At 45.5% G+C, this 283,460-nt stretch overlaps 3 protein-coding genes, 2 non-coding genes and 2 pseudogenes across 16 annotated transcripts; 4 read left to right on the top strand and 3 right to left on the bottom strand.

Annotated features, from left to right (window-relative positions):
* The first annotated feature begins 51,871 nt into the window (after positions 1–51,871).
* LOC111165452 (BTB/POZ domain-containing protein 9-like) lies at positions 51,872–54,096 on the top strand (annotated as a pseudogene).
* Positions 54,097–98,071: 43,975 nt separating this feature from the next.
* Positions 98,072–98,178, top strand: LOC115804163 (U6 spliceosomal RNA). Its single transcript, XR_004025015.1, has one exon. It is a non-coding gene; the product is annotated as a U6 spliceosomal RNA (small nuclear RNA).
* Positions 98,179–114,199: 16,021 nt separating this feature from the next.
* LOC149747696 (small ribosomal subunit protein eS19-like) lies at positions 114,200–122,743 on the bottom strand (annotated as a pseudogene).
* Positions 122,744–122,865: 122 nt separating this feature from the next.
* POLR1A (RNA polymerase I subunit A) lies at positions 122,866–198,579 on the bottom strand. The gene is made up of 34 exons (XM_022556064.2): positions 198,390–198,579; positions 191,454–191,658; positions 189,976–190,125; positions 188,449–188,556; positions 186,820–186,905; positions 186,337–186,440; positions 181,042–181,128; positions 179,648–179,753; positions 179,201–179,363; positions 176,443–176,613; positions 176,180–176,302; positions 173,322–173,552; positions 166,516–166,770; positions 161,704–161,895; positions 149,729–149,878; positions 148,513–148,696; positions 146,089–146,171; positions 145,826–145,984; positions 143,892–143,990; positions 142,730–142,882; positions 141,364–141,446; positions 139,375–139,540; positions 138,312–138,533; positions 137,183–137,397; positions 135,932–136,099; positions 134,922–135,057; positions 134,261–134,418; positions 129,461–129,587; positions 128,070–128,180; positions 127,203–127,496; positions 126,254–126,454; positions 124,913–125,030; positions 124,261–124,425; positions 122,866–123,877 (listed from the first exon to the last, which is right to left on the bottom strand). Exons 1-34 carry the CDS (start codon positions 198,464–198,466, stop codon positions 123,777–123,779), a joined length of 5,151 nt encoding a protein of 1,716 aa, XP_022411772.2. The 5' UTR covers positions 198,467–198,579; the 3' UTR covers positions 122,866–123,776.
* A 330-nt stretch (positions 198,580–198,909) lies between these two features.
* PTCD3 (pentatricopeptide repeat domain 3) lies at positions 198,910–234,825 on the top strand. Of its 6 annotated transcripts, none has more exons than XM_022556066.3 (24): positions 198,910–199,039; positions 200,850–200,902; positions 201,012–201,048; positions 204,835–204,880; positions 209,987–210,055; positions 210,537–210,641; positions 212,184–212,307; positions 214,148–214,263; positions 214,779–214,849; positions 215,959–216,046; positions 216,662–216,722; positions 216,964–217,049; positions 218,079–218,223; positions 218,893–218,943; positions 221,043–221,132; positions 221,397–221,425; positions 222,391–222,497; positions 223,407–223,485; positions 223,584–223,674; positions 225,241–225,326; positions 225,803–225,951; positions 227,438–227,479; positions 227,887–228,045; positions 228,338–234,825. In XM_022556066.3, the coding sequence occupies exons 1-24, from the start codon at positions 198,936–198,938 to the stop codon at positions 228,426–228,428; spliced, it is 2,079 nt and encodes a 692-aa protein (XP_022411774.2). In that variant the 5' UTR covers positions 198,910–198,935; the 3' UTR covers positions 228,429–234,825. The 6 variants fall into 6 exon arrangements, with proteins under 6 accessions (XP_022411774.2, XP_089778985.1, XP_022411775.2 ...); XM_022556069.3 differs by lacking the exon at positions 200,850–200,902 and adding an exon at positions 202,348–202,399 and having other exon boundaries at positions 199,021–199,039; XM_022556068.3 differs by lacking the exon at positions 198,910–199,039 and adding an exon at positions 202,348–202,399.
* LOC115804176 (small nucleolar RNA SNORD94) lies at positions 226,861–226,996 on the top strand. Its single transcript, XR_004025028.1, has one exon. It is a non-coding gene; the product is annotated as a small nucleolar RNA SNORD94 (small nucleolar RNA).
* Positions 230,970–282,102, bottom strand: IMMT (inner membrane mitochondrial protein). 7 transcript variants are annotated; one of them, XM_022556015.3, is made up of 15 exons: positions 281,930–282,102; positions 267,419–267,492; positions 266,377–266,566; positions 261,381–261,492; positions 259,342–259,479; positions 258,245–258,352; positions 253,684–253,820; positions 249,449–249,552; positions 246,418–246,553; positions 245,755–245,884; positions 241,383–241,397; positions 239,769–239,992; positions 236,920–237,051; positions 235,811–235,940; positions 230,970–234,797 (listed from the first exon to the last, which is right to left on the bottom strand). In XM_022556015.3, the coding sequence occupies exons 1-15, from the start codon at positions 281,972–281,974 to the stop codon at positions 234,184–234,186; spliced, it is 2,289 nt and encodes a 762-aa protein (XP_022411723.1). In that variant the 5' UTR covers positions 281,975–282,102; the 3' UTR covers positions 230,970–234,183. The 7 variants fall into 7 exon arrangements, with proteins under 7 accessions (XP_022411723.1, XP_022411725.1, XP_022411724.1 ...); XM_022556017.3 differs by having other exon boundaries at positions 259,342–259,443; XM_022556016.3 differs by lacking the exon at positions 241,383–241,397.
* Between the last annotated feature and the right edge of the window lie 1,358 nt (positions 282,103–283,460).

The following is a 283,460-nucleotide window of genomic DNA, read 5'->3' as shown; positions in this document are numbered from 1 at the left end:
CATTAGGGCATTTAGTGGCAGAGCCAGGATCAGAACCTGTGCTTGGAGCGCCCATTTCCATAACTCCGGAGTCCCCCTCGATTCTGGAGCGGAAGTGTCATACGATTTTTAAAAGTGTGAATATTAGTGAATCCCCCAATTCAGGAATTAAGAGGACTTGAAAGCACGGATATGTTATTTCGTTAACACAGGCAGGTGTGTATAATGCGCCTGGGACATTGCTGTGCCGTAGGACTTGTTGACTCTTCAGTAAAGTCAGTGAAGTTGATCTGCTCTCATAATTTCCTTTCGGGTTGGTGAGCACAGAGCATCGCAGTCGTGTGCCTGTGATACCGGTTCCAGTTCCCGTTTGAAAAAGAAGATCCTAGACAAGGAGCAAAATATATTTGCGTGCACCGAGAGTCCTGTCACTCTTTGTTCAACAGCTTGCACACGGTTTGTACAGCTCCAAACCCTCTTTGGGGCTGTCTGTGTTCTTCCCTGGGTGGGGGCAGGGGTGCTGGGGGGAAAAAAAAATGGTGGTATCTGGGTAACAAAATCAGAAGGGAAATCTCGGAGATGAAGGGGTGGAAGGACTCTGCCTTCACACCTTTCAAAGGGATTTTGTAGTAAAAATGTTTCTGGATTATTTTAATTTGAAGACACATGAGCATTTTGAAAATGTTGGAGGAAAAGCTGTCACTAGGAGATCTGAATCCAGTGTATTGGCCAAGGCTGGCCAACAGAGCAGCAGCCTAGCTCTCTGTTGTCTCCAGGGTCAATGACAGCTGCAAGGAAAATGCTGAGCACCTCCCCCCCTCTCTCTTGGAGACCAGCAGAGGCCTGCCTGATTATCAGATACTCTTTACCTCTACTTGCCTCAGCGGCTTTTCCCCTTTTCTCCCAGATACTCCTTGTCTATAAAGCCAGGCCTTGTTTGAAAGTATTTATTTAGAGCAGGAACAGTTGACCTTCCAGTCAATCCACCACCATGATGAGGCCTTATCACCACCACTGTCCTCTCCTGGGCAGGACCCTCATCCATCCACCTCCGCATTTCAGCCAGCCCTGAGACAGGCATGGCCCAGATACCCTTTATGGCTGGCATGGGGGTCAGCAGTACTCTGGCTTGGAAGGTAGTGAGAGAAGCTGACCCACTTGTGCAACAAGACAAGCCGTGCCCTAAACATCCTTTCCACTGCCTGCAGGGTCACCCTTAGTTACTTTTGGCCACGCCACAGGGCATGCAGGATCTTAGTTCCCCAGCCAGGCGTCTAACCTGCACCCCATGCAGTGGAAGCGCGGAGTCTTAACCATGAGACCGCCAGGGGAGTCCCCGCCACCGTTAGTTACTGTTCAGGGTTAAGACAGAGATTCCCAAACGGTAGATGAGAATCAGCCACTGGATCTCAAAGCCTCAACTAGAATCTCTTCAAGTCAGTGACTGGTCTCAGAAAAGCCTTTGGACCCTGACTAGCAAAATGGTGGGGCTATTTGTGAATCTGGGACAGCACCCATGATTTTGTGATTCGTTAGTTCCTTATGCTCATTACTTTGGTCATTCTCCTAGCTGGCACTGCCCCCAACATCCATCCCATCTACCCCCTCTGTGATGCAACATACGGTTTAGGTAAGTCTGCCGCACTCTTAGCTCTATGACTGGGCTGCGATTGGTCTAAGTTGGTGGTTCTCAAAGTATGGTCCGCAGACCCTTAGCTGGGGGGGGCGGGGGTGGGGAGCGGATCCCTGAGGACCTTTCAGAGTATCTCTGAAGTCAAAATTATTTCATTATAATCTAAGACTTTATTTACCTTTCTCACTGATGGTGCAAAAGCAAAGGTGTGCAAAAGGTATGCAACTGTAGTAGTATTTTCACCACCACACATTCATGGTGAAAAAAAAATGCGGTTTCATTTAAGAATGTTCTTGATGGAGCAGCAAAAATGTGATTACCTCATTAAAATCTCAATCCCTGGGACCTTCCTGGTAGCGCAGCAGTTAAGAATCCGCCTGCCAATGCAGGGGACATGGGTTCGAGCCCTGGTCCGGGAAGATCCCACATGCCGCGGAGCAACTAAGCCTATGAGCCACAACTACTGAGCCCACGCGCCTAGAGCCCATGCTCTGCAACAAGAGAAGCCGCCACAATGAGAAGCCCGCGCACCGCAATGAAGAGTAGCCCCTGCTCACCGCAACTAGAGAAAAGCCACTTGCACCAACCAAATAAATAATTTAAAAATTAAATAATTAAAAAAAAATCTCAATCTCTCTTGAATACACACCGTTTAAATATTTTATATGGCAAAATGGAAACTGCACATAAAACACTTTCGCTGCAAACTGAAGTATGATGGTTGTGTAAGGAGAAGCACTCATGCAATCATTTGAGTTGCAAGCTGAACTAGCTGGTTGGTTTCTGTTTTGTTTTTTTCATGGAACACCATTTTTGCTTGAGAAAACAGCTGACAAATTATGGTTATTTCAACTTGGGTATTTGGTAGACGTTTTCTTGAAAATCAACTAAGCAATCCTGTCTCTTCAAGGACAACAATTGACTACTTGTTGCCAATGGTGAAAAAATTCCAGATTTCAAAAGGGACTTGGAATTTTGGAAAACTTGTATCACCATCAGCTTGACAGCTTGTCAGTATTTCAGGACTTTTCTGATGTGATCAATGGTAATATAAATGAAGGTGATTTTTGGACATTAGATAATGTATTGTGTGCCAATATTTGGAAGACCTGCATTTACTCAGTGAATCGATGTTTTCCAAATGGCTAATGCATGATGTTACAAAATCATGTATGGGTAAAAGATCCGTTTTAAATGCAAGGCAGACAATGGGTTTTCTTTTATTTATATTTTAATATAAAACAGATTTTACTTGTTTATTTATTTACTGGCCGAGCCGCGTGGCATATGGGAATCTTAGTTCCCCAACCAGGGATTGAAAGCCTGCCGCCTGCAGTGGAAGCGCGGAGTCCTAACCACTGGACCGCCAGGGAATTCCCCAATGGATTTTAATTTAACAGTATGAAAAGTTCATAGCTAAGGTTTCAGATTCCACAATGCAACAAACTTTTAAGAAATCACCTCTTGTAGAGTTTTGGTGTACTATCAAAGAAGAATGTCCACAATTATCCTAAAAGGCCATTAAAATATTCCTCGCTTTTCCAATTACATGTCAATGTGAAGCAGGTTTTCTTCACGTACTTTAACCAAAACAATTTTCAACAGATTGAATGCAGAAGCAGATATGAAAATCCAGCTTAATTCTATTAAGCCAGACTTAAAGAGACTTGCAAATATGTTTTTTAAAAAAGCCATTCTTCTCATCATCTTTTTGTTTTGTAAAACATAGACTTTTTTGCCAACATATTAACATGTAATTTTATTATTTTTTATGAATTATGTTATTATTTTTTAAAGAATTTAATTTTTTCTTCCAGTTTTATTGAGATATAATTGACATACGGCACTGTATAAATTTAAGATGTACAACATAATGCTTTGACTTACATACATCATGAAATGACTATCATAATAAGTTTAGTGAACACCCATCATCTCATATAGATACAAAATTAAAGAAACAGAAAAAAAATTATTCCCTCATGGTGAGAACTCTTAAGGTTTACTCTCTTAACAGTGTTCATATATAATGTACAACAGTGTTGATTATATTTATAATGTTGTACATTACATCCCTAGTACTTATTTACTTTATATCTGGAAGTTTGTACTTTTTGACTGCTCTCATCCAATTCACCTCCCCTGCATCCTATGCGTTTGGTAACCACAAGCCTGATCTCTTTTTCTGTGAGTCTGCTTGTTTATTGTTTGCTTGTTTTTAAAGTATAATCAACCTACAACACTATGTTAGTTCCTGTTATATAGTATAGTGGTTCAATATTTCTGTACATTTCAAAATGATCACCATGATAAGTCCAGTTACAATCTGTCACCATATAAAGATATTAAATAATTATTGACTATATTCCCCACACTGTACATTTTATACTCATTACTCATTTATTTTGCAACTGGAAGTTTGTATCTCTTAATCACCCTCACCTATTTCTTTCCTCCCTTCACCTTTCTCCCCTCTGGCAAAAACCTGTTTGTTCTCTGTATCTATAACTCCGTTTCTGTTTTGTTATGTTTGTTCATTTGTTTTTTAGATACCACATATAGGCGAAATACAGTCTATGTCTTTTTCTGTCTGAATTATTTCACTTAGCATAATACCCTTTAGGTCCATATATGTTACCACAAATGGCAAGATTTCATTCTTTTTTTTATGGCTGAGTAATATTCCAGTGTGTGTGTGTGTGTGTGTGTGTGTGTATCTCACATCTTCTTTACCCATTCATCTATTGATGGGTGCTTAAGTTGCTTCCATATCTTGGCTATTGTAAATAATGCTGCAGTGAACATAGGGGTGCATATATCTTTTTGAGTTAATATTTTCATTTTCTTCAGATAAATATCCAGGAGTGGAATTGCTAGATCATATGGTAATCCCATTTTCAATTTTTGGAGAGTTCTCCATACTGCTTTCCATAGTGGCTGCAACAGTGCACAAGGGTTTCCTTTTCTCCACATCTCTGCCAAAATTTGTTATTTGTTGTCTTTTTGCTGATAGCCATTCTGGCAGGTGTGATGGTGTCTCTTTGTGGTTTTAATTTGCATTTCCCTCATGATTAGTAAGGTTGAGCATCTTTTCATGTGCCTGTTGGCCATTTGTGTTTCTTCTTTGGAAAAATGCCTATTTAGATCCTCTGTCCATTTTTTAATCTGTTGTTTGTTTTCTTGATGTTGAGTTGTATGAATTCTTTGTATATTTTGGGTATTGACCCCTTATTGGATATATCGCCTGCAAATATCTTCTCCCATTCAGTAGGTGACCTGTTCATTTTGTTGGTAGTTTCCTTTGCTATGCAAAAGCTTTTTAGTTTGATGTAGTCCCATTTTTTAATTTTTGCTTTTGTTTCCTTTGCCTGAGGAGACATATCCCCCTGCAAAATTACTAAGACTGAGGTCAAAGAGTATACTGCCTATACTCTTTGACCTTTCAGTCTTACATTTAAGTCTTTAATCCATTTTGAATTTATTTTTGTGCATGGTGTGAGAGAGTAGTCCAGTTTGGTCCTTTTGCGTGTAGCTGTCCAGTTTTCCCAACACAATTTACTGAAGACGTTCTTTCCCCCATTATATGTTCTTGCCTCCTTTGTCAGAGATTAATTGCCCATATAAGTGTGAGTTCATTTCTGGGCTTTCTATTCTGTTCCATTGATCTCTGTGTCTGTTTTTGTGCTAGTACAATACTGTTTTGCTTACTGAAGTTTTGTAATATAGTTTGAAATCAGGGAGCATAATACCTGCAGCTTTGTTTTTCTTTTCCAAGACTGTTTTGGTTACTTGGGGTCTTTTGTGTTTCCAAACAAATTTTAGAATTATTTGTTCTAGTTTTGTGAAAAATGCCATTGGTATTTTGATAGTGATTATGTTGAATCTGTAGATTGCACTGGGTAGCTTGGTAAGTTTAACAATATTAGTTCTTCTAATCTATGAGTATATCTTTCCATTTGTTTGGGTCATCTTCAGTTTCATCAGAATCTTATAGGTTTCTAAGTAGAGGTCATTCATTTCCTTAGTTAGATTTATTCCCAGGTATTTTATTTTTTTTTATGTGATTGTAAATGAGATTATTTTCTTAATTTCTCTTTCCGATAGTTCACTATTAGTGTATAGAAATGATCTCTGTATTAATTTTTTATCCTGAAATTTTACCAAATTCATTGATGAGTTCTGGTAGTTTTTTGGTGGGATCTTTAGGATATTCTGTGTATAGTATCATGTCATCTGCAAACAGTGACAGTTTTACTTCTTCCTTTCCAATTTGGATTCCATTTATTTCTTTTTCTTGTCTGATTGGTGTGGCTAGGACTTCCAATACTATGTTTGCTAAAAGTGGCAAGAGTAGGCATCCTTGTCTTGTTCCTGATCTTAGAGGAAATGTTTTCAGCTTTCACCATTTAGTATAATGGTAGCTGTGGGCTTGTCATATATGGTCTTTATTATGTTCAGGTATGGTCCCTCTATACCCACTTTGTTGACAGTTTTTATCAAAAATAGATGTTGAATTTCATCAAAAGTTTATTCTGCCTCTATTGAGGTGATCGTATGATTTTTATTCTTCAATTTGTTAATGTGGTGAATCACACTGATTGATTTGTGGATATTGAACTATCCTTGCACCTTTGGGATAAATCCCACCTGATCATAATGTATGATACTTTTAATGTATTGTTGAGTTTAGTTTGCTAACATCTTGTTGAGGATTTCTGCATCTATGCCCATCAGTGATATTGGCTTGTAATTTTCTTTTTTGTGTGGTATCTTTCTGGTTTTAGTATCAGGGTGATGCTGCCCTCACAGAAAGAGTTCAGAAGTATTCCTTCCTCTGCAATTTTTTGGAATAGTTTGAGAAGGATAGGTGTTAACTCTTCTCTAAATGTTTGGTAGAATTTACACATGAAGCTGTCTGGTCCTAGACTTTTGTTTATTGGGAATTTTTTGATTACTGATTCAATTTCATTGCTGGAAATTGGTCTGTTCATATTTTCTATTTCTTCCTGGTTTGGCCTTGGGAGATTGTACATTTCTAGGAGTTTGTCTATTCCTTCTAGGTTGTCCTTTTTATTGGCATAAAATTGTTCATTGTAATCTCTTATGATCCTTTGTATTTCTTCGGTGTCGATGAATTCAATTTCTAATTTGGCAAGTATCAATGGATAAAATCTCCATTAAAAAGATTCTTTGGTCGCCTCGTTAATTTCTGTGAGTGTAAAGGGGTTCTGAGACTATAGTTTAAGACCTACTGGTTTCAACCACCCATAGTTGTCTCATCCTCCTTGCCACTAGGATTGGTTTATGGGTGGCCATAGGAACAAGACTGATCCAATCAGAGGAGATCCCAGGAATTTATCAAGTGGTGAGAAAGAGATGCTCTCATATCCTGCTAGACAGGAGCCAGGCAATACGTAGTCTTAGAAATTGCTGAAAAGGCAGCCAAGTAAGAAGAACTTACCTTAAGAAGAAAATACTGTTGTGGAGAAAGCAGAGAGAGAGGTTAGAAAGAAACCATTTCCTTTTTGACATTTTGAGCCACTTGATCAAACCAGACCTGCAGCCCATCCTACTTCTACACATTCCAGTTTTATGAGCCAACGAATTCTACTGTGGTTAAACTAGCCAACCTCAGGTGCCGCAATTGATGCATTATGTACCTGTTTGTGTGTATTTCTTTTTTTCCTCAACAGGTGCCTAAGGCCTCAGGATAATATACTTTCTAGGGTTTACTCATTCAGTTCTCATCACTGCAACACAAATTAGCTTCTAAAGTGAACTTGGAAGGCAGAGTAGGGTCTGGGAGGAAAGGAACCTAGCACAGATGAGTGACGTCAAAAGTGCCAACATTTTTGAGAGGAACAAGGAACAGTGGCATCTGATCTTGAATAGGAAGATTATAGCAGATTTTTTATTTTCTTTTGCTTTTATGTACTTTCAGATTGGACAACATGAGCATGTATCACTTTTATGTTGAGAAAAAAATAGAACTATATTCTTATTTTTTTAATAGCCCATCAAATGGGGGCAAGGCTTTGTAGGTTGGGATTGGAGAGCAGATTGCTCCCACGGCGAGAGAACTCTTGGGCTAAAATTGCTAGCAGGGAAGTAAGATCTGTAAGGCATGCAGATGGGCCTAGGAAACAAACTTCCTTTCATTTCCAGCTTTGCCAGGAGTCAACTTCAAAGATTCAGGGGAATGAACAACATCCCGAAGGGTTAAGGAATCATTAATTATGCCTCAATCAAATTGGCTGGAATATTTGCAGTTAAAAAACAGAGAGAGAGAGAGAGAGAGAGAGAAAGAGAGAGAGACAGATGTGAAGATTATTCCAACACTGGAAAAGGCTTAAGACAGAACTTAAGTGAAAACAACAACAACAAAAAGAGGATACAGATTGTATGCAAATTTCTATCATCTGGCCAAAAACTGGAAGATAACTTGGAAAAAGTAACCAGTTGTGGCATTAGGGTGGTGAGATCATGAATAATCTTTTCTTCCTTTTTAAGGAATGTCCTTCCATGTTGCTAAATGTTGTTTTTTACAATAAATAAAAATGTGGGGAGTCATCGGTTCAAATTACCGAGGTCTCAGAGGCCTCTCCAGATGGCCTGTTCCTTTTCACCTGCCAAATGGCTCTCATCTGACACCAAGACAGAAGCTGTGCCTTCCCCAGGGCCTGGCATCCTTGAAGCTGTTAGTGGTGATGCTGATGCGACTCCTTTGTAAGCGGCCAGAAGGAAAGAAGGGAAGGAAGTTGTAGCAGCCAAGACTGAGGATGAGGGTGAGGTGAGGGCTCAGGAATCCCTCGCCCTCCACCACCATCTCATGGGGGTTCTGGCCCAGGCACTGTCTTTGTCTTTTCCCCCTGGTGTGCTTCACTTTCTGTTCGACCCCCATCCGAGTCCTCCGGAGGTGCTGTGCCTCCCTCGGCCCCAAGGGGCTGGAGCACGGCTGCAGCCAAAACAACACAGACTCTCTCTGCTGCCCCGAAGCACAAGGAAAGTTGGTCCCTTGAGGTTTTACTAGGAATGTTTCCCGTGAACAATCAAGGGAGAAGCAGAAGTAAAACACAAGGGAGGGAAAGAGACATTACGAAAGCATCAGGAGAGGCTGTCTGTTGGCAGAGGACAGCTTATTGAGGAAACAGTTCTGCCCAGACTGAATCCTTTTGGAAGCTGTGGGACATGTCTTCACACACAGAGATTCAAGCAGGCCCTCATTCCGTCCATCCTCCACCACTATGTTCATTGCCAAGTGCCTATTATGTGCCATAATTATTAGTAGTATATGGTATTATGCTAATCAAGGTGTTGGTCAGGGCTGTGTTTTATCTTCACAACTCCCCTTTGAGGCGAGGGATGTCTTATCTAAGGAAGTTGAGGCCTGGGGAAACTTAGGGAAAGGAAGTAACCTGCACAAGGTCACAAGGCTAAGAAGTAGCAATGTCAGGATTTGAACCCAGGCTATCAGACTCCAGAGCCCACCTAAGACATGGTCCTTGCCCTTCAGGACCTTCAGGACCAAATGGTCTAACTAAAGAGAAAGACGCTTGAAAAACAAATGAGCAAACAAAACCAGTCACGCCACGAGATATAAGAGAAAGATAATGAACGAAGCACAAGGGAGCATCAAGGGGACATGGCTGGGTCTGCCTCAGAGCTCAAGGACATCTCTTGCAGGGGTGAATCTTGAATTTGGCATCGAAAGGTAGGGTAGGTAGACTGGCAGGTACATTCATTTGGGGCTGTGTTCATTTTCGGTTGCTGCATAAATCACCACAAATTTAGCGGATTAAAACAACACCAATTTATTATCTCACACTTTAAGTTCAGGTACAGTGTGACTGGATTCTCTGCTCAGGATCTCACGTGACTGAAATCAAGGTGTTGGCCTTGACTGCAGTCCTCATGTGACTCTGGGTCCTCAGTCAAGTTCACTTGTTTTTGGCTGTTTCCTTGCAGTTCCGGGGTTGCTGTCCTCACGTTTTTTGCTAGCTGTGGACCAAGGACCACCCTCAGCTCCTAGGGGCCGCCCACAGCTCCTTGCTTTGTGACCCCATAGGAAGTTCACAATATGGATGTTTGCTTTCTTCCAGGCCAGCCAGAGCACAGCTCCATGACTATCTCTTCTGCTACTAGTCAGATAAACTCTCTGCTTAAAAAAAATCTCATGTAATTAAGTCAGGCCCACCCAGAAATGGGCTTCCCTGGTGGTCCAGCGGTTAAGATTCTGTGCTCCCAATGCAGGGGGCCTGGGTTCGATCCCTGGACAGGGAACTAGATCCCGCATGCCTCAAAGAAGATCCCACATGCGGCAATGAAGATCCCAAGTGTTGCAACTAAGACCCGGCATAGCCAAATACATAAATAAATATATTTTTAAAAAAATAGATTAACTGATTTGGGAAATAATTACATTTGGAAAATCCCTTCACAGCAACACCTAGATTAGCGTTTGATTGAATAACCAGGAGAAAGTGTGTGTACACGAGAGGCTTGGGATTTGGGGAGCCATCTTAGAATTCTGCCTACCACAGTAGGCAGGATTTAGCAAATGGAGATTGAGCAAATGGAGAAGATGAGGAAGATCAATCCAAGAACAGGAAATAGGATTAGCAAAGGATTCCGAGAGACCGTTGGAGAATGAAAATAGAAAAGTGAATGCCATGTTTCCAGCAACATGGCAGGCTAAATTCTGGAGATATCTGCCAAGTCAAAAATCCTTAAGATGCTGGGGGCTTCCCTGGTGGTGCAGTGGTTAAGAATCTGCCTGCCAATGCAGGGACACAGGTTCAAGCGCTGGTCCGAGAAGATCCCACATGCCACGGAGCAACTAAGCCCGTGCGCCACAACTACCGAGCTTGCGCTCTAGAGCCCGCGAGCCACAACTACTGAGCCCGTGTGCCACAACTACTAAAGCCTGCTCACCTAGAGCCCGTGCTCCGCAACAAGAGAAGCCACCGCAATGAGAAGCCCACGCACCGCAACGAAGAGTAGCCCTCGTTCACCTCAACTAGAGAAAGCCCATGTGCAGCAATGAAGACCCAATGCAGCCAAAAATAAATAAATTAAATAAACGAATTTATTTTTAAAAATCCTTAAGATGCTGAGGAAACTATCAAAGGCATGTTTTTACAGGAAGGCTGAGCTGCCCCTCTGAGGCAGAAACAATGGAAAAATGTGACTATAGAGAGGTGAGCGGGAACCAGAGTTTGCCTTGGAGCCATCTGTTAATTCTTGTCAAGTAGATTGGAGATGGGAGACAAAACCTAGGCTGAAGCAGAATGTGAGATTAGAATGGTGATCCTTATGGGTACCCCAGAACCCTCAAAGGGTAGAAGTTTCAATGGGTGTAGTCAGATTTCGCTCCCCAAGGGAAACAGTGGGATACTCACTATAGGTAATTACTTGCCTTAAGATGCCGAATTTTAGTTCAGACTGGAACCAAAATAAAGAGGAAATTTTCCCCTGAGAATTCTCAACCAAAAGCCTGCACTCATACAGGTTTGGGGCTGGAGTTCATATCACCTTCGGAACCAAAAACCTTTTAAAGTGGTCCTAGGTTGGTAGTTCTCTCAGATCCCTGTAAGAAGCAAATCACCTCTAGAGACATGCTTTTTAGACCCAAGCCTAAGACAATTCCCATAAATTTCCTTCGGCCATCAGGGACATGTCACTTCTGCTTATCCCAGAGGGACAATTCATCCTTTGTGGCCATTTTACTAGGATCAACAAGGGAATAATCACAGCTTTTCTGTTTTCTATACACTTAAAATTAAAATTTTTTCTGAAGTATAGGATACCAACCAAGAAGTTCAAAAATCACAGCTGTACAGCTCAGTGAATTCTGACTCAGTGAAGATACCATGTCAAGAAAGAGAACGTGGCCTACATTCCCAAAGCCTGCCTCACGACTCCTTTCTGGTCACCACCTCCACCCTCCCCTCTGCAATGGTAGCCACTCTTCTGATTTCTACATCATAGATTTTAGCCTTTTTTTTTGCAGTACGCGGGCCTCTCACTGTTGTGGCCTCTCCCATTGCGGAGCACAGGCTCCGGACGCGCAGGCTCAGCGGCCACGGCTCACGGGCCCAGCCACTCCATGGCATGTGGGATCATTCCCGGACCGGGGCACGAACCCGTGTCCCCTGCATCGGCAGGCAGACTCTCAACCACTGCGCCACCAGGGAAGCCCTAGCTTGTTTTTGAACTTTATACAAAAGAAATCCCACTGTATGGACTCTGTGTCTGGTCCCTTTCATTCAATGTTGGGTTGGTGAGTTTCATCTGTGTTGCCGAATGCAGCTTAAATTTGTTCATTTTCGTTGCTGCCTAGTGTGGATATATGACAATTTTTTTATCCCTTTGATTGACACTTGGATTGTTTCAAATTTGAGATGATAACAAATAGTGATGCTGTAAGTGGTCTTATTCGTGAGTTTTGGTGGCCTTGTGCCTTGTTTTAACCTTCAAGAACAATCTTAAGAGAGTAGTAACGTCACTAGGAGTCCCGCTATCATCCCACCCTGTCACTCGTGATCATAACATTTTACCGAACCTAGATGACCTGAGATAGTTCTTGTACTCAGTATAGCTATGTGGAGACACTTAGAAACTCAGTGAGAGTCAGAGATGGAAGAAATCTTATATATCATCCAGCCCAGAATTTCCCAAACTTCAACTGTACAAATGCCATAGCTGTGATTTTTGCCATATTTTTTACCACCTTACCATCACTTAATATTTTTTCTTTTCACTGTCTAACTTTTTATCATTTAAAGATCTGCTTCAGCCTTACCTTAAGCAGTGACAGCTGTGAACAGATAGCTTTGATGTGCTAGCTATGTTCTTTCTATTACACATTAAAATAAACACATGGGGACTTTCCTCGTGGTCCAGTGGTTAAGAATCTGTCTTGCAATGCAGGGGACGCCGGTTTGATCCCTGGTAGGGGAACTAAGATCCCACATGCCACAGGGCAACTAAGCCCGCATGTCACAACTAGAGAGAGAGAAGCCCGTGCACCACAACTAGAGAGATGCCCGCGTCCTGCAACGGAGAGCCCGCGTGCCTCAATGAAAGATCCTGCGTGCCGCAACTAAGACCCAACGCAGCCAAAAAATAAATATATTTTTTAAAAAAGCTTAAAAAGAAAGACTACAGTTTCAAATAACCTCCTCTTCGAACATGAGACAGATATTTTTAAAAAATAAACACATAACTATTTAAATAAATTTGTCAGCCTGCTTCCTGTGTGATATATTCTCCGTGTCTCCTTTTGGTCCATCCCCGCCTTCCTCTGTCTGGGAAGCTGACCCCTGCAGACCGCCTCAAGCAGCTCCCTTGTCTTCTGGCTTTTGCTGTGTTCAGCTGTGAGGCATTGGAGGGTAGCTAGAGGTCAGGGTATTCATGCCCCTGGCCTCTGCCCTGCCCTTCCCCAGTCGGCAGTGGCCACATTCTCTATCAAAGGCCGCAGATCTGGTCATGCAGACACTCTCTCACAGCTAATAGTTTCATCTTCTTGCCCCTTGTGATGAGAAAAACAACTTTTTTTTTCTGAGTTACTGCCTAGGCATTTTACAGCATGATAACCCTGCTCACACCCAGAGTGTGGACATTTTAGATATAGACTTGAGTTTAGGTTACCCGCCCTAAGTTCCCGCCTTGTGAGGCAGTTTTGTTTCTTGTTTTTGTTTTTTTGTCCATGCAGCATGGCTTGTGGGATCTTAGTTCCCCGACCAGGGGTCGAACCCAGACCCACAGTGGTGGAGGTAGGAGGTCCTAATCACTGTATTGCCAGGGAATTCCCAGAGGCAGCTTTTGAATAACCGTTTAGAGTTAAGCCCCGGAAAGCCTAGTGACCTCCACCCCAGCTTGCTACCCTGCTCTCTCTGTCCTGCTCGCTCATGACCTGGGATGTAGGACTGCCCTTCCCCCAGCTTCTAGAATCTTGTGAATAATAAATCTTATGACTCTATTTCCTTTGTGTGGGTGTATTAGAGCTGTGCCTTCAATCAAGCTGGTGGGTTTCACTTCCTTGAAGTGGGAGCTTGGATGCTGTGGGAGCTCCGGGCCATGCCCCCCCGAGGACTGGCTCCGTCTCCTCATTCAGCAGGTCATAATTGTCATATTCTTTTTTTTTAATTTATTTATTTTTATTTATTTATTATTTTTGGCTACATTGGGTCTTCATTGCTGCATGCGGGCTTTTCTCTAGTTGCGGTGAGCTGGAGCTACTCTTCGTTGCGGTGCGTGGGCCTCTCACTGTGGTGGCTTCTCTTGTTGCGGAGCACGGGCTCTAGAGTGCAGGGGGGCTTCAGTAGATGCGGCATGTGGGCTCAGTAGTTGTGGCACGCGGGCTCAGTAGTTGTGGCTCGCGGACCCTAGAGTGCAGGCTCAGTAGTTGTGGCGCACGGGCTTAGTTGCTCCTCAGCATGTGGCATCTTCCCGGACCAGGGCTCGAACCCATGTCCCCTGCATTGGCAGGCGGATTCTTAGCCACTGCGCCACCAGGGAAGCCCCATAATCGGCATATTCTTAATTCAATACACCAGCTTCTAGCTTCTCAACACATCCCTTCAGGTCGAAGAGTGGTCATGGCTTCCAGATGTTGCAAGTCCCTGGCATTTTACCATCTCCTTTTGGCACCCTTAATTGTGCCCATCCCTTTGTCAACAATCCTTTCCCTGAACCCTCCTCAACTTCTCCCTTTCACGGGGCCATCTGCTTCCTGCTAGGAGGAATGTGATGTCAAACATCACCAATGGTAGGCATCCCTTCCTTCCACCTGTACAGGTGCTAGCTGATACCCAGGAGGGAACACACTCATCCAAGGTCCCCCAGCTGTGAGTGCCAGAGCTACGAATGGTCTCCCTAATTCAATGCACTTCTCACCGTAAATGTTACTTCTCAGGGGAGAAACTGGTCAGTTCTGATAATAGTGCCCGAGTGTTCAATACAATAAGTCCCCTACATATGAACCTCCAAGTTGCGAACTTTCAAAGATACGAATGTGCACCTGGTTCCAGCAAGGAACCAGAACCTGTGCCATCAACGCAAGGCGTGAGTGGAATTGCAGCTTGCCCTCCGTCTCCTGTTGCTGACGATCCTTCAGCTCTACCATCTCCCACCTCCTCTCCCTCCTCCGGTCAGTAACTCTTCTTGCCTGTTCACTCGATGCCAGCCCTGTATGTATGCCAGCTTTTGTACTGTGCTATTGCACTTTTCAAGGTACTGTAAGATTAAAAATGTTTTCTTTATTGTTTGTTTTTTATGTATTATTTGTGTGAAAAGTATTATAAACCTACTACAGTACAGTACTATATAGCCCGATTGTGTTAGCTGGGTACCTAGGCTAACTTTGTTGGACTTACGAACAAATTGGACTTAATCACCGTGCTCTTGGAATGGAACTCGTTCGTACGTAGGGGACTTACTGTATTGCAAGTCCCCTTAGTAATCTCTCTCTTACACTCCCTTCCCTGTCCTGCTCCATTTGTTGCTGGGCCCCAGATTTACCTGGATCACAGCTGGCTCATTCCTTCCTTCCCCTAACCCAACACTCACGTGTGTCCTGCATCTGCCCTCCCAGAGTACTTGCCTTTTCTCAGACACACCGGCATTTCACCTCTCTGCTTTGATCAGGAGGCCTTCCCAGGGGAGCCCCAAAGGCCCGACCCACACACCTCTTCCTCTATATATGCTCGCTGCCTAACTTTTCTCCTCTATCCAGAGAGAATCATGCCTCCCCTGTTCTCCCAAAACTCTAACTTAACACTGGCCCGAATGGTGACTAGTTGTGTATGTGTTTTCCTGACGACACTATGACTGCTTCTATGAATGATCTTGCTGGATTTCTCTTTCTGGCTCAAATAGCCCCTTCATTGTGCTATGTCGAATTAAATTGCATTCATTGGGGCCATCAAGAGCATTAGAGTGTGAAAGATGTTCTGATGAGTCCGAGGGGAATGTCTATCCTGGTCATTTTTAATGATCATTTATTTTCAAATGATACATTGATAAGATGGTCTGAGTCAAGGGTGGGACCCCGGGGGGGCCTCTTCCCATTCTCTTATTCTTCCCCTGTGAGGCCTGAGGGAAAGGGGCAAGGCAGTGCTCATCCAGTTTCATTATGGGTCCGGGGTCCTCTAATTGAGGTCCTTAGATGGGCGGCATCGGCCCTGTAAACGCCAGTAGTCATGTGCAAACAGTTGAGTGAGTGTGCCCCTTGGGGAGTGGGGTGGCGGAGGGTCGGGGAGGAGCCTCAGAGCTCTCCTTGAATTCCCAGAGGGACTCAGCTCCAAAGAACACTTTGGCCTCCCTGCTTCCTTCCTTCGGCCTTGAAGAGGAAGGAGGCCTTGCTGAGCTCCACATCTGAGGTTGGGTCAAAGCCCCTGCAAGTTATCAACTGTTCTTGCTGGACTTTTCCTATCTGTATGGATCTCCCATGGGGGCCTTGAGGAAGGGTAGAGTTGGCCTCAGGGGCAGCTTTTTTGGGATCTAGGTGTTTGAATCCAGAGTCATAGCCATGTTATTGCCTCTTTCAGACATCGTTCCTGTGAGCATCTGTCCAGGGCCTGAGCTTGGGGGGCAAAGTCCTTTCTGGAGAGCATCCAGAGCCACCTCCGAGTTTACCACTGATGGTGGGCTGACCCATGACCAGTCAGCTCCCTGCTCTGAGCACCTCAGGGACCTTGGACTGTGAGCTAAAGTGGTCACATGTCAGGAGGACAGAGTTCCCTAAGGGACCAAGTTCTTAGACAGCAATGAGGCTCTGGCAGGGAAATCTGGAGTGTGTAGTGATTGTAGGGCTGGCTCTCCAGGACTGTCTCCTTTCGTGCAAAAGAACTGGGTTGCAGGGTGGCGTTTGGGGATTGATGTGTGGCCAGGATTTTACTGCCCACTATTCTCTTCTCTTTACTGTGTCTCACTCAGAGCTGAAGGAAGAGGCCTCGGCAATGGGTGAACTTTAGAGGAGCCTAACTGTGGCTTCAACCCTAGCAGGTGGTGGTGTGCCCAAGGTCCTCTGAACCCTTCCACCACACATAACCCAGACTGTCATAGCTCCTACCACCTCCACACGTGGGAAAAGGCGCCAAACTGGACATCGGGAGCTCAAGTCCTAATTCTCCCAACACCAACTACTTGTGTATTCTTGGGCGAGTCACTTAACTTCTCTGGGTCTTGACTCCCGCAGCTGTCAGAGGGGGATCATAATCCTATAAGGTCCTCAGTGTGACTTTGAGGATCGAGTTGATAAGTGTGAACGTCTTCAATTTACTCTAAAGCCTGATCAGTATATATTACTAATATTTACTCTGGAACCCCTTCCTTCCTTTGTGTGAATGGTTAGTAACGAACTTTTCATTTCCGTTTCCGGACAATTATTTGCATTTGTAACCAAGACCTCCCATGTCTTTGATCAGAGAAAAGAGTGGGGAATAAATTTCAAGTTTGCAGGCAGGTGGAGAAGAGGGACTTCTGAGTCAGAGGGTCCTGCTTCCTTCACGGGAGACTTTGCTGGCATTGCCATCTCTCTCCTCGTGAAAGGACGGACCTTGTTATCTACGTCATCAGGGAAGTTCTTGTGCAGAAGGCTGAGGGGAAAAGAATTTCCAAGGACAAGACACCCGCTGGGAAACCCAACTTCCCAAACTTCCTCCATTTGTCAGCTGCTTGGAACAAGCTGATGCTTCCATGAGGCTGTTTTCAGTTGGGAAATCTGAAAACACCACAGCAGCGGGAAAGGGAAATAATTCTCTCCTTGCATTCCTGCATTAGGCTGGTTAAGGGGGAGAAAACTGCCAAAAAGTTTAGTAACGTTTGAAGTCGCCTGTCAAGTTCAAGGTGTTTGTTTTCATGGGATAGGCTGGCAGCTGCCTTCTTTCTCTCTTGCTCAATCCTTCCTCCTGCATTCCATCAGAGTTCTTGTTTCCTATCCAAAGGGCTCAATTCCTTTTTGAGTGATTTCCATTTTCTAGTCCCTGGTCTCTTCTTTATCCTATAAATATGGACACCGATTCATCAGAGTTTTCCAGTTCACCCTTGGTGTAGTCGCGCATCGCCTTTCTCAGCATCTGGCTCATGGATTAATTCTTCTCTCAAGTCTAACCCAATTCTGTCTGTCACTCTCCTGTTTCCAAACTCTCATCAGGCTTCTCATTATCTACTGAAATAACTTCCATCTCCTGAGCTCGGCTTTCTTCCATCTGGTCCCCAGGGCAACAGCCAACACAGACCCAAAGCCAGACGCACTGTTTCCACTGGCTGATGCAGCCCCAGGTTGGGGCACAAGGCTCAGAAAGGGGCATTTGAACTGCAGGTGAGCCCCGTTGCCCTGCTCACCCCGGTGCCTTTGTCAGACACCTGTTGGTCCCAGACACCCTTTCCAAACTCATCTCCTAATTCTCCCTTCTCCCTGCCCTTCTCCCTAGCCCAGCACCCTCTCACTGCCTCTCTCAAAGGCCTCAACTTATCCTGTATCTGCACACTTGTTATACTATTCCTTCCACCCCAATTTCTTTAACTTCCCTCTTAAAGCCTCCCAAGGCCCATCTCAGATGGCACTTCCTCATTAGTCAAGCATGTATATAGATGGAGCTTGATCATATTGTAGGGGATCTGGGTGGGCTGTTTCCCACGCAGCCCAGAGCTGCACAGACTCCCCAGAGAGGAATCTTCCTGGAAGGTGGGGTCAGGCTGCCAGCATGTCTGGACCCCGAGCGGCAAGAAGAGCTGGGACTCCCTGAATTTAGAAATTAATGGCATGAGGGAATTCCCTGGCCGTCCAGTGGTTAGGACTCCGCACTTCCGCTGCCGAGGCACAGGAGGGCGCAGGTTTGATCCCTGGTCGGGGAACTAAGATCCCACAAGCCACACAGCACAGCCTGGGGGTGGAGTGCAAGACATTAATGGCATGAGTCCTCTGTCCTTCTGTTCTGCACCCCACACTGCACTGTGCATTGGCCCTCAACCCAGAGGCCCACTCTGTTACCCCCTCCAGAGGGTAAAACTCCAGATTTCTGCTGTGGTGAGACGGGGGTAGGTGCCCAGGGGAATAAAAAGGGTCTCAAGGGACCTAGGAAATGTAGTAACAGCAGACACTCAGAGATTGCTTACCAAGTGCAAACACTGCCTATGGTAAGTCCAAGGTAATTTACATAACCTAGCTCTGTTTGCATATATAAACATATATTTACATACATTGACTACTCCTCAAATAGCGCTTCTCCTAGTCTTCACCTAATGACACATGATCTGCCAGCCGGATCCAGAAGTCCCTGGGGCTCCCGCTTCCTCCGTTTGAGGAGTCTGTGGTGTGAAACATTTGCTCTATCCTTTTCCAAGTCAGACTTGGGATTGGGCTCAAAAGACTGCTCGGCCAGTTATTCCTCCTTGGTTTGCTTTCCCGCTTCCAAAATGTTATTGCTATTGTCTCCTCCTAAAATTCTTTCCTACATAGCATCACTGTAAGTGTGCTAGTGGGCTAAGAGACGTTTATCTCTATGGAGAGAGTTGTCCACGCACCTGAGCTGCCACAGCCAACTCCACATCTCCTGCCCGAGGCCACACCTTAAGTCAAGTGCAGGGGACAGGCGTGTGTGCGTTCAGGGTGCCTACTTAGCTTTGCTCTCGAAACAGCACATAAGCCGTGTAAACGGTGGTGATGAATGGATGGACGCAACTCCCCTTCGTACCTCCGGTGGGCAGGCATGAAACTCGGTGCTCTCGGCAACCTGGGTGGAGGAGGTAAGAGCTGCGGGCGGTCAGCCTTTTACACCCCCAGCCATGTCAGCATCCTGAAGCCACTTATGCTCTCATGTGTGACATTAATTTTGCCATTCAGGAAGCAGCACTACTCAGCTCCTCCTGACCTTGTGGCTGAACCAGCCCTGGGCAATCTCTCCTTCTCTGCACCTGGGTGACAGGGCTTCAGACTTTGCATTTATGTCCAATTCTGGGCTTCCCATGCATGGGTCTTCCCACGACCTGCCACACCTCAAAGTTCTGAAGAAAGGTAAATGCAGAAAGGTTTTTATTCCCCAAACCCCAAAGCTGCCTCTAGGTAGGTCGGCAAGGTTGGGCCCCATGGCCCGCCTCTTCACCTTGGAAAGGTTTAGGGCCTAGACAGGGCTACTACTAGCCTTGAGCAAAACAGGGAAATGTACCTCTTGGATTTTGCATGGTAAGTACACAAAGCTCTAATGTCAACAAGGACAACGCTCCTTCTTTGACGTGGTGCACTTGTGCAGTGGCACAAGGTGCCTTGGGCAGTTGTACATGGTGGCCTTGGGTCCAAGGCCATCTTTTGTCCTTTCTCCTGAGCTCACAGCAAAATCTCTTTATCTTTCCAGTCTGTTGGTTAGGACATGTCTGCCTGAGAAAGAGTAATAACAGGCAGAGAGAAGCAAGAATGAGAGCATTTCCTCTAATATACATTTATTATTAGTTTCTAAATTAAGAGACTCTTTTTTTTTTTTTTTTTTTTAGCATTTTGAGGTTTACAGAAAAATGGAATGGAAAATACAGAGTTCCCACACACACCCTCGCCCACACCAAGGTTCCCTTGTTCTGAACGTCTTGCATTAGTGTGGTACATTAGGTACAATTGATGAACCAATAATACCTGGTGATTAGAGTCTCTGGTTTATATTAGAGGTCTCTGTGTTGTTCATTCTATGGGTTTTGACAAAATGTATAATGATATGGATTCACCATTATAGTGTCATATATAGAATAGTTTCACTGCCCTAAAAAAATCCTATGGCTATGTTTAGTTTTAAAAACCAAATGCGGGCTTCCCTGGTGGCGCACTGGTTGAGGGTCCACCTGCCGATGCAGGGGACACGGGTTCGTGCCCCAGTCCGGGAAGATCCCACATGCCGTGGAGCGGCTGGGCCCGTGAGCCATGGCCGCTGAGCCTGCACGTCCGGAGCCTGTGCTCCACAACGGGAGAGGCCACAGCAGTGAAATGCCCGTGTACCATGAAAACAAAACAAAACAAAACAAAAGAACAACCCCAAATGCTCTACTCCCTGTACCCACCTCCGTGCTCCTCTGTGCTGGTTGGAGTAGGAGTGGGGAGGGGCTGGGAGCTTCCAGAGGAGGCCAGCATTTCTCAGCTTTGCTCTTTTCTTCAGTTCACCTAATACCCCTCCGTGAAGGAGATTATCCTCACAAATCAATAAAAGTTGAACCTGTCTGCTTTCCTTCCCTTCCTCCTTCTTGGGCTGCCTCACCTCAGATCCAGCAGTGAGAGGAAATTGGCACTTTCTTAAGGAGGAAACCTTCCAGTGAAAACATAAGTCCTTTAACTTTGTGGCGACCTATTAAAACGAGTTTACTGGCAAAGTTCACACGTTAAAAATCGTGTTGGGTAATATAGTTGTGCCTTGTATAATTCTGCGGGTTTCTGATAACAGAGTCAAGTCATGTTCCTTCCAAGAAAACAACTCTGCTTGTCCTGTATGGGCATCAAGGAGATAACCACATGGGCAGGGTGACTGTCAAAATATGTAAGAATTGGGCTTCCCTGGTGGCACAGTGGTTGAGGGTCCGCCTGCCGATGCAGGGGACACGGGTTTGTGCCCCGGTCCGGGAAGATCCCACATGCCGCGGAGCGGCTGGGCCCGTGAGCCATGGCCACTGAGCCTGCGCGTCCGGAGCCTGTGCTCCGCAACGGGAGAGGCCACAGCAGTGAGAGGCCCGCATACGGCAAAAAAAAAAAAAAAAAAAAAAAAAGTAAGAATTTGTAGGGTATCGGTATGTATTGGTCAGGATGCACAGAGTCATGCTGCAGTAACAATCAACCTTCCATTAGTATCTTTAAAACAGACTTATTTCTTGCTCATGCTCCCTGCTCCTCCCGCATTGGTGGGGAGGCGGTAAGCAGGAGAAGTGTTCTGTCAACTACAGTTCATCAGAAGGATGCTGGCCGTGCAACTGGGCGAGGTCCTGGAGGCCCCATCTGTGCCAGGATCAGCCCTTTCCTTAGATTGTGAGCAGGTGTGGAGGGATCCTGGGCAGGGCTGGCTTCGTGGCTGTGTGACTTGGGCAGGTGTATAGATCCCCATGTGTTCAGAGGGTCTTGTGCTTGGTTTAATGCTCAGCTGACACTGTCTTGAAATTCTCAACAATTTTTTTTTAACATCTTTATTGGGGTATAATTGCTTTACAATGATGTGTTAGTTTCTGCTTTATAACAAAGTGAATCAGTTATACATATACATATGTTCCCATTCTCAACAATTTTTAAACAAGGAGTCTTGCTTTTTTATTTTGCACAGGGCTCTAAAAATTATTGTAGGTAGCCATCCTGGTCCCAGCGGAGGGTGGGTAGAAGTGCATTCTACCCACATGAATGGGGTAGAAAGTCAGAATGGTAGAAGTGCATTCCAGAAATAGGGAGCAGCATTTTTTTTTAACCAACCTGTGTGAAGCGTTTCGATTAACTTAACAGCTGGTACGCAACTAGTGCATGTCGGCCCAGATGTGAGTTGACGTGATAGTCCCTAAAAGGACCCACATTCACTAGGACAGTCATTTGGGGTAGAAGTGATTCCTTAGCTTGGAAATCAGAATTCAGAGGCCAGGTGAGGCACTCCCATCTCTTTCTGAGTCTTTCTTTCATGAGTCTAGATTTTAAGGAGGAGAAATAAAAAGATATGACCTCCTGGCTGATGAGGGTTAAACATGGTACTTGCTACATGGCATTAGGATGGGAACTAAAGTGGGATGGGTCTTACATATTCTAATGAGCAGTCTTTGCAAACAGTATTATTTTTATTACTCTGAGGTGGTTCCTTTTTTTAAATGTTTTAAAAAATTATTTATTTTTGGCTGTGTTGGGTCTTCATTGCTGCGCGCAGGCTTTCTCTAGTTGTGGTGGGCGGGGGCAACTCTTCGTTGCAGTGCGTAGACTTCTCATTGTGGTGGCCTCTCTTATTGCGGAGCACGGGCTCTAGGCGCATGGGCTTCAGTAGTTGTGGCACGTGGGCTCAGTAGTTGTGGCACACGGGCTTAGTTGCTCCACAGCATGTGGGATCTTCCCAGACCAGAGCTTGAACCCGTGTCCCTTGCATTGGCAGGTGGATTCTTAACCACTGTGCCACCAGGAAAGCACTCCTTTTTTTTTTTAATACATCTTTATTGGAGTATAATTGCTTCACAACGCTGTGTAGTTTCTGTTGTACAACAAAGTGAATCAGCCATATGCATATATATATCCCCATGTCCCCTCCCTCTGGAGCCTCCCTCCCACCCTCCCTATGACCTCCCTCTAGGTCATCTCAAAACACTGAGCTGATCTCCCTGTGCTATGCAGCTGCTTCCCACTAGCTATCTACTTTACATTTTGCAGTGTATATATGTCGATGCTTCTCTCACTTCACCCCAGCTTCCCCCTCCTCCCACCGCGTCCTCAAGTCCATTCTCTACATCTGCATCTTTATTCCTGCCCTGCCACTATGTTCATCAGAACCATTTTTTTTTTAGATTCCATATATATGTGTTAGCATACGGTATTTGTTTTTCTCATTCTGACTTACTTCACTCTGTGTGACAGACTCTAGATCCATCCACCTCACTACAAATAACTCTATTTCGTTTCTTTTTATGGCTGAGTAATATTCCGTTGTATATATGTGCCACACCTTCTTTATCCATTCGTCTGTCGATGGACACTTAAGTTGCTTCCACGTCCTGGCTATTGTAAATAGAGCTGCAGTGAACATTGAGGTACATGACTCTTTTTGAATTATGGTTTTCTCAGGGTATATGCCCAGATTGCTGGGTCGTATGGTAGTTATTCCTTTTTTAAAAACTTTATCCCTTAGCACAGGGTTAGTAAGCACCAAACATGCATGCTCTCACCCTCCCCCTCTAATCCTCTTCTATGCTAAGTCTGTCATGGCTGGTTAATCATATCACTCTTTCCAGTTGATCCTGGCTGTGGTCTCAGAATCTACCCTCCCTCCACACCCAGCACCGTAGGCGGTCACTAAACTCATTGTAGGTTGGGACCCAAGGAAAATCCTAGCCATCCCAGTGTTCGCCCTTCGTCAGGTCCAACTTAAATATTTCAGCCTATGACAGCCGTGTTATGGGATATTGTTGTATAATAATTTATTCAGTCTTTGTCCTGGATTCCCAGGATGGGTCTTCTAAACTCTTGGAATTTCCTGAATGTTAGGAGTGTCTTTATTATCCACAGTGGGCCCTGGGACCACACCTGAGCTCAGGTTAACGAGGTGACTCCTGGTGGGCCCTGGAGTTTCAGGATGAGGGTTCGCCAAGCCAGAAAGACCAACCATGTGACTACAAAGTTGGGGTTTTGAGTCAGGCGATATTGGTCTGGAGCGGTGGGGGGTCTGAAGATTGAGTTTAATCACACTTCTAGTGATTCAATGGATCAAGCCTGTGTAATGAAACCCCAAGAAAATCTCTGGACCCTGAGGCTCGGGTGAACTTCCTGGCTAGTGAACCCATAAAAGTGCTGGGTGGATGATGTGCTCTAGATTCCACATGGAGAGGACATGGAATCTCCGAGTTCAGGACCCTCCCAGACGTTTCCTTTTGAGCCTCTTCACTTGTCTGGTCCTGATTTGTATCCTTTATAATAAAATTGAAGTTGTAAGTCTAGCACTTTCTTGAGTTCTGAGAGTCATTCTAGTGAATTATCAACCTGCGGGGGTAGTGGGAACCCCCAGATTTGTAGCCAGTTGGTCAGAAGTCTGGGTGGCTCAGGGACCCCTGAACTTGTGGCTGGCATGTGGCACAAAGGCAGTCTTATCGGCGACTCTGCCCTTAGCCTGTGGAGTCTGCACTTACCCTGAGTAGTTAGGTTCAGAATTGCATTGCAGGAATGCAGCTGTGAAAGGCAAAGAGGAAGCCACGCTCCCCTGAGGCTGCCATGGTAGCAAGTGCTGGAGATGAGGAGATCTCCAGGGGCAAAATGGACCTTTGCAGACCTAACCTGCCCTTGCAACTGGGGCATGTTCCTCCATTGACAACGTCAGAGGAGCTGGACTTCAGTAATGAAGTATGCAAATTTCCCCAGGCCCCATAGGTACAAATGAGGTCACATTCATGACCTTGTTTCTCAAGTTCTTCCCTACAACCACCCCCGCGAAGTGCCTATGCGCCATGAGAATTTCTGGAGTACCTGGGGGTATTCTCATGAACACGCAGAGTCAGCTGTTTCTGAGGTCTGCTGCACACTGCTGCTTCCACCGGACCACTGTAGTGGATATCTTCTACTTGCCCCTCCAGACTCCCTCCCCACCCTCCCTGCCATGCTCAGTGTCCTGCAAAGCTGACCTTTATGAATTGCCTCATCCAAGGCTACTTTGTCTTGGCCTCTGGTTAGGTTCAGCCAGTGGAAGGCACTGAGAGCAGGGTGCTCACTGCCTGTTCCTCCCTGCGGTGAGTTGGCTGATTCCCTTAACAAAGGCTGCAGCTCTGACCAGGTGGCCACTTCCTTGCTTGTGCCCTCAGGTCTAGGAGAGGTAAAGCCTTCCTGCTGTTGTTAGCTCTGGGATGCTTTCCAACCCCTTATAGGTTTCCCTTCACTGCTCACATCTCTGTAAATGGTCCTTCTTCAAACTCTCCTTAGTTTGAGATGCATTTGCTTCCTTTTAGGACCCTGATCACATAGACACCGCTGTTGTTTCCACTGTATATACATCCTTGGGGCCATCCCACCTCCCCTTGAGCATCACCGATAATTCTACTCTGTCCTATTAAAGTAGAGCTGACACAGTGCCTATGGCAGTGTGGGAGGGAGCATCTCTCCCTGCTCTGTGTCACTCTGTTAGAGGGATCTCAGCAATGTACTGTTTGTGCTCCAATGTCTTCTAGAATTTTAGAAGTAGCTCTTTTTTGACCAGCATGAGGCTGAAGGAGCCTGAGAGGTCTGGGTCTGGGAGCTCGCTATGCCACTAAATGGCTGTGTGCCCTTGGACAAGTCATTCTCATTTTTAGGCCTCAGTTTCCTCACCTGTAGCACAGGGGTTGGACTTAGTGTTGTGTGTGTGTGTGTGTCGGTCATTTTCATTTATCGTTTTTTCTTAAATTGAAATATAGTTGATTTATAATGTTATGTTAGCTTCAGGTATACAGCAAAGTGATTCAGTTATATATATATACTTTTCATATTCTTTTTCATTATAGCTTATTACAAGAAATTGAATATAGTTTCCTGTGCCATACGGTAGGACCTGTTGCTTTTCTGTTTTATATATAGTAGTTTGTATCTGCTGATCCCAAACTCCCAATTTATCCCCCCCACCTTTTTCCCCTTTGGTAACCATAAGTCTGTTTTCTATGTCTGTGTGGACTCAGTGATTCTTAAACTGCCCTGGGCCCCCAGTCTCACTTTAGCCAGAGTAGCTCCTGTTTAATCTATTTTTAGAATTTGGACTTTCGTGAAGATTTCCTTTAAAGCATGGATTCCATGGCTTTAAAAACGCTTGACAACAACTGGACTAGGTAATTCTAAGGTGCCTTCCAGTCCCAACTTTTTTTTTTTTTGGCTGTACCGCACGGCTTGCGGGAACTTAATTCCCCAACGAGGGATTGAACCCGGGCCTTTGGTAGTGAAAGCACACAGTCCTAACCATTGGACTACCAGGGAATTTCCAGTCCCAACATTTTTGAGCATAAAATCAACCTTGCCTTCCTAACCACTGTGCCAGGGAGGGTCTGGTTCCAAGAATTAATGGAAAACTGATGGTTAAAGCCTGTCTCCTGTCAGGCTCTGTCATGGCAAATCTACCATGACCCAGTAAATCACTTTGCTCCACCCCATCCATCTTCGGCATCTTCTCACTTATTTCTCATTTACTTCTGCCACTCTTCCTAGGCGAGAGGAAAGAAAAAACTGATTTTAAACCAATTGCATAAAATGCAAACCACCCCAGCAAACAAAAATGTGGAAAAGATGGCAGCTTTAAATGAACTGACTCCCGAGGTTTGCAAAGGCTTCGTCCGCAATAATGGAAGCTGGCAGCCCATTGGTGGTTTGTCCCAGACACTTGGTGCTGGAGAGAATTATAGAGCGGTGATTAATAGCTTGTGTAGCATCTGAGCCTGCTTCCTGATTGTGGGGAATCTGCCCTTGCGTGAGCCCTGTCTGGGTCTGAAGGCTGAAAGGCTGAAAACTCCCCTTGATCTCTGGCAGCAAGAGCACAGCCACATGAACTCAGTACAGCCAATCAGATTCTCACCTGAGAGTTTCAATACAGACTGAACAATATAATTGGAATTCCTTTTGATGGGGTTGATGGCTAAGGCGTCCAGTGTCTGGTGGCATCGGTGGTACCCGGGCCAGCAGTGGCCACAGTGCAAGCACAGAGCCCAGCATCCAGCTACCTACAATCCATTTTGAAAGAGGCAAGATATCACAGATGACGTTACAGGATGTTAGTTTTGCCAGAGAGTTTCTGTGTCTTGCCAGCCTGTGCCTTTTCCAACATTCCCTTTCTTTCTGTAGTCTCTGAGTTTCCCTGACACTCAATCTCCTTAAGCCTCTCCCAAGGGATTCCTCTCTCAGGCTGCCTACCCTCCATCTCCTCAGATGTTTAGGCAGCGCTGGTTGCCTCTCAAAAGAGGAAGCAATACCTCTCCTGCCTTTCTCCCCACCCCCATCCTCCTTCTGCCCATTTTATGCCCCAACTGTGCCAATGCAGGGCAGTTGGTACTCTTCTCCTTTTGGAAATGAAAACCCCAGGGTGAGTCTTCCTGACACACGTGCGTGTGTGCTGGGGGTGAGGACTGATTCATAAATCTTGCTTGAAGGAGAAAGGCCTTTGAGCAACCTGGCAAAGGTTGGCTTTCATTCACTTCCTTGTCACCCCCTTTCTGAACACCTCTTCTGCTCCAGGCCTGCGGTAGACCCCATGGGGATACTGAGGAACAAATGCTTATATAAAATAAGGAAAAAGATGTGGGACTTCGAATTGGGAGACCTGGGTTGGGACCCTGCTTTGGTCACTCACTCTCTGCGAGAATTGTGTAGGTTCCCTAACCTCTCTGAGCGTCAGTTTCCTTATCTGTAAAATGGGCTCATGAATGCACATACTCTATGGATTGTGCGGAAATTCAAGTCAGAATGTATTTAAGCATTCATCCAAATCACCGGTTCATAGGAGACCTCCCATAAAGGTGTGTTGCTGTCAATTGAAAGCCCCTCAGATGACGGAGCCCCAAAGGAAAAGGTGCCCCCCCTCCATCCACCCTGAGTGGTGGGGGAGGGGCACTTGGGAGTCGAGGTACCTGGCAAGGTGGGAAAAATTACTTGCAATTACATCGTATGTTGATTTCTATCAGCCAAGTATCTTCTTACATTTCTTGACAAGAATGCTTGTAAAATAGAGTGGGCAGGGATGTTGAATCACTAGGGCCATTGACATAAGAGAGGGTGGCTGGAGGGAAGAGGGTGCCAGAGGAGAAAGTGCTAAAAGGAAGAGCGGAAAATGAGCTTTACTCACAATTCAGTGTTGTCTAAATCGCCCCTGAGTCCGGTTTCCCTGTAGCCCTAAGGTGGGGGTGGGAACCACACCGGGAGGATTGAGGTGGGAGCTGCATGGGCGCTGGTGTCAGGAGACCTAAGTTCCAGTCTAGTCTCTGACCTTTATGAGGTAGACAAACTGAGAGAGTCACTTCAGCTCTCTGAGACTTTGTTTCAGGTACCGAGACGTACGGGAAAATGATAGCACCTGCCTCACGAGGGTGGAAACAGTGAACAAGTGAGCGACTTTTTTTTTAACATGTTATTGAGCTATAATTCGCAGAGTGTAAAATTCACCCTTTGAAAGGATACACTTTCATTGTTTTTCATGTATTCAGAGTTGTACAGCCATCATCACTATCTCATATTAGAACAATTTTATCACCCCTAAAGGGACCCACATCCGTTATCAGTCACTCCCCATTCTCCCTCCCAAGAGACTTATTTTTAGACTGTTTAACGTTGTACCCATTTTGATTTCTAACAGACAGTTGGTTAGTAGGAACTAGTCTGCTTCTAAGTCATATCACGAGTATTTATCAGATTTAGTAAAAACTGTCTTGAGAACTGTGTCAGGAGTAAGCTCAGCAGGGGAATTTTAAAGAGAAAAAAGCTTAAAGACCACAGTTTATTTCTGTCTCACAGAATATCCCAGGTAACTCCAGGTAGCTCACTGTCCATCTTCTCTAGGATACGGCCTTCTTCCTCAGGATCTGAAATGTCAACTGGAGCTCCAGCCACCATATCCTTGTTCCAGATAGCAGGATGCAGAAAGGGATGAACATTGCATGCCGTTGGCCTTGAAGGAAGAGTCTCAGAAGTTCCACACAACACTTCTACTAACATCTCATTGACCAGAACTCAGTTATATGGCCACACAGAGCTGCAAGGAAGGCTGGGGTATTTAGCCTTATTCCAAAGAGCCAATGAAAACTGGGATTTGCATTATTATGAAAGAAGAGGAGAACAGTATTGGTGTATGTATCAGTCAGCAAATGCTATAATTATTGTGCATAACAAGTCACACAAAACTCAATGGCATACAACAATGAGCATAGACCTTTCTTGCTCTCAGGTCTGTAGTTGGGCTGGGAAAGCTCTGCTTGAGGCTACAAATCTCCTGGGTTAGGATGAAGGCTTCAAATTGGCTCTCGTCTACATTCCTCCATATTTCCCTATGACCAGCCCTACTAGGGCATGTTCCTTTCATGGCAAATGGCAGGAGCCCAGGAAGTTGAGCAGAGACACATGATGCTTCCTGAGCCCTCTTTTTTTTTTTTTTTTTTTTTTTGCAGTACGCGGGCCTCTCACTGTTGTGGCCTCTCCCGTTGCCGAGCACAGGCTCCGGATGTGCAGGCTCAGCGGCCATGGCTCACGGGCCCAGCCGCTCTGCGGCATGTGGGATCTTCCTGGACCGGGGCACGAACCCGCATCCCCTGCACCGGCAGGCGGACTCTCAACCACTGTGCCACCAGGGAAGCCCCTGAGTCCTCTTGAGTCCCTCTTGCCCACACTCCATTGATTAAAGCAGGTCACGTGGCCATGCCAACATCAAAGGCAGAGGTATAGTCCATTCACACTAATGCATACCACTGCAAAGTCACATGTCAAAGACTGTGAGAGTAAAATTCTAATTCAGGAAGGGTCTGAAAAATGGTAAACAATGATTCATCCTATGACAGAGACCAACCAACTTTGCCAGGAAATGCAGTATCCGTGATTCTAGTCCCCTAAGACCTCCCAGGAGCCTACCTATGCTGCTGTTTCTTTAACTGCAGTCTCCTGCTCTAGCTTCCCACTTCTGATGGCCCCATTTTCCAGGTGGGAGAACAAGGCTAGCCCAGCCTCCCATATAAGCTTTGTAGGCCACAATTCCTAGTGTCCGGACTCACCAGCCACCCTGTCACCGTTTCCTCAGAGGTCTTGCCAAGAGAAGCAGGGTCTCCACGAGATTCAGGACTCCTCCATGTGGAACCAGGCTGCCATTTTCCATTACTGCCATTCCCAGGGGCCCAGCCAAGGTAAGATCCGTTTCTCCTGTTCAGTCCCCCAAACACGAAAGCTTTCTCATGCTGCTTTCTCATAGAATAAGGGCTGCTGATACATCTGGCTGACAGTGAAGGTCCAGTTAGCCAGGTCCTCTAATCACAGAAAAGCCTGTTTATCTTTTCTGGGGTAAGACGGAGTCTACGGAAGTGAAAATTCAGAACTCAGATTAGCTTTTCAAAGGGTGACCTTTCCATGGTTTACATTCTCTCAATAAATCAACCTGCTAAAATGTAATTTGTTGAGGCAAAATTCCGAAAGGTTTGGTCAAACTTTTGGCATAAATAACCTTCTGTGTATTTCAGTATTGCCACTCTGCTTAGTCTATTTCCATTAGTAATGCAAATAGCATTTTCTGGTGTACAGCCCAAAGTTAGCACGTGCTCAGAAGTTGGTTAAAACAGCCATTTTCAATAAAGGCTGTGACCTCTCTGCTACCACCTTCTTCCTGTGGAGATGTTTTTGGTGTGGTCTTTGCAAGCTGATTTATAAACGTCCTTTCAGAAAGGTAATCTAAGAAACAAGCCACATGTTTCTTGTAAACTTAAATATCCACCTATTTTATGGCCCAGGAGTTCTACTCCTAGATACTTTTACCTTAGACAAATGAAACCGATATCCAACCCCCACACAAAGAAATCTACATAATGGTTTATAGCAGCTTTATTCTTAGTAACCAAGTGCTGGAAAAACCTAATGGTCCATCAGCAGATGAATGGATAAACAAATTGTGGACTACACATACAATGGAAAACTCTTCTGCAATAAAAAGTAAAGGATTACCAATATACAAAACAACACAGATGAATCTCACAGACATGCTGAGTGAAGGAAACCAGACACAGAAGACTACATACTGTATGATTCCATTTATATGACACAGTCTTAGTTCATCTGGGCTGCTATAACAGAATACCATAGACTGTGTGACTTATAAACAACAGAAATTTATTTCTTACAGTTTGGAGGCTGGGCAGTCCAAGGTCAAGACACCAGCAGTTTTGGTGTCTGGTGAGGGCTTTCTTCTTGGTTCAGAGTTCCCATCTTCTCGCTGTGTCTCACATAGTAGAAGGGGTGAGGGATCTCTCCAGGATTCCTTTTATAAGGGAACTTATAAGGGCTCCACCCTCATGACCTGATCATTTCCCGAAGGCCTCCTCCTAATACCATCAGCATATGAATTTTGGAGGGACACAAACATTCAGCCCATAACAGACACTCGAGAAAAGACAAAACCAATCTACGGTGAAAGAAGAGTTGGGATTGATTGGAAAAGAACAAGAAGGAACTTTCCAGGTGATAGAAATGTTTTATGTCTTGATTGGAGTAGTGGTTCCACCTTGTAAATATTTGTCAAAACTCATCAAGCTCTGTAGGTTAGATCTGAGCATTGCACTGTGTGTAAATTATACCTCAATAAAAAATATTTTTTAAAAATCGGGCTATTTCCTCAAATGGTCTAAGAGCAAACTTAGGAGATCTCTGTCCTGAACATTAATGGAAACATCGATGACCTTCCAGCTGGAGAGGCAGTTGGGGGAACGTGTGGTCGGCAGCCAACTGGAAACAGTTTCATTTTGTATCATCAGTTAATTATTTATGAAAGCGTTTCTGAAAATGGAGAATGAGGTCCATCCAATTAGGTTCTTTAAAAAAAAAATTATTTATTTATTTGGCTGCGCCTGGTGTTAGTTGTGGCAGGTAGGCTCCTTAGTTGCTCCTTAGTTGTGGCATACAAACTCTTAGTTGCAGCATGCATATAGGGTCTAGTTCCCTGGCCAGGAATTGAACCCGGGCCCTCTGCACTGGGAGCGCAGAGTCTTATCCACTGCACCACCAGGGAAGTCTCCCCATTTAGGTTCTTAAAATCATTTTACAAATGGCTCTCAGGTTCTGCTCAGTAAACTCAAAATGTCATTACTGGTGACTTTTATGTCAGGGTCCCATTATGCTCCCTTGCTGAGGAGCAGGGCTTGTCCAATCCCTCAGACCTGGGGACTGGAGAGATGGTGACATTTTGGTCACAGCCCCATGTGAATCATGAGATTCTGAAGGTGCCACAGAATTGAAGGATCCTGTTAGCTGGGGGTCAGGGTGCCTGGAGTGAGATTTTGTTCTTCCAATAACCTACACTGACCAATAAATCTGTCCCCAAAAGAATCTGAAAAAGAATAGATACATGTATATGTATAACTGAGTCACTTTGCTGTACACCTGAAACTAACACGACATTGTAAATCAGCTACACTCCAATATAAAATAAAAAGTAAAACACAAAACAAAACAAAGCAAAAAAAAGAAAAATCCATCCCCAAGCCATGCTGACACCCAGCCGGAAAGAAACAGTGCAGTGACCTTGGACAAGGAGTTTGTTACCTCTGCTCCAATCTATCCAGGGCCTCAGGCTCCTAGAACAGTTCGTTCATTATGACATTCCCTTGACCAAAATCCTTTATAATCCCTATGCTACTGTCACTGCCAGGAAAGGCGGAAATCTCCCCTGGGCTGAAGGCTTTGCTTTGTTTGATGTGACCTGAGACTGACTCAGGCCGTAAATTTTCCCCAACAGGCTCAATAGGACAAGTTCTTCTGGCAAAGAGCTATACCGAAAAAAACAACATACCAACCAAAAACAGTGTAGAAGCTGCAAAGGAAGCTGGAAGGTCCTTTCTTTCCTTTTTTGTTAAATTGTCTTTGGAATGCGGTTCGCTTCCCACCCTGCAGAGGTGAGAAGAACCTCCCCATCAGGGGAGACCATTGCTGAGTGCTGCCGGTTGCTGGTTGGTCCCAGCCAGTCTCCTGTTCTCCCTGCCTCCTGGGATGATGGCGTACAATGTACTTCAAGGGCTTGGCTAAGGGAGGGCCCCCTCCATTCTTTTTTCTCCCAGCCACCATCTTCTTGGTCTCATTCAGAACGCAGAGGCATGTACACACAACCACACCTCCACACCACATCCATGGCACACAATGCAGAAACACACACACCACACACCATTCTTATGCTACCCCCCACCCCACACACACATACAGACCACACATAAACACACATCACACACATATAGCGCGTATCTAGACACCACACACACACATGTTCACTCACTTGACTCTTGTCAACTCTTGTTCTGGGCAGGAACGGAGTTGGTACCAGCTTTTGTCCTTCCACAGCCGCCAGTGTGCTTCTCAATCCCCAGGTCACAGGGAAATGTCACCAGGGGCGGATTGTCTGTCTCCCCATCTTGACCATGAATAATTTGCTGATATGCACTGATGGTGCTATTTTAGGCAACAGCAGACAAGTTGCCTTTCCAGTCGTTCAGCCCAATCGCTCCAATTCCGTATCATAAACAACGCTAGAACACACCAAGGTGCTATTATCAGTTGTTAGGTATTGAAATAATTCTGTATCGATTTGTACACACTTGCTGTCCCTAGACCCCTGAAGCCCACACTCCCCAGATTCTGTAATAAAGTGTTACTGCTTTACATATCAAGGACCAGATCAGATTGTGGTCCCATGGTTGTGATCAGCTGGGGTCCATGATATACCTGTTATCTGTATTTTGACTGTCATTCCTGTCCTCAGGGAATGGGTGAAAGGTAGCTTTGCCTGCTTTGAGGTCTTTTATGATGGTCAAACTTATGTTTTCTAAATATGGATTAAGCCTTCCCTGGTGGCGCAGTGGTTGAGATTCCGCCTGCCGATGCAGGGGACACAGGTTCTTGCCCCGGTCCGGGAAGATCCCATATGCCGCGGAGCAGCTGGGCCCGTGAGCCATGGCCGCTGAGCCTGCGCGTCCGGAGCCTGTGCTCCGCAATGGGAGAGGCCACAGCAGTGAGAGGCCCGCGTACCGCAAAAAAAAATAATAAAAAATAAACATGGATTAAGCCCATCTCTGTGAATGGAGCCATAGGTGGATACACAGCAGGATATGGCCCAGTGGGTAGCAGTGGAAAGAGAGTCCCAGGAGAGACCTAGACCAGCCAGACCTGCTCTCTAGGTGGGGCAGACGTGGGGCACCGCGAGGGCATCCAGTCCAGCAGACAAACAAGGGGTCTGGAGGGCGGGCTCTGGGCCAGCAGTCAGCACCGTGCAAGACGGGGCTCCACTGCCAGGCGAGCACATGCTGAGAAGGGCTCCCGTGAGCCCAGAGAGCGCGCACACGGTCCAAGGTGGAGACAGTGAGGGAAGCGGGGCCGAGCAGTCATTAGTTAATTCCTTCTCCATCAAGTATGTATGGGCGCCTATGTGCCAGGCACTGTGCTAGCCACTCAGGATACTCAGGGAACAAGCTTAACCCTGGCGGGTGGGGGGAAACGAATGCAGCCCTTATGCTAACAGCTGCGTAGACAGAGACATAAAAAGGCAATTCCAATCCAAAGCGATGAGCCCTACTATAGGGGAAGTTCTGTAGGAGCCCAGAGTTGCGGCACTAATTCAGACCCAGGGCACTCAGGAAGTGCTTTCCCCGAGGGCATGTGGTCTAAGCTGAGACCCCAACAACACGGAAAATTGTTCAAGTAAAGAAGGATGGAGAGGAATGAGCAGTAGGTGCAAAGACCCCGAGGCAAGAGAGAAATGGGTTTATTCAAAGAGTGGAAAGTAATTTCTCACATCTGGATGCTTGGAGCACACAGGGGAAGGGGTGGCCCACGGTGCTGGCATTGATCAGGAGGAAAGCACCCCGGACAGGCAGGTTTCCAAGGGCAACAGAGTGAGTCAAGAGCAAGGGCTCCGGGATAAGCCTGCCTGGATTGAATCTTGACTCTGCCACTTCCTAGCTGTGTGACCTTGGGAAGGTCCTTTGGCCTCTTCGACCTCAGTAGAATCGTTGTAATGCTCACTTCTGGAGGATGGAGACAGATAATGCATGCAACGCACCTAGAACTACGTGGCATGCGATGTGTCCATTCACATCAGCCATAATTGGGCCCCTAAACCCCAAGTCAGGAGTGGGTCCAGAAAAGGGGGCAGGCTGGGCCTGCAGGCGTGGACTTACATCTAATCAACTGGCTACTACCTTAAAACAAATGCTCAATGTCAAAAAAAAAAAAAAAACATTCAGTGTTATAATCACCAGGATAGCCACAGTTCTCCTTCAAATAGCATTTTAAAAGTTGCAATGTAATTTCCACACATTGGCTTCTTGAAGTCTTCAAACTTATCCTGTGAAGGAAGCAAAGTGTCCTTCTTTTTAGAGAAAATGAGATGGAGGCTTTTCACCTGGAGAGTCCAGGGTCTGGAGTGGACCAGGTCCTCTGATCCTTCCATCTCACCTGGGCTGGTAAGCTCGATGCCTTCTCCCACTCCCCCTGCCTCTGTGCAAAACCCAAAACAAGGACAACAATTCGCCCCTTTCAAAGGACAGCTTGTAGGGCAACACTACTGTGGGCACACCTACTGGCCCTTAGGGCTGTTCCCCAGAGGGCATATCAGCCTCCTGGGAGGTCCCCAATTTGCCGGGACATGGCTGTGTGGTGGCTGGACGCATGAAGGATAGTCCCTCCAACTACAACCTCACGTCTCCTCTTTAGAGCTGCCCCTGACCCAGCAGCTGCCCCTTGTGCCTTCCAGCTGTGGCTGGTACACGTCAATCTGATCTCAGCAGTCTTCTCAAGGAACGACATTCTTGGTCCAGCCCTTAGGATCAATGGGGGTGTAATTCTTTCATATATTAGTTTTATCTCCCACCTTAACTCCTTGGAGTGAGGAATTATGCCCTCTACTTTTCTGGTGTGTACATGGCCTCCAGCATAGCGCCAGACACATGAGGTTACTCAATAACCCCTTTGTAATTACACATTTATAATGGGCAAACATACACTGACAGGTGTGTGTTCCTATATCGTGTTGTCAAGGGCAGTTCTCAGAAGGTTGTTTGGGAGCTGTGAAAAATGAGCAAAAAGAGTTGGACTTATGCAATAATTTCATAGCCTTGGTCAAGGATGGGTTAGTAAAAGGAGAATTTATTGTAAGGATACAAGGTAAACTCAGGGAACACACCTGCAGAAGCCAGGACTCACAGGATCTGGTGGCTTTTTTCTCCACCCTCTCTCTCTCTCTCTTAATCCCTCCCTCCCTGAGTTCCTTCATCTCTTCTTCTCTTAACTTTTGCTTCAGGCTTTGAATATCTCCTGCTTTGTAATAATAATTCATTGTTCTGAGTTACCATTCTACCCCAAACAGCTTCAGCCCTCCATGACCTTACAACTCCAGTGGCCCACAATACAACACAATAGATTGGTTTCTGTGTCTCTTACTTTGAATGCCCGAGAATCTAATTGGCTCAGCTTGGGTCAGTTCTTCCCTGTGGTCCAATCGGTCATGACCAAGGGTGAGTCTCCCAAGAAAATATGGCCACTCAGGCTGCCCCCTTTTCTGGAGGGGTGCAGAGCACTTCCCAAGTGAAGGGTCTTTGGGAGATGTGCATCCCAAATCTGCTGACCACACCCAATTCCCAACCATTCAGGAGCCAACATTCCACTCTTCCTCCACGTGGACATTGGCCTAAATCCACTCATTTCAGCAAGCATTTTTGGGGCTATCCCGTACCCTCCCAAAACACTTAAGGCCCTGGAAAAGGAAATAAAAATTTGAGATATAAGAATCCTGACCTCCAAGATCTGTTTCTAGTGGTAGAGACCCAACCACTGGGCCCAAGGGCTAGGTAAAAGTTAGACTATGGAGTAATTTTAGGGGCAGAAATGTGAGAACACAAGATTGAAAGGTGAGCCAACAAGAGTGCATCAAAATCAGCAGCTATCTTCAACTATCAGATTGGCAAATATTGAGAAGAATGATGACACCCAAATTTGGCAGGATGTGAGGAAACAGGCACTATCACCTACTGCTGATGGGAGCAAAAAAAATGGAGTGATACTGCTGTAGGGTAGCTGGCAACCTCTACCGAGATGGTAAATGTGCATCCCCTGTAACCCACCAATTCCAGGTCCAGGAAAGATGAGAGCCAGGAATTGTTATAAGACCATGGGGAAGCTTGGATGAATTTGATGACATGAGCCTACACTCAGCTGGATTTGTACCCTATCTACCGTGCATGCTAACAAGGGTGGGATGACCCTGCTCCTAACCCCATATAAATGGCATAATTGAGACAGCCCATAACTTTTCCTGATGGGTCATGCTTTTCTCAAATGAAAGCAGGACATTAGAGCAGACATTGCAAATATGGTATAAACCAATTATCATGAGTTGATGACTGTACTCTTTCCCATTGGCTTTGGACACTGCCTCAGCACCCTACACTGTCCTTCCTAATCAAGATAAAACCTTTATTCCATTTTTTATTTATAGCTGCTTGGTCCATCCCTGTCCATTGCCCTGATCCCTGGACAATCCTGTGGGATTTTGCAAGTCAAATGGCACTATATTTGTGAGAATATTTGTTACGTTTTTTTTTCTTTCTAACCAGTCAAGTGGGCTTGATGCTGCTGATCAAGTTTTCAAGTCATTATTCAATTCCCCCTTCCCTGAAAGGGAGGCCCTGCAAGGAAGACCACACAGGCTGATACAGGTAGGGTCATGGAGGCCAGGGAAGTGATTCTAGGAGCGTTTCTTACCTGCAGCCTGACTCCCAATGATGCTAAGTCAGGCTTGTTTCTGTGTCTCTAACTTTTCCAAAACTCAGAGGAAAGTTATTGTGGTCACATCAATCACCCTATGATATGTTGACCTAAGAAAATTTAATTTCAAAATGCCACATGTTTTCAGACCTAGAAACTCAACTGAAATTGTTTCTGCTTTGCATTGCATAATTTACTTGAAAATTGCAGACTACCTATCATTTGCTCTGAAAGCTTTATATCAACCTTTGACCCAAAGCACCAAAGTTCTGGAGAAAATGATGAAATGAATGGTACCATCTTCATTAACACAGCACCATGCCTGAAGCAGAAAAGGTGCTCCATCGATGGTAGCAATGTTCATCCTCCTTCAACAATTTTTGACAAGTAAATATTTTCAACTTTTGTATCTAAGCCAAAGGAGTTAGAAGAGACAGTTAACAGTCACACTTGTACTCAAGATTCCTGTAGGAAGATTTTTAAAAGATTTTGATTACTATCCAAAGTTTCTCAATCATGGAACTTTTGACATTTGCGGGGAGATCATCTTTGTTACAGGGGAGCTATCCTGTGTATTGTAGGTTGTTTAGCAACATCCTGGCCTCTACCCACTAGATGCCAGTAGCACCCCCTTCTCAATTGTGACAACCGAAAAGGTCTTCAGATACTGCGAAATGTCTCCTGTGGGGAAGGAAGTTACAAAATTGCCCCCAGTTGAGAGCAACTGATCATTTCCAAATCATCTGTATGAACTGTAACAGAAAGGAACAAATTCTATGATCAACTACAACTGCCTTATAAAGAAGAAAATCTGTTATGCAATAGGCCTTTTGTTTCAGCTCTGGTTACCTGATAGGTTTGGACATGCTCAGGTCAACCTGGAGCTGAATTTGTCAGCAGGCAGCCATCCAGACTTGATCATTCCCAGCAAAGGTGCCAGAGAAACCCTGCCAATGTAGACTACTCAGAAATGCTTGATACTATATATATATATATATATATATATATATATATATTTTTTTTTTTTTTTTTTTTTTTTTTTGCGGTACGCGGGCCTCTCACTGCTGTGGTCTCTCCTGTTGCAGAGCACAGGCTCCGGACGCGCAGGCTCAGCGGCCATGGCTCATGGGACCAGCCGTTCCACGCATGTGGGATCTTCCCGGACTGGGGCACGAACCCATGTCCCCTGCATCCCTGTGCCACCAGGGAAGCCCTGGATACAATATTTTTTTTAATATCTTTTAAAATATAGGGTTAAAGTAGAGGGAAAGTAAGAGAAATCTATAGAGGTCCAAGATGAGCAAACCCAAATACAGAGGTAAGCAAATGCTGAAGTTAGAACTCACCCAGAAGATACTTGCCAATCCCTGGGGGCCTAGAGCTTGTGTGCTGTGCTAGGTCTTGTGTACTGGCAACAGGAACAAACTCTGGGATGTATGTGGGCTGGGAAGTAGGATTAGAGGCGCTTTCATCAAGCCAGTACCTCTGAAAGGTAACAGTCTCGGCTGGTGAACTAGAAAAAAGCCTCAACCCTCAAAGTGTTGTCTAGGCCTTGGCTCTGAGTGAAATGGAAAAAAGATCCCTTCTAATAATCCCTAATCATAAGCCTATTTACATTTGTTTTAGGAGCTGGAATTCATAATCCTTATGGAACACCAAACTTAAAACTCCAGCACAGGGCTTCCCTGGTGGCGCAGTCGTTGAGAATCTGCCTGCCAATGCAGGGGACACGGGTTCGAGCCCGGGTCTGGGAAGATCCCACGTGCCGCGGAGCAACTGGGCCCGTGAGCCACAACTACTGAGCCTGCGCATCTGGATCCTGTGCTCCGCCACGAGAGAGGCCACGACAGTGAGAGGCCTGTGCACCGCGATGAAGAGTGGCCCCCACTCGCCGCAACTAGAGAAAGCCCTCGCACAGAAACGAAGACCCAACACAGCCAAAAATAAATAAATAAATAAATTTAACAAAACAAAAAAAACCTCCAGCACATTGGCACCAACCCCAAGCCCCATGGGGCTGTGCAACCAGCATGCAGGGACCTGGCCCTGCCCTGCAGCAGGTTGTCATCAGCCCCTCAACCCCCTGGGCACAGCCAACTGGGTGAGAGGCCTACCCCCCCACCACCACCTTCAGTAGGACTGCAGCCACTGCTTGAGGCAGGGCCTCACAGCCAATTGGGCTGGGGCCAGCCCCGCCTACCAGCACACCCACAGTATTAAGCCCTGCCACAACAGAAGGGCTCATGCACCCCACATAAGAGGCATCCCTAGAGCATATATCTCAGGTCACCTGAGGGTAGCATGCTTCTGGGCCCCATACAACATCTCCTACATAAGGTCAATTCTCCAAGACTGGGAAACATAACCAAATTACCTAATACATAGAAATAAACACAGAGAATTGGGCACAATGAGGAGACAGAGGAATACATTCCAAACAAAGGAAAAAGATATGACCTCAGAGAAGAAGAACTAAATGACATGGAGATAAGCAATCTACCCAATAAAGAGTTCAAGGTAATGATCATAAAGATGCTCACTGAACTTGGGAGAAGAATGGATGAACAGAGTGAGTATTTCAACAAAGAGTTAGAAAATATAAAGAAGAACCAAACAGAGCTGAAGAATACAATAACTGAAATTAAACATACATCAGAAGTAATGAAGAGTAGATTAAATGATACAGAGGAACAGATCAGTGATATGGAAGATAGAGTGGTGGAAATAACCCAAGCCAAACAGAAAAAAAAGAAGTTTTAAAAAGTGAGGATAGTTTAAGAGACCTCTGAAACAACATCAAGCATACTAACACTCACATTATAGGGATCCCAGAAGGAGATGAGAGAGAGAGAGAGAGAGAGAGAGAGAGAGAGAGAGAGAGAGAGAGAGGCAGATTACTTATTTCAAGAAATAATAGTTGAAAACTTTCCTATCCTGGGGAAAGAAACAGACCTCACATCCAAAAATTACAGAGAGTCCCAAACAACAAACATCATGAACCCAAAGAGGTCCATACCAAGATACATTATAATTAAAATGGCAAAAAATAAAGATAAAGAGGGAATCCTAAAAGCAGCAGGAGAAAACCAACTAGTTACATACAAGGGAGCTCCCATAAGACACAGCTGACTTTTCAGCAGAAACTCTGCAGGCCAGAAGGGAGTGGCATGATGTATTCAAACTGATAAAAGGAGAAAACCTACAGGTAAGAACATTTTACCCAGCAAGGTTATCATTCAGATTTGAAGGAGAGATAGTCTTACAGACAAGCAAAAACTAAAAGAGTGCAGCACCACTAAACCAGCTTTATAAGAAATGTTAAAGAGACTTCTCTACATGGAAAAGAAAAGGCCACAACTAGAAATATGAAAATTATGAAGGGAAAAATTATCACTGGTAAAGGAAAATATACAGTAAAGGTAGTAGATCAATTGCTTATAAAGCTAGTATGAAGGTTAAAAGACAAAGGTAGTAAAATCACCTATATTTACAATAAGTAGTTAAGGGGTACATGAAACAAAAAGATGTAAAATATGATGTCAGAAACATTAAACAGGGCTTCCCTGGTGGCGCAGTGGTTGAGAGTCCGCCTGCCGATGCAGGGGACACGGGTTTGTGCCCTGGTTCAGGAAGATCCCACATGCTGCAGAGCGGCTGGGCCCGTGAGCCATGGCCGCTGAGCCTGCGCGTCCGGAGCCTGTGCTCCACAACGGGAGAGGCCACAACAGTGAGAGGCCCGCATATCGCAAAAAAAAAAAAAAAAATTAAACATGGTGGGGGAGTAATAACATAGGGTGGTTAGAATACATTTAAACTTAAGAGATCATCAACTTGGACTTCCCCAGTGGCACAGTGGTTAACAATCAGCCTGCCAACTCAGGGGACACGGGTTCAAGCCCTGGTCTGGGAAGATCGCACATGCTGTGGAGCAACTAAGCCCATGTGCCACAACTACTGAGCCTGCGCTCTAGAGCCCATGAGCTACAACTACTGAGCGTGAGTGCCACAACTACTGAAGCCTGCACACCGAGAGCCCATGCTCTGCAACAAGAGGAGCCACTGCAATGAGAAACCTGCTCACCACAATGAAGAGTAGCTCCTCTCGCCACAACTAGAGAAAGCCCATGTGCAGTAACAAAGACCCAATGCAGCCAAAAAATATTAAAATATAAATAAATAAATAAATGTATTAAAAAAAGAGATCATCAACTTAAAATAATAACATATATATGATTATATATATATACACACACACACACACACACACACACACACACGTTGTTATTTATAAAGCTCATTGTGACCACGAACCAAAAACCTATAATAGATACACACACAAGAAAGTGAAAGGTATCCAAACATAACACTAAAGACGGTCATCAAATCACACGTAAAGAGAGCAAAAGAAGAAGAAAAGAAAAAAAGGAATTATGAAAAAAACTCCAAAAATTAACAAAATGGCAATAAGTAAATACATATCAATAATTGCTTTAAACATAAATGGACTAAACACTCCAATCACATACAGTGGCTGAATTGATACAAAAACAAGACCCATATATATGCTGCCTACAAGAGACTCACTTCAGATCTAAAGACACACACAGACTGAAAGTTAGGGGATGAAAAAAGGTATTTCATGCAAACAGAAACAAAAAGAAACCTGGGAAGGAGTTCTCTAATGACCTAGAGATTAGGATCCTGGGCTTTCACTGCCATAGCCCAGGTTCAATCCCTGGTCAGGGCACTAAGATCCTGCAAGCTGGTTGGTACAACCAAAAAAAGAAAAAGAAAGCTGAGGGAACAATACTTATATCAGAGAAAATAGAGTTTAAAACAAACACTGTAACAATAGACAAAGAAAAACATTACATAATGCTAAAGGGATTAATCCGACAAGAAGATATAATGATTAGAAATAAACATGCACCCCAAATAGGATCACTTAAATACATAAAGCAAATTTAACAAACATAAAGGGAGAAATTGAAAGCAATGCAATAATGGTAGGGGACTTAACACCTCACATCAATGGATATCCAGACAGAAAACCAATAAGGAAACACTAGCTTTAATGACAAATTAGACCCATGGGAATTAATATATATATAGAACATTCCATCAAAACCAGCAGAATACACATTCTTTTCAAGTGTGCATGGAACATTCTCCAGGATAGCTCACATGCTAGGCCACAAAACAAGTCTCATATTTTAAAAGATTGAAATGATATCAAGCATATACTCTGACCACAACTGTATGAGACTAGAGATCAACTACAAGATAAAAACTGCAAAAAAAAAAAAACTGCAAAAAAAACACAAGCATGTGGAATCTAATATGCTACTAAACAACCAATGTGTCATTGAAAAAATCAAAAAGAAAAAAATTTAAATACCTGGAGACAGATGAAAATGGAGACAGACAATCCAAAATCTATGGGATACAGCAAAAGCGTTTCTAAGAGGGAGGTTTATAGCGATACAAGCCTACCTCAGGAAACAAGAAAAACCTCAAATAGCAACCTAATCTTACAGCTTAAGGAATTAGGAAAAGAAGAAAAAACAAAACACAAAGTTAGTAGAAGAAAAGAAATAATAGAGTGGAAATAAATAAAATAGAGACTGAAAAACAATAGAAAACATCAATGAAACTAAGAGCTGCTTCTTTGAAAAAAAAAAAAAAAGAGATAAACCTTTAGCCAGACTCATCAAGAAAAAAGAGAGGGTCCAAATAAATAAAATCAGAAATGAGAGCAAAGACTGTCGCCATGTCCTGTCCACTGTCTGCTGCACATGGTGGGGTTTTGCTCCAGGACCTTGCTTCAGATGTGTAAGCTCCCCCATCCATTAAACCACTGATGTCTCTGAAACAAAAAAAAAGAAAGAAAGAAAGAAATGAAAGAGGAGAAGTTACAACTGACACCATAGAAATACAAAATATAATAAGAGACGACTATGAACCATTATATGCCAATAAAATGGACAAACTAGAAGAAGTGGATAAATTCTTATAAATGTACAATCTCCCAAGACTGAATCTGGAAGAAATAGAAAATATGAACAGACAGATTACCAGTAATTAAATTGAATCAGTAATTAAAAAATCTCCAAGTGGGCTTCCCTGGTGGTGCAGTGGTTAAGAATCTGCCTGCCAATGCAGGGAACATGGGTTCGAGCCCTGGTCTGGGAAGATCTCACATGCCGTGGAGCAACTAAGCTTGTGCACCACAACTACTGATCCTGTGCTCTAGAGCCCATGAGCCACAACTACTGAGTGCATGCCACAACTACTGAAGCCTGTGTGCCTAGAGCCCATGCTCCGCAACAATAGAAGCCACTGCAATGAGAAGCCTGCACACTGCAACGAAGAGTAGCCCCCACTCGCTGCAATTAGAGAAAGCCTGCACACAGCAACAAAGACCCAACACAGCCTTAATTAATTAATTAATTAATTAATTAAAAAAATCTCAAGCAAACAAAAGTCCAGGACCAGATGACCTCACGGGTGAATTCAACAAAACATTCAAAGAAGAATTAACCCCTATGCTTCTCAAATTATTTCAGAAAATTGTACAAGAAGGAATGCTTCTGAACTCATTCTATGAGGCCAGCACCACCCTGATACCAAGACCAGAAAAAACAGCACAAAAAGAAAATTACAAACCAATGTCACTGATGAACATAGATGCAAAAATCCTCAACAAAATAATGGCAAACTGAATTGAACAATACGTTAAAAGGTTCATACACCATGATCAAGTGGGATTTATCCTGGGGATGCAAGGATGGTTTAATATCCACAAATCAGTCATTGTGATACATCATATTAACAAACTGAAGAATAAAAATTAAATGATCATCTCAATAAATGCAGAAAAGGCTTTTGACAAAGTCAACGTTTATTTATGATAAAAACTCTCGACAAAGTGGGTATAGAGGGAACATACCTGAACAAAATAAAGGCCATATATGACAAATCCACAGCCAACATCATGTTCAATGATGAAAAGTTGAAAGCATTTCCTCTAAGATCAGGAATAAGACAAAGATACCCACTAGCACTACTTTTATTGAACATAATATCAGAAGTCCTAGCCACAGCAATCAGACAAGAAAAAGAAATAAAAGGAATCCAAATTGGAAAGGAAGAAGTAAAACTGCCACTGTCTGCAGATGACATGATACTATATATAGAAAATTCTAAAGATGCTACCAGAAAACTACTAGATATCATCAATGAATTTAGTAGAGTTTCAGGATACAAAATTAATATGCAGAAATCTATTGCATTTCTATACACTAACGACAAACTATCAGAAAGAGAAATTGAGAAAACAATTCTATTTATAATTGCATCAAAAAGAATAAAATACCTAGGAATAAATCTAACCAAATAGGTAAAAGGCTTGTACTCTGAAAACTATAAGGCATTGATGACTTTCTTCAGTTGAAAATGACACAAACAAATGGAAAGATATACCAAGCTCATGGATTAGAATAATTAATATTGTTAAAATGACCATACTACCTAAAGCAATCTACAGACTCAACTCAATCCCTATCAAAATAACAAAGGTATTTTTCACAGAACTAGAACAAGTAATTCTAAAAGACCCCAAATAGCCAAAGCAGTCTTGAGAAAGAAGGACAAAGCTGGAGGTATTATGCTCCCTGATTTCAAACTATACTACAAAGCTATGGGAATCAAAACAGTACGATACCAGCACAAAAACAGACACATAGATCAATGGAACAGAATAGAGAGCTTAGAAATAAACACACACTTATATAATCAATTAATCTATGACAAAAGAAGCAAGAATAGGGATTTCCCTGGCAGTCCAGCAGTTAAGACTCCATGCTTCCCCTGTAGGGCATGTGGGTTTGATCCCTGGTTGAGCCCATGCCACATGGTGCAGCCCCTCCCCAAAAAAGAAGCAAGAATATAAAATATGGAAAAGAGAGTCTCTTCAGTAAATGGTGTCTTTTCAAAAAATGGGAAAACTGGACATCTACATGCAAAAGAATCAAACTGGACTACTTTCTCACACTATATACACAATAACTCAAAATGGATTAAAGACTTAAATGTAAGACCTGAAACCATAAAACTTTTAGAAGAAAATATAGACAGTATGCTCTTTGACATCAGTCTTAGCAACATTATTTTGGATCCGTCTCCTCACTGAAGGGAAATAAAAGCAAAATTAAACAAATGGGACTACATCAAACTAAAAAACTTTTGCACAGTGAAGGAAACTATCAACAAGGTGAAAAGGCAACCTATTGAATGAGAGAAGATATTTGCAAATGATATATTTAATAAGGAGCTAATACCCAAAATATACAAAGAACTCATACAACTCAACATCAAAAAAAACAAACAACCCAATTTAAAAATGGGCAGAGGACCTGAATAGACATTTTTCTAAAGAAGACATACAGATGGCCAACAGACACATGGAAAGATGCTCAACATCACTAATCATTAGGAAAATGCAAATAAAAACCAGAATGAGATACCATCTCACACTTGTCAGAATGGCTATCATCCAAAAGATAACAAATAACAAGTGTTGGCAAGGATGTGGGGAATCCTTATGCACTGTTGGTGGGAGTGTAAATTGGTGCAGCCACTATGGAAAATAGTATGGAGGTTCCTCAAAAACTTCAAAATAGAACTGCCATATGATCCAGCAATTTCACTTTTGTGTATTTACCCAAAGAAAACAAAAACACTAATTTGAGAAGATATATGTACACCAAAGTTCATTGCAGCATTATTTACAAAGCCAAGGTATGAAAGTAACTTAAGTGTCTATCAATAGATGAATGGATAAAGAAGATATGGTGTATATATACAACAAAATATCACTCAGCCATGAAAAAAATAAATCTTGCTATTTATGACAACATCGGTGGACCTAGAGGATAGTACACTAGGTGAAATAAGTCATATAGAGAAAGAGAAATACCATATGATCTCCTTTATTTCTGGAATCTAAAAAACAAAACGAACAAACAATACAAACCGAAACAGACTCATAGATACAGAAAATGAATGGGTGGTTGCTGGGGGTGGGGGTGTGACATAGGTGAAGGGGGTTAAGAAATACAAACCTCCAGTTATAAACTAAATAATCCACTGGATGTAATATACAGCATAAAGAATATGGTCAATAACATTGTAATAACTTTATGTGGGGACCAATGGTTACTAGAATTATCGTGGTGATCCTTTCATAATGTATACAAATGTCAAGTCACTATACAGTACGACTGAAACTAACATAATATTGTACATCAACTATATTTCAATTTTAAAAATCTTACTACAAAGCTAAAGTAATCAAGGCTGTGTGATACTGGCATAAGGACAGACATATATATCAATGGAATAGAATTTAAAGCCCAGAAGTAAACAATCACATTTAGAGTCAATTGATTTTCAACCAGAGTGTCAAAGCAGTTCAATGGGGAATAGAAAAATCTTTTCAGCAAATGGTGTTGGGACAACTGGATATTCACATACAAAAGAATCAGTCTAGACCCCTATCTCATACCATATACAAAACATAACTCAAAATTCTCAAAGACTGAAATATTAGAGCCTAAACTATAAAGCTCTTAGAAGAAAAGATAGGTGTAAATCTTCATGATCTTGAATTAGATATGACACTAAAAACACACGTACAAAAAAAAGAGAGAGAAAAATTAGACTTTATCAAAATTTGAAACTTTTGTACCTCAAAGGACATGATCAAGAAAGCAAGAAGACAATGACACAATGGGAGAAAATTTTTGCCAAGAATATATTTGGTAAATGACTTGTGTCTAGAATATGTAAAGAGATCCTACAAACCCAATAATAATATGATAAGTAACCCAATTTTTTAAATGGGCAAAGAACCTGAATAGACATTTCTCCAAAGAAGATATACAAATGGTCAATAAGCGCATGAAAAGATGCTCAACATCATTAGTCATAAGGGAAATGCAAATCAACATATATGTTCACCTGATTGATGACAAAGGCAACACCTGCAGTAGTACAGTGGGGAAAAGGGGAAAAGATGTTCTTTTCTAAGGCAACTGAATAGCCCAAGAGACAGAATAGATCTTGACTCCCTACCTCACATTCATGAAAATCAATTCTAGGTAAATTATAGGTCTAAATGTGAAAGGTTAAAAAACTAATCTTTTAGGATAAAACTTGAGGTAGGCAAATGTTTCTCACCATGACACAAAATAACGAGTTATAAAGGAAAAAAATGATACGTTGGACTACGTTCAGATCAAAGACTTCTGTTCATCAAAAGACACCATTAAAAGTGTGAAAAGGCAAGCACAGAGTGGGGGAAGATATTTACAATAAAGGACTCACATGGCAGGCTGGGATGCACAATTCAGATTCCTCTTCAAGAGAGGATTCACTGCAGACCTGTGAGGAGTGTGGTTAACTCACAACCTCCTGCTGTTAGCTCCTTCAGGTCCACATCAGCTTTTGAGCCCAGGTCATGTTCTTGTGGTGACTCTTGACCAATGATTGAGAAAGGCACTGATAACCAACCATGTTCTTTGCAGGGTGTTCCTCAACCAAAGATAAACAAGGCATTCGTACAAGGTCCTAGCTGTTTCCACCCCACCATGGGACTCCTCTAATGGGCAGCCTTTGCTCCAGAGCTCCCTGTTGGGCTGTCAGAGAGCTTCAGGTCTACACTGTAGTCTGATGGCCCCCTCCCAATCCTGCTTTCTCTCCTTTTCTTTCACTGGTGCTACTCCACCATAAGCTTTTCATACTACTTACTCCACCTCAGTCTCTGCTTCCCAGAGAACTCAAATCAGTTCAACTTATATCCAGAATACATTAAAAGAACCACTTCACATCAATAAATAAAATGGCAGACAACCCAATAGAAAAACAGGCAACATATATGAATAGGCACTTCATAAAAGAGAATATCCTAATGGCCAATAAATAAATGAAAATGTTCTTATATTAGTTTCCTGGGATTGCTATAACAAATTCCCATAACCTTGGTGGTTTAAAACTACAGACATTTATTTTCTTACAATTCTGGGGACTAAAAGTCTGAAATCAAGATACTGGCAAGGTCACACTTCTTCTGGAAGCTCTGAGGGAAAATCCATCCCTTGCCTTTTCTGGTCTCTGGTGGTTGCTGGCATTCCTTGGCTTGAGGCTGCATCATTCCAATCCCTACCTCCATCTTCCCTCCACCTCCTCCTCTGTGCCTCTCTCTTATGAAGATATCTGTTATATCATTTAGAGCCCACTAGATAATCCAAGATAATCTCTTCATCTCATCCTTAATTTAATCACATCTGCAAACACTTTACTATATAAGATAATATTCACAGCTTCCAGGAATTAGGACCTGATATCTTTTGAGTGCACCATTCAGCCCACTCAATCTTGTATCATTAGTTGTCAGGCAAATGCAAATTAAGATCACAACGTGCTGTTACTTTACAACCACCAGAGTAGCTAAAATGAAAAAGGTGACATCAAGTGTTGGCAGAAATGTGGAGCAACCAGAACTCTCATACATTGCTCATGTAATAAATTGATACAACTATGCCACATAACTGGGTGGCAGTACTAAAAGCTAAGCATAGGCATACCCTAAGACCCCAAAATTCTAGTCCGAGGTATGTGGCAGTTTTAAAACACAGCTGCAAATTCTTTGACACTCCTTTTATCAAAAAACAGATGTCTATATCCACTGCCTTTGAATCACGGAGGGTTTATGACTGTTTTGACCAATAAAGTGTGGTGTTGGTGACACTGTGACTTTTTTTAAAATAATAATTTATTTATTTAGGCTGCACCGGATCTTAGTTGCAGCAAGTGGGATTTTTGTTGTGGCGTGCGGGATCTTTAGTTGCATCACTTGGACTTCTTAGTTGCGGCATGCGTGTGGGATCTAGTTCCCCAACCAGGGATCGAACCCAGGCCCCCTGCATTGGGAGCACAGAGTCTTACCCACTGGACCACCAGGGAAGTCCTGACACTGTGTGACTTTTGAAGCCAGATCATAAAAGGTCTTACAGCTTCCATTTCAATTGCTAGAATACTTTCTCTTAGAGCTCCCAGTCTCCAGGTAAGAAGTCTGACTACATGAGGCCCCCATGCTGTAAGGAAGCCTCAGCCACATGGAGAGACTGTGGACAAGTACCCTGAAGTCCAGTTCCAGTTTAGCCCAGTCTTTGAGTTATCCCAGCCCAGACACCAGATAAGTGAGTGAAGAAGTCTCCACAAGATTCCAGCCCCTGGCCATTGAATCACCCCCAGCCATTTGTGTTTTCCCAGCTGAGGCCCCAGACAAGGTAGAGCAGAGTACAAATTGTACCTTCTGTATCTTATCCAAATTCCTTACCCACATAATCAATGAGTATACTAAAATGAGACTGTCATGCAGCCATAGGTAACTGAGACAATACCTAACAGAAATATGTATATAAATTCACTGAAATATAAATACAAGGATATTCATAGCAGCACTATTTGTACTAGCTCCAAACTGGTGACTACCTCAAAATGCCTATCAGTAGTGGAATAGATTAATAACCTGTGGTATATTCACACAGTGGAATACTACACAACAATAAGAATAAACAAATTACGGGCACACAAAATAATATGGTTGATACCCACAAACATTTAGGGCTTTGAACAACACAATCCAGACACAAAAAACATATATTGATTATTCCATTTATACATAATTTTTATAAATTTAAAAGTAGGCAAAACAAAGCAAATCTATGATGTTAGAAGTCAGGATAGTGGTTACCCTTGAGGGAAGTAGTAGCTAGAAGGTTTATATCCGGGTAGTGTTCTGTTTCTTGAGCTGAGTGTCGGTCACATAGGGTTGATCAGTTTGTGAAAATTTGTCAAGCTGTATACTGTAAATTGCACATTTTTATGTAAATATGTTACATTTCAATAAAAATGGAAAGAAAGAAATTTGTGCCTTGGAAGCCATGAAATAGAGTATTTCAAAGGGAGAAGGATGGACAGCACAGAGACAGTAACTGAAAGATGATGGTCTTGAGGCTTAAAAGAAACAATCTTGGTTCCAAGTTTTCAATGGAACTTTACTACCAAAAAAATCCCAAGACTGGCCTGATATAACTTGTGAGTGTTAATTCAACCCACTCCAAAGTACACTGTAAACCCCAAGTCTGCACCAGCAGAAGCAGACTGAAGACAATGAGGCTCCGAGAAACAGACCTTCCAGTGCCCACACAGATGTGGCCATGGAGGATGAGAGACGGGGAAGAAACTGAGAAGGCAGAGCCACAGCCACAAAGGACCTTTATGTCCTATAGCGTCTCTCCCTTCCTTGTACCATCCAACTGACTGGTACATAGGTGTGAGGGCTGGAGCTCCAGAAGCCACCTTGGACCTTGAGAAAGGAAACCATGGGCTATGAAGCAGTGGGGTGATGAGATAAAAGACCCAGAGAACTTGGCAGTGAACCAGGCAGCGGACCCTACTGCCAGGGCTGGAGGTCTCCGCTATCCTGCTCAACTGCACTTGGTGATTGCTACAGACCAGTGACTGCTGCATGCTGCCCATTCCCCCCTTTTTTAAATGAGAGTTTTAACCACTAAAACCTATTCTCAATCGTTGTTCAGCAGATGGGTTGTCATTTAGTTTATAGGTCACTGGACTATGAAGAGTCACATCTGAGCCTGAAAAGAAGGACTTTGAGCTAGATGTCAGAGGGTGAGACCTCTGAGGTTTCTCTTTTGGAAGATGAGTGTGTTCTAGATGGGGGAAGGGAGTATAAAATGGATGTTTAACAGCCAAAAGACAGACTGTGATAGAGATTTGCTACTTGCCTATGCCAGGAGCCATTGTCTTCCTTTTCCTTATGTCAGAACCACAAATTTAAATGGGAAGGTAGGCAGGAGCGGCGAGGACGGCGGAGGAGGGGGCCATGGCTACGATGGGGGTGCGGAATGGGTGGAAGAGGCGTCTGTGAGGGCGGTGAGGTCTCAGAGGAACATCGTGGGGATCCACGACTAGCATCTGTTCTACAAGACGAGTAACAGCCACCTTCTTTGCCGCTTTGCTGAAGTGGGGGAAATTGATCACATGCACATATTTCTGAGCATATTTGTGCCTTGTTGATTGGGGAAGAACATGGCTATGTCACATTTGTTGTGGAAAAGAAATGTTTTCTTGCCCACAGGGTAATTTTAGCAGTCAGGTGCCAATATTTTGGAGCATTACTATATGGTGGAATGTGACAATCTCAGCCTGAAGTCGAAATCCCTCTCCAGGACACCACTGCAGAAGTCGCAATGCTATTTCCATACATCTATTCAATACACTAGGTAGGCGAGGCTGACAGATAAGAAGGAGGAGGTGGGCTTCCCTGGTGGCGCAGTGGTTGAGAGTCCGCCTGCCGATGCAGGGGACACGGGTTTGTGCCCCGGTCCAGGAAGATCCCACATGCCACGAAGCAGCTGGGCCCATGAGCCATAGCCGCTGAGCCTGCGCGTCTGGAGCCTGTGCTCCACAACAGTGAGAGGCCCACGTACAGCAAAAAAAAAAAAAAAGAAGGAGGAGGTGCTGCTGGACTTTTTGAGCCTGGCTATAATATGGATTTCCAGAGCTGGAGGACTCTACCTCTGAGTACCTCTGCACCATACTTAACACGCAGAATGTCTGTATGACTTTTGATGTTTCCAGTCTCTACTCGCTTCCCAAGTTAACTTGGATGTGCAGCATGTTTATGGACAGAAATGTTCAGGAGGTGTTCTCAAGCCAAGGCTTCCTCTCCCTTTCTAAAACAGCACTTTTAAACGTCGTATTAAAAGATTCATTTGCAGCTCCCGAAAAAGATATTTTCTTAGCCTTGTTAAACTTGTGTAAGCGTAATTCGAAGGAGAATCATGCTGAAATCGTGCAGCCTGTGTGGTTGGCTTTGATGAGCCTCACTGAACTTCTGAATGATGTGAAGCCTTTGGGACTGTTGTCCCCTGATGCCATTCCGGATGCTATTAAAGTTCAATCAGAGAGCCGGGACATGGACCTCAACTATAGAGGCAAGCTCATACCAGAAGAGAACATTGCAACTATGAAGTATGGAGCCCAGATGGAAAAAGGGCAGATGAAGTCGGCCTTATCAGATGGTGACACTCAAAATTATGATTTGGATCATGGATTTTCTAGGCATCTGTTTGATGATGACTGCCATTCCGGCATCGAGATTAAGCCGTGTCAGCCGTCCATTAGCAATCATATTCGGATACTCCTGTTGGACCGAGATAGCCGGTCTCATTCATATTCCATTGAAGTGTCAATGGATGAACTTGATTGGATCAGGGTGATTGATCATTCACGATATCTGGGTCGTTCTTGGCAAAAGTGATATCTTCCAGCCCATGTCAGCAGGTATATTCAAATAGTTGGGACTCATAACAGTGAATAAGAGTTTTCACATTGTGGCTCTTGAACGTATGTTTACAAACAAAGCCTTCACTCTGGAGGAGGGGCTAATAGTGCCCATGGAGAACGTTGTAAACACTGCTGATTCTGCCAGTATGATTGAAGGGGTCAGTCGGGGCCAAAATACCTTGCTGAAGGAGGACACCAAGAACTCTGATTGGGATTCTGGCTATACATGTCATCAGCTGGGAAGTGGTACAATTGGGGTTCAACTGTCACAGTCATACATGATCGGGTCAATGTGGTTATTACTGTGGGACTGTGAAGATCAGAGCTACAGCTGTTATGTTGAGGTTTCCACCAACCAGCAGCAGTGGACCATGGTATCCAAAAGAACTAAAGTCACCTGCAAGTCCTGGCAATCAGTAACTTTTGAAAGACAGTCAACCTCCTTCATCCGAATCGTTGGAACACACAGCACTGCAAACAAGGTGTTCCACTACGTCCACTTTGAGTGTCCGGAGCAGCAGAGCAGCCAGAAGGAGGAAAACAGTGAGGAATTGGGGACAGGGGACACCAGCCTGGCCAGTCAACAGCTCGACCTGCACGTCCTGTAGGCGCCCAGCGGCAACTCACTGCCTTCCAGCCCAGGCTCCAGCTCATACTCAGCCATCCAGCAGCACCGATAAAGGTAGTGCACGTGTGGAGTGACTCGGGTGGGCCCAGATGGTGCAGGAACCGTGTCCTCCCAGAGCCGGGATCCCTGTGGACTACCCCCCCATCCCTCCCTGGGAGGAGCAGACCTGGCTGCAGAAACGGACACAGAACAGGTTTCCTCCCAAGGACACAGAAGGGCTGCTTTGTTCTCTTCGATTTGTTCAAATCAGGCTGGTCTCCAGGGGGAGAAAGTGGGTCTTCAATCTTCATCAAGTCCCCTATTAACACCCTACCTCTCTAATCTAACCCCACAAAGGGCACGGAAAGAAGTAGTAGACAGGCCCGAGTCGGAATATAAAAATGGCATATGAACACGGGAATGGAAGAGAATATATTAAGCCTTCATTACCTGGAGGCACCCTTTAGGAAATGGGTTTCCATAGAGTGTTTACTTTTATGCAGCACATTGCCCTGGCAACTAAATGATTTTTTATTTCTTAAAGTTATTCTCCATTTGCTGAATCATAGGTGTTCCAGATCTTTTTGAAAGGCTCCAACAGCAAATCGCTTGTTTTAATCCCTTTTGATGCTATAATTTTCCTTCCTTAGTTCTGAACGGTTGAGCGTGGGGTAGAGCTGAGAAATATGGTGCACATCTCCTAAATGAGGCACAGATGCAGTTAATCATGGCACCTGGTCTGACAAGGAAAATCCTTTGAGGAAGTTCAACAAAATACACAATAAGCGGGCTTCCCTGGTGGCGCAGTGGTTGAGAGTCCGCCTGCCGAGGCGGGGGACGCGGGTTCGTGCCCCATTCCGGGAAGATCCCACATGCCACGGAGAGGCTGGGCCCGTGAGCCGTGGCCGCTGGGCCTGCGTGTCCGGAGCCTGTGCTCCGCAACGGGAGAGGCCACAAAACAAAACACAATAAGCAAATCAATCTGTGTTAATAATCACTTGAACTGCCAAGTTATTAACCTGTCATTCCTGAAATGTATCCAGCCTTTAAATTTGGGAGGTTGACAGGAAATAGAGATTATTCCACCAGCTAATTTAATGTTCAGAAGTACAGATAGATGAATGTATACCAACTTCTGGTTGGGCTGGACCTGTCCTTGACTTGCCACAGGTTAGTGGAGCCCTGTGGAGTCAGCCTTCCTGCCAGTTGGTGTCAGGAACGCAAAAGTGGGCCTTTCCCACACGCACAGTGGTGATCAGTCGTTGCTGTTTTCTCCCCAGACCATAATACTCAGCCAGGGATTGGAAAAAAAAAATCAGTTCTAAGCAGCTTACCTCTTAATCCTCACTGAAACGATCTCATCTGACAGTTGTCACTTGATCTGGCTCTGTGTGTCTGAGTAATTTCCAACCCAGTGCTAACCACCCTGTGTTAACTTGATGAGATTGTGTCCGGTTTTTGCTAATTCCCAGAGTTCTCCCCTTGGCTGGCTGTTGTGATCAGGTCCTCTGTACACACTGCTTGGAGGAGGGGGTGGGGCCGACGGGGGGCCCTTTCTGTCTTAAAGACACATTCATCTTGGGTGTACAAAGAGCCAGTGGGTCAGCTGTTTCCTCCTAGTGTGACATAGCTGTGAGTGATTTATCAGTATTGGAATAGTAGGATATCTTCAAACTACGTGATTAAACAGGAAGGTTGTCTTTCTGCTAGTCAAACAAACAAACAAACAAAAAAGCAAATAAATAAATAAATGGGAAGGTAATTCAACCTACTAAAGTTCTGTAATTCCCAGCCTCACTTATAGCTAGGTGTGGTCATGTGACTAAATTCAAGAATGACAAACTGAATTGGGAATTCAGTTCTCTTCTCAATACACAAACAGAGGCCAATAAACAGTTCAATGATATCTTCAAAACATGAAGAGAAAATAACTGTCAGTGTAGAATTTTATATCCGGGGAAATTCTCATTTGAAAACAAGAGCAAAATAAAGACATTTCAGACAGGACTTATACCCACAGACCCTTGACTGATAGAACTTCAGAAGATATACTTCAGGAAAAATAAAAACGACCTCAGAAGAAAAATCAAAGGTGTTAGAAATGAAAAATGAGCAATAAAAATTTTAACCATATGGAGAAATCTAAATACACACTTGACCATGTAAAATCATCTTCATCGTCATCTCTAATTTGTGTGGTTAAAAAGAACTAAAATTCTGGACAGCGATAGCATATAATTTGGGAGAGAGCAGTTTGAGTTAAAGCATTCTAAGGCCTTTGTATTTGGGGAAGGAAGGTAAAGATAGTAACTGTGCAGATGCTATCAATGCCCTGTCTGTATAGCCTTGGGCTTTACCATTTCTGGACTCTAGCTTAACTTATAACTGGAAACGTTTGAACCTTTTCCTGAGGGCTTCTTCTGGCCATTACAGCTCCCCTCTACATGGGCAGGACAAGCTGGAAGTGCTGAGGAATTAATGTCTCCAAAAGAAGCCCTCGACTAGGAACTGATAGGAGTTAGCTGATAAATACTCCAGCTCCTGCATTCCTTGGCACACATTCTACACTGTCTCCTTGAGCTTCCTATTGGGGTTTAGCTCTAGTTGGCCACGTTGGTAACAAAAATAGAGACCCTTGATTAGTGTCCTTCCCTTCCCTGTCTCATCTTCCTTTTCCTTTATCAGTGTTTACTCAAGCCATCTACCCAATAAACTATTTTACTCAAATTCTTACCTCAAGTTCTGCTTCTGAGGCAACCCAAACTAGCATGCATACTAACTTTGGACTTTGTTAAATATTTGTGTTAAAATTTCTCAAATAGCCATTTAAAAAATAGTAAGAAAAAAAAATGGAAAGAGAGGAAAAAATCCAATCAGTTAAAGTGGAGTCAAGAAAGGGTGGAGAGATGTACCATGTTCTTGGATTGGAAGAATCAACATTGTGAAAATGACTCTACTACCCAAAGCAATCTACAGATTCAATGCAATCCCTATCAAACTACCACTGGCATTTTTCACAGAACTAGAACAAAAAATTTCACAATTTGTATGGAAACACAAAAGACCCCGAATAGCCAAAGCAATCTTGAGAACAAAAAACGGAGCTGGAGGAATCAGGATCCCTGACTTCAGACTATACTACAAAGCTACAGTAATCAAGACAGTATGGTACTGGCACAAAAACAGAAAGATAGATCAATGGAACAGGATAGAAAGCCCAGAGATAAACCCACACACATATGGTCACCTTATCTTTGATAAAGGAGGCAGGAATGTACAGTGGAGAAAGGACAGCCTCTTCAATAAGTGGTGCTGGGAAAACTGGACTGGTACATGTAAAAGTATGAGATTAGATCACTCCCTAACACCATACACAAAAATAAGCTCAAAATGGGTTAAAGACCTAAATGTAAGGCAAGACACTATCAAACTCCTAGAGGAAAACATAGGCAGAACACTCTATGACATAAATCACAGCAAGATCCTTTTTGACCCACCTCCTAGAGAAATGGAAATAAAAATAAACAAATGGGACCTAATGAAACTTCAAAGCTTTTGCACAGCAAAGGAAACCATAAACAAGACCAAAAGACAACTCTCAGAATGGGAGAAAATATTTGCAAATGAAGCAACTGACAAAGGATTAATCTCCAAAATTTATAAGCAGCTCATGCAGCTCAATATCAAAAAAACAAACAACCCAGTCTAAAAATGGGCAGAAGACCTAAATAGACATTTCTCCAAAGAAGATATACGGACTGCCAACAAACACATGAAAGAATGCGCAACATCATTAATCATTAGAGAAATGCAAATCAAAACTACAATGAGATATCATCTCACACCAGTCAGAATGGCCATCTTCAAAAAATCTAGAAACAATAAATGCTGGAGAGGGTGTGGAGAAAAGGGAACACTCTTGCACTGCTGGTGGGAATATGAATTGGTACAGCCACTATGGAGAACAGTATGGAGGTTCCTTAAAAAACTACAAATAGAACTACCATATGACCCAGCAATCCCACTACTGGGCATATACCCTGAGAAAACCATAATTCAGAAAGAGTCATGTACCAAAATGTTCACTGCAGCTCTATTTACAATAGCCTGGAGATGGAAACAACCTAAGTGTCCATCATCGGATGAATGGATAAAGAAGATGTGGCACATATATACAATGGAATATTACTCAGCCATAAAAAGAAACGAAATTGAGCTATTTGTAATGAGGTGGATGGACCTCGAGTCTGTCATACAGAGTGAAGTAAATCAGAAAGAGAAAGACAAATACCGTATGCTAACACATATATATGGAATTTAAGAAAAAAAATGTCATGAAGAACCTAGGGGTAAGACAGGAATAAAGACAGAGACCTACTAGAGAATGGACTTGAGGATATGGAGAGGGGGAAGAGTAAGCTGTGACAAAGCATGAGAGAGGCATGGACATATATACACTACCAAACGTAAGGTAGATAGCTAGTGCGAAGCAGCTGCATAGCACAGGGAGATCAGCTCATTGCTTTCTGACCACCTAGATGGGTGGGATAGGGAGGGTGGGAGGGAGGGAGACACAAGAGGGAAGAGATATGGGAACATATGTATATGTATAACTGATTCACTTTGTTATAAAGCAGAAACTAACACACCATTGTAAAGCAATTACAATCCAATAAAGATGTAAAAAAGAACAGGATGGAAAATAAGAAAAAATAAAAGTAACATAAATAGCATAAAAGGAGAAAAGAAAATTCATTCAAATATATCTGTAATAAGGACTTCCCTGGCAGTCCAGTGGTTAAGACTTCACACTTCCACTGCAGGGGGTGCTGGTTCGATCCCTGGTTGGGAACTAAGATCCCACATGCCATGCAAGATGGCCAAAAAAAATTTTTTTTAATCTGTAATAAATGTAAATGGGCAAAAATCTCCAGTTGAAAGACAAAGATTAACAGCTTGATTCTTTTTATATTACAGCTATATGTTGTCTTTAAGCTCAAGGGTAAAACATAAGAATAATAAAGGTTGAAATTAAAAGCATGGAAAATGATATATCAGGCAAATTCTATTGAAAGAAAGCTGGGGCAGCTAGACTGATAATAAATGAAATAGACTTTAAGGTTTAAAATATTACTAGTTATGAAGAGTTACACATATTGATACAAAATTTATTTCACAGGAAGATTTAATAATTCCAGACTTGCAAATATCTACTAACACATCTTCCAAATATAGAGAGCGATTTCCAGTTTCTGCATATAAGGAGCTTGGAAGTCACCACTCCATCCTAACAACAAGTAAAAAGCTGGACAAACTGAAAAATTAACAATTCTTTTTAGATCTGTGAGAGAAGTAAGGTCACAGGACAAACTTCTGGTCCCCAAGTTAGAGAAACAGATAAGTGGTTAAAGAGAATCACAACATACCAGAGCAGAAGTCTATGCAGGAAGCAGCATGGGGTAGGGCAAACTTATAGTTGATGAATTGCTGGACAAATTTGAGAGTTAAAAATTATGGGGGGAGGGGCAAGAGTGTGCTTTGTGAGTTTTACCTCTAGGAGCTCTACCCTGTTCTCACAGTAAATATCAAGAAAAAAAAAAAATCCCCTTGTGCTCTGAGCAGGGTGTGGGATGGGGGAGGAACTACTTTTAAATATACAAGACACTCTGTTCTTCTTAACAAGGTCTGCCCTTAGAAGAAACTAGTTAACCAAAGCCTAACCTGCTGGGTTTTATCAGAAATCTAACTGACCTGGAGGAAGGGAAATACCCAATTCCAGCCCACTCTACTCTTCCTGTCCCACCTAAGGGGCAGAAAAAAACTGAAAACACTGTGAAGTTCATAGTCCAGAGACGTAGGCTCACCAAAAGACTGAGATCTAATCATAGGACTATATAGAATGCTTCCCCTTTCCTTATACTTGCCAGCACATCACTAAAGTCCTGTTTACAACTGATCCATTTACCCATTACATCATGCCCAGCTATCAAGAAAAAATTACAAGGAGGGCTTCCCTGGTGGCACAGTGGTTGAGGATCTGCCTGCCAATGCAGGGGACGTGGGTTCGAGCCCTGGTCTGGGAAGATCCCCCATGTCACGGAGCAACTAGGCCCGTGAGCCACAACTACTGAGCCTGCGCGTCTGGAGCTTGTGCTCCGCAACAAGAGAGGCCACGACAGTGAGAGGTGCACGCACCGCGATGAAGAGTGGCCCCCGCTCGCCGCAACTAGAGAAAGCCCTTGCACAGAAACGAAGACCCAACACAGCCAAAAATAAGTAAATAAATAATTTTTTTTAAAAAAGAAAAAATTGCAAGGAAAAAGAAACAGTTTGAAGAGATAGATCAAGCATTCGAACCAGACTTTGGATGTTGGAATTATCAGACAGGGAACTTAGAATAACTATGATTAATATGTTAAGGTCTCTAAGGATAAAATATTCTGCATGCAAGAACAGATGAGCACTGTAAGAAGAGAGATGAAAACACATCATTACAGATCCTTTGGAGGTTAAAAAGATAATAAAGGAATCCTATGAACAACTCTATGCCCACAAATTTGATAACACAGATGAACCGGACCAGTTCCTTGAAAGACACAATATGCTCATTTAAAATAACAAAAGGCAGAAGAAGAAATAGACAATCTAAATAGGCCTATATTTATAAAGAAATTGAATTGATAATTAATAACCTTCCAAAACAGAAGGTACCAGACCCAGAGGGTTCACTGGTGAATTCCACCAAATATTTAAGGAAGAAATTTTTATCAATTCTATATACAATCTCTTTCAGAAGATACAAACAGAGGGAATACTTCCTAACTCATTCTATAAGGCCAGTATCACCCTAATACCAAAGTCAGACAAAAACATTACAAGAAAAGTAAACTATAGACTAATATCTCTCATGAATACAGATGCAAAAATCTTCAACAAAACATTAGCAAATTGAATCCAACAATGTATAAAAACAATTATACACTATAACCAAGTGAGATTTATCCCAGCTATGCAACGATGGTTCAGCATTTGAAAATCAATTAATGTAACCCATCACATCAACAGGCTAAAGAAGAAAAATCATATCAATAGATGCAGAAAAAGCATTTGACAAAATCCAAAACCCACTCATGATAAAAACTCTGAGTGAACTAGAAATACAGGCAACTTCCTCAACCTGAGAAAAAAATATCATGTCATACTTAATGGTGAGAAATTAGAATCTTTCCCCCTAGAATCAGAAACAAGGTAGGATGTCCTCTTTCACTGCTCTTTTTCAGCATCATGCTAGAAATTCTAGCTAATGCAATAAGATAATAAAAGGAAATGAAAGGTATACTGTTTGAGAGGAAGAAATAAAACTGTTTTTGTTCAAAGATGACATGATTATCTATGTAGAATATTCAAAAGAATAAAAAAAAAAACCTCCTGGAACTATAGGAGATTATAGCAAGTTTGCAAGATACAAGGTTAATATACAAAAGTTAATTGCTTTCCCATATACCAAAAATGAACAAGTAAAATGTGAAATTAAAAATATAATACCATTTACATTATCATTTTCCAAAATGAAATACTTAGGTATAAATTTAACAAAATATGTACAAGAACATATGTACAAGGAAAACTACAAAACTCTGTTGAAAGAAATCACAGAACTAAAGAAGAGGTTATTCCATGTTCATGGATAGGAAGACTCAAGATTGTCAAGATGTTAGTCCTTCCCAATTTAATCTACAGTTTCAGTGCAATCTCAGTCAAAATCCCAGAAAGTTATTTTGTAGATATTGACAAGTTGATTCTAACGTTTTTATGGAAAGGCAAAAGAATAGCCAACATAATATTGAAAGAGAACAAAGTTGGAGAACTGATACTACCCAACTTTGAGTCTTACTATGAAGATACAATAATTAAGACAATGTTGTATTGGCAAAAGAATAGACAAATAGATCAACGGAACAGAATAGAGAGCCCAAAAATAGACCACATAAATAGTCAACTGGTCTTTGACAAGGAGCAAAGGCAATACAGTGGAGAAAAAAACAGTCTCTTAATCAAATGGTGCTGGAACAATTGTACATGCACATGAAAAAACAAAAAATGAATGTAGACATAGACCTTATACTTTTTACAAAAATTAACTCAAAATTATATCATAGACCTAAATGTTAAATGCAAAACTATGAAGCTTCTAGAAAATACCATAGGAGAAAATCTAGATGACCCTGGATTTGGTGATGACTTTTTAGATATGACAGCAAAGGCATGACACACATGAAAGAAAAAATTGTTAAGCTGGACTTCATTAAAGGTAAAACTTTCTGCTCTTGGAAAGTCACTGTCAAGAGAATGAAAAGACAACTCACAGACTGAAAGTACCTATTTGCAAAAGACACATCTGATAAGCGACTATTATTCAAAATATACAAAGAGCTCTTAAAACTCAACAGTAAGAAAATAACCTGATTTTAAAATGGGTCAGAGAGTACAGCAGAAACTAACACAACATTGTAAAGTAACTATACTCCAATAAAAATTAATTTTAAAAAAATGGGTCAAAGACCTTAACAGACACCTCACCAAAGAAGAAATACAGATGTCAAATAAAAATATGAAAAGATGCTTCACATCATAAGTCATCAGGGAAATGCAAATTAAAACAACAACGAGATACTCCTGGACATATATTAAAATGTTCAAACTCCAGAACACTGACAACACTAAATGCTGGCAAGGTTGTTGGGCAACAGAAACTCTTCATACACTGCTGGTGAGAATTCCAAATAGAGCTGCCACTTTGGAAAAGAGCTAGGTGGTTTCTTACAAAATGTAAACATAGTTTTACCACGGGATCCAGCCGTTGTGCTCCTTGGTACTTACCCAAAGGAGTGGAAGATTTACGTTCACACATGGAGCAACCTTAAGTGTACATTACTAAGTGAAAGAAACCAATCTGAAAAGGCTACATATTGTATGATTCCAAATTTATGACATTCTGGAAAAGGCAAAACTATGGAGCCAGTAAGAAGATCAGTGGCTGGACTTTGCTGGTGGTTAAGAATCTGCCTGCCAGTGCAGGGGACATGGGTTTGAGCCCTGGTCCAGGAAGATCCCACATGCTGCTGAGCAACTAAGCCTGTGCACCACAACTCCTGAGCCTGAGTGCTAGAGCCCGTGAGCCACAACTACTGAGGCCTGCACACCCTACAGCCCATGCTCCGCAACAAGAGAAGTCACCACAGTGAGAAGCCCGCGCACCACAACAAAGAGTAGCCCCCACTCGCCGCAACTAGAGAAAGCCCACGCACATCAACGAAGACCCAATGCAGCCAATAATTAATTAATTAATTAATTAATTAATAAAAAATCAGTGGTTGCCAGGGATTAGCGTTGATGGAGGTATGAACAGGTAGAGAACAGAGGATTTTCAGGACAGTGAAACAATCTTGTATGATACTATAATGGTGGATACATATCATTATACATTTGTCCAAACCCATAGAACATACAACACCAAGTGTGCACTAATGTAAATTATGGACCTTGAGTGATGATGTGTCAATGTAAATTCATCAGTTGTAACAAATGTACTACTCTGGTGGGGGATACTGGTAGTGGAGGAGGCTATGCATGTATGGGGACAGTTGGTAAACAGGAAATCTCTGTACCTTCTGCTCAATTTACCTGTGAACTTAAAACTGATCTAAAAAAGTTGTTGTTTTTAAAAAATAGCAAACAAAAATTAGAATAACAAGGAGAAATTGACTTCTCTGTCATCATAATAGGAGATTTTAATGCACCTCTTTGTAATTTACAAACTAAGTAGATAAAAATACCAAATAAAAATCAGTAGGAATACTGATGATTTTCACAACGCAAAAATGCTTGACTTACATAGAACTCTGCACTAATCAATTTAGGAAAACGTTTTTTCCAAGCACCCGAGATATGTTTTACAAAACTTGACCACGCACTAGTACATAAAGCAGGTCTAAATAAAGTTCAAAGAACTGAACACACTTATCACATACAGATTCATACAGATCTCATTCTCTAACAAAAACAATGAATTTAGTCAGTAGCAACAAAAAATCTATACATTTGTAAATTAAAACATATCAACTAAATAACTCATGCCATGGGTCAAAGAAAAACTGATGGTCTGTGGTTCCAAACTTTTACAAGGTGAAACTGCTAGGGAAAAACCTCTGATGGTAGAATGACTGGAGAACCTTTCAGAAAATGCTGACTTTGAAGCCACTTTTACTTCTTCAGCTTTCTCTGGGTAAAGAGGACCTCTTTTATCTAATGCTCATCTGTCAATCATGATTGGCCTTGCTTAGGTCAAGTGTCCATAATTGAACCAATCGCTATAGATAGAGAGATGGGGTTCTCTGATTGACCAGCCTGGGCTAGGTTCCATCTTTGTGGAGATGAAAATAGGGATGGGAGTGTCTTGACTGCTAGACCCTTCAAGACCACGTGGGGTCAGAAAAATGGTCCTTCCTGGGAAGGAAGCTTGACAAACAAAATCATCCTTCTTCCCATAAATACAGTTCTATAAATATCCCTCTATAAACAAACACTAAAAACCAAGATCATGTTTAGTTGCCACATTCAGTCTCAAGACGAGAATTTCTGGTTGATGGGTTTTCCTCTCCCATCAGGTTCCAAAGCGGCCTTTCATGGATTTGGCAGCCTATAGCTAAAAGATAAGTGTAACCACCATCACCACCACCTCCAATATACCCAGCACCCAGTGACAAAAAGACAACAGAAACACTGCAATAAGTCTCCCATTTGGTAACAGAGAGAAGGAAAAACCATGCAGAGCACTCCTAGGATACTCCACGCTCTGCAGGGCAGAAAGAGGGACAGCCCAGGCAATGCAGCCAGTGTCTGGTCCAGCCAAACCAACTGCTCCCTTTCCTACTAATTGCAAGGACCCCCTTGTCTAGGGGTTTCTAAGGCCACTGCTCAGTAGGGTGTAGGGGAAGACTCCCCATCGGGAGCTATGATTGGCTGCTTTGAAGGGACTATATGGAAAGGAGTGAAATGCTTCAAAGGAAGGGATGCTGGGTAGACAAAGACAAGAAAGGTTCACCATAGAGGGGCAAGAGAAAATGAAGGCCAAATAGTAGGATACGCCTTGGAGAGTGACTCTGTATAAGTTCCCGAACATTTCTTATAAGGGACCTCCAATATGACTCTGAGTTTCCTGACGATGAAAGCCGAGAAGGAAACATGATCAGTGATACAAACCAGATGCTAGCCGAGGTCTCCAGGCCCCGGAGAGGTCCAAAGAATGTCCCAAGTTTCCTTCTGTTTCCCTGGAGGCTTCCTTTCTCACAGTTCTTGATCCCACAAGGGGTACCTCTCTTCCACACCACATGGCTCCCAGATGTGACCTCTACTTTGACTTCTACAAAAGATTCCATTCACACTAGTGAAGATTTACACAGGAGGACATGGTTGGGAGGATGGGGGGTGGTCTTCAAATGTCCTTTGGCTCCTATTATAGGTTGAATTTTGCTCCCCCCCAAAACTTATATGTTGAAGTCCTAACCCCCAGTCCCTCAGAATGTGACTGTGTTCAGAGATAGGGTCTTTATTTATTTATTTATTTAGGCTGCTTCAGGTCTTAGTTGCGGCATGCGGGATCTAATTCCCGGACCAGGGATCGAACCAAGGCCCCCTGCATTGGGAGCGTGAAGTCTTAACCACTGGACTGCCAGGGAAGTCCCTAGAGATAGGGTCATTAAAGATGAAGTTAGGGCTTCCCTGGTGGCGCAGTGGTTGAGAGTCCACCTGACGATGCAGGGGACACGGGTTCGTGCCCCAGTCTGGGAAGATCCCACATATCGCAGAGCGGCTGGGCCCGTGAGCCATGGCCGCTGAGCCTGCGCGTCCGGAGCCTGTGCTCTGCAACGGAAGAGGCCACAACAGTGAGAGGCCCGCGTACCGCCCCCTACCCCCCCACCAGAAAAAAAAGATGAAGTTAAAAATGATGTCATTAGGATGGGCCCTAATCCAATATGACTGGTGTCCTTATGAGAAGAGGAGATTAGGACACAGACATGTACAGAGGCAAGACCATGTGAGGACACAGGGAGAAGGCAGCCACCCACAGGACAAGGAAATCAACCCTGCTGACACCTTGATCTCAGACTTCTAGCCTCCAGAACTGTGAAAAAATTAAATTTCTTTTGTTTAAGCCACCCAGCCTGCAGTACTTTATTGTGGCAGCCCTAGCAAATTAATATAGCACCTCTGCCACTGGCCTTCACCACGCCCACCATCTCACAGGGATCCCTTCCCACTTCTCACGTGGCTTCCCTGAATTTCCTCTCCTCCTTCTCAGGGGTCAAATTCCTCTTCTTATCTCAGGTAGAGCAGTCTGTGACTCATCTTGAGTTGCTTGACTTAAGGAAACACACAGATCTTGTGTCCCTACTCCCACGCCTCTCAGCTTATCAAAATCTTTTCCCAAACGAGCACTATTTCCTGCCTAAGAAATAACAGCAATTAAAGATCAAAACAGTTCCCCTCCTTTTAGCGTTGTGCCTGTGATGAAGACAATATGCGTGTTAGAGAAGTGCCCCTATGACCCTCATGTAAGGGACACTGAATCACATTCAGGATGTCCACCACCAACGCCCACAGGAAACCCAATCATCTCAGGTACACAGTGAGAGCCCCGCACCCAAGGGCAATGATCATGGAAGCAAGTAGGATGGTTTGAGGGAAAGTCAGTGTCCAAAAAAAGGAGTTCAAGTGCACAGCCTTTGATAATCTGGCTCCATCAAATCTAAAGGAGATACCCTACATATTCTCCAGGAAATTCTCTGTGAGGGTTGAGATTATCGAGTTGGCAGCAGTAATTCAAATCTAAAAGCCTCACAAGGCCACCACACTCCTGCAGTGCAGTTGTAGATTATAGCAGATATGTATAGTTCTAAAATCAACCCAACAGTAGATAGGGCAAAATACTATTCTTGTGCTCATTTTACATTTGAGGAAATTGAGGTTCAGCCTGGTTGAGCAAGGTCAAGGTCAGAGCCAAAGTTTGTATCCTGGTCCATTTGATGCTGAGGCCTCTAAACTTCTAAAACTGAGTTCTTGACCATTCTTACTTAGTTTGAAAAGCATTACAAGTTAGTGGTTAAGAGTGGAAACTGTGGGTTCAAATCCTGGCTTTATTATTTAGTAGCTGAGAGATTTTGTGTACGTTACTTAACCATTCTTTGCTTCGTTAATGGTAAAGTAAGGACTGTCATAGTCCTTGTCCCACAGGGTTGTTGTGAGTATTAACTGAGCTTAAATAATGTCTGGCAGGTAGTACGTACTCAATGCACTTTTATTCCTCTCCAATTAGAGCTTCTAGCGTCTGTCTTATCTGCAGCAGTAGATACGTAATAAGCACCTATCAAGTGCTAAGCTCAGCCCCTGCCTTCAAGCTGCCCTGGTAGAGGGGGTGGGGGGTAGATGCTAAACAGCTGAGGTACCATTATCCCATGTGGGTGGCACAGCCAGCTTCTGAGAACAGAATGACAGCATGCCTGTGGGAGGAGAATGTGCACAGTGCAGCCATGTCTGCTCTGGACGTAGGAGAATGGGGACCGATTTTCCGGGAGAGGCATGGTGTGTGCACACAGGGTGTTATCAGGAGCTGGTGGTGAGCGGTGGGTACTGGCAGGAGTCGGGGGTAGAGTTGTTCCGAGCAGTTTATTGGGGCAGAATAAAGGGCGATTGGTCTGCAGATGTAATGATGAAGATCAGAGATGTTTTTCACCTGGCACCTGGAGGGATGGCTCAGATTGGCATTTTAAATAGTTCTGGCCAGCCTGGGGGTGGTCTGGGGGATAAGGGAGACTGTTAGGCAACTGTCATCTAGAAAGATTCCATTCAGATCTCAACATGCTGGGGCATGTGTTCCACGGAAACTAGGTGGCCTGAGTGTGCCCGTGGTGGAAAGAGGGAAGGTTCCACCCGGGGCGGCCAAGCACAAGCTCTAGGCAGGTTCCATCCACTTCAGTTCACCCTGTGATGGTGTGATGGCCCAAGAAAGAGCCTACATGCTAAGAGAGGCCCAAGGCCTGAATACGTGTGGGAAGGATCAATCCACGTGGCCCTGAGCTTCAGAGCAACACTCCAGCGAGTTGGATAAAGCGTGTGACCTTCTGAGGAAATGATCCACCTGAGAGGCGGCTGTGTGCTGCTGATCAGACAGGGGTTTCCTGCAGCACAATGTGTTCTCCCAGAGTTTCACCAGACCCTGGGCTAGAAGTTAACTGACAACATCTACATAAGGGACTTCCCTGGTGGTGCAGTGGTTAAGAATCCGCCTGCCGATGCTATGGGAAACGGGTTCGATCCCTGGTCAGGGAACTAGATCCCACGTGTCACGGAGCAACTAAGCCCGCGTGCCACAACTACTAAAGCCTGCGTGCCTAGAGCCCGTGCTGGGCAACGAGAAGCCACCGCAATGAGAAGCCCCTGCACCGCAACGAAGAGTAGCCCCCGCTCGCAGCAACTAGAGAAAGCCTGCACGCAGCAACGAAGACCCAACGCAGCCAAAAATACATAAATTTATTTTAAAAAATCTACATAAGCCTGGGAGGTGCAGCTACTCCTTCCCCTCAGAAGAAATGTTTTTGGACAACTAAGCAATATTGAAGAGCTGGAACCATCAGGGCAGCTTTCAGATTCTCAGTGGCCGTGAGAGCAGTAAAATCTCCAAGACATCCAGCTGTTTGGGAAATAATCAAGTCAAAAGCTGCTGAATCAAAGGAAAGAAGGAAAAGGGGGAGAAGAAGGGCGAGGGGAGGGAAAGAAGCGGGCTGCGTCCTCACGAGCAGGGCCCCGCCCCTCATCACCTAAGCACACCTGGCCTGCCTGCCACTCGTGTTCCTGAAAGAGCTTCTGCCACACCCTTTGATGGCACAACCTTCCTTCTGCTGGATTTGCCCTGCCCTGATCTGGTGTTTTCTCTCAAGCCAAGTAACCTGACCTATCCTCCAGGGGGCCCCTTCCATGTTGGCCGGGGGGCCATACGACACTCCAGCGAACCCCACCCTCTTGTCCCTCAAGCCGTCCCTCTGGACACTGGACACCAGTGACCAGTGATATGCCTGAAGGTGAGCCTACTGGCACCTGTGTTACTTGGTGGCTTAGGCAAGTCCCTCTTCAGGGATGACTGCACAAAAACAGCTGTTTGTTGTGAGCATCTTGTGGCAGCAGGTCCTTTTGTGTCTTTGGTTTCTTCCCAAAGTGCCAAGCAGAGGACAGGCATGTAGGAATTGTCTCATGTGTGCTGTTTGGAATGCCGTGTTTGCCTCAGAGCGCTACCATCTGTTTTGGTGGCGCCCCTACCTCACCTCTACGGAGAGCCCACCGCTTGGTGGTGGGATGAGGCCATTTGGCGGTGGCTGGGCTCTGATGCCAGGGCTGGTTAAGCCCCGGGACGTGTGATGAGGTGCCAAGGAAGGGAGAGAAAGTTCGCTTCTGCTTCCTTCCTTGTTTCCATGGGCACACACTTCTGTGTGTGCAACGGAGTTGCTTCCGTCCTGATCCACAAACAGCTCTGAGAGTTCCTGGCCACCACATCGGTTCTCCCTCTGGACACAGGCAAGGAACTCCCGGTGTCCATGGCAACAGCACTGCTTTGGATCCCATACAAAAACCCAAGACAGGCTCTCAGAAGTGACTGCTGATTCTTGTCTTTGATTTTGTGCCTGGTAATCTGACCCAGATGGACCACCCACTTCTCACCCTGGGACGTAGACCGCAGCTCCGACGCCCTGTAAACCCTGTGAGACGTGGAAGGGTGATAATAACAGGCACCTGCTCAGGGCCCCGCTGTTTACGAGGCTCTGTCATCGCAGGGTTTCTCCCATCCCCCACGGCTGTCCTCTGAGATAGCGTTGCCACCATTTTAAGGGTGAAGAAAGGGGTTTGGAGGGGTGGGATGAATTGGGAGATTGGGATTGACATATATACACTCTTGATATTATGTATAAAATAGATAACTAATGAGAACCTACTGTAGAGCACAGGGAACTCTACTCAGTGCTCTGTGGTGACCTAAATGGAAGGAAATCCAAAGAAGAGGGGCTATATGTATACGTATAGCTGATTCACTTTGCCGTACAGTAGAAACCAACACAACATTGTAAAGCAAGTAGACTCCAATTAAAAAATTTTTTTAAATAAAATAAGATATTTCCTGGAGGGGAAAAAAAAAAAGAAAGGGTCTTGGAGAGGCCAGGCCTTGTCCAGTACCACACAGAGTGGCCTCTGGGCTCCAGGTTCAAGGCTCTTTGCACGCAGACGGGACCACTTTGGGGTCAGGAGTGGTGGGAGCGTCTGGGCTCTCTCCCCACTCACTCCTTCCCAGGGGCGTGCCCTCTCCTTCCTTCCTGGACAGGGCAACACACGCTCGCCACCCTGTTGGCACAAGACTCACCGGTTCTGAGCTTGAGGTAAAGGATATTCAAGGCAGCCTCTGTATGAGTGGTCCATCCTCCATCCTGAGAAGAGGCACGTGAGGCAGAAGCAAAGCCCGAGGTACCCTGGGCACAGGGCAAAGTGGAGGAACAGGGTGGTGGGGCTTGGGTGCCTCGGGGAGTTTAAGTAGCTCCTGTTCTCAAGTGTTTCCTCAGCCAGCAAAAGTACACATGAAAAATAAAAACGTAAAAATAAACAGTTGTTCCATTTGTACACGGTTAAGAGCTTGCAGAAGGGCAAGTTCTGGTTTTTCAACATAGTTTCAGGTTACAAGTAGAACTGTAACCCTCATTACTGTCCCCAAGTTAAACTCCAGGGCTCCCTTTGCCCTAGAACAAAGCTCTGGCTTTCAGACTTCCTGGGGCCACCATAATTAACGTCTTCCATGTAAATTGTTTTTCTTTTTGTTTAAATTTGAGGGTTCCTTCTGGCCTGCCCTTCTCCTTAGATTCAAATCACATTGTGTTAGGGGTTTTCACCTACACAGTCTCATGAAATTCTCCCAGGCAGCCCATGAGGTTGGTTTCTTCTTTCAGTTTTAGAGGTAAGGAAACTAAGGTTTCGAGTGATTAAGTCATCTGTCCAATGTCACCAGACAGTTCTGGCCAACGTTACCCTGACATATGTGGACAGGACATGGACCCATCCAGGGTCAGAACCTTTCCTGATCCCACTCATAGCATTCTCAACTGTCCTGTTTATGTTTTGCTTAAAACTTCCCCCTCCCCCAGTCTCAATCACATCTTTCAAGTTACTCAGTTATTCATGTGTCTGGATTTATCAATCTGGCTCTCCTTCCAAAGGGCTGACCTTCCCCAATGTCCCTTCTCATCCTCTCAGGACAAGGAGCCTCATCACAGGCTATAAAGGCTCCCTGAGGATCTGTTAAGAATAATCTATTCTCTGTACATGAAACATCCCTCCCTCTGCCCCAGCTACTCCTGCTATAGTGGATGGAAGCAGCTATAGATTTTGTTTGCTCAATAGTCCTTCTCATTCTCAGTCTTCCGGTAACAGTGCTCTTCTTTTTTTCCCTTTGGGCAACTTCCCTTCCCCTGGACCTAATCCTTGCCTGTCCATCATGGTTCTCCTCCATACCCTGGCAACACAGGAGAGATGCATGACTAAATTTCAGCCAATCAGAGGACCTGATCCCTCTGGCCATTGTGATTCGTTCAAGGATGAGCATGTGACCCAATCCAATGCCTACAGTTTTCCCCTCTTCAAGCAATGACGCAATGAATATGCTATACTGATAGTGACATCTTTTTTCATTTGGCCAATCATTCATTTGTCCAGGATAAATGCCTGGTTTGGAATAGCTGAGTCATATGTATGTGCGATTTAAACATGGACACATTTTGTGAGGTTGCCCTGCAGAAAGGTTGACCCAAATTTACACCATCCCAGCAATATGTGTGAGTCGGCTCTGCACACCCCAGCAGCACCTGGTGTTGTCAATCTTTCAATGTTTGCCAGTCTGAAAAGCAAAGACAGCTGTTGAAATCTGTTCCATTCTGGGCCTCTTTCTGGGTCATGTTCCCACATGCCTGCCCCTAAAGTTACCTACCCCCAACCTTGCTTCTAAATTGCTTGCCTGGTCCTTTGTCCAACTTTATTGGTCTGCTCTGTCCTGCTCTCACTCTACTAGACTGGAAAATGAGTCTTTAGCTCCCTTTTCTCTTTAAGCTCCTTGCTGGCGCCATGAACAGTTTAGAACCCTGTAATTATCTGTTGAATGAAAGAACGAATGGAGTGAATGAAAACCCTTCTGTGATCCATCCTTCCTCTGTTCAGTTCTGAGCAGTGCCATGGAGCAGTGCTAACCTGCGTTGATAAATGCCCAAGAACATCACATTTCAAGGATCCAGAGAACCTAACCGTTATATTGTGGGTTTACGATCAGAACAAAACTATCCCATTCCAGTAATGCTACTCCCCACGGAATGTCCTTGATTAACACATTTTTACTGATATCTGCTTTTTGTGTGTGTGTGTGCGGTACGCGGACCTCCCACTGTTGTGGCCTCTCCCGTTGCGGAGCACAGGCTCCGGACGCGCAGGCTCAGCGGCCATGGCTCACGGGCCCAGCCACTCCGCGGCATGTGGGATCTTCCCGGACCGGGGCACGAACCCGTGTCCCCTGCATCGGCAGGCTTACTCTCAACCACTGCGCCACCAGGGAAGCCCCTATCTGCATATCTTTAGTGTGGAATCAAAAGACACAGTCCCTGATCTCCAGTAACTTAATCTGTGTGAGAGGCAAAACTAACAAGGGAAGGATTTGAATTGAAGTGGGAGCTCTGTCATGTGGCATTTAGGAAATGCAATCCCTTGGGGGAAAGTGGAGCCTAATTTGAGCTGGTAACATTTGAGAATGTTTTATAAAAGAGGTGGTTGTTAAGGGGACATTAATGAGGATTAGAGAGCAGCCCTGGGCTCCCCACTTACATTTGGGGGAATCTGAAGTCATAGCTCTTCTAATATGAAGCATGAATAAGACTCTAGCCTCTTTTCTGTGTCTCTTATGCTGAGTTATTCACCTTCTTGGTGGTTGGATTTGGCACTCACTGGCCAAGAATCCACAGTGATTTGAATAGGAATGTCACAAATTGCTGAAAGCTCACCAGGAGAGGAAACAAACAATTCTGAATTAGGAGTAAGTGCTGCGTGGTCAGAATTGCTCTCAGGTTTCCCAGGTAATAAAAATCCCCAAACTACTTCAAAGCAATCTGGTTTTTGTTTTCCATTCAGTGGTGCCAGGACCCGAAAGGGCTACAGTTGCTAGAATAGGGGACTCTGGAAGTCTTCACAAGGAATTAGACCCAGCCTCTGAATGGGGGATAGAAACTAAATAGAGGCAGGGGACGGCAGCGCGTTCCAGGTAGGTGAGTGAAGAGCATTTCCAGGGGGCTTTGTCATTTATAAGGGCCTTTAACAAACAACCTTCTGTATAATTCCAAATAACCCTGAAGGGGTTGTTATTATCATCACTGTTTTAGGTTAAAGAAAACTGAGGTTCAGAGAGGTTAAAAATCTTGTTGAAGGTCTCTCAGTTACGATTTAAGCCGAGCCTCAAATCCACGTCCTCTGACCGGGGTTGGCATCCGAAATAGTTAACCACGAAGGTGGCACAGGTACAGTGGCCGAGACTGCTTAGCTGCTTACCTAACGAGTTTCCTTTTCTCTTTGGGTCGGCAGCTAGACCAGCTTCCCCAGCCTCCTTGTAATTAGAAGCGATGTGTGCCATTTCCCGGCCCAGCCCCCAAATCTTTCAGGAACAGTGACTCTGGAAGACATGCGCTCAGAGGGCAAAGTGCAGAGAGAAGGAGCCTGGGCCCCAGATGCCCACTTAGAGGAAACCCACCCAGAAATCAGGAACACCCATTTTAGACGTTATCTGAAAGATAAGCTGTGTTCATCCTTGAGTCACTCTACATTTTGTGTTACAGAAGCTCACTTTACCCTAATGAATTCAGGCCCCCAACCTATTAGAACAGAGGTCAGCTGTAGCACCCTATTAATTGTTGGGGGAAAGTAAATTCCCAGGCGGTCCATCTCTCTGTAGCCTCAGGATAGCCCTTTGAGAATGAGGGGCAGGTGCTGGCTGTTGGGTTTGGGGCTGGGGTGGGGAGTTTTGGGATAAGGGAGCCCCACTGTCTCATGATCTGGTCACCACAAGTAAGACAGCTCTCCCCACCCCCAAACACAAACACTGAGTGAGTCTGGTCTGTGAACTATAATGATTCATCTTCCTAGGAGCTCTTGTATCCAGTCAGATCCCCTCATCTCAGGGGCATATTTTGTTCAAAGAAACGTCACGCTCCTTCCTGAGCATTTCTACCATCCCAGCCAATCCGCCAACACCACTGAATCAAGTTCAGTTTTCCATTTCTGTGATCCTGAGTTCTAGCTGTACATGGAATCTGGAAAAATAATTAACATTTGTAGAATGCTCACTCTTCACCAGACTTTGTGCCAGGCGTTTAATATGGTTCATAAATCACATTCTTCATGGTCCCTGTGATGTCCAGAGGCCCTTCTGAAAAGAACTTCCCCCCAGCCATTCCTGAATGGGGGGCTGGGGCACAGGGAATGTGTGGCAGCCATGCTTTATACCAGTTTGTTTCCAGCAGTAAAAAATTGTATTGTTTTTAAATTTAAGTCTTCCACATTTCTTATTAGGTCTATTCTTAGCTTTGTGTATAGTCAATAGGATTCTTTTTCTGTCATGTGTTGAAATTGTCTACTGTTTGTTTATTAGAACATGATTTTTGTATGCTTACTGTACTTGGTCACCTTTCTAAACTCTCAGTTTTACTAGTTTTTAAGTTTGTTCTCTTTCATTTTCTAAATAGAGAAGTATCTTCTAAATAGTAAAATCTTGTAATAGAGAAGATAATGATTTTTCTAACAGCTTTTGGAGGTATAATTTATACACCATACCATTTTCCTATTTAAAGGGTACAATTCAATGTTTCTTTAGTATAATCACAGAATGTGCAGTCACCTCCAAAATCAACTTCAAAACAATGAATGGCAATTTAAAAAAAAATTTTTTTTTCCCTTATTGAATTGGTTAGCGTCACCAGTAGACTGTTACGTAGTGCTGGTGATTATGGTCACCCTTGTCTACTTCCTGATTTTTCTGGAATGTCTGATTTTTCACCATTGAATAGGATATTTACTAATGGTTTTTGGTAGTTAGACTTCATCAAGGTAAGAAAGATTCCTTCCACCTCAGCTTGCCAAGAATTTTATGTTCTTATTTAGAAATAGGCATCTGTTGATAAATAATCGAATTCATTCATCAAAGCATTTATTGTGGGCTTCCCTGGTGGCGCAGTGGTTGAGAGTCCGCCTGCCGATGCAGGGGACATGGGTTCGTGCCCTGGTCAGGGAAGATCCCACATGCCGCGGAGCAGCTGGGCCCGTGAGCCATGGCCGCTGAGCCTGCGCGTCGGGAGCCTGTGCTCCGCAACGGGAGAGGCCACAACAGTGAGAGGCCCGCATACCGCAAAAAAAAAAAAAAAAAAAAAAAGCATTTATTGTAATGGGAATATCTTCTCTCCATTTTAATCTAGTCCTGTAGCAAATTAATAGATTCTCTGCTGAAAACCATCTTTGGATTCTTTACATATAATCCTTTCTCTTTAACATTTATTTATTTATCTTGGTTGCACCGGGTCTTCCTTGCGGCATGCAGGATCTTTAGTTGCGGCATGCATGTGGGATCTAGTTCCCCGACCAGGGATCGAACCTGGGTCCGCTGCATTGGGAGCTCAGAGTCTTACTGATTGAACCACCAGGGAAGTCCCTACATATAATCCTTTTAAAATACCATTGGATTTCGTTTGCTAATAGTCTATTTAGAACTTTTGCCTTTAAGTTTTTAGTGCAATTAACCTATAGTTTCCTTCCTCCCTCCCTTCCTTCCTTCCTCCCTTCCATCCTTCTTTCTTTCCTTCTACCCTTCCTTAATGGGATATGGTGAGCCAAGGTCACGCTTTTCTCAGAAGGCTTCCAGGTAATGACTAAAAGACTAGAAAGAAGGTACAAGTGCCTGACCATTTCTGTAGGATCCTCTAATGCAGTCTTTCCTCTGGAGCTTCTCGTTGGGCTGGCAAAGACTTGGTCAGACCCGCATCCTGGTCTGACAGCTTTCCCTGCCCAATCTGGATCCTGCCCTTTCCCTTTCACAGGTTTTACTCCACAATAAACTGTCTGTATGCCCAACTCCAACCAGCATGTGCTTCCCAGAGCCCGCAGCTGACACACATGCTACCCTTGCCAGCTTGATATAAAGCTTTGCTCATTTCCTACACTCTGGAAGAATTTATGTATCCTAGAAACGATCAGGTCCTTGAAAATTAGATGTAGTTCACCAATAAGACCATCTGGGCCTGTGGTTTGGTTTTGTTTTGTTTTAAGGGAAAGGACTTTGACAATAGTTCTAATTTCTTCTGTGCTTATTGGTGTATTCAGGTTTTCTATGTCCTCTTGTATAAATTTTGGTAATTTGTATTTTCCTAGAAAATTCTGTATTTTGATCTAGATTTAAAATTTTTTAATTAACTTAGAGGCCCCTTCTCTACAAGCTGGGGAGAATTACAGGCATCTAAGTAGTCTCCTGGGACCTGGTTTATTGCTGGAAACCTGGAGGTTCCAGGGCAATGTGAGAAAGTTCTGGAACCCAACTTGGTTCCCAAGCCCTAACAAAAAAGTAGTAGAGTGCAGACATGTTAGCACTGGAAGGGGCCTTAGACACTACCTTACAGGTAAGGACACAGATCCAGACAGGGGAAGTGACTTGCCCATGCCCACACAGCTCTGTGATAGCAGAGTCAGTACTGTGCCCCAAGTCTCCCCGCTCCCAGCCCTGTTTGGGCTGCAGCCAATCTGATAGTTTATTGAGAGGCACTGATGGGAAGATTCCTGGGATTCGTGAGGTGGTAACAGCCTCATTGTGGGTGGGACCTGGGTTCCAGCCCTTGCTCTGTGACTGTGGGCAAGTTACATAATCTCTCAGCTTGGGCTTCCTCAGGGATACGGTAAGAATAATAATATCTTGCTCCTTGGGGCATTGTGAGATTTAAATGGAAAATTGTCTATGGAGCAATTAGTACATTGCCCGCACCCTACAAAGCACTCACTCCACGGGAACCACTGATACCGTTGTTACTGATACGTGCACTGCTCTGAGAAACCAGATTTTGGCTCTGGTGCAACAGTTATTTTTTGTGACTTGAATCATAACAATCCCCAAGGTAGTAGTATTTTCTGTATTTTACAAATAAGGAAACTGATATGCATGTCCAACCTCAAGTCTTCAGATCTGGATCAAACACAACTATGTTTTCTAATAAACCTCTTAGCAGGTATGGTCTCAGCAAAATTACCACCCAGCAAAGTTTATTTTACTACCTGCTCCGCTTCTTTCCAAGCCTCTCCCCACCAAGCTGGTGTGAGGAAGAGAAAGTTGGGCACAGTCTGATATTCCTGGGTAAGAGTAACACCCTAAGGAACCACATTTCCCAGGAGCCCTCACGGCAATCTAGAAAGTTCTCCATTCTCCCAGCACTGGCAGACAAATCCAGCCAGGACATGAGAAGATCTACTTGTGTCATCCTTAAAGCAGTGCTACTCAATGCATTTGCTGACTAAGAGCCTATGTGCAGGGGAGGAAAAAGTTTTCCTCAACCCTCTTAGGGTCCCAGGCTGGGTCTGAAAATTAAACTGACAAAGACAGAGTAACAGGAGAAAAGCCTACACGTCTTATTGAATTTTTACGTGTATGTGGAGATTTCACAAAAGCATGAAGAGCCAAGGAAGTGACCAGAACAGGAAGCTTTTATAACTTTAGACAAAGAAATAATCCATTTTTGAAGAGTTGTCAAAACAAAAGGGTTGGGACTAAGGGCAAGTGGTGAAGAATTAGCTAGGAAGAAAAGGGTTAGTTTAACAATGTTTGTTTGTACAGATTTCTTGGCCCCACTTCCCCGTCTCTGGTGACGAGAATGTATTCCTTCTTCCTGGTACAGGGAGGGCACCTTTCACATGGGAATTTCATGACTTGTTTCAGGGAAGAAACAGGCAGTGATCAGAATGACCTTCCTGCTTCTGCCATTTTCTCAAGACATTCGATATGTCAAAGTGCCGTATTTTGGGGTATCATCTACAACATCTGGGAGCTCGTCAGAAATGATGATTGTGGGGATTCCCTGGTGGTCCAGTGGTTAGGACTCCGCGCATCCACCACAGAGAGCATGGGTTCGATCCTTGGTCGGCGAATTAAAACCCCGCATGCCGTGCAGTGCGGCCAAAAGAAAAAAAGAAGAAAAAAAAGAAATGATGATTCTGCCCCAGCCCCACCCAGACCTACTGAAACATCAGTTTCTGGAGGTAGGGGGTGGCGATATGTTTAAGCAACCTCTGCAAGTGCTACTTCAGCACAACAAGGTTTGAGAACGTCTATGCTAGGGGACCAATAAGAAGACATAGGCGTGGACAGTCTCTGTAATCTTGCGTTTCCCCAAGACGGGAGCGCTGACCTGTGCCGAGGGCCTTTCCCAAGGAGGAAATAGGACTGAAAAGAAGAAATTGCATCAAGAATGTGGTTCCTCCTTTTTGTTACTCTCCCAGCTTTCGTCCAACACGTTGTTCTTCACCTTCAACAAAATACCAAAATGAACGTGATGGGTGTGGTATGTTTGGCAGCCTGGGACAAATCAGAGAAGGATGTGAAATGGGTTCACACCAGATAGGACCGAACCAGGCAGGATAGCAGCTCAACTGGAGGACCTTGGCAGGTGTGACGGGGTTTCGGACGGGAGGTGGGCCTCAGTGTGTGCTTTAAAAAGAAAAAAAAAAAAAAAGGGAATTCCTTGGTAGTCCAGTGGTTAGGATTCCGAGCCCTCACTGCTGAGGGCCCAGGTTCAATCCCTGGCGGGGGAACCAACTAAAATCCCACAAGCTACGCAGAACAGCGCCCCCCCCCCAAAAAAAAAGAGAGAGAGAAAGAAAGAAGAAAAAGCCTGCTCATTTGTGATGCACATATCAGCCTTCAGCTGCTACCCTATTCTCACTCACTCAGGAGTGTGGGACCTTGCGCAGGGGACGTGGCTTCTCTCAGCTGAGGGAACTATGTGTGTTAAAGTAACTGGTACATAGGAGGCACTCAGCACAGGTCACAGTAACCACACCTCAAGCCCTTGCTGTGATAGAGGGGCAGTACAGGGCTCAAGACAAGCCATCTTTTCAGTGGGCTCCAGCACATGGGGGGGCGCCCAGGGTCCCCTGCTTCAGGTCTCTCCCAGGGAAGCCACAGAGTCAGGGTTTGGTGTGACTCCTCCAAACCACTGAATGGATCTCTATGGCTGTGGCCCAGCATGGTGGCATTTGATGTGGCCACCATCTTGATGAGCAAAGACCACCCTCCCTGCCCCTGGAGCCTCTCCTTCTTGCTCTCCCCGCTCCTCCAGCCCCTTAGTGTTTTTTATGTGCTACCCCTGCGCCTGGCCTCCAGTATGGATGGCGGGTCCTTCTCAACCACGTTTGTTTCCATGGCTGGTTAACGGGCAGGGGGAGGTAAGAGGTGGAATGGTGGGTTTGATTAGAACTGTGATGACCAGCTTTGGGGCACTGCATCTATAGTGTTAGGAGAATATACCTCCTGCTGACATTTCTGCTCTACCTTTTTATGTTAAAATTATATTTGTCTCCCTCCTAGCCTTGAGTTGCATTGTGAAGGTCTCAGGAATTTCCGGGCTCCAGGATGCAGAGGTGGGAAGAACACGTGCTCTCCATGCCATTACGAGTACCTGATGTTTCACCTGGAGCATCCTCAAAGGTATGTGTAGAGCCTCACTCTGGAAGCTTTTCCTTTTCATCTCACTGGAGTGCATAAGGACTTGGGTCATCAAACGAGGACTCTATCTTGAGGACTCAAGAGCTAAGTGGATGGTTTGTGAGGACTCTTCCCCAAACCACGGCCCTGTGCCCTTGTGGCTGAAATAGTGCTTGGTGGAACCAAACACAGCTACCTGACCCCACAAGAGACTGCGAAATGAACTATGCATTTCCTCGAAGACAACCATCTCCATAGGCTTTGGTCTAGAAACTCACCATGTGTTATCAAAATGTCCACTCTCAGAACTCTCAAAGCCAACTCTGGTCCAGACAATGACTTGATGAAATAAAACTGATACTTTAAGGCAAACCAAGAAAAAATTAAACATAAAATTCTGTGTGTGTGTGTGTTTGCTTGGGCCTCCTTCCTCCCTAATGTGCAGTGTGCAACTGCATTACCCATTAACCGGAGCTCCTCAAAGATGGGAACGCCTGCTCGACCGTAAAGGTCGATTTTTCCTTTCTTGTGATGTTAGCAGTGCAACTTCTTGAAAGAATAGTATTCTTTTTTAAAAAAATATTTATTTATTTATTTGGTTGCACCGGGTCTTAGTTGTGTCAGGAGGGCTCCTTAGTTGCAGCATGTGAGCTCCTTAGTTGTGGCATGCATGTGGGATCTAGTTCCCTGACCAGGGATCGAACCTAGGCCCCCTGCACTAGGAGTATGGAGTCCTAACCACTGCGCCACCAGGGAAGTCCCCAGAAGAATAGTGTTCTTTCCCAGTTCTGTAGAGGGTCATGAGCAACAAGGTGATTTGCTGCTCGCTTTGTAAGTGCTTACTTGGACTATGTATCCTGGATGCACTTTATGTAAAATATCAATATGTCATTTTGATGTATGATCCTTTGTCTCAAAAATGTGTATGACCGTGGCTTTGAATTCTAACAGGCGGAACATCTCTCAGACCTTTCTGAGAATCTGCTTCCTGGGTGATAATCCTCAGTTTGGCTCAAATAAAATTCCCTTTTTTTCTTCTTAACTTGATAGTTAATTTAATTTTCATTGACAGGTTACCTGGACAGAGATGGGGTTAGGGGTGTAAAAGATTGGAGAAGCTCATAGCAACATAGTTTATTTTCTCCTCCAGGCCAGACCCAGCTCCCCCTACTGCCTTCACCTCTGTTTTATTTACGCCTTTCTGTTATAGCTCCTGCCTCACAACACTCGCAGTTCAGAGTACCTCTAAACTCCGTCACCAGAGTCCTCAATGCAGATGGAAAAACATTCTGGAGTTTTTGCATCTGGCAGTGAATATCCCACCTCTTAACCAGACTTGATCACTGACGGGGAGAACTTTGTTCCGACTCTGGCCCCCTACCCAGCCGGGTCCAGTGCCAGGGTGTGGCTGGCACAAGGTCATGTTCTGTAATGTATTAGCAGTAGAGTTGCATTTAATAAAAGCCAAGAGCTTCTGAACACACATGTTGGAGGAGAAAAGAAGCAAGTTAGAGCTCAGTAGCTGAGCAAACCTAGAGCATGGGTTGGGCGTAGGAGGGGAAGATGTTTTTCTTAGGACCACCGGCCCACGGTCCTAAAGGCCAAGAAGGAATCCTTGCTAGGACTAGGAGGCAATAGCAATCAGTTAATTCATTCCACAAATATTTCTTGGCACTGCTTTTCTCTGAAAATGATCCCCCAGAAAAGACTAACTCCAAGTAGTCTTACATGGGAGTCCTTGCTTGCTTGCTTCCTTCCTCCCCACCCCTTTCTTCATTCCCTCTCCCTCCCTCCCTCCCTTCCTTCCTTCCTCTTAAGTTATGACAACAGTCTGGGGAAGATGCTCTAGCCTGAAATGACCTCAACCGGTGCTCATTTGTATGTTTATAAAGGTTATCTGATGACACTGGTGAAAAACACAGGCAAAAAACTTTAAGAACAAGTTTAGTAAGTCTCCCTGGAGATAAGACCTCACAATGAAAAGAGTTGCATGTTTTCATAAACAGGGATTTTAAAGGTCATTTAAAAATACCTTTAAAAAGCTCTGAAGATGACAGATATATATACCTACAGGGTACATGGAGGAGAAAACCTGTCCTAATGTTAAGTGAATGGGTAATTGTGGTGTGGGTTAACATTTCCAGTGTCAGCATCACATGGGGGTTCAGAAAGTACTGTCTTTCAAGCACTTTAGGTGATGTGAAAATGATATGGAGAGCCTTTCAGAGGCTCAGAAAGTGCTCCTATGAAGCTGTTACTTTCCTGCAGCCAATAGTGGGGCTGCTGGCCTTCCGGCTCTCAGATCTCAGGTCCTAGGGGAGGGAGGGTCAGTATCATCTTTGCTCCTCGGTGCTGCTGCCAAACCCTTCTCCCTCCTCCTTCCTTCCTAAAAAACCACCCGGTTGAATCTCCCTTTGAATCTCATCAAACTAGACAGCTGACCCCTTGCTTGTTGCCAGCATCCGCTCACCCCAGGCTCCTTGAGGATTTGGGGTTCACACTCACTCTCTCTAGCACTACTTTTGTTTTATCTCATGGGGATTTCAATATCCACATAGAAGGCCCTCCCCATGTCTCAGTGTCTTAGTCCATTTGGGCTGCTATAACAGAGGATCACAGACAGGGTGGCTTATAAACAACAGAAATTTATTTCTCACAGTTCTGGAGACTGAGAAGTCCAAGATCACCAAGGCATCCATAGACCGGGTGTCTGGTAAGAACCGACTTCCTGGTTCTTAAATGACAATCTTTTTGCTGTGTCCTCACCTGGTGGAAGGGGCAAGGGAATGCTCTGGGGTCTCTTTTATATGGACGCTAATCTCATTCATGAGGGCTCCACCCTCATGACCTAATCACCTCCCAAAGGCTCCATCTCCTAATACCATCACATTGGGGATTAGGTTTCAACATAAGAATTTGAGGGGGACACAAGCATTCAGTCTATAGCACCCAGCCTTGCAGTTCATGAGCTACTCTCCACTCATGACCTTGACACCTCCACCCCAACCACTCCCTCCCATGGTCATACCCTGGGGCCTGTCACCACCACCGACTACAGTTCTCCGTTATCTCCGTTTCTAGTGGTCCACTCTCCAGCCACTATGCTCTGTCTCTCCAGCTCACTCCTTCTCTTACTCAGACTGCAATAATTCTTCTTCCAGTCGGGACTTACAATCTATGACTCAACCACGTTTTCACTGGTAATTAGCCCCTTCATTGCCTCATTCCCTTCCTGACCCAACTTAGAGTTCACAGCTCATCGTTAGAGGACTTCTTGCGCACACCCACAGCCTCCGTTGTATTTGCCTGGCAGAACCTCAGCACAGCTGGCCTAATCAATGACAAGACGGAGAAACAAAGTGACAACAGATGTCTCCCCCTTTATCTCTCATCCCACTTCAGACATTGTTTCCCCTCTCTGCTCCCCTTGGACAGAACTCCTTATGAGTTGTTGAATTCCTATCACAAATTCCTCTTCTTCCCTTCTTTCTGGTTCCACCCTCACTGGCCCTGTCACCTCACTCCACTGAAACAGTTTGTGTCAAGACCTCTGAGGACCTTTTGTTGCCAAATCTAATGGGCGATTCTTTGACCTCATCTTGTTTGACCCTTTGATGGAGCAGCTCTCTCCACCTTCCTGACACATTCCTGGTGTGGACATGCACTCCCCTTGGATCTCCTTTGACTTCATTGTCTGCTTGTTCACATCTCTCTGACCCTAAACGTTGAGGGGCACCAGGATTCAGACCTTGGACCTTCCCTCTACCACTCCTCACTGACCTCATCCAGTCTCAAGGACTGAATGACTCCCGGAGTTAGATCTCCAGCCCAGATCTTTCCCCCAAACTCCAAACTTCTATCTGCAACTTACAACTTGAGCTCTCGGACGTCTAAGGACATCCCAAACTTACCATCTCTTATCCCTCCAAAGTGTTCCTCCTGGTCTTATTCATCCCAGAAAATGACAATTCCAGTTGCTCAGACAAAAAAAAAAAAATCTTGTAAGTCATCCTCGATTCCTTTCTTCCTCTCATGCCCTACATGCAATAATTAGTAAATCATGTTGGTTTACCTTCAAAATATAATACATCAGAACCCAGTGCTTCTTTCCACTGCTTCTAACATGGTCCAAGCCACCATCATCTCTCGCTGGAATTATTGCTGTAACCTCCTAAGTGGTCTCCCTGCCTCTGCCCTCATCCTTACTTCTACATAAGCAACTGGAATAAACCTTTTAAAACTCAAGTCAGATCAAATTGCTCCTTTGCTCAAATCTGTTCTGTGAGTTCTCATCTCATACAGAGCAAAAGCCCAAGTCCTTACAATGGCCCAAACACCTTATATTACCTGTTTTCTGCCGTCCCACTCACCTGATCTCCTACTTCCTCCCCACGTCACTCCGCTTCAGCTTCACTGGCTCCTGTTGGATGCCCTGAGCACATTCTTACCTTAGGACTTTTGCACTTTCCTGCCCCTTCTTCCTGGGACAATTTCCCCTGGATAGTCACATGCTCTTTTACTTTTTTTAAAAAAATTAATTCATTTATTTTGCTGCACCGGGTCTTAGTTGCAGCACGCGGGTCTTCGTTAACACGTGCAGGATCATCTTTGCGGCATGCGGGATCTTTAGTTGTGGCATGCGGGCTCTTAGTTGCGGCACGCAGGATCTAGTCCCCTGACCAGCTATTAAACCCAGGCCCCCTGCATTGGAAGCACGGAGTCTTAACCACTGGACCAGCAGGGAAGTCCCACGTGCTCCTTTATTTTGATGTCATCTTATCAAAGAGGACTTCTCTGATCACCCTGTATCAAGTGTCAAACCTACCCCCACCCCCGTCTCCCTGACCCCTTCAAGTCCTTCCTTATTCTTTCTTCTCAGAGAGGCAACTCCCAGACACTAGACAGAGAGAGAGCAGGGAATGGCAGGGACTTTGATGTTCTATCAGTGATGCTGGAACAAAAGCCAAACCCTGGCCCCTTTCCAGCCTCACCTCTTGTCTTATGTTCCAAGCCACCCAGCTTCCCCACACCTCTCCAGATGACTTCCCGCTCAGTTATCCTTGTCACTCTCTTCCCCACGCCCGGAATCCCTACTCCCCCTCCTCTGCCTGACAAGCTCAGGCCCATCACTCCAGTGCCAGTGTCTCCTTGGGAAGCTCCCCCAGCTCCCAGCAGATCAGACATGCTCCCTCACCTGTGCCTCCGCTCTGCTTTATGTACCTTCTCCTAACATTTGTCGATGGCGGGGACCAGTCTGTCTTCCTCCTCTGGTCTGTGTGCAAGCTCCTTAAAGACGCCATGGTGTCTCATCTCTCACCTCCATGTCTGATCCCCAGTGCTTGGCACTGGGTTAGTGCTAGGTATCCATTGGTTTTCCTAAGAATGGTTGGCTCAGAAATCTCATCGCTCACATAGTTCCGGGGTTAGGTGGGACAACAGAGGCTTCATGAGCAATTGTCAGCAATGGGGAACTAATTACCGCCACTTATTGGGTGGGAGTTTCTACATGGAATATTTTATTTCCATGTCACAAGAATCCCTTGTGAGTGAAATGTAGCCATCACCATTTACAGATATGGACACTGAGGCAGTAAACACGTACCCCCTCTGGGGTACCCACTCATCTCAGGGCAGGCCTCACGGTGAGAGCTCTCCCAAACTCTCTCTCACATTTCATTTAATCCCACATCTACTCTAGGAGGAAGAGGGTGGTGTTCTTACTTTATAGAAGAGGTAAAACCAAGACTTCCCTAAAGGTAAAGCCAGGACTTTAAACACCATCATCTCGGACTAGGAGTCAGATGGAAGACCAGATGGGAGGGAGCTGGGGGGACATTACCTAGAGGAACTGGTGCAGCCCAGATGAGAAAGAACTTGGTTTTCTGGGAGCCTAGGGCCTTCCTGTCCCTCAGCCCTCGGGGACACCCAGCTTGAGCCTTCTGTCACCCTTCCAGGAGGTGTTGAAATAATGTGTCTTAAATGGGGCATGCAGGGAAAGATTTCTTTTCCTTAAAAAGGCAAAAGCTGGGTCTGCCCAGAGCTGGGTTGTTGGGACGGAGCAGCCGGGGGGCAGGAGGGGACCCTGAGCAAAATCTTCCAGGGTAAACTTCTGGCTTCTGGCGAATGCCAGCAGCTTCTCCCAGGAGTCTCACCCACCCAAGTGCATATCCCAAGCACAGGAAATTACAAGAGAAACAGAGCGTCTTACAACCTGTGCTGAATGCAAATAAATTCAAATTGTATGGAAATACAGAAGCCTGACACCTTAGTTTAAGAAATATTTTTAAAAGAAAAAAAAAGTTGTAGCAGTTCCCAGAAATGTTAAAGATGCAGAGAAAAAGCATGCAAATGTGCTGGGTATTTCAATAACACACTCCAGAGGGGAAGCAGTGCTCTGTTCCCAAGGCCTAGATGTTGCCACCTTCCAAAGAAGGAAGCCCAACTCAAAGACCTAACTGAGGCCCGTGGCTCAGAAATGACACCCCCTTGACGCTGCCCTTCTCTGGCACCCCAGTCCCGCTGGAGGTCTGGCCCAGACACAACAACAATCAGGGTCTCCAAATTAAAATAACCAGGACACGCAGTCTGACAAATGATTTCGGATTTGCAACTGTATTTACATACATATTATAATATATCGGTAATCTGTATTATATAGAAGTCTGGCAAAGGCTGGCTCTACCCTTCCTGGCTTGAACGCTGGAATGAAAAGAGTAAAGGGCTGTGAGAGCCAGACCACCTTGGACAAACTGGGATGTATGTTCGCCACGTGCATGATGGCAAATAATAACGAGCTGCTCGATTTGGGGCTGAATTGGGAGGCCCTGTGCTGTGTGCAGGACGGCACAGGGTGGGAAGAATACAGGCCTTACCAGCAACAGGCCCTCCACTTGCACCTGCTGCCCAGTGAGGCCTGGGTCGCAGATGAAGGTTAGCAGTGAGGTTATAAAGGGTGCAGGTACTTGATAAACGGCACTAACTTTACCTCTAACTGTATTCTCCGTTTCTATGATTGCTGGGACTTGTCACCAAAGCTGTTTGGGGAGGGGTGCTCTGTGGTAGGGGAGAAGCCCCCTCTCTCCACTTCACCCCCTCCCCTTCTGCTCACCTGGTGGTGGGTTTTCTTTGCACTAAGGGCTGGAAGCAAAGGGGTATATTCCCCTGTGGTGACCCCCACTTGGGCTCTGTCTCTGGCAAGCAGATTCCAGCTCACTCATCAATTCCAACCGATTGTTAATAGTGTCCTGAGATGCCCCGTGGAGAGGTCTGGGCTTATAGAGAGGAAGGCCATGATTGATTGGCAATGCCTGCCAAGGCCTAGGCAGAGGGAATGGGACAGGCAAGTTATATCCCCTGAGACAAGGCTCCTTCCCAATGGGCCTGCTGAGATTGGCTTCCTCAGAAGCAGACTCCAGACAAGGACTCTTGTGCAAGCAGTTTGTTCCAGAATTGATAGATATCAGGGGACTTCCCTGACGATCCAGTCAGTGATAAAGACTCCGTGCTGCCACTGCAGGGGGCATGGTTTCGACAACTGGTTGGGGAATTAAGATCCCACATGCCATGTGGCTCGGTCCAAAAAAAAAAAAAGAAAGAAAGAAAGGAAAGAAAAGAAATGATACCAGGAACAGAGATTGAAACAGGGAAGGCATGGAAGGGAAGGGGAGGGAGCCCAAGCAGGGTGCCTTACTAAGTAGGTCGCCTCTAAGAGCATCTGAGGGTCGGCTGGGGCTCCTCTGGGAGAGAGTGGGGACCACCCCTCAGAGTTGTCCCACCTGAGAGGAGACGGAGGGGGGAGATTTCCTCCAATGCCCCTCAGCTTCCAGTGTACCCCAAGACAAAACCCTGGGATGGGGATCCCAGCCTGCAGGTGGACGTCCTTGGCAAGTGTGGGCAGGGTGCTGGCAGGGCCTTCTGCAGTGGCCGTCCCCTTCCAACAACCAGCCCTGCTCTGGCAATGGAGCAAAACCCAACAACTTACTCCTCCCCAGAAACACAGACCCGACCCGAAGTTGACCAGAGGAGGTGGTGCAGCCCAGTGGGGCAGACACGGGCTCCGGAGTCAGCCAAACCTGGGTCTGAATCCTGGCCAAGCTGTGTGACTAGTAAGCTAGAGGCAACATTTTCTGCCCAGGGGGTGCTATGAGGATCCCCCGAGGCTTCTCCGCCCAGGAATTTCCCAGACACTCGGCAGCATTTGCTGCTCCGACACCCGACTCTTCTGCACAGCTCTGCACACGACTCTCTCCACACACATGTACAATGCAAACTGCCCAGAAGCCCAGTCCCCTTTTACTTGACAAGATCTGGGAGGACAGTCTTGAACTGCCACTGGGGACATAGAACCGGGCAAGAGGCCTCCAGGCAAAATGCCAGGCTCCAGAGCTCCAGCGCGGACAAGATGGCAGTCCCCTGCGGGGTGAAAGAGGACATCAGAACGTCTTTTTATCCTCATTTTTAGTTATCCTTTTAGTTTATTTTATTTTTTTATTTTCGGCCGCACCTCGTGGCTTTCAGGATCTTAGTTCCCCGACCGGGGGTCAAACCTGGATCCCCGGCAGTGAAAGCCCGGAATCCCAACCACTGGACCGCCAGGGAATTCCCTAGTTATCCTTTTAAAAGTTGGTTTTGCTTTTGTTTCATAACAACCATAATAGAATTGTGCACGTGCATAATTTATGCATAAATAAGATATATATCTTAGGGCGTGTGCTCAAAAAAATTTGTGTGTGATCCAAAAAGTTTGGAGACACTTGCGATAGATCTTTTCTTCTTGGCCTGGATAACACACATCTAGCCTCTTTCCTCTCTGGACTCTCCCCATGCCCCACCCTGCCTTTAGTCTCATTCTCTCCTCACAGAGTTACCTCTTGCTGCAATTCAGCTCCTCACCTCTCAAGGTTTATAAAGAAAAGGGTGACTTGCTACTTGTATAATCACCTCAAGGGGCCCAGTCTCACCCCTTTCCCAGACTTGGATTTCCTTTCCTAGGCCTTTTGCCATCACCACCATCATAGTCTCACAGCTGTTGCTTCCCTGATTAGCAGCTATCAGGGTCGTCCTGTCTGCGGTCCCAGACTACAACCAGTTTCCTGCATCAGTTGGCCTGAGTCAACCCACTTTCTGAGTCATTTCCCACAGTTCCTGTCCCCTGACCTGTGCTCCAGCCAGACCTCACCTTTGCAGTCCCCTGGGCAGACCCTGAGTTCCCACCTCTGTTCCTTTTCTCGAAGTGCGCCTTGCCTCAGCCCTGCAGGTCTAAATCCCATCTGACTCCCAAAGCAGGGGCTCCATCTACCGCGGCGCTTCCCTGGAGCCTCCGACCACCAGGAAACGTCCTCCAGTGCCCCCTGGAAACTACCTGCACAGCCCCAGTGAGACTTCCCAGGTGCTGCTTTGGGTCAGGAGCGGCTACTTCATTTGTGAGCTCAGTACAAAAGGAAAATACAGGGGCCTCTGTTCAAAAAAAAAGAAAAGGTACCATTAAAGGTACTAAAATATAAAGCTTTTACCTTTCTTCCGAAAGCTGTCTCTTGACCTGTCATGGTGTTTTTGTTTTCTATTTAGTGTTGGTGGTCCCTCAGGCATGGCGATACTGATGGCAGACTCTCACAGGCATCCAGCCACCTCTGCTCTCCGCAACTGGGTGCTCACCCATCACTGGTTGACTGATTCCCCTCCCACCACAGCTGCTGGATCAGCGTGCAGAGCCAGGCATCTCCCTTCCCGTGGGCCTGTGCCCCAACCCATGGCAGACGGGCATTCCCCAAGGGGGATGCACTAGGTACCTGGATCAGGGGAGACCAAGACGTCTGCCCCTGCTGAGTACCAGCCCAGGGCAGAGACGGCTGCCACCATACCCTGTCCCAAGACACAGCAGGGCCCGTGTGCCCAGGCCCCTCCAGCCAGGGCTAAGAGGGGCAGTGGTTTCTGGGCAGCAGCAAGGAGGGGAGCTGGGAGACCTTGGGACACTGTGGGTCAGGGGAGTGGGCAGCTAAGACCACATCCCAGGGAAGTGAAGGAAGACAGCATGGTGTGTGAACCAAGGCTCCAAGCCACCAGGACATGCTTCACTGTCCCATCGGACTTCACTTACGAAATACAAACTCAAAGGGATTTCCCTGGCCGTCCAGCGGTTAAGACTCTGTGAGCTTCAAGAGCAGGGGACTGGGCTTCCCTGGTGGTGCAGTGGTTGAGAGTCCGCCTGCCGATGCAGGGGACACGGGTTCGTGCCCCGGTCCGGGAAGATCCCACATGCCGCAGAGCAGCTGGGCCCGTGAGCCATGGCCGCCGAGCCTGCGCGTCCGGAGCCTGTGCTCCGCAGCGGGAGAGGCCACGACAGTGAGAGGCCCGCATACCGCAAAATAAAAAAAAAAAAAAATAAAAAAAAAAGCAGGGGGCTCAGACCCGACGCCTGGTCAGGGAACTAAGATCCCATTTTTAAAAATTAAAAATTAAAAAAATAAAAGAAAATACAAACTCAAAGATAAGATTATTAAAAGCTTCATGCACCCTCATGTTCATTGCAGCATTATTCACAACAGCCAAGAAATGAAAACAAGCTAAGTGTCCATCAACAGATGAATAGATAAAGAAAATATGGTATCTATCTATCTATCCATCTATCCAACCAGATATATACACAATGGAATATTATTAAGCCATAAAATAGAATGAAATCTTGCCATTTACAACAACATGGATGGACCTTGAGGGCATTTGGCCAAGTGAAATGAGTCGGATGGAGAAAGACAAACACTATATGATCTTACTTACATGTGGCATCTAAACCAAAAAACAAAAACCCGACAAAACTGAGTTCATAGATACAGAGAACAGACTGGAAGTAGCCAGAGGTAGGGTGGTGAAGGGGTGGATTGGGGATGTGGATGGGAGGAATGGGTAAAGGTGGTCAAAAGTTATAAGCTTCCAGTTATAAAATAAATATGTCATGGGGAGGTAATATACAGCATAGTGACTATAGTTAATAATACTGTATTGTATATTTGGAAGTTGTTAAGTGAGTAGATCTTAAGATTCTCATCACAAGAAAAAAAACTTTGTAACTATGAATGGTGACTGATGTTAACTAGACTTATTGTGGTGATCATTCTGCAATATATACAAATATAGAATCATTATGAAACTAACGTGAATCACCTGAAACTAATATAATGTTATATGTCAATTATATCTCAATTTAAAAAGTAATCAAAAACTTGATGACAGGGCTTCCCTGGTGGTGCAGTGGTTAAGAATCCACCTGCCAATGCAGGGGACATGGATTCAAGCCCTGTTCCGGGAAGATCCCACATGCCGCGGAGCAACTAAGCCTGCGTGCTACAGCAACTGAGCCTGCGAGCCACAACTACTGAAGCCCATGCACCTAGAGCCCGTGCTCTGCAACAAGAGAAGCCACCACAATGAGAAGCCCACGCACCACAATGAAGACCCAACGCAGCCAAAAATAAATAAATAAAATAAATTTATTTTTAAAAAACTAACAAAACTTCAAGACAATGCCCACAGAGCGTTAAACCCCCAATGCAGGGCCTTTCTGACCATGGGGCCTGTGTGACTGCCCTGGTCTCACACCCATGAATTGGGCCCTGTTTTAGGTTATGATTATTAATGCCTATTGTGTATGTCCAATCTCCTCTACAAAGTCAATGTTTCCCTGACTGCTGCTCACTCTGTGGGTGAAAATCAAGACGTCTTTAGGTGATATGTGAGCAGGTATTTAAAACATTTTAGGGACTCCCCTGGTGGTCTAGTGGCTAAGACTCTGCAGTTCCACTGCAAGGGGTGTAGGTTCAGTCCCTTGTTGAGGAACTAAGATCCCACATGCCGTCCTGCCATTTTAATAGTTTATATTTATTTTAATGTACATTAGAAAAATTATGACTATCACATTCAATCTATGTTTCACAGTGGTACTCTCTTAGTTCAGGCTGCTATAACAAAACACCATAAACTGGGTGGCTTACCAACAACAGAAATTTATTACTCACAGTTCTGGAAGCTGGAAGTGTGAGATCAGGGTTCTGGTGAGAGCCCTCTTCCAGGTTGCCAATGGCCACCTTCTCAGTATATCCTCACTTGGTGAGAAACAGAGTTCTCTGGGGTCCCTTTTATGAGGGCACTAATCCCATCCATGAGGGCTCCACCCTCATGACCTAATTATCTCCCAAAAGTCCCACCTCCTAATACCATCACATGGGGGTTAGGTTTTTAACATAAGAATTTTGGAGGGACACAAAGAGTCCATAATAGATACATAGGCTCCCTTAGAAACAAATTTACTAAAGGAAAAAGTATCAGTTGCTCTAAAGAAAAATCTTAAGTAAACGATAGTACATGTGGTACTCAGATACAGCAAAAAATGCAACCATGGTGCTCAGAGTTTGGGAAATACCAGACTGTGAGTTCTTTACCATCATATATGGCTTGTCTACATGTTCACTCTACTTGCTGCATCAGCCTCCCTCAGCCCTTCCTTTAGGGGCAGCCAATGCTGAATGAATGAATAAGCAAATCAACCAATGGAAACTTGGACACCCAGAGCTGGAGCCTCTCCTTTGAAATTTTCATTTGCAGGACTTATTCTGATTAGTCAACTTGCACAGTATTCATTTCTACACATTTTAGAAAAAATTGCTAAAGAAATTAATTCCTTTAAAATATACAGAGCTTGTTTTGGGATAACCTGCCTGCCTTCCTTTTTTGGGTCTTCTCCATGACCACCAAGTTCAGAAACTTGGCGACATTCACAGCATGATGCAAAGTGCCATGGGCTCCCAGTTACCCTGGAAGCTGTGTCCTGTGTGTGATCTGAGATGACACTTTGTGACATGTATTTCCCCGGCAGTTTACCTTGTAGGGATATCAGGACAGAAAATGTCAGTTGATACCCTTGGGAGATCCTCGATGAACAAGTGGCGAAAACGTTATCACCAAAAAGTTCTCAGCCCTTAGAGAAATGGTCTCCAGCTTCACCTTGCAACCAAATTTCACCTTATCAAACAGCTACACGATTTTTTAAAGGACAAAGACTGAAATGTCACTCACAGCAAACATTTTGGAAGCAAGGTTTTCAAAAACAGAGAGAAAGGAGAAACACATTCTTAATGGTTATAGGCCAAAGCCACCACCAGCAGCCTCACTGCTGCAGGTGCCCTCTTTGCCAGGTGGCCTTTTTTTTTCTTGAATAATCATTAATATATGTTTATTTGGGTAATCTTCTGCCTATGTTTAATGAATGACAAGAAACGACACTCCTGGCATGCTGTTTTCAACCTACTGGAATATATCACTAGTGTTCTTGATTTTTTTATTTTAAAGTTTTGAGGTAAGCATCTTGAGTGAACTGACATATTTCAGGACTTATCACATAAATCAAGAGATGGATTTACATGTTCATTGTGAAAATTCAAACATCACAGATATGGGTGACTTAGAAAGTGAAAGTTCCCCCATAATTATGCTTTCTAGATATAATCAGTTTTTCTAGTCCTTGGTGGTTGGGACGCTGCACTTCCACAGCAGGGGGCGAGGGTTCGATCCCTGGTCAGGGAACTAGGACCCCGCATGCCGCAAGCCTCGGTTATATAAATAAATAAATAAGTAAATAAATAAAATGATTCATCAGACTCATATTTCTGGTCAGACTCAATAGAACGCCATGATTCCGAGGATCTGCTAAGTCTGACTTTCTCCCCATCACCACAGGACAGAAAAGACGACTTTCACCAACTCTTAGGAAATGGCCGACTCTTCTCTGAGACCATCCCATGCTCACTGCCCACAACCCACAACCTGTCTGCCCACCCCAGCTGTGGGGTCTGCTGTTGATCTCCATGCGCCTGACCAGGCCCACCCAGCTGGCCCAAAAGGTAAGCCCAGGCAGACCCAGTTTATCCACTGACCGCTATCCACACAGGAAAAGTTTGAGTTCCAGGGAAAAAATTAATTTGCTCCAAAATATACAAAGAAAAACTGCATAATCAAAATGAATACATGTTTAATTAAATGTCTACAAAGTGGACCATTATGTCAGCTACATTAATTGGTAAATTTAGTATTTATAATAATTTTGTTACATTTGAAAAATGAATTGAAAGTAACATTTTCTCTGCAAGAGTGCGTGGAGATCGCCTAGAAATAACATGTGTTGTTTGTTCATATCCTATTATTTCAAAACGCAAAATTATTAAAGCCAGTTAAAAATATTTGGCCATAAAAAAATATACACACACATATATGTGATTATGTTATATGTATATATACATACATCTATCATAGTGCAGGTTGTGTTTAAAGTGTTTGATATGTTGTTGGAATAGAGTCTTTAAAAGTAAGCAGAGGGCCCAGGGGCCACCCAGTTTTTCAGGAGGCCCAGACCACCCCAAGGAGCCCTGCACTCAGCCAACATGCCCTCCTGCAGGCATGAGATAGGAGTCGTGCTGAGTCCAGAGGAAGTTTTTCTTGAATCATCTCTAAAAATAGTCCCTATCCTGTGGGGCAGGATATTAGTGGCCTGGGAACCAGGAGATTCTGAGGCAGAATTTAGAGAGCTGACGAAAATGGAATCCCACAGCCTAGAAGGTATCTTCAAGGTTCCATTGGCCCTATAGAAAAATGTAACGTTCTATCATTAGAGCCAATGTCTTTTTTGGCCTAGATCCCCACTGAACTTCAGTGCAAATAACTTCATGAGAAAATTGCTCTTTTATTTATTTTATTTTTATTTTTTTAAATTTTTATTGGAGTATAGTTGCTTTACAATGTTATGTTAGTTTCTACGGTACAGCAAAGTGAATCAGTTATATATATACATATACGTACTCCTTTTTAGATTTCCTTTCCCTTTAGGTCACCACAAATCATTGAGTAGGGTTCCCTGTGCTAAACAGTAGGTTCTCATTAGTTATCCATTTTATGCACAGTAGTTTATACAAGTCAGTCCCAATCACCCAATTCATCCCACCCTCCCTTCCCCCCTTGGTAGCCATAAGTCTGTTCTCTACATCTGTGACTCTATTTCTGCTTTGCCAATAAGTTCATCTGTACCATTTTTCTAGATTCCACATATGTGATATTATACGATATTTGTTTTTCTCTTTCTGACTTACTTCACTCTGTATGACAATCTCTAGGTCCGTCCACGTCTCTGCAAATGGCACTATTTTGTTTCTTTTTATGGCTGAGTAGAAAATTGCTCTTTTATTGTTTTTTCAAAAAATTCCAATGTAACGTGTGTAATAAAGAGCACACATCTTAAGAGTATGGCCTAATGACTTATTACATAGATAGATGATGTTAGATAGATAGATAGATAGATAGATAGACAGATCTCCCCAGGTTAACACCATCCAGATCACCACAGACTACTTCTGTCTCCCCAGAAGTCTCCCTCTGTTCCCTCCCAGGTCAAATCCTCCCCTCCAAGGTAAGCACCATTCTGCTTTCTGTCACCATAGATTAGTTTTGCCTGCTTTTGAATTTCATATAAATGGAATCATGCAGGATGTACTCTTTGGGCGTCTCTTGCTCAACATAGCATCTGCAAGATTCCTCTCTCTGGCTGAGACTGAGCATAGGGCTTTTGGGTGTTCACAGTCATAGGTTTCCATGTGGCCAAGCAAGCCTATTCCAGCTTGTCCCTTCCTAGACCGTGCAGTTATCTCACCTTCCTCCCTTACAGCACACAGCTGCATAAATGCACAAATAAAAGTCCTTTTTTTTTTTTTTTGTGGTACACGGGCCTCTCACTGTTGTGGCCTCTCCCGTTGCGGAGCACAGGCTCCGGACGCGCAGGCTCAGCGGGCCCAGCCGCTCCGCGGCATGTGGGATCTTCCCGGACCGGGGCACGAACCCGCGTCCCCCGCATTGGCAGACGGACTCTCAACCACTGCACCACCAGGGAAGCCCCCCCAAAGTCCATTTTTTACAACGTAAATGTATTTTTTTTTCCTGACTACAAAACTTACACAGACTCATTTCTTTTTAACAGATCTTAATTGGAGTATAATTGCTTCACAATACTGTTAGTTCCTGTTGTACATACTTGTTTTTAAAAAAAGAAAGAAAGGAATTCTAGTTCTGAGAAGCTTGCATGGCTTACCCAAACACAGCCAGTCCATGGGCTGGTCAGTGGCCTTTGACCTGTGTATCCTGGCTCCGAAAAACAAACTGGGTCAGTCACATTCTCTGTCCCAGGAATGTGACCTCTCGAACTCAGAGGGAAGTTGCATTTGCTGGAGACATTGGTCCCACTTGGACTGTGTGTAGTGCTCCTCAGACCCTCCTCCAGGACCGAGGGGGCTATTTCCCCAGCTGCCGGCCTTCTTGTACCAACTCAGGACAGCTCTCAGAGGCCATCCCAGCTCCAGAGCGCCTTGTGGCTTGGGCTGAGGCCCTTGCTGAGAACTCTTGGCCGCCCAGTTTCTCCTATTGCTTGCTTCTGCTTCTCCCCACCATGCCTCCACCTCCCCATCCCAGGGGCATTAACCCCAGGGAACAGCACAATAAACTTCCTGCCCACTAATCTCCACCTCAGAGTCTGTTTCCTGGGGGACCACTCTGCCACCGGTGGAAAGAAAGGATGATGCAGAAGAATCAAGTGTGCCCCCCAGGTCTTTCCCTTCTGACCCTGCTGAGCCCTGTATCTTCTTCAGTGGGGTTGGGGTGGGGGGAAAAGAAGCTCGCCCACCTCTCATACATGCCCCCCACCTCCATGCTCCTGCACATCTGTCCTCCTGGAGAATTGCTCACCTGACACTCAGGGTCTCCAAAGGAAAAAGACAAGTTTTGCAGAGAGGCAAGGCCAGATCTAGTATTACCTATCTGAGCTTTAGTTTCTTCATTTGTAAAATAGGCCTTTGCCAAGGTCACTGCACCCCCTGTGTCTTTCCTATCACCCTCCATTTCCTTCCACGGTCCCTGCTTCCACCGTCCCTTATTTGGTCTCCCCTCCCCAATCTGTTACCGAGTCCAAGCTCACTCTGCTCGCCACACGACAGGACAATAAATCAGATGAGGTGTTGAGACAAGGAATAGTGACTTTATTCAGAAAGCCAGCAGACCGAGAAGATGGCGGACTAAGGTCCCCAAATAACTGTCTTATGGGGTCTAGATGCCAGATTCTTTTATAGAACCGGGGGAGGGGGAGGTGAGGAAGTAAAGTAAAACGGCCATCAGTCTTACAAAGCATCTCGCATGGCCTGCATGGGGGAGGGGATGTGTTAATTTCTTCTTTCCTGCAGCCATTCACACGTGGGCAGGGTCAGAATGCCTTCCTGTGAGCTGAACAAAGGCCCTTTAGTTTAACATTCAGGCAGAGGGGCAGGGTTCTTTGTGGCAGGCCATTATGTATGATTATAATAAGAAAAGCAACGAAAAGCAAATGTTAACCTATAAGAAACAGATCCAATATGGGGTCAGATTTGTCTCTTCCCTGTTACAAATCCACCCTCTACACTTCACCCAACAGCACTCACCAGTGCTGTGGAGGTGGTACAGCAGGGCATGGGTTCATATGGGATGGACATTTTACTGGGGAAAATGGGATTGATGACTGCTTTCACAATTAGCCATTTCATGGCAGTTATGTGAGAGCATTGTTCCTGATCAGAGCTCTTTAGCAGAGTGGGCTTTCAGAAGCCCCATTTAAAAAAATTTTTTTAATTTTATATTGGAGCATAGTTGATTAGAAATGTTGTGTTAGGGGACTTCCCTGACGGTCAGTCCAGTGGTTAAGACTCCATGCTTCCACTGCAGGGGACGTGGTTTCAATCCCTGGTCAGGAAACTAAGATCCTGCATGCCACGTAGCCAAAAAAGATAAAAAAGAAATGTGTTAGCTTCAGGTGTACAGAAAACTGATGCAGTTATACATATACATGGATCTATTCTTTTTCAAACTCTTTTCCCATTTAGGTTATTACAGAGTATTGAGTAGAGTTCCCTGTGCTATACAGTCGGTCCTTGTTGGTTCCCTATTTTAAATATAGCCGTGTGTACATGTCAATGCCAAACTCCCAATCTATCCCTCCCCGCCACACACACCCTTCCCTGCCCTGGTAATCATAAGTTTGTAACCAAGATGGACCTTATGGGGTCTTCCAGTGACAGGCCTTCCCCCATATCCTCTGCTTTAGCTCCTCTCTGAAGAACATAGATGACAGTATTTGATGCACATTTCCTGAGTTGTTTTACAGATGTGAAAACCCCTTACCAAATGGAAGATGTTAACTACTTGTTGGCCGTGAGCTCGGAGCCCCAGGCCTCCTGGAGCCTATAGGTTGATAATGTTAACCCCTGTGACACCACCCTGTTACCTCACCATCAGCCAATCAGAGAATTGTGCACGAGCTGATCACATACCCTGCAACCTGCCGCCCCAAACCTGGCTTTTAAAAATGCTTTGCCAGTGCTCACTTCAGCAGCACATATACTAAAATCGGAATGATACAGAGAAGGTTAGCATGGCCCCTGCACAAGGATGACACGCAAATTCGTGAAGCGTTCCATATTTTTTGAAAAAAAAAAAAAGAATATCAATGCTTATACAATCAGAATAAAAGTAAATATCAAGTACAAAAAAAAAATACTAAATGCTTTGCCAAAACCCTTCAGGGAGCTCGGGGATTTTAGAGCATGAGCTACCCATCTCCTTGCATGGCCCTGCAATAAACCTTTCTCAGTTCCAGACTCCGATGTTTTGGCTTGTTTGGCCTCACTGTGTATCAGGCACGTGAATTTGTGCTAACAAGTTCATTCTCTAAGTTTGTGAGTCTGTTTCTGTTTTGTAAATAAGTTAATTTATATCATTTTTTTAGGTTCCACGTATAAGCAATATCGTATGACATTTGTCATTCTCTGTCTGACTTACTTCACTTAGTATGCTAATCTCCAGGTCCATCCATGTTGCTGCAAATGGCGTTATTTCATTCTTTTTAATGGCTGAGTAATATTCCACTGTAAATATGTACGACGTGTTCTTTATCCATTCATCTGTTAATGGACATTTAGGTTGCTTCTATGTCTTGGCTATTGTAAACAGTGCTGCAATGAACATTGGATTGCACGTATCCTTTCGAACAATGGTTTTCTCCCGATATATGACCAGGAGTGGGATTGCTGGATCATATGATAGCTCTATTTTTAGTTTTTGGTTTTTTTTAATATTTATTTACTTATTATTTATTTTGGCTGAGCCGGGTCTTAGTTGTGGCATGCAGGATCTTCACTGCGGCATGCGGACTTCTGAGCTGCGCATGTGGACTCTTAGTTGTGGCATGCACGTGCGATCTAGTTCCCCGACCAGGGATCGAACCTGGGTCCCGTGAATTGGGAGTGTGAAGTATTACTCACCAACAGGGAAGTCCCTCTGTTTTTAGATTTTAACGAACCTCCATACTGTTCTCCATAGTGGCTGCACCAATTTACATTCCCACCAACAGTGCAAGAGGGTTCCCTTTTCTCCACATCTTCTCCAGCATTTATTGTTTGTAGATTTTTTGATGATGGCCTTTCTGACCAGTGTGAGGTGATACCTCACTGTAGTTTTAATTTGTATTTCTCTAGTAATTAGTTATGTTGAGCATCCTTTCATGTGCCTCTTGGCCATCTGTATGTCTTCTTTGGAGAAATGTCTGTTTAGGCCTTCTACCCATTTTTTGATTGGGTTGTTTGGGGGTTTTTTGATATTGAGCCGCATGAGCTGTTTGTAAATTTTGGAGACTAATCTCTTGTCAGTCACATCGTTTGCAAATATTTTCTCCCATTTTGTGGGTTGTCTTTTCATTTTGTTGCTGGTTTCCTTTGCTGTGCAAAAGCTTTTGAGTTTAATTAGGTCCCATTTGTTTATTTTTGTTTTTATTTCCATTATGCTAGAAGACAGCTCAAAAAAGATACTGCTGCGATTTATGTCAAAGTGTGCTCTGCCTATGATTTCCTCTAAGAGTTTTATAGTATCTGGTCTTACATTTAGGTCTTTAATCCATTTTGAGTTTATTTTTATGTATGATGTTAAAAATGTTCTAAGTTCATTTTTTTACATGTAGCTGTCCAGTTTTCCCAGCACCATTTATTGAAGAGACTGTCTTTCCTCCATTGTATAGTCTTGCCTCCTTTGTCGTAGATTAATTGACCACAGGTGCATGGGTTTATTTCTGTGAAGACTCATTTTAATTAAATAGTGTCTCCCCAACCTGCCCAACAAAGTCTAGATTCGTGAGCCCAATCCAGGGTCATGTGATCTGTGGGAACCTCATCTCCCATTACCTGGTACCACGTGCCTGTCGACTAAAAAAATATATGCACAACCTAAAAGTTGAGAGTTCTGTTTTATTTGGTGGGAATTTTTAGGACTTCAAGCCCGGACTTCAAGTAACCCTGAGAGAACTGCTCTGAGGAGACTAGGTGGGGAGCTAGGATATATAGCAGTTCTGCAACAAAGGGCAGGTAGTAGGAAGAAAAGATTACTGTTAAGAAAACTAAATATCTCAGTTAAGGAATTTCCTGCTTTTCTATGTATGGAAAGATGCAAGAATCTGGGCTCACCTAAATCATTCTTTTGATTTGCACCTCAGCTATCTGTGGCCAGTATCCTGTGTTTTCGCATCCTGAGTTTCCTCAGGGCTCGCAGTGGGGAGTGGCTGCAGTCTGATGGCTGCTACATGGCAGGTACTCTTTTCTTTCCTGAGTTCCCTCAGGGCTCACCAGCTCACCAGTGGTGGCTGCAATGGCTGATGACTGCGACATCCTTTGTTTACTGAAACGGCAGGCCATATTCCATTACTCACTCCCATGCCCCGAGATTCCCTAAACATTCCCACCTCTTCACCTTTGCTCCTACTGACTGTACCTGCTGAGGCCCGGCTCCTATACCAGCTCTTCTACAAACCCTTCCTAGAACCCCCAGGCCACTGTCGCAGCATTTTGTTTGTACATTAATGATAGCATTTGCCATTAGCTGCCTTGTACTAAGGCTTAACTAGGTTAACTAGCTACAATGCTTCTTTCTTTAAAAAAAAAAAAAAGTGAGTGGCATGTCCTCATGGCTTGGTAACTTGTGAAATGCCTCCCGTTTTTCCAAACTTGGCACCAAAATTTATCATTCCTACAGATGAGTCAGTAGAAGGGAGAGTTCATTTATTAGCTTAGGTTTGGGAAAAATGCACAAGAAGGATATGTGTCACCTGGCTGCCCCCCTCCCGGGATGAGCAGGCCTCAATGGAGACCTCACACAGGCCCCTCCCAGGAAAACCCCCAACATCTTCCCCATTTTCCTGGGTGGGACAGACTGTCCCTCCGCATGGCGCTAGGGGCCATTTGCAGGCCTAGGGCGGGTTCTCCCCACCATTCCCACCCCCCAGAGAGGGGCTGGGCGTCAAGGACTCCCACACAATGTCTCCATTGACACTTGTGTCCAAGTCCGGTCTGGGTGCCATGGAAACCTCTCTTGGGAGCAGAGAGGGAAAGCAACAGCCCAGGCCTCCCACACTAAGCCCATTGTCCCCTGAGCCGGCCGCCCTCAGAAGGCTCTTATCACTGTCCGCCTGTCAGGCCTCAGCTCCAGGCTCCCCAACCCACCAGAGGCACCCGCTTTCCCCCTGCTGGCCCTGCCTAGCTGCAGGAATCTGTTTGCCTGGCAAACAGAGGCCTGAGACATCTGAGCCCCGTGCCCATCCCCCTCTCCATCCCCAATTACCATTTTACAGAGAGGAAGCTGAGGCTGGAGAGAGGCCGGGCCCTGCCCATGCCCGTTTCACCACGTGGGCCTCTTAGCCCTGCTGGGAGCCAGGGGTTCAACAGATCCCGGAAGCAGCAAAACCCCCAGGGGCTGGAAGGCCCCAAGCCAACCCAATCCAAAGTGAGGGTGTCAAAACCAGAAGGCGGGGCTTGTGATTACAGCACCGCCTCTCACCAGCTGTCACCCAGGTGTCCCCAGGGCACTCCCTTCACAACAATATAACCAACAAGGACACCGCCTTTAAGCCGAGCCCCTGAAGCCCCCCAGGCCGGGGGAGGAGTGGGATGACCAGATGGGCAGTAAGAGGAACCTGGGCTTCGGACCAGCGCTGGGGGGGCTTCAGTCCCAGCTGGGTGACCTGGGAGAAGTTAGGTAAACTCCTCGAGCCTCAGCTTTACCATCTGTAAAATGGGAGCAGTAAACACTTTCGACACACCTTCCTGGGATGTGGTTAAGGACTGGACACTTTAGCAGAGCACGGAGAGAGCACTGGATGAACGGACCAGGTGCTACTATTACCCATTTGACGACCTTTCCCCACAGCTCTGGGCACCAAGTCAGGCTCTCGGGGATAAAGGAGCCACAGGGAGCAAAGGGAGAGCCCTCAAGTGACCCCCAAAGAGGCCCGACCCCTCCTGAGGCAGGAGTCCCTGGCCTGAGGGAGAACGAGGCAGCAAATGTTTGAGTTGCAAGGGGCCCCCCTAACATTCCTGTTGGGGTTTTACACGGGGTGGCCAGTTAGTTCCTGGAATGTCCAAGAAAAACAAACTGGTTATTCTGAGTGAAAATGCAGCCTGGCTAAGGCAGGTGGGTCTGCTTTAAATTTAACACAGTGTTTCTGAGATTCTTTTCATCTCCTGGCCACCGCTGGTCTGTGGAGACATTACCTCACTTCACCTTCCGGCTCTGAGGCAGGGCAGCTGACAGGGAGTAGGCCTGGGGGTGGGATGAGATGGGGGGCTGAGAGAGCCCCACCCCAGGCTCCTGGGGGCCGGAGTGAGCAGGCCGCCTTCCTCCAACAACTCGGTCTACCTCTGGGGCTGGGGGGTCTGGAATTGGGGGATGCGGGGATGTTCCCACATGCAGTCAACCCCATCCTTGGTATTTAGCTGAGGAATTACGGCATTTGCAAATACACTGCTTTCCCAGGAGTACTTGAAAAAAAACTCAGCGGCAGTTTTCCAAGTCCAAGGTTGGTCCCTTTCAAACATTTAGGAGCTGGGTGGCCGTGCCTGCTGGCTCCTCCCAGCATTCCAGTTGCTTTAGCTGGCAAACTGACAGGAGAGGCTAGCGTCCCCACGGGGTGCCTTGGGCAAACGTGGAGTTCCCTTCTGGTTTTGGAAATTGCTTTTGGCCCGGCTTGCCAGCTTGCGGAGTCCTTGAAAATTCCAGAGCGTTGGAGGCAGACCCGAGTGTGTGAGTCCCAGACACCTAGACAAAGATTGCCTGATCTGACTCAGACCTTGAATAGCCTCATCTTTAAAATGGGGATAAGGGAGGACTTCCCTGGCGGTCCAGTGGTTAGGACTCCGCGCTTTCACTGCCGGGGGCCTGGGTTCAGTCCCTGGTCTGGGAACTAAGATCCCGCAAGCCGCGTGGCCAAAAAAGTAATAATAATAAAAATAAAATAAAATAGAATGGAGATAAGGGGACCTACCTCCCATCAGGGCTGTTACGTGGATTAAATGAAGTCGTGTGCTCAAGGTTCCTTTGTTTCAGATGAAGCGGACCTCAAGTTCTTTGGTTGTAACACACAGAAACTTCCTCAAGCTGTTCTTTGTAAAAGGGGAATTTTTTCTACGGAATTAAGGGACTTTCATGAAAACAGGCCACCAGTCCTCTCAGAAAACTGAAACCAGGACCCTGAAAAGGGATTTGCAGTGTCCCTCATTCCGTCCTGTCTCCACGTGCTCTTGGGTGCCTGCTTCTTGGGGCCTCAGCTCATCTCTCCCTGCAGACCAGCTTCCAAAGAGAAAGACACCTTCACTCACCAAGTAAAGCCTTGGCTTTCCATCATTTCCTCAAGCTGGGTCCATAGTTTGTGCTCCGTAAAAGATAGGCCAGTTTCTACTGTGTTGCTTTGTTTTGTATGTCAGTATTAACTTGCTGAATATTCCGTTCGTCCCTCCAGATCTGCACCCCTTTCTCCTCCACCTTGCTCTGTCCCCAGGCGCCGACCTGTGTGAACTGTTCCTGGAGCTCCCTCCCCTTCTGGGTTCTGGCTGACTTCAGCCCATAGTAGACACCAGCAGGAAATAGGAGGGCAGGAGGAAAGAGCCTGCAGGGCGTTGATTGTTCTAGCGCCTTGCCAGTGGGGTTGGGCTGGCAGCTGTGTGTCTGGTTCCTACACTGAAGGCCACAGCAGCTTTCCAGCGACCCCATCCTTCAGCTACGGGCCTCTCTGGGTTCTCGTAACCACTTCCTCTCCCGGTCCCTTCAAGCTGACCGTGCTGATGGCTCTCCACGTTACTATCCCGGAGGTGCTCTACCATCTTGGTTGGTTTCCTTTCATCTTGTCCACATCTCTGTAAAAGTCTCTACACATCGTGCATTTATTATGTTCTCTCTGGGAACGAGGCTGTAACTTTGTTGCCATCTCTCTCCTGCTGGGACTCTGGTGATTCAATGAGATCAAGGGAGAAGTTTGTCTCCCTGATCCACTTCCCACTCTGGCTCCCGCAGGAAGTGGATAAAGAGCTAGAAGGCCTTTGAGATAAAAATTATAAATAAGATACCCAGAACCAAGAAGATAGCCGGGATTCTTTTGGCAGGAAAAAATAATACATGTGCACTGGTGGGGGGGAGTTACTTCTTTTGAAAGAAACTCTCCATTTTCCTGGGAGAGTGTGACCCACATAAAAGAGTTGGAAAGCCCTCTCTCTTTCCTAGGGCACAGCTGTCTGTAAACGAGCATAATACAGGTTTTGAACAGAGGGTCTTTTTAAATTGTCAACTTCTCTGTATTTTTCACTCCCAAGTTCATTGGATTGGTCACCAGAATCTCTGTCTTTTCCTTTCCTTTTTCAGCTTGGCCCATGCACATCTCACTTTGGGCTTTGACCATGACCGTAGCCTAGGTCAGACCTCCCTGTCTCCAGTCTCTCTTGCCCAGTCTGTTCCACAGCTCACTGTCAGATTTGTCTTGGCTTCATACAGGCCTGTGCATGTCGAGTCCCACATCAGAAGCATTCCACGGCTTCCTGGTGAAACATCTGAAAGCTTCAGCCCGACGACATTCAAGGCCTCTGCTGTTGGTCCCCAACTCAACTTTCTGGCCTAATTCCCTTTCCAGGAACTTCCCTCTCCTGATGAATCGGGTTCCACACTGACCTGCCAATCCTCGTTCCCTACCCGCTCCATCTTTTCATCAATGTGCAGTCCAGGGACTTCCCTGCTGGTCCGGTGGTAAAGAATCCGCTTTACAGTGCAGGGGACGCCAATTTGATCCCTGGTCAGGGAACTAAGATCCCACATGCCGCGGGGCAACTAAGCCCGTGCGTGCCACCAACTACAGAGCCCACGCACTCTGGAGACTGCGCGCCACAACTAGAGAGAGAATAAAAAAAAAAAACCTGCACGCCACAACTAGAGAGACGCCCGTGCTCCACAAAGAAGGGCCCGTGCGCCACAACTAAAGACCCGATGCAGCCAAAGATAATAATAATAAACGTGCAGTCCAAATCCCACTTCCAGGTAAGGCCTGCCCTGCCCTCTCAGCCACAGGTGGCTGCTCACGTTAAACTTTTACTGTTCCGAAGAGGACTGCTGCGAGTCCAGGAGGAAGGGTTGAGGGAAGGATAGCTGAGTTCAGGCCAGTTAAAGAGCCTGTGCTTGCCCCCTTGGATATCACTCGTGGTCACTCAGGGGACCTTGTGTGTGCCTCCCCTTGAGCTAACTCCATCCCAGAGGAGCTGAGGGGATGACCCTTTGGTGTCATCTCCTCTTCAGGCCTCTCCATTCTCTGATTTCACTCTCTGGTTTCATCACGTGGCGGTGCTAGTTGCCTTTCTCTTCACAGACAGTCCTGGGACCCCTGGTTGTCTCATTTAAATGCTTGGGTCAAAGGTTACGTCAGAGTCTTGTGGATTCCTGGACACTGGGCTGCTCTTAGCTCACTGGGAATCTTAAGCAAGTACCAGGAAGGGCTTCCCCGGGAGGTGCATTCATGGCACATTCTACTTATCTTCAGATGGGGTGTCCCAGCCTGGCCTGTCAATGCCAGGGCACCCCATGTCTTCTTAGAAAACCCAAGTCTTCCGTTGCATTTGAGGTTAAGCCTCGGTTGGTTTCAACCATCTTTGGTTACACACACACAGAGCTTCGAGTATCCATAATACTTTTGATCATTCATTCCAGACTTTGTAATTGCCTTGACTATATAAAAAAAGGCCTTTACAACACTGTAACAATGAATAGCATGCAATTACTTTTTCGGCAATTGATTATGCATGACTTAAGAAACCATAGATTTGTAAGTTTCGTTTATCCCTGAGAGAATGCCAGAACAATTAGCTACACATTAGATTGTCATCCCTTAGAACAGGGTCTGCAGCCTGTTCCGAACCGGGCCGCACGGCAGGAGGTGAGTGGCAGGAGAGCGAGCGAAGCTTCAGCTGCCGCTCCCCATGGCTCCCCGTCGCTCGCATTACTGCCTGAACCAACTTCCACCACCCCATCCGTGGAAAAATTGTCTTCCACGCAACCGGTCCCTGGTGCCAGAAAAGCTGGGGATGGCTGACTTAGAATGTAGATTGGAAACAAAAAGAATTTAAATATCACCACTACTCACCTATTAGAATGGCCAAAATACAGAACAAGACGATGCCAAATGCTGGTGAGGATGCGTAGCAGCAGAAGTTCGCATTCATCGCTGGGGGGAATGCAAAATGTACAACACTTGGAAGACAAGTTGACAGTTTCTGGATTTTCGTTACAGGGAATTGCTCCATGTGTAGCTGTATATTTGGTGTGTCCATGAGAGGAGGGAAATCCAGGAGCCTTCTATGTCCTTATCTTGGTGACATTGTGCATTAGCTTTTTTTAAGAGCATTATGCACATTCATTAGTGGTCTCGTGTCATCACCAGGCATTACCAATCCTAGATCTGTGATCTTCAAAATAACATATTCAGGATAAAGATAAAAATTAAGCAGGACTAAATAACTTATATCATCCAAAAAAAAAAGAATTTAAATTGGAATATTTTTTAAGTTTAAAAAAAAAGAGAAAATACTGGTCCTTGGAGCCAGTGTGAGCTTTTCTTCTTTTTTATTTTTTGGCCACGCACCATGTGGGATCTTTGTTCCCCAACCGGGGCTTGAACCTGCAACCCCTGCATTGGAAGCACAGCATCTTAACTACTGGACCACCAGGGAAGTCCCATAAGCCAGTGTAAATTTACTAGGAATAAGTCGTGCCAAACTAATTTCATATTCTTTCTTTGTAGAGTCACCAGGCTGATAGATGAGAGAACTCCTAAAGAGATGAGTCAAAGAATGCTAGGTGAACTGCATTGGTTTCCACTGGCAAATAATGAAGCCCCTCATAGCAGCTGGGATAGTCATTAGCGCTGTGCACAAAGATTCTATCTATGTCTCCTCCTCTCACTCACATAGTGGAGCCGAATCCGGCCTCTGTATCCCGACACCGAATTAAATCTTGGAGACAGAGTTTTGGGTGAAGTAGAAAAGAATAGCTTTATTGCTTTGCCAGGCAAAGGGGGCCACAGAGGGCTAGGGCCCCATTCTTCTGATTGGTTGGTGGTGAGGTAAGTGGGAGTCAGCATCATCAACCTTCTGGTTCCAACTGGTCTGGTGTCTAGTGCTTATGGGCGGTGTACCATCATTAACCTTTAACTTCTCCCACCTGGGGAGGTTCAGTATCTGCAAAACAGCTCAAAGATATTGTTGTCTGTATCCCTTGACGGGGAACCAGGACGTTGCCCCAAGGCTGCACTATTGTTCCTCCCCTGTCTCCGCATCCCCTCCCTTCCCTAATTAGCAACTATTTGAACCTGCTCAAGAAACTCAGGGAAGGTATAGAGGCTGAATGAAGCCTATTTCCTGTAATCAAGAAATGGTGGGGGGCGGGGCGGGGCGGGGCGGGGCGGGGCAGGGCGGGCTTCCCTGGTGGCGCTGTGGTTGAGAGTCCGCCTGCCAATGCAGGGAACACGGGTTCGTGCCCCGGTCCGGGAGGATTCCCACATGCTGCGGAGCAGCTAGGCCTGTGAGCCATGGCCACTGAGCCTGCGCGTCTGGAGCCTGTGCTCCACAACAGTGAGAGGGAGGCCTGCGTACCATAAAAAAAAAAAAAAAAGAAAAAGAAAATATTTAAATACCTATTACCATACAATGTAAGTTAAAACTATACTTTTTTGGTAGAGTTTCATCATAAAATTCAGTTTCTGCCTATTCACTTCTTAATAAAAAGGACAAAAAGTTTTCCTGAAATAGTGAAAGTTTGCTATCATAGTTCTAAGAGTCATTGACTTACAAAACCTTGAGACCCGGGACTTCCCTGGTGGTCCAGTGGTTAAGAATCCGCTTTCCAACGCAGGGGACGCAGGTTCAATCCCTGGTAGGGGAACTAAGATCTCACATGCCGCGGGGCAACTATGCCCATGTGCTGCAACTACTGAGCCCACTCGGGCCACAAGTTGAGAGCCCATGCTCCGCAACAAAAGCTCCCGTGTGCTGCAACTAAGACCCGACCAGGCAAATTAATTAATTAAAATTAAAAAACAAAGAAACCTTGAGACCACAATATGTCTGTTCCAGTAACATTTACCAGGATGTTTGTTGTAGAAAACTGAGTTTGTTCACATATAGTTGCAAATTCTATTTGAATAGGCCTTTGATCTTATCCACTGGTCCAGGTGACAGTGAGCTTCCCTTGACCTCATTGATCTCATTCTCATTTATTCAACTTACATAGGAAGACTGTTCAGATTTTCTTAAAATTAGGAAAACAGTGAAAGGCATGGTCCTTTTTGTAAAATGTAAGACTGATGACAATAGATGAAATTTAAAATACAATGCAGAATTGAAATTGGTCACAGTGTTACTGAACCAAACTTGGGTCCACTCGCCCTCATGTAGTAAAGTCAATCTACTGACACCAGGTTGCGGTGAAGGAAAGTGTAGCGTTTATTGTAAGGTGTCAAGCAAGGAGAATGGGTGGCTCATGCTCAAACCCCCTAAACTCCCTGAAGGGTTTCAGCAAAGCATTTTTAAAGGCCAGGTGAGGGAGGGGTCTCCCAGGGTCTGTGATCAGCTTGTGCACAATTGTCTGATTGGCTGATGGTGAGGTAACAGGGTGGTATCACAGGGGTTAACATTATCAACCCTTAGGCACCAGTAGGTCCAGGCCTAAGTGCTCATGGTCATCAATTAGTTAATTTCTTCCATCTGATTGGGGTTTTAGCATCTGTAAAGCAACTCTGAAAATGTGCATCAGATACTATTATCTAGGAACTTCAGAGAGGAGCTACAGTAGAGGATATGGGGGAGGGGTCTGTCCCAGGAAGGCCCAATAGGGTCCTGCTTGGTTACAACAACAGGCTCTGCCATGTCAGACGGAAGTGGCCCTCTGGCCACTTCCCAGGGGTTCCCTGGTCTTCCCAGTGGCAGCAGGACGTCTGCCTCAGCTCTGCACCCTCGCAGGACCATGCACAGCAGGAAGGGAAGGACGAGGACAGCCCTGCTCCGTATATGGAAAACATGGATCTTCCCAGAAGCCACTTACTTATCATTGTCCGCCAGGGTCAAGAGCAAAGGGAGTGGGGTTACTCTTGGCTTAGACTAATCAGAGGCTGTGTGTACTGCAGCCTGGTTGAAAGTGAGGCTCTCTTAGTAAGGGAAGCAGGGGCCGAGGGTACACAGCCCTGGCCCCCTTCTGGGGGCCCACAGTAGAAGACACAAAATGCGCAGAAAATGGCTGTGAAAAGATTCCATTTTTACAATGCAATAAATATCAAACAACTTTGCTGGGGAGTAAGGAGCCTCGTAGAGATGGAGCCACCCAGGATTCTTATCATGGGACTTGGGTTTGTCCACAGGCAGGCTTCGAACAGAGACCTTCTCAAAGCGCTTCTGAGGGTGCCTAGCAGGGAGGTCGCTCCCCCAGAGCACAGATGCCTCACCTTCTCCCTGTGACTCCACCCCCAGGGACTCGACTGCCTTCTTGGCTGGACTCATGGGACCTCCAGGAAGATGCTGAGGAAGTGGAAAGGCCAGCGCCCTCTGGGTGGGTCTCCTGGGAAGGCCTGTGAGGGGCCTGGGAAATGATCACAGGCTTTATCCAGCCTTGGGAAACTCACTGGAGGCCAGGTCCTGGTTGAGAGCTGGGTCCTGGGCCCCCCTTGGGCCCTAAGAAGAGCTGGGCTCAGCTTCCTTCTCTCCCAGCAGTAACTACATGAGACAGTGGCCACAGTGAGGAGACAGAACCCGGAGTGAACCAGCTGCAGGAAGTCCTGGCTTTGTTCTCGAGGCTGTGAGGCCCAGAGAGCAGGCACTGGTGCTAGCTCTTTGCTGTCCGGTGTGGCTCCAGCAGTCCCTCCTGATATGGTCTCCTCTCCTCAGCCCTGTGCTCCCCACTTCGACTGCAGGCAAACAGGGGGATGCACTGGCCTAAACACGCCCACCCAGCCCTGCACCTGCTCACCTGCCTTCCCCAGCCAACGAGATGGGGGCACAGCCTCTGGCCTTCCCAACACACGGTCCAGGGTGGTCCTGCTGCTGACACACGCCACGAGCTCCTCACGGGCTGGAGCACGTTTCACAAGGCTAAGCACGGTGCTAGCTGAGAACTAATGCTCAGTGGGGAGAGGCCACAGCAGACAGAGCAGGAGAAGGGCCAGGGCAGTGGGTCCATCTGCAGCCCTCAAGGGGCTCAAGCACATAGCACATGGCAGGGGCAGCACAGCTGAGCCTGGGAACAGGGGTGACAGGCAGGGGAGAGGCAGCCCTCCAACACACACACACTGACACATGCTCACAATTACATGAGCTGCGTTCTAACAAGTATACTGGAGACTTGAATCCATTTCTCCTTTAACCATGGCACCCTCTCCCCATCACATACACCCTTACCTGCTCTCGATTTCCTGTGTCACAGCAATGGCTAACACATGCCCCTTGTCTCCCATCAGAAGACAAATCAATCCCTCCCTTGCTCTACCGGGCTTGGAGACCACAGAATGTATTTGCCTCTCATTCAAAGTGACGTCAGCCAGAGGATGGGGTTGGCAGGGCTGGGATAAGTAGAGGTGCAGGGGTGGTGGGGCAGCAGGAAGGGCAAAGACCTCAGCAGCTCTAGGAGCCACCTTGGCAGCAAGAGCCACCTTGTGATCTGGACAGACCCTGGTCCAGGCATCCATGTAGCCTCTAGGAAAAATGTAGCATCTCCAGTAGAGATCTAGCATCTCCAGTATGGGGTAAGAGAGAGAGGGGTGAACACTTTCAAGGAGATTTCCAAGCATCTTTGATCGTTCCGACCTACCTCACAGTTGGCTGTGAAACTTCAATGAGATCATGGATGTGAAATGCGCTTTGAGACAACTACTCGTTGACTCATTCATCGAAAATGTGTTGAGAGCCTAGAATGTGTCAGGCATTGTGCTTGAGCCAAGAGAGAGGGTAGAAAAGATAAACACATAAAACAGAGAAAGAAAATAAACAGTACATGAGCCACCACAATCCCTCCTTTCTAAGCCGCAGGCAGACATGACTAATCAAGCATAGCTCTCTTTATCACAGAACCTGGGAAGGACCTCAGAATTCTTCTCAACACAGTTCTCTAGGCAGCTACTCCTAATTGAATGTTATGGATTGAATATTTGTTTCCCTCCCAAATTCATATGTTGAAGCCCTAACCTCCAGGGTGGCTATATTTAGAGATCAAGCCCCTACGGAACAATTATGATTAAATGCAGTCTTAAGGGTGGGGTCCTGATCTTATAAGATTAGTGTCCTTATAAGAAGAGATGCCAGAGAGCTCACTCCCTCTCTCCCTGTCCTCACACATCATATGAGCACATAGCAAGATGGCAGCTGCCTACAAGCCAAGAAAAGAAGCCTCAGGATGAAACCTACCTTGTAGGCACCTTGATCTTGGACTTCCAACCTCCAGAACTGTGAAAATAAATGTTTGTTGTTCCAACTACCCAGTCTGTGGTATTCTGTTATAGCAGCCTGAGCAGACCAAGACACTGAGTCGACATGAAGGATGATGTTTGTCATTCCTGGGGCAGAGACATGGAGGTATTGATAGGCGAAGTTGGTATCAGAAACAGGGAGCAGCATGGTATGTCCAGGGCCCATGATGTTTAGAGAGGGGAGTGGACAGAGATGGGACTGGAGAGTGAGGCAGCCACCATAGCACATGTGGATGTGTAGGCCGTGCCAGGGCCTTGGGACTTACTCTAAAAGCATTGGGGAATGATCTTCAGGTCCACATTTAGAAAGATCAATCTGGGACTTCCCTGGTGGTGCAGTGGTTGGGAATCTGCCTGCCAATGGGTTCGTTCCCTGGCCTTGGGGGGTCCCACATGCCATGGAGTAGCTAAGCCTGCGAGCCACAACTACTGAGCCTGCATGCTGCAACTACTGAAACCCGTGTGCCTAGAGCCCGTGTTCTGCAACAAGAGAAGCGACCGCAATGAGAAGCCTGTGCACCGCAACAAAGAGTAGCCCCCACTCGCTGCAACTAGAGAAAGCCCGCACATAGCAACGAAGACCCAACGCAGCCAAAAATTAATTAATTAATTAATTTAAAAAAAAAAAGAAATCAATCTGACGACAATCCATCTATGTGCAGGCTTGATAGCAGGCAGGCAGGGATAGAGGTGGGAGGTCAGTAGGTAGCTGCCCCATGGATCAAGCCTGGGATGGACCTGAGCCATGTGAGAGGACAGGCTTGGTGACCAATTGGCTGCAGTTTAAGAGGAAGAGGTGAGGTGAGTCCCGGGTTTCAGGTTTGGACAATGGGTTGGATGGATGTCCCTCCCTTTGACAGGAATGTGATCTCCTATGGGGAGATCTCCTGTAGGCAGGCCCCAGGTTGAGAGCAGAAGTCACGGAAGCCACGTGCTATTGGTCAGAGTTAGGCTCAGGCCAGCCCAGATTCAATGTGGGTGGGGATTGCCCAAGAGTGTGAATACAGGGAGGTGTGATTCCTTGGAGCCACTGGGTAACAATCTTCCACCACATCCAAGTAACAGGCAGGAAGGAAGGGGAAGGACAAGGCCCAAAGCCAGAGGCACCTGCCACCTGGGCCTGTGGCCTTTTGGCGAGCTCTCCCTGAAGCCCTGCTCTGACTTCCTCTGGGCCAGAAAAGAACCAGGTCACGTGAACACCCTTAGCTGCAAGGGAGTCTGGGAAACTGAATGTTTTCACCTGCGCACATTGTCATCCCCTCAAAACCCTGAATTCTCAGGTAGGGAGAAGGGGAGCACGGCTTTGAGTAGGCCACTAGCAGAGTCTTCTGTGGAAGTCTCAGGGGGGTGGGGGTGGGGGGACTAACAATCACTGAACACCTTTATGGGAGAAAAGCCATGCTTAGTGCTTTACACAGAATTTGGTTCAGTAGGTCAAGGGTGGGGCCCAAGAATTTGCATCTCTAACCAGCGCCCAGGGGATGCCAAGGCTGCGGAAGCGAAACCATGCTTTGAGTGGCCCTGAGCTGGGTCACACTGAGGAAACAACAACTCCCAAATCTCAGAAGCTTAAGTGACAAAGTCTTATTTCTTACTCACGTGACCTGTCCACTGTGAGTTGCTGGGGCTTTGCTCCCAGGAACCAGGTGGCCAGACCAGAGGGAGAGAAGTCACCGCAAAGCATCTTCTGGTTCCTTCGAGTTGCATGGCTGTGCCCGATATCAGACCTCAGACAGGCAGGAAGAGCTGCTTTGGTGAGTGATCCTGTGGGCTACCCCAGGCTTCATAGAAGCAGTGGGATTTGAGCTGGCTGGGCTTTGAAGGATGAACAGGAGCTTACCCTGCAGAGAAGGGGGAGAACATTCCAGGCTGAGGAAACACCATAAATTAACTACCATTGATGGAGCACTGATTATGTGCTAGAAGCTTTCAGATCGCTTCCTTCTGAGCCCTCACAAGAACACCGAGATAGTATTGGTCCCTTTCATGAAAGAGGAGACTGCGAGTTTGAGATCAGGTCACAGCGCCAGAACATGGGAGTCCAGGAACTTGAACCCAACGTCCAGGGCTTTCTTACCCTTGTCACTGTGGTGTCAGGGAGGTTGTATGGCTGTGCAGAATGATCTGTGTGCTGCTGTTTCCTGGAAATTGTTTCCAACACCCAGAGGATTTGGGGGGTGGGGGCAGTGGGACTCATTAACGGACAGCAATTTTTATTGTGGTTAAATATACATGACATGAAATTTACCATTTTTAAGTGTACAGTTCAGTGGCATTAAGTACGTTCACATTGTTGGGCACCATCACCACCATCCACCTCCAGAGATTTCTCATCTTACAAAACCGAAACTCTGTACCCATTAAACAGAAACTCCCCAATACCCCTCCCACCAGCCTCTGGCAACCACCGTTCTACTTTCTGTCTCTGTGACGCTGACGACTCTATTCCATATAAGTGGAATCATACGGTATTTGTCCTTGTGTGTCTGGCTTATTTCACTTAGCATAATGCCTTCACTGTTCATCCATGTTGTACCATGTATTGAAACATCATTCCTTTTTATAGCTCAATAATATTCCATTGCATGCACGGACCCCATTTTGTTTATTCATTCATCCATTGATGGATATTTGGGTTGTCTCCACCTTTTGGCTATTGTGACTAATGCTGCTATGAACATGGGTATGCAAATATCTCTTGGAGTCCCTGCTCTGAATTCTTTTGTGTATATACCCAGAAGTGGGACTGCTGTGTCCAGAGGAATTTTTAACATGAAGGACTTTATGTGGGTCAGAGGTGCTGGTGGGCTTCTTTGGGGTCCAGGGGAAAATGCTGCCCACCAGCACTGTAGGAGGAGGCCCAAGACCCCCCAGGTTCCTCACTGCTCCCCGCTCCCCACCCCCAGGATGTCCTGGTTAGGCACCCCTCACCTGCTGCGGGGGGAGGTGGGGCTGCAGGAGCCCCGACCCACCACCCAGGTGCAGAAAGTCTCTCTGCCCAGTTATTTAACTGTTTATCAGGCATAGATCTTGCCCCCCTGGAGTTGGGAATTTCTCCAGGGAGAACAGCCCTTCCCCTCTCTAAGCCTCTCTTTTCCTGGCTATAAAACTGAGGTGCTGGTATTGGCCCGCCTACCTCACAGATTGTCAGGAGGTTCAAATAAACTAATGGACGTGAGGGACACGGAGATGCTGCTTCCTGCTGGAGACCCACCCCCCGCTCCCAGGCTGCCCTCCACGCACCCCTCTTGGTGGGTCAAACAGGGGCACTGCTGGGGTGACGGTCTGCAAAGGCTGAGGCTGCTTCCACAAGGCCGGAAGAGCCCCCGGGGCTGAAATAGCTAAAAAGAGGACAGCTCAGTAAGATCACTTCCTCAAGACAGTTCTGGGGCAGTGGTTTGCAAATTAGAACATGACTGAGAATCCCCCAGAGGGCTTGTTAACACAGAGAACGGACCCACCCCAGAGCTTCTGATTCTGGAAGGCTAGGGTGGGCCCCAGGAATCTGCTCTCCTACAAGTTCTGAGGCTGAAGAGGTGACGCTGAGGCTGCTGATCTGGGGACCGCATTCCGAGAACCACGGCTCTAGAAAATGGAGGAAAAAAGATGCTTATTTTGAAGACCACGGACACATGAGTTCCCTCCATCCCTCCTTTCCTCTCCCCTCCCTTTCTTGTTTCTTTCCTTCCGCCTTTGTCCAACATTTATTATTAGAGCACAGAGTCTGGCCTGGGTTGACCAGATGGTCCTTGGCTGCCCAGGGCCCGAGGCCTGTGCTTGTGACCAGATGCAGAGGAGTCTGTGTGAGTCAGGCTGCTGGGGGGAGGGAAAATACCATGTTCTGGGCGAGGGGCCAGGCAGCCTTCCAGGCCCTGCAAGAGCCCAGGGCACTGGGCAAGGCCGGGGCAGCCTTCCTCCGGGGTCAGGTGGTGCCCACACAGCAGGACGCTGGGTGAGGAGCTGGTCTTGGGAGAGGCACCTGATATGGTGCCGTGCCAGGCCCCGGAGCCCAGCCCTAAGGCGCTTGCCAGGCTAGGCCTTCCGAGGCAGGGCTGGAGGAATACCCTGGCGGTCCAGTGGTTAGGACTCCACGCTTCCACTGCAGGGGCACAGGTTCAATCCCTGGTTGGGGAACTAAGATCTCGTAGATTGAGGGCTGGCAGGCAGGCTGAGAGGTTCAGTGAGTAGGGGCAGAGGTCCACGGGCACTGGGGCAGACAGCCCTTGGCCCTTAGATGGCCAGGTTGTGACATTTTTCTTTGAAGGCTCCAGCGTCCTTGTGTCCCACCCCATGATGCATGGTGGACCCTGCAGTCCACCTTCCCAGAGACTCATCCATCAGGCTTCCCTGGACCTTCCCTCTCCTCCCTAATGGACCAGGGTCTCATTCCTCAGGGCCTCCTTTTCTATTTTCAAAGGAGATCACAAACCAATCCGATCAATGGAACCTAATATGGTCCCCTGTGTCCATCATCAGAACCCAACAAAAGCGCCAGGAGATGAACCGCAGAGGCTCTGCTCCAAAAGGGACACCAAACCTGGGCGTCTTCCCTGGAATTTGATCTGACCCCATGGCATTGCTTTCACCTTCTCCAGACCTATTTCTTCAATCAAGAAATGGGGCCAATAGGATGAGTGCCGAAGGGCTGTGGGGATCGTACCAGCTAGTATCACGGGAATCCTGGGTAACTGGTACCTCTCTCCTCTGCAGCCAAGGGCTGGCCCCCAGGTTCTGAGATTCTTTCTGGTAACACACATGACATATTTCTCAAACTCTTCAAAATTTACCTCCGCTTTGATTGGGGCCATAGGTTGGGGTTCTTAGTTCCTTAAGGTGTCTGCTTGCTGTTTATTTGTTCCAGTTTCATCTCGTGAGCTGCCAGCTCCCCAGCCAGGCAAAGCACAGGACCCCCTCCCCGCACGTGGCTGTCCCGTCTGTACCTCTGCGAGGCGCACTCAGAAGGGGTGCTCTCCGGCCGGGGGAGGCATCTGATACCCTCCCGTCTGCCAGCCACACTCCATGTAGGCAGCTTCTGACGCGAAAACCCCTTCCTTGGGGTCTGAGCGGAGGGGGTGGGCACAGTGCGGAGACTGGGAGCCCAGGCTCTGGAGCCCGCAGTCGGGCTGCAGATCCTCAGTGGCCCCACATGTTGACTGTGTCCATGTGTTCCCAGGGAAGGAGGAGCGTAACCGTATCCCTCACTGCCCTGGGTGAGCGGCAGGGGAGGGTGGGTGTCCGCACGTGGGACCCAGCTAAGAACAGCCATGCAGGAGCGGAGGGCTCCTCTCCGTGCTCTGCTCCTGACTTCGGGAACTTTCTGCTGTTAGCACGGTCCCTCCAGCGCTACGGAGATGCCGTGTGCAGACCTCCTGTTGGTCCCTCACAGGGGGGAGCTTGCTTTGTCAGTCAATCTCCGTACTTCAGAAGATGCCCAGTGTGGGTTCTGCACTGAATTTTTGGCCTGTATTATCTCATTTAATTTGGGAAAGGGTGGAAGTATTTAATGCAGATGACAAAAGGCTATCTATATCAGTAAGAAATAAGAGTTCATCAAAATTGACAGTAAAGGTCAATAGAAACCAACCAATAGAAAATGGGCAAAGGATACAAGTAGACAATTCTCGTTTAAGTGCAAATCAGACTAGCCAATACATGTCTGAAAAGAGGCTCAGAATTATGAATAGGGAATTGCAAGTTAAAGTAACAATGAGAGGTGTTGTTTACCTCTCAGAGTGGCTAAAATTTCAATGATTCCATTTTGTAAAAGAGACAATGTTCCTCTCCCCTCCCACCCCCACCCCCCCGGCCCCCATAGATGTGTATGTGGCAGGGTTTTCTCAACTCTGGCACAACTGACATTTCGGGCCAGATAATTCTTTTTTTTTTTTTTCTTAATGAATAAGGCAGCTTATTAACCCAGCATCATTTGTTGTAATGCTTCTTGTTGGCAGCTGCCACCTGTCCAGCGATTCTGTCCAGATCTCTCTGTCCTGAACATGTCAGTTTGCAGCCCCCATCTTGGTCCTTTCCCACCACCTTCAGCCCCTCTGGGGCTCAGGGGACCCAGCGGGCCCCACTTTTTGAGCCTGTGCTGAAATGGCTGGGCAGGACACTTTCTCTGCCGTCCCCCCCAGAGATCTCGGTCATGGAGCTGTCCCAGCGCCATGCCGGAGGTACAGGTGCAGTGCTGTGGGAGCAGCTCGCGTGTAGAACGACGGGGCGTGAGCTCTTTGTGTTTGGCCAGCTTGACAGTGTCCACCCATTCAGGGCCTTTCAAGCTTCCCGGACTTGCTGAGGAAGGCTGCCAGGGCTCTGACGAACTCCCGCTGGTTCACGTCTTTTACAGTAACTCCAGGCATCGTGGGGCCTCCGCACTGCCAGCCAGGGGAAAGGAGGGGACAATTCTTGATTGCAGGGGCTGTCCTTGTATTGTAGGGTATGTAGCAGCATCCCTGGCCTCTACCCACTAGATGACAATAGCAACCCCCCCCCGCTCCCCAGTTGTGATGACCAAGGATGACACTGCCAGATGTTCAGGGGGCAAAACTGTCCCCCACCTCTGCTTGAAAACCACTCGGTATATAGCTAAACATTGACAGCTGCGTATGCTTTAATGAGCACTTACTTAATTTTAATCACTATTTTATAGATAAGGAAACTGAGGCACACAGAGGCCAAGTAACTGTCAGCTGAGGACCCGAGATTCCAAGAGGAGTCTGATTTCATAGCTCAGTTTCTTGCCTGAAATGCAGCCGCGCTGCTCAATTACATTTTTGAGGTTTGAGTGGTTGAATGTACCGGGACTTCAGATTCACGTTTCCAGGCAAGAACCACGGGCCAGGGAAGGGGAGCCCAGGCCTGTGGTGTCTGAAACTGTCACGTATGAGGCCATAGCCCCAGGGCTGGCTTGGCTCCCTGAGACGACAGTGCTGGGGGGCCAGTCCAAAAAGCATCAGCCAGCAGGGCCGCCTGACCTCTGAGCAGGGCTGACCACCATTTGCAAAGAAAGGCCTAGAGGCTGAACCACGGGGTGGGGGTGGGGGGGGAAGGTGGAGGAGCTTGGATGGGGGCAGGTGCATGAGGAGGGTGGTGATGACTGGACTCCTGATTCTTTCTCATTTCCCTCCCTTCTGGCATCTGGGCACCCAGGTGCCTCCCTCCGCACTCACTGTCCCCACACTGCCCTCTCCCCAAAGCCCCGCTACAGCCAGCTGGGTGGGCAACAGCCCTACCTGGAACGGCAGGGGAGGTGGGCGGGCGCATGTTCACGTGATGCCTGGTGGCTTCCTCAACCTTTGGCCGGGTCACAATGGGCTGAATTTCCTGTTGGCTCGTCTGTTTGGGGCCCTAGACCATGAGCTCTGTGAAGGCAGAGCCTGGTGGGCATCAAGATTGGGTGGGTGCAGGATGAGGGAAGGAGGTGGGAGAGGGGCAGTTGCTCAAGGGCTGAGCAGCTCCAGTGACACCCAAGCCCAGCCCCTGGTGAGCTGAGGTGCTCAGCTCTGTCCCCTGGGACTAGGTTCTGGCCTTTCGCCGGATCTGTGAACAAAGCACGGCTGTGAGTTTTCAACTGAACAGAGCTCCTGATTACCTCTCCTGGGAGGAGAGAAGAGCTGCTTAAAGAACTTGAGGCATGATCCTCATTCAATAATTCAAGCTTAGCTTTTTAAACGGAAACTTCTCTTGGAGCTGCTTCTAGAAACACTTGCTGGTTGTGTCCCCTCCTCCTGTCCCTGCAGGTCCCCTGCTGGTAGGAATGTGTAAGTTGAAAAAGCAGTTGCCCTGATGTGCTGGGCTGGGAAGCAGCATCACCACCTCTTTCTTTGCTGAACCCCCAGGAAGAGCTGAGCAAGGCGTCCTTTGAACCCCACTGTATTCTTGGCACCATGAGAACTTTACCACACACATGCACTCCCGCTTTCTGAAGACAGGGATCAGACCTTAAGATCTTTGTGGAGAAACCTGGCGTCCATGACTCACTTGTCGAGAGGTCAACACACTAATAGGAGGGGATGGTGGGTGGCTGTGACTTGGCACAACATAGGGCTTATTCTAAGTCGGTGATTTTCAACCCTGCTCACGTTAGACTCATGCCCCAGGCTCATTAAATCAGAATCTCTGGGAAAGTGGTCCTGTAATCACAGGTTTTATAAGCTCTCCAGGCGTTTCCAATGCGCAGAGTTGAGGACCTCTGTTCTAAGTGGACTTTGGCAAAAGGGGGGCTTGACGGTGTAGAAATATTGAAATTTTAGACTGTAGCTATTTCGGCGCTTGTGACCGAACTAAGAGCCCTATGTAAGTGAGGCAGGAGAAAGAAAATCACACCAGGTTTGGCATACCTGCAGAGTCCAGCAAATCCATCACCTGAACTGCATGGCCCCAAACACGAGCGGCAACTGGTTCGCTCATGCTGCAGTCCAGTGCCACCCGCTCGTGAGTGGGTGAAGTCACAGAGAAGTCGCTGATGGACGACTTGTCACCTAGCCAGCTTTTGAGGACCGGTCTTTCCTATTTCAAGAGCATTCTCTGGACTCCTACAGACCCCCTAAGGGCCCCAGCATCGGATTGGGTCCCGCAACCCAAATCAAATCCACGATGAAATGCCACCTCACACCCATCGGGATGGCATATATACGGTATTTCATCATGGATTTTATTATGTATATAAAACATATAAAACAAAACAGGAAATAAGTATTGGCAAGGGTGTGGAGGACCCTTGTGCACTGTTGGTAGGAATGTGAAACGGTTCAGTCACTGTGGAAGATAGTATGGCAGCTCTCAAAACATTAAAATAGAATTGCTGTGTGATTCAACAATTCTACTGCTGGGTCTAAACCCAAAACAACTGAAAGCAGGTACTTTAACAGATATTTGTACACCTATGTTCATAGCAGCATCATTCATAAGAGCCAAAAGGTGGAGGCAACCCCAAAGTCCACTGACAGGTAAATGGATAAACAAAATATGGTACATACATACAATGGAGTATTAGTCAGCCTTAAAAAGAGGGAAATTCTGATACATGCTACAACATAGATGAACATCGTGGCTATTATGTTAAGTAAGCCAATCACAGAAGGACAAATACTCTTATCATGCCACCTATAGCAGGCAGTGGTCAAATTCAGAGACAGAAAGTAGGATGGCGGTTATCAAGGGCTGGTGGGAGGGAGGAATGGGGAGTTATCACTGAACGGGTACAGTTTTAGTTTTGCAATGAAGGTAACTGCGATGATTACGCAACAATGAAACTACTTAATGTCACTGCACTGCACACTTAAAAATGGTTAAGATGGTAAATTTTATGTTATTTTTACCCAAGTTAAAACACAAAAACAAAACCCCACAGCCTAGTTCTGGGGTGGGCACACATGAAGGAACCCACATTTTCACCAGAAGTGGTTTATCAGAGTAATGGCCTGTAACAGCCCTGAAAGGACCAGGGAGGCCCAGGGGAACCTACGTATATTGTGGCTCCTGTATTTTGGGGGAAGGGGACAGACTGGGAATGGGACAGGGGGCTTTATCCATTCCTTGGTTTTCTTCTCGATTCAGGTAGAAAATGTCTCAAAAGACTCACTGGGGTACCTGTGGGAATGCTGGTAGTGTTTTTGATGAGAACCTAGAGAGGGGAGATTTTTTAAAAATTTAAGTGTTGTTAGAAGCAAGCAAGTAGGTAGGAATTGATACGCGAAGGGACAGGGTGGTGTGAGTGTACATCCAGGAGCAGTGTCTGGTCCAGCACCTTGGGGTTCTGCGAGAACTCGTAGCTTCTGTGAAGTTTGGGAACCCCACCAATCACAATCCATTCCACTTTGATTAAAAAAAAAAAAAAAAGATCATTCAGGGGAATTCCTTGGCAGGCCAGTGGTTAGGACTCTGTGCTTTCACTGCTGAAGGTGTGGGTGCAATCCCTGGGTGTGAAACTAAGATCCCATAAGACGTGTGGCACAGTCAAAATAATAAAAAAATTTAAAAAAATAATAAAGAAATGAAGTTGGTAAATATTAAAAAAAAAAAAATCATGCAGCTTGACCTATTCTCTTCATCAGATTTGACTTGGACCTACTTGTGGCTCTCTCCAAAAATCAACTTTGCCCTCAGAGAGGAGCCTTTACAATACTGAGAATATTCCAAAGGACATGCCATCTTAAATGGCAAAGGAGGCCACCCCCCCCACCCCCCCAGAGGCTGCTGAACAAAGAGTGGCACTGAAGTGAGCGTGTAAATCCTATAGGGGAGAAAGGGAGTCCTGGTCTGCCAAGATGTGCAAGCCTGGAACGTCTGCTTACAAACCAGGAGTAGGTCTCCAGGAGAGAAACACGCATAGAATGGAGCTGCCCAGGACACGCATGGATGGTCGGGCAGGAAGGGCAGGGGGCCATCACCCCACTCCCAACGCAGGTCAGGGGTCTGATTTCAGCAAGCACGTCGGCCCTGCCCACGTCTGGGGCTCGCTTCTTCACCTCCGCACCCTCAGTTCCCAGGCGGGGCTGAGCCATGACACTCAAGTGCTTACGCCGAGCCCTAGGGCCAGGTAACCACATGCTTATTTGTCCAATGGGCACCTTGTGACCTCCTCTGAAGACCCTGTCCCACAGTCCAGTAGGAGTGGAAATTATCAGGTTATAAATTGGTCCTTTAACACCCAGAGAGCACATCTTCACCTGTGGTGTGGATTCCATCCTGACCCTTCTTCCTGCGCCCCTCAGAAGCTGTCCATAATCCTCTGTACCCAAGCCCTGGTTGAACCCTATTTCTTCTTTTTGTTTTTTGGCTGCGCTGTGCAGCACGCGGGATCTTAGTTCCCCAACCAGGGAGCGAACCTGCGCCCCCTGCAGTGGAAGCGCGGAGTCCTAACCACTGGACCACCAGGGAAGTCCCAGGTGAACCCTGTTTCTGCCAGGTTTTCTCTAGTGTGGGCACAGGACACACAGGCTGGGTTCTGTCATCACGTACCTTGGAGGGAGCAGCATGGTGACTCTCCCCAGGCGAGGCCTCCCTTCCCAGCCCAGACACACATAGCTACCTCCTTCCCACTGGCTTCTGCTCTCCTGGCCTCAGGGCCAGAAGCTGGCTGTGGAAGGGGGACACCACAGGGCCAGGCTGGGGTCAGAGTGGGAGGCTGCCAGGGCTGAGCTCTCCCTCCACGTCCTCTGCCAAAAAAACAGGAAGAGGAATCCGAGATGTGACTGCGCTGAGTAATTCCAGTCCCAGGCTCTCAAGTCACAGATGTAGAAACCACAAACCGAAGAGCAAAGAACAAAACCAAAAAGCCCGCAGTCTTTTAGACTTTTCTCCTCCCAACAGCTAGTTCCAGTGATGTTTATTACTCAGCCTGAGTTGGAATAACATTAGACAAAAATAGAAACAGCGTCTGGTTTTACAAAGCCTCGGCACAAGTCCTCTGATTTTTCTGCCCATGCCAAGGCTGCTTGCTGCTGGTACCAGAGGTCAAGGGAGCCCGGATGACCCCGGATGGAGCAGAGCCTGCACAGGGACGCAGGTCTCAGTGCTGGCTTGAGAGCAGAGCCAGGGAAAGACAGCCGGGCAACTTGCTCAAGCGGTACAGCCCGGCTGGGGATCCAGGGTTTTATGTCTGGGGGTGAGCCGCTGGGGCCCCGAAGAGACCAGCCCTGGACTCAGGGCTGATCTGGTTCAGAAGGACACGTAGCCACATGCCAGCAGGGCCAGGGCTCTGCCCCAGGCACGGAAGCTGGGTGGGTAGAGGTCTCCACCAACCTGTGCTTGTTCCAGAGAAAGAGCCTTAGCAGGGGCCTCTCTGGGAACTCTGTCCCCAGGGGCTGGTGCGGCCAGAAGGGGCAGGCCACGCAGCAGCAGGGCCCCCGCTCGTCGTGGGCCTGCAGGAAGCCTGCCTGCAGTCACTGGCTGCTCACAGCACTGAGACCTCGCGCCCCTACCCTGGGGGCGGCCAGGGGTTCCACCTCCAAGGCCTCCTGCAGCACAGGGGGAGGTCCGGCCGCCTCGGAGGGGCTCGGGGGACTTGGTGGACCTCGTGCGCATCGTGAGATGGGGAGGGGCAGGGGTGAGCAACGTAGCCACTTTCCAGGTGAAGCCAGTCCAGCCCAGAGGCCGGCTGCTTTTTGGACCCCCCCTGAAGTCACTGCCGGGCTCTGCACCGTCACCATGAACTGCCCGGGACTCCGGTCTCCCGGTCCTCTCCTGTGACGGGCAGGCCAGGTGGCCAGTGCGCAGGGGCTGCTATCTCAGGGGCTGCTTGAGCTCGAAGAGGCCTGTCCCGCCCTTGACGACCTTCCCAACCACGAGGCAGGCTGACGGCGACCTCAGCTCATCGTGGGATCCTGGGAGAGACACAAGAGTGCTCGTTAGTCGGCTGAGGGAGAAGTCGGGCGTGGTGGAAGGCGATGGGGGGCGGCACTCAACACTGAGGCTGGGCGGGTGGGGCACCTCCGAGGCCACGAGGGATGGTGCTGAGGCCCAGGGTCTGATGGGAACGAGGCCGCGCTGCTCCTGCGTTTCAAGGAGAGGAAGACCCTCTCCCTCTTCCCCAAAAGGCAGAGGCAGCTCTCCCATCTGCTGCCCGCCCCTGCCAGCTGCTTCCCGCAGTGAGATGCCAAGATCTCCCCTGCATGCGCGGCGTGTGGAGAGGTGCCTGAGGGACGAGCCCATCTGCCCAGAGCAGACTCAGGAGAGGGGAGGCCAAGGGCACCTGCCCACGACTGACCCATCATGGTGGCCTGCTTCAGAAACTGGAAGCTGGTCTCAAACGTCATCTGCTGCAGTGGGGAGGAGTTCGACCGGATCCCAAAGCGGTTCAGTGGCTTGTAAACACCCTCGAAGCACATGTAGTCAGCGACCAGGGAGAGATGGCGGGGGTCAACGGCGATGCCTGTCACACGGGCGGCAACCGAAGGGAGGGTTAAGCAGTGATGAGGGGACGATGGCAGCCGCATCACCTGACACAAGGGCGCCCCCCTCCACCTCCGTCACCTACTCACTCAGCTCCCTAACCCCCGACCTCGGCGGGCAGCCCTCCCTCCCCGGTCACCATTACTACATCTCTCTCCACTTCCATCCAGCAGCACGGGAAGCAGCCTTGCAGGACACAAGACCCTAAATCACTGTTTGCACTTGGGAACTGAAACCCTGAAGGCAGGATGAGGAAGCAGACTCTCCCTCAGAGGCCAGCAGACGAGAAACAGGCTAGGAGGCCTTGGGGACGGGACTGACAAGACTGACCCACAAGGGACTCCCTCTCCACGGTGGTTCTGAGGATCCCCTACGGGCTCCATGCTCACCGTGCCCCTATTTCAGTTTCCTGCGGAGCTGGATTGACACCCCGGGACCTCCCGAGCGCCACCCGCAGCCCCTCTTACCGTACACGGCGAACACATCCTTGATCTCCTTCTCGATCACCCGCAGCGCGGCCTCGATGCCGTACGTGCTGGCCATGGCATGGATGTCATTGGAATAGAGGCGACGCAAATCCAGGACCTGGGGGAGGAGGGGGGGGTTGGTTTGGAGGGCCTGGCCTTCTGCGCCTTCCTGCGGACACACCCCGCCCAGGCCGACCCCCCCGCTTGGCTGGCACTCAAGCACAGCTGATGACGAAGTGGTTGCGAGGTGGCCCAGGACTAGCGAAAGGAAACAGTGTAGGCAGAGCTGCCAACAGCACGCTGGCCGGGCCCCAAGGTCTGTCTCATCATCACCAGGGCTAGAGGATGACTTGGTACCTGCTTTACAGTCAACAGGAAGAAAGGTGTTTGTCTATTTAATGGAGAGACCTGTTTCCTAGGATAGAGGCTTCCCCTGGTAGGCGAGGCAAGCTCCTCAGCAGAGACCCAAATGCCTCCCCCAGGCATGGGGAGCAGGGCTGGGCCTGCTGCATGGGGGTCAGCCGGGCCCTATCAGGGGCCTGGGGCTCCAGGTCGGCTGCCCCGGGGGGCCCACGGTGGCTCTGCACTGTGGCAGGTCACCCCCAGAGGCAACAGCAAAGACCCTGGTGGCCTGCCTGGCCTCGTCTGGACAAATCCCACGAGCACGACGCGGAGCTTGGCCTGTCAGTGGCTGGCTCTCGGGAGGCATGAGCCCTGCCTGCTGCGTCCTCCGGGAAAGCAGCCTGTGAGAGGCTCTGGGGCAGAAGGGGCCTTAGTGGGGCAGTGCTGTGTGGGGTGGGGGGTGCGTGTGAGGCCGGAGAGCCTCGCCAGCTTGGTGCGCGCGGACTAGGGAAGAGTGAGCTGGTCCTGGCAACTCAGAATTCTGTGGGGAAAACTCGCGCCCACGGGTCGAGAGCACCTCGGAAGGTTCTGGGAGGCTCAGTGAAGCTGGGGGGAAGCAGGAGAGAGCCCAGAGGAAAGGGTGGGGGACCAGGCGGAACAGGGCGCACAGGCCTCTGCCAGGCGTGGGGGTGGGGCGGGGCCCCTCTGCACCCAGGGCCTCCTTCACCCGGTAAAGTGAGCAGCCCCCAGGCCAGCGACTCAGAAAACTACTTCTTACGAGTCTACTTCGGGAAGGTTTTAATTTCAAGGAGAAGAAACTGTACTCAAAGTGATTTGGGAAACTCTGGGTTCCGTAAAGTTAAGCCGGTTCCGTTCTGCAAGCCTTACCAGGCTCACGTGCATTGGGGACCCCCGGGAGGTGTGCCGGGAGGCGCAGACTCGGTTCGGGGACCCTGGGCTGGGACTGCGAACAGCCCAGGAGGGAGTGGGGCCACGCACCTCGGCGTACTTGAACAGCTCCGGGAGGTTGATGCCTTCTGTGTTTAAGACGAGCTCCTTCTCGTTCTTACTGTTGGTGGTTTCGTTCAGGAGGCACCTCGTGATGCCCTTGGTCGCGTAGACGACGGCACCTTGGGCCAGGGACACTACCAGGGAGCTCATGTCAAAGTTGACCTTGATGAGAGGGAGTTTCACCATCACCTGCAAGAGGAGGGAGAGCTGGGGCTGGGGAGAGGGCCGCCCCAGACCCACCGCCCGGGTTCCCCGGGAGACGCCTCCGGAGCCCCACTAGGGAACACCGGGGCCCTGCTGGGGCGAGCGGGTGGCAGGCCGGGCCTGTGAATGCTGGGTGCCTTCGCGGCCACACGGCAGTCACCTCCAGTCTGCTGAGGAGAAAACAGCAGAGCAACGTTTTCACAGATGTCGGTGAGAACGGTGAACATCACATCCACTCACACCACCCTTGATATCCTTTCAATCACCACAAAGCACAACACGTGTCCTTTCACGGGTGCAATCCCGGTCACGGCTCCGTACCCACACTACCACTTAGGAACCAATGAATCGGACCGAAGGAAAGGACTAAAACGCCAGTCTGCGTGTAGAGACGTCCAGGCATCCAAGCCACCGAGTCTCTCAGGCAACACTGCAGTGCTGAAGCTGGGGGCCAGGAACAAAGGCGGTGTGAGGAGTGAAGTGTCTCTGCCGGTCTCTAGGACAACCGATACACATCAACACACGTGTTGTGCCGAGGCCTGAAGTACAACGTGAAAGCACCCGTAGGGTCTGGTGGCTCAGGTCCCCGTGCAGAGAGAGGACTGGCCCACGAGGGTGTGAAAGGCGAACGTGCGAGGCCATGACCGGGGGTAGCAGGTGCACAGCTGTCACCAGCCTCTTTAAGGGACCCGGGGTGGAGACGAGAGCAGCCGGTGGCCGCCCCGGCACTGACCTGGCACCACAGGCCGCCCTGGGTGTCGTACTGGTAGTCCTCGATGAACGGGTGGCACTCGCGCACGGCCCGCACCCGGCATTCCACCGCCTCGGCGTCCTGGGGCTCCCGGCTGCGGGTGGGCTTCCACGGCTGTGCCAGTGGGGCGGCGGGGAGCGAGTCCTCCTCGGGGCCTGAGCCCCCCTCCTCCTCCTGCGCCTGGGCCCGGGGAGTGCCTTCCCCGAGGACAGTCCCTTCCTCCTGCAGGTCCTCGCTGTCCTCGCCGTCTTCACCGCCGTCACTCTCGTAGTCGACCTGGCGGGGGGTGGAGCGCAGGCCGCGTCACTCGGGCTCCACCAGCCGTTTGGGCTTGGCCTGCCCGACAGGCGCCCCTGCAGCGGCCTCAGCTGCTGGCTGACCCCGGCCTCGCCTGCTCCGTCGGCCCGGCCGCCGTCCTCCTCGCTTCCCCCGGGGATGCCAGCCCCTCAGCCCCTAGGCCCCCTCCTCTGAGCTGAGCCCCGCCCCGTGCCTCTAGCTCTGGCACCCGTGGAGCCGCTCAGCCCTGCCACACCGCCCTCTGTCCTGGCAGCAACCATGGCAGTGGAGGACCAGTAACGGGCAGGAGAAGGAGGTATTTTCATGGCAAAGACAGGAGGCGGCCCGACTTCCTCCCCCTGCCAAAGGCCTCTGGGTCCTCGAATCTGATTCAGACGCAGGGACGGCCAGCCCGTGCCCACCCGCCACCCCGTGAGCACCGCCTTCTCAGCCCACTGGTGCGCTGGGCAGCCCGCCTTGCTTCAAGGCTCCTGATGGTTCCAGCATGACGCACAGGCACGGCCTCATGCACCAGGGGGCGAGCCCTCATCTGTGACAAAGGGGTCCCCTCACCTCCTCCTCTTGTTTCTCCTTGCGTTTGGCGTCTGAGGCATCAGCGTCTCCCTCCTCAGCTTCGGCATCCACGATGTGCCCCTCCTCTTCCTCGTCGCCTTCCTGCTCTCCCTGGGGTGTGGGGACAAGAGAAAGATGAGCTCTGATACCCTGGTGAATCCATCTCTCCACCCACCACACTCACCCAGCCACCCACCTGCCCACCCACTCATCCGCTCATCATCGTTCAGCCACCTATCACCTTGCCAACTATCCATCTACCTACCTCCCACCCCCCTACCCACCCCTGGATTCCACGCTTCCTTCTCTGCACCCTACATCTTTACACGTACCACTCGCAAAATCTTGCATTTAAAAAAAAGAAACAAAAGAAAGGAAGTGCCAAGGCTTTTCAAGTCATGAAAAGAAGGTGTTATTCCAAGTAATTTTGTTATGGGTGGAGATGAAGAGAAAGAGTTGTCTTGGTATTTTAAAAGCCAAATATTTATACCTTTCTCCTGGCCTTGGTTCCTAGTTCCCTGTAGTCTCCTTCTGGGTGATCTGAGAATTAAGACTGGGCAGCCTTTCAAAGACATCCCGTGCCCATCTGTGCTTGAGTTAGCCAACTAGTAGACCCCGGGACAGGAGACCTGGCACTCTCTCTCTCTAGGTAGGCCAGGCCCTCATTTTAGGGATGAGGAGACAGGCCCAGTGAGAGGAGATGACATAGCTGAGGTCACCGAGCCGGGAAGGGACAGGACCAGTCTTCGTTGTGGCCCTGTCCAAGCACAGCACAGCCCTACCAACTGCCGGCTCAGATGACACCCAGGGACCTGCCCCACACCGCTCCTGGGCCTCTTGGCAGATGAGGTGCCATCATTCCTGGACTGTTTTGCCTCCACTGGTTTTTCCCTGGCTCTATCCTTTTTCGTCACTGTAGCCCAACTTCCCGGCTTCAAAATGCCTCTCTGGTCCTTGCCTAGTACTCCGTGGGCCTCAATTCATCTGGCCTAGGTAAGTCAAAGGCAGAGTGAACGAAACCAGAAAAAGAACTTCCAAGACCTCAGTGGGTACCAATACTTTGAGACTAACCTCAGGAGAAAAAAAACCACCGACAGAGGGGTCCCTGAGAGCAGAGAGATGCATGACCTGGGGCCCCCACCCAGGGCCAGGCAGACCATGCTGCCCGACGTGGCCCGCCACACTCAAGAAGGAAGTGTTGCTTTCCGGCTCTCTCAGAACAGTGGATAAACGCTAAGGTAAGTGGAGAGATGGGCCAACAGCAGGAAGGGGCTCAAGGGGCACCGAGGATGGTCACAGAGCCGTCCTAGGAGAACTGACTCAGTGAGCCGCCATCCGATGTGCTTCCCAGCCCTGGACCCTCCCAAGGGGCCCTCAGGGGACTCGCTCACCCGACTCCTCTCCGACTCGCCTTCGTCGTCTAGATCCCGCTGGGTAGCTCTCCGCGTGTTTACGCTTCTGAAAGCTGATGCTTTACTATTCTTCTTTCTGATGGATTCCATCAGAATTTTAAAGAATCTGAAACGAGAAGAAAGCCACGCAGCCCCGTTCAGTACCAGCACCTCCATTCTCCCCTCACTGTGGGGACAGGATGCTCTAAGGATCTCACACCCGCCTAAGGTGATGTTGGGGACTTCTACAGGAGACGGAGACCCTGCCTCTCCCTTCAGCTCACTTTTCCCCCTCCTGCTGTTTCTGGGTGGTATATGGCGCATCGGAAGGAACACTGCTCCACACCCAATAGGCCTGGACTGAATACGTGCCTTGCCATTCCCAGGGTGCATGGCCTCGATCGCCACAGATGCTCTCCTGAGCTTTACCTCTCTCGTCCGGAAAACGCGGATATTAATAGATACCATGCAGTCTTGCTTTAGGGATTAGAAACAACCCCACATCCGATACCTGTCATGGGGCCTGGCAGGCTGGCTGCCCAGCAAGTGACAGTTCTTGGTGCTGTGTGGTGGCCGTCTAACTAGGGTGGCAGGGCCTGCAGCGGGAGAGGGGAGTCCAGGCCGGCCGGGACGAAGACCGCCCCCAGCCCGCCGCCTACCGCATCTCCAGGAAGTGGCACTGCTCGGGGCTGGCAACTCCTGTCTCCTTGGTGTGGGACCCCCGACAATTTGATGAGAGAACTAAGATGTGGAAGAGCTTATCGGGATCTCCAAGGCGGTGATAACTTACTTTGTGGCAGTAAATCATGTCGACAGGTTAGAACGAAACCAATTTAAAAGGACCAACTTGAGGCAGAGCCCAGAGGACCTTTCCTGGCCCCTGGGTCCTTCCCTCCTGAGTTATCTATTTCTTGCTTCCTCTGGGCCTCACCCTGTCTCCCGCCCCCTGCTCCTTTCTTCATATAACCTCTTGCCCGTCTTCTGCATCAGGCCATAGCAGCACATCAAACAGCCTTCTTTTAATTATATAAAGTATCAGCTCCCCATCTGCCCAGCCAGCCTTCCTGTGTTCTCCGAGCGCCTATGATGGGCCCACCATGTACCAGCCCTGAGGGCAAAGCAAGGATGAAAAGACAGGCACTTAGAGCTTTAACTGGAGAAGCAGGCAGGTCAGATGTTTACTATTTTGTTCATTAAAAACAAAAGACTGCTACTCTCCCTCCCCACTATTTTTTTTTTCCCCCAACGTTTTAAAGTTGTACAGGGTTTTGGCTGAGCTTCTACCCTTGGCAGAAAAAAGCCTCCTCACCACCGATCCAAGGAAGAGCCTGGTCACCAGGTGCTGTGGACAGAGACCAGAGGGCCAGACAGGGGAGAAGCCCGGCTTGACTTTAGAAAGATACGGTCCACCCGGGAGGAGTGGGGGGAAGAGATGTTTCCGAAAGGACAGGCTCTGGTTCAAGCCTCTGTTCTGCCAGAGTCTGGAGACAGAGACAGACGAGGGCCTTGACCCTGCCTGTAAGTGCTGGGACCGCCCCTGCCCCACGCCTGAACCTGCAGTGCAGACTGCAAGGCGCGAAATGACACGGACGGGCTGTGAAGCTGGGCTGCCTCCGCACACAGAAGCTGCTTGTCGCCTCCCTCTGCTGTGGGGCTGCCGCCCTGGCCTGTCCCTTCAGGTGACATCACCCCTCTGAGGCTCCCTTGCCAGCACTTCAATCCCCGCAACTGGCCTCAACCCCAATCCCCCACCTGCTCCCACCGCCTGCACGTGCATCGTTGGGCTTCTGTTCGGGCCATGTGCGCCGCCATCAATTTCCCCAGCCTCCCCTCGACCTGCTGGAGCCGCGCCCAGGCCCACGGTGGGGTCTAAACACAGATGGAACCCCCCAAGAGACCTTCCCTAACCACCCCCGGTGCAAATCCTTTCTACCCTGCCTGCCTCTTCTGGTGAACAGGACCAGTGCAGAACGTGACAGAAGGTGAGAAAGGAGAATAACCCCCTGAACAGTAAGTGGCCGGCATGTCACCTGTGTGCCAGAAGTTCTCCCGGGGGTACAAAGAGTCTGTCCTTCTGTGATTTTGCCCAGAGCCAGGAAACCGGAGGCCCACAGTGACTGTTCTGTGAAGGTCGTGCTGTTTGTCGGAATGTGGCAACTGAGGGGGAACCGGAGGGGGGCAGCTGCACAGAAACCTCCGTCCCACATAAATAATTACCGAGGGAACATGACCCTCAGCTGTTTCCGAAAGTGCCTGCCAACAGCTCCACCACCTGCTGTTTGCAGAGTCAGACTCACAGAAGCTCTCGCCGCAGACTGCTGGCTTGGTGTTACACGGCTGGGGACCGGAGGCCGTGGAACTCACACACCCCTGCCACCTAGCTCGGTACTCCTGCCACCTCACCACCCCGGCCCACCTTCCAGACCATTTCCACACACACCCAAAGGGGTGGGCGCCAGGACAGATGTTGAGCGGAGCTTCACGGCTTATACACCTCCATCTAGGGAAGCGCCTCTGTGTCTCTATTTTTTTTTTCTCCAATCTGTGTCAAAAGAGTCTCAAGATCCCACAGCTGGGACAGAAGCAGGGAAGAAAGGGAGGGAAAAGGGTGGGGAAGAGAGAGAAAAGGAAGGGAGAAAGGAAAAAGAAAATGCTCCCGGCGGAGGGGGGGGCCCTTTTCTGAAGGCACACCCCCATCCCCGTGTGGTCTCCAGGGGGCCTGCGTGAGGCTGCTTCGCTGCCCAGGCCTGGCAAAGGTAGCCCAACCACAGCCCCTTCCACGTGCTGCTCCCTCTGGCCCCCCTGCCCAAGTCACAGGGCAGCTCCACCAGGCGCGACTGCACATGGCTTTGTTCATCACAGCCTTTCAAGTGCACGAGCCAAATACAAAGAAGGAGCTGACCAAGTCTGTCACCACTGGGAAGAAGCTGGGGCTCTTCCTTACCAAGAAGAACTTTTAAAAAAGTGATGAATTTTCAATTCCCCAAGGCAACGTAAAGAGAAAGAACTCTGAGCACAGCCTGGGGCACGCCTCATGTGACCTACCTGCTTGGCAGGCCCACACCTGAGATGCAGACAAATGGGGCAGAGCGCAGACTCCGCCTGCTCCTGGTAATTCTCAGGAGGCCACGTGACCCGAATTCCGATTTCTCAGGGAAGGGCCGCCTGGCCGGCACAGACAGCGGCACGCCTGGGAGTGGTGTTCCTCCCGGTTAATTAATGAGCTGGCAGCTGGGGCACAGACAGGTCTCCTGCGCCGTGACCCAGCACCCCGAGAGCACTGGGCCTGCCTGATAAGACGAGCCTCCTCCACCCAGGCAAAGAGCGACATAGGTGCTTCCGAGGCCCAGCAAGCTCCCCCGTCCAAAGGGCTGAGTTCACATCCAAGCTCATCTACCACAACACCCGCCATCCTACATGCCACCTGCTTCGGGGGCCAGGCTGCAGCCAGTCCACATCTTCAGGTGAGGGCAGAACAGGGCCCATGGCAGGACAGTCACTCCCTCCCAGCCACACTGCCCTGGGGCCTAGCCTGTGAGTGGGCATCACTCAGTAAATATTTGTGGGATGACTGAGTGCACGGACATCCTGCCTCGACTCTGCCTTCAGTTCTCTACTTCCAAGCAGCTCCGGAAAACCTGAGGGCTGTTCTAGACTCAAGACAGTGGTTAGTGGTTAGTGGTCCGTGGCCAAATCCTGCTGACATATGGGATCTATTTCAGCCTTACCAGCCTTTTTTTTTTTTTTAATTAATTAATTTAGTTAGTTAGTTAGTTTTTTGGCTGTGCTGCGTGGCATGTGGGATCTTAGTTCCCTGACCAGGGATCGAACCTGTGCCCCCTGCATTGGAAGCGCAGAGTCTTAACCACTGGACCACCAGGAAGTCCCCTCACCAGGCTTTTAAAAAGATATGAATTAGTTGCCAATGCTTACAAATTAGAGAAGATTTATCTATAAAAAGTAAAAGCAAGCCAACAGCCAAAGAAAGAAAAAGGAGAGGCGGTTTTCTTCTTATTTTTCTGCATCAGAAGGTCTGGCCACCCTGGCCCACATCCCTGCCCGCTTGAGGCCGGTGACGCGCTCTCCAGACGGACGGGGACCCCCAACCTGCCTCACCGGCCTTCTCACCTGCCGGCCCCGCAGCCATCTGAGTCTGCGCACCGTGATCCAGGGTCAGGTGGCCAGCCAGAAGTGCTTCGCTGGCTCTTCCTGGCTCCCCCAGCCCCAATACGACCACCATCCTACTCCTGCTCACTCAGCACTGTGGCCCGTGCTTTCCAATGGCCAACAGTGACTTGAACTGGAGAGAAAATGGATGTTCCTTCTCCCCACCAGAAGGGAACCAGAATTTCTCTACGAAGCTGAAGGTAACCCCAGTTATAGACCTGTGTTCAAGAGCAGCATGCCGTCAGCACACTGCTCCTTCTTAGCAGAATATAAATGTATCAGAAACCGCATCATGACAGAAATTAACACCACGTGCTGGTCTGGCATCACAGCAGCACCACTGCGACGGGGCTCTGCTCTCTTTACGGTACATGAACTCCTCCATCTTAAAGCCTACAAAACCTGAGTACACGAGACTCAGGGGCCAGAGAGAAAAACAGGGGGCAGAGACGGGAATGCGGTTAATGCAGTCATACCCACAAGCCACATGAGGCTGCAGGACCTGTTCCTTTTCTAAACACCTCCTTTGAAGGAATCATTTGCGCAAAAGCACCCGGTCTCTGGGAGTCCTGTGGCCAGAAGCCCTCAAGGTCCATGACAAAGTCAAGCAATAAGCACGGCCTGAGTCCTGACCTTGTTTCCATGAAATGCAGGATGTCCCCGGGTCTCAGGCACTTTTCCTGCTGGTAGTACGCGTGTGGCAGAAACTGAAACCGCAGCTCGTACACCCGGAACTTGTTCTGTTTCTCCCCCATAGAGAAGGACTCCTGGACATCAATTTTCTCCAACACCTAGAACCAGATTGACAGACAGAAACCAATTTGCCCAAAGCCTGGGACTGAGCATTACAAGTGGGTTATGGGAAAACTGAGAGTTTGCAGGGAGGGGGGCTGGGACCACAGGCCAAAATCCCAAAGAAACTCCAACAAGCTCTGCTGGTGTAGATCCCTCGGGGGGTGGGGAGAGAGACCCCCCCCAACCCTGTAGGCACACCTCCAGAGAACGGCCTGAGGCTGGAGGGGGCAGGCTCCAGCGGGGCTGGTAAGCTGACCCAGAAAGTGTCCCGATTCTTAAGGCACGAAGAATGCTGCAGACCAGTGATTACCTTTAAGGCTTCCTGATCCATCCCTGCTTAGCACCTGGCAGAGAAAGCCTCCCTCTCACTGGGTGGAGTCTGAGCCAGGGTCTGAACAGCTGGCAAAGGCTGTTCTGCCCGGATGGGAGAAGAGTTGGGAGGACGGATGGGAGGATGCAGGAAAACGCCTGCAGCCCTGGGTCCCAGGGAGACAATTACCTCCCCGAGGCACACCCTGGTGAGCTGCTTCTTCAGGCTTTTCACTTTCTTCAGCGCTTTCTTGGTGTTGAACACGGGCACGCTCATCGTGGGCGTCTTGATGTTGGCGCTGGCCACCATGAGAATCTCCCTCAACCTGTCACAGAACAAGGGCACATCTGACCGTAAGAGGTACCCGGATTCTTTACTCTTGCGAGGCCTTTCTCATAAAGATGTCACAGTTCTTTGAGGATCTGCGAGACCACAGGATCTCGTGGGGGAGATATGCTGATCAGGGAGTCCCAGCTCTGGCCCTGCGTGTGACAGCAAGGGACTCTTCTGTCAGCTTTCTCCACTGGAGCACGAGCTCCTCAAGGACAGGGCTGTGTCTTCTTCCTGTTTCCTATCACCTGTGTCTCGCATTACAGTGTGGGTGCTTACTGAACGAATAAGAGATGCAGGGAAGGGAAGCAGCGTCTGCAGCGCTCCCACTGGGCACAGGGACCATGGCTAGACCTCGGCCATGGCTCAGTCAGCCTGCACAGCCCGGCTGCACGGTGCACCCCGCCCTCCTGCCTCCCACAGGAAGCTGGGGAGCCTGAGTCACTCTGCTAAAAAGTAGCCGGGCCAGGCAGGCGAGCCTGATCTCTTTTCTTTCCTCTCACCCAGCGGCCACCATCCTGCAAGGTGCGTACTTTTACCTGAAGGGCCAGGGCCCCTTTGGGTCATGTTCTAGGTGAGTGGTGCCCCCGAAGTTGGGCAACCAGACGGCCTGACCCCGGGAGTATGTAGTTTCACAAGCATCTCAGGTAACTTGGATACAGGAGTTGGTGGAGAGATAAATGGAGATGCTAAGACGCCTGGGCATGGATCCAACCACAGAAGCCCATTGGGCTCTGGAAATTCCAACCCTGATCCCTGCTTTGATGACACACTCTCTCTCTCTCTCTCTCTCTCTCTCTAATGAAATGACTTCCTCCCCAGGAGTGGGCTAGGGCAGACCCAGCCCCTGCACCCTCGCAGTCCCCCACCTGGGAATGCCCAGGGTGACATTCATCTCGCCTCTGCCGGCAAAGTGGAAGGTGTTCAGGGTCATCTGTGTGGAGGGCTCCCCGATGCTCTGTGCGGCCAACAGGCCCACGGCCTCTCCCGGGTCACACAGCGAGCGCTGCCACTTCAGCTGCAGAAGAGTCCTCAACCTGGAGATGGGGCAGGGGACAGCAGGAGTCAGGGGCGCAGACACTACCTGCCTGTCAGGAGCTGTCAATGCCACCCGCAAGCAGGGTACATGGACCTGTTACCTCTCCCTCTTTCTGGGCTTGTTTCTTCCTAAACAAATGGTCCTTCTAAGCCTTAAATTCCGGCCAGTGACCCTGAAATGTCCGAAATGACACAGCACAGAGCCCAGCTGGGTAGCTGAAGCTCTAGATGTCCATGCTCGGACTGTTCACGCTCACCCTGAGAATGTCACGGAACTAGTGAGCTCACTATTCGCGTTTCCCTTTGTTAATTCTTTTTTTGCCCAGTAGTTGTGACGGCTTGGAGAGGGCTTAAACCTCCCTCTGTACAAACTAGGAAGAGGTTCACTGAGCAATTATGGGGATATGGCGGGGGGGGGGGAGGCGGGAAGGGGGTGCTTACTTTCTTAATTAGTGCAAATGGCTACAGGCTACATCGGAAATGTGCGCACTCCACAATTTTGTAATTCACTAACCCTTCTTCCTACGAATGCCGGCCCTTTTAGAACAGCCAAGGAACACTGTATTACCCCGGAACATAGGACAAGGAAGTGGCTCAACAAACAGCGACTAAACGGGACATTACCTCTGAACACAGAGGAAGGTAATAGAACTACGTTTCTATGCAAGTTCTTTTCAAAAGTCAGACTTTCTGTTGACCTGATGTGCCTTCTCTCCCTACTACTTCAAACCAGTGAAGGGTTGGCAGCTTCTGACCAGCTTCACAGGGTTGGCAGCTGCTGACCAGATTCCCTGATTCTCACATAACCGTGCCCACCACACCACACTCAAGAGAGGGGCCACCTGTGCAGGGCTCTGTCCCCAAAGAGCGCTCTTCTCCGTCGTGGCCCAGATGGGGGGCACACTCCTGCCTACCTGCTCTCATCCGTCCCACAGGCCTCAGGGCCTGCAAGGCGCCCTCTGTTTCACTTCCCTCCTCCTTGCTGGGGTCTTGAACCCAGGAGGCTGCCAGAGTGGGCGGGGAAGGGCCTGAGGAGCAGATTCTCCCTCTGTGTGTGCTGTGCAATAAATCAGTGTCATTACCGGTCCAGAGAGAGCTCCGATTTCTCGTAACTCCTCTCTGCTTGAGCTGCCCACTCGCGACTGTAGTCATCCACCTTCTTTTCAAATGTTTCTGACACTGATGCAAAGTAGATGTCTGGGCGCCAGACAGACAGACTGGGGTCAGGACAAGGAGACGCCTTCTTCTGGTATTTCCTCCGGCTCTGCTCATCTAACTCAGCCCACATCCTCAACATCTGAAACGAAGGACGGGCCTCAGCTGTGCTGGAGGGCACCAGGAATAGGCTTCTCTTCCTGGGATGCCCCGTAAGATAAGGCATATCAGAGGCACTGGCTTCAAATGAGAAAAGGGGAAAGAGACAGAAACCTGACGGCAACGAGAAGGCCATCTTGACATCTGAAACACGGAGAAACCGAATCCATCCCAGGGCGCACTGCTTTACCATGACTCTACAAGCGATTCGTCCTGGCCCTTCAAGCACAGGCAGGGTGACCACGTTAAGTTACTGTCCAAACTGAGTGTCTTGTAGCGTAAAATGGGGCACTATTAATAATACTACTGGGATGAGAGGCAAAGCCAGGGCTGTCTCAGGTCAACAAGGACACAGTCACCACAAGCCAGGTGACTGTACTGGATCCCTGTTTGTCCCCCACCCAGGCTTTCACACGCTCGATGCCCCAAAGCTGTCCCACAGCAACTGCTTCAAAGCGCTCCCCTGCCTCCTGGCTCCCAGCTGTGCTTGGCTGATGGGAGGTCCCAGAAGCAGAAGGGGATGTGGGAGGAGAGTGAGGCTGGGCATTCATCCCCCGCCCTCTCTAATGGATCTCGGAGCCCAGAACTCTTTACTGAGGGCTCCTGTCAGGTGGCCTCTGCCCACGGCCACCCTCTCCACTCCTGGTGACTGTTCATGCCTGTGGGGGGCAGGTGGGAACCCAACTTACCAGCCCTAGTTAGTTTCCTGGAACCCTGTCCACACCTCTGTAAAGATTCCCTTCCTTAAATCCCTATTTGAGTGCCATGTTTCCTGACCAGCACTGAATGAAGCCAGATTTCATGACTGTACCTTCCACCGGGAAAACAACTCCTTCCTCATCCCCTCAACCCCTGACTGATCGCCCACCCCCGTCCCCCACCGAACCCCAGCATTACCTGGTGAGTCTCAGGGCTGCGGCCGTTCTGGTTTGCGCCCTCGAGGTTCAAGGCTTTCACAGCTGCTTGAATTTTCTGGGAATAATTCAAGAAGGCGCCTTTTCTCAGCAGGGTGTTGGAATGCTTGCTTTGCCATTTTTTGATGGCTTTGAAGTGGCGGAGAGCTTTCTGGGGATCTGCTCTGGATAAAACTTCATGGAGGTGCTTCGATTTCATTATCACCTAAACAAACAGACCACACAGACAAAACCAAAGAGATGAGGGCGTAACACAAGGGCCACGTCACACAACTTCACAGGATGGAGGTGGCCCGTGTGGAGCCCTCACGATGCCCCTGGGGGGTCTGAGCGCCCACTGCTAACCAGGGCCCTCACCCTGTGCCAATCAGACTTGGGAGCTGGCAGTCTCAGGAGCTGAGGTCACGGGGGAGAGACCGTGACACTCAGAGTCCCTCCAGAACACAGCGCCAGCATGGAAAGGAGCCAACCCCGGAGTACAACCTTCAATTCGACCACCTGCTTCATGACCTTGGACAGGCCATCTCAGTTTCAGTTTCCCAATCTGTAAAACAGGGTGACTGCTGAGCTAACGGTGACGATCGCTCTTGGGGCAGTAAGGTGTGGCATGAAAACCGTGGGCTTGTGTGTCAGAGGGCCTGGGTGCAGACACAAGCCCTACCACTCACCAGCTCGTCACTGAAACCCTGACACTCAGCTACCTTGGCTGTAAAATGGGCAGAGGGCCACCTGCGTCCCCAGGCTGCAGGGAGGAGGAAAGGAGACAGCAGCCATGGTGCGCTCTAGTTTAGGGCCCGGCACAAGGCAAATGCCCCACATGGTGCAGTTTTTCTAGATGTATGCGTGCCTCTCTGCCATCTCACGGGATGAAGCACACAGAGGGAGGGGCTCTGACAAGGTCAGGCGTTCCAAGGCATCGCCTGGTGCTTTTGAACTCTTCCCACTCTAGTTTTCAGCGGCCACTCTGAGTGGCAAGGCTCAGGGCGGGAGGCCCACCACACGGCCCCCGCCCCACGACCCACAGGCGCGGGGGACCGGCACACTACCTCACAGTTGCTGGCGAGGAAGGGGAACTGCTTGGGCTGCAGGAACTGTGTCTTGGGGATGTCCAGGCCGTCCTCCCCATACAGGAACTGCACCACGCTGCCGTCGCTGTCGCGGACTGTCAGGTCGTACTGGACGACCAGCCCCTCCAGGTGCTTGATGATGCACCTGTACAGGGACCACTGGCTCAGCGCCCACCAGGCTCGCCACCTCCCAGGGCAGCCTCTGATGGAGCGGATGGAAGGCAGAAAAGGGGACTGCTGTCCTGCAGCCAGGCAAGCCCCCAGGACAGGCTGGCTCCCGTGCCCCAGGCTCTGAGCTACAGCACCTCGCGGCCAGGGGCTGCAGCCACGTGTCCTGAGGAGGTTGGCTGCCCCGCTCGACCCCGACTCCCAGCTCCAGCCCCAGCTGCTGGGACCACTGCCTGCTCCGTCACTCCCTGGCATGGCAGGGCTCCCCAGGGACCAGTGTCCTTAGACCCAGGAGGCAGGCAAAGCAGCGGGGCTGTCTCCCCATCCAATGCTTCTCTCACGCCATTAGTCCAGAGACTGTCAGGGACAAAGGGGACCTTAGGAACTAAATGCTGACGTGACAGCCCTAACCTGGTGCCTTTTTTCCTCAGTGCTCCCAGCGGTCAGCTGCCGCCCTCAAGCTGCCCGCCTCTGTTGCCCTGGTGCTGGCCTTAGCTTACTTCTCTGGCCACCCTGCCTTGGTTTCTCCTCCTGCCACCTTCAGAGGGGGTCTCCTAGGAGCCACTGGTCCCCCGAGCTCCAAGGACAGAGCTCGGCACTATCTTCTCGGCACCCAGCCCAGGGCCTGGCAAGGCTGGAGCTGAGCATCCAGGTCCCCTTTGCCGAAGATGCTGAGGTACCAGGCACCTCACAGGGCTGCAGCTCTCAGCACCAGCCACGGCCCCGGAGGATGCATCTCCAGGCCTCTCCCGAGCTTCAGGCCCCCTCCCTGGAACGTGTCCCCTTGCTTATCCTGCCGCTGCCCCCTCACGCCAGCCACAACTTTCTCTCTCCCCTCTGCAGCGTCTTGCTTTCTGTCCACCGTGCCACTGTGTTGCCACTCAGGCCTGACGCCTCCTGCCTCTTGTTCATTTCAGCCGGTTGCCCCACGTCTTCGCCGCGTCGGATTCTCCCTTTCCATCGCCACCCACAAGAGGCAGCCTTCCAACCTACGGCCCCTCCTGTCTGAAGGAAGGCACTCGCCCTTTCTGCCGTGACCCTCCACCGGCAGAGGGGTCCTGCGGACAGCTGTGCCCTTTGCCCCAGTGGCTACCGCTCTTCATGCCAGCCCGGATCCCCAACACCCTCCTCTTCCCTGCCCTGCATTCAGATGGCCCCCGACACAGATCCCCCACCCCCAGACTCACGTGATCACTCGATTCCTAGCTTTTTCTACACTCTACAGGTATCCTTGAATGATTTAAGAGGATGGAGGTGGGGCGTAACCCCTGCTCACAGGTGGATCTGGCCCTGTAATCCACGCCGGATGCAGGAACTCAGGGCGCACCAGTCCAGACCTGCTTGTTTAACCTCCTCTCTGGGAGGAAAGGGAACACGTAGCTCCTCTGACTGGCCTGTTCGGGCAGGTGGGAGGTTGAAGCTTAAAACTGAGACCGGCCTGGCTCCGAGTGCCGGACCCAAGGGGCCTGGAATCCTCTCTGGCCCAACCACAGAGCCCTCCTGGGGCGGGGGGGGGACCAGTTCATCACCACCCAGGACGTTTCCCCCAGGGAAAGGCACACACGCTGACTCACGGGCCCTTCCTATAAACCTCTGAGCTCACACTTTACCGATCCTCTAGGAGGGGAAGGATATCGGCTATTTTCTGTCTTGGGCCACCCATGGACATTTTTTTCTAGAAGTTTTTTCATCCAAAGGGATCTTAAGTGAATTGTCAATGAAAATGTGAAAAAAATGACAGAGGTGAATGGACCTGCGACGCTGATGCCACCTAAAGGTGGCAGAGCAGGTGCTCTTTACCTTTGGAGGTAGCCGGAGCGGCTGGTCTTCACAGCCGTGTCCACCAGACCCTCTCGCCCGGCCATGCAGTGGAAGAAGAACTCCTGTGGGAGAAGCGGGGACCCAGGTCCCAGGGGTGGCAGTGAGGACGGTGTGCTTCCTAAAGGGTGGCTCAAGCCAGTGCCCCTGGCAGCTCTGACGTCTCCCACGGCCCCAGGGACTCCTGCTCTCCCCTGGCGTTGCCTCTGTCTTATTCTGCCCGAGCGCAGAGAGACAAATAGAACAGAAGTGCCAGCTCCCATGCCCAGGAGTCCGTCCTCAGTGCCATGTCCCACACCCCACATGCACCCCATCTTCCACACAGAAATGGCACTGCCGCCTCATCATGCAGTGTTTTCCAAAATTCCACGAGAAATGGGTTTATAACAGTAAGCAGCAAACACGCACCTACACACACACACACACGAGCCGATAAAAGATAACACGACTCGAGCTAAAACTCTATGAAACGACCCCATCCCTCACTCTGATGCTTTACCACCCGACTCTGTTTCATTCCATGAAGTCAATCATTTCACGATGCACTAAGGGGTCGCAACCAGAGTTCAGAACTCTCTGGTCTACGACAGCTCTCCACCACCCTTCGCCAGGGGCCACGGATGACCACTGAAGAGTCCGTGTGGGACTGAGGGAGGAGCCCTGGGAGCAGCTGGTGGCCCTGACACAAAGGGTTGGTCCCGTTCACAACCTGGACTTAGCTGTCTGACCACAAGAGGCGTCCTTGCAGAGACGCACTAGACCAGGGAACAGAAGGTACTAACAGTCGAAAAGCCATTTCTGCCAAGTGTGAGGAGAAAACCTTTCTCTTAAGGGAGAGTTTTGTTGCTGACTGAGGAAAAACTAGACATTTGCTACCGCTGGTCAATTTTCCCAAGGTCAAGGAGGAGCCAGGGGAGGTTCTCGTAGGGAAGCTTTGTGAAATAAGTCTCTGTGATGCTCCTTTTGGCCACAGAGAGCACCCTGGTGAGGGGCCTCGCCGTCCCCAGCTGCCCTCAGATGCAGGGAAGAACCGGTGGAGAAAGGGCGCAGAGCAGGAAGAGGCAGAGCTGGGATTGGTCTTATTCATCTTCCCATCCACCAGCAATCCCTCCCGAGCACCCACGATGCGCTAGGCACCGTGCTGGGCTCTGGCATTATGATGGTAAACACGACATGGCTGCGTCCTCTTGGTCCTTGCAGGCCCCAGGGTCTAGTGGGTAAGCAGGGATAGCATGGCACTTATTACTTGGCTGTCTTTGCTTAAAGCTGCTGGTGAAGGTCACAGGCCTCTTACTGTTGAGCTTGAGAGATGAGGAGGACAGCCCAAAGGAAAAACCAAACTACATACAGGAGGCTTGATGCCGGTGAGGAATCTGCCAGTGACGAAGCCGCCAGCCCTGGGGGTGAACTCATACGGCTCGAAGCAGGGCAGTGACTTGCCAGATGCCATCAACGGGGGTCTCCGGCCTTCTAGTTCGATCTGGCCCAGCAGGCACGAGATCTGGGAGAAAGGAAACCCAAAGGCAACTGAAGACCCACATGCTCGTTAAATGATGCTCTGTCCCAGCAGGGGATGGGGGGGCCTGCTCTTCCAGAAAAACTGCATGGGATCCAAGTTCCTGAAGGCCAACCTAGATTGCTAAACGAGCCCAGAAGGCTGACCTTTCAGGAAGATAACTATGTCTTCCTTTCCATGACGGCAATTTTCGCATTTGGACTCAGTTGAAATGGACGGTGTTTGTAAAAGCAGCCATGTTTCAGAAGCATCACGTGTTATACTTGGACAGGACCCTCAGGTCCTCACAGGGAAACTGAGGCTATAGCAGAAAAAATAGTTTACTGTGATCTTTAACAGCCTCAGGTCAAAAGAGAATAAAACTGCCTATTAATGTTCTTGGGGGGAGAAGAGCAGCGGGTCTGGATTTTATTTAGTCGAAAGGGCTTCCCGATGGCCTCCAGCCTTTTAAGCCCATTCCTATTGCTCTCTACTCACCAGATAATGAGATGGTCCTTGAGACCCTCTCAAGGTCATCAAGATATTTTTTAAAAGTTGCTAAAATTTGTGAAAATGCTGTGATAGCACTGCAGTAATTGGTCCTCCATAATGAGCCAAAAATTAAAGGTTAAGAAACCTCTAGGACAATGCCTATAATGTAACACTAAATGAAAAAAGCAGACCGTGCAACATTTCAGGATCTCAGCTAAGATTATAAATACACACACACCGTGTTTATATATAATGTGACTATGTATAATCATACAGTATGTAAGTTTACAACAGGTATCTGTTTGGTACACATCAGTATCTGGATACTTGTGTCAGTATCTGTCTACAACACTTAACAGTGGTTAGCACCTGCACTGATTTCCACATACTTTTGTATTTTTCAGTACTTGCCCCATTTTGTACGGAATGTGGATCCTTTTAAAAATAGAAACAAATCTGAAAAGTGCCTCCTGCAACTACCCCACCCTTCTGCAAACCAGCCAGCACCCGCCGTGGCTCATACCTGCATGGTATTCACAGTTGAACCTTTGGCTCCAGACTGCACCATCATATGCAAATTGTTCTCTGGGAACGGTCTGTGCAGGCCGAAAGGCATGCATGCCTGCAGATGGAACACACGCACTGGTCATGACTCACCCTCTTGGGAATCCCAGGTTCAGAAGGTAAATCCAGGATGCAGGAGCCAACACAGACTATTTATCTAGAGAGAGGCGCCAGAGCTCACGCGAGGTAAGAAGTCTCATCCGGCAGCAACCCTTTGGCTAGAAGCCCTAGAGAGAAGTCTAAAGGATGGCCCAGTACAGCAGAAACTTACACAACATTTTAAATCAACTATACTCCAATAACAACTAAAAAAAAGAAAAAAAAAAAAAAAAAAGAGGATGGCCCAGGGTGCTGCGTTCTCTTGACACCTCTGCCAAGAAGCCGGAAAGGAGATGCAGAGGGGCCAGCATCTCCAGTTCATGATTCTGAAAAGCAGCTGGTAAAAAATAAAACCTAAGGTGGTGCCCTTGGGAACCTGTCCAGCAGAGCATAGCCTGGCCCTGGACAGTACCAATGATGACCAATGTCTGTGTCACATTCACGTTTCCCAACATGCTGCCCAAGTACCAAGCAGGAGGCTCACCTTGGCTCCTGGGCCAGCGGAAGCTGGCAAAGCCCCCAGGGGGACCAGGGAGATGCTGAGGTGGGGGGAGCTCTGAGTCTATCTAAGCTTCTGCCTAGGGTTGCAGAGACCCAGCCCCACACAGGAGAGGCAGAGTGGACGGGAAGAGATGGAGGAGCAAGAACTAATCCCAAGATGCTTCTGAGACAACGCCCCACCTGCAGCGTCCCTAGTCAGCCCTAGAAGCTGAGCCTGGTTTTCACACGGTACTGGAGGGCTCCTCTGAACCACGCCTCTCAAGGACGGAACTGTACCAACAAGGTCTGCATTCTTGGCAGCTGAGGGGATGCTGACAGCCAGTCAGAGGACTCTGCGAGCAAACACTGACTTCTGTTGGGCACTGGCCACGCCTCCCTCCCTCCTCCACAGGTGGGGCCTCAAGGCCCAGGAGGTAGGGTGAGGACCAGGTCAGCTCCTTCAAGCCGCAGGATTGGGAGCCCCAGCTCTGGGCTGAGAAGGCGAGAGAACGGGGTCTGCCATCCTGGCTTGTGCGGGGACATCCCTCTCCTTTCTCAGCTGCGCAGGAAGGGGCTCTGGAGGACTGGCAGGGCGCTCACCTAACCCAGGGCACTGTGCAGATTAGCTCCTGAATCCTCCCTGCAAGCCCACGAGGCAGGTGCTCTTCCCATCCCCATCCCCCTGGGGGAGGACACCTGGCTCAGACCGCTCACATCACACAAGGCCCGAGATCTCACAGCAAGTCTGCGGCAGAGCCAGGATTCGAACCCAGGCCTTCACCCCTGGGTCCCCCATACAAGCAGCACTGGTGGTTTTGATCCTTCATTCTGCCCCTCCACCTTGCAGTGGCCCCTGGGAAAGATTTCCTTCCATCCCCTTTAATGCAGTTACCCCAAAATACAAACATTTAAAATGAAAAATAGTGGGGAATTCCCTGGTGGTCCAGTAGTTAGGACTCGGTGTTTTCACTGCCAAGGACCTGGGTTCAATCCCTGGTCGGGGAACTAAGATCCTACAAGCTGTGCATGGTCAAAAAAAAAAAAAAAAAAAAAAAAAAAGGAAAAAAGAAAAATAGAGCAATGCCTTCTTTCTCAGCATTCATCAAAGACCTTTCCAGACCCCAACGGGGTGAGGGAATGAAGCCCTTGGCTTTTCAAAACGATCAATTCTACTCGCCCCACCTCACGTCTCACCTAGTCAGCTATTAAATAGCCAAATTGCTCCAAAGAGCCCAGGGTGAGAATCAAAATGTAATTTTTTAAAAAACCAGCATTCAAAATGGTGGTGGTAAGTGCACACACTGCTGGACTAACCTTGTTAATTTCATTGCTGTAATGATTCACTTCCTCCTTGAACTTCAGATCAATCATGTTAAAATCCCTCTGGTCTTTGCCCAGATGGGCATCCTGCCACTTCCCTCGGACCTCATCACACGATGCCACTTCTGGAAGGTTTAACGCAGCCCTGACAGCCTAGAATGAGAAAAGGAAAACGTCGAAGGCTGCAGCCAAGTGAGGAGGGTGTGGAGCCCAGCCAACCCTCTGCAGCAGGCAGTAGCCACCCAGGCCCTCCTCACCCGAGGCCCACAGTGGGTGGACTCTTCAATGATCCTGTGTCTTCTGACATCTGCCTTCGGCTTGACCAAAATGTCTTCCACGCCTGTGAAGTGAAATAGACAAGCCTGGATGCGACCGGGCCTGACTTCTCACCAGGCTGTGAACTTGGTGAGGTCAGGGCACGGAGCATGGTGCCACGCATGCAGGGAGCACTTGGACAATGATGGTGACATTCATATCACCATTAAGAGACTGCTACCATCCCTTACGGGCTTACCATTTTACAAATGACAAAACTTAAGGCTCGAACTTGAGCCCAGAGTTCCAGTAGCAGAGAGTAAATCCAAGCCCACGTCCCAAACTTGTGCTCTTAGCCACCAGCTATACTCCCTCCATTCAATAAAAACATGTTGGATGCATGGGCTAGAGGTGAAGATGACGTTTCGGGTGAAAAACTGAGTTTGAGGGAAGAAGAGAGGGAGGGAGAGGACATCCTAGTTTTGACTCCCAGGAGTCACACTGCGTAGGGCCCAGCCTATATGGTTGTGAGAACGCGTGTGCAGGCACACACACAGACATGCTCGAGCCTGGGGGACAGGGACCACCACCGCAGGGTCCCCGTCACTGCACTGGAAGGAGGAAAGCCTGGGTCACTTCAGTTAAGCCTGTCCTTCTGGCTTCAAAGGGCTGAGGAATTCCTCACCTTGGGCAAGAAGTCTTCCCACTTTCTCTTTCAATGAACTATGTTCTGTCTACATCTGAGAGCTACTGGACTCCAAAGTCCCTCGGCCAAGGTCTGAGTGGGAAGGGAGACAAAGGCTGCACTGTTCCAAAGCGGGGCTAAGGTGGCTGGGACTCCCACATGCAAAGTCCTGGAAGCTTGAGAGCCTCTAAAGAACTTGTGTGAGCAGGAGGGGAAAGAAACTGTCCCTCTGCGAGGAAGCCACAACCATGAAAGTGGGCCCTTCCACGGGGTCAGCTCCAGACTGCCTTGCTGTCCCTCCAGCAGCCTCCGGCTGCGAGGGCTAGAAGGCAGCATGGCTAGCCCAGCCTGCCCTCCGAGCTCGACGCCCAGCTTGGCCCTGCGCCCTCCCAGTCTCTCGGCACCTGATGGTCTTTGCACTTTGGCCAGTTTCTCCTCGTACCGTGTGCTGAGCAGAGCTGCTTGTTAGGTTTGATCCTCATCACTGTCTGGGTGTGGGATCTTCCTCTACTTTTCGCTTTGAAAGATATTTGCTCAAGGGTGTTCATCCCAGCAATATCGTGACAACCGGGAAAGAGCTTAAATGTCTCATAACAGGAACTGGTTAAATAAGCTACGGTACATCTACACAAGTAGAAGAGTCTGTAGCCACAGACCTGAGGATGTCAGTTTATATTTGCTCACCCAAGAGGACATTTATAAAACACGTCTGCAACTGGAGGGAGGGGGGCAGATTACAAAACACTAGGTCGTGTAGGATCCCCTTTTTTCTGAATGTGTCTGCACTTGGCAAGTCTAGAAAGACACACATCAAATCGACATTGGTGGTTATCCCTGGCAGCTGAATGCTGGGTGATTTTAAATTATTTTCACACCTGTACTACATTATTTTGACTTGTCCACAATTAATATAAATTATACAATTACACAGGCCCCGCTGCAGGCCGACGAGCCAACTCCAGCTGAGGCAGGCCCACCGGGCCCACGTCTACACGGACACGGGGTCTCAGTCCCACCGCTGCTGGTCTTGTCAGCTGGGCGATTCCCACGCTCACTGGGGCTCCCGTTCAGCACGCAGCCGTCACCCACGCCTCACAGGAAACTGCCGGAGGGCTCGGACTCCGCTCTGCGCACCTGGAGACACGCTGCCCTGAATGAGCTCGGGGCACAGAAGGCATCTGCACACGTGTTTTCTTTACAAAGCCAACTTCCTGAACAGCGGGCTCTCATTTCCAGGGAGGAAACCAGAGAGTTCCTCTTCCTGTCTTAGGATCACCTGACAGGTCTGCCCCAACATGGTGTCTCCAACCTCACCTGCTGCATCGGGAGGTGTAGGCAGCTCTGACAACAGGGAGGGCCCTAGACGGAGTGTGGAGGATTCTGCACTGGAGGATTCTGGGAGGGCACTTGCAAGAGAGAATGGAGGTGAGTGTGAGTGTGAAAACATCGGTCTCAGGGACCGAAAACCAGAAAGGGTGGGGTGGAGAAAGGGACAGAATGGAAATGGAGATGAGGGCGCAGGGGGGTGTCATTCTGTGCTACGTGAAGAAACATGGGGTTGGGGGGCGGGGGAAGCACTGCTTAGGAGCAAGGCTGTGAAGTGCGGCTGGTGGCTGAGTGAGGATGCCTTTGTCGAAGGAGCCCGGCTGTTCCCCTGGAGGCTGCCAGGAGAGCCGGGGAGACATGCTGGTGTGCGTGCTGGCCAGGGGAGGGGGCCCCAGGGCCACCTGCCCACACTCACCCAAAGTGAAGCCTCTGTAGAGCTGCAGGTAGGCGGTGAAGAGGCGGGCCAGGCAGGTGAGAACCTTGCCGCTGGTCTCCCCGCCGTAGATCTCGTAGCAGCAGTGGACCAGGCCATAGGCGGAGCTCCCGTAATGCGCCTTGTCCAGCACCCCGCAGAGCAGCTCCCCTTCCCTGATGATCACCTGCAGAGGGACGGCCACCAACGCTGGGCTGGAGGCAACGCCTCCTGTGTGAGGCCCCCAACCCCACCCCATCTCCTGTCTTGTTAACCTTATTGTAACCTGCCTCAAGCCCTTGATGCAAAGAAGACTACACACATACACACACACACACACACACACACACACACACACACAGATATTTCAGTGTGTTCTTATGCCCCGTGCTCCCTCCACCCATCCGTACTGACTTAAAGTCAAGGATCCTTGACAAAAACCTTGTGACTGGAAATAAGAACACCTAGCGTCTAAACTTCATAACCGTGACCTTGGCCTAGGTACTCCCTTCCTTGTACCCTGGGAATAAGAAAAACACAACCTTTTTGATATCATTTAAGGCCTGAATTTGTACTTCCATAAAGTTGGGTTCAAGCATTAGAAGCTAATTCAAGGAAGGACTTCCAGCTGCACAGTGCCACACACATTAAGTATATAATCTAGGAAGGGAAAGAAGAGGGGCAGCTTGGGTTCCAAATGCGATGTGTGTTAGACCCTGTGACAAAGCACTTGTGAGCTGGGGCCTTGGGGATACTCCCCCCCAAGAGCACACAGAGGCCTTGGCAATCTTTAGTGTGTCGCTCTCCTGCAGCAGCACCGTGCCCCCCGGGTTTGGCTGCCCTGGGGCTGCCCCAAGGCCTGGTTCCTAAGCATAGAGCTGGGAGGTGTGAAACCTCACAGCAGCGTGGTGATCTTCAGCCTCTCAGGGGTCTCAGGGGAAGACACAGGGTCTGCATTTCCAAGCTTTGCTGAGTCAAGTTCAGAGGCCTTCTGCCAGAGAAGCTTTTCCGTGCTGGTTATGAGTTTTATACTGAGAGTCAAATGCTAATGGTCAACTCTTTCCAAAACCGAAGTCGACACAGTTTGGGTACAACTTCTTCCCTTCAGGCATGACTCCTCTTTCTGTGCACATGTCTCCATTTCTCTGTCTTGATTTCAAATCAAGCTGCCTAAACCCAGGACCAGAAGTCTCCAACCCATACAGCTGGGAAGCCATACCTGGGACTCGCACATGGAGTCGGGGTTAAAGCCGGGAACGGGCCGAGGAGACTCCTTCACCCAGGCCTTCCCGCCAATCTTCGCCTTTCCTGACAAGTTCAGTGGGACGTGATCCTCTGGGATTATGTTGATGAGCAGCGTGGACACAACCTGGAAAGAAAAAGAAGACAAAGCTGATGGAGGGAAGAAAAGCTGAGACGTTCCCTTTTAGGACCCCCTGTCCCTCTTCATCCTGAAAGGCAGACAGCTCCATTCTGATGAGCTGCAGGTGAAGCAGAAAACAACAAACAAAAAAACACCAACAAAAAAGGGACAGTTTCTTGTCTGTGGGACAAGATCTCAGTTTTTACTTTTCTGCTTACATGACTTAGGAGGGAGTTTAGGATTGGAAACAAACACATACCACTAAGAACTTCACTTCTTCTTAGAGTGAAGAATCCCCTAGACGTGAAATCAAGTTCTTGAATAGACCAAAGGAAGAAAAGGAAAATAAACTGCTGTGGGATCACAGGAGAGAAAGATTTAAATTTGTATGTGGTTAAAAACAAAAACAAAAAGGGGAAAACAAAGACAGCAGGGTTGAGAGAGATGGCAGGGCTCGTAACACCGCCCTCTGCCAGGGAAAGGCAGCTCTGACACGTGAGCCCCAGGACTGAGGCAAAGGTCCAAGAACACCCGTCAGAGGCATCCTTCTCTCATTTTCAGGCCACATCAAAAGAGATGACAATTATCACATATAGTTAGTAATGTCCTCCCACAGAACAGTGCTGACTTTCTGGGGGGCACCAAGGAGGAAAGGATATACAGACTAAGAATCCAGAGTCTTCCCTCTGAAGAGCTTCACAGAGGAGGCCCGAGGTATGTGAATGAGAAGCAGGCTGCGGTGGAGCTTCAGGGATAACGGGGTGTCCCAGGGTCCACTCCATCACTGACTGGTCGTGGGCTGGGGGGCAAAGGGTTACGTTCTCTTAGCCTTAGCATTGCTCATGTGTAGCACAGAGATGAGATCGGTTCATTCATTCAGCAATTATACATCGAGGGCTTACTTTGAGCCAGGCGCTGGGGGAATCATGAATAAAACAGTCTCTGCCCTCAGTGGAGCCTCCAATCCCGAGGCGATCCACGGTTTGGAGGAAAATAAAGCGGGGAAGGAGGACCCAGAGTAGAGCAGGGGGAGAGAGTACCTGGGATTTTACACAAGACAGGCAGGGAAAGCCTTACCACGAAGGAGAAGGGAGCCCTGCAGAGGTCAGATCATGCGTTTTGGGCAGAAGGCTTTTCGTTTGAGTGAGAAGGAAAGGTAACTGGAAAGTTTTGATCAAAGGAGCGACGTGCTCGGATTTAACTTTTAGCAGGATCACCTGTTCCAAATACATTCCTGGTCTGGACTTTGAAGCTAAATAAATATTGCAAAGAATAAGCCTCCCAACTGACACTGACAAGAAGGATTGACACTTTGGAAGCAGTTATTAAGGCGTCCTGAGTGGGGAGCACATGGGACGCTGTCTCTGTGTGAGGTCTATCACAGGGCGTGCTGGTGATGTGACTGCTCGGCCACCCAATGGCTCCCACACAATTCACTTCTACGTAGCTAATACCAGAAATAAGTTTATTTGACTGGGATTAATTATGGCTACTGAAAGGCCGGGGAGTCCTTCCCCTGCCCAGTTGGGCCCATCAGTATGGCCATCCACTCAATACACGACTGCCAGCAGGAGGCCAAGAGAGGTGATTTCACAAACAGCTGCTCCACAGAGAAGCCACATGGGGGCAGCCGTACCTGGGGGTGACCACGGGTCAGCTCCACAGAGGCCAAGAGCACGCATTCCCAAAGACACAGCAGGCTGGGGGCAGGCAGACCGGTCAGACAGGCCCAGGGCTGAGGAGGGGCTGGGAGCCATCGGCTGGCATCAACGGCTCTTTGTGTGCCTGTGCCCTACAAAGAAGTATCTATATGTGCACAATGGGGTCGGGGCAGCTACGGGAGCAGCTGTCTTTTCACGCATGTGCTCCGGGAACCAGGGACAGCTGGCAACAGCATCGTTAAAGAAAGCAGACAACAGTCCTTGTTATCCCTCAGAAAATGACCAGGAAGGTCATGGCCCCCGTGCTTCACAAGGCTGGCACCGCCAGGAGAGGGGGTGAGGAGTAAAGGCAGGAGGGTGACTTCCCTGGGATGCTGACCACAAGATGCACTTCAACCACAGTGTCACATGACCAGTTGGGAGCTCCAGCTGGGCACAGTCAGGATGGAAAGTCTGAGAGAAAGGTAACATATGTATCCAACCATCTAAGGACAAGGAGATGTGACCTGCCACCTCATTTGTAAAATCAAGGGGGCAGTAAAAGCATTTGACAATCTCAATACCCTTTCATGATAAAAAACACTCAACAAACTAGGAATAGGAAGGAACATCATCAACCTAATAAAGGGGAGGCATCAATGAAAACCCTACATCTACCATTCTCAGTGAGCAAAGACGACGCTTTCTGCCTAAGATCAGGAACAAGAAAAGAATGTGTGCTCTTGCCACTCTATTCAACAGAGGTTCTAGCCAGGGCAATCAGGCATGGAAAGAATAAAGCTGCTTTCAGATTGGAGAGTAAGACTGAAAACTACCTCTAATTGCAGATGACATAAACTTACATAGAGAGAACCCGAAGGAATCCACAAAAAATTATTAGAGCTACTAAATGACTTCAGCAAAGCTAAAGGATTTAAGATCAACATTCAAAAATCAACCGTAGGGCTTCTCTGGTGGTGCAGTGGTTAAGAATCTGCCTGCCAATGCAGGGGACATGGCTTCGAGCCCTGGTCTGGGAAGATCCCACATGCCGCAGAGCAACTAAGCCCGTGTGCCACAACTACTGAGCCTGCGCTCTAGAACCCGCGAGCCACAACTACTGAGCCTGCGTGCCGCAACTACTGAAGCCTGCATGCCTACAGCCCATGCTCTGCAACAAGAGAAGCCACTGCAATGTGAAGCCCGCGCACCACAATGAAGAGTAGCCCCTGCTCCCTGCAACTAGAGGAAGCCCGTGTGCAGCAACAAAGACCCAACTCAGCCATAAATAAATAAACAAATAAATTTGTTTTTTAAAAAATCAACCATATTTCTACACATTAACAATGAACAATCTGAAAATGAAATTAGGAAAACAATTCCATGTACAATAACATCACGAAGAATAAAATAGGAATAAATTTAACCAAAGAAGTCCAAAATTTGTAAGTGGAAAACAATAATATACTATTTAAAGAAATTAAAGAAGATCTAAGTGAACAGAGAGACATCATGGATTGGAAGAGTTCATATTGTTAAGATGGCAACACTCCCCAAATTGATCTACAGATTCAATGCAATCCCTGTTAAAATTCCAACTGCCAGTTTTACACAAGTGACAACTGGCAGTTGGAATTTCCAATTCATATGGAAATGCAAGGCACCCCAAATAGCCAAAACAATCTTGAAAAAGAACAAAGCTGGAGGACTCACATTTCCAGATTTTAAAACTTATATCAAAGCTACAGTAATTAGGACATGATATTGGCATAAAAATAGACATATTGATTAACAGACTAGAAATGAGAGTCTAAAAATAAACCCAAACACCTGTGGTTAACTGATTTTTAACAAGGGTGCTAAGAATATTCAATGGAGAAAGAATAGTTTTGTCAACAAATGGTGCCGAGACAACTGTGTTATCTACTGGCAAAAGAATGAAGCTGGACCCCTACCTCACACCACATAGAAAAATTAACTCAAAATGGATCAAAGACCTACATGTAAGGGCTAAAACCATAAAACTCTTAGATGGAAACACAGCTGTAAATCTGTGTACCCTTGGATTAGGCAACAGCTTCTCAGATGTGACAACAAAAGAAAAAGTCAATAAATAGGACTTCATCAAAATTAATATTTGTGTGTTAAAGGGCACTATCAAGAAAGTGAAAAAACAACCCATATAATGGTACAAAATATTTGTGTGTCATATATGTGATACAGATCTAAGAGCCACAATATATAAAGAACTGTTAGAACTCAACAATTAAAAAGACGAACAACCCAATTAATAAATGGGCAGAGGGCTTGAATAGACATGTCTCCAAAGAAGATATTATAAATGGCCAGTAAGCATATGAAAAGATGCTCAATATTTTTAATCATTAGGGAAAGGTAAATGAAAACCACAACGAAACACCACTTTGCACCCACTAAGATGGTCATTTAAAAAATGAAACACAAATAAGTGCTAGTGTGGATGTGGAGAAACTGGAACCCTCATACATTGCTGGTGGAAATGTAAAATTGTACAGCTGCTTTGGAAAAACGTTTGGTAGTTCCTCAAAAATGTTAAACATAGAATTACCATATAACCCAGAAATTTCACTCATAGCTATATATTCAAGAGAACTGAAAGTACACATTCATATAAAAACTGGTGCACGAATATTCAATGCAGTCTTATTTATAACAGCCAAAAAGTGGAAACGAGCCAAATATTCCATTTATCAACTGACAAATGAATAAACAAAATGTGGTATAACCATAAAATGGAATATTATTCAGCCATGAAAAGGAATGAGGTACTGTTCATGCTACGACATGGATGAATCTTGAAGACATTATGTTAAGTAAAAGTAACAAGCCACAAAAGCATACCTAACTTGTATGATACCATGTATATGAAATGTCCAAAACAGGCAAATCAACAAAGACAGAAAGTGATTGCCAGGGAATGGGGGAAGGAGGAATCAGGGCTGACTGCCAATAGGTACTGAGTTTCTTTTGGGGGTTATGGAATTGTTCTGGAATTAGTGGTGATGATTGTACAACATAAAGAGTACACCGAAAAAAAAATCACTGAATTATATACTTACCAAAAATGGTAACTTTTCTGGTAAGTATGAATTACATTTCAATAAAAAAAACAAGGATTCCAGACAAGATGATTTGAGGTCCTTACCTACACTAATATTCTAGAAGTGCATAATTTACTTTCTGGTCATAAACTATGCTAGGGAGGAAAGATCATACCTGCAACATTCTTTTAAACTGTGAGGGGAGGCAAAATCTACAAGAATTATAATTATTTATTATTTAAATTATTTATATGAAGCCTGTATTGAACTTTAAAAAATGTTCTAAAAATTAAATGGACTTCTTTTTAAAAAATGTTTTGAAATGTGTATACCCTTTAAGCCAACAATCACAATTCTAGGAATTAATTTAAAATATATACCAACGAAAAGTACACTAGTATAGATATAAGTGGGTGTCCACCACAGCACTGTTCAGAATAGTAAAAACCCAGGTAACAATCTACATGTCCGCCAATAGGAAATTCCCTGGCGGTCCAGAGGTTAGGACTCAGCACTCTCACTGCCAGGGCCCTGGATTCGATCCCTGGTCAGGGAACTAAGATCCCACAAGCCACTCAGCGTGGCCAAAACCAAAACAAAACAAAAAAACCACCACAACAAAAAAACTGGACACTCATTAAATGTCTGCCAATAGAGAGACAGTTAAATCAATTATATATATCCATATTATTGGGTACAACACAGAATGGGTTAAGAAGAATGAAGTCAATCTACACGTACAGACACAGAATGAACCCCATGATACAGCATTAAGTGAACTAAATATGTCACAAAGCAATTACAAGAAAGGTTCTGTCAACCTAGCACATGAAAACAGTTAAATAAACTTCATGCTATATTTGGAGTATGTTAGGGTGGTTCAAATTAAAAATACAAACTGCCTGAAATAATGAGATTCCCTTTGGAGGACCTGGTGGCTCAATTAAAGTAAGCTCTCTTACAGACCAGTTAAAATTGAGGTCGACGTGCCTGAGGATGAGGTAAGTGCATGCCTCAGGCACCAGAATATCATGGATAAAGAAGTGGTCTTAAATACAAGCTCAAAATTGAATGTCAAATTTAATCATGGTTCATGGTTCTCCTGAGTAGGTATAATATGATTCCATTTTTATTTCTTTTCTATGAGAGTATGCACATACATGAAGAATGGGATTGGACAGAGAGGGAATTTTTCCTTTTTCCTTTCATATTACTGTCTCTTTATTTATTTTTATAAATTTATTTTATTTATTTATTATTTTTGGTTGCATTGGGTCTTCGTTGCTGCCGCAGGCTTTCTCTGATTGTGGAGAGCAGGGGCTACCCTTTGTTGTGTGTGCGGGCTTCTCATTGCAGTGGCTTCTCTTGTTGCGGAGCACGTGGGCTTCAGTAGCTGTGGCTCGCCGGCTCTAGAGCACAGGCTCAGTAGTTGTGGCAAACGGGCTTAGCTGCTCCGCGGCATGTGGGATCTTCCCGGACCAGGGCTCGAAGCCATGTCCCCTGCATTGGCAGGTGGATTCTTAACCACTGTGCCACCAAGGAAGCCCTACTGTCTCTTTATTTAACGAAAAACTTACGTTACTTCTATAGTTAAAAAGAATTTAAAGGGCAGAGATCTAATAAATGAAATCAGCAAGGTTGCTGAATCAAGGACAATATACAAAAATTAATTGTATTTCTATATACCAACCATAAACAATTAGGAAATGTAAAACATAATATTGGGCTTCCCTGGCGGCGTAGTGGTTGAGAGTCCACCTGCCGATGCAGGGAACACGGGTTCGTGCCCCGGTCTGGGAAGATCCCACATGCCGCGGAGCGGCCTAGGCCCATGGCCACTGAGCCTGCGCGGCCAGAGCCTGTGCTTCGCAACGGGAGAGGCCACAACAGTAAGAGGCCCGCATACCGCAAAAAAAACCAAAAAAAACAAAAAACCCATAATGTCATCTATAATAGCAAAACCTAGGAATGAATCTAATGAAAGATGAACAAGACTTTTGTCACTGAAAGACATACTGTGTTCATAATTTGGAAGATTCAACACTGGAATGTAATCTCAAAAGAACTCCTGGCAGGTACTTTTTTGCAGAAATATACAATATGACTTTGAAATTTATATGGAAATTCACAGGGCCAAGAATATTCAAGATAGTCATGAAGAAGAACAAAGCTGGAAACTTTTACTATTGAAAATCAAAACTTACTATAAAGCTACAATAATTAAGACAGTGTGGTATTGGTGCAATGGGATCAAACTAATCGATGGAACTGAAGTGAGTCCAGGAGTAGACCTACACATATACAATTAGTTGATTTACAACACAGGAGATAACTAAAGAGCACAGGAAAAACAATGGTCTTTTCATCAACGATGTTGTATCACCTGGATAGTCCTATGGGAAGGAAATGAATCCTGACCCCTTCCTCACATCAACAACATCCACAAAATTCAACTCCAGGCAGACAGTAGACCTAAGCATGAATGGGCAAACAATAAAGCTGCTTACCAATGATACAAGGAAATACCTTAATGACCTTGGGGCAGCCAAGTAGTTTTTATACAGGACTAGCCATAAAAGGCAAAGCCTGGTGAATTATATTACACAAAGAACTCCTGATCATTAGAAAACAGCATTAAGTGAAAGGGCAAAAAGGCCAGCCATCAAGCAGAAGGTATTTGTAATACACATATCTGGCAATGGACTTACACTAGAACATATTTCTAAAACTCTTACCTAGTAATAAGAGAATGGCATAGACTAAAAAAAAGGCAAAAGACTTGAACAGGCACTTCACAAAAGATGAGATCCCAGTGGCCATGAGCATATGAAGAGGTGCTCAACCTCACTTGTCATTAAGGAAATGTAAATTAAAACCACAATAAGACACCACTACACACCCATTTCAATGGCCAAACTTACACAGATGGGGGAAAAAACAAAAAATAAAAGACACCCAAACGAAATGGGACAATAATATGAAGTTCTGCTGAGAATAAGGACTAACTGGAGCTCTCATGCCCTGCTGGTAGAGGTGTAAATTGCTACAAGCACTTTGGAAACCTGTTTATTAAACTATTTATTAAACTTGAAGGTAGATCTTATGACTCAGCAATTTGATTCCTTGGCATTTAGTCATCAGAATGCATATATATTCTCAGCAAAAGGCATGTACAAGAATGTCATAGTAGCCCTATTTGTAATAGCCAAATGAAGATGATCGAAGACAACCCAAGTTGTCTATAATATAATATAATACCACACGTCAACAAAAGTGAATAAACTATCACCATATGTGATGACACTGAGTGACTCACACAAAGATATGATTTACTCTATGATCCCATTTTTGTAAAGTTCAAGAAAAGACAAAACTTACCTATAGTGTTAGAAGTCAGGTGAGTGGCTACCTTTGGGGAGGGGCAGAAATTGAGAGGGGCCTGGAAGGGTCTTCTGGGGGTGTTGGTGATATTCTACTTTCTGATCTAGGTGACGACTTATGTATTCACTTTGTGAACACTCATTGAGCTATATATGCTCGAGATCTGCAGTGACGGACAAATCTTCCTTTACATGCTCTCTCATTTTCAACAAATGGTGAGAGACTTCCGATTCTTAGGTGGAAAGAAAACCACTCGAGAGGCTGTATAAAATGCCCTGGAGAAATAGCCTAACACTTAATTTTCTAGGGTAGTACAAATAAATTTCCCAAGCTAAGTTCCTTAACTCCTGATTCAAAACATGGCTTTTCTCTGTAGAATCAGACTGAGTCACTAACAAATTCTTGCGCAGTGCAGTCACTCTTCCCCTTTTCATCTATTTGCAAAGAAATAACAGCCTGTACCAACCTCTCAAAAAACACTGAAAAATCTCAACTGCAACAGAAATAAAACCTGGGCCTATTTTCCAATTCGATTTCATTATAAAATAAGCATAGGCCAGGAATGTTAAACAGTGAAAAAGAAATTATTCCTAACACAAACCAAATTACTCTATCACTTTGATCTTTTTCATGTCAAAGTTTTTGCTCATATACATTTTTAACACGTTCCAACTGTGATTACACATAGAACTGTGTAGTCTATTTCTTCTTTCAACATTATGTCAGAGAATTTTCCAGACGGTTACATAACTTTTTAAAACCACTATTTTAAACAACTACATAATATCTTAACAAATGGATGTCCCACAATTTACTTAGCCCCAGTGCTGGGTATCTAGGTTTTTCTAATTTCTACCACTATAAACCACAATGTCATGGACTGCTTTTTTCAAGTTATCTTTTACTATACTTCAGATGATTTCCTTAGGCTGGATTCTCAGATTGAAGGGAATGAACATATTCGTAGCTCTAGATATACAGTCTTTGTCAACTGTTTGGTTCTATTTTGAACTCACTGCTTATGTTTAAACAAAATCCTAATAAATTCTGGACACTTACTTAAGAATTAAAATCTCTTTATGTCCAAGATAACTTGAGATGACTTACAAAACAAAGACACATAAAAAAGAAATAATAAAAAGAATATAAGTGGACAAATACACATAACCAGCTGAACTGGGGGCTAGCAAACTACAGCCTATAGGCCAAATCTGGCCCACCACTTTATTTTTGTAAATAAAGTTAAATTGAATCGCAGTCAGGCTCATTCATTTAAGCCTTGTCTATGTCTGCTTTCACGTGACAATGGCAGAGCTGAGTAGTTGTAACTCAGAGACTGGATGACCAACAAAGCCTAAAATATTTTCTCTCTGGATTTTACAGAAAAAGCTCACCAATCCCTGAACTAAACTTAACTGCAAAATTCCCCATCTATTCTGTTAAATCAACTTGTTTCTGGCCAGGATAGAACAATGGTGACCTGATTTCACATCCACTAGAAACAAAAATAATAACAACAAAAGCAGACATGAACATGAAACGTGAATATAAAACAAAGGTTTTCAATACAGTGACCTTAGGAAATGGACAGGGATCAGCAAGGATATAGTACACTTGAACTATCTATCACCTGAACCTGACTGACATTTACAGAGCATGCCACCCCACAACAGCGGAATACATATTATTTTTAAGGACACACAGATCATTTACCAAGACAGACTGTATTTGAAGACATAAAACAAATCTCAATAAATTGAAAAGGATTCAAGTTATCCAAGGTATGTTCTCTGGCCACAGTGGAATTAAATTTGCAATCAGTAATACAGACATCTGGAAAACCCCTAAATATTTGGAAACGAAATCATATACTTCTAAATAACTCAGGGGTCAAAAAAAGAGAAATTAGCAAGTATTCCGAAGTGAATGGAAATGAAAATACAACATGCTTAGGGGAAATTTTATATATAAAATGCCAGTATTAAAAAAAGGAAAAAAGTTTCAAATCAGTGACTTCTGTTTCAACCTTAAGTAACTAAAAAAGAAAAGCAAATCAAACCCAAAGTAAACAGAAGAAAGGAAATAAAGATCAAAGTGAAATCAATGAAACAGAAAACAGAAAAATAGAGAAAGTCAATAATAGCTGGTTCTCTGTGAACAATAAAACTGACAGACCTCTAAGCAAACTGAGCAGGAAAAACAGAGAAGACACAAATTACCACTAACAGAAATGAGACAGGGGACCCACCTTCAGATTCTACAAATAGAAAAGGAAACTAAAGGAATATGATGAATAACTTTACATCTATAAATTCAATAACTTAGATGAAATTCCTTGAAAAAACAAAGCAGTAAAGTTCCTCTAAGAAGAAAGAGATAACCTATTTAGGTTATCTATTTAGCCCTATATGTATTAGAGAAATAGAAATTTTAGTTAAACAAACCTTCCTAAAGAGAAAACTCCAGGTCCAGATGGCTCCACTGGTGAATTCCACCAAACATTTAACGAAAAAATAATATCAATACTACACAAACTCTGGGGACTTCCCTGGTGGCGCCGTGGTTAAGAATCCGCCTGCCAATGTAGGGTACACGGGTTCGAGTCCTGGTCCGGGAAGGTCCCACATGCCGTGAAGCAACTAAGCCCGCAAGCCACAACTACTGAGCCTGCACTCTACAGCCCGTGAGCCACAACTACTGAGCCTACGTGCCACAACTACCGAAGCCCGCGTGCCTAGAGCCTGTGCTCCGTAGCAAGAGAAGCCACTGCAATGAGAAGCCCGTGCACCGCAACGAAGAGTAGCCCTCGATCGCCGCAACTAGAGAAAGCCCATGCGCAGCAGTGAAGACCCAATGCAGGCAAAAATAAATTTATTAAAAAAAAAAATACTATACAAACTCTTACAGAAAACGGAAGAAGAGTAAATACTTCCCAACTCATCCTATGAAGCCAATGCTACCCTGATACCAAAACCAGGCAAACATATGACAAGAAAACCACCTATCAAAATCCCTCATGTACACAGAGGCAAAAAATTCTACACAAAAGTTTAGCAAGTACTACCTCCTAACCAAGTAAGGTTTATCTCAGGAATACAAGTTGGCTCAGTAACTGAAAAGCAGTCAAGTCCCAGGTCCACAGATTTAAAGAACTGCAGAGCTGGGAGAGACCTCAGGGCTCACCAACCTGAACCCTTTTGTTTTATAAATGAAGAGCTGAGGCTGACAGAGCCAAGGTCACATCACTGATTAAGTACAGTATGATGGTCTGGGTGTTAGAAAGTCCTGGGTTTGAATCCCAACTCTGGCTCCTATGGACTTGGGCATGTAACAGCTTCTCCAAACTTCATTCTCCTCGTCTGCTAAATGGTGATAATGTGGCTTCTGCACCGCAGGTCGGTTGTGAGGGTTAAGTAAGATAACATATTTGAAGCACTCCCAACAAACCTTAACTACTGCTACCATCAGCACCACTGCCTATTACCACCATATCTGGATTCTGAGGACACGGAGTTTAAGTTATGAGCGAAGGACAGAAACTATGCAGCTTACGCTTAGCAGACACTCCCTTGAAACCATCTACACCCAAAAACCCCATCAAAGAGAGAGTCAGACTATTGTTTGATTTGCCATTTCTGTTTCTGGCCTGGGCTCTCCTGGGAACCAAAACCTCTTTACTGAGTGGCCTGTTTCCTTGTTTTATAGCCACCATTTGTTTTCCCCCAATTACCTGCTTTCCTGTCCACAGCGGACAGGGCTTCAGGATGGCAGGAGGAAAGAGCTTCACACGTCCCACTCTGTCTGTGAGTCCTCGGTACACCAGCTCCATATACTGCTCCCGGCTGAAAAAGCAGCCTCGAATGGTCATGTTTGCACCCGAAACCATGTGATCTTGGATCAGCCCTGCCAATGGCTGGCCATCCTACAAACCAAAACAGATAAGAGGAGAACAAAGCAAAAACTGAAGTCGCATTCTAATTCCTAATCCTGTGCTTGGGAGCTGCCCGCTAGCAACAGCCCTGCTTCACATCCCCGTACTGTCCTGTCTCTGAGCCGCGCCAGGCCGGTGCTTGGGCTTCCCATCTTGAGAGCAAACTGCCTACCAGAGCATGTGGCCAGGGCTTCCTGACCAGCTCCCACCTTTGCCTTTTGCCCACTGTTCTGTATCAAAACTGCTGCAAATTCATCCAGCCCCCCAGCCTTCTCTCCATAATCCTATCTGTTTCTAGTTACTCCAGCATATTTCTGGCACTTATGCATAAATTTGGTCTGGCTGCTGTTAGCTGTGTCCTTGTTTTTATATTGTGGTTTTACGCTTTGGTATTTTTCACACATTTCTGGCCTGGTTCTCCTCTAAATCAGTCATCCATTCAACAAATATTTATTGAGAGCCTACTGTATGCCTAGGCACTGGGTTAGACCTTTCATCTACTCCAGTGGCCCAAGCAGACACGATCCTTCATGATGAGAAAGAGCTAGACAGTAAACAAATGACTGGACAGATACATTATCACAAAGAGTTTTAAATACGGGAGGAAAATAACAGGATGGGTCATCACATAGATTTGGGGTGAGGAGGTTGGCCAGGAATGGTCTCTCTGAGGGGCAGTATTGCAGCTTGGCCTGAGGAGTGACTTGGAGTGGGCCAGCGCAGGGAGGGTGGGGTTCGGGCAGGTTCCTCAAGAGGGTTGTGGAGGGCTTTGACGTGTGTGACTGCAGAAGGAAAGAATGCCTGCTGTCAGCGTCTCTTCATAATGCAGCACATATTCATGGTAGGCTGTTATTTACCAGATGTCAAAACAAGGGCCTTTATAAAAGCCCCAGTTGGGTGGGTACATTCATCTTTCCACAGCCTTTCTGATCCCCAGTCTCCTGCACCCTATCTGCAGGTCTGCATTCATGGGAACATAAGGCACACTAAAGTAAAAATAGCTGCGCCCACTGACATTCTCTAAGAAGCAGTTTTTGCAACCTTTTCAATGTTTATGGGAACTTGAGAAATATCTGTGCCTCGGATCTACAGATTGTTATCATTTGCTTATTTGTTAAATACTGTCCAATATTATGTCCATGTTTCATAACTAAGGAACTCACAAATGCAGCCATGGAGAAGCGCCAGGAATTTAACCACATGCACTAATTCAAAGGATAAAAAGGATGCTTGTTAAACAGTCTCAATACTGTGGCAACGGGCTTTACGTAAACTCAAAGATAATTATTACAGATGAGCTGAATAGGTGGTGCAGACGGAAGGCAAGATCAGATGGGGCACGCGGCCCTTCTTACGAAGGCTCTGAGTTATGAACATGAATAAAAAATTACACTCTGTGTCTTGTTCCAAAGACAAGGTCTTAGTTTGCTTAGAGGAAAAACCCAAAACAGTATTAGGCATTTGACTCATCCCACAGTCTTTGGGGGCAAATATAGATTTTCCCTTTTGCTTTTTTCCTTTAAAGAACATAATTATAAGTTATGGGATCTAGTCAGTGCCTTCTCTCTCCATCCAGACTTTTTCATGACTAAAAAATTACCTTAATGGCTAAATTGCTTTCAATGCAATAATCATAAATTCTAGGGAGGAATACTGATTAAAGCAATTTACTAAGGGTCTACTTATAGTTCTGAATTTCCTAAACCTGCTTAGGATCAGAAAGACCATCTCTGAATCAAAAACCCAGGTAATTGTCAGCTATCCTATTCCACCTAATATCACAGCAAAATGACATTACAATTGATGTCTTTGGTCAGGATGCTTTGAGAATTGGGGTATTCTGTGACTTGAATTTTGTAGCTAAGTCAAAGTCTGGAAACTATGTCTCAAGCCTTGTTAAAAAAACTTCCATGAAGCATTGGCCCTCAATAGATACAACAAACAGAAGAAAAAAAAAGAATCCACAGAGAAACATGTAAATGAAAAGTGTAACTGTTTTCTTGGAAAAGAAACAGCTAAAGTTCCATTCCTCTCCTATTTTAAGTAAGAAGACAACCTCCAACCCTGTTAAACACATATAACCAACAATAAAATGAACTTAAATTGGGTACTATGGTTAGTCAAGGAAGAGAACCTAGAAATAGAGAAGAAACAGAATAATGAACAAAGGGAAACAGAAGCAAAGGGAAATAAAGACACGCCAAGAAAAATTACCCAAAAATGGCTTAGGAAAACCAGCTCTTGTCCTTTTAGGACTTTGCCAACAAAGTACATGTTTCATTTTTATAACGATTAGCAAAAAAATAACGATTCCACCTCGGCATTCACACTGAGGACTAAACAAAATTTATCAAGAATTGAAAGCTCTCTACCTCTGACAAAAGAAATTGTCTGAGGGAATTCCCTGGCGGTCCAGTGGTTAGGACTCTGCATTTTCACTGCTGAGGACGCGGGTTCAAACCCTGGTTGGGGAACTAAGATCCCAACAAACCGCACAGAATGGCCAAAAAAAAAAAAAATTGTCTGAAAGTAAAGTGAACCCTCAGGTCATCCCCTAGAAGTGTCATTTTTTGTTTTTACTCTTTAAGAATTTAGTTTACTGATGTAAGCTTATTGACCTGTGTTCTCCCTGTCTCCTGACCTAAACCTCATAGGCAGGTGAGCATGTGATGAGGCACATCTGGATTTTACATAGTCCAGCCCTGCGCAGGACATGCCGTAAGCAATGAGGTCGCCTGTTCTACCTTATCCAATCAAAATCAAGTATAGCACATTCAAATTCATTGGCCTGAGAACTTCGGAGCACCCCGACTCCCCATGCGGCTGAAGTCCAGAGGTCACTCTGCCGGCAAAAAATGAACCATCTGCTGCTCGCTGGTAGTATCCCCTGTGGTGAAATGTGACACTCCCTTTAGAGAGCCAGACGGCCGGTTCAGTCCTGGGAGCCACTCACTGCCACGTGCCCTCAGCCAGGCCCAGCCTTGCCTGTCAGCGGGGCTAATCACACACGAGGCTGAGCACACAGGCTTGGGGGGTCAGCGGTGCTGGGTTCAAGTCCCAGCTTCGTCACTGGCTGGCAAGTCACTCACCGGTGTTTCCTCATCTGAAAATTGCACCCACCGCCTAAGGCTGTCGTGAGGACTAAGTGAGAATGTTTGCCAACTGCTCAGAGCAGTGCCTGAGGCACAGGGAGCGCTCAGCAGACGGTGGCAAAGCCACCACCGTCATAGCTACCACGGATGTGACTTACCTAAAAAGACAAAAAGCCAATTTTCAAGTTAATCAAATTATTTCCTTCTAATTATTTCTTCTTTTTCTTCTAATTATTAGTAAAATCATTAGTAAAAATTAATCAAATTATTTCTTCTAATTTCTGGGGGACCTGAGTGGGCCCCTAAACCCCTCCTGCCTATTGTCAGCCCCTTCACTCGTCAACAGCCAGCTAAGGTGGGTGGAGAAGGGAAAGAGAGTTATATTCAAATAACTGAGTCCAGGATGAAGCCACAGTCGTGTGTCTGGTAGGCAACGAGGCTGGGACGCTCGGACCCTGGCCACCTGCCTGATTCCCCGGGTGGGACTTGACGGGGGAAGAGAAGTTCCCAGGAGGAGAGGTTACTAATCGATGAGGGACATCTCCGAGCAGCCTCTGGTGCTTCCTGGGTGCAGAGGTCTCCCTCTCTCCTGTTGGAAGGGCAGCAGGACCCGCACAGCGGAGAAGAACAAGCCACAAGGATCTGGGAGTTCCTGGCCCTTCCTCCTCCTCAGCTCTGTGCCCTTCGGTAAGTTACACCATTTTTTTTTTTTTTTTTGCTGCGCCGCGCTGCATGTGCGATCTTAGTTCCCCGACCAGAGATGCAAGCTGCGCCTGTTGCAATGCAAGCAAGGAGTCTTAACCACTGGACCGACAGGGAATTCCCTTCACCGTTTCTTCATGTGTAAATGTGGACGTTAGTAGTACCTACCCCAAGGAGTGTGGGGAGGAAGAAAGGAGAGGCCTCCAACGTGCTTTGTAGTGTCTGACACTAACAAAGTGTTTGGCAAACGGTAGCCATAGTTCTTTATCATTATTACTACTCCACACTGCGGCCCAAATGAACGATGTATCATTGTGAATCACTGTGACGCAAACGGCTCATAAAGGAAGGGATTCACAGAGGAGATTCCTCATGGGCTGGAGGGGAATTTCATCTGGACCCTTGGGGTTACGTTGTCTCTTAAAACTCCTGCTTGTCCAGACTCAAAGGATCAGAGTCATCTGTGGACCTCGGGGACCCTCACAGCTGGGATGCTAATGCTTGCCAGAGGCTAATAAGTTGTAGAATCCAAACAGACTGGAAGACAAGACCTATTATGCAGCTACTAGCCTCAGCGTTCTGGGATGGCTGTTACAACTTCTTTCCTGCCACCTTTAAGGGGCAGCAAGAGAGAAGCCTTTCCCTGCCTCTAGCCACTAGAGAGCTGAAGATCCCACCCGGAAGAAGCCAAGACCTTCTGTTCCACATGCCCCTGCCCTAGAGCCACCCACTGACTCCAGGAGCTGGCAAGGGCCCGGACCTGGACTGCCAAGTTGTGCTGGCGATGACCATGGAACCGCCTCAAGGTCAGACCTACCTTGGGAACAAGGTACTGCTGATCCGTGCAGGCCAGGACGTAGGCCTCGGCCCGGCCCAGTTCACTCTGAGGGAAGTGGGCGTTCATCTCGTCTCCATCAAAGTCGGCGTTGTAGGCCTTGCAGTTGGCATAGTGGAGCCGCAGGACTTTCTCCTCGGGCAGGATGCGGGCGCGATGCGCCTGGATGGAGGGCCTGTGCAGGGTGGGCTGTCGGTTCAGGAGGAGAATGTCCCCATTCTTCACGTGCCGGCATACCTGGGGGCACAGGAGAGAACAGGGTGAGCAGCAGCGACTTCGGCAACATCGCTACTATTCCAAGGGCTCACCTCGGCCTGGGGTGAGTGTGCCTTCTGTCTGTCTCAGGTTTTACTCAACTAAATAAAAGGAGAACTTTTAGTCTGGATTGAAACCCTAGAAATCTTTGAGAAATAGCTACTAAGCCCCTCTGGTACTCTGAGAAACAGCTGCTAGCCCAGCAGAGTCCTGTCCTGGCTCTGGGCACAGAGGCATATGCCAATGAGGCTACAGGCTCCTGTCCAGTAATCTCTGTCTTCTTCAGAGATGCATAACCTTTCCGGAGTTTGAATTCCTCTGTGGATTAACCTGAAGAAAGAAAGAGACACATCTGTAGACAGCATATCTACATATAACCATAAAACTCCTGGTCTGCCAGATCTAGAAGGATCTGGCAGACCTCTAGAATCCCCGCCAGGGCCACATCTGAGTACGTTATTCGAAATGTGAATTCCACGTTTTAGAAATACTTGCCCAACCTCATCCAGCAGAGCCAGGACTGAAACACAGGGTTCCTGATTCCCAGTTCAATGCTCTCTGCAAATGCTTTATTGCACTTAAAAATTAATAATAAGTTTAAATTGCATGGTCTTCTGGGAAAGCAATTTCACAATAGATTTTAAAACATTTAAAACTTATTTCCTTTTGTCAACGCAAGGTTCTAAGAATGTGCGTGTTTATGCAGCAGTGTTAACAGTGGCAAGAACTGGGAAAAACCTGGCTGCCCCACAGAATGGGCATTGGTGGCTAAATCATGGTATGTACTATGGAGTATTATGTAATGATGAAAAAGGATGACTTAACCCTATAATAGTCCTAAAGCGATAGCAATAATGTATTCCAGTAAAAGAAAAACAATCCAGGTGCCATCTAAGGTGATAGGAGGAGGCAATTTAAAACCCAACCCAGGGGCCTCCCCTGGCAGTCCAGTGGTTAAAAGACTCCAGGCTTTCAGTGCAGGGTGCGTGGGTTCTTAGCGAACTAAGATCCCACATGCCACGCAGCACAGCCAAAAAATAAATAAATAAAACCCAACCCAACTCTACGGGTTTATATACACGAGGGAAAAGGGCACTTAGATCCTCAGTGAGCTGTTTCTATGCTCTCCTTGAGGCAGGGACACACGGGAGGAAGAGTAAGGCACAGATCATCACCTTTACCTTTATACGTCTTAGTGATGTTCGTGTTACAACGAGCGTGTACTACTTCTATGAAATTTCTTTAAAAGATCTTCAACTATTTCTAAAGAAACCAAGAAAAACTGCACAAGTGATGCTTACTGTGGGGGAAAGCACAGAAAATACAGACAAACTTAAAGAAGAGAATGAAAACCACAAGTAACTTTACTCCTTAAAGACAACCAACGCTCACGCTTTTTTGTTCCTTACCAATATCAATATGCCACTGGTCACATCCTCCTGACAGAACACCTCCTCCCACAAAGCTGACTTTAGTATAAGGCCCTTAATCTTACGCTATATTAATTACTGGGCTTCCCAAATGATGAACAGAGACGCCACTTTAAAAAACTAATGCAGGGTTCCCTGGTGGCACAGTGGCTGAGAGTCCGCCTGCCGATGCAGGAGACACGGGTTCGTGCCCCGGTCTGGGAAGATCCCACATGCCACAGAGCGGCTGGGCCCGTGAGCCATGGCCGCTGAGCCTGCGTGTCCGGAGCCTGTGCTCCGCAACGGGAGAGGCCACAACAGTGAGAGGCCCGCATACCGCAAAAAAACCCCCCAAAAACAAAAAAAAAAACAAATGCATTGGAATTCCCTGGCAGTCCAGTGGTTAGGACTCCACGCTCTCACTGCGGGGGTCTGGGTTCAAGCCCTGGTCGGGGAACTAAGACCCCACAAGCCTTGCGGCACGGCCAAAAATTTTTTTTAAATAATAAAATAAAAATAAAAAAACAAATGCATGAGGCAACTGCTACTCCAATCATTTTGCAGGCTGCCCTTAGCAGCCCAGAGGAATTGTGGAGACTCAGTGAGGCCTCCCCCCATCCCAAGTCTCCCCTAAATTATCCAGCAGATAACCGGTTGGGGGGAAACAAATTACTCCAAGTCTGGTTTCTTCTTATGTCGTCCACATTATGAAGTTGTATCAGAAAGCTGGCTACAGAAAGAGGCTAGAGGTCAACAAGAGATGCTCCCCACCCACCTCCCCGCATCCCTGTTCGGCTGGGCTGACAGTGTCCCCCAACTCAGGGAAGCAGGGAGCACACCCCTCAAATTCTAAAAGGCAGTCCTAAAAGCAGCTAGCGGAGAGGCAGTCTCTCTGCTCCCAAGGAATTCAAACCCGTCCTCCCCCCACCCCCATGTCCGTGTTTCCAAGGAGACCTGGATTCTGAGGATTCCCAGGAGTGGCTGCCTAGGGCACGTCACGGAGCCTGAACTGACTTTCAAGGTCTGTTTCTTTAGCTTCTCAAGGAAGAAACTGCCGGGACCTGTGGCTTGGGTCCCGAACCCCGGGCTCGCCTCGGATCTGAGTCTCGAAAATTCGAGACATCCTCCAGCGTAAGCAAACCCCACAGCTGGGAAGGCTCGCAGGCCCGGCCAGCAGGCACCAGCCAATCCAAACAGAAGCCCTGGAGCACAGGGTGCTCCCCTCGCCAACCCAAACCTGAGGCCCTTCCTTTCTCTTGTCTCTAAATAAATACCGCAGCGAAAATTAGTGTGCCCCAGTGCCCGGGTGAGAGTTCCCAGGGGCAGAGCCGGAGCCAAAGAGCTGCTCCTGGCTGACTGCTGGGCCGGGAAATGAGGCTTGGCCATCCTGGCCACTTTCTACTCCATTTACCAGGCCCAGGAGAAGGGGCAGAGACTTCACCCCTCCCAGGGGAAATGGCTTCTTCCACTCCCCCCTCCCCCTTCTCATCTAACCCGCAGTTTGTCCTTTCCTGGACCTGGGTCTGTCCCTCCCAGTCACGTCACCCGGCCCTTTGGCCCAGGTCCTGATCTAATGTGTTCCATAGGAACACATTAACCAAAAAATTACTTTCCAAATTACAAATGAATTGTAAATGCACACATATCTGACTACATATATAAACATTACATATGACATCATTGAGATTTTTGGAAACTAAAGATAATCACCTTTAGACCCCAGGTCCCAATATAAGGTCCACTTTTGTTTCATAAGTTCCCTTCCTGTCTTTGCCCCAGGGCCACATCCTCAGGTCAAATGTGGCCCTCACACCTCAGAGCCTCCTGCATCTCATCCTGGACCCGTCCAGTCCACAGGGGTTTCCCAGGTGCCTCCTACATGCTGGGTGCTGGGGAGAGTAGAGGGCCGAACACCCTGCCCTGTCCTCACGGGGTTTAGGAACTCGAGGTCAGTCAGATGGGGGTACCTGGAGTGACAACATAACGCAATGAGGGTTGGGGGGGGTGAGGTGGGACACACCGTGGGGGGGACCCCATTCATGTTGTAAAAGTGGCAAACTGCAGGCCACCTGCTTTTGCAACTAGTTTTTTGGAACACAGCCGTACCCATTCACTTTGTACTGCCGTGGTGGCTTTCACTCTACATAGGCGGGGCTGAGCAGCTCCAACAGAGACCGTGTGGCCCGCAAGGCCTAAGATATTTACTATCTGGCCCTTGGTTGAAAAAGGCTGTGGACCCCTGCCCTAGAGGAACGAAGGCTTTGCAGAAGGATGAGTGGGCCACGGCTGGGGAGTGTCGGGGAGGACAGAGTATTCCCGGCAGGGATGGCAAGTTCAAGGCCTGAAGGGGAGAAAGAGGCCCACATCGATGGGACGCCGAGACGTGGGGCTGGGAGACAAGGCAGGGACAGTGTGCTTGGGATGTGAACTTAGGCTGGGGGACAGGCCACTGGGCCAATCTCACTCAATCTCCCGGCTGCTGAGAACTCATTTCCGTCGCTTCCCACGAGCTGACCTGAGTGTGCAGTGAGGCCAACCTGCCCTCTCCTAAGCCCACCCCCAGCCTCACAGACGTAACAAGGCCACGGGAAGGAAGCTCCCCTGCGCGTCTGCCCATCCTCACTCCCCACTAATGTCAGAAACCCCCGTATCATTTTGCTTTTGCTCCAGTCATAGATGAAGCTACTGCTTCGCTGCCTCATCACAAAGGCCCTGAAGCCCAGCTCCCCCCACTTTGTTCAAACGGCTCTCCTGGGTCACACGTGACCTTCACGTGGACAAATCTGCATCTTCCTTCCGTTTCCTCACTCTTCTTAAACTTCATATTTAACTCCACAAACACCTACTAAGTGCCTCTGGGAGATGCAAACATACTCTGGGGCTGGTCTTGACCGGGAAGAACCCCCCAGCGCAGGCGGGAGACAGATGCAGATACCGAGAGCGAGCCCTCTCTCCCTCGGCGTCCTCCCCTACCTGCCTCCTGCTTCCACAGGTGCCCCCACTGCATTTTCCCTCTGTTGTACTTTGTGCTCAAAGAGTTTAACTCTGATAATTTCATTTCTTCTTTTTTTTTTTTTTTTGACTGCACCACGTGACTTGCGGGATCTTAGTTTCCCGACTAGGGATGGAACCCGTGCCCCCCTACAGTAGAAGCTCGGAGTCCCAACCCCTGGACTGGCAGGGAATTCCTGATGATTTCATTTCTTAACTCTATGCCCCCCTAACCTAAGTGCCACATTTCTACCTTTTACGGGAGACTAGCTAGCCCTTAGATTCTCCACCATGACCTCAGTTCAGAAGGACCCAGACACACCTCCTTCCAGGGCACTGGAAACCACGCTTCCTTCTCACCTTCTCTCTTTTACAGCCCTGACACCCAGCCTACAGCCAAGCCCCCCTACTTCAAGGTCCCCTTGAAACACACCCTGCTTTCACCCTCGGTTCCCCTGCAGCCCCCGGGCTGGCCCTCAACTGCCTCCTGGTGACTCCAACCTCGCCCTGCACGCCCACCCTGCCCACAGCCCTCTTTGCTTCTCCAGATTCATGTGGGTAAAGTCACCGTCCCCCGTCGCTGTTCCCTTGTGTCCACCACGCCACTCAGCAGCGGTGACACATTTATGGTCTCATTCCCTGGGGGTGCTCCTACCAGGCCATCCACCCCGAGACAGCAGGATCTCATCCACGGTGCCTGGCAGACTACCTGACCCCACTCTGCTCTCTTCTCTCAATTTTTTTCTCAAAATGTCCTACTGTGAGACTGTTTCACATGCTCGACTTGAGTTAGTAGGAAGATTACCAGTGTTTGCCTTGCTTCACCATAAATTATAAAAAACACCCCTTGATTTCTCCTGCATCTTTCTCACAGCTCCTAGCAAAACACTAGGCACTTAAAAATGGCAGAATAATCCCGTGAGCCTGAACACAAACCTCACTTAATGCACGAGAAAAAAAACAAAACAGGTGATTAGATTTGCGTCTGCATGTGCCCCCTGCCACCAAACCAGAAAACGCATGGCCTGTTCCTGCTTGACCTCGGGACAGCGGTGAGATGGAGAGGAAGCAAGAGGACAGGACGCGGTGAAGAGCAGCGGGGACCAATGGTCACCGTGACGAGGCTTCCTCTCCCCCTCTGTCCTCCAACCAAAGTTCCTTCAAGGACCAGTGGTCCTCTGTAGAGCTCAAACCCACTAAAGAGAAGACCTAGTCGGCCACTGGGTCTGGATGTGTCAGAGGGCAAAAGGAGGTCTAACAAGCGTTCAAGTGGGTGCGGGAGACACACTCAGTCATCCTCTGACTCTGGGCAGTCACCATAAATTAATCCCAAATCCAGTCCATTTCACTCTAGCAACTTCCGCCACTGTTGCCTGGTTAGCCGTTATTTGCTATACCCCTCCCAGCAGGAATGGTTATTATTTGACACAGACACAAGTGATGTCACCCACCCATCTGTCCTCAGCAGACATTGCTAATCCATCATATACTCTTTTCAGTGAAGCCCAGGTAAAGCCTCAGGATCCCTTAACTGAAAACTGACAGGTTTCATCTGATACTTCACTTCCGGGGGACTGCTAGTTCTTGCCTGTAGTACTGTGTTATCAGACACAGAATGTTCCCTTCCTTTAGGGCAGTTCTCAAGCTTCAGCATGCAGAGGAACCCTCTGCAGAGCTTCTTACTATACAGATTCCTAGGTTCCATTCCCAGAGAGACTAATTCAGGGGTGGGGGGGAGGGAGAGGGGAAGGAACGAATGTGCATTTCCTACCAGCCCCAGGGATGCTGCTGCTCGGAGGACCACCCTTTGAGCAGCCCTGTTCAAGGGCAGCAAATCACAACAGAGTTATAATTAAAGAGCGTTTTTCAAGCCCCGACATGTACCCAGAATTGCGCTGCATGCATGGGATGGCCAAATGGAGTTTTATTCATGGTGTTCAGGCCCTAGGGAACACCCACATCTGGGGGCAGCTTCCTCTGGGGGTGGGGGGGCGGGGAGAGGGAAGGCGAGGCAGGAACTGCTCTCACAGCACTCCTGCATCTGCGCTCACTGAGGCCACAGCTGACAGCCGGCAGTCATGGGGAGCCAACAGCAGGTGGCCGAGCCCCTGACCAAATCTGCCCATTACTCACAATTTTTGTCCCCTGGGGCTTAGGTGCCCCCATGGCTGGTGTCAGGAGCTGTTTGGCCACGGCCTCCCGCTGGGTTAGGTTCGAGGCGCTCAGGGCCGTGCGGCTACCATCCTCGTTGATGACCATGGAGGCTCCTGGGTGCACACTGGGGCCGTTGATGACCGCCTGCCTCAGTTCCTGAACGTTCCAGGGGGTGACTGGCTGAGGGTAGGTCAGCTTTGTGGCAAACACCTGGAAACAAGGAGTGGATGTGAAAATTCAGGGTGGGCAGAAAGGATACATGGACCCCCAGATCCAACTCAACAGGCTGTGTTACTTTTTCCCTAAGATGCAAAGGTACTCTCTGAGCCAAGAAGGTCGTCCTTCAGCAAGTAAAGCAGCATCCTCCCTGTGTTTTCCACATTTTTGCAGACCCACTCCCTTAAGGAAAGAGATTGGGTCTCCTTTTCTAGCAGAGTCTGCTCGAAGAGAGTAATCTGAGTGTTGCAGTTTACGCAGAATTTTTTTTAACCCATTTAAAAATTTCACCATTTCCTGGTCTGCCAATAACACTCATTTAGTCCCAAAAGACAGAAAATAGCATGGAACACTAGCTTGAGAGAGACAGCAGATACCCACCCTCAAGTACCATTTTCTCCCGCCAACACTTCCCCCACGCCCCCCCAGCAGCCATCTCTAATTGAAGGTGGCCCATGCCCTGAGCCCAGCCATGCCATTCAAATCTCTTTACTTGCCCTGAGATGAAACTGATTTGGTCTCCTGATATATGAGAAAACTCAGTGCTCCATTTGATACACCGGACCTGCACCACACTCCAAGAAAAATGAATTCCCTGGTTAAGCGAGTTCTGAGCTACTGAATATTAAAACCCTTTGATGCTTCAAAAGGCACATATAAGTACATGAGCAACTCTGAGAAGTCCCAGGTAAAGGAACTTGCTAAATGCTGGCCAGGTCTCAACATGAGTGGCTCTGTGTGAGAGGCCCTCCCCGCCCCGTGGCCCATTCCACTTCTGCCAATGCACTGACCACTGCCTGACAGAGTGTACATGTACAAACTGTGCCCGACTTAGGATTTTGGGGGCTTTACGATGGTGCAAAAGCAACACGTGTTCAGTAGAAATTGTACTCCCCATTTTGAACTTAGGCCTCTTCCTGGGCTACTGAAACGTTGTATGATACTCTCCTGAAGCAGGGCGCGGCAGCAAGCTGCAGCTGGCAGTCAGCCCCGTGATCACGGGGGTAAATAACCCATACACTCAGAGCCGTCCTGTTGTTCACTTTCGGGACAGTATTCAATAACTTAACAAGGGATATTCAACACTTTATTGAACATTATAAAATAGGCTTTGCATTAGATGATTTTGCCCAACTGTGGGCTAACATAAGTGTTCTGAGCACATTTAAGGTAGGTTAGACCTAAGCTATGCTGTTCAGTAGGTTAGGTCCGTTAAATGCATTTTCGACCCATGGCATTTTCAACTTACGATGGGGTTTACAGGGATATAACCCCATCATAAGTTGAGGAAGATCTATACTTGTGTATCTGTTGATGCGTCTCCACTGCTGTAATGTAAGCCTCACAGGGGACATGCTAAGTCTGTCTGGTTCCCTGCTGGGTCTTTAGGTTACTTCCCAGACTTTGCCTCCTCTGCTTCTGTTAACACCTGTCCACAATGCTAGATGAGAAGGGCGTGCCACAAGGAACCAAGAGGCAGTTCACACACTCTGCTCCTCACGGCTATTCTGCGAGGAATACCCCAGGCCACCATGGCCCTGAGGCTTGGGGCAGGCTGGAGATAGGCAGAGGGGGAAATTCAGAGTCCCTCCATTACCAAATGAACCCAGATCCAAGAAAGAGAGGACCTTTGAAGGTGGAAAAAGGAGCAACACTAAAGGTCCCTCCCACAGCCGGGGACCCTGGAGGCACCATGAGGCCAAAGCCAAAAGGGGCAGCCCCTGCCCTCTGTCCAAAGAGAGCAACGAACAGGTCTCCTCCCAGGGCCTTGGACTCAGGAACTTCCCAATGCCTTTCCCTGCCACCTGACCCAGCTTCCAGATGCAAAGACCCCTGGGTTCCCAGGAGGCCATGGGCACCGGACTGGGCGTTCTCTGACTCTTGTCCCCTCCCACAAGAGCCCTTGCCCAGGAAGCCCATGTGTGCCCGAGGGAGGAGGCGGCAGCAGGTGGGAGTCCATCGGAACACCAGTCCTCCCAGGAGAGCGGCAGGGGGGACCGTGCACAAGGAAGTGAGCCTCTCCGCGGAGGGAATTAAACCATCTTCTATTACTGACATCGAGGCTCATTAAGGAGGAAGCCGATTAAGGGGCCGCTGCTAACGAGCACCACAGCTTGACGTGGTGGGGGAGTGAGAAAAGGAGGCTGGCTCCTTGAGGAAACACTAATGGGTGGATGGGGCAAACCGCCTACCCCTGCGGATCTGGGAGGATGGGCGATGCCTGCTCTCTGGGGCTCCTCCGCGGCCTGACTCCTGATGCCGGCAAGTACACGGGACGGAGACCCCCCCCCCTTCCCTCCCCCTCATCTCTATCATGTATTCAATCTCACTAGGAAGGCTTAAAGATTAGGCCAAGACAGGCAGGAAGAAGCTAGGCAGGAGGGATGTGCACCCTGCCGTCTGCTTCCTGGTGGCCCGGGAGGTGGGTCTTCCTTGTGGGTAGAGGGTATTTGGAGACCAGGCAGGGATTGAGAGCAACGCTACCCCATGGCCTCAGGGTCCCCTCCGAACAGCTCGTCCGGGAAGAGGCAGAGGCTGTCCCCACCCAAGCCACTATAGTCGGCCACGTGCCTTCTCCCCAGCCCTCCTCGCCACTCCCATCGCCACCTAACAGCACATACCATGGGAATTCCAATTTCATTGGTGTTGATGTACATGTCTGGGCAGATGACTGAGCGGGCTGCATAGTCTACTCGCTTTCCCATCATGTGCTTCCGGAATAAACCATCCTTCTTCTCCAGGATCTTTATGGGGAAAAAAGTCCACAGAAAGCATTAAAAAAAAAAAAAAAATCAAATATGTTTATCATTTTCTTCCTTCAAGACAAACATGTTTACTATTTTAACCCCTTTGGCTAGCAATGGGGATCCAACTCACTGCTCACCTGTCTAATGCCAGGGTACTTCTCCATCATTAATTTGTCCATCTCACTATCAAACACAATATTGACGTGGCTCTGAAGGCGAATCCAAATGTTGTAAAGTTTGTCTGTGAGGGACTGGCCTGGAAGTAGACTCAGAAAGGACCGGTCCATAGCGATCGAAGGGTCTTTTTCCTGGCCAAGACACAACCAAGAAAACAGGCGTGATGGAAGAACCTCAAAAAGGCCAGGCCCGGTTCCATTTTTCTTTCTTACTAGAGCTCTGACAAATGATGAGCTCTGGAGTTTGCCTTTATGTCTTTTGAACTTGACAGGTCAGTGGCAAAAGTAGTCCTAAATCTCTCTTGTCCACATGCATCAACAAAACATCAGCCCCACTACCTATTTACCAGCCCGTCTCTTTCTGGGAGTAAAATGAACTCAAATTTCTAAGAAGTCTCCTTCTTTTCCTTTTAAATTGACACACAATTATTATCTCACAGTTTCTGAGAGTCAGAAATCTGGGCACAGCTTAACTGGGTTCTCTGCTTCAGAGTCTCCCCCAGGCCACAATAAAGGAGTCAGCCAGGGCTAGGGTCTCATCTGAAGGTTCAACTTGGGGAGGACCCACTTCTAAGCTGACACGGCTGTTGGCAGGATTCAGTTCCTTGAGGACTACTGGACCAAGGGCGTCAGTTTCTAGTTGGTTGTTGGCCAGAAGCCACCTTCAATTATTTGCTGCATGGGCTTCTCCAACATGGTAGCTTATTCCCTCAAAGTGTGCAGGCCAAGAAGGTAATGGATGTATCTGCTAGCAGCAGCTGAAGTCCCTTGGTATCTAATTCTTAAGGCAACGCTAGAAATTCTTCCCATATCAATACTCTTCTTATGTAGCTCTGTTATCCTGTGAGATAACTGATTCTCATATGGAGTTTCAGCTTTATTTATGGTTTTGAAAAACTTAATCCAAAGCACTCATAAAAATGCAGGTGAAGTAATTTCTTAAAAGGAAAAATGCTTGCCTTATGATTTCCTGTGCCATCAATTAAGATAAAGGCTATGTCAAGTTACTGGCTGATCTCCAGGCCTCAGTGAAATATTTAACCAATCCTTTCAATATTTCTGTCCCTGGCTCTGCCTCTTCCTCTTCTCCCACACCTGCCCAGGTGACAGGCCTTAAGGCAGTAAGCTGCCCTAGAGCACCACCTACTGACACTGTCTGGTCTCAAGGGGCTGGGTACGGCACAGGAGAGAGACACATGGTCCTTTGTCCCAGGGTGGGTCAGATGAGAGAAGAAAGCTGCCAGCACCGAGAGGAGGGAAAGCGGAGGGTGGGGGAAGACCCAGTAAATGAGGATGTCTTGGAACCCATTAGTGATAAAGTGGGCTTGTCCTCAATCCTGAGGAATAGCAGGGTCTTCTCAGTTACAGAGAGGACAGGTCTATTTTCTGTTCTGGCAGAAGGAGCCTCACAGGGAGAGATGGTCACCTACATGATGACAGAGGCCCTGTCAGACTAACTCACTTCTTATGGCGTCACCTGACTCAGGGCCATGTGACTACTTGTGAAATGAGTGAGACCGTGTCTCACCTTGTATATTCTCGGTGCCTGGAGCGGCGCTAGCCCACCCACACAAGGCATTCACGATTCGTGAGAGGGCCGCCATGGGAATGGGATGTTGGGTGCAAGTGTGGGAAGAAACAACACACCCTGTTAATCAGATGGCAGGAGGGCACTGGGACTTCAGGTAGCAAAAGGACCTCAGGAATCAGAGAGGACACTGTTCATTTCTGCAGAGATTTAGCTTTTTCTCTTGGACAAAAGGCTGCCCTACTTTCAAGGGATGTCAACGCAAAATCCTTAGCCCTGGTCACTGGAGCCGGCTATCCTAAGGCCTTCCCTCTGAAACTGAACTAGGACCTGCAGATGGCACCTTTCTCTGATACTGAGGATTTTTAAAGGCACATTTGCCCCAGCAGATCAGAAAACTTAAGCAAAACCAAAGAAACCCCAAGCAGAAGGGCCGAGTAACCCAGAGCATGGGCGTCCGGGACAGACAGTGGCGCCACCTGGCGACAGGCCTGTCCCAGCAGGGGAAGGGAGCCTGGAAGCCCTGACTACTCAAGGCTGAGACGGTCCTTCCCATTTGCATCCAGAGAGCATCTTAGAGATGGGAAGGATGTCAGTGATCTCAGCAAACTTCCTGAGTGCCTGACTCATCTTTATACCCACCGAGGACCTGGCCCACTGAAGGGGCTCGGGAAATGTCTGCTGAAACAGGAATTCAGCTCCACCGTTTACTGGAGAGGAAGCTGAGGCCCCAAATCTGACAGTCCTATTCTGGGAAATTCCTACAAATGACAACACTGCCTTCCTGACCCCAATGCTGGAGACCTTCCTGAGCCAAAACCAGAGCTGGGTGGCATGGGCTCTGGTACCATAACGCAGGAGGGACATTCTTAGAGCTGAGGGCAGCAGACTGGTCTTTCTAGAGCTGCCAGGGAGAGCAGGTGGCCCAGAACACACCACATATAAAATCCCACCCCAGACCACATGCATTTTATAGTGGAGACAAGACCAAGAAGTTAAAGCAACTCAACCAAGGTCACCCCGGGCGTGATCGCTGGGGCCACGCTCAGACCCATGCTTTCCCCCAGACCTCGCCTGGTCCTCCCAAACCCATGGCTCACACACAGCTGTATAGAACTGCTAACAGGCATCTCCCAGGACCCAGAGCGTAGGGAGTCAGAACTACGACATCAGCTCCAAGGCGGCCCTGACCTCATCTGTGGCGGGTGCTGCCACCTCTCTTGGCAGCTCCTGTTCTTGGGCCATCAAGGCCAGAAGCTTTCGGATCAGAACCACATCCTTCATGACAGCCTGCAGGTTCACCGTCTGGCCGTTGGTGAACATCTGGTCCCCGAGGCGGCTGACAGGGCGATACCTGTAGGAGGACGCATAGCATCAGTGGGTGCTCAGCATGAAGGGCGTGTTCCTCAGCCTCTCACCCACCCCTACTTCACCACCACACTCAGAAAGAAACCCACATTCTTCCTGCGCTCAGGAAGAATGGAAAGGAAAATGTTCCTACCACCTGCCACCTGGGAGTGGAACAGATGCACGACTTCTCAGTGCCCGTGACCCTTCCATCATCCTCTCCCAGAGGTCATTATTCAATTGTTCCAGAAGCCTTTGTCAAGTGAAATAAAGCCAATGAAAGGGCATTACCTTGAGGGTGGCACCACCAAGAAATCCAGAAAGAACATACTGGGATTGAATCTGGACTCCATGCCAACATCTTCCAGTCCCAGAAAAAGGTAATTCAGAAAGAATCCTGTGTTTGAAATAAACCAAAAGGATCATTTAAATCTATATGTAAGAGCATGGAAGGATGACCACGGAAATTTTACTGAGTGGAAAAAAAAAATCCCAGAATGTAGGACAATATGTAGAGTAAGATCACATTTGTCTTTATAAAAACTAACGAGCAAAAAAACAGTCTCTGGGTGCTGTGAGCCTACACACAGGGGAGATGATGGGTTTAAAGACGGGTGCTACAGGGATGACAGTGCTTAGCCCAGGGGCTGCGATGGACAAGGATGGGAAACAAAAACTTTCACGTGCTTCTGGTTACGTTCCTGGATCATTAGACTCACGCGCACGCGTGCACACGACACACTTATTACTTTGGTATTTATAAGAAAATGTATTTGAAATAAACAAACAAAAATCAAATCAAAAAACAGTTAGTCTTCCTAAGATGGGTGGGATGGGAGGGTAGGTCCAAGAGGGAGGGGATATATGTACACATATAGCTGTTTCAATTCATTGTACAGCAGAAACTAACACAACATTGTAAAGCAACTATACCCCAACTAAAAAAATAATAACAACAAAAGGAAACAAAATAAAAAACCCTCCACATAGATGCTACCAAGATCGTCTATGGATCAAAGCTGTGTTCCAAGTGTCTGGTAACCCAAACAAAAGCTACAGAGAGAATGAATCGAACATGTCAGGGCCAACAACACTCATACTAACTTGAGTGCTATCTTTTTTCTGACATCACTTATCCCCTTAGCAAGATTTTCATTTTTAAGTGCTTGTCATTACACAGCAGTTACATTCAGTGTTCCAGAACACACTCTCAGAGGGTGGGTGATATGTGGGCTTTTCTTATAAATTCAAAGACTAATGGAAGACTGTCCTATTTGTAGGGAATTAAAATGTATGAGAATCCTAATGTAATAAAAACAGAGTTCATTTTTTGATTCACAGAAGGAATTCCCATAGAAACCTTAAAAAAAAAACAACTTTTATTTACGGGCATTTAAAATAAAGTGAGTTACACTGAACCTTCGAGACATATGTCAAACTGTATTAGGCGATGCCCACCTGCAGCTGTCATTTAATGACCAGGCTCAGTTACAGTAACTGTCAAGTTCATGCCTTCCCCACACTATAAGGCATCAACAACAATGTACCCTGAAGCCTGCCCCAAATCTACTGTTCGATTTCAGGAGAGATCTACAAGAATCACAATTGTGAAAGCATAAAAATAAAAAGGCAGGGTAAATGAGTCCAGGAAAGCAAAGGGCTATTTCTTTAGGCTGGTACAGCACCTTCATTCTTCCAAAGAGCCGTGAGATGTTCTTGAGCGCTGGTGGGTGTCAAGTATCCTCGTTTTCCCATCTGAGCTTCCTCAATTCCTGGAGCCGAAGAGGGGAATCAGAGCACAGTAAGTTAATTACAGGCACTCCCTCCTTAATGGGATTTATCAATTCTCTTCCCCACCCTGCCAAGCCCGCAATCTAACCACAAAAACCAATCTCTAGGACAGCATACTCTCTGCTCTGAATTTTTTCCCCTTTAATCTCATTTCTAAAGTAATGAAAACCATATAACTAGTGTATGAAATCTAAAAAAGTAGAGCCAAAGGGGGAAAAAAAATCACCCACGATTTTATCATGTTAACACGATCACCACCTTTATATATTCTTTTCTGGTCCTTTGGTTTATACAGTTTTAGATCATTATAATCTCAGGTGTGGATTTATTTTGTACTACTTTGTTCATTTAGTGTCATCTTGTGAGCATTGCTGCATGTTGCCCTATAGCTTTTGCCCTCTAGTCTCACCATCATTTTTTTTTTTTAACCCAGACTGAAACCTAGTCCTTTATCTCTATTTTGTCTATTTTCCCAAGAGATGTCACTGTTCCAGAAAATAACTTAAATATTCTTGGAGTGGAGGTAGTCTCTCTCTTCCTACTGGGATGTCTTCTTGGCTCCTTTCCCAAACTTGGCATTGAGACCGAGACCCAAGAACACAAGCACAGTGCCCACCCACTGCATGGGGCTGATGGGGTTGGCGAAGAGGATAAGAGGCCAAAATGGTGAAGAACTTTCGAGTTGTGGTGATCATGGAGCAGGTCAGGGGACCAAAATACACAACTGTCATGAAGATGAAGCTCTGGCCCAGGGCACTAGTCAGGCCAATCACCATCATCTTTAATGGCTGCATGATATCCCTCGGAGAGGATGTTTCCCGAGTGACTGAACCACACTGCGATAGTTGGATATCTGAGTTGATCCCAATCTTTTTACTACTATAAGTTACACTGTGATAAATAGCTTTATGCACATGGCTTTTACCAGAAAGCTTCACAGCAGAATTATGGATAAATGAGGATGAATATTTTTATGGGTAAACGTATATTCAATTTCTTCTTACAAATACCTTGCTGGTGCGTAAGAAGTAGTTTCATTTTGGTCTCTCAGATTAAGCAAGATCACTCTGGGATAATGTTTATCAGCTATACCCAGAGTAAGACAGAAAAATCACACTTGGGGCTGCCATTCAGGAGGTGTGGCCCCAAGCACTGAGATGATTAACAAAGATAAGTAAGTAATGTGACAGTCTAGGTTCAAAACTATCAACTTCTTTTGGAATACATTCACTGAAATTAAATATTGCTTGGGAATTCCCTGGAGGTCCAGTGGTTAGGACTCCGCACCCTCACTGCTGAGGGCCCAGGTTCGATCCCTGGTCAGGGAACTAAGATCCCACAACCTGCACAGGGTGGCCAAAAAAATTTTTTTTAATTGCTCAGTATTCTTTTTTTATGTACTTATCAGGGCAGGAACTGTGACTTGTCAGTGTTCCTAACACCTAACAGTATCTAGGACCCAGCAGATACTAAATTTTCACTGGCTTGAATACACATGTTCGAAATATCGTAAGATAATCTATATTTTAAAAACCCTACTCTTCTGCTTTTTTCCACGTTTGTAAAATCCAGCTTCATTCCACCTCCAATTCTCTACTTGGTTTCTTTACCAACTGCAGAAGACACGTCACTGAAAGTTTTTAGAGAAATCTGTAACTTGGAGAACAATTAACAGATGTACCATAATTTAATTACTCTCTATTAACAGGCACTGAAGTTATTTCCAATTTTAAACGACTTAATACTGTGGGCATGCCTAATTCTTAGGATAAAATCATTAAAGTGGAATTGCTAGGTCAAGAGTTTACACGTCTAAAATTTTGATTCCTATAAAAGCAAAACATTTCAACCAATTAATGCAACTGAAGGAAATGTGGGGAATGCAATGAAGAGAGGCTCTGACCTTCAGGGATAAACCACAGAGATAGAAAGCTATGTGCGTTCAGTGGAGAGAAAAGACCCCATTAACCTAAAGAACCATTTTGCAGGCACATTTTTTTTTTTTTTTTAAAGATTATGAATGTTTATTTTTTTATTTTATTTTTTTGCTGTACGCGGGCCTCTCACTGTTGTGGCCCCTCCCGTTGCGGAGCACAGGCTCCGGACGCGCAGGCTCAGCGGCCATGGCTCACGGGCCCAGCCGCTCCGCGGCATGTGGGATCTTCCCAGACCGGGGCACGAACCCGCATCCCCTGCATCGGCAGGCGGACTCTCAACCACTGCGCCACCAGGGAAGCCCTTGCGGGCACTTCTGGAAAGAACCCCGCTCTTACTAAACCGGCTTGATGAGCTGAGGAAGATGAGCTGCATCTGGCAGTGCTCTCCAGCTCCTAACCCAGAGCTGCCAGCGCAGGAAGTGACCCCACCAGTTTAGGCACAGACTAAAGCAGACTGGGGCTGTTCACTCACTGGGTTGGAGTCAGAAGAGACCTGTGGGATGCCACCTCCTCACATGGACCGCACCCTTCCTAACGGGACACTTTTGCAGCCTGCAAAAAATGAAATCTGCCTCGATGGGACCTCAGAACGGCCCTAATGTGTGTTTCGTTTAGCTCTAAGAGCTGCCATGTCAAAAACAAATGTCGGGAAGTCAAATAACTTGGGGAAGACAAGATCACAGTGGGTGGAGTACCCGGCTTTAAGAATTCTCATTTGAAAATGCTATCATCTTGGGGCTTGAGGAACACTCTGGAGTGAACGTGAATTTCACAAGCTTATGGCGCCCCTCATGGGATCACCAGTGCGTGGGGATCACTGAGGCACAGGCCTCGCTGCTTGGCCCCCTTCGATACCAGGAACGTGGCCAGACCCCTGTCCTAATGCTCACCTGCCTCCACATCACCTCCCCCTGGAGTTACTGACCTGCGTCACCCACAGCCTCCCCCAAGAGCAGAGGCCACAAGGTCAGGTCTCCACTTTGGCACTGGACTCGGCCAGAGGCCGGGTCCTGGACACGAGGCTGAGTGCCCAACAGGTAAATGTCTGCTAAATACTAAAAACCCAATCCAAAAACTATCGAAGACTATGGCTGACTTGTTTCTAATGCACAGAATTTTGGGTGGCACCATCATATTCTCATAGCTGCAGTGAAGATTACTTCAAAGAATGGATTTGACAAAGGCTACCTAACTTTTAGATATTTGCCCCAAAGAAACAGGTATCCTCTAGATTTCTGACCATCTTTGTTCTCAATCTATGAACATTTTCTAAGGTGCCCTAAGGGCTAGAGCAGCAGTTTCCAACCTTAAAAATTATTTTAAGGGCTATATATAGTGTAGAAAAATCCACCCTCGTGGTTGTTTACGGTTAACCATTAAACAGGCTTTCTAAATGCATTGTGGTATATTGGATTGGATCCTGGAACATAAAAAGGGCATTACTGGATAAACTGGTGAAATTCAAATAAAGTCTGTAGTTCAGTTAATAGTGTACCAATGTTAATTTCTTAGTTTTGACAAATGCACCATGGTCATCTAAGATGTTACGTTAGGGCAAACTGAGTAAAGAGTACACAGTAACTCTCTGTACCATGTCTGCAACCCTTCTATACGTCTAAAATTAGTCTAAAGTAGAAGGTTTATTTAAAAAGTAATAATAGGGCTTCCCTGGTGGCGCAGTGGTTGAGAGTCCACCTGCCGATGCAGGGGACACGGATTCGTGCCCCGGTCTGGGAAGATCCCACATGCTGCGGAGCAGCTGGGCCCGTGAGCCATGGCCGCTGGGCCTGCGCGTCCGGAGCCTGTGCTTCGCAACGGGAGAGGCCACAACAGTGAGAGGCCCGCGTACCGCAAAAAAAAAAAAAAAAAAAAAAGTAATAATAAACACATTTGCTATTGCTATGGTCTCAATGTTTGTATTCCCTCAAGTTTCATGTGTTGAAATCCTAACCCCCCAGATGGTGGTGTGTTAGGAGGTCGGACCTTTGGGAGGTGATTAGGTCATGAAGGTGGAACTCTCGTGACTGGGACTGGTGCCCTTATGAAAAGACCCCAACAGAGCTCCCTCGCCTCTTTCCACCATGTGAGGTTACAGGAAGTAGCTGGCTGTCATTGAGGAAGTGGGCCCTCACCAGACACCGAATGTGCCAGCACCACAACTCTGGACTTCCCAGCCTCCAGAACTGTGAGAAATACATGTCTGTTGTTTATAAACACCACTTGGTTTATGGTACTTTTGTTACAGCGGCCCAAAAGGGTAAGGCAGTTACTTACTCCAGGCCTTGCCATAGTCCTCAATGCAAAAGACAGATTATGCAACTCCAGGAAGAGAACTTACTTCCTTGCCTATTCTGTGTTCTTGAACTCTGGAATAAGGTTTAGAAACAATGTGCTACAGACTTTCGCACAGGAAATTTCCTCAACTCTGGGCAAGAAGTGCTGTCGCTGCCACTACATAGAGTTGGAAACCCAAGGTCCAAGAAGCGACCTTCTCTAAGCCCCTCAGAATAAGCAGCAGAGTGAGGTGTCCATCACAGGTGATGCTTTTCCCGCCCTGGCACATTGACTGTATAACAAAAAACAAATGGTCAATATCTACAGAGCACGTAAGACATAGCAGGCACTGGTTTCAGTACTTCAAATGGAACACCTTATTTAACCTTCACTTCAAAAGAAAAAACAAAAAGCATCTTTAAACAAACTTACAACTACAAAAATGAAAAAGCAGGAGTACCAAGTCTCTCAAGTTTCTTCCCAGGTACCCCCAAGGGCAGAGCAGAGCTACTCCAGGGATCTGACAGGACAGTCAGAAGCAGCCTGTAGGAGGCGCTAACATTCTTTGGCTGCTCACAGCTTTTCTTTAAAATTCACCTACATTTTACTTCAAAATAAATCCACACTTGTTTGACAACAAAATGGTGTGAAATATTTGCCAGGTAAATTTCTTAACTTCTTCCTCAAAAATCTTTCAGAAAACCAACCACCTGTGGCAAGAGGTGCGTCATTCAGCCTGTGAGGAGCTGCCTCGCCCTGCAGCCCAGCCGTCAGTTCTGCGCGAGAGGCCAGGGCTGGGAGCTCGCCAGGATGCCCACTGGCCCTAGAGCCTGGACACCTACCATCTGCTGGTCCACCACAAACGCGCAGCTGAGAAACACGTGGTGTGGAGGACCAGGGATCCCCAAGGCTCGGGACACGTCTGATGGTCACACGTGAAAGACATGCCGAGGGCCTCCTGGGGCCCGGCCTGCTTACCCTGGGGCTCAGTGTCCTTCTGGTCAGCTTTCCTGTGCACCATGGCCGGATACGTGATTGTCAGTTTGCTGTTGTGCTCCTTTCGGACAACTGACCGCCCGGTTCTAGACATGAGGACAGTTTTGAGGAGAGAAAAAAAACCAAACAATGTGAAATCTAAAATACGACACAAATGAACGTATCTGTGAAACAGAAGCAGGCTCACAGATATAGAGAACAGGCTTGTGGTTGCCAAGGGGAATGGCAGGCGGGGGAGGGAAGGATGGGAAGTTTGGGATTAGCAGATGCAAACTATTATGTATAGGATGGGTAAACAGCACAGGGAACTATATTCAATAACCTGTGATAAACCATAATGGAAAAAATATGGAAAGGAATATATATAACTGAATCACTTTGCTATACAGCAGAAGTTTATAACACATTGTAAATCAACTATACTTTAATAAAATTTAAAAAAACAACAGAGGGGAAGGTACTCACTTGCAGTGGGGACATCGCTTAGCAGTCATATGTGCCTTCCAGAAGAAAGCAATAAGTTTGCTTCTGCTCTCACAGACATTTTTTACCTATTAAAAAAAAGCAAGGAAACTCAGAGTGCCATTCTGAAGACAATCCAGTAGGTATTCATTTTGTGGTTTTCACCTTTTTTTGAAAAACCAGAGGAAGCCACCCCTTTCTTAAAATTTCCCACAGAACCCTAATATAGCCAAACGCTACCAATCACTGAGCGACTTCTTTCCTTAAGTTTCCTCATTCATAATATGGGAATGAGAATAATAACAACCTTACCAAGCTGTTACTAAGATAAAGACATCATGAATGCAGTGGTGGGGGGGCTTGGAATACAGCAAGGATCAATAAATGCTACTTTAATTTAAAACAAACCTGGACTTCCCTGGTGACACAGTGGTTGGGAATCTGCCTGCCAGTGCAAGGGACACAGGTTTGAGCCCTGGTCCGGGAGGATCCCACATGCTGCGGAGCAACTAAGCCCGTGCGCCACAACTGCTGAGCCTGCGCTCTAGAGCCCGCGTGCCTGGAGCCCATGCTCCGCAGCAGGAGAAGCCACCGCAATGAGAAGCCCACGCACCGCAACGAAGAGTGGCCCTCACTCGCCGCAACTGGAGGGGGCCCACGTGCAGCGACGAAGACCCAACACAGCCAAAAGTAAAAAATAAATAAATTAAAAATAAATAAATAAAACAAACCTCTCTGGGGACTTCCCTGGTGGTCCAGTGGCTAAGGTTCCGCGCTCCCAATGCAGGGGGCCCGGGTTCGATTCCTGGCCAGGGATCTAGATCCCACATGCTGCGACTACGAGTTTGCATGCCACAACTAAGACTCTGCATGCCGCAACTAAAGATCCTCATGCCACAACTAAAGATCCCACATGCCACTACGATGATCCCGCATGCCTCAACTAAGACCCGGCACAGCCAAATAAATACATAAATGTTAAAAAGAAAAAAAGAAACCCCTCTGGATGCAGCTGCTGCCTCCCCTGAATGGACCTCAAAGTTCCGAGGGAAGGCACATCCACAGTTAAGCTACACTAGTGGTTCTGAACTGGCTGCAAATGAGACTCACCCGGGGGGCTTTTGTACCCTCCCCTGGGGCCCTACCCTAGACCAATTAAATCAGAATCTCTGGTGTGAAACTTGGGCATGAGGTGAATCAGATCTCAAGATGAGCCCTGCAGGTTGATTACCTAGACAACTCATTCCCTGAAACAAATTAACACTTACACAGGTGTGATGGGGGGACAGGGAGGCAGCAGTCATTTAGCAGTGTTGGAAGGAGAAAGCAGCACAGGGCGTGGGCCTTATTCTCCAGGTGAGACTGTAAGCCAGAGCATAAGCCTCACTGGATGCTGTACCCAAGCCACTAATTCCACCTAACCTTCTCCTGCAGGCAGGCATCAAAGATGAGGACCCAGTGGCTCAGGGATGGTTATGTAACTTACAAGGTCAGAGGCCTCATGAGAGGCAGAGCTCGGATTCAAACTTTGGGAAGCTACAGGATACGCAAAAGACAGTGCAGTGCGGGGGCAACTGGGATAATTATGCTAAAAACCGAGTGTTTGGGAAACAGAGAGATAGGATAACTCACACGTGCGCCGTGGGCTCCCAGGAGGTTGTTCTGTAGGATTTTGGTTGTATATCGTTCTAACTCTTCCTGAATTTCGAAGGCAGTAGGATCAGCATTTTCTTCCAGAAACTGGAAAACAAAGAAAAAAACTGTATGATCAAAGTAAAGCAAGTGTATGATGAGCAGCAGCAGGGGGCAGCCTCTCCAAGGACGGGAGAGTTTCGTTTGAGGGGAGAGAAAGAAACCTCATGGCTGCTGTGGTGCATTTTCAAAAGTTTGGCCACACTGCTGTTAAAAAAATAAAATAACAATTTAGACTATTCTGCTTCCAGTAGTGGTCGGCTAGATTATTCAGACCAAACCGAAAAGAACCAAGACAGGATAAAATATTTAAAAAAATGTAAAGCTCCGAAGAACTGACAGGACAGCGAGGGATAACAAAGGCCAAACTGAAGGGAAAATGGGAATCCAGGTCAAAGAGCACAGGGGCTGTGGCTGCTCTGAGGCGAGGATGCCGCACCGCACAGCTCTGGGGCAACCCTCAGGGTAGTTGTGTCCCTCCGGGGAAGATGCTGACAGACTGGTGATGCTCCCTGGAGCTGCACAACACGTTAGCCTGGCCTTGGAAACATTCTACAATCCACAGATTTTGAACTTTTCATTTTGAAGGTCTTCAATGACACAGCGGAGAGAAATGAAAGCTTATAGTTAGTGCAAGGGCAGGGATCTAACGGGGTGTCTTCCTGCCATATCGCACCCCACAAACACAGGAGGCTGGGGACCCTAAGCGCTATGTCCTTGGGAACTAGACCAGCCCTGGAACAGAACCACCTGGCTTCCCATAGCCTGCAGTGCAGTCCAGCCTTGAACATGGACGACGATTGTCCCAGGCCACCAAGCATATGGCAAAAGCAATAACAACCCTCTCTGGAGGAAGGCAGCCAGCATCCCAGACCTCAAATTATTCCTACAAAGAATTTGCTAAGTACAATGACAAACTGTCAGAAATAAGCACACAAGGAGGATAAAGAGAGGGAGTTCCTGGAGACTAGGACAATATCTTCTTTAAAAAATTTATTTATTTATGGCTGTGTTGGGTCTTCACTGCTGCGCGCAGGCTTTCTCTAGTTGCGGCCAGTGGGGGCTACTCTTCACTGCGGTGTGTGGGCTTCTCATTGCGGTGGCTTCTCTTGTTGCAGAGCACAGGCTCTAGGCATGAGGGCTTCAGTACTGGTGGCACATGGGCTCTAGAGCGCAGACTCAGTAGTTGTGGCACACGGGCTTAGTTGCTCCGCGGCATGTGGGATCTTCCCGGACCAAGGCTCGAACCCGTGTCTCCTGCATTGGCAGGCAGATTCTTAACCACTCTGCCACCAGGGAAGTCCTTTAATTATTCTTATGGCTTCATGTTTTCACACCTAGCTATTTGTACCCAGTCACAAGACTTAAAGCTCAAGCATTCTGCTATTCTTAGGGGCCACACACAAATAGCTCTTGTACCCACCACTCTGGCTTGTCTGATTGCCACGACAGCCACTACCCACTTACCCTGTACTGAATTCTCTCCAGCTCGTACACTGCTTGTAGGGCCCCAACTTCCAGAACTCTCAGCTGGCAGAGCAGCAGGTGAATCACAGCCCGGGGGCAAGTCAGCATGTGACAGTTTAAACAGGAACCCCGGAGCAGCAGGTAGAGTTTCTGAAGAGAGGGAATAAGAGAGACAGGATATTAGAACGTGACATAGGAGTCAAAGTGATTTTCAACGTAATAAATACTTACGATTTTTGTTTCTATGTTGTCAGTTTACTCCTTTAAGAATTCTACTTCACCCTTTGTACCTGGAAAGCCCTTTTTCACCATAAGAACTCAATAAATATTCCTCTATGTGTTCTCTTACGGCTTCATTTTAATCCATTAACACTAGAAATTTACTTTGGGTCTGAGGTTGGGAACTACCTTTATTTTATTTAAATACTAAATTTAGTACTCACTTAAATACTGAAAACTTTTTTTAAAATATTTATTTATTTAGGCTACACCAGGTCTTAGTGGCAGGTGGGATCTTCACTGCTTCATGTTTAGCTACAGCATGTGTGATCTAGTTCCTCGACCAGGGTTCAAACCGGGGCCCCCTGCATTGGGAATGTGGAGTCTTACCCACTGGACCACCGGGGAAGTCCTAACTATTGAAAACGTTTAATTAAAATGTTTCATTTAGGGCTTCCCTGGTGGCGCAGTGGTTGAGAGTCCGCCTGCCGATGCAGGGGACACGGGTTCGTGCCCCGGTCCGGGAAGGTCCCACATGCCACGGAGTGGCTAGGCCCGTGAGCCATGGCCGCTGAGTCTGCGCTCCTCAACGGGAGAGGCCACAACAGTGAGAGGCCCGCGTACCGCCAAAAAAAAAAAGTTTCATTTAAAATAATGTTTCAAATGTTTAGTATTTAACTAAAACAATTCTCTTCCCCTAATACGATTAACAGACAAAAATCATGTCCACGTACAAATCCCGGAGGCTGGGTTAACTGACGTAAGAAGCCAAAAGTGTTCAAAGTAGGACTGAACAGTAACTTCATTCTCAGCTCAGTGCTGGGCCTTCTGGAGCTCTGCTCTTCCTGCCACTAAGCAAGAGCCAACAAATCCACCTGAAGGGCTCAGGGAGGCCTGGAGAATTCCAAAGTCCTCTATTGCCAGGGAAGCCCCACCCACATTTCTGAAAGACATAAAGCCCTTAGAACAAAAGGCCTAGGGACGGATCTGAACACTTTCCCCTCTGTGTAAACAGAATCCAGCTGTGGCTCTTCTCAATGGGAATCAAACTGAAGTTCCTTTAGGTAGGGCTCGAGGCCAAGCTGAATGTACCGAATTTCGCTCCTCAAGGTTTTAAATTGCCAAGTAAAGAGCACTTTCACTCAAAGTGTCAGGAGCTGACCTCCTGAGACACCTGTCCCAGGCAGAGGGGTGGCACTCACAAATCCCACCCGCACCCTGAGACCCACGCGGCCAGGGTAGCCCAGGCCAGAACGTACCTCAAAGAGGAGAGGGTTGTACACAGTGAGCGGGAGCTCGATGTGGCCCAGGTGCCCGGAGCAGTTGCTGAAGTCCTGCACGCAGGTGGAGCACACCTCTTTGGAGTCTGCGGAGCCCAGAGCTAGATCGTACAGGCCGTTCACCGACGGGTTCCCCAGGCTATCTAGGTACCGAGGGTTTGTAATGGACTTAACGCTTAATTTCCTAGGGAGATAAAAAAATACCAGGTGAGACAAAGTTACCCAACTTCTAGGACATTTCCTCTTCGGCACTTACAAAGGGATGGTTTAATGTCTGTGTCTTCAGACGTGCAGACGGCTCCAGAGGGCAGACTCGGTGTCTGCCTTGCTCCCCACTGCAGCCCAGCACTTAGCCCAGAGCCTGCGCTCAACAGGTGCTCAATGATTATGTGCTGAACGAAGAGCAGTGACTGGTAACATCTTTAAAACACAGATTTAGTGCAAATCTTGCGCTAACCAAACACACTGGCCGACTTTATACAAAGAAGTACCAACTTACACGCCAAACGCGTCATAAGCAGCATTTAGTCTCACTTGAACCCTCTGAGATGGGCATCACTATATGCGTTTTTCAGAAGAGGAAACAGGCTCTGAGTGGTTAGTGATTTAATTCAGGTGACAAAGCCCAGAATGGTGGGGGTGTGGTGAGATATGGACCAGACCTAACCCCAAACCCACAGAGTTCAAGAAAGGGAATAATCCCAGTATGTAGGAATAGTGAATTGAGAAAAGTTAAACATAAATATGCAAACCTCTGAGAACTATAACCTGCTTTACTAAAGGTTTCATTGCAGTATTTTATGTTTGGTTGAAAGCAGGCTCCCATAGGACACCTAACTACTTTTACCAAAATTACGTTCATGCCAAGTTTGCTTTTAAACTTTTTTTTTTTGTATATTAGAAAAAAAAGATAATGAAATCCAAATCTCACAGTGTAGAGAAAACCGCTAACAGACTTCTTTCTATGGATACATTTTTAAAAACTGTAACTGGGATCATTTGCCATTTCTAGCATTGCCTTTGTCATTTTCATTGAGTATTTAAGTGTCTTCAGGTCACTAAAAATTCTTTGGAAAGATTCTGTAATTAAGAACTACCAGGGACTTCCCTGGTGGCGGAGTGGTTAAGAATCCACCTGCTAATGCAGGGGACACGGGTTTGAGCCCTGGTCCGGGAAGATCCCACATGCCGCGGGGCAACTAAGCCCATGTGCTACAACTACTGAGCCTGCACTCTAGAGCCCGTGAGCCACAACTACTGACGCCCGCGTGCCTACAGCCCGAGCTCCGTAGCAAGAGAAGCCAACGCAATGAGAAGCTTGCGCGCCACAACGAAGACCCAACGCAGCCAAAAATAAAGAATCACCAAATCTTTCATTATATGTCAATTAATGTAATTCATTTAGCCAAACTCCACTATAAGTAAGCTCATGCCACCTATCTGCATAAAGATTTTTGCGTAGCATCATTCAAACTTTTAACTATTTCCTAAAAATATAATTAGTTCCTTGGTGAAGGGAAATCCTTGAATCAAAGGGGACAAACTGTTTTGTTTTGTTTTCTGGCCTCCTGCATGACTTGCAGGATCTTAGTTCCCCGACCAGGAATTGAACCCAGGGCCCCTACAGTGGAAGCTTGGAGTCCTAACCACTGGGCTGCCAGGGAAGTCCCAGGGCGAACTGTTTTGAAGCTCTTGATATATTCTGCCATATTGCATTCCAGAAAAGATGGGCTAACAATAAGTAGATTGTCTGTCTGTCCTAACCAGCACTGAGTCTTAGCACTTAAAAACTTTCCAAGTTTAAGGTGAAAAAATGCTACCCACTGTGATGTTAAATTTTTTTTAACAGAAATTAGGATATATCTTTTAAAAAATTTTTTTAAAAATTTTTATTGGAGTATAGTTGCTTTACAATGTTGCATTACTTTCTACTGTACAGCAAAGTGAATCAGCATCCCACCCACCCCCTTCCGTCACGTTAATTAATCTTTTTATTATGTTTGGTTTTAAAGGCCATTTTGGTCCTTTACTTAATTAAAAAAATAAGATTTAACTCATTTTTAAGTTAAAATCTTAACTTTTTTTATTATTGTCTACATGAGCTACTTACATATGAAGACATTAACCTTTTTTGGTGGCAAATACTTTCCTAGCTTGTGATGTCTTTTGTCATTTTTCACAGGCGAAAGTTTATAAATTCTTCGAACAGCTTTGTTGAGCTGTAACTCATGTACCATACAATTCGTCCATTTGAAGTATACGTTCGGTGTTTTTTAGTATATCCACAGAGCTGTGCAACCATCACCACAATATCATTTTCCTCCCCAGTAAAGGAAACCCTAGCAGTCACTCTCCATCTGTCTCTACCTCCCTCACAGTCCTATGCAATGACGAATCTACTTTTTGCCTCCAGAGACTTGTCCATCTGGACATGCTATGTGGTCTCTTATAGCAGGCTTCTTTTACCTCGCATGTTTTCAAGGTTCATCCATGTTGCAGCCTGTATCTGTATTTCATTTTTTTATAGCCAAAAAATATTCCATTGCATGGATACACCATATTTTATTGGGTTAGTTTTACACTTTGGCTACTATAAATAATGCTGACAGGAACATTTGCATCCAAGTTTTTTTTTTTTTTTTAATTACAAATGCATTGGAAATTTCCTGGGTACTCTTTTTTTTAAATTAATTAATTAATTAATTTTTATTTTTGTCTGCGTTGGGTCTTCGTTTCTGCGTGCAGGTTTCCTCTAGTTGCGGTGAGCAGGGGCTACTCTTCGTTGCAGTGTGCGGGCTTACTGCGGTGGCTTCTCTTGTTGCAGAGCACGGGCTCTAGGCACGCAGGCTTCAGTAGATGTGGCATGTAGGCTCAGCAGTTGCGGCACGCCGGCTCTAGAACACAGGCTCAGTAGTTGTGGCGCACGGGCTCTAGAGCGCAGGCTCAGTAGTTGTGGCACATGGGCTTAGTTGCTCCGTGGCGTGTGGGATCTTCCCAGACCAGGGCTTGAACCCGTGTCCCCTGCGTTGGCAGGCGGATTCTTAACCACTGCGCCACCAGGGAAGTCCTGTACACAAGGTTCTGTGTGAATATATTTTTTTCATTTCTCATGGATATATACCTAGGAATAAAAGTGCTGAGTCATATGGTAACTCTACGTTTACCTTTTTGAGGAACTGCCAGACTGTTTTCCAAAGCGGCTGCACCATTTTACAGTCCCACCAGCAATATACCAAGGCTCTAACTTCTCCACATTCTTGCCAACACATTTTATGATCTGACTTTTTGATTCTAGCCATCCTAGTGCGTGTGACATAGTATCTCACTGTGGTTTTGATAACTAATGAGGTTGAGCACATCTTTGTGTACCTATTGGCCATCTATATATCCTCTTTGGAGAAATGTCTATTCAAATCCTTTACCTGTTTTGTAATTGGGTTGTTTGCTGTTTTATTATTGAGTTGTAAGAGTGCTTTGTATATTCAGTATACAAGTCCTTTGTCAGATGCATGATTTGCAGATATTTCTTCCGACTCATCTTTTCACTTTCTTCATGATTTTGTTTGCATAATTTAAATTTTTTTAATGAGTTAAACTCACTGCTGCTTTCTTCCACTACCTTTGGGCTAAGTGTTTCTCCTTCAAAGTTGGATAAATATTCATCTACATTTCCTTCTCATTCATTTTACACTAAGCTCTAAAACTTAATTGGGGGCTTCCCTGGTGGCGCAGTGGTTGAGTCCACCTGCCGACGCAGGGGACACGGGTTCGTGCCCCGGTCCGGGAGGATCCCACATGCCGTGGAGCGGCTGGGCCTGTGAGCCATGGCCGCTGAGCCTGCGCGTCCGGAGCCTGTGCTCCGCAACGGGAGAGGCCACAGCAGTGAGAGGCCCGCGTACCGCAAAAAAAAAACAAAAAAAAAAAACAAACTTAACTGGAATTAAAAACAAGGGAAACATTTATTGCATAAGGCAAACACAAATTAATTAGGTCTGGGTGCAAAGACTTGTACCACTAGATCCTCTTTCTATCATGTTCTGTAAGTTGGTACTTCACTTCCCTTGCCTGGAGCCTACAGTGATGGAAAAAGAGTAGGCAGGTGGGGCCGGCACACACCTGTGTCAACTGGCAGAAGAACTGTGTCCTGTGCTTGTCAAGGCAACACAAATAGCTCACATCCAAAACTGAATGTATTTTTTTTTTTTATCTTCATCCTAAGTCTTTCTATGTGGTAAGGAGCAAAGTTCCTCTCTCTAGCTGGGGAGGAGAAAACTCCTCTGATCATTGCAGGAATGGGATGCAATGGGAAGAGCAATCAGCAAGGATTCCACTGGAGAGAAAAGAGTTTAAGACTAGCAAACTTGGGTTTGAGGATGACCTTTGCTGCCTCCTAGAGAGTCATTTTATCTGCTGGACAGGAATTTCCTCTCCTGTAACTGCAGACACCAACACGAATGGTTGCAGTAAGGACTGGTAGTACCAAGCGCTGAATAGATAGCTCCCCCATCCACCCATGAGTGCACTTAACAAATATCTACTGAGTGCTTATTATGTGCCAGACACACCTTTAGATGCTGGAAAAACAGATCAGAATCCCTGTGCTCATGGGCCTTACATCCTATTGAAGGCAGGCAGACAAAAGCCAAGATAAATAAGCACACAGTCTATTGGATGGCAGAACATTCTATGAAAAAAGTAAAGCAGAAAAGGGGAAGGACAATAGAGTGGGCCAGTGGCTGGGGGAAGGTTATACTGAACAAAAGCCTGAAGGAGATGGGGGAGTGAGCCATGTGGTCACCTTTACAGGAGGAAGAAGCAGGGAGTGCAAAGGCTCTGAGGTGGATGTGTGACTATGGTGCTTCAGGAACAGCAAGGAGGCCAGGGTGAGTACAGAGGTAAGTTCAGAGAAGTAGCAAGGGCCAGAATGACCTTTCCAAGGCATTTTAAGGACTTGGCTTTTACTCCAAGTGACCTAGGAAGCTACTAGAACTTAACACAATAAAACGTAGCATAATGATTGATTGCCAACCCCAGACTCAAATAGGTCTACAATGCTAGTAATGGGTATAAACTTGCTTATGCACTTCCCTGTCTAAAAACTCCACAATTAACCTGTAAAAATTCAATTCTTTTGCTTTTGGATGAAATACTATGTATGGCTAGTGATGGTATAATTGACATTTCTGGGCCAGCATACCGTTGTAGCTCAGTTTATTCATCCAGTCATTCGACCAGAGTTGAGGATAAAAGAAAGGAATGAGGAAGCTCAAGGCTAGTGGAAAGAGGCAGAAATATAAACAAGCAAAAATAGGAACTGAGGCACCATAATAGACAGCTGTACTAGGTGTGGAAAGACCTCAGAAAATGAGGGAGGTTGAGCTGAGCTTTAAGAGGCGGAGAGATGCTCTCCAGGTGTCTGCTGCGGGTTGGGGGCAAGAGCAGAGAAGTAGATCCCTCTGGCAGAGAGGACAATGCATGCAGAGGAAATAGCTTGAGGTAAGGCCCAGACGTTGAAACCTGATGGCACTTTATGGAATGTGCAAGTGGTTTAGTAGGGCTGGCGAAGGGATGATGCTTTAGCAAAAATCAGCATTGGCCTGATCATGGGTAAACTTGTAGGCTAAGCTAAGAAACTATCATTTACCTGAGGGAAATGGAAAGCCTCTGGAGGGTTTTAAGGGTGAGAGTAGCATGATCACATCTGCACTTTGGAAGAATAATTTTAACAGCAATGTAGAGCATGCACTGGACTGGTGTAAGGGCGGGGGAGGCGGAAGAAAAAGACAATTCAAACAAGGGATAAGGGTATGATCTAAGATAGTAACAGTAGTGTTGAAAGGAGGTTATAGAACGAATAGACACGTAGGTGACACACAGTAAGAGCCCAATAAGTAAATGAGATGTCAGGAGAAATAGATCTAGAATATTTGTCCTGTCACAAAATATTGACCATTTTGCACTAGACTAGGTACACCACTTTGGAGGGGCAAGTTCCCTCTCCCTTTAGGGGAAGTAGTTGTTGAGTTTTTGGTATAGGAGTTTAAGAACTCGGTGTGAAATTCAAATAGAGATGTCCAAAAAACAGCTGAAAAAAATGAGTCTGAAGAATCAGGAAACGAAAATTGGTCTGGAGATTTAAATTTGAGAGTATCACTCAGGAAAGTGGTGAAATTGTCTAGGGAGGACATGTAGGACAAGAAAAGCAGCATGTATGACCAGAATAGAATCTCAAGGAGCAGCAAGATTTAAGTAAAAGAGGAATCAGCTAAGTAGCCTGAGACGAATTCGAATATAAACCACGAATGCAAGGACCTTGTTCACCAATGTGTCCTGAATACTTAGCTTAGTGCCTGGCAAAAACTGGATGATGGATAAATGTTTGTGGGTTGATAAAGGGAAGAAAGAAGTAGTACTTGTTACATAAATAAAACAACCTGAAAACAATAAATAAGGTGCTGGAAAAGAGAAAGGCTGTCAAATGCTACGGTGATCAAAATGAGGACTGAAGAGGGCCGCTTTGATTTAGTAATTAGGCAGAGAATATAAGCGGTCCTAGCAAGGAGAAGTTGTCGCATGAATTGAGTCTCGAACGATCATCATTTTATAGACAAGAGGAGACTAACCATGAGCTTAATAAACCACGTCAGAGACATTATAGTAACTACACAAACGCAGGCTAGTTAACGAGGAGACTGGCGGATGATAACGCTGCAACCTGGGTCCCCCACCTTCCCAAGGGCAAACTCTTCCCCAGCCCCACTGGGTTCTAGGCGGCGCTCGGAACTACGGGTCCCAGCAGGCCATGCGCCAGACAGCCATGGACTCTGAGGAGAAATTGGGCGCCAGACCTTCTGGGAACGGTAGTTTGTGGCCCCGACCCCAAGAAGCTCTGCACGCTTCCCACCAACTCCTTACTTGAGCTCTTCGGCCGAATACATCCCGAAAGAAATGCCCTGCAGCCGCCGCCAGGGCATGTTCTTTGATCCCAACATCCTCCAGGTCAGTTCTGAGCTCTGACAGCCAGAGAGAAATTCCAGTCACCACGGGTATATTTTCAACGCTGCCTCCGGCCCGCAGCCACCATGTGATTTAAACTGCGCTTGCGCGCGCGAGAAAGGCTCGCGGGAAGATTTACGTGGACGATAACATTTCCGATCTAGGGGGGGAAGGAAATAATTTCACGACTCTCACTCGCCCTTTTATTTTGAAAATAATCGAATACATATAAGACATTAAAATAATATTTTAGGAAATATCTTTGAGGCAAATGAGCTGTACTGAGCCTTTAACTTCCGAAGCAAAATCTTTCAAACCATGGTACTGTAACCTCCTATGTTATGATTGCTTTCGTCTTGTTCCGTCTCAGCCAATAGCCGAGCTATTCCACGCCCCCCTCCCCCCTCCCCCACAGCCTTAGGTGGAGGGCATGCTTTCCCCGCATGCTTTGCGAAGACGCCAAAGATGGCGGCCGTACATTGGGCTCAGTGGCTGAGGGTACGCCGCGGGCTTTGCCTACTGTTGACGGGTCGACGGGCAGGTCTCTGCGGACGGGCCCCCAGTAGCAGGTAAGAGAAGCTTGGAGAATCCATGAGAAAGACCCCAGGATCACCTGGGCCATATGTATCCCCTTTACCCCCGGAGAGCTGGGGAACTAGGTAAGGTGGAGTGGAAGGCGCGTGCGTGCGCTCGCGGCTGCATGCCACGAGAAGCTGGCACGCGGAGTCCGCGTACTTGAAGAAGGGCTCCAAACGCGCTGGTTGGGGGGATATTTATTGCTGGGGCTCGCCTACCCCGGGGTTAGAACTCTTGGCAAAATTCAAGATCCTGCTGTTGTGGATCTTGCGTTCTAGTAAGTGTGGGTATTGGCAACGTCTCCCCAAGTTTTAAAAGAAAGAAAAATTGTATCCGCTCTTACCCGTTTTCACCGACCGGGAGGAAGGGGGGAAAATCAGGTTTTCCCAAGTTAAAGGCAGTTTACGAGTTCCACTATGTGCTGGGTGTTGTGGGGATGTTTGGCCAAAGAAATTATACAGGTGTTTATAAAAACAAGAAAGTCTAAAAGATCTGAACACAATCTGAATAGGATTGCTGTGATTGTTAAAACTTGGCGCGTGTATCATTTGTGTAGTTTTTTTCACTAGGTACAGTCTGGCGTTATGGAAGTATGAGAGGCGGGAATTTGTGAAAATTTGGGAATAACCTAATTTTGGATTCGATGTTTGCCATTTCCTTTGTGAAGTGATAGTAGACAAATTCCCTTATGTGTAAACTGGAGCTAGTAGTAGCCATTAGAAAATTGTGAGTAATAAGTGAGGTGTGTAATTTACAGTATACATTTTATATGTAACATCTTCCCTCCTCAATCCTCACAAAAGAGAAGACGCTCCACCTGGTACTGCAGAAGCCTTAATGCTGCTGTTCAATCCCAGTCCTTTTCCCGGTGGTGCCCAGTGTTGTTGTTTTTCTACCCATTTCCTTTGATTTGGCAGCAGCATCTCTCCCTCAGTCTTCACCCACAAGACAAGAGTGGTGTATGTGACATACATGTCACGAGAAACAGCATGATTTGAAAGAATTGATCCCTTTCTGAAGTTGATCCCTAGCAGAGAGGTATTGTTTTAAGATGATGCCTGAGACCAGATACTAGTAGAGGAAGTAATTCTTCATTTAATCACATCTTGACAATTTTCTGAATGGTACCAATGCTATTTAGGAAGGAAATACTTACAAGGTAGTGTACGTTATCTGTGTGGTATATTGACTTTATTTTTTAGCATGATCAGAACGTTTTAAAACTCATTCATGGGTCAGTGATTCTATATTTTGCGTTAAAAAAATAATATAAATTGTTCCAAGTTTAAATTAGGACACGTACATTTGGTACATTCCTGATTGTTGAAGGAAGTGCAATGAAAGGATGTGGTGATCTTAGTTTCATAATTTGTCAAAATTGCTTTAAGTGGGATAATCTTTTATTGTCATCAGGGCATCATCCATGTAAAATCAGGAGCTCATTACATCATCCCTTTTAGCCTCAGTGTTTTGGGTTCTCAGAGGTGAAGGTTCCTTATATTTCAGATAAGCTGCTCAAATGTTCAAGTGCTACTAAATTTTTCCTTTTTTTCCCTGATTTTATTTAATGAGATGGCCTGATTTAAAAATTTTTGGGCAATATGATGTCTATATCTTGTACATATTTTGTAATCATTTTGAACTTGCCATTGAGACCATGTCTTCTCAGCATACGTTGACATGAATTATCCAGTTGGTTTGATCCGTGATAATTGGAAAATTTTGGCTGAGTTGCATATAAGTGGAGGTGAGGTGGGAAGTTCATTAATGAGTATTAGCTTTAGGGCTTTTATTTTTTTGTAGATTCTATTCTGGAAGTGCAGCCGTCCCAGAGGTTGAAGGAGCTGGTGCAACAGGTATATAAAAATATATTGAAGTAACTCAATTTTTATATTAATGCATTATACTTCTTTATAGTAGTAGTATTAGGAAACTGATTCACTTTGTTTTATTTTTCACATTAAGGGACTGAAGAAGTGGTCATTCCAAAAAAGAAAACTTGGTGAGTATTCCATCAGTGTTCATTCAGCAAGTGGTTAAGTGCTTATTATGAGCGAAACATTGTTAGGTAAGAAACTAGTGACGGGAATAGCAATGAGAGAGCGTTCTTGGGGAGGGAACCATTGAGGAGAGAAAAGCTTAGGGGTCTGAAAGAACATAGAAGAGGAAGGTAGAGAGTAGTGTGTGAATGGGGAATGAGGTTTACTTAAGAGTTAAAAGACCTTCTGAACTAAATTTGGGTTAGTATTTATGTAGTGATGGTCAATTATGAGCATCATTATTAGAGTAATTTTTTTTTAAAGGAAGTTTTCACGTTATTGGGAGATTCAAAAAAATATTATCTTTATGGGGGTCTTCCCTGGTGGCGCAGTGGTTGAGAGTCCACCTGCCAATGCAGAGGACACGGGTTCGTGCCCCGGTCTGGGAAGATCCCACATGCCGCGGAGCGGCCGGGCCCGTGAGCCACGGCCGCTGAGCCTGTGTGTCCGGAGCCTGTGCTCCGCAACGGGAGAGGCCACAACAGTGAGAGGCCCGCGTACCGCAAAAAAAAAAAAAAAAAAAAAGATCCTTCAAAAAGCCAGGTGTTTTTTGAGTATGACCTGAAGATTCAGGCTCATTTAAAAAAAACTTTCTTAAATTACTAAAGTAATTAATGGTTATTGCCATTACTTAGCAAGGTAACTAATGGCTATTGTTCAGTGGGATAAATTGAACATGCAGAAAGGAAATAAAATTACCAACAATCACTGTGCTCAGAGGCAAGTTACCTAATCTGTCTGTGCCACAGTAGAATGTGGGTAATACAGTACCTGCCTCAGGATTAAATGAGCATTTGCACAGCTCTGCCACAGAATCAGATCTCAATAGGTGACACCTATTATTTTAAAGTTCTGGGATATAACATTTGAAGTTGTACGTATACATTTAGTTTAGCAGAATTGATTTGTTAGATGTACCGTTCTATACTCTGTTTTAAATTTTGAATGATTGTGCAGTATTTTATTATATGGTTATATTCAGGGTCATTTTTGTCTTCCCTGGACTGAGAATCAGAACCAAGATAAGAGTAGGAATATACATATCGTGAATGAGGCATTTCTTGAATGACATTCCAGTCCAGTGTACTTTACCAACTCATTGTGCCTCTATCCCTGACAAAGGTACCACAGGGAATACAAGAGAGGGAATGTATTGAGGATGTGTTCAGATGGACTAAAGTCTAGTTGAGTTGTGTGCATATTTTATACTTTATGTCTTACACCCACTTTACGTGTGTACATAACTGTTTACACATGACTAGGGGCTACACAGGATATGATGGAACGAAGAGTGGTTGTATTGCAGTAATCAAGGTGAGTTTTATTGAAAACATAGTTTAGCTGTACCTTAAAATGGGTCAGATGACTTTGTTGGCATCAGAATCACCAGGGAATTTTGTTTAAAATACATATTCCTGCAGGTAATTCTTATAAACCCTAAACTATAAGCCCCACAGATATAGAAGCAGTAAGATAGGGTGGGACGTGATCATGATCTGTCTGGTGGTAGTAGGAGACCATGCAGGCAGGCCTGTGAAAAATGCTCTATTAGAATAGGAGAAATAAGGTAGTTGGTAGAGAGCGAACTGAGGCCTATTTATTTACAGCCCATGAGGTAAGAATGGTTTTTACATTTTTTATGGTTGAAAGAAGAAGACTATTTGATGACATGTGAAAATTATGTGAAATTCAGATTTCAGTGTCCCTTAAATTTTTTTTTGGAACACAGCCTCACTCATTTGTTAACTTACTATCTGTGCCTACTTTTATGCTCCAAAGGCAGAGCTGGGTAGTTGCAACAGTCCTCACGGCCCATAAAGCCGAAAATACTTACTGTCTGTCCCTTTACAGACAAAGCAATTGATAGAGGCTCTCTGATAGCCTCTGCTTTCCAGGCTCAGGAATTTGTGCTTTTAGACCTAGAAGAAGCCATAAAGACTACAAATTCCTGTTGCCTTATTTGAGAGATGAAGCATCTTTTAAGGCTGTTAAGATGCTTTTAAGGTATCTTTCCCAGATCACAGGTGCCGTAGAAGACTAACAAAGAGAGTCACTGTGAGTTTTCCTATAGGAATGTGACAGGATAGAGTATTCTGAGCACGCTAATCTGGATGGTGTAGTTACTGTGAGAGGGCAGGGAGCCCAATTATGATCAGTGCATAGGTAACTGGGCTCATTCAAGGAATGGATGTTAAAACTTACGAGATTGGCCAGAAGAGGATGTGGAGAAATGGATGCTCAGATACAGTTGTTGCTTGGGCAGTCAGTTGGAACAACACTTTGAAGGGAAAGTGGGCAGAACCACGACCTAAAACGTGCACACCTTATCGGTTAGCCATTCTGGAGGAGCCCCTGCAAATACACCCAGAGAGACATGGATGACAGTGTTCTTTACAACTTGGGAATAATAAGAAATTGAAATAGCCCAAATGCCCATATGTAAGGGGATAATAAAAAGCAGTTATCATACAATATAACATTTAAGGAATTAATTAGATTTACACATCGTAGCATGGATAATACAGTCAAACTTATGGAAGCACGTATCCAGAATGACAGTATATGTTTTCGATTTAGTTTTATGATGGTATGTCTGTAAAAGTACCCTTTAAAGTTCTGGAAGTATAAACACCAAACTTACAGTAGAGGAGGAGGGGGTCACAAAATGACACCAGATATAATAGTCTAGTTGTTTTTTTTTTTTTTTTTTAAGTATAATGTATTCATTGAGGTTATTTTTAGTGAGTGATCTGAATGTTCATAATTTTTTCACTTACATTTGTTCAATATGTTGTAAAGATGTACTCACTTGATACGACTTAAATATGCTAACATAGGATTTAGTTAGGGAATACTGAGAGATGAAAGAATATCTTTCACTGAAATTACGTAAGTGTGATTTTAGAAAATCCAGTAGATGTTGTGTATGTCAGGGAATTAGTCTTGACATAGTATAAAATTTCCTACGTGTTTTCTTTTTTTTCAAATGACTGAAATTATGAGTGTATGTTTAAACTTTATTTAAAAAATACGTTTGGTTTATTAAGTTTATTCTTATTTCCCTTTTTGAAATGAAACACAAAATCTAACACAAGTAAAAATACATTTGAAACCAAATTATTTTGTTTGTCAATTATTCCAGTGAAACCTCCTCTTTTCAGTAGTTAGTGAATGCCTCTACCCATAGTCATAGTAGGTGGCTGGCCTGAACTTCTTATAAAGGTTATATAGTTGAGAGGTTCTAAACTCGAATCATCTGGGAATTCAGTAAGAATGAATGTGACAGTTCTCCATAGAACCTGGGGGTCCTGATTCAACAGTCCAGAGTGCGGCTTGTGATTTATTCTCATATATAGCTGAATTAAGAGCCACCAGTTTGGATAATAAAGGCAAGAATATTACAGAAAACTACAGTAAGAATGCATAGGAAAATGGGTAGGAGGAGGAAAGATTCAGGTTAGACAGTTTGATGAGATGAGGGTGAAAATTGCTAGCCCTGGGTGATGGTTATAGGGACCAGGCCAGAGAGTGTAGCATGGAACGTGTACTAACCACCTTTGGGCAAGAGAACTAAACAGTTTTCTCATTTTCTAACTTATTATTCTAGTGATCTTGAGAGACCAGAACTGGCTTTACTGGAGACCTGAGCTTTGTTGTTGGCCAGTCCATTCTGAGAGTAGGGCCACTTACTTGTTCGCTTTGTGAGTGAAAAGCCCTCACGAGGGTTAACTTGTGATTCTCATTCTTAGGGATAAAGTGGCTGTTCTTCAGGCACTTGCATCCACGGTACACAGGGTAAGTAGGAATTTTAGGTTTTTGTATCTAACTCAGCTAATAATAACTTATGTTCATATCTCTGCATGATTCACAATTAAACTGTTGTAGATCTAGAGAGTTTCTTATTAGAAATATCTAGTTCAGTCCCTTCATGTGACAAATGAGAAAACTAAAGCTTTTAAAGTGATTGGCCCAGGGCTACTTAGGATATTAAAACCCTGACTTAGTACCATGTCTTTTTTCTCCAAATTCAGTGTTTTTATACTATGCCAGTGATTTTTAAACTTAACCTCCTGAAGAGCTTGTTGAAATGCATGTTCCTGGGGAATGGTTTGGGTGTGATACTCTAATGCAAGTGATCTGTAGACCAACTTTGAGAACAGTATACCCACCATGCTGGAAGTAATTCAGTGATTAAGAATCTGGGTCCTGGAGCCAAATGTTTTGTTTCATCTTTATCACAAAGTGACCTTTTCTCTTGATGCTTCTGTTTCCTTATCTATAAAATGGGGATTTAATTATAGCACCAAACCTTGAGGTTTGGGTGAGAATTAAATAAGTTAGTACACGTGAAAGGGTTTAGGACTGTGCCTAACACAAAGGACATGCTCGGTAAGTGCTAGCTATTTCATTATTGCTCCAGCTATCTTGGTGATTTATTTGTGAATAATTTGCTGTCTTGACAGTTCAAGAATAGAGTCTGTAGTCTTGATAGATAAACTGAAACCCTGGTAAATGTCTTAGAAATGGAACTTTCTGATTGATTGTATTTTTCATTAGCTGCAAACTGTACTTTCAGTTTCAGCTGTGGGGGAAATGTCTAAAGTAATTAAGGCCTTTCTTTTTGCTGCAATGTCTGTGTGGATTCTGACCCTCCCTGAGACCGTTACCACAGATTTCCAGAATTTTTCTTCTATTGTAGATGCTAAACTTATAGGCTGTCAGGCCAAATATGCACTGATATACCCTAGCAGTATCTGAGGACGGGTTTTTAAATACTGCATCTCCACACTAGCAAGACATTGAGATTTTCAGCTCACTTATCCATAAATTGGCACCTGAAATGTAAACTCTTGAAATAGGCCTCTGAGACTGTTCTCAGTTTTTTAATGAGAATGGCCCAGGGCCCTTTCAAGTCAAAGAAGTTACAGAATTATGTGTGGAGTTGTCTGACTTGTATGTGTTTGGGCACTTAAAATCCAAGGGATAGTCGTTCATTCAGTAACCACACATTCTGCCCTTAACTGTGCTTACCAGGCACTGTGCTGGTTGTAGAATTAAGACAGCGTCCTTGCATAGTTTCTAGAGAGGGAGGCTGAAGGAGCACTGAGGAGAGGGTGCATAACCCAGACTGGGAAAGGACTTCCAGAAGAGCTGGTATCGGATCGATGCTTGGAAGATGAGAAGCCAGGATAGTGGGAAAGAGCATTCCTAGCAGAGGCAGCACCAGGAGCAGAGGCACAAAGGCATAGAATGAGTAGGTTGTATGGGGGAAGCAAGAATTTGTGGGGTAGAGCAATGAGAGGCGAGGCAAGCGCATGAATGCTATGCTAGGGTCTTCTGATTTTTATTCAAGTCCACTGAAAGACTTTAAGCAGTGGTGTGACATAATCATTCAAATTTTAGGGGGCTTCCCTGGTGGCTCAGTGGTTGAGAGTCTGCCTGCTGATGCAGGGGACATGGGTTCGTGCCCCGTTCAGGAAGATCCCACATGCCGCGGAGCAGCTGCGCCCGTGAGTCGTGGCCGCTGAGCCTGCGCGTCCGGAGCCTGTGCTCTGCAACGGGAGAGGCCACAACAGTGAGAGGCCTGCATACCGCAAAAAAAAAAAAATTTTAGGAAAGACAGCAATGTGGATACGAGAAACCTTTCCTATCAAATGTGTAATAATGATCTTAACATGTCCAAAGCCCAGCCCCTTTCTCTCTAAAACTCACACATTCTTTGCCATCTCATTAATGGCAGCTCCATGCTTTTAGTTGCTCCTCTTTTTCATGTGCTGCACTTCAGTAAATCCTGTTTCTTCCATCAAAATATTTGTGTACGGAGTCCCAAAGACCACGCCAAGGTTCAGTGGTTTGCTAGGAGGATTCACAGGACTGAGCATGTGGTCCTACAGCTATGTTTTATTACAACGAAAGGACACAAAGTAAAAGCAGTAAAAGAAGAAGGCACGTGGGGTAAAGTCCAAAGGAGACCAGGAGAAAGCTTCCAAGAGTGTTTTCCCAGTGGAGTCACAAAGGACTCACTTAATTCCTCCAGCAGAGTTGTGACAACACGTGGAAAAGTTTATCAGGAAAGCTCTTTAGAGACTCAGTGCCCAGAGTCTATGTCTGGCACATACCAGAATTCCACACTCCCAGAAGGAAAGCAGGAGTTTAGCATAAACCACATAGTACAGTTAGGTCAGTACTGGGAATGGTGGGAACCCTCCAAAATCCAAGTTCCCAGATGCCCACCAGGCCTTGCAAGCAGGCCTTTCTAAGAATAGCAATTTCAAGCCTGGTAACTTTTCTTCCTGCACAGCATCCAAATCCTGAGCACTTGTCATCACCATGATCCCCTTGGTCATCCAGGCCACCATCATCTCTTACCATCTTGGATTAATTACAGCAGCCTCTGTCCTCTTCACCTCCTCTGCCCCTGCAGACTGTTCCCAGTTAAGCAGCCGCAGTGACCTGCTACACTGTTGAATCACATCCCTCTTCTACCCAGAATTCCTTGTCTTCTCATTTGTCATAATTCAGATAAAAGCTGAAGTCCATCCGAGGGCGTCTGAGGCCTTACGTGCTCAGCCCCACCCCCACTGCCACATCTCCTACCGTCTTCCTTGAGGGCTCTGCTCTACGTGGCCTCCTGGCTAATTCTCAGTTTCTTAGTAGGCCTGGGTCTGCCTCAGGGCTTTAATGTTTGCTGTTTATTCTGCCTGGAGTATTTTTCCCTGAGATATCCACATAATTTCCTCCTTCATTTCTTCAAGCCTTTTCATTGAGGCCTTCCTCAACCACACCATTTAAAATTGTATGTTTCGGGGACTTCCCTGGTGGCACAGTGGTTAAGAATCCACCTGACAATGCAGGGGACATGGGTTCGAGCCCTGGTCCGGGAAGATCCCACATGCTGTAGAGCAGCTAAGCCCGTGTGCCACAACTACTGAGCCTGCGCTCTAGAGCCTGCAAGCCACAACTACTGAGCCCATGTGCCACAACTACTGAAGCCCATGCGCCTAGAGTCTGTGCTCCGCAGCAAGAGAAGCCACAGCAGTGAGAGGCCCGTGCACCACAACTAAGAGTAGCCCCTGCTCTCCACAACTAGAGAAAGCCTGTGCGCAGCAACGAAGACCCAGCACAGCCAAAAATAAAAGAATTAGGGCTTCCCTGGTGGCGCAGTGGTTGAGAGTCTGCCTGCCGATGCAGGGGATGCGGGTTCATGCCCTGGTCCGGGAAGATCCCACATGCCACGGAGCGGCTGGGCCCGTGAGCCATGGCCGCTGAGCCTGCGCGTCCGGAGCCTGTGCTCCGCAACGGGAGAGGCCACAGCAGTGAGAGGCCCGCGTACCACACACACACACACACAAAAATTAATAAATGTATGGTTCTCTTCTCTGATAGTTCGTTTTCCCTGCCTCCCTCCCTCCCTTCCTTTCTTTCTTTCTCATAGCAGTTATTGCCTTTAAAATTACTATATGTTTTATTTATTTTTGTTGTCTGGAGATTTTTTTCCCTACTAAATTGTGAGCTCTATGGGGGATAAGATTTTATTGTCTCCTTGGTAGCTAGAGTAATGCCTGGCACATTCGAGGTGCTCAGTAAATATGGAATGAATGAATAAGGAAGGTACTGAACTAAGGCAGTGGCAGTGGGGATAAGGGACGGTGGAGTAGGTAGGGGATGTTAAGGAGCTCGAGTTGACCACAGCTGGTGACAGGTTAGTTGAGTGGAAGTAGTAGGAGAGGGTCTTTGGCTTGGCTTGCAGAGTGCTTGGTACCATTCACTGAGATAGAGAAGATAGGAGGGAGAAGGAGCTCTGTCAGGGAAGTTCAGTTGGGGATAAATTAGAGTGAGGCATCTGAGCTACAGGGCCAGAGTAGAGAAGTTGTTTCTCAGAAGCCATGAAGGGCTTGGAAATCATTGAGGGGGGAAAACGTAGGAAACAAATAGGAAGAGTAAGTCTAGTAAGGGAAGTCCAGCATGTCACAGAGCTAGGGGCCCCAAACAGGTATTCGATGAGGATGGTGGACAGGACAGAGCCAAGTAATCGGGGAGTAATAGTCCAGGGCAACTGCCCTAGAACTGCTTCCTCTGCGTTGCCATTACATACCCACCACATGTTGGTAGAGAGTGGTATAACCAGATGAAAGGAGCCTCAAATGAGTATAAAGGGAATACAGCATCAGGCATCAGGAAGAGAGGACCCCAAAGAGTACTGCCTCCGTGCCCTAGGTATGAGCGTCCTTCCTGTGAGAGCCGCAGGGAGGCTCTCCCCTGGAGAAACCAGGTCAGTAAGACAAGGCATCAAGGGGACAGAAGAGATTCAGGATGCAAGTTGAGTTTTTCCTGTGGAACAAAGTTGCCAGAAGGCCCAGGGAAGGGGGCTCCAAGGGATAGGAGAAGGCCAGAAGAAGTAATTTGAGGGCCGTTCTAAGTGAGCCTCTAGTGGTGCCGGAGAGTTAATTTTGCTCAGGGTTCTACCTGGAAGTATAGAACCTTGGGCAACAGGACGCGGGAGAAGCTGCTGTTCCTGCCTCCAGAGAGGGCCCAGTAACTTACTACTCTCCTCCATTTGCAGGAAACCTTAGTGCAGGAAGCTGGTGCCCAGGCTAGTTAATTCAGAAGCTCTTGACCTTCAGTTTAAAACAGCAATTGTCCCTGGTGATAGCAGCCTTCAATTAAAAAGCAGTCATGGGGGTTTGAGCCATTGTTTGCTTTAAGTTGTGCATAATTACAACCAGCTCTACAGAGCCATGGGTGCGGTGTAGGCATTAGTGTCTGCAGACATACATATTTCTGCTTCTGTGATACATGTATAGTTAAAACTTACTTTACAGAGTTTTTAGTCATCACCAAAACTCGCAAGGTCCTCTTAATAAAAATCTAGCTAAAGAGACTTCTGTGTCTTCTCCACAGGATGCTACAGCTGCCCCTTACGCATTTCAAGATGATCCGTATCTCATACCAACATCCTCTATGGAATCTGTGAGTATTTTTATGAAACTTCTCTAGTAATATGTTTTATTTTGTTGGTTTGGGTACAAGAGTACATGTATAACTTAGCTTAGTTGTAAAAACTTTTGAAAAGTTTACAGATGCTGATAGATAAATTGGTAGATTTTCTGAATCTTTTACTACTTTTACCAAAAAGTTTTAGAGATTGCCTGTGGAGAGGGTATTTGGTTTGGGTTTTTAGTACTTAGGGCTCTTTCCCACTATAGAGCCATCCACTTGCTTTTATATACCTCAAGCTGTATGTAAGATGTGACCTGAAATTATGTCACACTCAGCAGAGGTAGATAAGTAATAATTATGTAGTTTAACTTCTAATTGGGATTCTGTGTATCACTGTATTCTCTGTTTTTTTTAAGGGGGCAGAAAATTTTTGCTGAGGGTGTGACTTTGATCTCTTGAGTTTAAATTACAGGTTATATCAACTTATATCTAAATGTTTTTCTTTATATAGCATTCATTTTTGTTGGCAAAGAAGTCCGGGGAGAATGCAGCAAAGTTTATTATTAATTCATATCCCAAATATTTTCAGAAAGACATAGCTGAACCTCATATACCGGTAAGGAGAGGTAATTGGAATTTTCAGATAATACTATGTAATTGTAACTTAAACTAAGTTTTCATGGCTAATATTTAAGTAGCCATTTGAATGCCTACAGTATTTGGGTGAAAAGTCTTTTAATGTTTATGGTTATCTTTGCTTACAATACTAACCTTTATTAAACTATATGTATTTGCTCTCCATTTTATGTGACACCAGACTCTTAGATCTTTACCTCTGTGACTGTTCCTTTTTCGTTTCCCTCATTAGCTTTTCTATCTACTCTTTAAGCCCTGGTGTCTTTTTCTTAGGGTTCCATGCTCAGTCACTTTCTCTTTTTTCTGTCCAGAATCTTCCTGCTTCAGTGACCCTTATACTCCATTTGGCATTCTTGTATATCTGGCCTAGGTATCTCTACTTTGAACTCCAGATTGCATTTCCAGCTACCTCTGTTCTGTAGCCATGAGGAGTGTGCAGGGCCTGCTGTGTGTTAGGCATTGTGCTTAGCGTGTCACACAGTGGTGAGCGAAACATGGGCTCTGCCCTCCTGAGTTTATTAGTGGAAATGGTAACTCAGACTCATTACGTCTAAAACTGCTCCCTCTCACATCTCCCTACTTTCCAAAGCACGCACACACACACACACCCAGACACACCCTCTTGTGCTTCTCAAGCAGCGACTCTTGGGGACAAATTAGGTAGTCAGTGTGATTGTGTCCATAAAAATATTAGAATCCTGAACTAAGACAGTGGCAGCAGTGGAATGATCATTTGTTGGCTATCCTTTCCCCGTTAAGTTTCTGACTTAACAGTTACTCTTCTGTGTTTAGCTCACTTCTGCTTAAAGCCGTCCGTGGATCCCCTGCCCCCATGGCGGGCAGCATTCGCATACCTCTGAGACCTCTTACATCATTTATCATTCACGCTGTATCATAATTATTCCCTATTTGCTTTCTGTTAGATTGTGAGCATCTTGAGGGTAGAGAATGACTTCCGTCTGTTTATCCCCAGTGTCTAGCTTAGTGCCTGGCATCAAGTAGTAGGCAGGCCTTCAGTAAATATTTGGGTAAATTGGTGAGTGAGGTAAAATCAACATACCTTGGTAGTACTAAACGTTTAGAGTAAAAGAAGTATCAAGGATGAAAGGTTTCTGTCTTTGCAAACTGGGTGTACTGTGGCACTTTTAACCAAGATTGGGAGGAAAGCAGGAAGGATGGTTTTAGCAAGGGAAAAATAAGTTCACCTTGAAATTGGGACGTTTGGTTGGAAATTAGATTCTTCAGATATGGATTAAATATTTATGTTTGGGTGCTTTTAAATTCTCCACCCCAAGCTAGGAGATCGCTAAGTAATCTTGTTTTGGAGACTGGAGAGGTTTTTTGAAATAAGTTATATTCCCTACAGAGGTATTCTTGTTAAAAAAAATAGTATCTGGTGCATGAAGCATGAATCGGAGCAGTGAAGTTTTATTTTGGTGTGTTGGTGATCAAAATTTTGTCCTCCCCAGTTACCTTTGACGTTGCCCTGTTTGCAATAACTTTAGCCATCTTGTTTTCCTAGTGTTTTATGCCTGAGTACTTTGAACCTCAGATTGAAGATATAAGTGAGGCTGCTCTGCAGGAACGAATCAAGCTCAGAAAAGTCAAAGCTTCTGTGGACATGTTCGATCAGCTCTTGCAAGCAGGTGACTTAAGTTCATTTGAAGCCTCTCTGGGAACATGGGCTTGGAAGTGGGCCACAGTTACGTATGTGATCCAGATAAGTTATGAGTATAAGTTACAAGTGCTATGCTACTTCCTCTGCTCAGTGGCTATGTTTGTGTTTTTTATAGTTTAATAAGTCATATGTCATGTTCTGCTTGAGCATCATTTTAAAACTGTGGGTGGGGTAGAGTTGCAACTTTGTTAGTATCTTGTCCTCTTGTGCTGTATCAGAGGTAGACAAATTATACAGCCGTTCTTCCTTAGCTTCTGTTTTTAACATCAGGTGTGTACATACTCTATTCACATTTCCTATATTCTTTAAGTATGTTTGGAAGGCATAAAGCAGACAAAAAAGAAATATTTAAGAAGGAAAGAGCGCTAAGCTGCGGGATCAGAGGTTTGGATAGGTTCTGACACCAGTTAGCACTGTGGCCTTGAAAAAGTCACTTCTGTCAAATTCTGCAGCTCTCTGAATTTGATCTGGGTGAACCTCCAGGGGTGTAGATCTAGGTGCCAGGGCTTGTAAGCTGTCATGAGAATGTACCTATAGTAACATGGAAGGCAGCAGCATTAAGTTTTAGAATCCCGAGTGCTGTTCAGTGATTTAGGAGAAAAATCAGCCAAACGTGCAAGAGATAGAAACTGGACTGAGTCACTCAATACAGCCTTAAACACAACAAGAAACATTTGCAGAAAGCTGTGTTTGATCTGAGAATTTTGGTGTGTAGCCTGTTAAAGCTTCGGGTGTACAAATGGATTGCTGATGCAGGTTATCATTTAGGGAGGCTTTTCCCTCTGCTGGCTGAGTACGACAAACATCTTAGTACTAAGACTTGTCTTCCTTTGTTTTACACACTGTGTGGTGTAGGCACATGCAGATGTTCAGTAAGCATTACTAAAGACAGTGTGTCGAACCCGTAACGCTCGACTCATTCAGAGTAATGGAATGAGGCAGCATACTGGGAGAGGAAACAGAATTTTATTATCAGGGCCCTAATTGCCATACGCTTTGCTAGGCATTTAATTATACAACACCTTATGAGTTGGTGTGCTTCTCGCCATTTTATAACGGAAACTGATTACAAGTAATCTTTAGGGTTACACAGCTTTGAGATGGTAAGACCCAGTCAAGTTACACTCCATCACCAGTGTCCCGTCCACTCTGCCGTGCTGTCTTTTCTGGGCTTTTAAGTTTCCTGATGGGCATTTGTATTATCAGTATATTTTCTTTAGAAAAATGCAGTTAGTTTTCTTTTAAAGCACTAAATTATGTTTCATACTTCTTCCTGTTCCCTTTTCTCCCCCTTCATAAGAGTCAAGATGGGAACATAATGTTTTGAGCAATAATTTTTTAAAGGCTAATATAATTAGGCATTCATGCAAGTATTTCTAGGCAGGTATTTCAGTGAGGGCCTGGACCCAAGAGGAATAGTTCTGCTTGCATTTGTAAAAATGGAACTGGCCCCGGGGGACAACGTGGCGATCATTTGCAGAGGGTTCAGTTTGAAGGTGATAGTTAGAACTGTGAGATAATTTCTCTGGGGATATGAGTCCATAAAATAAATGAGCACAGGATCAAACTTGATCTTGTGTTTTATCTTTTCTGTCACACAGCACTGTTAGGGATTGTGTCCTGTCTGTATCACTCCAAGTGTTTAAGCTGATGTGGAGTGCACACTCATCCATCAAGAAGGTGATGGATGAGACTGAATATGTAGCCAGGAAGCCACAGCTCATGGAAAAAGTGAAGAATTTTAATCTAATAGGCTTTAGTTCTTTGATGCTTCAAGGTTTCTTTCCCTTTTTTTCTCCTACCCACAGGAACCACCATATCTCTGGAAACAACTAACAGTCTCTTGGATTTATTATGTTACTACGGTAACCAAGAGCCCTCAACTAATTATAATTTTCAACAACGTGAACAAGCAGAAGAGTTGGTAATGGCTTTGGCAGTGATTTTTAAAGTTTCTTTTGGTAGTGATACCTCCTCAGAGTAAGGCAGGTTCTTGTGCCATGTGTTAGGGTCGAAGAGATTTGTTCTGAGGTGTGGTGTGGCATACTACATAGCCTGGACAGAAATGTGGAGAAGGAGACGGATTTTAACAATTGTTTTGCCCTGGTTCCCTCCTTAAAAATATTTTGACCTTGCCTGCCACATGCAGCAAACCTTTGACCAGAAATGTTTGGACAGGCCCCTTTGTTGTTGTTCCTTAAAGTGATAGGGACAGGGGGAAAAACCCCTGGTTCCAACCCCCTCAAAAATTCATACGTAGGTGGGCAGAGAGGAGTGAGCATACTCTACACTTTAGAAATTAATATTTCTTAATAAACACTGGGTTTCCTTTTTGCCTTCTATTGGATCTGTATTTCCTTTGCTTTTCTGAAGTTTCCTCAGAGAATGCATTCCATTGTCATATTTTGTTTTATATCTGTTGGTGATGGTTCATTTCAGGAAGAGGCCACAGAGGGAAGTAACGAGAAACCTAAGAAGAAGGCTGGTCATCAGCTTGGAGTTACTTGGAGGTATGTTACAGCATGATTAGAACTTCGTGTTATGGCTCCGTACAGTGCGTGGAATGTTCCCCGTCAGCCCCTGCAGAAGATACGATCCTGGAATATTCTAAAATGCAGTTTGTTTTCAGTGTGCAGTATAAATGTCTCAGTTGGTTTTCATATGTTTTTGGACCGTTTTTCTTTAGATCTTTGCCTCCAACCAGCAGCACAAGGTTGACACCTGACTTCTTTTTTCCATCTAACTCCATGCAACCTTCATGGTATGGTTCTTTTGGTAGTTTCATCAGTAGTCCTACCTTGCAATATATACCTCTAATTCTAGAAGATTCACAGTTTTTTATTATGTTAGAATACACATGCTAGAGCATAGTTCTAAGTTCAGACTAGTGGCCAGCAAACAGGAGTATTCACTTCCGAACAAAAGGTGAATATCATTTAACATTTCAGAATTAAATTAACTGAGTAGAAGCATCTAAATAAAAGAAAGGTATTTCATACGGATGTCTGAAAAAGGGAAGCTACCATTAATAACTAAAGTCTTTTTTGAAGTGATAAAATGAATAGAATCAAAAATTTTTTCAGTAGATATTAATAATTTCTCATAGTGGTTAAGAGCATTGACTGTGGAGTACCATTTTGGCCCAAATCCTGGTTCTGTCTGATTTCCAAGGCATGTTGGTAACAGGGAGAATCAAGGTACAGCATGATTTGTATAACACAGCACATGGATAGGCTAGAATAGGACAAAGGATTCTAGAGACACCGCTTGTCTGTGGTTGCCTCTGGGGAACTGTATCCAATTGAAAGAGGGTGGGGAAACGTCACTATGTACCCTGCTGTGCAGTTTGCTTTTTGTTTAATACCTTGAGTATATATTACACCTTTTCAGTCCTGGTTCTGCCACTTAGCCTGTAAAGCCTTGAACAACTTGAGGTCTTGGAGCCTCAGTTTTTCCTGTTTTCAAAATGATGATAACCATGTCTTCCACTCTGGGTGGCAAGAATTACTTGGAATTATACACATAAAATGCTTAGCACGGTGCCTGGAACATGGTAAGTTGGTGGCTATTACTGGTTTTTCCTGTTTCCTCTGGTTCACATTTACTTTTTTGTGTCTAGAGCAAAAAACAATGCTGAGAGAATCTTTGCTCTAATGCCAGAGAAAAACGCACATTCCTACTGCACAATGATCCGAGGAATGGTGAAGGTAACGTTTGTTTTAGATATCTTTTTTTTTTTTTTTTTTTTTTTGCGGTACGCGGGCCTCTCACTGTTGCGGCCTCTCCTGTTGCGGAGCACAGGCTCCGGACGCGCAGGCTCAGCGGTCATGGCTCACAGGCCCAGCTGTTCCGCGGCATGTGGGATCTTCCCGGACCGGGGCACGAACCTGCATCCCCTGCCTCAGCAGGTGGACTCTCAACCACTGCGCCACCAGGGAAACTCTGTTTTATGTATCTTTATCTTCCCCTAAATCAGCACTTCTCAACCGCAGAACTGTTCACCGTTGGGCCAGATAATCTGCTCTTGTGGAGCTGTCCAGCGCCTTGAAGGGCTTTGAGGAGCCGCTCCTGTCCACTGCATGCCGGTGGTGCATCCTTCCCGCCCCAGCTGTGACAGCCAAAATGTCTCCAAGCATTATTCAGTGTCTCCTGGGAAGCAGCGTTGCCCCATTAGAGAACCACTGCACGGAGGATACGTTTCTTGAGAATGAGACCATATCTGTTTACTACTGTGTTCCCAAACCCTAGAGCAGTCGATACACACATATTTCTTAAATGAACAAATTCGGTGATCCTTAATTTTCATACTTTCCCTTTTCCAGCACCGAGCTCCTATGCAGGCATTAAACTTGTACACTGAATTATTAAACAACAGACTTCGTGGTAAGTGTGTTTGGAGAATTTCCCTCTGTCCTTCCTCTTCTTCTCTCAGGCATCTATAAAATCTCGGGATTTTACCTCAGTCATTTGTTCATTCTTAATCTTTTCCTGTGGTATTGGTGATTGAAGCAGGAGTCCAGAGCCAGAGAAGAGAATAGTTTTCTAGTTTTGTAGACATGTGTGCATGTCTTTGCCTTCAATCTTCAACCCCAAATTTTGTTAAAGTAGTTTTCTTCCTTTATAGCTGATGTACACACCTTCAATTCATTGATTGAAGCAACAGCATTCGTGGCGAATGAGAAATTAGAAGAAAAATGGAATAATATATTGGTAAGGAGGAACTCTCACTTTGTCTTCTAATAGGCCTAAAATATTCTTCGCTAGGAGTACGTGGGTTGGAGACAGCATTCACTGAGCATCTTCATGGCAGTCACTGTGCTGGGCGTTCAGCTCATGGTGACCTGTTTACACCCTTCCAGCAACCCTGTAGTTTACGTAGGTGTATCTGACATGTGACCCAAGCATACAGCTCGAATCCAGGAAGACCTGGGTTGCTCTATTCACTTATTTCTCATAATGGTTTTTTCATTAAAATGAGACACATTTATTGAAAAAATTTATTAGCTAAGATTTTAAAAATTGAGGGGCTTCCCTGGTGGCACAATGGTTAAGAATCCGCCTGCCAATGCAGGGGACACAGGTTCGAGCCCTGGTCCAGGAAGATCCCACATGCCGCAGAGCAACTAAGCCCGTGCGCCACAACTGCTGAGCCTGTGCTCTAGAACCCTTGAGCCACAACTACTGAGTCCACGTGCCACAACTACTGAAGCCTGCGTGCCTAGAGCCTGTGCTGCACAACAAGAGAAGCCACTGCAATGAGAAGCCCGTGCACCGCAACGAAGAGTAGCCCCCGCTTTCCAAAACTAAAGAAAGCCCACAGCAGCAACAAAGACCCAATACAGCGAAAAATAAAATAAATTAATTTTTTAAAAAGATTGAAATCACTGGATTGAAGTGACAGGAATAGAAACCGTGTTATACCATACTGCGCATGTAAAAAAGGAAAAAACGCAATCCATTCTAGTCTGCTCTCTTGCTTCAGTCTCAAACTCACTGGGCCGCTAAAGACAGTTGGACACCTTGATCACATGCTGTCAGGGTAACTGATGGAGGGGCTTCTCTAAGGGGCAGAGTTACTGGTCCTGCTAGTTACTAGATAATTCTGAAATTGGGGATGTATTTATTAATCTACTTTAAACATAGGCAGAGAGCCCAAGTCTTTTTTAGTATGTTACATTAGTTTATTGGATAAATTACCTACCAGGCATAAAAAATACTTCCTGCTTTTGATTCAACTAGGACCTGTTGAAACAAATGGTTGCACAGAACGTGAAACCCAACCTACAGACTTTTAATACTATTCTGAAATGTCTCCGACGATTTCATGCAATTGGAAAACTGCCAGCCTTACAGACCTTACGGGAAATGAAAGCCATTGGAATAGGTGAGGATGTGTCCTAGTGTCCCTCACTGAAGACAGTGCTGACCAGAGGTTTCAGGTCCAGACAAGCAAAAGAGAGACTGTAAACTCTTGCTGTTTTACATAGTATGTTGGGAATTTCCTTTCCACCATTTGGCACATTTTAATTACGTGTATTTACTATGATGGGAACTCTTTTATCATCTTTGTGTTGTTTATAGGAAGGTACATTCTTTTAGTATTTTAGGTACTTTTTTATGGATTTCTTAATTCTAGGGAGAATTGTTCTCCTACAGTTGGCTGGTTTTAAACTCATAACATTTTCTAGCATAATTAAGTATTTGAACCCAATTGTGTGCTAGTGTGTTGTATATTTTTCAGTAATTACTTTATTGAAGGATGTTTTGGGAATCAATTCACTTTGGTATGCCTTAGTTTTCTTAAATGAAACTCATTGTGCATTGGCTGTAATAGGTGTCTGGACTTTCTAAGAGGGATTCAATCTCTGACACCTTTCCATCTTTACATTGATCATATGAGCTAGCAGATGTCTTTGTTCAGAGGAACAGAAATGTATCTTTTACTTAAATGCCAACATTAATACATTTTTAGTTCAGTGTGCATCAGTGAGCTGTATTTTGTATAGCTGTGTTTGACTTATTTTATTTTTTTCCTCTATGTACCTGGTAATAGAACCCTCGCTTGCAACGTATCACTATATTATTCAGCTGTTTTACCAACATGGTATGTATGTCATTACGCTACTCATTTATGCAGAAATTAGGCTGACTTCACTGCTTATGAATTCAGACTAGACAGTTCACAAAATAACGTCGTCTACAGCCTGAGCAAACCGTTATTCTTGAGGGGAGTAACATCTTGTTTGTGCTGTAAAACTTGAGCTGGAGGGCAGGGAGGTCATTAAATGTACTAACAAGGATGGGGGGGCTTCCCTGGTGGCACAGTGGTTAACAACCCGCCTGCCAATGCAGGGGACACGGGTTCAAGCCCTGGTCCGGGAAGATCCCACATGCCACGGGGCAACTAGGCCCATGTGCCACAACTACTGAGCCTGCGCTCTAGAGCCCGTGAGCTACAACTACTGAACCCATGCGCCTAGAGCCCATGCTCCGCAACAAGAAAAGCCACCGCAATGAGAAGCCCGCGCACCGCAACGAAGAGTAGCACCCGCACGCCGCAAGTAGAGAAAGCCTGTGTGCAGCAACGAAGACCCAATGCAGCCAGAAATAATTAAATAATTATTTTTTTTAAGAAAAGAAAGGATGGTGTACAGTTTTTGTCAGGAGAAACTAGTCTGGAGTTCCTTTTGCTCTCCAGAGCTGTGCTGTCCAATACAGTAGCCACTTAGCCACACATGGCTATTTAATTAAAATGAAATAAAATTAAAAATTCCTTCATGGCATTAGTGCCCAGTAGCCGCTTGTAGCTGCTGGCTACATGTTCAGCGATGCAGGTGCAGAGCATTCCCATCCTTGCAGGAAGCTGCTGGACGGTGCTGCCCCACAGTAACCTTAACTTTCTTTTGCAACCTCATGGGAGAACCTTGAGGCTCTGTTTGTCACCTAGTTTTAGGTCAGCTGTGCTCTATTGAATGGACTTTGGAGCAAGGCACACCTGAGTTGAAATTTCACCTCTACCATTTACCACCTGTGTCAGAAGGAACTGGATACCTTACCTGAGTGATGCCATCACGGTGTAATGATGAAATGAATTATGCACAGTGTCCTGTCCTGTGCTTGGAAGGCAGGTAGTAGGCACTCCCTATCCATTTGCCCCAACCTGAGAAAGAACCTCTGGGTTCAGAAATGACAATTCTAGTCCTTCTGTCCTGTGGTAGACTTTATGTGTGAAAACAACAGAAAACCTTGATTATCTGTTTTGGAGGGCTAGTTTTACAAAATTCGCATTCTCACCTGTCGGGAAGTAAGGGCAGTTAACTTTTATCTTGAAGACAGGTAAACGGTTTCCATGGTAATTCTGTCTTCCAAAATTTTATTCAACTTTGGTGTCATTTTGCTGCAACTATTATTTCTGACCCCAAAGCCTATTCCATTTCTCCTCAACATCACATATCACTTTGGTTCCATTGCGAACTAAAGTCATTGGTACTTGTGCTTCCTAAGTAATACCCAGGGCTGTGGGGGGAGGAGTGTTGGTGTGTCTGAGGGATATAAATTGGTTGCCTGTAATAATAATTTCTAGGAATTTACCCAAAGGAGAAAGCCTAAAATAATGAAGAAATGATACATATAAAATAGGTTATTATAAAACTAACAGAATAATTAGGATTGCTAACAAATGAAAACATGCTTGAGGAACTTCAAAAGTACATCTGTGCTGTCATGGAAAGTATATTATCACTTGCATATGGATAAGGGAAGGGATGTGGATTAATAATGTGAAATGTTTAACTGGAAATGTCATAGGTGCATTTTAATTCTACAGTTTTCTTTTTCTTGGTTCTCATCCTGGTTATATTTAAAAGGAGCGCAAATGTTTATTAGCAAAAACGTGTTTGCTTTCTAAGTATGCAGGCTTAGTGAGGGTCTGTCTGTCTCCCGTTTCAATGCAAGTCGACCTTGTGAGGAGCCTATGAAGGAAGGGTGGAGTCTCTGTTGGGAGCACCTGTAACTGTCCCAGGTCTTGGGGAGAGCTGCACTCTGTGCAGAGGGTGCGCTCGTTGCTCGAGCAGGGATGTGCCCGGCCAGCTCCATGCCTTGGTGGAGGAAGGAGAAATGCGGCCTTAGGACTAGTTCTGCACACCCGGTGGTTGTACAGGAAGTGGACTCATGAGAAAACCCAGTTGCCTTCTTGTTCTGCAGAAAACCCTTCAAAAGGATCGTCCCTCATCATCTATGACATCATGAATGAATTAATGGGAAAGAAATTTTCTCCAAAGGACCCGGATGACGGTATGTACAGAAATTGCTTGTATAAGACAGAGAGCCCTGTTTTCCTGACTGCCGGGTATTAGAGCCTTGTGATGAGGACAGGGTTTAACTTAGCTTAGTAATTCTTGGAAGCTGTACGCTTCCTGTGCTTTCCCTCCTGAGTTTTTACGCCGTTAGGTTTGTCTTACACGTTACCAGTTTTGTTGCCAGGATTTTTATTAATGTTACTGACTTGAAAACGTTTTATCCATAGTAACCAAGACTCTTGTGAACTTTGATTTTCAGATATGTTTTTTCAGTCAGCCATGAGGGTTGTAAGTACAATTTCTTGCTTAACTTTTGTTTTCCTTTTTTCTTCTGTCCATCTCCTGAATTCATCATTGGGGAGGTGGGGGGATTCTCCCTGATTCTTTCACTTCCTGACACTTATATTCATGTCTTTAGTTCTAATTTTTCATTCCTCTTAAATCTCTACAAAATCACAACATTCCTGCCCTGTGTTTATTGTGTACATTTTCTGTTTTCATATCTTTCTTCAGAAAGTAAGGTTTGAAAGTAAGGTTTCAGAGTATTTCATATTTGCCTATTGGTAACTTTTTAAATTGATGGTTTTTAAGTTTGGTTTTTTATCCTATCATGCTAATCATAGGAAAATTTTCAAGCAGTTTCAGAATGAATTAGCATATCCTATTATTCCCTAAGGATATATATTATTATATATATATTATTCCCTAAGGATATATATTATTATATATATATTATTCCCTAAGGACAATTGCTTTACATTTTAGTGAGTGTCCTTCCAGGTTTTCTCCTTTGGTTATTCAGACATGCACATCCAGACTCATTTCCATGTTATCTTGTTTGTTGACAGCAGTACAGTTATTTCACAGGAGGGAAGGACTTCTCCTGTGGGTGGGTTTTGGAGTTATTTCATGGGTTTTTTGCCAGTATAGTGCTGCTGGAGTGAGCACTCCAGCTGTTTTGTGCATGGCAACCAGGTGTTTTCATATAGTTACTAAATATAGGTATAATTACTAGATTAAGGTTATTTTGTTTTAAATTTCACAGAACTTGGTGATTTGTTTTGATTCCTCCCTCCCCCCCATTTTCTCGTAATTCATTTGCTGTCAACCAGTAATAATGTTAAATCAGCATAGATGTTTCCGCAGGTAACTGTACTTATTTTCTTGATATAATGAGCTCTTTATGTAATGAGCCACTGTTTGGCTGATAAGGATCGCAGAATGATGCTTATTTACTACTTGTAAATTTTCAGTGCTCATCTCTCAGAGATCTAGAACTTGCTTACCAGGTCCATGACCTTTTAAACACTGGAGACAACCGGAAATTCATTGGACCGGATCATCGGCGTAATTTCTACTAGTAAGTGTATTGGAAATGTATCCTTCTGCATTAACGGAGCACCTGTATGCAACCAGTTGTCAGTTCTGCCAGTGGGAGGCTGTTGGCGGCCTAATTTTAGGCAGCTTGACCCTGACTTAACAGTGTAAGTTAATTGAACACTTGAAGAGTCAAGCAGTGGTAAAACTGATTTGTCAGACTGAGATGTCTGCTGTGTATCTTTTAAGCTGTTTTTATTTGTGACACTTTGGGGGGTTTTGTTGTTTGTTTTTTGTTTTTTTCACCACACAGCGTGCAGGATGTTAGTTCCATGACCAGGGATCTATCCCGCAACCCCTGCAGTGGAAGCGTGGAGTCTTAACCACTGGACTGCCAGGGACGTCCCTGTAACACTTTAAATCCATATATCTTTTCCCTGTAAACCTCCTATTTTATGTTTTTGAATTCATAGGAGGGTGGGTCCTTAAAGATTTCATCGCAGCCTTATTTGTTTTTGAAGATGAACATGTTGGAGCCCAAAGAGACTCCTTAAATGGGTTTGCTTTTAAGCAGAGAAAAACCAGAACTTAAGGAGGCAGACTGTTTATAGGTGTGTGGTGGTCCTCTTCTATGTGGTCCAAATCCTCGCTTTACGTTGAACGCTTTTACAATGAATAGGAGATCGACTCTCTCCTCACCATGAGCTGAGAGTATAACCAGGAGGTGGCATCAGTGACCGGTTGAGGATTAGAAGGCGTTAACTGGGAAGTCCAGAAAGCACAGTTAGCGGCACCTCCTGGGTCAGGCATTGGCCTGTGTAACTTGAAATTGTGTGTACCGTATTATCTTTAAATTCTGTGTAACGCGTCATCATATGACTGTGCTGTACTTTAATCACTCCCCAATTAAGCACGGGTTTCAAACTAAACATGCTTGCTTCCTCCATTACAGTTCCAAGTTCTTTGGTTTGCTTTGTCTAATGGAACAGATTGATGTCACCTTGAAGTGGTATAAGGACCTGATACCTTCAGTAAGATGATTCATTACTTACCATTTATCATTGTAGATGTTTGTGGTTGTCTTTGCTGAGTAATACTTAAAAAATGTATTTGTATTTTTCTGAATCAGGTATTCTTTCCACATTCCCAAACACTGATAGATCTTCTCCAAGCATTAGATGTGGCCAATCGGCTAGAATTGATTCCTCAGATCTGGAAAGGTCAGTTTCAGCTTATGTGTCCCGACCCATCTCATTTTGTCTTATGTTTTGATTAACAAGCATGTTAACACTGTTAGGGAAGAAAACTTCCTTTTTTTTTTAAAATGTATTACTATTTATTTATGTTTTGGCTTTGTTTGGGTCTTCCTTGCTGTGCACGGGCTTTCTGTACTTGCAGCGAGAGGGGGCTGCTCTTCGTTGCGGTGTGCGGTCTTCTCATTGCAGTGGCTTCTCTTGTTGCGGAGCATGGGCTCTAGGCATGCGGGCTTCAGTAGTTGTGGTACGTGGGCTCAGTAGTTGTGGCTCGCGGGCTCTAGAGCACAGGCTCAGTAGTTGTGGCGCACGGGCTTAGTTGCTCCGCGGCATGTGAGATTTTCCCAGACCAGGGCTCAAACCCGTGTCGCCTACGTTGGCCGGCAGATTCTTAACCACTGTGCCACCAGGGAAGTCCCAAAAACTTCCATTTTTGACTAAATTGAATGCAGTAGTTGAGGTCTACTTCAGGGTCATTTTCTCATGTTACGTATTGGATTGCATGAGTGACAGTGTAGTGGAAAAGACCTAAATTGGTTCCTTTGTGACAAGAAAAGGCTGGGTTTTGTGCAGTTGTGTGACATCAGTGTTAATTACCTGGGACACCCAAAATATCAACCCCCGAAGCCTGTGCTGTTCGTTCCTCTATATCATGTTGCATCACTGTGCTTCAGTAGCTAACCAGGGGCTTCTCTGGTGGCACAGTGGTTAAGAATCCGCCTGCCAGTACAGGGGACATGGGTTCAATCCCTGGTCCGGGAAGAGCCCACATGCCACAGAGCAAGTAAGCCTGTGCGCCACAACTGTTGAGCCTGCGCTCTAGAGCCCGCGTACCACAACTGCTGACACCCGAGCACCTAGAGCCCATGCTCCGCGACAAGAGAAGCCACCGCAATGAGAAGCCCACGCACCGCAAGGAAGAGTAGACCCCGCTCGCCACAGCTAGAGAAAGCCCGCACACAGCAACGAAGACCCAGTGCAGCCAAAAATTTTAAAATAAGTTAAATAAATAAATTAAAAAAAAAAAGCTAACCAGTCAGTGATACTCAGGTTTCTAAGAAACAGCCGTGACTGTGGGTGTGTGTAAACTGGCTGCAGAAAATGCTGTGTCTCATCCACTAGGTGACTGGTCATAGAATCAGCTTCTGTCTGCCTCAAGTTGCCTTGAGACAGAGACTATAGCCCTGCCCTCCTACCTTTCAAGGCTGCTCTAATGATGGTGTACAAGGACTACTGACAATTCCCACGTGCTGTAGAACCGCGTGGAGCTGGCGGCTGCTGGAGTGTGGTGCACGTGCCGTGTTAACGCTTGCCTGGGAGCACGTTACTGGTGCTGGCTTTCACTGCTCATTTGTCCTTTCCTACCATGAATCATCCTGCTAGTTTTCTGGAATCCTGGAATACATGTCAGCAGTGTATGTTCACCCCTCCAAAAAAATATGGGTGACTGCTGACGGTGGACAAAGGCCAGCCAGAGAGTCTTGATTTTACATGCCAGTGATCACTTCTCACTCTTTTCTTTTTTGTTTCAAGATAGTAAAGAATATGGTCATACTTTTCGCCGTGACCTAAAAGAAGAGATTCTGATGCTCATGGCAAGGGATCGGCACCCACCAGAGGTAGGCTTGTGTTGACACTCAGGTTTTGCTGTCGTTATTAGATGTATACTAACCAGTGTATCCTCTAATACTGACAGCCGGTGAGGGTCATTTCCATGGTTTTACCTATCATTGTGGAGAATTCTGCCATCTAAAGTCACTCTTATTCCTCTAGTCCGAAGCAAGCAGCATGAAAATGGATCCTCTCGATCCTGACAATTAATAGCAGCTTGCCTTCTTGTAAATTTCTCTCTAAAAAGAAAACCCATAGTTGGATTTGAAATATGTGGCTGATCCCATTATTACCCCAGGGCAGAGTGCTTTGCTTTTTTTTTTTTTTTTTTTTCTTAAATACTGTATTACTGTGTGCTGTACATGTGATGTGTTCCAACGGTAAAATGCATTGCTTAAAAATTTTAATGGTCCTATGGAGTCTCCCGAACTTAAATTCTCATAAAACCAGTTGGGCATTTCTGCTGACTCTCAGAGCGTCTCAGCTGCAGGTGGCGTTTGCTGACTGTGCTGCAGATATCAAATCGACTTATGAAAGCCAGGATGCCAGACAGACGGCTCCCAGTTGGCTGGCCAGCTCTCTGAACCACATAGCCGTCCTCTTCTTAAGGGCCGGGAGAACCCAGGAAGCCTGGTGAGTACAGTACATGCCACACATGTCACTGGAAGCATCTGTACTTGGATCTCAGAGAACTTTTACCCGGTCATTAGAGTTCCTCTAATTTGGCTGCACACTCTGGAGTTTATCAGGAGACAAACGAGTTTTCTACGTACTGTGTTTTCTATAGGAATTTCCAAATACCAACTAACAAAGCAAACTTGGGGAAGAGGAACCAGTGTACATGATGTGTTTAAGAGAAGGTGTGGTTCAGTGGGCTCATTCTCTTTCCGTTTCTGTATTTGTGGGCGAGTCACTTCTCCTTTCACTTAAGTAGAACAAAGTGATTAGAGAATCTTAATTTTGAAAATGTTTTGGTCATTTGGTTTATTCAAGTCATCTCATGGATGCTTCTCCCCCCCACCACACCCCCCAGCTTAAAACGTGGGCTGTGTACTGGGACTTCCGGAACCTGGCATTTTACCAGTTTACGAAACCTGGCCTTGACTAGAACCTGTCTTTGGTTTGTGCCCCTGTATTCTAGTTCTGTGTGTTCATCCGCACTTCACTCACATACTAATTTCTGGTGTTTAACTGTGAGTAGAGACGTTATGCATAGTCGTTTTTCCAAAAGTGGAGAAGTCAGTGAGAGTCCTTGCTAGGGGCGGTTCCGATGTGTATTGTTTTGGATATAACCGTGTGTTGGTGTTAAGAGCCAGTGACAGGGCTTGTTGTGCCTGGCTGTTCACTAGAGAGGACCTTAATTTGAACATGATGGTCAGTCCACGGTGTGGGTGTTTGCTCTCTCCACGAAAGGCTGCTGAAGGCTTTGCTGCCTCTGATCGTAACTGGTGGCGAATCACACAGCCGGCTACACAGCTGCTGACAAACGTTTGATGCTTGGACTTGTCGACTAGGGCAGGTTAACACACGCTTGTTATGAATCAGGCTGTGATGATTGGCGCAGGGGTACGGACCTCAGCTGATCATGGGAGCTGAGTGTATGTGTTTGTCCTTTGTCCTGCGTGTGGCAGGATGACGGCAAGCACTTACATGAGACTGATGCCTTAATCTGAGCCTGCTCTTCATAACGTCGTCTTAGGACACACTGAGCTCACACTGGATTGTAAGAGGAAAGAGATCAAATTGTATTTGCGTCCCTCTCTTCCCACTGCCCACATAATATCATACATCCTCTCCCTGGGGGGACTGAAGTGATCCTCTGGAGGAGGATATGCCCCAGCAATTCTCAACGCTGGCAACAAAGCAGATTTGCCTTTGAAATTTGTAATGCAATGTGCATATATGAAGTTTGGGAAGAGGGGGCTGAGGCACCTGCGGTGATTCTGATGGGAAGATAGGGCTGGGAGCTGGTGGAGCTCACAGACGTGTCTCCAGGAGCTTCCCCTCTGCTTGTCAGGGAGGACACTTGGTCTCTGAGTCCAGGAGAAAAGCTATGGTCATTCGGTTGCCTTCTGTTCTATTAGTATTCATAATCTTTTTCCTATCTCATCTTGAACAGGAAAATGCTGGGGCTTTTCAGGAAACATAATAAGATCCCTGGGTAAGTTCAAGTTAACAGGGCTGCCTGGGGACATCCTGGATTAGCCACATGCGTTTAACTCTTATTGGGGGAAGGGGGTTGGAATTTCCTCACATACCTCAGCCATGGCAGTTGGGTACTTTTCTGTTAGGCAGGTGGGTGATCGGTCACTCCTACCATCTAAGGCATCCTGAGGCAACACTGTTTTTTTCTACCTGTGCTCAGTGATGACAGCACGCTGGATCCTCAGTGAAGGCATAATGAACCAGTGTTCATTATTTATTTGGCCTTTTAAAGTTAGACTCCACGTAACTGTCTGCAAAGCTACTGTTGAGGATTTTACGACTGATCTTTGTAAGATACTAGATTTTGTATGTAAATCTTTGAGGGGTTTAGTTGGGGAATGTTGACATTTTTGCCTTTCACAGGAATGAGTTGCTGAATGAGTTTATGGACAGTGCAAAAGCATCCGGCAGCCCTGCCCAGGCCATTGAGATAGTGAAGCTGGCAGGTGCCTTCAGCTTACCCATTTGTGAGAGCCTCACCCAGAGACTAATGGCTGACTTCACCCTCAGCCAGGAGCAGAAGTAAGTGGGTCCTGTATCATCACCATCAAGGAAAGTTATGAAAATGGAGCAGACCATTTGTCTGTCTGCCCATTCAGATGTTTGTAGCTTTCTACCCCCTGAACTTCCTTTCCTTGCAGAAAGTCAGGATGTATTGGTTTAACGATATTTTTCGTTTGTCATAAAGGTCAGGGAGGCCTGTAGGTTTATTTGCTGGTTGGAACCTTTTCCTTTGTTGCTTTAGTGCAGCTGCAGAGTCCCCCAGCCCCGAGCCTGAGTTGCAGTGTAACCCTCCCATTTATTTTTCTTACAGGGAAGCCCTGGGAGATCTAACTGCGTTGACCAGTGACAGCGACACTGACAGCAGCAGTGACAGTGACAGTGACGTCGGTGAAGGCAAATAAAAGTCGAATCAGGAGCTACTGTGGCCTAGCATGGCTGTTGTGATTACACTTGAGAACTGAGATGTTAGTATTTAATTGTAATGTGAAGAAAACAAGAGAATACAGATTTGGTGAATCTTGATAACAACGCTTACTTGTTTACGTTTAATTCCTGAACTAAACCATCCATGCCAGGGTTACCACGTGAACAGAAGGGGCACTACCATTTTCATTTCTTTGGACACACGTTGTGATGTTAAGCTCCGCACAACTGCAGTGTTTGTCAGCTGAGGTCGGTGTGGTTTGCCCCTCCCCCATTGGGGACTGTAGCCTTTGTTGGCTGATGCTATGACCTGACACTTCCTCCAACTCGGAAAGCGTCTAAAGGAAGTTTTTGTTCAATTACATCACAGTTGATACGGGGTCAGTAGTAGCCACGTTCAGGGATATTTATATGTGGGAAATTATTAACCTTAGAACTGATTAAACAACGTCAGGAGTCCAGGCTGCACAGCTGGGACGATGAAGACTGGAAATAAATACTGTAACTGAGGTGTGTATGTATGCATTTCCATTATTTTTATAAAACAGCCCATAGCCTCCCACTAGGCTTGGGGCTTGCACGAGAGAGTTCCATCTCCCCCTTTCTCTCTGTGTGAGTGCTGGCACCTTCAGTTGTGCTGTACTTAAAGTGGCCTAAATGTATGTGACGACAAGAGGATTGAAGTGTCTTCTTGACATAATTGTGTATTGCTGGTAATCGAGTAGGTCAAGAACCTCTACTCCAGCCTCTCTCATGACTTGCAAGGGGTATGGGAAGCAAACAGGAACTTGTGAGGCTTGCAGGAGCTTCACAGGGGTTTCTAGTGCAGGCTGCTTAGCTCAGATCTGACTGCCAGATTTACCCAGGCGTCCCAGGAGTTCTCCTCGGATGAGCAACTTCATCCTTACCCTGCCGGGGTTGCCATTTATGGGCTACTGTGTTGTACATGTGTCTGTGACATGTGCCTGTCCCCATCTCCATTTGGCTGTCCTCTGGCCAGGACCCAGTCATACATCCTCAGAAACCTAAGTATTGACTCATGTTTTCTCCTAGATCACCAGAATTTAAGACATCTAAGTGAGAGACAGAGGGCAGGGGAAATGACAGCAACTAGCTACTTAAGTATTCATGTGCATCGCCCCAGTAGCCCCCTGACATAGCAAATGAGCAAAAGGGGTAGGTAGGGCAGATTAGCCTCTGATCTTGCCTTAAAACCTGCAAAGAGAACTTGGCTGCCTGGAAGCTTCTGTAAACTTGGCCCCTCCCTTTCCCTCTGGTTCATCAGCACCTGGAAATGGCTGATTCTTCTGGGCCGAGTATGCATTCAGTGCAATCCTTACAGATGCAGAACACTTGCATTGCCGGGGAATCCTGCCAGAGAACAGTCCTCAGCATCGCGCTTAGCAGCTATGGCGTTGATGGGGGAAAGGTCCATCTGGGCTGATGGCACATGAATTTGTAGTGGACTTTCCAAGTGGGTGATGTTGTGGCCATGTGGTCTTAACTCTGTGCTACAGACACTGCAGATTCCTATTCTGGGCAAAATAACTGCTTCCAGCTTTTCAGAAAAAAATTAAGGAAGGCCTGTAGGACTGGTCTCCATTCTCTCTTTAGCCTCTAATAGTATAAGGTGTTCTGTTCTTCTATGCCAAAGTTAATGACCTATCATCAGTTCGGTTTGGGTCCAACAGAGCATGAGTGCCCTTAATAAAATGGACCGTCTTCCATCCTTCAAACTGCAGGTTGGAAGCGGTTTTGGCAGATGATGGCTAGAATATTCTAATGAGATGGATTAGAAGATGAAGTGCGTTGCATACGCTCAAGTTGTGTGACATTCTTACAGCACCACAGACATATGCATATTGATAAACACGTATGAGTGTACCTGATGGCGATGTAAGTTATTTTACTGCTGGTAAAAGGACGTGCTGTAAGATGGCAGTCACCGGGAGTGTGGATGGGCAGGGCAAGGTTTACAGAATCATTTAATTAGATCTCAGTGGTAGAGTGGCAGTTTACCCGAGAAATGGGCATACTTTATTCGGTTGATTAAGGCAGTGTGCTAGGACATGGAGTGAGCAAATGTAAGGTACACAAAGTGGAGGTGAAGGAGTCTCCAGCCTGGCCCAGGAAGGAGCCTAACCTCTAAAAGAATGTTGTCTAGGGCCTTCCCTGGACAAAGTAACCATCACCCATATGATCACCTTCAACATCAAGATATTGTCCTTGGACTTCCCTGGTGGCACAGTGGTTAAGAATCTGCCTGCCAATACAGGGGACATGGGTTCGAGCCCTGGTCCGGGAAGATCCTACATGCTTCGGAGCAACTCAGCCCGTGTGCCACAAGTACTGAGCCCCGCGAGCCACAGCTACTGAAGCCCATGCGCCTAGAGCCCGTGCACCGCAGCAAGAGAAACCACTGCAATGAGAAGCCCATGTGCCACAAGGAAGAGTAGCCCCCGCTCGCCGCAACTAGAGAAAGCCCGCGCGCGACAACAAAGACCCAACGCAGCCAAAAATCAATAAGTAAAATAAATTTATTTTAAAAAAAAAGTTGTCTAGCCGACCTGCATAGCTGTGGACTTTATAGAAGATTTTAGAAGGAACACTGGAGATCAAACCCAAGTTTACAGAGCTCAGCAAGACTTTACTCTTGAAAACTGAGAACGTCCAAGAGAAGTAAAGGTCACAATAGAACTCATCCCCAGGAAAACCTAAGCTTTGCCGATACCAGCGCCATCTTTTCCCACAACAGCAGCGCCTTTGCTGGCTGGTGCCCCACAGTCCCTCCAGAGCCCCTCCTCTTTCTTCCTGAGACCCCAGGGCAGCGTCTGTACAGCTAACCTGGACCAACCAGTGAAACCGTGGCACCACCCCCTGTGGAAAAGGGTGGTGTGCCCAGGCAAAGCCCCTCCTCCTCAGTGCTTCCTCTGCTTTCTCAGATCCCCCAGCCCCTGAATGCATCCGCAGGGAGGAAACCAGGGGAGCTGAGCCGAGCCCTGCTTCAGGTAAATGGTGCCCACTGGACCTGATGAGTGATTTGCCTGAAAGGTAATCACTTTTTATTTCCTGTTTATGTTAAATTATCTTTTCTTCTGCACTGAGTTCAAATTACTTTAAAAGTGGTGGGACAACTAATTTGGGACTTGGAGACTGCTTTTATGCAGAACCTGTTAAGAAAGCAGAGGGTTTAAGTCAATACTAAGGAACACAGAAGTACCGTGCCTTAAAAAAAGAGACTGCCTAAGTTTACATTTACTTACTTTGCTGATTTAGAAACTTTAAACAACATTAAGGCAAATATCAGAGTTTTAATGATTCCACCTCCTTTGAAGGTAGAACTGAGAACCCACGTAAAGGCTCTTTAGGCCCAAGTGAAGGCCCTTTTCACCTAAGGGGTTGCTGAGTGATAGCTCAGGAGGATGTGAATCTTACTGGGCATGAGGAAGAAAAATCAGGGTCTGGACAAGCAGAGTCCCCTTTCAACATCATCTTGTTTCTCAATATGCAGTGAGGGTTGGGGAGGTTTGCTAAAGGAATACTAAAATTGAAAGCCAGTGGCTTTTGTTATTTGATTTAGAGAGCTGAAATAAACCGCTCAGTATTGCTTGCTTCCTGTGAGCTCAGATAATCACATCTGAAGGAAGTTATTCCTGGGCTCCTAGAGAAATTTACTTCCTTCTAATCTGTAATGTTTTACACATTTCCTGAGTAAAATAAAAATTATGAACGCTTCTAACATGACAAATAAGTTAGTCAGCTTTGCAAGTTAATGTATTCTACAATTTCATGCTATTCCAAAGGGAAGAAAGGCTTAATTTAGAACAGCCTCATTATCTTCTAGTCAAAGCTTAATGGCCCACAGGTACCGAGAGTACCTCCACCTGCAGAGATTAAGGACATCACACAAAGTGTGTGTTCCAGTCAGAGAAACTAGATGTGCTGAATTAAGAATCCACTTAGGAGGAACATAAGTACCGTTAATAACGCCAAACGAACCACTGGGACCCCCAAATCAAAGGACCACGTCAGGCGCCATGCAGACCTGAATGTAACAATCAGGAGCCGGGATAGGCCTGCAGAAAATACATAGACAACCCTTTTTCATGATTTCCAGATATGCTGCTCAGATAAAAATGCCTCTTCAATAATCTGTTTATGAACACATAAACCTCAACAAAAAGGACTTCCCTGGTGGCGCAGTGGTTAAGAATCCGCCTGCCAGTGCAGGGGACGTGGGTTCGAGCCCTGGTCCGGGAAGATCCCACATGCCGTGGAGCAACTAAGCCCGTGCGCCACAGCTACTGAGCCTGCGCTCTAGAGCCCGTGAGCCACAACTACTGAGCCTGCGCTCTAGAGCCCGTGAGCCACAACTACTGAGCCTGCGCTCTAGAGCCCGTGAGCCACAACTACTGAAGCCCACGCGCCTAGAGCCCATGCTCCGCAACAAGAGAAGCCACTGCAATGAGAAGCCCGCACGCTGCAACAAAGAGTAGCCCCCGTTCGCCCCAACTAGAGAAAAGCCCACACGCAGCAACAAAGACCCAACGCAGCCAAAAATAAAATATGATAAATAAATTTATATATATAAAAAAAAACCCTCAACAAAAAATCATGATTTTGAAAAAATATGTTGACGGTAACTTCATGAAGTAAAACATGAAAGGTGAAACGCCGGCTAATGTTTACCCACCATGGCAACTGCTCTCATCTTTGGAGAAGTGAACTGTGTAAGCAAGCTCTCTGGGTTTTACAGCATCCAGCGCAGATATACCACAAAATTATCGAACCCCTTTCAGACTCCAGGCTCACCAGCCCCACTTCAGTGGAGAGATTCACGGTCCACATACCAGAAAGGAGCAAGGTCAACTACCAGTGTTCCAGAACCGGGAGCCATGAACTTCTCTGAGGGCCGTGGAATTAATTTGTTCGTAGAGAAGACACCAACATCTCTCTAGTGCCACAGGCCAGAACACAGTACATCACAAGTAGAAAGGAGAAGCAATGGCTCCAGAAACCGTTTCGTGTATACATTCATATAAGGGTGCGTGCGGGTGTACTGGATCCCAGTATAAAATATTATTTTTCCCTGTGGTAGCAATCGAAGTTTGGGATACAGACTATTTCTAGTGCCTTTGAATCACTGGAATGACATATCTCCAATTATAAATGTATTGGCATTTTGGCTTATATTTACATCCCTCTTGAGTTTCACCAGCAGGAATCAGTTCACTGGGACCTTCAAAGCCAAGAACAGGCCTAGGGCTTCTGAAACCCGGTTCACAGCCTGGCAACTCTGAGCGCCCAGGAGTTGCTACTTCTGCTACTTCTGCTTCTCAAGGAGATTTTCCATATACACAACAAACTAGAAATGATGCTTTTTGCAAAGGGATGAGCTGCTCAGTTTTCCATTTCTGTTTTATTCAGTTTGCTCCAAGGGCAAAACCAACAGTACAGTGACCACAAACATTATTTTGATTGGCTCACGAGCCTGATCAGTAAAACCTGAGAAACAGAAAATGTTACCCAAGTTGCAAATAAAGTGCTCCTGGAGTTGACTGACATGACAGCAGGAAGGAATAATATAAATGCAACAGGTGTTAACATTTAGAACAGTACCTGTCACCTGCTCATCTCTGGGCAGTTCTGAGACCTTGTTGCAAGCAAACCCTTCATGTATTACTGCCAGTTTCCTTTGACGTGAAATGGGACTTTACAAGACTCTTCCTAGACTTACTCCTGCTGCACTTGAGTGGTTCCTATGCCTACGGCCCTGGCGTACGCTGTCAGGATCTCCACTATCTGCTTAGTCTCTAGGGTCACTCGGGCCTCCCTCAGCCAGTCCTGTGCCACTCGTCTGGACTCCCCTTTCAGCTGGTTGACAAACTTTGCTGCCAGCTCCAGGTCACCATGCTCAATGCAATAGGAGGCATATGACAGTAACTTAAATGTGTCTGTATCCTCGGGGCAGAGCTCTGCCGGTGGCTTCAGCTGCTTAGGTGGGAACAGCAGCAGGGACTGTAAGTAGGAGAGGAAGTACTGGTATAAGCTATTCCTGGTCTCATCGATCATGGCTACCCTGTGGGCCAGTTTTTGGATGGCATAGAAACGGACTCTAAGGGTCTCTTCACTGTACACCCCACGGGTCAGGGACTCTGGAGGGAGGGCTGCGCTTAGGGCCTGGGCAAATTCACTATCGGAACAGCTGACTCTGATGGCCTCCACTGCGCTACCCAGGGGAACAGTGGGCAGGTCTGCAGATGCCGTCTTCATGCGGTACTTTAATGCCTCCACCGAGAGCCAGAGCTGGTGGGCTTTTCTGGCCTCCTCTTCAGCAACTGCGTGACCTATTAAAAAAAAAAAAAAAAAAAAAAAGGCAAAGACAGACTTTTTTCTCCACCTGACTATGTCCTCATACACAGAGAGAACTGGTACACCTTCCACAGCAGTGGAAGACGGGGCTGGAGAGAGCCTCTTCCAAGCCCATCCCACCACTTATTTATGGTGCGTTCTTTCCTAGCTGGCCTCTTCACGTGAGGCAACAAGGCACGACATAATCTGCTGAGGACTTGTTTTTACTGTAGCCGTGGAGAAAGCTGAGAGGGTGGATGTGCACAGATGAGTCTCCCTTCTTTCTTCCTGTGACATCTAGGAGAATGCAGGGTATCTAATTCAGATACATTTATCTTTAGAAATGTTTGAGAAAGAAATGTGATATTTAAATTAAGCCAAGACTTACATTAAGGCCATCAGAAACTTTACTTTCTACAAAGGAACGGACTACTGGATCTTGAAACTTCACGAGTACTTAGCTTATTGCTATGCTTATCTGACAAAAAAGATTCCATCACATCCCACAGAAACCCATTTTCTTAATAAAATCCTCACTGTCAGGACATTTCCCTTCCGGTGTGGCACATGGAGGCCTCAGCATAACTACCATCCATTTGGTGGGTGGAACAAGCAAGTCACCACCTCCAGGTAACCCTCCAACAGCAGAGCCTGGAGGGCGAACATGCAGCACACTGACCTTTTTCTCCACTCAGGGCACGTGAGACACCACCAAAGTGTGTTGGGTAAACTGCCTTGTAAGTGGTGATCTCATGCCGGTCATAAGGAGTAAAACTTCAAGTTACTTAGGTTTAATTTTTAGATCCTTTTAAATTTCTTCTCACACTCTCTATACTACAAACTTACCAAATCTGGGGCTAATTTTCTAAGAAATGAATAAAATTTATTAGAGGGACTTTGGCATCTTTATTGCCTAATGTCAATGCATGTATACCATTATCCTCATAGCAAGAATTTACCCTGAGAAGTAGGGCTAATGAAATTAGCTGTAAGAGGTCCACGTGCTTACTCTGAACAGCCTGCTCGATTCCTCTCAGTCTGGCATAGGCAGTGTTTATATCCAGAGTATAGTTGTCAACTTGCTCCTGACTGAGCCGACGAAACTGTAATTCTTGTTCAGCGAGTTTCTCAGACAGGTCCTGAAATGGTAAACAGTGCACAGAGAAAGTGATGCTACCTCAGTGCATGTCACTTATCGGGCCACTAAGTCTTCCAGTAACTGCAGCCTCCAAAAGTAAAGAGGGCCTTTAACTAATCTCAAAACAGGTGTCATGAAACTCCTACATTATGTGTAAGGTTTCAAAAATTTCCTAAAGCATATGTGATGTTTCATCTTCTACAAATTTACTGGTGGAACCTAATATTAGAGGAAGAGGACCAGGAGGGGAAGAAAGAAGTCTATTAAAATGAGAAAATGACAACTTTAGAAAATACAGTAACTGTGTGGCCACCCAGACATTAAATTGTATTCAATATCTTCCACTTTAAGAGTTCATTTTTCTCAAAATACTCATCAAAGAGAATTCAAAGTAATATACCTTTCATATTGGTATAAGTTTCAATTTTCTGGAAGATTTCCTTACTTGGAAAATTTCATTCCCTTCTTGTGAGACAAAATAATAAGTTAATATATTATAAATGACTTGCTGAGTAGAAACTAATTATGATTAAAGGTATCCTGATGGTTTGCTGTGGTTTCCAAACTTAACCTCTCCGGGATATTTCCTCAAATATAAAAATCTCAGAACTACCACATAATCCACAAGAGTTTGTGGAGATAAAGCAGGCAATACATGTGTCAAGTATTATTACCTGCTTTCCTGAAACCCCCTGTACCAACCCTCCTTAAAGCTTAAAGGCTCCAAATGACTAGGACATAAATACAAAACACATCTGATCAGTAACACATAAGTACACCTTTATGTAAAAAGAAGCAGATGTGAAATATACAAAAGTCCCCCTCCAGCAAGGAGGCACCACTAGAAATCTTTCCCCATTCTTCCACACTCTCAGACTAAATGACATGGAGCACATTAGAAGGAAAGCAGAGACTGTTTATAGTGTAAAGGGGAAAAAAGGAGGTCGACGGGGAGACGATGCTTTACGACAGGTCCTCACCTGCTCAAACTCGTATTTCAGTTCCTGTTCTTGGACCCTAAGGACATCTCGTAAGTGATCGGTGTGGGCAGCAGCCTGGCGGCGAAGCTGGGTCCTCATTTCATTCTCCATGGCATCTCTGACTTCCTCCACCTGTGAAGCCAAGCACAGTGATGAGGAATTCTCAATTCTCCACATACGCTTTTAGCAAAAGAGAAAGACCAGTAACCACGATGATGGCAGCTTCCACGTCCAGAACCCCTTACGATGAGCCGTGCATGGGAACACATTCTTATTTCAAATTCTCGTATGAATCAGAAAGTTGAATGTTGGAAGGTGACTCAAACAATGTCGCATGGCTGTGGCGAAATCAGATTTCAAACAGGGGTCTCTCTAACCCCCAGACTTGAGTTTCTTCCATATCACCAGGCTGCCTCCTGTACAAAGCAAACACTGTCATTTCCTGCATCACATACTCCCCTGAGAATCAAGAAATCCGAGACCACAGAAATAACTACAAAGACTTGGGATCAAACACAGCTTCACCGCAACCATCTGTGTGACCTTAGGGAGATTATTCATCTTCGAAGTCTCCATTTTCTTGTCTGTGAATAATAATGCCTACCATGCAGAACTGTTAAGAAAAGTAACAAATGTCTGACAGTTACCGAACACAGTTTCTCTCAACAAAGAAAGCGCCTCTGAAACTGCTTATTTTAGTATGAATTCAGACTCAACACAGGCCAAATCAAGCCAAAACTATGAAAAGCCTACAATGTCTGGCCTAACAATTAGCCGTGGGTCATATTACCAATTATTTAATACTAATTACCTGGAAATCATAACTTCCTTTTTCTCAGAAACAATAGAGTTAATAAATGAATCCATTCGGTCAGTGCATAAATATTTATGCAGTGCCAGCCCTGTGCCAGGCAGTGCCTACTGTAAGCTTGGATGCGATGGTGCTCAAGGCAGACAAACTCCTTGCTCTTTTGCAGTATACATTTCAAGAGAGGAATCAGTGACAGGCAAAACGGACATCTCAGACTGTGGTACTTGTTTTTAAGAAAATAAATAGGGCAATATGAGAGAAAGTAATACAGAGACTCTACTTTACATTGAAGGGAACAGGACGGGGCTACCCCAGGGCAAAAGATGTAGTCAAGGCACCAAAACAACAGCAAGAAAGCCCAAGGTACCTGGTACACTAGGGAAATAGGGAAGTAAGGGAAGCCTGGCTCACAGCAACAGGAATGAGATCAAGGGGCTTCTCTGGTATCAGTTAAGAATTTGGACTTTATATTAAATACAGTCGGCAGTCAGTGGAGGATTTTCAGCAGCATAGCGTCTGAGGAGAATACATTTTCTAAGGACCACTTGCCCGTGTAAATAGACATAGAAAGATGGGTATGCAAACAGGGGCCCTGTTAAGACAATACTCTGAACTAAGGTGGTGGTGACTGAAGGAGAGAAAAGCGGAGCGTTTAGGGATTTATTCTGAATGCAGAGCTGGTAGACTCTGTCAATGGTCTGGATGCAAAAACTGATGGAGGAACAACTGAGCATGATTTCTAGTTTGATCAATGAGTGGATGGAGGTTTATTTAGAGAGAAGCAGCTGAGGGGCTGGGAGACAGTTTGGAGAGAATCAAGAAATTTGTTTTGAACATGTTGAGTTTGAAATGACTACTGAAAATCCAGCTGAAGATATCAAGTCAGCTGCTGGACAGCCCTTGAAGCCAAGGCAGAGGTCAGAGCCAGCAATATAAGTGTCAGTAATAGATGGTATTTGAACTTCAAGGCCACAGGACTAGCAAAGAGCACCTGGAGGCAGCTTAGATGGATAAAGGGTTTCAGAACAATGCCAGTGCACGCCGCTATTTGAAGGCTGAGCAAAGGAAGCCAAGGAGCGTCAGCAAGGCAGGGGGAAAGGCCAGCAAGTGTGGGGTCTGGCAGCCTAGGGAAGAAAGAGCTTCAAGGAGGAGGAAGTGGACTTCCCTGGTGGCGCAGTGGTTAGGAATCTGCCTGCCAGTGCAGGGGACATGGGTTCAATCCCTGGTCCGGGAAGATCCCACATGCCACAGAGAACTATGCCCGTGCGCCACAACTACTGAGCCCGCCTGCCTAGAGCCCGTGCTCCGCAACAAGAGAAGCCGCCGCAATGAGAAGCCCGCGCACCGCAACGAAGACCCAGCGCAACCAAAAATAAATAAATTAATTAATTCTTTTTAAAAAGGAGGAGGGAGCGGCCAACTGTGCAGCTGAGAAAATGCGACGGTACGATGAGTAGTCAGGTTCCCAAATCAGCCTGTCGACACCCATTTAATACATGATGTGCTCAGACAGAAGACTACAGCTATTTCATCCATGCTTCACCACTAACCCTTAGAAACGCTTGCACAGAGGGGTCCGGCGGTTGGGGCTCAGCACTTCCACTGTAGGCGGCACGGGTTCAATTCCTGGTCAGGGAACTAGATCCTGCAGGCCATGTGTTGCAGCCAAAGAAACCCCAAATAAACAAACAAAGAAACAAAAAACAACCCTTGAGGAGAAAAATATACTCGGAATCCAACAGACTCAGCACTGCTTAAGGGGACAGAGGCTCCGCTGGGAAAAGGCAAGCTAGATAATCCTGGATGACAGCAGCTCGTTACTTTCCGACACTCCTGCATCAGCTCAACGTAAAGGCTCTCTGCTAGACCAATCCTTCCCTAGAAGTTCTGACTAGAACAAGGGCCAAAGTTCCATTCAAGAGGGGGGTTGGCCTGACTTACAGCTAGTATTTTAAAGTCAGTGACTGCTGGTATTACCTCTAGAAGCAAACAAGTTAGATTCACTTTAAACATTAGGCAGTTTTGCTCATTTCTTTACCTTTCTGTCCTGTTCAGCCTGTATCTCACTTCTATGATGTTCTAATGCTTTTGCCACTGCAGAGTCAAACGCCCGCTTTTCCTCCAGCTTCTGTTTCTCCAAGGCCAAGGCAATGTGTTGCTTCTCCGTGGCTTTCTGTTCGGCCAGCGCTCTGTTCAGCTGGTCGATGCGGCGATGCGCGTGAGCAATCAGGGAGTTTAGGTCGTCGGGGGACAGCCTGTCAGCTAAACAAAACCACATGAAAATGTTAATGATTTCACCAAAAGCATACATCTACAAGGTAACTTGCCTCAACTGATTGTAACTTAAACAGCTAGGAAGAAAAGCCAAGAGGAAGGAGCTGACATTTAAAAAGAGATGTAGAGGCTGCCATGTAATCAGAAATTCACAGCTCATGGCCAGCAACTAAGCATTTTCAATCCCAAGCAAAATAATTCAGGGAGGCCTCCAAGTACAGAATCAGTTTTTTTCCAGGAACCCAAATGAGCAGTACTTCCAGTGTGAACTGATTATACATTGGCTTTAGAACTCACCATAATTCTGCCTCTAAGGACAAAGCTTACAATTAAATACAAAGCTTACAAACGTACTCACTTCTACATTTTCTGCTAAAACGTGAATCACATCCAAGTTCTCTCAGACTTTTCCCTAATAAGAGTTTTCTACTTTTTCTTACACAGATAATATGATCCAGGACAGGGATCTGCAGCCAGAGCTGTCCATCAGAATCACTGGTAGAGCTTTTAAAAATAATCATACCCAAGGATTCTGATTCTGATGTTTTTTTTTTTTTTCTTTCCCCAATCTCACACTCCAGAAGTGTTCTGATATATTACCACAGGTTAGGAGTTATGGCTCTAACAGCAAAATAAAGAATGTGGGAAATACTATGATAAACAACTCAATTCCACGATACGTAGATTGAAAAGCAAAAAACGAAGTGAGGATGAGAGATTTATTGACCAAATTCACCATGTGTAGCTCCTCTGGATACTGATTTGAACAAAACAACTAAAAACACTCATTCTATAAGGTGATTAGGGATATTTGAACACTTAAGAGATATCTTTGATGACATTAAGGAATTATTGTTGACTGGGACAATGGTATGGTCATCACATTTTTTAAAAAACATACTGAAAGTTTTTACAACCTGAAGAATATGTTTGGGATCTGCTTCAACTTAAGTTGGGGGAATAAATGAGACAAAACCAGCCATGTGTTGGTAACTGCTAAAGTTGGGTGATGGGTAAACAGGGGTTCATTATAGTTTTATTACTTTTTAATGTTTCACATTTTACAAAATAAAAACTTAAATATATATATCTATTTATATAGATATATATATCTTTTATAAAAGATGTATATCTTTTGTAAAGATATATATATATCTATCATATCTACAGGTTTCCAATCACGTAGTGAAAACATTTTTGTTCCTAAGAGCACATGGATGACAAAAATATACAAATCAGATTTATCACATGCAACATAATTCTACTTTAGATTAATTTAGACGGTTTAGTATAAGAATCATAGGCAAAGCGAAAAGACTTGAGTCTTTTAAGACTCAAAACAGAAGCCTTTAAACATAAAATACACATAATTACTCACCTAGGTCAGAAATACCTACAAAGAAAAAGAATAAGTTTGAAAAAAAGTAAGTACATGTTTCAGTTATTAATCATTAAATAGGAATATCCAAAAGAAAGCAAGAAGGAACCAGAAGCTAGTAGTAGAAAAAGCATATTTTGGTACTGGAAAGTAAAATGATGAGTTTATTTCCTAAAAATTTTTTAAAGGATCAGAAGACATTATATAAATCAAGGTAAATTCTAACATTTCAGAAAATAAGAGAGTCAATGATATTAAAGTAGTCTTGGTTTCTGGGGACTCATCTCTAACTACTTTTGTAAAGCAATCAACTTGGTTAGTTTTTACATGGAAACTACAATTCTTGTTTATCCCATTTGCATTAGTTCGTAGACTATTTCACGAAGGCACAGTCGTGACTGTGTTCTCAATACCACGCCGCTCCTAACATTGCAAATACTTAAGAAATTAATTTTTCTTCTTTGGAAATTTGAAAACAGTGAACTCACATTAAATTTGTGCTTAATGGGTGCAAATTAAACTAAGAACTATGACTGCCTGACGTGGCGGAAGGGAAAAAAAAATAACATTCTGAAGAGTTCGGATGACGCTCCCCGCCACGATCACAAGTACCACTGCGTGAAGCCCTGACAGGAGAGGACCCGCAGCCAGTCTCCTGCCTCTCAGAATAAGCTTCTTAATATCCTGGGTATGACCCTTGGATTCAACAAGTTCAAAGGCAAGTATTTTTCATCCAAAATGGCTCTAAAAGTTCAACTACTTAATCTGGTATTCAACCAAAGACACAGGGATCTGTCCCAATGCTGCAGGAAAAACCGGCAAAAGATGGACAAGGTTAAGAGATAATAGGTCAGTGTCACCGTGGCACGCAAGTATGGCTACATATACTAGTCTACTAGCAATAAAGGAAATGTCCCTCGGGAATACTGACAACCTACAAATTGCACCTCATTCTCTCATCCTGGCAACACCCATGCGCACACCTCCTAGTGGCTCCTCCTCCCTCCTCCCACAGTGGTATCCGCTATCTGAATATGGTGTTTATCACTCATTTTGTTATACTTCACATACGCATGCATCCTTAAACAATATATAGTTTCATTTTACATGTTCTTAAGCTTCATGTAAGCGGTATCCTATTTTACATATTCTTGTGCAACTTTTTGCTTTTCCTTAACATTTATGTTCAAGAGAAATGGTCTGGGTCATTCATCTGCACTGCCATATGTGTGGTATTTAACTGTCTTTGATTTTTCTGCTCTTACAAACAGTGCTGCTATAAACATTTTAGTGAATCTTCCTGAGCACCTGTGTGAGTCTTCCTGAGCTCATACCTAGGAACTGAACTGTTGGATCGGGAGTATATACACTGCCAACTTCACTAGATACAAGTTATGGTTCAACAGACCAGTTGCTGGGAATTCCCTGGCAGTCCAGTGGTTAGGACTCAGCGCTTTCACTGACAGGGGCCTGGATTCGATCCCTGGTTGGGGAGCTAAGATCCCACAAGATGCACCAGGGCAGCCAAAAACAAAACAAAACAATTGGTGAATGATCACTTCTAAGTCTCTTTCCTATTCCTCATTTTCAGTGCCCTTGGCGTACACACTGGGTGACCCATATCACTTCGCCCTCAGATTACTCCAGCAGCTTTGAATAGCTTCCTTACCCTGAAGCATCCCTCCCTACGTCAAACTCACCCTCAAGCTCATAAAAATGAATTTTCCTACTTATGATAATCACATCATCCCTCTTCTCAAAAGCTCAAAAGGGGGTCCTGTGCTGCCAATACGAATCAATCAGCCAGAGAACAGTGAGGCTAGTAGGTAAGAATGAGATCCTGGCCCTAGCCCCAAACGTGGACAAACTACTTAAGCCCTCTGTGTCTCAGTTTTCTCATCTATAAAACGGGCATAATAATAAAACTCACCTCAAAGGACTGTTATGAACTTTAAAAAAGTTAACTACATGTGAAGCACTCAGAACACAGTGCTAGAAATAAAATAATGCTCAACAATGTTAGCTAAATATTGTTATGTTTGCCACTGTGCTCAGCTATGGAGAACAGAGAAAAAGTACTAGACAGATGAGCATCACCAGGATACTTATAACTTAGGGAAATAAGACTAATAAGAGAAAAATAACTGGTAACACAAATCAGTACTAATGAGCTTAGTATAGGTCTTAAAAGAGTTCAGATTTCAGAAGCGAGAACATATATTGAGGGCTGAGGTAATCATGGAATAAGTCATTATCTCCAGAGGGACACAAGCAGTCAGTAGCACTGGCAGGAAAACTCTGCAGCTGTAGGCATGGCTGGAAGGGAAAAACTTCAGCAGGTGCCATTTGTACCTTTCAATCTATTTAAAAAATAAGAAATTAAATGGAGGTTGCCTTCCTCCCTCTAAAAAATAATCCAAAGATTACACTGCAGAAGATTTTCCCTTTCTATATGATACGTTTCTTTCATGCTGGGTTTTCAACCTTGGTACTACTGACTTTCTGGGCCAGACAGTTAGTTGGAGGGGCTGTTCTGTGCACTGTAGGGTGCTGAGCAGCACCTCTGTCCTCTACCCTACATGACAGCAGAACCCCCCAATGTGACAAGTCTGTCTCCAGACATTGCCAAATATTCTCTGGGGGCAAAAATGCCCTGAGCTCAGAACACCTGCCTTAATGTTTTCATGCTTTACAATGGGCATTTTTCTAATCAGCCGGAAAAAAAAATTTTTTTATTTTATTTTTTTTTTTATCTTGGCCGCACCACGCAGCTTGCAGGATCTTAGTTCCCTGACCAGGGATGGAACCTGCCTGTGAAAACAGGGGGTCCTCGGCAGTGAAAACACGGAGTCCTAACCACAGGACCACCAACGAATTCCCCCCGACCCAGGTCCCCAAACTTTTTAAGCTAAAAACTTCACAGGCTGGCATGGAAAAATTAGTAGGATTTAGCCTACTGGGAAGACCAAAGACAAGTATTTTAGATGAGAGAATGCAAATTTCTAGGGGTGGCACTCATAACTAACTCTCCATAGGCAAAGCCTGACCTGCCCTTTCAACCTTATTTAATTTACTGCAGCCAACCTAGACTCCCTGCTATCTACCAACGTCAGGTTTAAGCCAAGGAGCTTACATCCAACGGACAGAGATACACACACAACAAACAAAAACCGGTGAGTAAGTATTTCAGAAGGATTAAAAAAAGGTAACGTGGTAGAGTGACTTGTGGAGGAGGGTGTCTGTGGGATAATCACATCTGTCTCAGTTGTAACCTCAATGAAGCCCAGCCCTTGAAAGATTCTGGTGAGGGAAACGGTACAGATGTGGCTGAAGCAGGCCTGCTCAAGGACACACTGTCCACACTGTCCCCTCTGCTGCTAGTCAGTTCAAACAAGTTTAACCAACAATGTTCAAATAAGGCTGACTCACTGTTTCCACACTAAACTTTGTGTGATTCTCCATTTATTTAATCCTCTCTTACAAATCCTGCTTTTATTTTTTGCTTTGACAAGAATCTGGTATCTATCTCCCTCTTAAGTGAGTCAACTACATTAAAAAAAACTAACTACATATCTGAGTTAATAACAGCCTTGACTCCACTTCTTGCCATGACATCTCCTTGGTTGGCTATGATGCTGTGAAAATTCCTGCACTGTCTTTATTACCTGAGCTCCTTAGACCAGCCACGGTTCTGTGATGCAGCCTTGACACCTTCACCCCAGAGAGGTCTATAATGCCAGTTCTTCAGGTGCTACCTGATGTTCAGTTTCTAACAGACGCTGGCATTTAAGAAGTACTGTTTTGATTTTGTTGAGCCTGGTAATCTCCGTGATTCTTATTACTCTCACAGAGCTTCAAGGAAATGTGACTATTCCCTGCAGTTACAACGTGTAATTGTTGAGCCATCAAAGTTCCATGCAGTCTGAGCTATTTGCAAGTTGAAGGCCACACAGATTTCCTTTCCACCCAGCACCCCTGGGTGAGTTCTCAACCACAGTGTTGTCACAAAGCAGTCATAAGGTGTGCCTTAAGTAATTCATTATGAATATTTTTAAAGTCACAAAGGTTTTGAATAATTTTACATATATATAATATGCTAACAGAGTCAAGGTTATGTCACTTCACTCACTTAGATTCCAAATTACACTGGCTGGAACTTGTGTCCACCATGGCTAAACCAGGTGTGTCACCTGTCACAGGTGTGACTGAAATAAAATGTTGAAAACACGATACTGCATATCAGATGAGATATGCATGCCAGAGGGGTTTAGACTAGAGAATGGAGCTGAAGCAAGTTTAGATCAGTTGATCAGTTGTTAAAAAAAAAAAAAAAAAAAAAAAGGGAAAGTACCAACACTTCAGTTGTACTTACTCATCCCTTTCCACCCTGGCAAGACTTCCGGAGTAATACTGTCCAGTTCTCGTTTAAAGTCATCCCGGGCTTGGACTACCAGCTCATGATACTGAGACACAACCTTAGCCTCAGACTGAGCTGCTTTAACCTGAACAGATACAAGGGGTATATGGTTAAAGTGAACAAAAAGTACCATAAACATTCCAAAATACTCTAAGTCATAGTCATTTATTTATTTACATTTGGTTGTGAATATATAAGCAATATATAGAAAGAAATCTCAAGCTCAGAAAAAGGAACGTAAGTCTTGTCTTTGTTTCCTTCTAATTCTATTCAGATGCCATGGACAGGCCCTGTCCCATCTCACTGTGCCCCTGTCCCTGTTTCTCTGGGTCACGGGAAATTACCCATACACATCACAAATGCAGACTTGTGAAATTTCCATAAATGGTAATGACCATGAGCAAATGTTTACCTATTATAAAAAGTATCAACAATACTGAAGAATCCACTTTGTGTCCAAAGCAAGTTTTTAAAATTAGTTACAACTAATATTCTTTTCAAGGGAAAAGGGAGAAAGATGATAGGAATCTTACTACATTCCGGAATTCTTAAAAATCCTTTGACAAAACAATTACATTTAAAAATAAAAAACACTTGTACAAGATCTAAGAAACACACCTTTTGGACCACATTATCCAGATCAACTATCAAGTTGTGGAGTTTCCCCTCTGCAGCAGTTACATAAGATTTGGCCCCAGCAACCTCTTCTTTCTTTGCATTTTCAATTACACTTTTCATCTTCTCTAACTCTTCTCTGGAAACCAATAAAACAAAACAAAGGTTTAGTATTAGTCCTTACCAACTTTATTAAAGAATATGACAAACAATTTGTTAAGTCTATGAAAAATTTAATTTGGAAAAAACTACTCAATGATTCTCCAGTCAACAGGCAGAGAACCCTTCCTCACCAACAACTGAAAACACCTTGGTGAGAAGCTAGATTTATAGAGTGAACCAGACGAGTAGCATGGTGTACAGGAAAACACGCAGGCTTCAGAACCAGAGAGACTTGGATTCAGCTCCCAGACCGGCCTCTCCTTTGCTGCTCACCCTTATACAGGGAGTAGAGGTAATTCATGCTAAGTAACTTGCACGGGGCCTGCTACATCAGGAGCACTCAATAAATGGCAGCTTTTGCAAGGATTAGGTTGACTCCCCTGCCAATGAGAGCTTGAGGAAAGCAAAGGCAAGGGAGGAGGCCTAAGAGCTCACTAAGCAAATAGATGGGTCTTCAGGAGCCCTCACGATTCAGGCTGGATGGACTATGGTCTACCCAACCACAAAACACAGAACTCAGAGCCCTGACTCATGGTCTACTGATGTGAGCATAATGCCTTCAGTCTCCTAAAAGATATGCTGGCTTTATTAGAAGGCTTCTCTTTCTCTAAATATTTTGTTAAGACAGCAAAATTTTGAATGACAAATATTGATTAGGTGGGCCAAAAGGTTTGTTCAGTTTTTTCCGTAAGATGGCTTTAGTAGCACTTAAACAATTTTGTTAGATTGTATGTGACAGCTGTCGTATCAGCACGCATTAAAAAAAAGAATTATCAGGGCTTCCCTGGTGGCGCAGTGGTTGGCAGTCCGCCTGCCGAGGCAGGGGACGCGGGTTTGTGCCCCGGTCCGGGAGGATCCCACATGCCACGGAGCGGCTGGGCCCGTGAGCCATGGCCGCTGGGCCTGCGCGTCCGGAGCCTGTGCTCCGCAACGAGAGAGGCCACAACAGTGAGAGGCCCGCGCAAAAAAAAAGAATTATCAAAATTGGTGAATTTTTTGTGTGGCCATTTTAATATGGAAGGTTGAAGAAAAAAAGCAACATTTTCGGCATATTACACTTTATTTCAAGAAAGGTAAAAAAGCAACTGAAACGCACAAAAAGATTTGTGCAGTGTATGGAGAAGGCACTGTGACTGATCGAACGTGTCAAAAGTGGTCTGCGAAGTTTCGTGCTGGAGATTTCTTCCTGGACGATGTCCATGGTCAGGTAGACCAGCTGAAGTCGATAGCGATCAAATCGAAACAATAACTGAGAACAATCTATGTTACACCACATGGGAGATAGCCGACATACTCAAAATATCCAAATCAAGCATTGAAAATCATTTGCCCCAGCCTGGTCACGTGAATCGCTTTGATGTTTGTGTTCCACGTAAGTTAAGCGGAAAAAAACCTTCTTGACCGTATTTCCGCCTGCGATTCTCTACTGAAATGTAATGAAAACATTCCATTTTTAAAACAAATTTGTAATGGGCAATGAAAAGTGGATACTGTACAATAATGTGGAATGGAAGAGATCATGGGGCAAGAGAAATACACCACCACCAACCACACCAAAGGCTGGTCTTCATCCAAAGAAGGTGATGTGTTTATGGTGGGACTCCTCTATTATGAGCTCCTTCCGGAAAACCAAACGATTAATTCCAACAAGTACTGCTGCAAATCAGACCAACTGAAAGCGGCACTCGACGAAAAGCGTCCAGAATTAGTCAAAAGAAAACGCGTAATCTTCCATCAGGATAACCCAAGACTGCATGTTTGACGCCCAGGCAAAAACTGTTACAGCTTGGCTGGGAAGTTCTGATTCATCCACCGTATTCACCGCACACTGACTGCACCTTTGGATTTTCATTTATTTTGGTCTTTACATAATTCTTTTTTTTTTTTTTTTTTTTTTTGTGGTATGCGGGCTTCTCACTGTTGTGGCCTCTCCCGTTGCGGAGCACAGGCTCCGGACGCGCAGGCTCAGCGGCCATGGCTCACGGACCCAGCCGCTCCGCGGCATGTGGGATCTTCCCGGACCGGGGCACGAACCCATGTCCCCTGCATCGGCAGGTGGACTCTCAACCACTGCGTCACCAGGGAAGCCCTACATAATTCTTTTAATGGAAAAAATTTCAATTCCCGGGAAGACTGTAAAAGGCACCTGGAACAGCTCTTTGCTCAAGAAGATAAAAAGTTTCGGGAAGATGGAATTATGAAGTTGCCTGAAAAATGGCAGGAAGGCAGTGGAACAAAAGGGTGAAAACACTGTTCAATAAAGTTCTTGGAGAAAATGAAAAATATGTTTTTCATTTTTACTTAAAAAACCGAAGGCACTTCTTGGCCCACCCAATAATAATTCCATCATGTTGATGAGAGCCCTTTATTCAAATGTAGGTTCCCATTGTCAGAGGTTGATCTTGTACCTGGTTTGCTTGCTTGATCCTAGTTTTAGCCAACTTCCAGGAAAGGTCAAGGTGGCGTAAAACTAGACTCATTATGCGCTAACTACTTTGGTAGTTAAGGCAAAGAGACTGAGACATACTCTTTAATTTCTGATAAGACTGCTCGAGACATCCCAGAAACATCTTGAAATGATGGCAGAGCCTCAGTCAATCTGTAGAACACATATCACCTCAATAATAACCCAACGAAAAACTTGATGTTTATACAAGATCTTTTATATAGGCTTCTGCCAAGTTTATTTTGGCTGGGTTATGTATCAATATTTTATTCCCTCTCTCCCTTTTAAGCTTCCGTGCTCCTATCACCAATACAGTACAGGCGGAGAGGGGAGGGAAGGGTTTCTCTGCCTCCTCTTCCTATGCAGACAGTACAAAGAAAGCCACCAGGAGGCCCTAATTACTCGTTACAGTCCATGAGTAATTACTTGGCTTTGAGAAGGGCATCGGCAGCCTCATCTACTGCCTTTCTGCGTTCCTTCAATGCACCCTCCACTGTGCGCCACTGAGCTGACTTCTTGTCACCTGCAATCTAAACAAAAAGTTTTAATTATGTAAACACGAATAACTGCTATTACTGTCACAATAACATGACTAAATGCAGAAAGCAGTGACATAAAAGTCAAAGGTAAAAAGTTATATACACTATTTCTCCGGAAGAGGAACTCTTAATCTAATGTTCACGGACAGGCTCAAAGAAATCCATGAACCGTCTCCCGTCAACCACCCACACCAAAACTGTAAAAGACTGTGCTCCAGCGCACAAGCATTCTCTAAGGAGACATGATATTTTTTTTATCAGAGTCTCAAAAGGAGATATGAAGCAGAAAAGATTAGTAAGAACAATAACTTGTCATGAATTGTTTGTTGATTAAATCATTCTCCAATGAAGCACCGGTGCTTAAACTTTTCTTATTTGCAGGTCTACTGAAATCACAGTAAGAATAAGTAGAAAGTTTACCCATTTGTAGGGTCCTTACTCCTCCAAAAACATTACCCTAAAGAATGACCCTCCATAATTTTTAAGGAGAAAATCAACTACTGTCAAGAACCCCACTCCACCCTGACCTGACTTCTACAGAATGTGAATTTTATCTTTATATATATATCTCCCTTGCAAATTCCTTAGGCAGGTCTAACATGTTTTGCTCCAGCACTGGAACTGACTGCCACTTCTTCAACTGAGCAGAGTTGGCTAATACTTAGGGGATACATCATACCAAAACCAAAAACCACCTCTAACACTATAATCACAGTGCAGCAAGATGCTCACACAAGAGAGGCGCAAGAAAGCCGGTCACTGAAGGCGTGGCGTAGGCGAGTCCAGCTTGCATCCCCCTCTCACTTTGCATCATATAAACAATGAGCAGAATGCTATTTGGAACTGTTTCAACTCTTTAAAACTATTTTTAAAATTAGTTATTAACTATTTTAAATGACATTTTCCCCTCCCTTTTCGTTTGCCAAGTACATATAGTTTAAAGTAGTATATTATGTGTAGATATGAAGCAAAAACCACCTTATGGCTTCTCTTCAAAGTACAGTTGACCTTTTAACAACACAGGTTTAAACTGCATGGGTCCGCTTATACAAAGATTTCTTTCAACACAGTACGACACAATCTGCAGTTGGCTGAATCCACAGATGCAGGAGGGCCGACTACGGGACTTGAGCACCCGTGAATTTTGGAATCCGTGGTGGGTCCTGAAACCAATCCCCTGCAGATACTGACGGGTAACTATATACTACGCTAGGACCTTAGAGAGGAATAGGAACATACTAAATTACCGAAGAATGAAATATTTTTTATCAAAGAAAAACACGACTGAATTGGTTCAATAATTATATTTCAAGTCGCCCAAAGAGAGCCACTACAGGGGCTGCTGCACACCTAAAACATGAGTGCAGTCTCAGTGTGGTGTCCTGGGTCTTGGATGCCCAACCCGTATCTTCCCTTGTTAGAAACAGAAGTGGTTTTGCCTCTGCGGCCCTAAGCCTGCTACTTTAAGGGGAATAGGGCTCAGCAAAAGTAATGCCTCTGGTTTGGGTCATTCACAAGCAATTCTCCACATTATGTTCCTACTGACATCTAGTGTGATCTCAATTTTAAAGGTACATCCATTATCAATGGAAAGTTTAAACAACCAAGTTCCTTAAGGCAGGATTAACCCTGCCACCGGACCACTGTGGCAGTCTGAGGAAGCCTCTCGGGGTAACATTTTTAAATGCTTAAAATGAAACTATTAGATTGCAGAGAAGCCCAATTACATTGAAATATGGTCATAAAATATACATTTTTTAAATTTTATGACATAGAAACCAAGATCTAGTAGTAGAACTAATAAATACCCTAATCCAGAAGTAGTGATGGGCATAAATGATATTTCAAGAGATCTGCAAGTACCATAACGTAATATGAAAATACCTATGCTTTCTCTTGGTAATAAAGTTATGGATACTACTATACTAACACTACTGCTTTTGTTGTCACTATTCGTAATTGAAGAAAAGCTTTTGAGGCTAGGGAAAATAAAGATGTTTTCCATCCAAGTTCAGCGAGCCCCTGAATTCTATCCACAGACCCAACTCTAGATTAAGAACCCCTGCTTTTAGAAGAAATACTTGGTACTTCTTTTCTATCTTTGTATCTCACTTTTCTAATTTTTATGTTCTACATAGATTGTTGCAAAGTGACAAAACCAATTAATTTCATGGTGTGGATAATCTAGTTGAAGACTCAGTGAACTGCCACTTTAGCCATCTTGCAAAATAAAATACATCAAAAAATGTTGCTGGTTTGGGCCATATCAGTATCCTGTATAAAAAATTTTCCAAGACTTTATCATATGCTGTTATAAGACCCTGGTATTGTATTAAGATAACTCTTCATAACTAACCCAAACAGACTCATGAATCATGTCAATGTCAATGACATATCTGGGGGCCAAAATGTGTCTCCCTCTGTTAAAGGTATTCCTGTTTATAGAGGTCCAAGGATAAGCTGTCCTGTAAAACAGACATCGGATTCCCCTACGATCAAGCCTGGTCCAACTGTTTACAAACAATGCTTTGAGAAATTAACTCAGTATGTGCACCTACAGCTTCTTTTACTACAAGAAACAGAGTTGGGATCAATTTTTAACACTTCAAAACTTGTGTTCAATACGTTTTTCTGATTACTTTGTTAACACCAGCTAATATTCCCTAATCTGGTTAACTGTGCTGCTATAAAGTATCCTTCAGTTGTAACATCTTTATTGTAAACGATCTCATACTGTGTAATCCACATGCACTACGTTATGTGTTCAGTGGGAAGAGGAAATACCCTCTTATGCAGACCTCCACCAAAGCAGTACCACGGACATCTAAAGCTTCTAATCACTGTCCTTCTGAAAGAACCTACTTGGGTTTGAACTCAACTTCCTGATATCATGCAACTTCCAGCCTTCTCCATACATGTGTATAACCAGCATAGTAAATATTTCCTGTGTGGTTTCTACTTTCCTGACTGAACTCTGACTAAGATTTAAATTTTTCTCGTGGACTTTGAACAAAACAGAATTTTCTTTTAATTTTTCAAAGGTTGTAGTTTCTTGACTGTTTGCATCAGAGCTCTAATTTAACTCCTTTGTGATGCACGTACATACAACTAAAGCAATCTGAAGTGTATTTAAATTTTTTAAAAACCACAGTCATGGTGGCAAAGTAACTTTACGGATCATGCATGATCCTGATTCCTGAGATTTATAGGTTCTCTATTTCATTTTATTCTTTAAATGACTTGGTGTCAAGATACATTTTTATATACTGAATAACTGAATGTAATTATAAAGGAAATTTATGGAGTCCCAGTATTACATTTTTTTAAATACATTTATCTATTTATTTTTGGCTGTACTGGGCCTTCGCTGCTGTGCACAGTCTTTCTCTAGTTGCGGCAAGTGGGGGCTACTCTTTGTTGTGGTATGCGGGCTTCTCGCTGTGGTGGATTCTTTCGCTGGGAGCACGGGCTCTAGGCAGATGGGTTTCAGTAGTTGTGGCACACGGGCTCAGTAGTTGTGGCTCACGGGCTCTAGAGTGCAGGCTCAGTAGTTGTTGCGCATGGGCTTAGTTGCTCCATGGCATGTGGGATCTTCCCGGACCAGGGCTTGAACCCGGGTCTCCTGCACTAGCAGGCGGGTTCTTAACTACTGCGCCACCAGGGAAGCCCCAAGTCCCAGTATTACATTTTAATTAGTGTAATTACTTTATTCTGTGAAGTGTCCAATGTAAGTTAAATAATCAACATATAAGCATTTAAAGTAGCTGGTGTTTTGGGGTACCTGGGATCTCTGTATTATTCTTTTAACTGTGTGTCAATCTAAAAGTATCTCACACAAAAAAGTTTATTTTAAAAAATGGCTGGCGATTTTAAAGCAAAAGAAAATAGGCAAACAACAAATACATTCAAGCACTATTAAGATATGAAAGCACATCTGAACTAATTCTTATATCATATCACCGTTGTGAGATAAAGCACCATTTATAAAATTCATTAAAAAGAACACCTGAAATTTTTTTTTCATTGTTTTTCTAAAAAGACAATCATTCTAGTTCGTTTTCACTTAGTGAGAGAAAGCCCAACTTAGAAGGAAGAAATCGTGTCTAACGTTCTTTGGCCCACCTCAGAATCGTCCATGGCTGTTTTCAGTATGTTGGCGTGGGCAGTGACAGCCTGGACCGCAGCATTCTGAGCCACAATAGCCTGCTGAGTAATGCAAGCAGTCTGGCTCAGAGCATCTTCTAAGCTCTTGGCTAGTGCTGAAGTTAAAAAAAAAAAAAAAAAAGTTAAAAACTAGATCCCTCCTGCCGAATGACTTTAATCTTTCCCTCTTCACCTGTTGAGTCCTACACTGCATTTCCCCCTCAAAACAAACAAAATACAGATTTAGCGAATCAAAATTTCACTTAAAAGTATGATAAAATATTAATAATTACTGAATCCAGATGGTGAATCTATGTGGGTTCATTACACTATTTTTACTTTTATGTATATCTGAATTTTTTCAAAATAAAACATGTTTTGGGTTTTCTGTGTGAAAGGGAAAATCGCAATAGGAAAGGCAAATATACAAAAAGACTGAAGATCACTTAAATAAGCCAGCATATAGTTTAAGAAACAATCAGAAAAATTTTGTGAAAGCGATTATAACTACAGTGAACAGCAAAAGGATAAACATGAAGATATAAAATAGGACATCAAAATCACAAAATGTGGAGGAGGGGAATAAGAAAATGTAGATCTTTTACAATGTGTTTGAGCTTACATGACTACCAGTCTAAAGCAAGCAGATATAGCAACGGGTTAACACACTTGAAAACAAGGGTAACCACAAATCAAAACACGCTACAGATTCACAAAAACCGAAAAGAAAGGAATTCAAGCATAATACAAATGAAAACCATCAAACCCCAAAAGGAAGAACAAAAAGAAGAAGAAAGGAACAAAGAAGACATTAACTGGATAACAAGACTTTAAATGGCAAAAAATACATGCCTATCAATAATTACCTTAAATGTCAATAGACTAAATGCTCCAATCAAAAGACACAGAGTGGCAGATTAGATAATAAAACAAGAACCTACAATATGCTGCCTACAAAGGACCCACATTAGGGTGAAAGACACACACAGACTGAAAGTGAGAGGATGGGAAAAGATATTTCATGCAAATGGAAGCAATAAAAAAGCAGGGGCAGCAATACTCAGACCAGAAAAAATACATTTTAAAATAAAGGCCATGGAGAAAGACAAAGAAAGACAAAGATGGACACTATATAATGATAAAATGATCCATACAAGAAGAGGATATTACACTCATTAACTTATGTGCACTCAATATAGGAGCATCTAAACACATACAACAAATACTAACAGACATAAAGGGAGAAACTGATGGGAATACATTAATAGTAGGAGACTGACATCAACAGGTCTTTCAGACAAAACATCAACAAGGCAAAAGAGGTCCCAAATGACACAATAAAACAGTTAGACTTAATTGCTATCTACAGCGACACTACATCCAAAAAACCAGAACACACATTTTTTTCAAGTGTGCATGGAACATTCTCTAGGACAGACGACATACTAGGACACAAAACAAGCCCAAGAAATTGAGGATAAGTAATTAAAGATAGTAATTATTTCAAGCATCTTTTCCGACCATAAAGGCATGAAACTAGAAATCAACCACAGAAAGAAAAACGAGGAAAAACCTATTACATAGGGACTAAACAACATGCTACTAAAAAACCAATAATAGGTCAACAAGGAAATCAAAGAGAAATCAAAAAATACCTCGAGACAAACAACAATGAAAACACAACCATACAAAAATCTATGGGAGGCAACAAAAGCAGTCCTAAGAGGGACATTCATAGCAATAAAGGCCCTCCTCTAAAACAAATAAATAAAACTCAAATAAATAACCTAACCTACCACCTAAAAGAATTAGAAAAAGAAGAACAAAACCTAAATTCAGCAGGAGGAAGGATATAATAAAGATTAGAGATGAAATAAATAACACAGAGATTAAAAAAATAGAAAAAAAATCAAAGCAGGAGCTGGTTTTTTAAAAGTGTAAACAAAATCGACAAACCTCTATCCAGGCTCACCAAGAAGAAGAGAGGACCCAAATAAACAAAATAAGAAATGAAAGAGGAGAAATAACATCTAATACCACAGAAATACAAAAGAAATCATTAAGAAGAAAATACTATGAACAGTTATATGCCAACAAAGTGGACAACCTTGAAGAAATGGACAAGTTTCTAGAAACATACAGCCTGCCAAAACTGAATCAAGAAGAAACATAATTTGTACAGACCAATCACTAGAAGTGAAATAGAATCTATACTTTAAAAAAATTCCCTGCAAACAAAAATCCAGGATCAGATGGCTTCAATGGGGAATTCTACAACAATATACAAAGAACTTATACCTATCCTTCTCAAATTCTTCCAAAAGACTGAAGAGGAGGGAACACTCCCAAGGTCAATCTATAAGCCAATATCACCCTGATACCAAAACCAGACAAATACACTACAAAAAAAAAAGGAAAATTACAGGCCAATATCTTTGATGAATGGAGATGTCAAAATCGTCAACAAAATATTACCAAACTGAATACAACAACATATAAAAAGGATCATATACCATGATCAAGTTGGATTCATTCCAGGGTCACAAGGGTGGTTCAACATACGCAAATCTATCACTGTGATACACCACAGCGACAAAAACCACATGATCATCTCGACAGATGCAGAAAAAGCATTTGATAAAATTCGACACCCCTTCATGATAAAAACTCTCACCAATGTGGGAGAACATAATAATAAAAGCCATTTATGGCAAACCCACAGCCAATATAATACTCAACAGTGAAAAGCTGAAAGCCTTCCCACTAAATTGTGGAACAAGACAAGGATGCCCACTCTCACCACTTCTATTCAACATAGTACTGGATAGTCCTAGCCACAGGAATCAGACAAGAAAAAGAAATAAAAAGGATCCAAATTGGAAGGGAAGAGGTAAAATTGTCATTATATGCAGATGACATGACACTCTATATAGAAAACCCTAAGGTTCCACACAAAAACTAGTAGAACTGATAAATGAATTCAGCAAGGTGACAGGATACAAGATTAATATAAAGAAATCTGTTGCATTTCTTTACACTAACAATGAAACATCAGAGAGAAAGTAAAGAAACAATTCCCACTTAAAGTCACACCAAAAAATAAAATAAAATACCTACAAATAAACCTAACCAAGGAGGTGAAAGACCGATACACTGATAAAGGAAACTGAAGATGATTCTAAGAAATGGAAAGATATCCCATGTTCTTAGACTGGAAGAATTAATATTGTTAAAGTGTCCACAGTACTCAAAGCAATCTACAGATTTAATGCAATCCCTACCAAAATACCCATGACATTATTCACAGAACTACAACAAATAATCCTAAAATTTATATGGAACCAGAAAAGACCCAGAATTGCCAAAACAATCCTGAGGAAAAAGAACAAAGTTGGAAAGATATCCCTCCCAGACTTCAGGCGACACTACAAAGCTCAGTAATCAAAACAGTGTGGTACTGAAAGAAAAAAAGAGACATATGGATCAATGGAACAGAATAAAGCGCCCCAAAATAAACCCACACAGCTAAGACCAAAAACCAAATCCAAGTAATCAAACGAATGCCCTACATCTGTGCTCATTCTGGCCCTTCTACTCTGTACACAATTCTAACAAACTTGCCTCCTAGGAGTAGGACAGAGCCAGCAAGTTGAAGGAAAACAAGAACCACTCAAGACAAAAAAAAAACAAACAGAAAAATGTGATGGAGACAAAAAACAAAAAAACCGAAAAACTATAAACAGCTGTCCTAAGAATTTAAAACTAACATCTCTTGGTCCAGCAAAAAGCTACATGCACACTACCTCCAGGGACATCAATATATTGTAGCACAGTACAATAAATTATGTTCCAGGTACCTCGTTTAAGACAGGAAAATACATTTTTAGGTAACTAATATCTGTGTTTTATTTGGCCCTGTGGCAGGCGGGCTCTTAGTTCCCCGACCAGGGATCACACCTGGGCCCTTGGTGCAGAGTCCTGACCACTGGACCGCCAGGAAGTCCCACTAACATCTTTCTTTAAGCCATCAAAAAACCTAATGTAAAATTGAAACTTAAAAAGGAATATGCTTCGGTTAGGTGGAAACTAGCAACGTGTGGAACATTCCATCCCCCAATGATGTCAGATAAGGGGGCGGCCAGACTGAGTCCAGAGGCCAGGTAATAAACCAGAGTAGGAGCCATTCCAACCTGCACAAATAAATGCATGAGTGTAACAGTTAGAAGACTCTTAGGCAAGTGGCCAAAACATAAATAATTTGTGTTCCACAGAGTATAAAGAATCTTCAGCACTAACCATGATAAAAACAAAAGGACAAAGTACGTGAATCACTTGAACTTATGTGTATTAGAATAGCCCTCGTCACCTGGGTAAAAGTTTAGATGGCAAGAACACAAATGATGAAATAAAGATGGTGAACAGAGCAACACCACTAAAGAAACCACAAAGAGCTGACGGATGAGAAACTCGTGTGACAGCTAAAGAAGAGAGCAACCGAGAGAGATGACCCAAGTACTTAAGAAGCGTCAGGTTTACATACACTCAATCTTAACTTGTTCTTGCTTCTCCTGTTGCGCAAGCCGAGCTGCAACTTCTTCAGGTGGCCGCTCCCTTACAGAAGTTGAGGATGCTTCCTCTTGCAGTAAAACTAAATGAAAGGCAATCAAATTTCAGCACAGAATTTCAACAGCTAATGGGGACATAAAAACACCATCATTTGTGCTTGCCAGATGTATCAACTTGAGGGCATTTTTGTGATAAAGATTCTAAAACCACATCATCACTCGATGATTCCAACATGAAGAAATAAAGGGTCAGCTCTCAGCAATCCCACTACTGGGCATATACCCTGAGAAAACCATAATTCAAAAAGCGTCATGTACCAAAATGTTCATTGCAGCTCTATTTACGATAGCCCAGAGATGGAGACAACCTAAGCGCCCATCATCGGATGAATGGATAAAGAAGATGTGGCACATATATACAATGGAATATTACTCAGCCATAGAAAGAAACGAAATTGAGTTATTTGTAGTGAGGTGGATGGACCTAGAGTCTGTCATACGGAGTCAAGTAAGTCAGAAAGAGAAAGACAAATACCGTATGCTAACACATATATATGGAATTTAAGAAAAAAAAAATGTCAAGAAGAACCTAGGGGTAAGACAGAAATAAAGACACAGACCTACTGGAGAACGGACTTGAGGATATGGGGAGGGGGAAGGGTGAGCTGTGACAAAGCGAGAGAGAGGCATGGACATATATACACTACCAAACGTAACATAGATAGCTAGTGGGAAGCAGCCGCATAGCACAGGGATATCAGCTCGGTGCTTTGTGACCGCCTGGAGGGGTGGGATAGGGAAGGTGGGAGGGAGGGAGACGCAAGAGGGAAGAGATATGGGAACATATGTATATGTATAACTGATTCACTTTGTTATAAAGCAGAAACTAACTCACCATTGTAAAGCAATTATACCCCAATAAAGATGTTAAAAATAAATAAATAAATAAAGGGTCAGCTCTTAAACCCCTTGTTTTCAAAGATTTATTCAGACTTTGAAATTTAGGGAATGCCTAGACATTGCATAGTTCTGATGAGCATATCATTTACATAACCACAGATAATTTAACTACCTGAAGTTGCAGGCTTGGGTTTTCCTTCACCAGTTTCAGGGTGATCAGTTTCTGTAGATTCCTCATGCTGAACCAAAGGCGCTGGGACGGACAGTGTGTCACCTGCCGCAGAAATAATTTGAGCTGCCTCTGTCGGTGCTATAAATACATGTTACACACGGTATTTACAGTTTCCTGGGTTAACAGAGAAACACATAGGAATCCACTACTACTACCTCCCACTTCACATCTGACTCCTTAAAGACACAAGCACATGTGCTGCCACTACTCAAACACACAGCCAGGGGCGCTGTCCACTGCACAAACCCACACACAATGAGCAATGGCTGGGAAAGCACAAGAGAAGACAGTCTGGTCAGCATCCACCTGCATTTTAACCATTATTCTCAGGCAAGCCTTCTAATAACAGTACTAAATGGTACTAAATCTTGACATGAGAAGGGGACATAAGATTTACATAACATGGAAAAATAACAACAAATGAGAAAAGAGCCTGTAATGAAGAAGGTAGGCAAAAGAAAGTAACCAAAAACTATTTTTTAATTGCTCCGAAGAGTGGCAGAGGTGAAAGAGGTGTGGGCAAGAACAGGATGGCAATTTTAAACACAAAGAAGACAAGTTCACAGTTTAGATGGTGAGTGAGTAAAGGACAGGACTCGGTTAAAAAAATTACTTCATAGACATATTTTTAAAGAAAAGAAGGTTGAAAAATCAAGAGCTTATAAATTATAAATAAAAGTGTTGATGGAAGAGAAATGAGTAATTCTGAAGGCGGAATAGATGGTGGGGTGGGGAGCAACAAAATGGAGAAAAAAATTTTTAAATAAACTGAAGGTCCCATTTAAGAGTTAAAGTTGGATTATCACAAGGCCCATTAACTGGTCTCCTTGCTCTGTCCGTGGTTCCTTTATCTATTCTCCACAATAGCCAGTAATCTTATTAAAAGTCAGCTATCAAAAAAAAAAAAAAAAAAGTCAGCTATCAACCCCAGCTCATAATCCTCCCAACAACTTCCCATCTTATTCAGACTAGAAAACAAAACTCTTATGATGGCCTCCAAAGACTGCCACTATAGGCTTTCTGCTCCCTCTCTACTATTGCTATTATTCTCCTCTTACTCTACCCCGGTTTCATTTGCTCCTTGCTAGAATACGCCAAGCCTTTGCACTAGCTAATCCTGCCTGGATGCTCTTCCCCACCAGCCCTTTACATGACTGACTCCCTCATCTCTTTCTAGTCTCTGCCCAAATGACACCTTCCAGAGGAAACTTTTCTTACCCACTCCATTTAAAATTGCAATATTCCCTCCCACACTTATCACTGTATGACATCCTATACATAATTTACTTGTATGTTTATATGCGACTTCCCTCCCCTCATCCCACTAAGGAATCTTCACAGCATTTGTGTGTTTGTTTCTACTGTTTTGTTCACTGCTATAACCCCAGTGCCTAAAAGACACCCAGCACTTGGCACACAGTAGATACTCAGTATTTACTGAGTGAAAGTCAGGTGATTTAATCAAGGACAGAAGTGAAAGGAGAAACATAATAAATTCAAATGCATGCAGACCAGGTTAGGACTAGGCACTGCTATAAATTAGTGTGGGATTACAATCATCAAGGGGAAAAAATCTGCAGATCAAAACTAGATCAAGACACTTCATCACTAAGAAAGAAGAGAGAAGAAAGAGCTGGTGAACAGGCAGAAAAAAGAGGTGTGGAAAGAGAACAAATCTTACAATCTAAAGAGAGGGAAAGCTAGGAGTCAGAGAAAAGGAAAAAGAAACAGGAAAATAAGTGTGCTGAAGGCAAGACAATTCTTGTTACCATTACTTAGTAGCTGTTCACAATAAAGCCCAATTTCATATCCCACTCAACCCTTAAAAGGAGAGCCAAGATGACAGGTGAGAATACTCCCTCCCCAAGGTGAGGGAAGAGTCCTTCATGGGGACGGGCCCCCCTCTTGACCATGGGTACAAATACATTAAAACATTCATTTACCTATAATTTTAAAAGAATGATTCTAAATATAGGTACCTGTCGTTGAAGCTGAAGTGTCTCCCTTTTGTTTTTGGAGTTGTGAAGCAGGCTGTTTAGATTCTTTCATTGCCTCAGATACACTAGAGGTTTTTAGTGGACCAGACTGAATCTTGGAAATGAAAAACATTTAACATTTCAGATACGACAGTGTTCTTAAAAACAGGCAGCACAAAGTATCTTGTATCATTTTAAAAGTCAAGTTTTTCAGGCTTTTAACATAATAAAGGTATCAACAATTTACAACAATGTATTTTATTTTTTAATTTTTTTTAAGCTTCTTTATTGGAGTATAATTGCTTTACAATGGTGTGTTAGTTTTCGCTGTATGACAAAGTGAATCAGCTATGCATATACATATATCCCCATATCTCCTCCCTCTTGCGTCTCCCTCCCACCCTCCCTATCCCACCCCTCTAGATGGTCACAAAGCACCGAGCTGATCTCCCTGTGCTATGTGGCTGCTTCCCACTAGCTATCTATTTTACATTTGCTAGTGTATATATGTCCATGCCACTCTCTCACTTTGTCCCAGCTTACCCTTCCCCCTCCCTGGGTTCTCAAGTCCATTCTCTACGTCTGCGTCTTTATTCCTGTCCTGCCCCTAGGTTGATCAGAACCATTTTTTTTTTTAAGATTCCATATATATGTGTTAGCATACGGTATTTGTTTCTCTCTTTCTGACTTACTTCACCATGTATGACAGACTCTAGGTCCATCCACCTCACTACAAATAATTCAATTTCGTTTCTTTTTATGGCTGAGTAATATTCCATTGTATATATGTGCCAAAACAATGTATTTTATTAACCATAGTAAGAGAAGCCATTGTACTAGAAAAACGCAGTCCAAAAATGTCATTCCAAATGACTAGTCTATATTTTAATAGTAACAAAGACTTCTCTTAGGGCAACTAATAAAGTACATGATATATGACCTTCCCTTTAAACACCATTCCTTTTATATACACAACACTGAGAAGGCTATTTCCATTCGCATTCTAAATCCAGTTATGGTGTCTTCTAAATAAATTCAGTTAAAAACAAATGTTTTTTTAGAAGGCTCTAAGTAAAAATGAAAATTCATCTTTTTTCTCTTTAATCTCCAAGATTCCCGTACCTGCACACTAAGATATATGATCTAATTGTGAGTAATGCCTGTTTTTCTCTTTTTCAATAACCACCTGCCTTAAGTTTAAGGCACCACTCATTAATAGGACTGCCAGGTGATGTGCCACAGAAAATTACTGAGTAACAGAAATATTTTCATTCACCACCTATGTTGTCCCCCTTTTTGCCAGAACTTGGCAATGGGACTCAGATATCCCTAAGATGTCTACTCAAACATAATAGAAATGGTTCTGGATTTTGTCACTACCAGAAATCAGAAATATATCCATTTTCTTATTATTAAAATTTTGTTATTTTTTAACTCATGAAATGCATGCTCACTATATAACAAGCAAAATAACATACATCAAGATACATCATTGTTTTAGTTTTTGCCCCTTCATTGCTCCTTCCAGCACTCTCAGGGAGCCACTGCTAATGCCCTGAAATCTATCCTTCCACCCATGAGCTCAGGTATATATGTACAATTTTTCATTTCTTGAAACAAACTAAAATAGTTAATTTTATATTATACAAATTATCATGTAACCTTTTTTTCATTTAACAACATATTACGGACATTTGCTTCTGGTCAAGAAATTCTTTTTAGTTGAATAATATCCTAATTTAATTGTATATCCTAATGGAGTGGCAAATCCCATAATTTGGTCAATTACTCCCCTACTTATGGACATTCAAGTTGTCTCCTGATTTTTGTTAAGCATTCTTGTCCACAGACAACTGAAAAGCACTAGAGTGTGATGTCTGCAGGATAGTTGCCAGAAGAGGGAGTGCTGGGTCAGAGGGCTTGTATATTTTTAAGATATTACCACTTTCACATAAGGTTCTGGCAACTCACACTTCTCACAACAAATGTGTGTGTATGTGTTTGTGTATAAATACGATCTATTTCCAGACTCCGTTGTTCTGTTCCTCTAATTTCTATTCCTATGTCAAAACCTTATTGTTTGATGAAAGTAGGATTATAACAGTCAGTATCTGGAAAAGCAAGTGACCTCTGACGCCCTACCCCAACACTTTTTAAAAATGTCCTTGACTAGTCTTATACATTACTTATTCCTCCACATGAACTTTAAAATCATCTTGTCTGGTTCTTCACCCTCTGGAAAAATCAATTAGAATTCATATTAGATGTCTGTGTGTGTACTTATGTATACATACACACACATCATAAAAACATTATTTCTCTCAAATATATACATATTTAAGAGAGATCTGAGAGAAATGCATATATTTAAGAGAAATGACATTTTTATATTACATCCCATCCAGGAACATAACATCTGTCACCATTTAGACAGGTCTTATTCTATGTCCATCAAAAAGATTTTAGGTTTATCTTCTCTCAGTATTTATTGTCTATGCATAAATAATCATGTTGACACTAAAAGGGTTACCATGAAATAAAACGCATAGTTTCTAAAAGAAACAAGTTTGTAAGAAAGCACAACAGTATAGAGTGCTGAATAAATGGTACAAATTAAAAAATAAAAACATTAATTGCTATTGGAATTCAGCTGTGTAGTAAAGGATGCAGGCCTTGAAGAGAACACTGAAAGACAAAAGAAAGGAAGTCACTCTGAGTAGAAGACAAACATGAGAAGAGTTGTACATATGGAAAGGATCATTCTTTAGTTCTCTAGTTTACCAAGGACCTTGGAAGAATGCCTGGTACATAATAAGCACTTGATTGACATTTGAGTAAATGAATGAATGAAAAGCACAAGGCATATTTGTAAGGTAAACAAGTATGAAACTAAGTATTTATGAGCAGGACCATACAGAGATAAGACTGGAAATGTAAATGAGAGCCAGAATGCCAAGGGTACTAAATGTCAACCTAAGAACCAGCAAAAGTCATAACTACAGAAATAAAGGAACCAACAGCCAGCTCCTAGGTTAACATTTAACCGCTCCTGGCTTCACTTTCCTTATTCAGAACATGAGACAATCTCTCTTCTGTCTTTAAAACAATAGGAATCAAAGTTCTTGATTAAGTGATATGATGAAAATATCATGGAAACATCACAGCACTTATTCTAGAAGATTCTCTGATACTGATATAAGGATGGCCTAGATCATGTTAGGAAGAGAGACTGGGGAGTTGGAGACTGGGAGGAAGTGGGAAAGGCTGTGTGTCAGGGGAGAGGAACAGGGCTAATTTAAATACAATGTGATAAAGGTCAGAAATGAGATAAAGATGGTGGAAAGAAAAAGAATAAACATTAGAGATCTAACAAGATAGGATAGCTAGGACTTCCCTGGTGGCGCAGAGGTTGAGAACCCGCCTGCCAATGCAGGGGACACAGGTTTGAGCCCTGGTCCAGGAAGATCCCACATGCCGCGGAGCAACTGAGCCCGTGTGCCAAAACTACTGAGCCTGCGCTCTACAGCCCGCGAGCCACAACTACTGAAGGCCACGCACCTACAGCCCGTGCTCCACAACAAGAGAAGCCACTGCAATGAGAAGCCCGCACCACAACGAAGAGTAGCCCCCACTTGCCGCAAGCAGAGAAAGCCCACGCACAGCTACGAAGACCCAATGCAGCCAAAAATAAATTAAATAAATAAATGAATGAATTAGAAAAAAAGAAATGAATGACATTAAAAAAAAAAAAAGATAGGATAGCTACAAAATATGGGCAGCTGTGAAGATGAATCCAAGAATTCTAACTGAGCTACTTGACAGCGTGGTACAATCTTTAATACATAAAAAGCAAATCAGGAAGAGCGCAAGTTTTGAGGTGGTGGAGTACAGACATGCAAAGTTCACAAGTGGCAATGTTCAGCAGGGTAGGGAAAGTGGGGCAAGAAGAGGCCAAGGCTATTGAGAATGACACCTGAAGTCACGTCAAGGGAGAAAAGAACACTACTCTGAACTGTTCAGCCTGACTGTGTGCTCCTGAAATTGCTTCCAGCTCTTTCTCCCAGGTCATGGAGCTTAAAATAGGCCCAGGACTTTAGAATGAAGCTATAGGATTCTGCTCCTTGACTACTGAAGCTGCAACACTACCTCCCTCAGCCCACGTGGACATTTTAAAGTTCAGATGGAAGAATAAATGCTGTAGAAGACCAAGAACATGTTGAGTCATTTGGGGTGGAGGTGAGAGAAGTCAGAGGACACCTGCTTTTCCACATAGTAACTCTGTCATAGGATTGGTCTCGAGACCATGTTAGATACTGGAGAACAGACGTCTACCCAGTTTCTAATAAAGAACTGGTCAGCCATGTCCAGCCTCACAGCATAAAGAAATATCCAATACCAAATCAGCAAAAATTCATGCTCTCTTTCATACATTTTTTTCAAGCACCCGTTTGAAAGAAGAAATATGTTAACATGTTTTAAAAAAATCTGTAAGCCTAATGGGGGAAAAAGGGTGAAACTGAAGAATATGCACAAAGTTCCAGGAATACTAGAAGGTATTCCCGTCACAGAATCAGCATGTAGCTGAAAATTCTGTGGCTGTTTTGAGATCTAAAAGGAGCCATTACTAACTATGACATGTGGGTCCTGTGTCATGGCCATTCTACGTTTATGTTTTTAGTCTTCTAAGTCAGAGTTTGAGAGCTGCAATGCTGTAGGCTGACACAGAACCCCCTCCATCCACAGGGCAGCTGGGGTTACTTCTGCCCGAGCTGCCCCTTCCATTTAGCCTTGTGTGCCACGTAATTATTTTCTATACGATGTGGACTAAAGGAGAACACTTATGGGACTCCAAAGGGATAAAAAATGCAGCTCTACGTAATATTACTTCAATTTTTAAAAAAATGAAAACATATACCCGGCAAAATATTTTCAAGATGAAAACAACCTGCTTTTCAAAGTATTCTCTAGGATAAACTGAAATTGTGCTTAAAACTCTTACCGGCTTCTTTGGCAATGGAACAGTATACGGTGGGGAACCAAGAACCATCTCAAAGAGTTTGTCTGAGTAAGGTATGGTTTTCTCTACATTTTTCCGGAAATGGGAATCCCATTTGGCATACAGGATAGTGCCACCGATACCGCCACCAACAAACAAGATGCCAGCTCCAGCAATTTTGGTAGGAGACCACCTAAGTGAAAGAAACAGGAAACACATTTTTATTTTTTGGCTCTCCTAAACCTACTTCCCTAGACTAATGTAAGAGTCTCAAAGACCTCAAGCCTCTATTTCTCTACCACTGATTCAGATCACAGCAGCCCAGTTTATCACCACAGCTGCACATCACCTTTCCCTGATTTGTTTTTTAATATGTTCACAACAAAAAATAATATTTCTTTATGGATAAGTTTTTAACACAGTAATATCTAGAATAGGAAGAATGAAGCAATCTTCCCTTTAACACTTAAAACTTAGCATGTTCAGGGACTTCCCTGGCAGTCCAGTGGTTAAGAATCCGCCTTCCAATGCAGGGGGTGCAGATTTGATCCCTGGTCAGGGAGCTAAGATCCCACATGCTTCCTAGACTTTAAAAATGGTCCACCTCAAAAAAAAAAAAAAAACCTTGGCATGTTCACAATCATGAGGCTTCCTTTGAACCCAAAAAACAAGTATCACTAATTTTCAACAGTCCTCTCCCTTAAACATTTCCGTAAATACAATAAAACAAATGTCAAGTAGAACAAATACTTTTAAAGTTCCAACGTGCTGAGTTCTGGATGTATATCTATTTGCTATAAAGGGGTGGGGGGGTCTACCTTGGATGCCATCCAGTCACCAAAGAACCAAAAGGAGCACCATGACAAATTTTCGCCTACAAATAAATAATGCTCCAAAGATATTATGGCAAAGCTCCAGTGTTTGTAACCCCTTAAATAAAAAAGATTTTATGCAGATATTCTCATATCCAAAGAACGAACACACACACACACCCCTCAGCATACAGTTAAAAGCCTATTTATTTACAGGGAGACACGCTACATACCGAGAACTGCCTGGAGTGGAGTATCTACGACATGGTCGCAATGGACGGAGTACAAACTTCCCACAAAGACAACTCTAGAGAAGAAAGAGGAAACACCACAACCAATAGAGTTATAAGAATCTGGGAGGACTTCAGGGTTGGGAACTCGGTAGTAGTACTTTTATTACAAATACAAACGTCTTCATTAAACAAAAATTTATTTTACTTTCAGAAACCAACTTACCTTACCATGAAACATATTTACAAACCCTTAAACACAGTGATGCTTCCTACGCCCCAAAGGCTCATATAAAACGACTTTTAAGATTTCAAAAAACAGGGGCTATGAGACCATGACCAATTAGCATTTTTTATATTGAGGTACAGCTGTGTACGGTATAAGTTTCAGGTGCACAACACAGTGATTCACAATTTTTAAAGGTTATATTCTATTTATAGTTATTATAAAATACTGGCTATACTTCCTGTGTTGTACAATATAGCCTTGTAGCTTATTTATTTTACAAATGGCAGTTTGTATCTCTTAATCCCCTACCCCTGTCTTGCCTCTCCCCACTGATAAGCACTGATTTGTTCTCTATATCTGTGAGTCTGTTTCACTAGTTTGTTGTATTTTTTAGATTCCACGTATAAGTGATATCATACAGTACTTGTCTTTGTCCAATTTATTTCACTTAGCATAATGCCCTCCGAGTCCATCCATGTTGCTCAAATGGCAAAATTTCATTCCTGTTTATGGCTGAGTAGTATTCCATTTTATACACACACACACACACACACACACCTTCTTCATCTATTGATGGACACTTAGGTTGCTTCCATCTCTTGGCTACTGTAAATACTGCTGCTATAACACTGGGGTGCCAATTAGCACTTTTAATGTTATGTATGCTAAGTATTTCTTAGAGACGATTTGCCATGTTTTCTTTTTTATAAATTTATTTATTCATCTAAATCTAAAAGTTCATTTTGGTTTCTCCTAATATATAATTAGGCTAAAAGTCAATAGTTTTAAGAAAAAAAACTAAGTTTACTAATGTCATAAATGTTCATGTAAATACTTATCTCCATATAAGTTGTCTACCTTTACACAAAAGCAAATGATCAAGACAATGCTGTGTGATTTGTTTTAATCAAAGTAAAGCACATAACATCAAACGTTTCTTAACAAAATGTAGATCCCTTAAATAAAACAAATAAATGGGCATCTAAATACTATTTGGGGAGGGTTTTGATAAACTTAAGGCCATGCATAGCTATCAATTAGAAATTTCAAACTTATTGTAACCAGAAATAAAATCTTTCTTTATACCAAGTAGGAAATCAAACAGCAGCAAGGGAAAAAATAAATGCTTTCTCTAGGTTCCTTGATGAAACTGCATCTAAAGGAGTAACAGAAAAACACAAACTTCCTTTTAAAAGTATCTTAAATTTTAAGAAAATATATCACATGATCAGAGAGCACATGAAATTACTCTAGAATTATGGTTGCATTTACATTCTATTTGCCAAAGCCCACATAGAGGTAAACATCAAATTAACATATTAATACATTTGGGGGAGGAAAAACTGTATGTTTTACAATGTGTAAAGCAGCTATAATTGGTATTTTAAAAGTATTTCAATTATTACCTTTAGTGTAGAATTCTCAACTGAAATTACAAGAAAAGGGTGTTTCCCTACTGTTCTATAAGGCAGGTAGCATGAAATTTCAAACAGAATTGCATCTACTTTCATATATCAACAACTCCATTTTGTTCACTTAGGGATGAAATATTAGGAAACCATTAAAGTTGTGTTTTGTTTAAGAAAGCATTTTTTTTTACCTCAATGGGTATAAAAAAGGTATTTGAGTCAAAAATTAAGGCACTGTTAACGGCGGACAATTAGCTAATTGGAACGTCAAGCAGCAAACATAATAATGGATCCTTGATTCTGTGGAATACAGAGCCAAATTCAACACTAGAGTCTGAGAACACCCTAATTCACAGCAATATATACTTTTTAACCTGCTCCTTTATCCATCTTCTACTCTTACCCTGCCCCTCTTCCCTCCCTTTGACAGATATATTTGATGTGATTGTAAGTTTACAGTTCTTAGCATTAAGTAAATTTAAAATATGAAAATCAAAATTCAAAATGTTTAGTTACATACAGAGTGAAGTCCCCCTCATGCTTCTGTCTTCAGCAACTTAGATTCCCTCTCCATAGGCAACCAATGCTACCTGTTTCTTATATATTCAGATATTTTGTGACGGAGAATTCCGGGCACGCCCCCTTTACACAAATGATACCATAACATACACCCAGTCCTGTACTAAAGTTCACTCAACAATATACACTTGAGCTCATTCTATATCAGCACATGAAAATCTTCCTACTGGATTTGAGTGATTCAGTACTCCACCGTATGGTTGGTTGTACGGCTGTTAGCATAACTGATGCCATCTTAGGCCCATACAGTTCCTCCTGTCCTTCCACAGACCCTGCCCAGGATGGTACTGTGTAGTAAATCGCTTCTCTGTCATCAAAGGCTTTGTAGTTAATAGATATTGTTTAATCATCATTAGGACCAGGGGGCCTCTATGCTCTGTTAGTCCCCAAACATTGAAGACCTTTGCTGACGTATTCCCCTACCCATGAGACCAGTTACCCACTCAATCATCTTGACTTAGGAATGCACGTCCTGTTCCCAAGCACGGACCCCTGTACCCTAGGTTAACTATAAAATCGTCCCAATAGCCCCTCAGACGTGCGGAGTGCAGTTGTGAACGCTTCTGGATCATTGCCTGCCGGATCCCACCCTGTAAGTTACCCTATAATAAACTGACCTGTTGATTATGTGGAGCTGCCTGCCTTGTGTTTTGGTCTCAAGACGCTCTCAGTTTGGTGGGTACATTTCATTCTCTCTGGCCTCCAACCGTTGTCACTTAATATAATTTAACCAGCCTCTTTCTGATGGTGACTGAGGTTTTGTTTAAATTTTTATTATAATAAACAATGAGAAACATACATCATTTGGGGTCAATTCCTAAAAGTATTCCTAAAAGTAAAATCTGAAATGTTGGTAAATATTGCTGTATTAGGGGCATCCCTAGTGGCACAGTGGTTAAGAGTCCGCCTGCCAGTGCAGGGGATGGGGGTTCCCACAGCCTCTCCAACAGCCTTGCAGTGCAGTTTTAATCACAGTTTCCTTTGTTATGACTGTGCACCTTTTAATATATTTATTATCTATTTTACTTCTTTTTCTATGAACTATCAGAGTGTATCCTTTGACCACTTTTAAATAAGATTGATCATCTTCATGTTCTAAGTGTTTTTTACATATGAAGAAAAATTAGCCATGTCCCTGCTACTTGCAAATGGTTTTATCCAGTTTGTGATACTTTTATAGCCAAAAGTGTCCATCTTTTATGATTTCCGGGTTTTCTCCTATTTGTAGAAAGCCACCCTCCGATGATAAAATAAGTCTTCCATGGTTTTACTCTCATGGTTTCATTTTTTTTATATTTAAATCTTCGAATCCAGTGTAAAGCATACGGCATGGATTCAACTTTATTTTTTCTTATATGTCTATTCAGTTGTCCCTAAATCATAGACTGAATAACCCATTTTTTCCCCAACAATTTGAAATGTCACCTTAAAATATACTCAATTCCTTGATGCATTTAGATTTCCTAATTTGTTCCACTGTTCCACCTGTTCACACACTTCTATTCATAGACTAACCCCACCGTGTTTTAACCACTGCATCTTAGAACTAGGCTTTAACCTGGTAGAGCTAGTCCTCTCTTCTAGTACTATTCTTTTTCAGAATTTTTCTGGATATTCTTGCTTCTGTTTTTGTTTTTGAAAGCTGAGCTTTGAAGTAAACAATTGTAAAATGCACCAACTGTAATATGCACCCTGATTTAAGAAGGGATAAAACGTGAAAAAATTTAGCTTTTATGACCAAAAAACAGTAGCAATAAAAGGTTTCACACTTGGGACTTCCCTGGTGGCGCAGTGGTTAAGAATCCGCCTGCCAATGCAAGGGACATGGGTCTGATCCCTGGTCCAGAAAGATCCCACATGCCGCGGAGCAATTAAGCCCATGCGTCACAACTACTGAGCCTGTGCTCTAGAGCCCGCGGGCCACAACTACTGAGCCCACGCACTGCAACTACTGAAGCCCGCACACCTAGAGCCCACGCTCCGCAACAAGAGAAGGCACCACAATGAGAAGCCCGCGCACCACAACAAAGAGTAGCCTCCACTCGCCGCAACGAGAGAAAGCCCACGCACAGCAATGAAGACCCGACGTAGCCGAAAAATTAATTTAAAAAAAGTTTCATACTTCTGTACAAAAAAAAGAAAATTGACTGTATCCTAACGCAAATAAACAGGTTTTTGATCTGAAATAGTGGCTCCTGGCTTAAAAAATTTAAGTATCCTATTCATTAGGCTACCGTCATAGTCTATGTTGCATTTCATATTCCAAACAGAGCTTTAACAGTCAAAATACTTAAGTTTTTTATGGTTTTATCACCCACGTATGAATCCCTAGATACAAAATTTAGTCTTGCCTATTAAAAAAATATGGATATCTTCTGAGTCTATTAATCCATACGTCTTTTACTCTATAGGTGTTCCCTCCAGTAATTATTCTGTTGAAGAAATCTGCTTGTTCAACCTGCAGAATTTTTCACAGACTGGATTTTGTTCAAGGTGCAATTTAACACGTTCCTGTCCTCTGTATTTCCTGCAAGCTGGAGCTGGAACCAGACACTTGATCAGACTCAGGTTTACTCTCTTTGGCAAGACTTTAGGGGGTGGTGTTTTCTTTCACTGGGAGGTACACAACGTCTGCTTGCCTCTCTGTTTGTGCTGTTATCAACTGTGCTAATGTACAATGTCTAGATCCATTAACTTACTGGAAGTTGCAAAAAGTGGTCTCTAATTCTATTTTTCATTTATAATTTGACGTATTTTATAGAGATGCTTCCCCCCGTCTACAATTTGATTACTCAACAGTACAGGTCACAGAGGAAAGGAGGATAAATGGTTGATTCTTTTTATCCTTTTATCCAGTTATCCTCTGATGATGTACAATTGTGTGGTTTTTTGGTTTTCATTTATTAATTGTGACAGACTGTATTTTCCAAAACTGCCATATTTCACAGCTCACATGCTTTTCTAGAACCTTGCCACTTCCCCAGAACCTCGCAAGCTCAGGAGACCCCAAGAACCTCCTAATGGAACCTCCTTAGAAATGAAAGATATTTACTTATATGTTATTTCCTTATAAGTATATACAATACAATTTTTATCTGTATAATAATAAATATTATTTACCATAAAAGAATAAATAAAGACTAGGTTTGGGGTGATCTGTTTTACAGCTATAACCAAACAGATGCTTGTACCTGGAAACAGGGTGCTACTATAAAACATAAAGCACGTGTTAATGACTTTGGGACTGGGGGATGGGGAGTGAAAGTTGGAAGGGCCTTGAGGAGACTGTTAGCAGAAGCCTAATGGCCTCCACAGAAGCTGTCTTGGTGAGGGCTTAAGAAAAGTGAGAAAAATATATTTGGAACCAGGAGGAAAAAGGGATCTTTGTATGTAGTGGCAGAAGTTTATCAAAATTGTCACCCGTGGTAAGACGTGGAAAACAGAAAATTAGGTATAGCCATACCTAATGAACTGATGGATTTAGCTAAAGACAGTACTAAGCAGAACGTTCACAAGTGCCAACTGCTTCCTTTTAGCAGAGTATAAGGATAGCGCCGAGCTTCTGAAACACAAACAAACCAAAAAAACCTGTTTAGCTTTCAGGCAAAATTTGAAGGAAATATAAAGGAGCCAGTACTTGGTCGGTTAAAAAATAAGACTGTTTCTCATTCTCAGCCTCTCCAGTTAGCAACGATCCTTTAAGACCTCAGAAAGATCTCAGGAGGTGCTCCTCACAGAACTTTTCATACTGCGAAAAGGCCCACTAAGGACCTTAAGAGTATGCATCCCACATTCTTTTTATTAAACAACAGGGCAACTGAGAATCTTAGGGGTTTGAGACCACAGCAGCCTCACAGGGAGCCCAAAATTGGAGAAGAGCTTATTCTGATCAGATTTGTGGGTGTGGCTCTTGTCTAATGGAGAACACCCCAGTAAGACCCACAAGAAACCCACAGAGTCATTAAGATGAAAAACAGGCCGGCCTGGATTTAAAGGTGAAGAGTATAAAACAAATAGAGGTTTTGGGCCTCTAGACCTTCTACAGACAGAAAGCAGTCTGAGAAAACGATTCAGCTGCCAACAGGCAACACACCTGGAAAAGGAAGGATGGGGCTTCCCTGGTAGCGCAGCGGTTAAGAATCCACCTGCCAATGCAGGAGACATGGGCTCGAGCCCTGGTCTGGGAAGATCCCACATGCCGTGGAGCAACTAAGCCCATGCACCACAACTACTGAGCCTGCGCTCTAGAGCCCGCGAGCCACAACTACTGAGCCCACGTGCTGCAACTACTGAGTCCGCGCGCCTAGAGCCCGTGCTCCGCAACAAGAGAAGCCACCACAATGAGAAGCCCGCGCACAGCAACCAAGATCCAGCGCAGCCAAAAATAAATTAATTAATTAATAAAAAGAAAAGGAAGGATGATTCAAAGGGTGAAACCTGAAGCCCAGAGGGTAGAACCAAGAGCTATGGAGAGGGACTTCCCTGGCGGAGCAGTGGTTAATACTAAGCGCTTCCACAGCAGGGGGCTCGGGTTTGGGGAACTAAGATCCTACATGCGGCGCAGTGCAGCCAAAAAAAAAGAGCTATGGAGAAACATTCCCAAGCAAGAGGACTAAGTCCTAATGAAGCAAGCAGCAACATGTGTCAGTTGGATTTGACATTTGTTATGAACAGTGACTGCTGTGTGCCTCTTTGGATGGGTGTGTCACACTATATTGTGTGTAGGGTATATGGGGAACAGATAACTTGTCTCTTTAGTTCACAGGTCTTTAGACTGAAAGGAAAAGCACTTAAGGAACTGTACCCAACAGACCACATTCAAGATGTCTTACCTGCAAAGGGATCTGATTTGATGGCAAGATCCTGGTCCGTTAGTCTAAGCCTGATGCTGTGATGGGATGAGGTTTTGGAGGGTTATGAGGAAGGTTGTGAATGTATTTACATGTGGGAGGAATGCAAGTTGTCATGGCTACAAGGCAGACTGTATTGTCCAAAACTGACTACAACAATACTTCCTGTAACACATGCTCTTCCAGAAACTTGCTACTCCTCCGGCAAACTGAGCCCTTCCCTGGAACAAGGGCACGCCTTAGTTACTAATTTACTAATAGAGGGCAGTGAAAGTGAGGCTCTGTGACTTCTGAGACCAAGACATAAAGGGGATACAGTTTCTGCCTGGCTCTGCCTCTCATCACACTTGCTCTTGGAACACAGCCGCCAAACTGGGAGGAAACCCAGACACACATGTAGGTGTTCCAGCCAACAGACCCAGCTGAGGCCTCAGCTGCAGCCAGTATCAGCTGCCAGACACGGGAGTGAGGAAGCCTTTGAGATGACTCTAGCCCCAGCGACGGCCTGACTACAACCTCCCGAGGGACACAGAATGCCCAGCTGAGGCCAGGAAACCCCCAGAACTGAGGGAGGCAGTCAATAAATCTTTTACCCCAAGCTCAAGGTGCCTTAGCAAACCAAAACAGGATCTTTATCAACTCATGGATTTAAACACTTCTGATGAACTTAAACCAGTTGCAATTGTTATCCTTTTGAAAACTCAAATTGTCCCATTTTTGGCTAATGCATGCTACTTCAAGTTTATTATATATTATTTTATATTACTTTAATTATATATATATATTTAAGTCTAGCTCTGTATTTATCAGGCCATCTGCAACTGCCTGGTATTAAGTGTTTTGTTTTTTTTTTCTCTGTGTGGTAAAATTCGCTTATAAAATTCACCATTTTAAAGTGTACGTTTCAGTGGCATTTAGTACATCCACAATGCTGTACAACCATCACCGCTACCTAGCTCCGGAACAGTTTCATCACTCCAAAAGTAAACTCCTGTACCAACTAAGCAGTCTCCCCATTTTCCCTTCTCCCCAGCTCCTGTCAGCCACTATCTACATTCTGGCTCTACATTGGCAGGTGGATTCTTAACCACTGCACCACCAGGGAAGCCCCAAAACATTTTTTAATTTTGTGAAATCCAATTTATCTTGTGTCTTTTGGTGTCACGTGTAAGAAACCACTGCCAAATCCAAAGTCTACCTTCAGAACCCTCTTTCTTAAGCACCAAACTAAACTCTCTTTATTTATATAAACTAAACGTCCTAACTTTAACACACAAAATACTGGACACTTCTTAGTTCTGGAATACCTTTTTATTAATAATAACCAACAATGTAGAAAAGACAATACTGTTTCAAAACAATTTGCCTTGACATATAGCCTTGTAATAAATGTTATAAGGTTAGCATTGCTGCTTCCAACCTATAGAAACATTATTTTAACAAAGAAAACCCAAAAAAGCAAGTTAAAACACACAATTCCCATGTAATGTTCTTGCAAAGACCACTTATTCCTTAGCTCTTCCAAATTAAAGTGAACATATAAAAAGAAACCACAATCCCGGAAACAGAGACTATAATACAAGTCCCCTCATGTGAACCCTATCTGGAGGTTGCAGGTTTCCCTTCTAGATGTGGCCATTTGCTGTAACTGACATTTCGGTTTTGAGATTTGTAATAAGGATTCCTCCCACACAAACAAAAGGTATCCCGAAGTTAATGGCAAGTTCTACATTTAAATTACAGATTAATATCCAACAACTCTTTCTATAGTTGACTAAAAATATTTTATAGGAATCATGCATTAAGGTTAAAAATATATCACATACACAAATCCAATTAAGTTTGGCATGAAAGCAGTATTATTTCCCAGTAAAAGCATATTCTATAGGAGAAAAAGTGCTTTTCAGTTATGACAAGGAAATAGCAGACATTCATCAGTATGGCAAAAGCAGGAAGGTGATATTTCTCTAGTTTTCTCTGCATATATGTGTGAAAATATGTATTACCTATATACTCTCAATCTTCTGTTCTAAGTTATGACGTAAAATGTATTTCAAAATGGTTTGACAGCAATTGGTCCAGAGAAATGAAAATGAAGAATAATAAAAAAGGATTCTAGACTTCCCTGGTGGCGCAGTGGTTAAGAATCTGCCTGCCAATTCAAGAGATATGGGTTCCAGCCCTGGCTGGGAAGATCCCACATGCCGCAGAGTAATTAAGCCCCCGAGCCACAACTACTGAGCCCACGTGCCACAAATACTGAAGCCCAAGCACCTAGAGCCTGTGCTCCGTAACAAGAGAAGCCACTGTAATGACAAGCCCACGCACCACAACGAAGAGTAGCCCCCGCTCGCTGCAACTAGAGAAAAGCCTGTGCACAGCAATGAAGACCCAACACAGCCAAAAATTAAAACAATAAATTTATTTTAAAAGAAAAAGGATTCTAATATGCATAGAAGCAAACAGGCTGCATCATATACTAAACTACTTTCTACCACATGTGCCTCACTACCTACATCTATTATTGAGTAACAGTGTTTTATAACCCCAATGAAAAGAAAGAATTCCAGAAGATGACAGCTAAAAATGTCTACACACAAGTTCAGTCCTAAATTAGCCCTGATATCAAACTTGGTCTTAGTTAAATAAGCTAGCTTAGTCAACCCTCAAAAATAATGTTTCTTTTGCTTTTTCAAAATTATAAGCAGATAAGATCAATGCACATGCAGATGACCACTCCCAAATTTGTAGTCTGGGAGAGGGCCAGGCTAGGCTGAAAGTCCAGGTCCTCCAAACCCAAGGCCCACCTCAAAAAAGGTTGGGCCTGGCCATGCAGTCCTGGGACTAAAAGAAGACAGATGGTGTTAGGTCTGGGAAGTAAAGTGAGGAAGAATCAGAGCACTGAAGCTCATTTCTGGGAAAGAAAGAAAGAGCAATTCATTTCTGCTGAATACCCACATGTAAGGAATTTAAGGATGATTAAGTCCAGACATTGAGGATAAGCTAGATGCCAACCGTGATGGTAAATTTTATATGTCAACTTGGAGGGTGTTTTTGGATGAAATTAACATTTGAACCAATGAACTATGAATAAAACAGGTTGCCTTCCATAATGTGGGTGGGCCTCAGCCAGTCAATGGAAGACCTGAATAGAACAAAAAGACCAGTCTCCCCAAGCCAAGAGGGAATTCTCCGGCAGACTGCCTTCAGACTGGAACTGCACCATCGGCTCTCCTGGGTCTCCAGTTTGCCAGCCTTCAGACTGAAAATGCACCACAAGCTCCTCTGGGACTGTGCATATCAAGCCTGCCAGCCTCCACAACTGCATGGGCCAATTCCTTATAGTAAATCTTTCTATCTACATGCACATCCTATCGGTTCTGTTTCTCTGGAGAGGTTCTAAAACCTATGAAGGTTTAAGCTTAAGGGAGGTCACATCCACTTACAGAAATTAAGAAAAATTCACAGAACACATTTATTCTTTCATTCAAACATGTCATTCTTTCATTCAAACAGGTCACAAATGACACATCTTTATTTACTGAGCATCTATTAGGAGCTGGGACTATTGTGAATACTGATATGGATACAGTCCCTTTGAGGAGCTTCCATTTTAATGTGGAAAATACACAATAAATACACAGTATGTCAGGTGGTGGTAGGAGCTACAAAGTAAAACCAAGTAGGGTAAGGGTAAGTTCAGAGTGATGCAAAGGAGAGAGTGGTCAGAGGTCTGTTTTAGACAGGGAAGCCCTCTCTGAAGGGAAGGTGATAGCTGAGAAAATATCTGAAGCGAGTGAGAGCTAAGCAAAGATGTGTGGGAGAACTTCAGAGTAAACATCAAATGAAAAGGCAGTGAGAAGAAGAGAATGAGGCCGAGTAGAAAAATAAGATATGCAAAGAGCCAGATCATGAAGGGCCCAGGGGGCACGGTAAAGACTTTAGATTTTACTCTGATGAGACGGGATGTCACGGGAGGGCATGACATGGTCTGTATGCTTTTTTAAAGGCCTTTGTTAACAACTAGGTGAAGAACTAACTCTAGGAGGGCAACAGTAAAAGCCAGAAGACATTTAAGAAGATGGTGTGTGGTGTGGGGCTTCCCTGGTGGCGCAGTGGTTGAGACTCCGCCTGCCGATGCAGGGGACACGGGTTCGTGCCCCGGTCCGGGCGGATCCCACATGCCGTGGAGCGGCTGGGCCCGTGAGCCATGGCCGCTGAGCCTGCGCGTCCGGAGCCTGTGCTCCGCGACGGGAGAGGCCACAGCGGTGAGAGGCCCGCGTACCGCCAAAAAAAAAAAAAAAAAAGATGGTGTCATGGAGTGGAAAGGATTTTGACAAAATCAAACAAGAATTTAGAAATTTGAGTACAAAGTTCAAAAGCGGAGGCTAGACGATCATCCGCTTAGGGATTAAAATTCTGAGAACTGATGCAATCCCAGTAAGAGGGCATATAAGGAGATGGGACGGTATCGTTACACGCCTCTTCGAATGGCCAAAATCCCCAACACTGACCACAACCAGATGCTGGTGAGGCTGTGGAGCAACAAGAACTCTCATTCACTGCTGCTGGGAATGCAAAACGGTACAGCCATTTTGGAAGACAGAGTGGCAGTTCCTTACAAAACAAAGCATATTCTCACCATATGATCCGGCATGTGTGCTCCCTGGTATTTACACAAAGGAGCTGAAAGTGTATGTCCGCGTAAAAACCTGCACTGAAAAGTTTACTGCATCTTTATTCTTAACTGCCAGACCTTGGAGGCAACCAAGTGGTGAATGGATAAATAAACTGTGGTATAGCCAGACAATGGAATATTTTTCAGCACTAAAAAGAAATGATCCATCAAGCCATGAAAAGACATGGAGGAACCTGAAATATACTAAGTGAAAGAAACCAATCTGAAAAGGCTACATTCTGTATGATTCCATCTATATGACATTCTGAAAAAAGCAAAACTATGGAGACAGTAAAGAGACTGGTGGTTGCCAGGAGGTGGGGCTAGGCAAGTGATGAATAGGTGGAGCACAGAGGATTTCTAGGACAGTGAAAATACTCTATATGATACCATAGTGATGGATACATATCATCATACATGTGTCTTAATCCACAGAACGTACAACGTCAAAAGTGAACGCTAGTGTCAACAATGGATGTTGGGTGATTATGATATGTCAACGTAGGTTCATCAATTGTAACAAATGTAACACTCCGGTGGCAGACGTTAATACAGGGGGAGGCTATGCATCCCTCAGGCACAGGGTATATGGGGAACGCCCTCCAGTTTGCTGTGAATCTAAAACTGCTCTGAAATAATGTCTTAAAAGAAAAGAGAAAGGGGGAGAGGGAGAGGGGGAAAGTTCATTGGGGTACCAGAGTTCCTAGAGGTACAAGAAGAAGTCGACTCAACAAAGGAAAATAAAAGAGATGAAGGGTAAAATGGGACCCAAGATACTACATGAGAAGAGCAAAAAGAGTTTCACAACGCAACAGGAGCAAATACTATAGAATGAATGAAGAGATAAGAAGAATAAGCCAATGAATTTTTCAAGATAGCAGTTTTAGGAAGGTAAGAAATCTTGGTTGCAGGCTAGAAAAGGGTTCATATTTTAATATGAAGTTTTAACCAGTTTTCTCCTAATTTCCTAATTGGGATCCCATTAAGTGGAAAATATTTTGATAAAGGCAAGGAAGGAAAAAGTAATTTTGGAATTCAGGGCAGACAGAGACAGATCAGTGACAACCATGATGTAACAAGACTGGGCCTGAAAGGAGAGCTCCAAAAACATACCTCACCAGTTCTGCCCTGAAAGGCAGTTATGCTTCCTCCAACCTCCTAGCCCCACTTGGGCAGTATGATAGGCCAGATTCTAAGTCGGCTTCCATGACCTCTGCCCCCTGCGGTTAAGCCCATGATTAGAGTAGTATGGCAAAAGGGATTTTGCAGATGTAATTAGGTTTCTAATCAGTTGACTTGAACTAATCAAAAGGGAGTTACCCAGGTGGGCCTGGCCTAATCACATAAGCCGTTTAAATCTGGGTCTGGAGATCAGAAACAGGGAAGAGAAATTTTGAAGTCTGAGAGACAAGCTCCTGGTAGCCTGCAAGAAAGTAAACATCTGTGTTACAAACTGCCTCTGAGGACCTTGCAGCAAGGAACTTCAGACAGCCCCCAGGAAGGGTGAGGTGACAGCTAGCAAGAAAACAGGGACTTCAGCCCTACAGCTGCAAGGGACTGAATTCTGCCAACAAACTGAAGGAGCTTAGAAGAGAAGCTCCAAATGAGAACCACAGCAGGGAAAACACTTTGCATCCTTGTGTGACAGCGAGCACAGAACCCCGACCATTCATGTCCAGAAACACTAAGATAATAAATGTGTTGTTTTAAGCTACTCAATCTGTGGCACCTGATATAAGGCAATACAAAACTAACACTACCCCGCACTTTCCTACAGAAGAGACTGCTTCTCCTACCCTGGAAACGAAAGGCGAGATAAGCAAACTTGAAAAAAAAAAAGCTTGACTTTTATTTCTAACTCACTGTGTCCAGGGAGTTTGCTCAATTCCCTGAGTCACAGTACCTGTTTTGCAAATACCACATTTTGCCAAAATACCAATTTTCTTTAAATTGTGAGCAATGGGAATAGGTTTCCTTTTTTATTTTTAATTTCAGAAAATTACTTTGATAATTATGCAGAAATAAAAATAACTGGGTGTCTGGGCTCCTTGAATGTCTGCCAAAGTCGTCCCAGCACCTGAAGACACAGATCCTCAGGCTAATCTCAGAAATGAGCACAAGGTCATGACGCCTAACCTTCCTCGAGTACCAGGTGTTCGAGCTCCATAAATTACAATCTTTCATTTTTGTTCAGAGTAAGAATAGCTCAAGAAGTGTTCTCCGCTACGAAAAGAAAGGCAGCCCCTCCTGATTAATTACAACCTTGACCCCCACCCCACCCCACCCCACAACGCGGACTCTAGCAGTCCAGGCACCTCCTTATTAAGATGCAACAAGCCAATGCTACGCATGTCCTGCTGGGAACTGCAGTTTTCCCCCGTCGACCTTCAACCACTGGCTGCGCGAAACCTATCAAGCGCCCAACCGGCGACCCGGGCGCCAGCAGCCTCAATTGGTCCTAGACTGGGGCAGCGCGGGGCTGATTGGATGGCATGTCCCAGAAGCCGTGCCTCCCGTCCTACGCCCGCCTCCCCGCCACCTTCTCTTCTCCACGCCCCATCCCTATTCAGCAATAACCCTCAAGTCATCCCAGTCATCGAACTGCCGAATTAACTGCCTCAAGGGCTCACCCGGGACTCTCGCGATAAGGGCGGCCCTGAGACACGCCTCTGTCCCCGGGCCTAGGCAGAGCCAAAGCCTCCCTTATTTTCCGCCGGCTGCCGGGAGTCAGTTTCACCACGCGCTCTCTCCCGGCGCCCGCGTCCTCACCTGGGCGGTGGAGGTCACGCCGGATAACTGACAGGCTCGCAGCATCTCTGCGGGGCTGACCGCGCTGCAGGTGTAAGTGGGAGCTAGGGCGGCGGCGCAAGCAGGGGAAACCTTGCGTCCGTGCGTGCTTGCGTCCGTGCCGCCTCTCCGCGCCGGGCGTACCGGAAGGGCAGCCAACGCCACTGCGCACGCGCAGCTCCCTCTCGCCCGTGTCCAGGCCGCTGGGAGAGGGTGGGCCCTGCTTAGGCGGAAAGGGCGATTTCTCCTTCCGGGTCGCGCTCAGGGTTCTTGGCTGTTACCCCAAGCTCGGGTTACTGGGTGATTGAGGTGGGTAGCAGTGCGTCTGGAGCTCGGGCTCTGGTCCGCGCGGAAACCGGGCAGGTGTGACTCCGGAGAATTCAAGCAAGAAAGCATCTCAGCTGTTTCTGTCAGCTGGATATTTCGTAGAAAGGAATGGATTTGCCCAAAGTTACGTAAACAGTGGTGTTGTCTCGGGTTGCGCGTTCTGTTCGTTTGGCAGCCCTTCTTCCGGGAGTCATCCTGCTTGTGGGAGACTGGGTGAAAGAACACCGGGGAGATCTTTGTGCAGAATGTGTCGTTCGCGAATCTAATAAATAGTACAGCAGGAATAGAAACCCTGATTCTTCGGGTTCCACAGCTTCTACTCCTTCATATTAAACCACACCGCTTTCTTCACCAAGTTTTTATTTTAGAAAGATAATTTTGGTCGCAATCTGTGGGATGGATGGAAAGATGAGGTCAGTGCAGAAACACTGTTAAAAGTATTCCACTGAGTCTGTAATCAAGGTAACACACGTTAAATACTGAACACCGTATTCAATGCTATTAGTACTAATTATGATCTTACCGTCAATATATCGTAGAAACTAAATAACTTGTGTGTCTCTTGCGTTTGCAAAGTACTTTCAAGTCTTAACTAGGTGCTCTATTGTAGTATGGTGTTCTCCCTAGAGGTACACAATGCTACTAAATCCCATTTGTAAAGTAGAGATATAGGTTTGAAAATTATCTAAAATGAAATAATGACTTATGTTTATATAGGTTCAGTGCTTTTCAGGGTACTTTTGTAATTACATTACACTCTGTATTTCATATCGCCATCACTTAATAGCCTCCAGAGCAGTCTCCCATCTTTTTTAGTAATTTTAATTATTGAACTGCAGTCCCCCTGCCCCCATCTCATCCCTGCCCACTGCTGTCATGCTGGGTGATGACTTTTCAAAATCCTTGGCCATAAACCTTTCAAGGCCAGTGAACATTTTCAGTCTCTTCCAGCCATGTATGCCTTGAGCCTGAACATCATTAGCAACTTCTCCATCTTCAAGATTTCAAACTCCAAAATTAATTTCTGTAGTCTCCTGACCTCTCGTTTAACCAAGTCCTTAATCCTCATCTTCCATGTGCGGTTTAAGATATTTTTTTTCTTTTGCTTTAAAATGGACTCTCCTAAAGTAACTCAGAAGTTTAAATCACTCCCTTGTTCAAAAACATGCCACATGGCAGTGACTCC

The sequence above is a fragment of the Delphinapterus leucas genome, chromosome 13 (genome assembly GCF_059928025.1).
Source record: "Delphinapterus leucas isolate spDelLeu-1000000601 "Yukka" chromosome 13, BTC_Dleu_Yukka2, whole genome shotgun sequence".
Lineage (NCBI taxonomy): Eukaryota > Metazoa > Chordata > Mammalia > Artiodactyla > Monodontidae > Delphinapterus > Delphinapterus leucas.
This window is presented reverse-complemented; position numbering and strand designations above follow the sequence as displayed.

What these genes read in the sequence shown, in the direction of transcription:
- POLR1A (XM_022556064.2), bottom strand. Translation starts at nt 198,466, where the DNA reads ATGTTGGGATCAAAGAACATGCCCTGGCGGCGGCTGCAGGGCATTTCT. An exon ending in ACTCCATGTGCGAGTCCCAG is followed by an intron (nt 148,697 to 149,728) that starts GTATGGCTTCCC and finishes GTCCCTCTGCAG; the next exon opens with GTGATCATCAGGGAAGGGGA. An exon ending in TCGGAGCTCTCTCTGGACCG is followed by an intron (nt 136,100 to 137,182) that starts GTAATGACACTG and finishes CCCCATCTCCAG; the next exon opens with GTTGAGGACTCTTCTGCAGC.
- PTCD3 (XM_022556066.3), top strand. Translation starts at nt 198,936, where the DNA reads ATGGCGGCCGTACATTGGGCTCAGTGGCTGAGGGTACGCCGCGGGCTT. An exon ending in ATTAAACAACAGACTTCGTG is followed by an intron (nt 216,723 to 216,963) that starts GTAAGTGTGTTT and finishes CTTCCTTTATAG; the next exon opens with CTGATGTACACACCTTCAAT. An exon ending in ACCCTCAGCCAGGAGCAGAA is followed by an intron (nt 228,046 to 228,337) that starts GTAAGTGGGTCC and finishes TTTTTCTTACAG; the next exon opens with GGAAGCCCTGGGAGATCTAA.
- IMMT (XM_022556015.3), bottom strand. Translation starts at nt 281,974, where the DNA reads ATGCTGCGAGCCTGTCAGTTATCCGGCGTGACCTCCACCGCCCAG. An exon ending in GCGTGACCTCCACCGCCCAG is followed by an intron (nt 267,493 to 281,929) that starts GTGAGGACGCGG and finishes TTTCTTCTCTAG; the next exon opens with AGTTGTCTTTGTGGGAAGTT. An exon ending in TGAAATACGAGTTTGAGCAG is followed by an intron (nt 235,941 to 236,919) that starts GTGAGGACCTGT and finishes TTACCATTTCAG; the next exon opens with GACCTGTCTGAGAAACTCGC.